Genomic DNA, 248,105 nt, shown 5'->3' with positions numbered 1-248,105 from the left:
CTGGTGCACTTCACAAAATTGATGGCATCATGAGGGAGGAAAATGATTTGGATATATTGAAGCAACATCTCAAGACATCAGTCAGCAAGTTAAAGCTTGGTCGCAAATGTGTCTTCCAAATGGACAATGACCCCAAGCACACTTCCAAAGCTGTGGCAAAATGGCTTAAGGACAACAAAGTCAAGGTATTGGAGTGGCCATCACAAAGCCCTGACCTCAATCCTATAGAAAATGTGTGGGCAGAACTGAAAAAGTGTGTGCGAGCAAGGAGGCCTACAAACCTGACTCAGTTACACCAGCTCTGTCAGGAGGAATGGGTCAAAATTCAACCAACTTATTGTGAGAAGCTTGTGGAAGGCTACCCGAAACCTTTGACCCAAGTTAAAAAATTTAAAGGTAATGCTACTAAATACTAATTGAGTGTATGTAAACTTCTGACCCACTGGGAACGTGATGAAAGAAATAAAATCAGAAATAAATCATTCTCTAATATTATTGTGACATTTCACATTCTTAAAATAAAGTGGTGATCCTAACTGACCTAAGACAGGGAATTTTTACTAGGATTAAATGTCAGGAGTTGTGAAAGTGAGTTTAAATGTATTTGGTTAAGTTCAATGTAAATGCACTGTATATTTACTGTAATAATTCTCTCTAGCTGAAATGCCCCGAGGGTAGTGGTGCCGACATGAAGACCAACTACATTGTCTTTCTTTGATATTTCAATCAGTCTGACACAGCTCTGCTTCCTGCTGCACATAGTATAAAGCAGAGTCATTATAACATATCAAAATAAAAGTCCCACATTACAATGTGAAGACAAAAATAAACAAGCATTTAACACACTGATAGAACATCTAACCCCAAAATGTTTATTTTACCTTTATTTAACTAGGCAAGTCAGTTAAGAACAAATTATTATTTACAATGACGGCCTACTTGTAAAGCAGCCCCCCCCCCCCCCCCCCCCCCCCCCCCGGCCAAACCCTCCCCTAACCTAATGCCATACCAGGGGATAGCATAACAGCAATGTTTACAGTACCAGCAGAGAAATCAACCCATCCACCCAATTGCTGGCATTTTATTTGTAACACGCTTTCTCAAAAACCTTTCTCATGGTCATAACAGGGATAGACCAAGTTCTCAAGGGCCGCAGTCCTGCTGGCTTTTGGAATCTCCCTTCGTGGCACTTATTGGGTCAATTCATGTCATTGATTGCTGTTTGTCCAGGTAAAAAAATAGACAACTGGATCAATTTTAAAGGCAAGGACAGAAACCAGCAGACAATATCGCCCTCCAGGATTGGAGCTTTGCACGGATGTCATAATAACACTTCCACTGACACACACACACACACACACACTTTAAAGAACATGTTTTTCCTGTCCAGGAACAGGAAGTGAAGAGCTCAGTCCAATGTCATTGACCTCACAACCTGATCCTTAGAGGCCCAAGAGGGAGAGAGGAAAAGAGACCGAATCAGACAAGCGGAGGTGAGAGATCTTCATCCGTGTCTGAAATAGCACCCTATTCCCGACTGTATAGTGCACTACTTTTGACCAGAGCCTAGTAGCAGCGACTAACGCGACCAGCTGAGCTCAGTCAATACTGAGCCAATAGGTGACCAACACAAAGAAGGAGAAAAAGAGACAGAAGGAGAAGAGAAAGACAGAAGGAGAAAGAGATAGGAGATTGAAGGAGAAAGGAGACAGAAGGAGAAGAGAGAGAGACAGAAGGAGAAGAGAAAGAAGACAGAAAGAGAGACAGGAGACAGAAGAAAGAGATAGGAGATTGAAGGAGAAAGGAGAAGAGAAAGGAGACAGAAGGAGAAGAGAAAGAAGACAGAAAGAGAAAGAGATAGGAGATTGAAGGAGAAAGGAGACAGAAGGAGAAAGAGATAGGAGATTGAAGGAGACAGAAGGAGAAGAGAAAGAAGACAGAGAGACAGGAGACAGAGAAAGGAGATAATTGACCTAAGTTGTGGTAGAAAGGGCTCTATATACAGTAGGAAGAAGGGCTCTATATACAGTAGGAAGAAGGGCTCTATATACAGTAGGAAGAAGGGCTCTATATACAGTAGGAAGAAGGGCTCTATATACAGTAGGAAGAAGGGCTCTATATACAGTAGGAAGAAGGGCTCTATATACAGCAGGGAACAGGGTACCATTTGGACTTGGACATTCGTTGTACTGCGACATGTGTCTTTGAGTCCATCCACGGGGACAGGGTAAGGGGTCTCAGACAGACGTCTCAGCGTGTGTTTGGTGGGCCTGGAGAAGGGCTGTGATGTCAACGTGGGACCCCTGCTGCGCTACAGACAGGGCCGTGCGACCACGCTGGAGGAGGTGGAGACGAAAAGAGGGGGATGAGAAAGAAAGAAGAGAAGATCAATACTTGAGAGGTATGCACTATAAATCCTTCTGGGTATGCTAAGGCAGTATTTCCTAAACCTCTCCTTGAGTAACCCTAGCTATTCCACATTGGTATATTCCTGAACTAGCACACCTGATTCGACTACTGAAGGGCTTGATGAATCAGGTGTGCTAGTACTGAAATACGTGGAATGGGTGGGAGTACTGCAGGAGAGGTTTGGCACACACTATACTCAAGTATGCAACCATGCTAAATGACAGTAATATAAAAATAAACGTGAGAGAAAACGGTATAGTGCACATTCGCCAAGTGAATAAGAATTGATTCAATGAACACTTTGAGGATAGTTTGGAGTCAATTCAAAGCAGGAGGCCCTAAACTGAGAGCTTCGCTCTCATTCTCTACCAGTCTCCGGGGAGAATTGGACAGCGTACAGGATTTCCCTCTGATTTTTCCCCTCTTTCCCGACAGATTTAGCGGATTAGTGATTAACGTGTCAAAGCCCGGTGAGGTTTGCCTCAACAATAGGCTTCATTAATCCACAGAGAGCTGAGTGCTAGCTCTATTATAGAACAGCCACGCTGTCACTCTCAGCTCAATGAGTCAAGGGTTGCATCCTAAACTGCACCCTATTCCTCGTTTAGTCCACTTCTTTTCACTAGGGCCCATAGAGAATAGGGTGCTATTTGTGACTCAAATTAGGTATTTGGGCTTTCAAATGCTTCCAATGGCCTAAGCTGCTCTTTCAGCAAAGGTGCTAATTCTAGTGAGAAAAGAGGACTGGACATCCTGTTAACATTGAGTCTTATAATGGCAATATAATTGACTTGAGATGGTTGATAATTCCACCCAAGGGTGTAGTTTGTAGTCTTATTCACTAGGTGGCGTAGGAGCAGGTTGTTAGATGTATTGTCGTCTCCTGAAGTTACCATTGGCCTCATGGTGAAACCCCTGAGGCTTTCAGGGGGTGGGGGATTGTGTTTGTGTTCTGTAGCGTATCCATCCAGCACTCACCCTGTCTGTGACGCTGGTGTCACACTTGGCCCTCTGCAACAGCAGCCGGGCAATGTGTGTGTGGCCCCTCTCGCAGGCGCACACGAGGGCCGTGGTCCCCTGGCAGTCCTGGATGTTGGTGTCGGCCCCGCAGCGCAGCAGCAGACGCACCATCAGGCCCCGGCCATGTCTCACTGCTAGCATCAGAGCTGTTTGACCCCCCTGGAGGGAGAGAGACAGGCAGAGGGATGAGGAGGGCCAAGAGAGGAGAATTATCTCGGCATGCAGAGCTGAAACTGACTGGCCAGGAGGCAGTTTGGGCAAATCCATCTTTAGTACAGAGGCTGGTCTTATAGGACAATATTTTGTAGTGTGTTTAAAATAGAGAGGAAAATAACGCTGCCAAGGCCCATTGGCCAGTTAAGACATGTTATTATGATTTCTAGGCAGAAAGACTCCCTAGTATTCCCCTGTGGCTCAGTTGGTAGAGCATGGCGCTTAAAAACACCAGGGTTGTGGGTTCGATTCCCACGAGGGACCAGTATGAATTGTATGCTCTGCTAAAATACTAAAAGGTAAATGTGTGAACCAGAAATTCCCAGTGCTGATTTTTGGTCCTAGTCCGGCCATCAAAATAATTGGTGTGAGAAGAGAGACGTGTGGTGATGGAGAGAGGGCTGGATGGGGAAAGAGGCATGAGTTAGTGCCTGAGATGGATGGATGGATGGAAGAACAGGGTGAGACGTTGTGAGGAAATGGAGGAGACTGAGGCACTGTGTGTGAGAGGACAAAGTCCAGGCAGCAAGGGAAAGGAGAGGACAGAGAAACATAAGGTATTCATGCTCCAGTACCGTAGCCTGGTTAAACCACACTATGACAGAAACATAAGGTATTCATGCTCCAGTACCGTAGCCTGGTTAAACCACACTATGACAGAAACATCAGGTATTCGTGCTCCAGTACCGTAGCCTGGTTAAACCACACTATGACAGAAACATAAGGTATTCGTGCTCCAGTACCGTAGCCTGGTTAAACCACACTATGACAGAAACATAAGGTATTCATGCTCCAGTACCGGAGCCTGGTTAAACCACACTATGACAGAAACATAAGGTATTCATGCTCCAGTACCGTAGCCTGGTTAAACCACACTATGACAGAAACATCAGGTATTCGTGCTCCAGTACCGTAGCCTGGTTAAACCACACTATGACAGAAACATAAGGTATTCGTGCTCCAGTACCGTAGCCTGGTTAAACCACACTATGACAGAAACATAAGGTATTCATGCTCCAGTACCGTAGCCTGGTTAAACCACACTATGACAGAAACATAAGGTATTCATGCTCCAGTACCGTAGCCTGGTTAAACCACACTATGACAGAAACATAAAGTATTCATGCTGCAGTACCGTAGCCTGGTTAAACCACACTATGACAGAAACATAAGGTATTCATGCTGCAGTACCGTAGCCTGGTTAAACCACACTATGACAGAAACATAAGGTATTCATGCTCCAGTACCGTAGCCTGGTTAAACCACACTATGACAGAAACATAAGGTATTCGTGCTCCAGTACCGTAGCCTGGTTAAACCACACTATGACAGAAACATCAGGTATTCGTGCTCCAGTACCGTAGCCTGGTTAAACCACACTATGACAGAAACATAAGGTATTCGTGCTCCAGTACCGTAGCCTGGTTAAACCACACTATGACAGAAACATAAGGTATTCATGCTCCAGTACCGTAGCCTGGTTAAACCACACTATGACAGAAACATAAGGTATTCATGCTCCAGTACCGTAGCCTGGTTAAACCACACTATGACAGAAACATAAGGTATTCATGCTCCAGTACCGTAGCCTGGTTAAACCACACTATGACAGAAACATCAGGTATTCGTGCTCCAGTACCGTAGCCTGGTTAAACCACACTATGACAGAAACATAAGGTATTCGTGCTCCAGTACCGTAGCCTGGTTAAACCACACTATGACAGAAACATAAGGTATTCATGCTCCAGTACCGTAGCCTGGTTAAACCACACTATGACAGAAACATAAGGTATTCATGCTCCAGTACCGTAGCCTGGTTAAACCACACTATGACAGAAACATAAAGTATTCATGCTGCAGTACCGTAGCCTGGTTAAACCACACTATGACAGAAACATAAGGTATTCATGCTGCAGTACCGTAGCCTGGTTAAACCACACTATGACAGAAACATAAGGTATTCATGCTCCAGTACCGTAGCCTGGTTAAACCACACTATGACAGAAACATAAGGTATTCATGCTCCAGTACCGTAGCCTGGTTAAACCACACTATGACAGAAACATCAGGTATTCGTGCTCCAGTACCGTAGCCTGGTTAAACCACACTATGACAGAAACATAAGGTATTCGTGCTCCAGTACCGTAGCCTGGTTAAACCACACTATGACAGAAACATAAGGTATTCGTGCTCCAGTACCGTAGCCTGGTTAAACCACACTATGACAGAAACATAAGGTATTCATGCTCCAGTACCGTAGCCTGGTTAAACCACACTATGACAGAAACATAAGGTATTCATGCTCCAGTACCAGTTTTTTCCCGCTTTCAAAAAAAAAAAAAAAAAAAAACATTCTGTGACGTGCTCAGTTTTTTGACGGCATGAAGCTTTCATTAGACCAATGAAATTGCCGAACGGGTTAAGGTCAAACAACTTTTTTGTTTACTGTTTAGATTAAATCGAGCGCTCTCAAACTTCCCATCATTCTGATTACGGTAGTCATTTTGTCACCCTCATCATGGCAAAGACACGGAGAAATGCATATGATGCAGCTTTCAAGTTGAAGGCGATAGATCTGGCTGTTGGAAAAGGAAATAGAGCTGCTGCACGGGAGCTTGGTCTTAATGAGTCGATGATAAGACGTTGGAAACAGCAGCATGAGGAATTGACTCAGTGCAAAAAGACAACTAAAGCTTACTGCAAATGTTTTATTTTTTTTACAAGCCGTGTTTCGTTAAAGCCTATTTATTTTTGTTACAAGCCGTGTTTCGTTAAAGCCTGTGTAAAGTTCATTTGTTTCAATGTACCGGTAGGCACCTGCGGCTTATAGACATGTGCGGCTTATTTATGTTCAAAATTAAAAATGAAAAAAAAAATTCAGTGGGTGCGGCTTATATTCAGGTGCGCTTAATAGTCCGGAAATTACGGTAGATGTTGGAACATTGCTGCAGGGATTTGCTTCCATTCAGCCACAAGAGCATTAGTGAGGTCGGGCACTGATGTTGGGCGATTAGGCCTGGCTCGTAGTCTGCGTCCCAATTCATCCCAAAGGTGTTCGATGGGGTGGAGGTCAGGGCTCTGTGCAGGCCGGTGAAGTTCTTCCACACTGATCTCGACAAACCATTTCTATATGGACCGCACTTTGTGCATGGGGGCATTGTCATGCTGACACAGGAAATGGCCTTCCCCAAACTATTGCCACAAAGTTGGAAGCACAGAATCGTCTAGATTGTCATTGTATGCTGTAGCGTTAAGATTTCCCTTCACTGGAACTAAGGGGCCTAACCCGAACCATGAAAAAAGCCCCGGACATTTATCCCTCCTCCACCAAACTTTACAGTTGGCACTATGCAGTCGGGAAGATGGTGTTCTCCTGGCATCCGCCAAACCCAGATTTGTCCGTCGGACTGCCAGTTGGTGAAGCGTGATTCATCACTCCAGAGAACGCGTTTCCACTGCTCAAGATTCCAATGGTGGCGAGCTTTACACCACTCCAGCCGACGCTTGGCATTGCACATGTTGATTTTAGGCTTGTGTACGGCGGCTCGGCCATGAGTTGAGGAGAGACTGACTGCATCACTTCTTTTTTTATAAGAAACATTAATGTGTTGAAAATCCCAAATTGTTTGCATAGTCAACTTACACACAGCTCTGACACTTGATTTGATTTGACACACACTTACCCCACCAGACATGTCACAAGGGGTCTTTTCACAGTTCCCAAATCCAGAACAAATTCAAGAAAGCGTACAGTATTATATAGAGCCATTATTGCATGGAACTCCGTTCCATCTCATATTGCTCAAATGAACAGCAAACCTGGTTTCAAAAACAGATAAAAACAACACCTCACGGCACAACGCCTCTCTCCCCTATTTGACCTAGATATTTTGATATGTAGGCTACGTGGGCCTTTATAACAATTAAAGTGATGTAGTTCTTTCCTTGAGCTGTTCTTGTCTATAAATGTTCTTTATTATGTCATGTTTCATGTTTTGTGTGGAACCCCAGGAAAAGTAGCTGCTGCTTTTGCAACAGCTAATGGGCATCCTAATAAAATACCAAAAATACCAAATAACATGGAAACCCATTTCATGAAACTCCTGACAAACAGTTGTTGTGCTGATGTTGCTTCCAGAGACAGTTTGGAACTCAGTAGTGAGTGTTGCAACCGAAGACAGACGATTTTTACACGCTACGCCCTTCAGCGGTCCCATTCTTTGAGCTTGTGTGGCCTACCACTTCGCGGCTGAGCCATTGTTGCTCCTAGACGTTTCCACTTCACAATAACAGCACTTACAGTTGACTGGGGCTGCTCTAGCAGGGCAGAAGTTTTATGAACTCACTTGTTGGAAAGGTGGAATCCTATGATGGTGCCACGTTGAAAGCTTTTCAGTAAGGCCATTCCACTGCCAATGATTGTCTATGGAGATTGCATGGCTGTGTGCTTGATTTTATACCCCTGTCAGCAACAGGTGTGGCTGAAATAGCCACATCCACTAATTTGAAGGGGTGTCCACATACATACACTATATATACAAAAGTAACTCTGAAATATCCACTATGGATTTTGTATCCATTCTTGTCTATTGCTTTGGAATACTGAGATGCTTGGTCCTACAGTACAATATGTACCATATAATAGTGTTAGGATGAAGTACGAGGTGTGTATTTGGTGTCTACAGAGGCAATGACAGTGACCTGGCTGGCTTGAGCATTGACGTCCCCCAGCTCCATGAGCCTGCCGACCACCTCCATGTCCCCAGAGCTGTCCGGGGCCGTCAGGGAGGCCAGCATCACCGCTGTGTACCCCGCCTTGTTCTGAAGGTCCACCTCACAAACACCTGCAGAGGGAACACACACCCATTTAGAAATGTGTATTGGACCTTCATGTCAACTTGTGTTTTTGTAGTATTGTTTCAAGAAAGACTATAGATGCACTTGTGGAACCATGTAGATGCACTTGTGGAACCATGTAGATGCACTTGTGGAACCATGCAGATGCACTTGTGGAACCATGCAGATGCACTTGTGGAACCATGCAGATGCACTTGTGGAACCATGTAGATGCACTTGTGGAACCATGTAGATGCACTTGTGGAACCATGTAGATGCACTTGTGGAACCATGTAGATGCACTTGTGGAACCATGTAGATGCACTTGTGGAACCATGTACACTACCGTTCAAAAGTTTGGGGTCACTTAGAAATGTCCTTGTTTTTGAAAGAAAAGCACATATTTTGTCCGTTTAAAATAACATCACATTGATCAGAAATACAGTGTAGATATTGGTAATGTTGTTAATGACTATTGTAGCTGGAAACAGCAGATTTTTTTATGGAATATCTACATAGGCGTACAGAGGCCCATTATCAGCAACCATCACTCCTGTGTTCCAATGGCACGTTGTGTTAGCTAAGCCAAGTTTATTATTTTAAAAGGCTAATTGATCATTAGAAAACCCTTTTGCAATTATGTTAGCACAGCTGAAAACTGTGGTGCTGTTTAAAGAAGCAATAAAACTGGCCTTCTTTAGACTAGTTGAGTATCTGGAGCATCAGCAAACAGAGTTCCTCTGTCCAGTGTCTGTTCTTTTGCCCATCTTAATCCTTTCTTTTTATTGGCCAGTCTGAGATATGGCTTTTTCTTTGCAACTCTGACTAGAAGGCCAGCATCCCGGAGTCGCCTCTTCACTGTTGACGTTGAGACTGGTGTTTTGCGGGTACTATTTATTGAAGCTGCCAGTTGAGGACTTGTGAGGGATCTGTTTCTCAAACTAGACACTCTAATGTACTTGTCCACTTGCTCAGTTGTGCACCGGGGCCTCCCACTCCTCTTTCTATTCTGGTTAGAGCCAGTTTGCGCTGTTCTGTGAAGGGAGTAGTGCGTAGCGTTGTACGAGATCTTCAGTTTCTTTGCAATTTCTCACATGGAATAGCCTTCATTTCTCAGAACAAGAATAGACTGACGAGTTTCAGAAGAAAGGGCTTTGTTTCTGGCCATTTTGAGCCTGTAATCAAACCCACAAATGCTGATGCTCCAGATACTCAACTAGTCTAAAGAAGGTCAGTTTTCATCTGTGATGGCATAATTGAAAAAAGGTTTTCTAATGATCAATTTGCCTTTTAAAATTATAAACTTGGATTAGCTAACACAATGTGTCATTGGAACACAGGAGTGATGGTTGCTGATAATGGGCCTCTGTATGCCTATGTAGATATTCCATAAAAAATCTGCTGTTTCCAGCTACAATAGTCATTTACAACATTAACAATGTCTACACTGTATTTCTGATCAATTTGATGTTATTTTAAATGGACAAAAAAAATTAGCTTTTCTTTCAAAAACAAGGACATTTCTAAGTGAACCCAAACTTTTGAACGGTAGTGTAGATACACTGTGGAACCATGTAGATTCACTGTGTACACTTACTGTCCTACCTTCACCATTCTTATAATAGTGTAATGACACACACAAACATACACAGTGGTACCTACCTGTGTCCAGTAGCAGGCTGACGATGGGGTAGTTGGTGTGAGACACGCTGTAGTGCAGCACCGTGTTGCCGTTGTCGTCTGCTATGTTAACTAAGAAGGGGAGGAGCGACGGCGTCGCCGCCCTCACCTGTCTGAGGTACACAGCCACCGTATTGGCCAGAGAGTCCTCCTCAGCCGCGACCCGGAACCAATGCTGGAACAGCACCACCAGGCCCCGCCTCTGGGGAACAGTCGGAAGATAACCGGGGAGTGTTAGTTAGTTCGGGGCTGGGACAAAAGCCTGCACACACTGTGACCCACCTGGACTGGAGTTGGCCAGTCCTGCCATAGACTCTGATCTAAGATCATTTTCCCCCAAATGGAGGATAAACTGGTCCTATCTGAAGACTTCTATCCATAACCCTTGGATATTTTAGGGAGAAAATGCGTACAGCACATAGACATGCTAACAGCAGATAGACATGTTAACGACGCTAACAACAGATAGACATGTTAACGACGCTAACAACAGATAGACAGGTAACTGCCAAAATAATGGAAACACTTGAGTAAATGAGGGATACAAAGTATATTGAAAGCAGGTGCTTCCACAAAGGTGTGGTTCCTGTGTTAATTAGGCAATTAACATCCCATCATGCTTAGGGTCATGTATAAAAATGCTGGGCAGGTCATTATTTTGGCTACCATGGTTATGCCCCCATACGATGACGACACCCCCATCCACAGGGCACGAGTGGTCACTGAATGGTTTGAAGAGCACCAGATCTCAACCCAGTTGAACACAATCAACAAAACCACCAACAAAACACCAAATGATGTATTTCCTCGTGGAATACTGGTGTCGTATCCCTCCAGCAGAGTTCCAGACACCTGTAGAATCTATGTCAGGGTTCATTGAAGCTGTTCTGGCTCGTGGTGGTCCTAGAAAGACACTTTGTGTTGGTGTTTCCTTTATTTTGGCAATTACCTGTCCATTTTAATGATGCTAATGAAAGTAATGAGGTGTATAACTATGCTCCTCTTCATTAAATGAAAAATGACACAAATGATTTCCTCTTTAACACATTGTGTTTTCGTAGTGCCTGCCTTATCTGTGTTGATAGCCATTCATGTTGAATAAGGCTTGTGTACTGTAATTAGGCTGTGCCTATAGGCCTATGTCTAAGTGTATTTCTGTACCATGCATACCATTTCATCATTGGGGTTATCCATGTTATCCATGTGATCGTTGACAAAATGACATGCTGCTATAAACTCCCCTTCTACAGCCTCCCTATGAGGAAATAGAATCATCAGTCCCATTCATATACTCACTTACGTCAAGACATTACAATAAAGATTGTCATGACACTTTTCAAAATTAAAAAATGAATATGCCAAAACAACTGGCAAATCATCAAATTGTATAATTCATGAACAAAATACAATATACTCAGTTCCCCTCACCTGTCTTGTTTGGGATCTGTGTTCGGATCTGGTTCTGCTTCCATGGGTTCCTCCGGTGTTGTGTCTGTCTTGTTCTGTTCCTCTGGTTCTGCAGCTTCCACATCCCCACCACTATCTGTCTGTTTGTCTGGTTCTGCAGTTTGAGTAGTCTGGTCCATCGGATCGGTTCCTTCCATCATCTCTTGACCTGGGCTTGGGTCTCCCTCTTTCTGGTCTCCATGGTTGGAACCCCCATGGTCTGCAAGTTTCTCTGCCATCTCCCCAGGGTGGAGTTGTCCTTCTGGTTGTTGCTGTAGGGCTGACATGTCCTCCTTTGCATGGCTCTTACGGTCCAAATCCTCATTTGGTGTTGTTTCAAAGCTAAATACATATCAGAAGGAACCAATGTGTTTTGCCATTATACTATTAGAAAAAAAGGGTTCTTCAGCTGTACCCAAATGATAACCATTTATAACTCTCTGTGGAACCAAGAAGGCTTCTTCAAAGGGTTCTCCTATGGGGACAGCCAAAGAACCCTTTTAAGTTCTAGATAGCGCCTTTTTTTCTAAGCATGTACAGCCATCCTGACAATCTAGCCATGTACAGTGCCTTCAGAATGTACTCATAACCCTTGACTTATTTCACATTTTTTTGTTACAGCCTGAATTCAAAATGGTTTAAAAAAAATAATAATCTTACCCATAATGACAAAGTGAAAACATTTAGTCATTTTTTTTGTGCATATATTTTGCAAATGAAATACAGAAATATCTAAATTACAAAAGTATTCAGACCCCTGAGTCAACACCTGTTAGAATAACCTTTGGCATGGATTACAGCTGTGAGTCTTTCTGGGTAATTCTCTAAGAGCTTTCCAAACCTGGATTGTACAATATTTGCACATTATTCTTTTTAAAATTATTTTAGCTCTGTCAAGTTGGTTGTTGATCATTGCTAGAAAGCCATTTAAGTCTTGCCATAGATTTTCAAGCCAATTTAAGTCAAAACTGTAACTACGCAACTCAGGAACATTCATTGTCATCTTGGTAAGCAACTCCAGTGTACACTGAGTGGACAAAACATTACGAACACCTGCTCTTTCCATGACATAGACTGACCAGATGAATCCAGGTGAAAGCTATGATCCCTTATTGATGTCACTTGTTAAATCCACTTCAATCAGTATAGATAAAGGGGAGGAGACAGGTTAGAGAAGGATGTTTAAGCCTTGAAACAATTGAAACATGGATTGTGTATGTGTCCTTCAGAGGGTGAATGGGCAAGACAAAATATTTAAGTGCCTTTGAACGGGATAGTAAGTGATAGTAGGTATCAGGCACGTCGGTTTGAGTGTGTCAAGAACTGCAACACTGCCTGTTTTTTCACGCCCAACAGTTTCCTGTGTTTATCAAGAATGGTCCACCACCCATAGGACATCCAGCCAGCTTGACACAACTATGTGAAGCATTGGAGTGAATGTGGGCCAGCATTGCTGTGGAATGCTTTCGACATCTTGTAGAGTCCATTCCCGACGATTTGAGGCTGTTCTCAGGGCAACTCAATATTAGGAAGGTTTTCCTAATGTTTTGTACACTCAGTGTATATTTGGCCTTCTGTTTTAGGTAATTGTCCTGCGGAAAGGTGAATTTGTCTCCCAGTGTCTGTTGGAAAGCAGACTGGACCAGGTTTTCCTCTAGGATTTTGCCTGTGCTTAGCTCTATTCCGTTTCTTTTTATCCTTAAACTCCCTGGTCCTTGCCGATGACAAGCATGCCCATAACATGATGCAGCCACCATCATGCTAGAAAATATGAAGAGTGGTACTCAGTGATGTGTTGTGTTGGATTTGCCCCAAACATAACACTGTGTATTCAGGACATAAAGTTAATTTCTTTGTCACATTTTTTGCAGTTTTATTTTAGTGCTTTATTGCAAACAGGATGCATGTTTTGGTATATGTTTATTCTGTACAGGCTTCCTTCTTTTCACTCTGTCAATTAGGCTAGTATTGTGGAGTAACTACAATGTTCTTGATCCATCCTCAGTTTTCTCCTATCACAGCCATTAAACTCTGTAACTGTTTTAAACTCACCATTAGCCTCATGGTGAAATCCCTGAGCGGTTTCCTTCCTCTCCGGCAACTGAGTTAGGAAGGACGCCTGTATCTTTGTAGTGACTGGGTGTATTGATACACCATCCAAAGTGTAATTAATAACTTCACCATGCTCAAAGGGATATTCAATGTCTGCTTTTTTTTTTACCCATCTACCAATAAGTGCCCTTCTTTGTGAGGCATTGGAAAACCCCCCTGGTTTTTGTGGTTGAATCTGTGTTTGAAATTCACTCCTCGACTGTGGATACAGAGATGAGGTAATCATTCAAAAATCATGTTAAACACTATTATTGTACACCGAGTGAGTCCATGCAACTTATGATGTGTCTTGTTAAGCACATTTTTACTCTTAAACTTTAGGCTTGCCATAACAAAGGGGTTGAATACTTATTGACTTAAAACATTTCATCTTGTCACGGCTGTCGAAAGGATCGGACCAAAGTGCAGCGTGGTTGTAGTTCCACATTTATTAAATCCGTGAAACTTTGCAATACATAAATAACTAAATTGACAAAACAACAAACCGTGACGCAGAGAGAAACAAACACTACTCAAAATATAAATCACCCACAAAACCCAGGAAGAAAAACCCCTACTTAAATATGATCTCCAATCAGAGGTAACGAGGACCAGCTGCCTCAAATTGGAGATCATCCCCAAAAAAACAACATAGAAATAGAAAAAACAGAACCTAAACATAGAAATAGAAAACATAGAAAAACACAAAACACCCCCTGTCACGCCCTGACCTACTCTACCATAGAAAATCACATCTTACTATGGTCAGGACATGACAGTACCCACCCCCAAAGGTGCAGACTCCGAATGCACTTAAAACAAAAGAAACCACAAACAAAAGGGAGGGTAGGGAGGGTGACAATTGTCTATGGCGGCTCAAATGCAGTCCACATAACCTTAACCTCCAGCAGAGGAGGCGGCTCCGGTTCGGGGCGTACTCCCCGCTTCACACACTGATCCTTCTGCTTTATTACCACTTGACCGTGGATCGTCGTCGAAAGAACAGGACTGTAGATCATTGCTGGAGGCTCTGGGCTGCAGGCCACCGCCGGAGGCTCCGGGCTGCAGGCCGCCGCCGGAGGCTCCGGACTGGGGAGCGTCGCCGGAGGCTCCGGACTGGAGAGCGTCGTTGTAGGTTCCGGACTAGGGACCGTTGCTGCAATCTCCATGCCATGGATCATCAATACAGGTTCTGCGCCATGGATTATCACTGGAGGCTTCATGCCATGGATCATCTCTACAGGCTCCGGGCCATGGATCATGGACGTACTGGGCTATGGAGGCGCACTGGAGGGAGAGTGCGAGGAGCAGGCACAAGACGTACTGGGCTATGGAGGCGCACTGGAGGGAGAGTGTGAGGAGCAGACACAGGACGTACTGGGCTATGGAGGCGCACTGGACGGAGAGTGAGAGGAGCAGGCACAGGACGTACTGGGCTATGGAGGCGCACTGGAGGGAGAGTGCGAGGAGCAGGCACAGGACGTGCTGGGCTATGGAGGCGCACTGGAGGGAGAGTGCGAGGAGCAGGCACAGGACGTACTGGGCTATGGAGGCGCACTGGACGGAGAGTGCGAGGAGCAGACACAGGACGTACTGGGCTATGGAGGCACACTGGACGGAGAGTGCGAGGAGCAGACACAGGACGTACTGGGCTATGGAGGCACACTGGAGGGAGAGTGCGAGGAGCAGGCACAGGACGTATTGGGCTATGGAGGCGCACTGAAGGGAGAGTGCGAGGAGCAGACACAGGACGTACTGGGCTATGGAGGCGCACTGGAGGGAGAGTGCGAGGAGCAGGCACAGGACGTACTGGGCTATGGAGGCGCACTGGAGGGAGAGTGCGAGAGGTAGGCACATGCTCACCACGATAAGCACGGGGAGTTGGCTCAGGTCTCACCCCTGACCCCGCCAAACTACCCGTGTGCCCCCCAAAAAAATGTTTTGGGGGCTGCCTCTCGTGCTTCCCTTGTTGTTGCGCTCTTTCTGCCTCCACCTGTTCCCCTGGGAGGCGCTCTTCTCCTGCCCCTAAATCCTCCAAAGCCCTCGATATACTCCTCCTTATCTCCTCAAATGTCCATAGGTCCATATCACGCTGCTTGGTGGTGGGTTATTCTGTCACGATTGTCAAAAGGATCGGACCAAAGTGCAGCGTGGTTGTAGTTCCACATTTTATTAAATCCGTGAAACTTTGCAATACATAAATAACTAAATTGACAAAACAACAAACTGTGACGCAGAGAGAAAAACACTACTCAAAATATAAATCACCCACAAAACCCAGGAAGAAAAACACCTACTTAAATATGATCTCCAATCAGAGGTAACGAGGACCAGCTACCTCCAATTGGAGATCAACCCCAAAAAACAACAACATAGAAATAAAAAACCCAGAACCTAAACATAGAAATAGAAAACATAGAAAAACACAAACACCCCCTGTCACGCCCTGACCTACTCTACCATAGAAAATCACATAAAAAGTCAAGGGGTGTGAGTACTTTCTGAAGGCACTGTACAAGGGGTTTTCATAGCTAAACGCAGATAGTACCACACTTGAGTTGCTGCACAGTGAGATCTTCAGGGTTAGCCATAAATTGGTCATAAATTCAGAGGGTGATGCTCAAGTTAGTTATTTGTTAACAACATAAACGTCAGGAGACTAGTGTCTTACCCTCCGTTCACACCAGCAAAGTGGAGGTTCTTTGACATCTGAGCACTCCCATTTCTCTTCATGATGGATTTTGGGACTGGGAGAGAAAACGCCAAGATTAGGATTGCAAAGCTGCTGGTAAAAGCTATGGTAACCTATAGGAACTCTGGTAATTTATACTTGAATAACTTTAAACAAATGTATTAATATCTATTATTCATATTGCCAATGAGTTTCTAGTGCAGAGGTTCCCAACCAGGGGTGATAGGACCTCTGGGGTTACTTGGTCTATCCACACGGGGTACTTGGTCTATCCACAGGGGGTACTTGGTCTATCCACAGGGGTTACTTGGTCTATCCACAGGGGTTACTTGGTCTATCCACAGGGGTTACTTGGTCTATCCACAGGGGTTACTTGGTCTATCCACAGGGGTTACTTGGTCTATCCACAGGGGTTACTTGGTCTATCCACAGGGGTTACTTGGTCTATCCACAGGGGTTACTTGGTCTATCCACAGGGGTTACTTGGCCTATCTACACGGGGTACTTGGTCTATCCACAGTGGTTACTTGGTCTATCCACAGTGGTTACTTGGTCTATCCACAGGGGTTACTTGGTCTATCCACAGGGGGTACTTGGTCTATCCACAGGGGGCACTTGGTCTATCCACAGGGGGTACTTGAGAAGACTCATGAGACCATAGGCCTACTGGTAAAATGAGGGGGTACTTCAGGGGTACTCCGGCAGAGCAAAATTCAGTTGGTGGTACAGCAGCCAAAAAAGGTTGTGAACCACTCCTCTGGTGAATAGGCCATAGAATTCAAGAGAAAATAGCCTACTTAATAAACGAACAAAAAGCATCTAATGAACAATGGCATTATTTTCCATTAACTATGAAACTCTTCCAACTAATGACTTCTTTCACATCTACCACCAGTTTGGCGCCAAAACATTTACAACAAAGACATATTGACATAGTAATACAAAAACAGTATAAAGGATATTTCATGCTGAAAGTCTCATATTAACCCTATGGTATTCACTAAGTTGATGGTTTATATTTAACATGCGATAAGGCCACACAGAGGGACAGAGATAATTACAGACACCTGTGATAATCTAAAGTACCCAAAAAAGGCCACTAGATAAAACTCCTAAAATACCTTGAAAGTTACCACAATTCTGGTTGTTTAGTGGTAAACTTCAGAAGTTTCCAGTAATATACCCTCCCTTTGCAACCCTAGATGAGACGGAAGCATTTTTTAAGGCGTAGGAGCTGTTAAATCACACGGTCCCACTTTGAATACAACAACGGATAAACAAGCAATAACAACTAAAGGGTTAGTGAAGCTCAAACCCTTTATAAAAAATACAGAATTGCAAATGCTTTGCAAATTATTGTCGTTTCAGGTGGGACCAACCACACAGTATGACGTGGAAATAGACAGTCCTTAAACATACTCCATTATACATGGTTGGTAGCCTAATAGCAATGGGACTCTATGCGGGAAGTTTGATAACTACATATAAACTGTATTTATGTTCATTTCTTTGCTTTAATAAGACACATGAGTCTGGTGAGTTGTGTCCTCAGCAGCATTGAATTGTCTTTAGCACAAGAACAAAATAATTTCCCTGTAATTATGACCAAAGTGCTCGTATAAAGGTAGAGAAGGGAAGTACTTGTAGGGACTGTAGAGTCATTCCAATATGGCAAAATCTAAATTCTTCATAAAATACATACAGTATGACAGAGTTACAGTCATCAATACACATCTATCATGAATAAAGCCAGGACAACTATAACCATTCATTTACACTGCATGGTAAATTGTGGGTCTCAATGTGAGAGAGGCAAGGAAAGTTGTCTGTAAGTAGTCTCTGACAGGGTAATGGGATTTGTGTGCAGTAAATTCCTGTCATTGACTCATAAATCTGACCTAATCTTTCATGCTAGATGGAGAAATAGCTCAAAGCTATGAGTTAAATGTGCTGACGTGATGCGAATGGCGTTTCAAAAACATTGGGGATCGATTGCGTTACATTATGACTGTGCTTTGAAATTCAAATGAGTTCGAGAATGTCTGATTTATGAAAGACAAAAGAGCTCTGTGCTATGAAATGAACATTGGAATTTAATTAGTTTTATAAGGAACCTGAGAAAATGATTCCTTGTTCCAAATAACTCTTCTTTTTATATTTAATTGAAAATATGTATTGTCAATGTAGACTGTCAATTGTTTTCCAGGTTCCCAGTCCTAGATCAAGTCTTCTCCTGGACTAGAAAGCACTTTCAATGGAGATTCTTCATTGAGCATACTTTTTAGTCCAGCAATAGGCTTAATCTGTGTTCTGGAAATCAACCCGAAAGATCTGTGAAAATAGGCTATACCTCCTTGAGAATCCTCTCCGTCACTGGATCCACGGTTGTAGTAGGAGGAAAGAGTATGAACCAGACTCATCATCTCCTCCTGTAGTGAATTGACCTTGGGATTTGGGTGCTCCAGGGCCTTGCCCCCCTCTGGTGTTGTCCCCCCACACAGACACTCCCACTGCTGTTCCAGGAGACACTGGATCCTCCTTACGTGGAGGACTGCCACAGCTTGATCCATGCCCCCTGTGGGGGCTTCCTCCTGGGGCATGTGCTCCATGGGTACTGCTAGGCCTGGTTCTCTGACGGAGCAATGGACCACCGTTTTTGAACTGTGTTGACCAGCTCCAAGACTGTTCGCTTGGGCCTCCATCATGGAAGAGCTAGCTGAAACCCAAACTTGATCATCTTCTAGGTCCTCAGTCTGAGTGCCAGGGTTTTGTCTATTTGTTCTAATGGTCACTGTATTTGTCGACAAAGCTTCTCCTACATTCAAACTTTCTCTAACGGATGTACCATGCACACCTGCTAAGACCCACCTAGAAGAATTCTCAGTCTGTTTTTCATCTTGCTCCACAGGGACTCTTTCTGCTCTCCCCCAGTCCCCAGTTTTCCTGATCAGCTGGCACATCCTCTCATCGTTCCTCCGGCCCTCCTCCTGCTGTTCTCTCAGTAGTACGGTAGCCTTCTGGAGGTCCAAGCTGCTCTCATGAAGCCTCTGCTCCAGCATGGCTACTTTGGCCTGCAGAGACGTCACTGTGAGAAGCTCATCCAGGTCTGTGCTTGTCCTCCATTCGTGTGTCTGGTTAGAGTCATCATCGGTGATGTCATTGTTGGCGAGGAAGAGATTACTCTCTTTCCTGGGTCTTTTGAGGTCAGAGGTCACGTAAGAGTGGTCTTTGGCCATGTTGGAGAAGGTTCGGGATGCGGGTTTGGGGTTCAGTCCAAGACGGAGCATCTCCCTCTCCTCCTGCAGGATGTAGATCTGTGCCTTGAGCTCTGGGATGACCCGAACCTCCTCCTCCAGCTCGCCCATATGCTGCAGGGCTTTATTGAGGCGGCGGAGGGTTCCAGAAAAATCCTGGTTGGACGGACAGTTGGACGAGCGGTCCAGGGAGTAGAAGATGTCTTCCGTGGAAGTGTCCCTTCCTCTGAGACGGTCTCTGGAGCTTTGGAGACTGGCCTGGTCCTCAGTTGACTCTGAACCTTTCCTTAGCAGGACGGTGAGAGGCAGGCTGGAGGCCCGCAGGAGATTGGGCCTGATGTGCTCCCCCAAGGGCTGCTCATCAAAGGCCCTGATACTGGCTTCCATCTCTGCCACAGACTTGTATCCTCCAGGGGAGGCTGGCGATCTGCCATCATAAGCCCAAGAGCCATAGCCTTGGTGGGGGTCGGGGAGGCGAGACCTGGAGGCCAGAGCTCCAGTGGAGCCCCAGGGGCTAGGCTGGTAGCCATGCCCAGAGAGATTGAGGTTCCTGGGGAGAGTGCTGGGCCTCTGCCCCCTGCTCCGGCGCTTGATGGGGACCCTCTTTATGGTGTGGCCCTTCTCGATGTCGTCCACGTACTTGAGGAAGTCCAGGTCCAGGCGGAAGCCATAGGGCGTTTCCACAGAGTACGGAGGAGGCTTCCCCTTCACCCTATTCTCTGGGGCTTTGGGCCCATTTCCTAAAAAAGGATTGCAGTGTTTCTATACTTGTTATCATAGCATTGATACATAATAAGCACTAAAGTGTGTGGAGCATAAATGTGTTTAGGAATTATCTAACAAACATTTTGTTTCATATAACTATCAAAAAGGTAGCCAATTTTCATTGATACATTTGATATATTTTTAAAGCCGTTACCATTTTGTTTGTCCGTCATTGTCAGGCTTCAGCTGTGAGCGTTGTTTTTTAGCACATTATATGTCTGTTGGTAGTCTGAGTGCCAGTCACTTTCTGCTCTCTTGCCAACTTCTACGGGCGTTGTGACTCTTTTCTCGTGATGGAAAGCAACTTGACTGCCTGGCAAGAGAGAGCAAACAGGGGACAGAGGAGGAGGGTAAGAACATTTGTAGATTATTGTTGTGTATTCTAATGTCTCTGTTCTGTGTGTTCTAATGTCTGTTCTGTGTGTTCTAATGTCTCTGTTCTGTGTGTTCTAATGTCTCTGTTCTGTGTGTTCTAATGTCTCTGTTCTGTGTGTTCTAATGTCTCTGTTCTGTGTGTTCTAATCTCTGTTCTGTGTGTTCTAATGTCTCTGTTCTGTGTATTCTAATGTCTCTGTTCTGTGTGTTCTAATGTGTCTGTTCTGTGTGTTCTAATCTCTGTGTTCTAATCTCTGTTCTGTGTGTTCTAATCTCTGTGTTCTAATCTCTGTTCTGTGTGTTCCAATGTCTGTGTTCTAATGTCTATTCTGTGTGTTCTAATGTGTCTGTTCTGTGTGTTCTAATCTCTGTTCTGTGTGTTCTAATCTCTGTTCTGTGTGTTCTAATGTCTCTGTTCTGTTTGTTCTCATCTCTGTTCTGTGTGTTCTAATGTCTGTTCTGTGTGTTCTAATGTCTCTGTTCTGTGTGTTCTAATGTCTGTTCTGTGTGTTCTAATCTCTGTTCTCTGTGTTCTAATGTCTCTGTTCTGTATTTATAAAACGGGTCTGCACCCGGAGCATGTAAAACATTGTTATTTTCACCATGATATTCTTTTTACCATTTTGAAAAAATAAGGAAATTAGACACGGTAATTAATATTTACAAAAGTGGTTATTAAGTAACCTTCTGTTTACACAACCTTCTGTATCCCTTTCATTCCTACTGAATGCACTAGGGCCTACATTTTTGGAACTGGTGGACTTGTGGTATTTCCAAATGAGGACTCGCCCTGGATTTTCAAGTGGACAGCTCATCATGAACTTGTGGCAGAAACATTGATTTCTCACTCACTCACTCACTCACTCACTCACTCACTCACTCACTCACTCACTCACTCACTCACTCACTCGCTTCATCCATACATCAGAATTAACCCTACTGACTTGCATAGAACAGTGGAAGGCCTGATGCTCCCTTGATTATATCAGCCTTGGCATTTCTAACACACCGGCCCATTATTTTCCCTGAGGCCCCCATTATTAGCCAGATAATAGACCAGCCCATCTGGTATTTTCCCGAAATGCCAAATGGCCAGTCCGCCCCTGATTATAGACCTTCAGTCCAAATACAGATCTCAAAATAACTCTTAGACGGTTGAGACCAATAGCCAGGGAACCCAATACACTCCTACATATAAAAATGTCTCTCCTACTCTCAAGGCCTCCCTCTTTTCTCCCAGTGCTTTCTCTCTCTCTGTTTCTCTTCCTCAATATATGTCTCTCCTGTCATTTCTCAGCTCTCTTCTCTCCTCCAACTCTCTTTACTTGTTCTACATTGTCCCCTCTTGTCCTCCAGCCATCGTGTCTCCTTTTAGTCTCTCCTGACCACCCATATCTACCCATCTCACACTCCTTTTAGTCTCTCCTGACCACCCATATCTACCCATCTCACACTCCTTTTAGTCTCTCCTGACCACCCATATCTACCCATCTCACACTCCTTTTAGTCTCTCCTGACCACCCATATCTACCCATCTCACACTCCTTTTAGTCTCTCCTGACCACCCATATCTACCCATCTCACACTCCTTTTAATCTCTCCTGACCACCCATATCTACCCATCTCACACTCCTTTTAGTCTCTCCTGACCACCCATATCTACCCATCTCACACTCCTTTTAGTCTCTCCTGACCACCCATATCTACCCATCTCACACTCCTTTTAGTCTCTCCTGACCACCCATATCTACCCATCTCACACTCCTTTTAGTCTCTCCTGACCACCCATATCTACCCATCTCACACTCCTTTTAGTCTCTCCTGACCACCCATATCTACCCATCTCACACTCCTTTTAGTCTCTCCTGACCACCCATATCTACCCATCTCACACTCCTTTTAGTCTCTCCTGACCACCCATATCTACCCATCTCACACTCCTTTTAGTCTCTCCTGACCACCCATATCTACCCATCTCACACTCCTTTTAGTCTCTCCTGACCACCCATATCTACCCATCTCACACTCCTTTTAGTCTCTCCTGACCACCCATATCTACCCATCTCACACTCCTTTTAGTCTCTCCTGACCACCCATATCTACCCATCTCACACTCCTTTTAATCTCTCCTGACCACCCATATCTACCCATCTCACACTCCTTTTAGTCTCTTCCCAAGCTTCCTCCCTCCTTCCCCTCTATAACCCTAAACCCCCTCTCTCTCCAGACCCCTCAGTGGGTAGGTGCTAGACTCTAAACCCCCCTCTCTCTCCAGACCCCTCAGTGGGTAGGTGCTAGACTCTAAACCCCCCTCTCTCTCCAGACCCCTCAGTGGGTAGGTGCTAGACTCTAAACCCCCCTCTCTCTCCAGACCCCTCAGTGGGTAGGTGCTAGACTCTAAACCCCCTCTCTCTCCAGACCCCTCAGTGGGTAGGTGTTAGACTCTAAACCCCCTCTCTCTCCAGACCCCTCAGTGGGTAGGTGCTAGACTCTAAACCCCCCTCTCTCTCCAGACCCCTCAGTGGGTAGGTGTTAGACTCTAAACCCCCCTCTCTCTCCAGACCCCTCAGTGGGTAGGTGCTAGACTCTAAACCCCCTCTCTCTCCAGACCCCTCAGTGGGTAGGTGTTAGACTCTAAACCCCCCTCTCTCTCCAGACCCCTCAGTGGGTAGGTGTTAGACTCTAAACCCCCCTCTCTCTCCAGACCCCTCAGTGGGTAGGTGCTAGACTCTAAACCCCCTCTCTCTCCAGACCCCTCAGTGGGTAGGTGCTAGACTCTAAACCCCCCTCTCTCTCCAGACCCCTCAGTGGGTAGGTGTTAGACTCTAAACCCCCCTCTCTCTCCAGACCCCTCAGTGGGTAGGTGCTAGACTCTAAACCCCCCTCTCTCTCCAGACCCCTCAGTGGGTAGGTGCTAGACTCTAAACCCCCCTCTCTCTCCAGACCCCTCAGTGGGTAGGTGCTAGACTCTAAACCCCCCTCTCTCTCCAGACCCCTCAGTGGGTAGGTGCTAGACTCTAAACCCCCCTCTCTCTCCAGACCCCTCAGTGGGTAGGTGCTAGACTCTAAACCCCCCTCTCTCTCCAGACCCCTCAGTGGGTAGGTGCTAGACTCTCTGGCCTCTTGGGGGACCACAGTGACAGCCACACGCAGCCACAGACCCAAACAATGTCAGCTATGCAGTAAACAGAGTAACACCACTGACTGAAAAGTCCCGCTGTGAATGACGCCCTAAACACATGCGATAAGCACAATAACAGACGTGCACACACACACACACACACACACTCCATACATACAGAACATACTGTGCATACATTCATAAAGATCACTCACATACATGTGCATACTACTGTAAATAAAACAAGATATACTGGACAGTTTTATCTCTTCATTCAAAGACGCAATCATGGACAGTCTTACTGACAGTTGTGGCTGCTTTGCGTGATGTATTGTTGTCTCTACCTTCTTAATGTTTGTACCATGTTTTGTGCTGCTACCATGTTGTGCTGCTACCATGTTGTATCGCTACCATGCTGTGTTGTCATGTGTTGCTTAATCCCAGCCCCCGTCCCGAAAGGAGGCCTTTTGCCTTTTGGTAGGCTGTCATTGTAAATAAGAATTTGTTCTTAACTGACTTGCCTAGTTAAATAAAGGTTAAATAAATTTAATAAAAAATATACTGTGTCAATGGTATGTATTGACACACAGTTCTTGTTACACACACAACACAGAACGTGTGACCCACAACAATCCACACAGAACGTGTGGACCCACAACAATCCACACACAACGTGTGGACCCACAACAATCCACACACAACGTGTGGACCCACAACAATACACACACAACGTGTGGACCCACAACAATCCACACACAACGTGTGGACCCACAACAATCCACACACAACGTGTGGACCCACAACAATCCACACACAACGTGTGGCCCCACAACAATCCACACACAACGTGTGGCCCCACAACAATTCACACACAACGTGTGGCCCCACAACAATCCACACACAACGTGTGGCCCCACAGCAATCCACACACAACGTGTGGCCCCACAACAATCCACACACAACGTGTGGACCCACAACAATCCACACACAACGTGTGGACCCACAACAATACACACACAACGTGTGGACCCACAACAATCCACACACCACCCGTGACTTATTCCTTATTCCCCTAGCGACGCACATCATCGCTGACACCAATTGCCCCCAGTATAAACAAACAATACAAATCACAGTACAAAGGTAGATGGAGACATTGTGGTGCCAGGCCTTTTCACTGAGATGAAAGTAGTCTTTGAACACATGATAAGACCTGGGGCTGTGACAGCAGAGGGTATAGACCAGGGCACGTCATCTTAATGTTCACAGGTGACTGTTGACAGAATTCTGTAGTATCTTCAATGGGGTGAAACAAACAGAGACATCTTAGGAAGGAAAGAGAAGGGGAAATGTCAATCAAAACAACCTGTCTTAGGAGTTTAGTGAAGAGAGAAAGAGCAGGGTGTTGATTGAGACGCTCTGTTACCTCTAAGATACTAAACTGTATGCACACGTCTATATTTTCTGTGGTGTGATGAAGTGATAACGCCCGAGAAGCAGGTGATTGGAGGATGTAATGGTCCAGATGTTGTTAGGCCCGAGACGGAATGCCGTTTTAACCAATCAGCATCCAGGATAAGGCCGCTGTATGAAGCTACGTACTGTACATAACTGTTCCCATTGTAACGACATTCAACTAACACATAGGGACCTCCTCAAGCGGTTCAGATGTCTTGGCATAACGGTTAAGGTGTTGGCTTGACATTTGCTGAGTCTTGGTCGGACTACTCCACAAACATTTGCCACACTATGGTGCATAGCTACATAAGAACTTTAACTATGGTGCATAGATACATAAGAACTTTAACTATGGTGCATAGCTACATAAGAACTTTAACTATGGTGCATAGCTACATAAGAACTTTAACCATGGTGCATAGCTACATAAGAACTTTAACTATGGTGCATAGCTACATAAGAACTTTAACCATGGTGCATTCATGGGTTTCACGTTTTTTCCCAATATTGTTTTGGACTGATGCCCGACTGAGCATTCTACTCAATGCATTGTCAATGAGTGCTGATGAAGATTTCATCAGAAGTGCATTATTGTGGCTTGGCAATACAATGACATTTCAAAAGGAGGCAAATAATTAGTAGGACATCATCATAATGTGGCCAGATTGACTTTAGATGATATACCATTTGCTAGAAGGACTGGGCTTATCACCACTTTAGGGCACTGCTATGGCGCCGATGGCAGAGGGTGGATTGAGAATGTTCATAACAATGGCATGACGCGACTAGTGACAAAGGTGCAACCTATGAATAGCTACAGACATGACTTTAACTATGGTGTTATCGCTACAGACATGACTTTAACTATGGTGTTATAGCTACAGACATGACTTTAACTATGGCGTTATAGCTACAGACATGACTTTAACTATGGTGTTATAGCTACAGACATGACTTTAACTATGGTGTTATAGCTACAGACATGACTTTAACTATGGTGTTATAGCTACAGACATGACTTTAACTATGGTGTTATAGCTACAGACATGACTTTAACTATGGTGTTATAGCTACAGACATGACTTTATGGTGTTATAGCTACAGACATGACTTTAACTATGGCGTTATAGCTACAGACATGACTTTAACTATGGCGTTATAGCTACAGACATGACTTTATGGTGTTATAGCTACAGACATGACTTTATGGTGTTATAGCTACAGACATGACTTTATCTATGGTGTTATAGCTACAGACATGACTTTAACTATGGTGTTATAGCTACAGACATGACTTTAACTATGGTGTTATAGCTACAGACATGACTTTATGGTGTTATAGCTACAGACATGACTTTATGGTGTTATAGCTACAGACATGACTTTAACTATGGTGTTATAGCTACAGACATGACTTTAACTATGGTGTTATAGCTACAGACATGACTTTAACTATGGTGTTATAGCTACAGACATGACTTTAACTATGGTGTTATAGCTACAGACATGACTTTAACTATGGTGTTATAGCTACAGACATGACTTTATGGTGTTATAGCTACAGACATGACTTTATCTATGGTGTTATAGCTACAGACATGACTTTAACTATGGTGTTATAGCTACAGACATGACTTTAACTATGGTGTTATAGCTACAGACATGACTTTGTACTTAAAAAAGAAAATGAAACACTTAATAACATTACCTCACATCCCAGCGATAAGGCCTTGCATTATGCCTGGGAAGAAAATACTTCAACTTGCTCACCTTTCCATTGACTCAACTTACCCCATGGCCATTAGCTCAACTTACCCCATGGCCATTGGCTCAACTTACCCCATGGCCATTAGCTCAACTTACCCCATGGCCATTGGCTCAACTTACCCCATGGCCATTGGCTCAACTTACCCCAAGGCAAAAATTTTGCCTATATTAGCCCACATAGCTATAAGTACAGTATGCACATTCATGCTAAGTTTAGGACCTAATATTAAAACGTATAGAGACCCCAACTGATGTATTGTTTTTGATACAAGCATCATCTAACAAAATACATTCATTTGACTGGATGAAAATACGTTTTTTTTGGCCCTAGAGACAAGGGTGGCTCAACTTCTCTCTTTGGCTCAACTTACCCCACTTTCTCCTACTGCAGAATAATAAACAATAAACTGTCCGCTGGTGTGGATGCTCGCCAATGTTTATAGTTACAGTATGTATAATTTATCGCTATAGTTATCATCCTTGGTGTGGATGCCCTTTAATTAAAGCCTTTTCCCCATTTTAAAGGTATTCGAAGAAAGAAGGCTCAATATTTTTCAATGGCCATTTTGGGGCCAATTTGAGGGCTTTGTTTCTCTTCCTGTTCCCACCACTGCTCTGTCCTGTGTATAAATGCATTGGTTTCTTCTCACATTGTTACAAACCTCGGAAATCAAAAATCTCCAGCCACAGCATTCTTGACTAAAAACCGCAAATTAAATTTGAACTCATGACACTGTTAAACCGGTCGCCTCCCTAAGATGATATGTTCTAGAACACTAAGGCCACCATTTTAGTTTCTGGTTTATGATATTTTCTAGAACACTAAGGCCACCATTTTAGTTTCTGGTTTATGATAGTGTTCTAGAACACTAAGGCCACCATTTTAGTTTCTGGTTTATGATATGTTCTAGAACACTAAGGCCACCATTTTAGTTTCTGGTTTATGATATGTTCTAGAACACTAAGGCCACCATTTTAGTTGCTGGTTTATGATAGTGTTCTAGAACACTAAGGCCACCATTTTAGTTTCTGGTTTATGATAGTGTTCTAGAACACTAAGGCCACCATTTTAGTTTCTGGTTTATGATAGTGTTCTAGAACACTAAGGCCACCATTTTAGTTTCTGGTTTATGATAGTGTTCTAGAACACTAAGGCCACCATTTTAGTTTCTGGTTTATGATAGTGTTCTAGAACACTAAGGCCACCATTTTAGTTTCTGGTTTATGATAGTGTTCTAGAACACTAAGGCCACCATTTTAGTTGCTGGTTTTAGATCCATAATGGGGACACAGACACATTGTTTAGATTCTTGTTCCTAGAACACTTTGAAGTTAGCCTGGTCCCAGATTTATTTGTACTAACACCTATAATGTATGGTGACACTGACCATTGTTGGCAAGCACAAACAGATCTGGGACCAGGCTACATAAGTTGCTACAGTAAGACAAAGGGTTGGGAATTGGTCTCTCATACAAGCTTTGTGGAGAATGTTGTAGAATAGAAGACATAAAGCTGTCATCAACATGAGTCCAGAAGATTCCTCGTTTCTCAGCTGTTACTGGACTGATTCCTCTGATAAGATCAGATGTTTCTCTCTCCCTTTCCTTAAAGCGCCAATCAGCAGTTGAAACGATGACAAAGCAAAAGAAGAATTGCCACTGGTTCACTAAAAAGCTGAGGGATAGGACTGGAGAAATGGAACCACTCAAATTCATAGACCACTATGGATGCAAGGACTGACCATCCATGATATGAAAATGATAGTTTTAGCCATGTTTAGAGGATTTTTAGTGTTTGTTTACATTTATTTGTATACAGAAATTGGAGTAAAACAAGCTTATAATATTGGATTCTGATGGGGTACGACTGTTGAACTAAGCTCATGAGCCATTTATAAGTTATATTATTCAAGAATCAATGGGTACATAGTCCAGAAATGGATGTAGCTACTACAGATTGACCCTTTAGCTGTGGCGGTGGTGGTGTGTGTGCATTTCATTTGTGATTCACTCAGAAGTGCTACAGTGGGGGGAAAAAGTATTTGATCGCCTGCTGATTTTGTACGTTTGCCCACTGACAAAGAAAGGATCAGTCTATAATTTTAATGGTAGGTTTATTTGAACAGTGAGAGACAGAATAACAACAAAAATATCCAGAAAAACGCATGTCAAAAATGTTATAAATTGATTTGCATTTTAATGAGGGAAAAAGCATTTGACCCCCTCTCAATCAGAAAGATTTCTGACTCCCAGGTGTCTTTTATACAGGTAACGAGCTGAGATTAGGAGCACACTCTTAAAGGGAGTGCTCCTAACCGCAGCTTGTTACCTGTAAAAAAGACACCTCTCCACAGAAGCAATCAATCAATCAGATTCCAAACTCTCCACCATGGCCAAGACCAAAGAGCTCTCCAAGGATGTCTGGGTCAAGGTTGTAGACCTTCACAAGGCTGGAATGGGCTACAAGACCATCGCCAAGCAGCTTGGTGAAAAGGTGACAACATTTGGTGCGATTATTCTCAAATGGAAGAAACACAAAAGAACTGTCAATCTCCCTCGGCCTGGGGCTCCATGCAAGATCTCACCTCGTGGAGTTGCAATGATCATGAGAACGGTGAGGAATCAGCCCAGAACTACACAGGAGGATCTTGTCAATGATCTCATGGCAGCTGGGACCATAGTCACCAAGAAAACAATTGGCAACACTACGCCGTGAAGGACTGAAATCCTCCAGCGCCCGCAAGGTCCCCCTGCTGAAGAATACATATACATGCCCGTCTGAAGTTTGCCAATGAACATCTGAATGACTCAGAGGACAACTGGTGAAAGTGTTGTGGTCAGATGAGACCAAAATGAAGCTCTTTGACATCAACTCAACTCACCTTGTTTGGAGGAGGAGGAAGGCTGCCTATGACCCTAAGAACACCATCTCCACCGTCAAACATGGAGGTGGAAACATTATGCTTTGGGGGTGTTTTTCTGCTAAGGGGACAGGACAACTTCACCGCATCAAAGGGACGATGGACGGGGCCATGTACCGTCTAATCTTGGGTGAGAACCTCCTTCCCTCAGCCAGGGCATTGAAAATGGGTTGTGGATGGGTATTCCAGCATGACAATGACCCAAAACACACGGCCAAGGCAACAAAGGAGTGGCTCAAGAAGAAGCACATTAAGGTCCTGCAGTGGCCTAGCCAGTCTCCAGACCTTAATCCCATAGAAAATCTGTGGAGGGAGCTGAAGGTTCGAGTTGCCAAACGTTAGCCTCGAAACGTTAATGACTTGGAGAAGATCTGCAAAGAGGAGTGGGACAATATCCCTCCTGAGATGTGTACAAACCTGGTAGCCAACTACAAGAAACATCTGACCTCTGTGATTGCCAACAAGGGTTTTGCCACCAAGTACTAAGTCATGTTTTGCAGAGGGGTCAAATACTTATTTCCCTCATTAAAATGCAAATCATTTTATAACATTTTTGACATGCATTTTTCTGGATTTTTTTGTTGTTATTCTGTCTCTCACTGTTCAAATAAACCTACCATTAAAATTATAGACTGATCATTTCTTTTTCAGTGGGCAAATGTACAAAATCAGCAGGGGATCAAATACTTTTTCCCCCCACTGTACTTACAAAGTGCTGTGGATTGGAATGAATGAATGATGAATGAATGAATGAATGGTTCCATTAACAAAGCAATCCATCACACTTCTACACCCAGGTGATTGTTTTCTCTTCACTCATGGCACCCTAGTGGGTAGAACAGAAGGTCATGTGTTGGTTTTGCTCTGTAGTCAATGTACTAGTTACAGGCATGACTACAGATGCATCCTAAATGACCCCCCCTTCCCCATTTGGTGCACTACTTCAACCCATAGGGCTCTGGTCAAAAGTTGTGCACTAGATAGGGAATAGGGTGCCTTTTGGGACGTACTCTACAACTGGAGGGCGCAGTGACTTTCTCATCTCTGTTCTGTTGTCAGGAAAAGGGATATTTTCTTCCTCCAGTTTGGCCATGCTGACTATGTGGTATTTCCAGTACATAACTCTATTCCTTGTCTTCTATTTGGAGTTGGTTTAGAAAGTCAAGCCAACTTGTTGGACTCCAACCGCCCTTACCCAAACACTGTCTTTCTCTTCTCCCAACTTCCTGTATCTGTCACTCTCTCACACACGCACTCTTTCTCTCCCTCCATCCAGTTTGATTCCCTGTGGTTCTGTAGTGTTCTCCGTGTTCTAATGTCTCTGTTCTCTGTGTTCTAATGTCTCTGTTCTCCGTGTTCTAATGTCTCTGTTCTCTATGTTATAATGTCTATTTTCTGTGTGTTCTTATGTCTGTTCTTTGTCGTAATGCCTCTGTTCTGTGTTCTAATGTCTCTGTTCTGTGTTCTAACGCCTCTGTTCTGTGTTCTAATGTCTCTGTTCTGTGTTCTACTGCCTCTGGTCTGTGTTCTACTGCCTCTGGTCTGTGTGTTCTAAAGAATTTTCACCATTTGGATCATTCTGCTACCTCTTCAACATTTTGAGGCTTTTGACATGGACTCTGCCTGTTCATGGACTCTGCCTGTTCATGGACTCTTGCCTGTTCATGGACTCTTGCCTGTTCATGGACTCTTGCCTGTTCATGGACTCTTGCCTGTTCATGGACTCTTGCCTGTTCATGGACTCTTGCCTGTTCATGGACTCTTGCCTGTTCATGGACTCTTGCCTGTTCATGGACTCTTGCCTGTTCATGGACTCTTGCCTGTTCATGGACTCTTGCCTGTTCATGGACTCTGCCTGTTCATGGACTCTGCCTGTTCATGGACTCTGCCTGTAGATGGACTCTGCCTGTAGATGGACTCTGCCTGTAGATGGACTCTGCCTGTAGATGGACTCTGCCTGTAGATGGACTCTGCCTGTAGATGGACTCTGCCTGTTCATGGACTCTGCCTGTTCATGGACTCTGCCTGTTCATGGACTCTGCCTGTTCATGGACTCTGCCTGTTCATGGACTCTGCCTGTTCATGGACTCTGTCTGTTCATGGACTCTGTCTGTTCATGGACTCTGTCTGTTCATGGACTCTGTCTGTTCATGGACTCTGCCTGTTCATGTATGTGGATGATGCTACCCTCTTGGTTTCACATTAGAATGAGAAGACTGTTGAAAAGACCCTAAGCAGCCAACTGACTAAAGTCAGTAAGTGGTTATCCAACAACAAACTGTCTCTGCATTTGGGCAAGACAGAATGTATCCTGTTTGGTTCCAAACACAAAGTGAGAAACTCTTCCAACTTCTCAGTCAAGTGAAATGAAGTAGTTGTGAAGCTGAAATGCTCTGTTACATACTTGGGATGTGAACTGAGCCAACAAGACTGGTGAACTCATGGCTCTGAAGGTCATTGGGAAGGTTCACTCCAGTTCCTGGATACAGAGACTATGAGGACCCTGGCAACATCTTTGACACAGTGCCACTATGATTATGCTTGGCTCAGTGGCATAACCAAAAACCTGAAGGACAAACTTCAAAACGGCCCAAAACAAACTAATGAGAATTACACTCAAGATCAGCCCAAGGATGCTCATTTGTCCTAGCCATTTCAGGGAACTGAACAGGCTTCCAGTTGATCTCCGGGTGGTGCAGATCAAACTGTTGATGGTTTATACATGACCTTGCCCCCCAGTTACATGTCTGGTTATTTCCATTTCATTAGAGACTCTCGTAGCCATCACACCAGAGCCAGAGTTGGCAATATCAGACCGCTGTGCTACAGGAGCCTGGATGTAAAAATCTCTCTCCTTAACACTGGTGCAGAGAAATGGAATGGTGTACCAAACCATATACTGTAAAATCTATCCCATCCATATCAAACCATATACAATCTATCCCATCCATACTAAACCATATAAAATCCATACTAAACCATATAAAATCCATACCAAACCATATAAAATCTATCCCATCCATACAAACCATATAGAATCTATCCCATCCATACAAACCATATAGAATCTATCCCATCCATACCAAACCATATAAAATCCATATCAAACCATATAAAATCTATCCCATCCATACAAACCATATAGAATCTATCCCATCCATACAAACCATATAGAATCTATCCCATCCATACCAAACCATATACAATCTATCCCATCCATACTAAACCATATAAAATCCATACCAAACCATATAAAATCTATCCCATCCATACAAACCATATAGAATCTATCCCATCCATACCAAACCATATGAAATCTATCCCATCCATACCAAACCATATAAAATCTATCCCATCCATACCAAACCATATAAAATCTATCCCATCCATACTAAACCATATAAAATCCATACCAAACCATATAAAATCTATCCCATCCATACCAAACCATATAAAATCCATACAAAACCATATGTAATCTATCCCATCCATACCAAACCATTTAAAATCCATACCAAACCATATGAAATCTATCCCATCCATACCAAACCATTTAAAATCCATACCAAACCATATAAAATCTATCCCATCCATACCAAACCATATAAAATCCATACCAAACCATAAAAAATCCATACCAAACCATATGAAATCGATCCCATCCATACCAAACCATATAAAATCCATACCAAACCATATGAAATCTATCCCATCCATACCAAACCATATAAAATCCATACCAAACCATATGAAATCGATCCCATCCATACCAAACCATATAAAATCCATACCAAACCATATGACATCTATCCCATCCATACCAAACCATATAAAATCTATCCCATCCAGTGGCGGTTCTAGACCATTTCAACTGGGGGGGCCAAGCTGGGGCCAGTTGTACTGTTAGAGGGGCCAGTTACATTAGACGTTATTGTTGTCATATCGTTTTCTTCGCTGCATTGCCGGCATTAGCAGGCAAAAGACCATGTTCATAATCATCATCGTTGCCACTGTCTAATAACGGATGTAAAAAAAGAACGATAGCAAAAATTTGTTATGTAAAAATTATTTCATACTCCACATTTAGGGGAGCCACAAGGGGGTCCAAAATTGTTGTCACATCCCATCCAAACCAAACCATATAAAATCCATATCGAGCCATATAAAATCTATCCCATCCATACCAAACCATATAAAATCCATACCAAACCATATAAAATCTAACCCATCCATACCAAACCATATCAAATCCATTCCAAACCATATGAAATCTATCCCATCCATACCAAACCATATCAAATCCATACCAAACCATATAAATCCATACCAAACCATATAAAATCCATACCAAACCATATGAAATCTATCCCATTGTCACGTCCTGACCAGCAGAGGGCGTTTTGCTTAGTCTTGGTCAGGATGTGGCAGGGGGTTTGTGTTTGTTAAATGTTGGGTTGATGATTGGGACTTCCAATTGAAGGCAGGTGTGTATAGTTGCCTTTGATTGGAAGTCCTATATAGGTGTGTGTGTTTGTCTTTGGGGTTGTGGGGAATTGTTTTTGCACTGCGTTTTAGATAGCCTGCAAAACTGTTGTAAATCGTGAGTACCGTTCATTGTTTTGTTTTCCCTGTGGATGCTTTTTTTTCATTTACCAATTAAAAGAATGAGTGTCCACACTTCCGCTGCGCCTTGGTCCTTCTCTCTCCTGTATGACATTTTCAACGACGAGTACGACTTATTTTGTGACAGAATTCCCCACCAAACCAGGACCAAGCAGCGGAAGAAGTCTGGCGAAGACTGGGGAACACGACGGGTAAGGGAGACCGAGAGGCACCCCCAAGATTTTTTTAGGGGGGGGGCACAAGGGCTGTTTGACGGGGCAAGACTGGAGTGCCAGTCAACAGTCACCAGAGCTGCCTGCCAGCCAACAGTCACCAGAGCTGCCCGCCAGCCAACAGTCACCAGAGCTGCCCGCCAGTCAGTCACCAGAGCTGCCCGCCAGTCAGTCACCAGAGCTGCCCGCCAGTCAACAGTCACCAGAGCTGCCCGCCAGTCAACAGTCGCCAGAGCTGCCCGCCAGTCAACAGTCGCCAGAGCTGCCCGCCAGTCAACAGTCGCCAGAGCTGCCCGCCAGTCAACAGTCGCCAGAGCTGCCCGCCAGTCAACAGTCGCCAGAGCCGCCCGCCAGTCGTACGTCGCCAGAGCCGCCCGCCAGTCAGGAGTCGCCAGAGCCGCCCGCCAGTCAGGAGCCGCCAGAGCCGCCCGCCAGTCAGGAGCCGCCAGAGCCGCCCGCCAGTCAGGAGCCGCCAGAGCCGCCCGCCAGTCAGGAGCCGCCAGAGCCGCCCGCCAGTCAGGAGCCGCCAGAGCCGCCCGCTAGTCAGGAGCCGCCAGAGTGGCCCGACTGCCAGGATTTGCCAGAGTGGACGGACTGCCCGGAACTGCCAGAGTGGCCGGACTGCCCGGAACTGCCCGGAACTGCCAGAGTGGCCGGACTGCCCGGAACTGCCAGAGTGGCCCGACTGCCCGGAACTGCCAGAGTGGCCCGACTGCCCGGAACTGCCAGAGTGGCCCGACTGCCCGGAACTGCCAGAGTGGCCCGACTGCCCGGAACTGCCAGAGTGGCCCGACTGCCCCGGGCTGCCAGAGTGGCCCGACTGCCCCGGGCTGCCAGAGTGGCCCGACTGCCCCGGGCTGCCAGAGTGGCCCGACTGCCCCGGGCTGCCCGAGTGGCCCGACTGCCCAGGGCTGCCAGAGTGGCCCGACTGCCCCGGGCTGCCAGAGTGGCATGCCTGTCAGGAGCTGCCAGAGTGGCCCGTCAGTCAGGAGCTGCCAGAGTGGCCCGTCAGTCAGGATCAGCCCGAGGGGCCCTCCTGTCCTCCGGCCCAGCCCGAGGGGCCCTCCTGTCCTCCGGCCCAGCCCGAGGGGCCCTCCTGTCCTCCGGCCCAGCCCGAGGGGCCCTCCTGTCCTCCGGCCCAGCCCGAGGGGCCCGCCTGTCCTCCGGCCCAGCCCGAGTGGCCCTCCTGTCCTCCGGCCCAGCCCGAGTGGCCCTCCTGTCCTCCGGCCCAGCCCGAGTGGCCCTCCTGTCCTCCGGCCCAGCCCGAGTGGCCCTCCTGTCCTCCGGCCCAGCCCGAGTGGTCCGTCTGCCAGGGTCAGCCCGAGTGGCACGTCTGCCCGGCGCAGCTAGCGGCGCCACCAAAGTGGGCGACGCCAAAGGGGGAACGAGGTCCACGTCCTGCACCTGAGCCACCTCCTAAACCATAAGGGAGGGAGGGTGTAGCACAGTGCCGTCGGTGACGGCAGCCACCCTCCCTTCCCTCCCTTATGGTTTAGGGGTTATTGTTTGTTGGTTTTGTTGGGGTGTTGGGGATTTTCTTGTGTTTTTCTTTTTAAAGGTGCATCCCGGAGTCTGCACCTTGAGGGGGGGGGGTACTGTCACGTCCTGACCAGCAGAGGGCGTTTTGCTTAGTCTTGGTCAGGATGTGGCAGGGGGTTTGTGTTTGTTAAATGTTGGGTTGATGATTGGGACTTCCAATTGAAGGCAGGTGTGTATAGTTGCCTTTGATTGGAAGTCCTATATAGGTGTGTGTGTTTGTCTTTGGGGTTGTGGGGAATTGTTTTTGCACTGCGTTTTAGATAGCCTGCAAAACTGTTGTAAATCGTGAGTACCGTTCATCGTTTTGTTTTCCCTGTGGATGCTTTTTTTTCATTTACCAATTAAAAGAATAAGTGTCCACACTTCCGCTGCGCCTTGGTCCTTCTCTCTCCTGTATGACATTTTCAACGACGAGTACGACTTATTTTGTGACACCCATCCATACCTAACCATATAAAATCCCTACCAAACCATATAAAATCCATACCAAACCATATGAAATACATCCCATCCATACCAAACCATATAAAATCCCTACCAAACCATGTAAAATCCATACCAAGCCATATGAAATACATCCCATCCATACCAAACCATATCAAATCCGTACCAAGCCATATCAAATCCGTACCAAGCCATATCAAATCCATACCAAACCATATAAAATCCATATCAAACCATATAAAATCCATACCAAACCATACCACCAAAAACACTGAAATTTCCATCCCTAACTATAATATTTTCCGACAAGATGGAACTGCCAAAGGGGGCGGTGTTGCAATCTACTGCAGAGATAGCCTACAGAGTACTGTCTTACTATCCTGGTCTGTACCCAAACAATTCGAGCTTCTACTTTTAAAAATCCACCTTTCCAGAAACAAGTCTCAAACCGTTGCCGCTTGCTATAGACCACCCTCTGTCCCCAGTTGTGCCCTGGACACCATATGTGAATTGATTGCCCCCATCTATCTTCAGAGCTCGTGCTGCTAGGTGACCTAAACTGGGACATGCTTAACACCCCGGCCATCCTACAATCTAAGCTTGATGCCCTCAATCTCACACAAATTAACCCACTAGGTACAACCCCAAATCCGTAAACACGGGCACCCTCATAGATATCATCCTGACCAACTTGCCCTCCAAATACACCTCTGCTGTTTCCAACCAAGATCTCAGCGATCACTGCCTCATTGCCTGCATCCGTAATGGGTCTGCGGTCAAACGACCACCCCTCATCACTGTCAAACGCTCCCTAAAACACTTCAGCGAGCAGGCCTTTCTAATCGACCTGGCCCGGGTATCCTGGAAGGATAATGACCTCATCCCGTCAGTAGAGGATGCCTGGTTATTCTTTAAAAGTGCCTTCCTCACCATCTTAAATAAGCATGCCCCATTCAAAAAATGTAGAACCAGGAACAGATATAGCCCTTGGTTCTCTCCAGACCTGACTGCCCTTGACCAGCATAACAACATCCTGTGGCGTTCTGCATTAGCATCGAATAGCCCCCGTGATATGCAACTTTTCAGGGAAGTTAGGAACCAATATACACAGGCAGTTAGGAAAGCTAAGGCTAGCTTTTTCAAGCAGAAATTTGCATCATGTAGCACAAACTCAAAAAAGTTCTGGGACACTGTAAAGTCCATGGAGAAAAAGAGCACCTCCTCCCAGCTGCCCACTGCACTGAGGCTAGGAAACACTGTCACCACCGATAAATCCACAATAATAGAGATTTCAATAAGCATTTTTCTACAGCTGGCCATGCTTTCCACCTGGCTACCCCTACCCCGATCAACAGCCCTGTACCCCCCACAGCAACTCGCCCAAGCCTCTCCCATTTCTCCTTCAACCAAATCCAGATAGCTGATGCTCTGAAAGAACTGTAAAATCTGGACCCCTAAAAATCAGCCGGGCTAGACAATCTTGACCCTCTCTTTCTAAAATGATCTGCCGAAATTGTTGCAACCCGTATTACTAGCCTGTTGAACCTCTCTTTCATATCGTCTGAGATTCTTAAAGATTGGAAAGCTGCCGCGGTCATACACCTCTTCAAAGGGGGAGACACTATAGACCCAAACTGTTACAGACCTATATCTATCCTACCCTGCCTTTCTAAGGTCTTCGAAAGCCAAGTTAACAAACAGAATACTGACCATTTCAAATCCCACTGTACCTTCTCCGCTATGCAATCTGGTTTCCGAGCTGGTCATGGGTGCACCTCAGCCACGCTCAAGGTCCTAAACGATATAATAACCACCATCGATAAGAGACATTACTGTGCAGACATATTCATCGACCCGGCCAAGGCTTTCGACTCTGTCAATCACCACATTCTTATTGGCAGACTCAACAGCTTTGGTTTTTCAAATGATTGTCTCGCCTGGTTCACCAACTACTTCTCTGATAGAGTTCAGTGTGTCAAATCGGAGGGCCTGTTGTCCGGACCTCTGGCAGTTTCTATGGGGGTGCCACAGGGTTCAATTCTCGGGCCGACTCTCTTCTCTGAATACATCAATGATGTTGCTCTTGCTGCTGGTGATTCTCTGATCCACCTCTATGTAGACGACACCATTCTGTATACTTCTGGCCCTTCTTTGGACACTGTGTTAACTAACCTCCAGATGAGCTTCAATGCCATACAACTCTCCTTCCGTGGCCTCCAACTGCTCTTAAATGCAAGTAAAACTAAATGCATGCTCTTCAACCGATCGCTGCCCACACTTGCCCGCCCGTCCAGCATCACTACTCTAGACGGTTCTGACTCAGAATATGTGGACAACTACAAATACCTAGGTGTCTGGTTAGACTGTAAACTCTCCTTCCAGACTCACATTAAACATCTCCAATCCAAAATTAAATCTAGAATTGGCTTCCTAATTCGCAACAAAGCATCCTTCACTCATGCTGCCAAACATACCCTCGTAAAACTGACCATCCTACCGATCCTCGACTTCGGCGATGTCATTTACAAAATAGCCTCCAACACTCTACTCAACAATTTGGATGCAGTCTATCACAGTGCTCTCCGTTTTGTCACCAAAGCCCCATATACTACCCACCACTGCGGCCTGTATGCTCTCGTTGGCTGGCCCTCGCTTCATACTCGTCGCCAAACCCACTGGCTCCAGGTCATCTATAAGTCTCTGCTAGGTAGAGCCCCGCCTTATCTCAGCTCACTGGTCACCATAGCAGCACCCACCCGTAGCACGCGCTCCAGCAGGTATATCTCACTGGTCACCCCCAAAGCCAATTCTTCCTTTGGCCGCCTTTCATTCCAGTTCTCTGCTGCCAATGACTGGAACGAACTGCAAAAATCACTGAAGCTGGAGACTCATATCTCCCTCACTTACTTTAAGCACCAGATGTCAGAGCAGCTCACAGATCACTGCACCTGTACATAGCCCATCTGTAAATAGCCCATCCAACTACCTCGTCCCCATACTGTATTTATTTATTTATCTTGCTCCTTTGCACCCCAGTATCTCTACTTGCACATTCATCTTCTGCACATCTACCATTCCAGTGTTTAATTGCTATATTGTAATTACTTCGCCACCATGGTCTATTTATTGCCTTACCTCCCTTATCCTACCTCATTTGCACACACTGTATATAGACTTTTTCTACTGTACTATTGACTGTATGTTTATTTATTCCATGTGTAACTCTGTGTTGTTGTGTGTGTCAAACTGCTTTGCTTTATCTTGGCCAGGTCGCAGTTGTAAATGAGAACTTGTTCTCAACTAGCGTTCCTGATTAAATAAAGGTGAAATCATTTTTTTTTTAAATACCAAACCATATAAAATCCATACCAAACCATATCACATCTATCCCATCCATACCAAACCATATAAATCCATACCAAACCATATAAAATCCATACCAATCCATATCAAATCCATACCAAACCTTATAAAATCTATCCCATCCATACCAAACCATATCAAATCCATACCAAACCTTATAAAATCTATCCCATCCATACCAAACCATATACATCTATTCCATCCATACCAAACCACATCAAATCCATACCTTATGAAATGGTTTATGGGCAAAATGCTTTAAAACTGCACAGGCTAAAATAAAGTATAATTGCTTCTGGTAATCTGGCTTACTTGGTAATCTATTTTATTCCTTTAACTGTTTCCTCCCTATTGATGAAATGTATTTGAGATGTATTTTGTTTGAGATGTGTATATTTCCCCAATGGAAATACGTTTTAAAACTTTTTTTGTGTCATCCTCAATGAATTGAATGCCATTGTACTGTATCCACATGTGTGGTTGTATTGTGTTTAAAATGGTCAAATAAATCATCTAAAATAACAACAACAGGGTTTCAATCTCCCCTCCGTGTGCAGCAGGACGTAGTGCTAAAGCCAATAGTCAATCTCCCCTCCGTGTGCAGCAGGACGTAGTGCTAAAGCCAATAGTCAATCTCCCCTCCGTGTGCAGCAGGACGTAGTGCTAAAGCCAATAGTCAATCTCCCCTCCGTGTGCAGCAGGACGTAGTGCTAAAGCCAATAGTCAATCTCCCCTCCGTGTGCAGCAGGACGTAGTGCTAAAGCCAATAGTCAATCTCCCCTCCGTGTGCAGCAGGACGTAGTGCTAAAGCCAATAGTCAATCTCCCCTCCGTGTGCAGCAGGACGTAGTGCTAAAGCCAATAGTCAATCTCCCCTCCGTGTGCAGCAGGACGTAGTGCTAAAGCCAATAGTCAATCTCCCCTCCGTGTGCAGCAGGACGTAGTGCTAAAGCCAATAGTCAATCTCCCCTCCGTGTGCAGCAGGACGTAGTGCTAAAGCCAATAGTCAATCTCCCCTCCGTGTGCAGCAGGACGTAGTGCTAAAGCCAATAGGATGAAACAGCTGCCAGTGGGGCTTTCACGCAAGGAAGAAAAACAACATGCTATTTTAAATGGTTAGGCTAAAATAGAAAGTGTGTGTGAGTGAGTGTGTGTGTGTGTGTGTGAGGGGTGTGGTAGACATCTGACCTCTAAAAGTCGACTGTCTATCAGATAGTCAGAGGAATAACTGTAAGGGCTCCAAGTCCAACCTGTACACCTGATTCGCTCGGACAACTGAATATCCCTTTGCTATCTACTTGTTATTTAAATTCTACATTTAAAATGACCCATGTTTAATTCAAGACAATTAAGAACAACATACATATATTCAGAAACATACAGCACCTACAAGTATTATCCACCTTGTGAATTATTATAGTACCAGCAAGCAGCAGAGAACAGGAAGAAACAGCCATGTCCAACTTTCCCTTACCTTTACCAACTCTGCCCCGGCTTGTTCAGAGTGTTCTACTGTAGCCTGATGTCAGAGCGTCCACTCCAGTCTGAGTTCCAGTACTTCTCCAGTCGCTTCTCTCAGCCCAGCTTGTCTGTCAGTCTGTCTCCTAGAGGGAGGTAGCAACACGGAGAATGGGATGCCGGAGCTGCTTGGCAAATTTAGAATCCTCTCATAGCACAGGCTGTGCTGTTGTTGTGGGGATGGGTTTCAGAGCATGCCTTTCTCCCTCCGTCCAAATAGACTGTGGGTGGGGGCCCACACTGAACAGCCACACCCACGTTATTAGATATCGACCAATAGGAGCTTGCAGGTGGGGTCCCTCACTCAAAGCAGTGGACAGCAGCTCACTCGAGACCCGTGCTGCTGGTTGTGAGTTTTCAGAATAAACTCCCCTAGGTAGTCAGTAATGTGTCTCCTACAAACAAGCACACTTCTATTTTAACTCTCCTAATGGCACTTCATCTACCCAGGCCAAGAGAAATATAGTCCTCCCAGCAATAGAGGAAAACTGAAAAAACAAATTACCATCTCAAAACAGAAATACTGTATTTAAACGAGTTTGTGCAAACTAACAAAACACCTTATTGACATAGTCAAAATAATATTCTGCTGAATTTCATTACACAGAAAGAGATGCCCATGGAGCAGTAACCACGGCATTTCACCTTCACCGTGTTCCTAACGCGGATAGAAAAGGAATTAGCAAAGAAAGGCTCCTTTTCCAATACACACGCAGACATCTGACTCCGAAAGGGATTGTGGTTTAAAAAAAAACACTGGACCAAAGCACTGCTGAATGACTACATACTGCAGCGTACACAACAGAAAACTCTGAGCTGCCATAGCTGGTCTGCAGAGATGGACTGGCCATAGGGCAGTTTGTGCAAATTCCAGATGGGTTGGTCCGTTTTAGCCAGTGGACCAGTCTAGATTACAGTTTTGTGCAAAATGATCATTATGTGGCTAATAATGGTGAGCCTCAGGGAAAAAAATGGGACTGTGTGTTAAAAATGCCAGAAGGATTTTTGGTCCCAGTCCGCCCCTGCAGGTCTGGGCAGCTACAGTATAAAGGGAATAGTTACCTTTACTTTACTGTGGTAAGGAAAGGCATACATAAAACATGTGAATGTAGGCTAGTCGAAGATCATTCTCTCTTGATTAGTACCAAGACTGCAAATCATGTAGATGTTTGTTTTTACCTGTATAAATCCTTGTTCTACATCTTTGGGACATGCACTGTATTTTGGCCTGCAGGTAGGTAGCCTAGCGTTTAGACCGTTGGGCTAGTAACCAAAAAGCCGTCCCGTTGAAATACCCAAAACAGACAAGGTAAAACAATGTAATCTGTCAATATACCCTTGAGCAAGGCACTTAACCCTAATTTGATCTAGGGGTGCCGTACCCTGTAAAACAATACATTTAGCTGTGACAATAAAAAACATCATCTAAAATCTTTTCCATGTCAACTTTCCCCAGTGCATATATGGATAATTTGTCAAGAATGCCCTCTAGTGGTGAAAGGTGATCATCACATAAAGGTTATGTTTAGGAGAGCTTCAATTGGTGCTTTTCTTAGGTGCACATTTGATATTGGTGACGGTACCTAAAGCTTGTAGGTATAATACTATAATTTTTTATAATATAATAACTATAACATAATGAGTTTTAAGCATGTATGACCCTTTTATAATTGGAGGCTTTAAGTTAAAGTCTTACTTTGAGATTTTGTTGTAACTTTCCAAACCCAGGAGATTTTGTTGCATGTAGTGTTGCGTAATTTGCATAACGGAAAATATCTAAGTAGAAAAACATGTTTATCGAAGTAAGAAATATGTTAGTCTAAGTATGACTGAATTAACTCCATAAACATTTCTCTATTGGAAGTGATACACAATCCATAGGGCTGTGCCATTGGGGTTGACAGTCATGGCAGACTGCTCATTCGATGTGCATTATGTAACTCTATGCTACTGTAGGTCAGTGGTTATTGGTTCCTATTAGCAGTATTAGTATAGTCCTCTATGCTACTGTAGGTCAGTGTGGTTATTGGTTCCTATTAGCAGTATTAGTATAGTCCTCTATGCTACTGTAGGTCAGTGTGGTTATTGGTTCCTATTAGCAGTATTTGTATAGTCCTCTATGCTACTGTAGCTCAGTGTGGTTATTGGTTCCTATTGGCAGTATTAGTATAGTCCTCTATGCTACTGTAGCTCAGTGTGGTTATTGGTTCCTATTAGCAGTATTAGTATAGTCCTCTATGCTACTGTAGGTCAGTGTGGTTATTGGTTCCTATTGGCAGTATTTGTATAGTCCTCTATGCTACTGTAGGTCAGTGTGGTTATTGGTTCCTATTGGCAGTATTAGTATAGTCCTCTATGAATCAGAGGTCTCTTGATCGAGAGTTCATAGACCTCAAATTGAGCTGGCCTCTTTCAGCAAGAAGGACCAATCACAACTTATCTTACTAGAATCCACACCCACAAAAGGATTACCTGTCGGTGTAGTATGTATTGCACTATCCAAACAGTTACTATAGCGACGATTCTACTTTACTGCAAAGGTCTATGCAGTTTAGTGTGAAGTCCTGTCCCTTTGTATTTATATCAAGGATCAAATACGTTCCATATTTACTTGTCTCTGTGTATCCTTTCCCTTTCCTTACACATTTTTACATACACAATTATAAAAATATAATAATATGAATTATGTTATGTAAAATATTTTGGACCTCTCATATTGGATAAACCCAACGACCAAAATGTACCTTTCCGTATTTGGAGCAAAAAGGTCCTCTTGCTAGCTGGTATTACCAAGATTTCAAGTCAGTGTCTGTGTGACTGTGAGCTTTAGGTAGTGTCATAGCTTACTGCTAGATAAATCACCCGGTGTTGAACGTCAAGTGATGCTGAAACCATAATTCACTGTGAATGAGGTAGGGATTGTCTCAGGGACAATGACAATGTAGTATTTGGCCCTGAAAGTTTGACTATGACATGTGAGTTATGATTCGTTATGCATGAGAGGTGATGCAATATGATTTTTAGTTTTAAAGCCATAGTCCCATGACTCACAGAATATGGTGGGTGTTGGGATCTTACAGTGACAACCAGTTAATATGCTCCACAACTAACACATCAGACCTGAGTTCAATACAGTATTTGTTTCTTTCAAATACTTAAGCGGCACTTTATTCCATTTTAATAGTCCCAAATTGGTGAGGCAGGTAACCTAGTGGTTAGAGCATTGGGCCAGTAACCGAAAGGTTGCTAGATCGAATCCCCGAGCTGACAAGGTAAAAATCTGTTGTTCTGCCCATGAACAAGGCAGTTAACCCACTGTTCATAGGACGTCATTGTAAAGTAAGAATTAGTTCTTAACTGACTTGCCTAGTTAAATCAATATGGGAACCTATCTGGCACTACAGACTTAATCAAACAAGTATTAGAAACAAATCTAAATCAAATGTTAACCCAGGTCTGCTAAGAACAAATTCTTATTTACAATGACGCACTGCCAAAAGGCCTCCTGCGGAGACGGAGACCTGGGATTAAAATTACAAATACATAAAAATATAGGACAAAAACACACATCACAACAAGAGGAACAACACAACACTACATAAAGAGAGACCTAAGACAACAACATAGCATGGCAGCAACACATGACAACACAGCATGGTAGCAGCACAACATGGTAGCAGCACAAAACATGGTACAAACATTATTGGGCACAAACAACAGCACAAAGGGCAAGAAGGTAGAGACAATAATACATCACGCAAAGCAGTAACAACTGTCTGTAAGAGTGTCCATGATTGAGAGTCTTCGAATGAAGAGATTGAGATATAACTGCCCAGTTTGACTGTTTGTTTGTTGCAGCTCGTTCCAGTCGCCAGCTGCAGCGAACTGAAAAGACAAGCGACCCAGGGATGTGTGTGCTTTGGGGACCTTTAACAGAAGGTGACTGGCAGAACGGGTGCTGTATGTGGAGGATGAGGGCTGCAGTAGATATCTCAGATAGGGGGGAGTGAGGCCTAAGAGGGTTTTATAAATAAGCATCAACCAGTGGGTCTTGCGATGGGTATACAGAGATGACCAGTTTACAGAGGAGTATAGAGTGCAGTGATGTGTCCTATAAGGAGCATTGGTGGCAAATCTGATGGCCGAATGGTAAAGATCATCTAGCCGCTGCTACACAGATGACATGGACAGGAACATGATGATGCAAAACGGGGTTATAAGGGGTGATTGACAGCGAGGACAAAAACCTGACATTCATCACTGGTTGGGCTTGAAATGTGACTTACCGATTGCTCAAACACACATTGGCTTTGGTTTGATTAGCAAGCTGTGTCTACTGTAGATGTGCTGTCTGGCGAAACTGTTTGACTAGTCGATTATAAAAAGCCACTGTAGACTCATATAGCATGCCTGGCCGCAGAAAGGTCAAGGGAAACCAGTTATCGACTGTCAAGCGTGTGCCAGATGAAACTTTATCTTACTGAATCTTTAACTGAATCTTCAAATACAAATTAGTTTTAAATTCAATTGGTCAAATCAGATTTTCCTCCACGAGACAATTCTAAAGCCTCATTTATTGTCTACATAGATAAAGCTCACAACTCAAAATGAGTACATTGCGTAGTTGCGTCACATTACACTGCGTTCCAGCCAGACTGAGCTACCGACAGAAAGCATTTATGGGGCAAGAGTAGCTTCTCTTGCATCACATGAGACACATGGTTCCACAACCAAAAGTCAAAAGGCTGTAGGCAACCATGACTGGAGTTTATTTTAGCACAGCAGTCAACCAGGCATTTTGCGTAGCTAGTTGCATTTTTCTCACATAGACTATAAACTGGCCTTTATGGTCACTGTCAGGTTAACAGGTACTTCATTTGAAATGATCAAGCAAAATGTAGGGCAACAGGGCAATGTGTTAGTCCTGTTGACCAGTTCCAACTTACTTCTCCGCCCTGCCCCATGTAACTATCCCAAACTCCAGCACATACGCCCACGCAAACATATGCGTACACACACACACACACACACACACAGCATAGAGGGTTAGAGCCCACTCCCATCCAGAGAGTGACCAGAGACAGGGGCCTCTGGTTCAACACAGGGGTGAGGGCAGTGTTTGCTGTGTCCACACACTGGGGTTTGATGTCGGACCAATCAGTTAACATTTAACAGAGGGACCTCTGGAGCACTGGCAGATCTTATGTTGCATCAGAGTTGTATATTAGGTTGTATGTAGGTTGTATATAGGTTGTATGGATCAAAATCACATCAGCACTACTGTACAGGTAGCAGTATTTGCTGTATCAATATCCTATTTTCTATTATAAATTGGGTAGTGGGAGTCCTGAATGCTGATTGGCTGACAGCCGTGGTATATGGAATCGTATACCATTTTTACTGCTGTAATTACGTTGGTAACCAGTTTATAATAGCAATAAGGCACCTCAGGAGGTTTGTGGTATATTGCCAATATACCACGGCTAAGGGCTGTGTCCAGGCACTCAGCGTTGCGTCGTGCTTATGAACAGTCCTTAGCCGTGGTATATTGGCCATACACCACACCTCCTCGGGCCTTATTGCTTAAGAGTAGAACCAGCCCAGGATGTAATCCTAGCTGTGTAAACTTTTATTTCTCTGCAGATGATTGCATGTATTAACTTAATTTACACGATAGAGATGTATGACCTCACCGATGTTTTAATCAGCTGTTGGAGCTAGAGTTTTTCAAGGGAGTCTGATTTAATTCCTAAATTTACAAGAATTTCAGCGGAATTGATCGCGCCTCTGGCATATACAGTGCATTCAGAACGTATTCAGACCCCTTCCCCTTTTCCACATTATGTTAAGTTATAAAATAAATAAAACATCTCAATCTACACACAATATCCCATAATGACAAAGCTAAATTAGGTTTTTAGAAATTTTTGCAAATGTATTAACAATAAAAAACTTTAATACCTTATTTAAACAAGTACTCAAACTGTTTGCTATGACTCAAAATTGAGCTCAGGTGCATCCTATTTCCATTGATTATCCCTGAAATGTTTTACAACTTGATTGGAGTCCATCTGTGGTAAATTCAATTGATTTGACATGATTTGGAAAGGCACACACCTGTCTATAGAGAAAAAACCAAGCCATGAGGTCAAAGGAATTGTCCGTAGAGCTCCGAGACAGGATTGTATCAAGGCACAGATCTGGGGAAGGCTACCAAAACATTTCTGCAGCATTGAAGATCCCTAAGAACACACTTGCCTCCATCATTCTTAAATGGAAGAAGTTTGGAACCAGCAAGACTCTTCCTAGAGCTGGCAGCCCAGCTCAATTGAGCAATTGGGGGAGAAGGGCCTTGGTCAGGGAGGTGGCTAAGAACTTGATTGTCACTCTGACAGAGCTCCAGAGTTCCTCTGTGGAGATGGGAGAACCTTTCAGAAGGACAACTATCTCTGCAGCCCTCTACCATTCAGGCCTTTATGATAGAGGGGCCAGACAGAAACCAGCCCTCAGGAAAGGCACATGACAGCCCGCTTGGAGGACTCTCGGATTATGAGAAACAAGATTCTCTGTTCTGATGAAACCAAGTTTGAATTCTTTGGCCTTAATGCCAAGCGTCACGTCTGGAGGAAACCTGGCACCATCTCTTACAGTGAAGGATGGTGGTGGCAGCATCATGCTGTGGGGATGTTTTCAGCAGCAGGGACTGGGAGACTAGTCAGGATCGAGGGAAAGATGAACGGAGCATAAAGAGATCCTTGATAACAACCTGCTCCAGAGAGCTCAGTACCTCAGACTGGGGAGAAGGTTCACCTTCCAACAGCACAACGACCCTAAGCACACAGCCAAGACAATGCAGGAGCGGCTTCAGGACAAGGCTCTGAATGTCCTTGAGTGGCCCAGCCAGAGCCCGGACTTGAACCTGATCGAACCTCTCTGGAGAGACCTGACAATAGCTGTACAGCAACGCTCCCCATCCAACCTGACAGAGCTTCAGAGGATCTGCAGAGAAGAATGGGAGAAACTCCCCAAATACAGGTGTGCCAAGCTTGTAGCGTCATACCCAAGAAGACTCGAGGCTGTAATCGCTGCCAAAGGTGATTCAACAAAGTACTGAGTAAAGGGTCTGAATACTTATGTCAATGTGATATTTCAGTTTTTTCTTTGTCATTATGGGGTTTTATGTGTAAATTGATAAGAAGAATAAGGCTGTAACGTAACAAAATGTGGAAAAAGTCACTTTCCAAATGCACCATTATTGCTTGCAAGTACACTAAATATACACAAGTATGTGGACATCCCTTCAAATTATTTCAGCAACACCCGTTGCTGACAGGTGTATAAAATCGAGCACACAGCCATGCAATCTCCATAGACAAACATTTGTAAGAGAATGGCCTTACTGAAGAGCTCAGTGACTTTCAACCTGGCACTATCATAGGATGCCACTTTTCCAACAAGTCAGTTCGTCAAATTTCTGCCCTGCTAGAGCTGCCCCGGTCAAAGGTAAGTGCTGTTATTCTGAAGTGGTGTTGTCTAGGAGCAACAACGGCTCAGTCGCAAAGTGGTAGGCCACACAAGATCACAGAATGGGACCAGCAATTCCTGAAGCGTGTAGCGCATAAAAATTGTCTCCTCGGTTGCAACTCTCACTACCGAGTTCCAAACTACCTCTGGAAACAAAGTCAGCACAATAACTGTTTGTCTGGAGCTTTACGAAATGGGTTTCCATGGCTGAGAAGCCGCACACAAGCCTAAGATCACCATGTGCAATGCCAAGCGTCGGCTGGAGTGGTGTAAAGCTCGCCGCCATTGGACGATGATCCAACTTTCAAAACGAGTCCTTTCTGGTTAGCCACAGAAGTCAACTAGCTAGCTAAGTAGCTGTTTTGCTTTCTAGCACATTCGCTAATTTGTTTGTAAACAATTAACAAGTTAGTTAGCTACCACATGTGCTTGTCAAAACTGTCAACAGAGTAGCTAGCAAGCAACAAGATATGCCAAATAACAGTCTAAAATCCACTTGAGGGAAAATAAATCAGATTTGACCATTCAGACACAAGTCGTATGGCCAGGAATCAGAGGTGGTTTGAAATGGGACTTGACATATCTTATTCCATGTGCTTTTTGGCTGTTCAGACTGCAGGAAAAAGAACAGATTCGAATACGATATTTAACCCCCCCCCCCCAAAAAAAAATGGTTTACTTCAAACTGCCAATTTGAACAAGGCTTTAGAATCACTGTACTGCACTTCAGTAGCTGAATTTCCTGCAACTCTCCCAATGTAAATGTTAAGAATGTCTATTTCAAAATAAAAAAAGAAACTCCAATCAGATATAATAATTATACACAGTGGTTGTTGATAATAGCGTGCCCTGTTCAAGTCTAAATATATTTGGACTTGGAACTTTATTCCAACAATTTTTTGCTTAATATGCTTTCTGAGAACCAACAAGAACATCTTATTTGGTCTTCCATGACGATTCCCTGACTGGCACATGGATGTGGCAATTTTGGAATTGGCATCGATGGTGGATTCTTGTACCAGACTGGCACACCAGCGTGTTTTGAACTGAACATTCCGATTGAATGCATCACACACAGCTGCCCACTCAGTTCTATTCTTTGAATTTCAGAATAGAACACTGAAATAATAGTCAGACTCCAGTAATTTCAAACAAAGTCTACTCGTGAAAGAGTTAAGCTCTTTGTAAATTGGACTCATGAACGCTGCATCCATATTTGTAGAGGTAAAATCAGTTGAGACCCAGTAAGTTAATAATCAACCTCATCCCAGGCAGCCTATATAGTTTACTAGCTTTGTGTCCTGTGGTGTCTTTTCAAGGGAAGAGGGGACTCAAGCGGCTGGCCAGCTCACTACCAACACCTTGAAGGTCTCAAGATAGAAACAATCAACATAATGAAGCGAACGCTAACCTTTCTGTTCGTTCTTGTGGCTTCTTGGCCCCTGGTCCTCTGCGCCAAGGAGGAGTCCCTGTCCAAAGACTCTCCTCTCCCTCAGGTTCCCGCCGTCGAAACTCGCTCCCGCTTCGCCGCTCTGGATGATGTGCGCCTCCTGGCCAACGGTCTCCTCCAGCTTGGCCACAGCCTCAGGGACTTCGTCCATAAGACCAAGAGCCAGATAAACGACATCTTCCAGAAACTCAACATCTTCGACAGCTCCTTCAACCAGCTATCCGTGCTGGCCAGCGAGATCAAGGGGGAAGAGGAGGAGCTGAAGAAAACCACAGTGGTGCTCAAGGCCAACAATGAGCAGATACGGAACCTGTCGCTGGAGATCAATTCAAAGGTGGAGAGCATCCTGCAGGAGCGTAGCCAGCTTCGGAGCAAGGTGGGAGGGCTGGAGGTGAAACTGAGCGGCCTGTCTCAAGGCCTGGTCCCCGCTGAGCAGCTGGCTGAGATCAACTCACTGAAGGTGAGCCACCCCAACCTGACCTTAACCCATGGGGGGGAAATGAGTTGAACACAGTGTTAAAGCTGATTAAGATTCTCCCAATACTCACTGCAATATCCATGTAGAATACTGGTGTGGTAAGATACCAAGGACAAGGTAAGGTTTGTGGGGAAATTTTACAAGGTTTTCAGTCACTTCAACCAACCTCAAGAAGATACATTGACCAAAGTAACCTTTGGTTCTAGGGATTAGCCTACTCCCTAACACCACTATAGTACCAGATAGAAGTGTTGAACCCTATAAGGATAAATAGTCCTGTCTGGAGAAATAATCCATCACTGTCCTCTCATGTGTCTCACAGGATTTGATCCACACCCAGGAGAGGAGCATCAGTGAGCTGCTGAAGGCTGTGAGAGAGCAGAGCAACCAGCTCGACCACCAGAGGAGCAAGATGAAAACTCTGGAGGTGAAGGTGGTTATTGTACAACATGTAGCTTGAGCCTTACAGTCTTACAACCACGAGAACAGGCGTATTACTGTATTTTTATGTTCAATCCATTATAGTAACGATAATTATTTGGATTTATATAATCACCAGATGCTCAAAGTGCTTTACATTATATGGGTGAAACTCACCTTATCTACTATGATTATTCAGTAGGTTGACGTTTTTTGTCATGAATCTTGTCCTGGAGGCAGAACCGAGCGATTTCTGCTACATGGGCCGGCTGCAAAGTTAAAATTGTCTATAGTGTAAAAAAAAGAAAATTGAGGGTAGGGTTAGGTTTAAAATCAGATTTTATGACTTTGTGGCTGTGCCATCTAGTGACCACTCTGCAGAGCTGCCTCCAGAACAAGATTCATGACTAAAAAGGCTAACCTGTGATTATTCCCCTCATCTACCATGATTATACGTTAGAGCTTCATGTGTACGCTTCAACCCTATAAAAACGACTATTGTGCAGAGTGACAGAAATGACTGCTTGTGCCGTAACAACACTATTCCTTCTCATTTTCAGCTCACCTACAACCCTTTCATGCAAGAGACCATTGAGAAACCATCTGACAACTTCCAGTCGGTCACGCACAACCTCGCTGGGTATTTGACCAACACCTCCACCAATGGCAGTTTGGACATGACGGGTAGGGTGGCTTAAAAGGGTCATGATCATTTGTTTATTTTGTATTCCCATTAGCCGCTACTCTTTCAGGGTCCCTATAAAAACACAAGGTCCACACTAAAACACAATGTTTGAGGAACAACAGGTTTCAGCAAGGTGCTTCTGATAGACTGTAAAATATGGTTGTGTCACAGATCTCTCATCAGACTGCAGTGAGCTATTCAACAAGGGTGAGAGAGCCAGTGGAGTGTACGCCATCAAGCCTAACCAATCTGAGCCCTTCATGGTCTACTGTGACATGGGTGAAGGTAAGACAGACGAGTAGCACCAATGCTCCCAATGAAGGCTGCTGAGGGGAGGATGGCTCATAATAATGGCTGGAATGGAGTCAGTGGAATGGAGGGAATGGACTGGTATCAAACACGTGAAACCCATGTTTTTGATAGCATTCCAGCCATTAGAATGAGCTGAAACATTGTGTACTAATGTATATTTATTGATTTGAAGTTAAGCATTTCTTCTTTCCTTTCTGCAGATGGAGGGGCTACTATCATCCAGAGAAGGAAGGATGGGTCGATGAATTTCGATCAGAATTGGGAGAAGTATGAAAACGGATTTGGAGACTTTCAAGGTGAGTGATCAAGTTGTGAGGTGCAATGTGTACTTCCCATGACCAGTGCATCAGACCAGTCATCTCACGTGCCTGGGTATGTGTGTACAACTTCCACACTGAGCCTTATTGATTTGTCTGTGTCACAGGAGAGTTCTGGCTGGGCCTGAGGAAGATCCACTCCCTCGCTAGTCAAGGTGACACTTTCCTGAACATCCAACTGGAGGACTGGAAAAAGGGCAAACGCTTCATCGAGTACAACTTCTCTCTCGATGGACCCGAGGCCCACTATAGAATCCACCTCTCACAGGCATCCGGAAATCTGCCTGACGCAATGAGCAACCACACCGGTATGATGTTCTCCACCAAGGACCGGGACAATGACAAACTTGAAGACTCACACTGCGCCTTTACCTACACAGGTAAAGTGGTAGGGAGTGGGGAGGATGTTATGGGATTTTATGGATGCATGGTTTATCGTAGGGTTTGTTTGAATTAAATTATTTAATTTCATCTAATTTATGAAGCATACGATTTAATGGAACATTAGATTGAATGGAGATATTTTTCACACCAGCATCCAGTTTAACTAATCTGATGGGTTTTTGCAGGCGGCTGGTGGTTCAACGCTTGCGGAGACACCAATCTGAACGGGAAATATATCCACGTGAGACCCAAGGGACGGTCAGAGCGTAGGAGGGGAATCCACTGGAAGCCAACCCGAGGGGCCTCCTACTCCCTCCGATCCACCCAGATCTCCATTCGCTCCACCCGAGCCGCTACCGTTGCTTCATCCTCCTCAGAGACAGGCAACTTCAGCTCAGCATGAACACCAGACATTTACCTATGGACAGAAACAAGACATTGACCAACCTTTGGCGAAAATATGTGATAAGTCTCTGACAACAAGGCCTTAAAGAGATTTAGGAGGTCAGTTTAGTGAGTCTCTTCTGTCGACTGCACAGTCGGACCGAGTTGATTGAATAGGACTCTGAATCTGTGTCTCTAAACCACAGTTTGCCTTATAGCTAGTCTAAAAAGAGTTTGCCTTATAGCTAGTCTAAAAAGAGTTTGCCTTATAGCTAGTCTAAAAAGGATTCACTTCTCCTCTTCAGCATTAAAGGCTTTGGGACACAAGGAACCAAAATAATTGTCTAACATTTTTATACTCAGTTTAGCGTTCTAATTTTAGGGTGAAATTGTTCGACAACATCCTCGTATCGTTACATGCATTTGAGGAATCCTCTATGTAACTGTATTTCAGACTGTATAAATGGTGGATGGTATTCATACCTGAGATCTGCGCACAAACCTCATAAATATGCAAAACGTACATCATTCTTTTATGTGAAAAATTTGAGTTGAGCATGCAGATCTTACTGTAAGTCTGAATACAACCAGGTATGAAGTGGTGAGGAGTTGTGAGTTGAGCATGCAGATCTTACTGTAAGTCTGAATACAACCAGGTATGAAGTGGTGAGGAGTTGTGAGTTGAGCATGCAGATCTTACTGTAAGTCTGAATACAACCAGGTATGAAGTGGTGAGGAGTTGTGAGTTGAGCATGCAGATCTTACTGTAAGTCTGAATACAACCAGGTATGAAGTGGTGCACACAGGCATCCACCTGAATAAGAGCAGTTATCACCACTTACTGAGTCACATTGACTCTCAGCACATATGTACTGTAAATACTGTATTTTTAATAAATAAAGCATATTTATGACTACTGGTGTGGTTCTGAATAATTATCCTCGAAAGACTACAACAGTCGGTAACATGACAGTCTAAATGATTTAATTTCTAGCCAGCTCTAGATTTCAAATCAAATGATTTGATTTCTAGCCAGCCAGATTTGAAATAATTTGATTTCTAGCCAGCTCTACAGCCATGTTCCCAAAATGTTCTTGAATGGACTTATCAGAGGCTATAGGACGGGAGTATCATGATCGGCAGAATAAGTTAAGCACCAGTCTGACTTCGTGTCATGTTTCACAATGACACGAGTACAAGGAGTGGGATGTTAGCTAGACTGGTGCCCAGGCTGGTACCCAGGCTAGAACAAGTTGGTTCCTTTACGTAAACTGAGAGATGGCCTTCAGTGAGGGTACGAGAACATGGTGAGTGTCTGACAGGTACCTTTTGGTTTTCCTCTGTTCAGCCTTGACCTGAAAAACATCACACATCTCACTGACCTCTGATGCAATCAGATCTAGAATTCATTGTTTTCTTAATCAGGCTAATGAGTGGACATAACGAGTGTACATGATGTAACCGCAGTTCACTACAGCACTAGTAGTCCCCCCCCCCCCCCCCCCCCCAAAAGTGCACTTGGAAATCAAAGCAGCTTTCAACTGAGTTGTGGTTAGAAATATTGTTTTGTCTGACTGGAAGGTCACAAGAAACGTTGAAAGGCTCAAGGTAAGTCACAACGTTCATAACGTTTGGGAATTACGCACAAGCCTCTCAAAATAGACCACATTAGCCCCAGGAGGCAGCATTGTATTCTACTCTCTGAGGAGAAGTTGACCCCGGTCTGGGGTCAACACTGCTCTGCGATAGTATTACCAGTTTCTAAACCCAGAGGAGCAACACTGCGAGACTTACGGGAATGCTTGGGAAGCAGCCTCGGCAGACCAGACCGGGGTTTGGGGTTTTGAGAAGTCAATGAGAAGTGAAAAATTCTTCCTTCGTTGTTAATTTTCTCAAACTCTAAAGGCACAACCTAGATTTGCGTCAATGTCATAAGTAGCTGAACATATTACTCCAACCTTATGAAAGTGACAAACAGACACGTTTTCATTTTCGTAAAAAAACGTTATATCGAACGAGTGCCTTTCGATATACTTGCACATGTGCACGTCGGCCTGGGACGACCGTTAGACCTGACTACGTGTTTCTGTGCATGAGCTTAGCCAATGTCATCATGACATCACATACAAGCGTGATCGGGGATTTCTATTGGAGAAGCAGTTTCTGCCGAACTTCACACTGTACTGTCTTTAGTATTACCGTCACAAATCAAAACTGACCCTGAATCAGTGCTTAGGGTCTCTCTTACTGGAGACAACAGCCCTGACAGTGATCCCCCTGCACATGTGTGAACTAAGGAGCGTCTTCAGTTACCATCTGCCTCTGCACACATACTAGTCTCCCTGGTTATTTTTGGACCCATAGCTTCCCCCTACCAGCCCGTGTTAATACTTCCCGTGACTAAGACTTTTCCCTCCCGTTAACCCTGTAGTATATTTCATGTGACTGTAGTATATTTCATGTGTTTCTACCACAGTGACTGTAGTATATTTCATGTGACTGTAGTATATTTCATGTCACTGTAGTATATTTCATGTGTTTCTACCACAGTGACTGTAGTATATTTCATGTGACTGTAGTATATTTCATGTGTTTCTACCACAATGACTGTAGTATACTTCGGTTGGCTAAGTATAACCACCAGCAACCATAGCCCATGGAGGTGAATATTGAATAAAATGCAATCTATACCATCCACATTCATAAAATGTGTACAACTAAAATCAAATCAGAGTTTGTCACGTGCGCCGAATACACCTTACAGTGAAATGCTTACTTACAGGCTCTAACCAATAGTGCAAAAAAGGTATTAGGTGAACAATAGGTAGGTAAAGAAATAAAACAACAGTAAAAAGACAGGCTATATACAGTAGCGAGGCTATAAAAGTAGCGAGGCTACATACAGGCACCGGTTAGTCAGGCTGATTGAGGTAGTATGTACATGTAGATATGGTTAAAGTGACTATGCATATATGATGAACAGAGAGTAGCAGTAGCGTAAAAGACTCCAAGCCATAGTGGCTTTTTTTCAATAGCTAAAATGTGCGACCACAACAGAGATACTAACCTGAAAGACCTGTGTCATCTCGGCAGGTTGGTCAGCTCGTGATTGGTCATCATGGGATCATGTCCACGCCGGCGGTTTCCTGTGTGATCAGGAAGTACAAGGCCATCGGCGGTATCGTCCTCACTGCCAGTCACAACCCCCGGGGGGACCCAATGAAGACTTTGGCATCAAGTTCAGCACTGCTAATGGAGGTAGTACCAGAGACTAGGGAACAGTAGAAAAGGTTGTTAGCCAAGAGCATTACAAGATAAGATAAAGACATTTCCCACAAGTATCATGCTCAGTGATGCAGATATTTGTCACTTTTGATACAATGTCATTCTATATCAATAATTGGTGACTTCAGAAGCACAATTTAATAGACTAGAGCAGCGCAATTAAGATCAACACAAATGAGTGCCCTTGTGTAACACAAGACATGAAGTCTTGCTTTTGTTTGAACCAACCTAGGCCCAGCCCACTAACAAAATATCCCTGATCAGTAGATCCATAGAGGAGTACGCCATCTGCCCAGAACTCCGTGTAGACTTGGCTACCCCGGGCAAACAGATGTTTGACCTGTTTAAACCCTTCACAGGTGAGCACAAACACATCACTCATAACCTGACAAGAGGTCTGGAGAAATAAACAGGTACCTGATGTTTGAATAGAAGGAAATAAACTGAATTCCTTGTTGGCAGTTTTAGAGTAGGCAATAGAAAAAAACTCACATACTTAGGCTAGAATTTCAAGTTTGCAGTGCAAGATCAATGTGACTTTTTAAACAGCATAGGCTCTGGTTTGATTCAATCTGGCCACAGAACATTGCCTCTGTGTTTATTCTTTGAACTGTTTCCCTTCTTGGATTTCTGAGGATCTTTGTTTTCTCACAGTGGAGATCGTGGACTTGGCGGAGTCTTATGCCAACATGCTGAGGAACATCTGACTTCGCTGCACTGAAGAAGCTGTTGTCTGGGGAGAACCACATCAAGATCCGTCTAGAACGCCATGCATGGAGGTTAGGAATCTAGCGTGCCAGACCTTCCAGCTACAACGTGTAGTTGGAGTATATGCAATATTTAGAGAGCCACTGGTCTGGCTCTGCAACATTAGGAGGAAAGAAGAAGGCTGCTCTATTCCGATGTACAGTACAGAACATATAGTTACTATACTGTTTCTATAAGTGCAGATGTTGATATCCATCTTAGGTTGAATCTAATGTCACACAGTGCCACCGTAAAGATGAGCGGAGCAGGATTTGTGTGAGCAGCAGCCTAGTTGAGAGTTCAGCTGTTGTTTCCAACTGTCTGTTACATGATCCAGTCTCTCAGGAGAGAGGGGAGGAGGGAGTAACACAAACTGTCTGCTATGGAAAAATCAAGCTACAAAAAAATTCTAAACTCAAGCTGTTCCTAGAACCATATCACAGGACCTCCCCTGCGATAACATTTACACCATTTAGCAGACGCACTTATCCAAAGTTTTCTCAAGGGCACATTGACAGATTTTCACCTGGTCGGCTCAGGGATGTGAGCTAGCGACCTTTTGGTTACTAGCCCAACATTCGTAATCACTAGGCTATCTGCTGCCCTACTGAACACCAGGGATAACACTGAAACCAAAGGCTGGACCCCCATTCGCACAGAAAAGCCGATGTCTTTAGACTGCCACATTGCAGAAGATCTTGACATTAATGGAATTTAAACAAGGTTCCACGTTCATGCCTGCTCCTTCTCTCTCCAAGATGAAGTTCATGCTTATGTGGCTTTGAGCAATCAGTCGGTCAACACAAGGATGTGGCCTTGTTAATCTGACTTTAAAGATTATGAAAATGAGCGATCAAAGTTATGATTATGATGAGTAACTCTGGTATCTAAAATGCAGGCTAACGGGGGTGTAACCGATGTGAAATGGCTAGCTAGTTAGCGGTGGTGCGCACTAATAGCGTTTCAATCGGTGACGTCACTCGCTCTGAGACTTGAAGTAGTTGTTCCCTTTACTCTGCAACGGCCATGGCTTTTGTGGCGCGATGGGTAACGATGCTTCGTGGGTGTCAGTTGTTGATGTGTGCAGAGGGTCCCTGGTTTGAGCCCAGGTAGGGGTGAGGAGAGGGACGGAAGCTAAACTGTTACAGGGGCACTTGGCAAATTTTTTCACAGGACCAGAGTAAGGGTCAAAATCGTCAAATAATCCATTAAGAAAAAGGATAGCCTTTCAGTTGTCTATTCACATTTCTCAATAATATCTCTCATTATGGTTTACCAAATGTCTCCATCGCAGAGTCAATCTATCACTATGAAACCCTCAAAACCCCGGTTTCGCCCTAACTCTGACTCCATATCCAATAACCCTCAGAACACAACTCAGTTTCTCTGAACTCAAACACTGAGCGATTTCTCTAATTCTAGTCTTTCAACAGCCCCAGTGGGGCACTGGAGAGTTCTCTAATTCTAGTCTCTTTCAACAGCCCCAGTGGGGCACTGGAAGGTTCTCTAATTCTAGTCTCTCAACAGCCCCAGTGGGGCACTGGAGAGTTCTCTAATTCTAGTCTCTTTCAACAGCCCCAGTGGGGCACTGGAGAGTTCTCTAATTCAAATGATTGAATTATTCTTTAATCCTGTCCCTTAATACCTCTGCCCATGGACTCTATGGCACTTGTCCCATCAAGCTGTTCATCATTAAACTTGACTTCCTTCCTTCCTTCCTTCCTTCCTTCCTTCCTTCCTTCCTTCCTTCCTTCCTTCCTTCCTTCCTTCCTTCCTTCTTTCCTTCCTTGTGTACCTCTGGTACCTACCTCTGATGATTAAACAATGTGAAGAGGATACTGTGTGAGGAGCTGGGCTCCCCTGCTAAATCTGCCATTAAGTATGTCCCCCTGCAACTCTTTGGGGGTCAGCACCCTGATCCCAACCTCACCTATACAGCTGACCTGGCTGAGGCCATGAGGGGTGGCCAGCACCATTTTGGAGCTGTCTTTGATGGTGACGGGGTGCATGTTCAATCAGCCAATAATTTAACGGTCCTTTTAATAATGATCACCATCGCAAGTAATCATCATTCATTTGTGAATTTGTCATTATATAGAAAAAATTAAATATCAAAGTGCTTAAACAGGCAATGAGATTTACACCAGGCTAAACATGCAATGAGATTTACACCAGGCTAAACAGGCAATGAGATTTACACCAGGCTAAACAGGCAATGAGATTTACACCAGGCTAAACAGGCAATGAGATTTACACCAGGCTAAACAGGCAATGAGATTTACACCAGGCTAAACAGGCAATGAGATTTACACCAGGCTAAACAGGAAATGAGATTTACACCAGGCTAGGCTGACAACTGCAGATCTACTGATAATCTCTATTTATTTATCTTAGTTATACTTCATCCAAGACTATTACTAAAATAGTAATAATTTACGTATCTCAGACTGTCTGAAGACTTCAATCACAACTTTAAGGTTTGGGGTTGGATGCTTTGAATTGTATTCAGATGCTGCTAACCCCTCTCCCTCTTGTTGCCTGACCTCTAACCCCTGTCTGGTTTTCCAGGACCGTAACATGATCCTGGGTTAGCATGGCTTTTTCGTCAACCCATCAGACTCGGTGGCTGTCATCGCTGCCAATGTTTTCAGCATCCCGTACGTCCAGCACACAGGGGTGAGAGGCCACGCACGCAGCATGCCCACCAGCCCTGCCCACCAGCCCTGCCCTGGACAACTAACACCTCGGCCTGGCATTATCCAATGAGAAAATGAGCCATTGACCATTACCGCATCTCATCCTGTCTCAATAAATAACAAACTAGTGGACACTAAGGTTTAAATGTACAGAATCATCATAAAGCGTAATCATGTAAGATCACCAAAAAAATAACTAAATGACTATATCCTCATCTCGTAGTTTAGCCAGAGCGATAAAGACTGAACTCTACGAGACCCCGACGGGGTGGAAGTTCTTTGGCAACCTGATGGATACAGGCAAATGGAGAAGAGTTTCAGCACAGGTAGCTCATCAGGTAGCTCATCAGGTAGCTCATCAGGTAGCTCATCAGGTAGCTCATCAGTAAGCCCAAATGTCAGGAACTAGTAACAAGAAGAGGTGGCTAACACAGCAAGAACCTCAAGCAAACCTACACTGTTTCTATCATGTCAGATGTGAGAAGGATGGACTTTGGGCCGTGTTGGCATGGCTGTCCATCCTGGCAGCAAGGAAGCAGAGTGTGGATGACATCATGAAGGACCACTGGCAGAAGTTTGGCAGGAAAGTCTTTACCAGGTGAGTGTGAATCTCTGGTGACCTCTGGTGGTCAAAGCATATAATTGCAAAACTTATTTCTGAATCGCCAGGCAAGTGCTGAAGTCTGAGTGAAACCTTGAGTTGTATAGCAAGCTGAAAATGAAGTCAAAGAGACACTATGCCTGGAAAGCAAAGTGCCTTGCAGTCAATAGCCTGTTGAACAAATTACAAAAGGAGTTGGGCTGCAGAAACAAAGAGCAATGCAGCCAAAGCTCCTGGTTTTATCTTCTGTTGTGCTGTCTTGAGCAGGTATGACTGTGAGGAAGTCAACCTGGAAGCAGCCGTTCAGATGATGGAGGAGCTGATGATGCTGGAGAAGGACTTCGTAGGCCAGAGGTTCGCAGTGGGCATAAAGCTCTATCAGGTGGAGAGGGCCGACAACTTTGAACCCACTGACCCCGTAGACGGGCGCGTCTCCAGAAACCAGCCGGGGAACGGGGGTGGCTGTTTTGGCGTGCTCACAGAACTGGACATGCTATAAGTCACTTTGGACTTATAGGATAAAAGAATGACATCATCTTCTGTAGTTACTGTAGGAGTCTCCAATACTTTTATAAATGTACTTTATTAACTGGCTAATCTTGTATCTCTATTGGGTTAAATGCGGAAGACACATTGCAGTTGAATATATTCAGTTGGACAACTGACTAGGTATCCCCCTTTCCCTTTCCCTATCTGCAGGGCTTGAGGATAATATTCACAGATGGCTCAGGGGTCATCTACAGGCTCAGTGGAACAGGGAGTATGGGGGAAACAGTTCGGGTCTACATTGACAGCTACGAGACAGACCCCAACAAGATCTTCCAGGATCCACATCAGACAAAGGACGATTCAGAGATTAGATCTCACTGACCAAACTGTGGTGTTTCTGAGACTGTCATCATAGAACATGAGCATGTAGCTACATTCTAGTGTATAACCTATGTCCGTGTGTATGTGTGCCAGGTGATGCTGGTTACCCTGGTTACCATAGCTCTGAAGGTCTCACAGCTTCATGAGAGGACAGGCCTGTCCTTCATGAGAGGACATGATTGTCTCTTACAACTCCCCTGCCCCCTCCTACTAAAATACTCAAACTACACTGTCCATCCCCCATCCTACCTTCACTTAGATGGACCTTTTACCCTCTATCAAAAGCATCTTTGTGCGATTTTGTACTTTCCGATTACCCCAACTCAAAACACTCACCACAGGTTCACATTGAGCAAGAGTGAACTGTACCAAAAATAAAAACGTGATCACCTTCTTATTTAGTTGTTGTCATTAGTCAAATCCCACAAGGAATAAAGAATGGAAAGTCTTTCAGAAATGGGTAGGCTAATGAGTAACCGAAATAATTATATAATCAAAATGAAACAAGTGAAAAATGCATCCCAAACAGGAAAACGTATAAATTCTGTGTTCATAAATGTGATTTAAAAGGCAACCTGCAGTTCAAACAACAACGAAGCGCCAACCCGACAACTTTTTTAGGTAAATGGCTTAGGGATGGAGATGGAGAACCACTCTCAAATTCATAGACAGAGCTACAGATGCAAGGTCTGACCATCCATAAGGTCAAAGGTCTGACCATCCATAAGGTCAAAGGTCTGACCATCCATAAGGTCAAAGGTCTGACCATCCATAAGATCAAAGGTCTGACCATCCATAAGGTCAAAGGTCTGACCATCCATAAGATCAAAGGTCTGACCATCCATAAGGTCAAAGGTCTGACCATCCATAAGGTCAAAGGTCTGACCATCCATAAGGTCAAAGGTCTGACCATCCATAAGGTCAAAGGTCTGACCATCCATAAGGTCAAAGGTCTGACCATCCATAAGATCAAAGGTCTGACCATCCATAAGGTCAAAGGTCTGACCATCCATAAGATCAAAGGTCTGACCATCCATAAGATCAAAGGTCTGACCATCCATAAGGTCAAAGGTCTGACCATCCATAAGGTCAAAGGTCTGACCATCCATAAGGTCAAAGGTCTGACCATCCATAAGGTCAAAGGTCTGACCATCCATAAGGTCAAAGGTCTGACCATCCATAAGGTCAAAGGTCTGACCATCCATAAGATCAAAGGTCTGACCATCCATAAGATCAAAGGTCTGACCATCCATAAGATCAAAGGTCTGACCATCCATAAGGTCAAAGGTCTGACCATCCATAAGATCAAAGGTCTGACCATCCATAAGATCAAAATAATAGTTGAAGTTATATGTGAAGCTAAACAGTTTGTTTACAATTACGATGTCTATAAACAATGAAGTAAAACAAGGTTATGTTTTGGATTCTGATGGGGTTAGACAGTTGAACTAATGGCATGAGGCATTAATAAGTTATATTCTTCAAGAATCAATGGCTGTATATCATTAATTTAAAAGTCAAAACATGGATGTAGCAATCGCAGATTGCCCCCTTTAAGACAGAGTTTGTTATAGCGACACGAGAAGCAAGTGAAATTGGCTCCATACAAAGCTGTTCTTCCCACCAAATTGACCGACATGTTGCTTGACAACAGCTTCAAAACATTACATCACCTTGCTCCATTGTTCTCTTGAAAAACAACATGTCTATGCGTTGCGCCAGTGTAATATTTTATGATTTCAGACTATGAAAGCATGCGTTTGTTCTATGAAAGATTCGCACATTCAGTTGTCAAATTGTGAAGGACCGAGTGAAATCCAATGATGCACACCCAGGCTCACTTCTTGCTGCGAAAACAATACCTCCAACTGCAGACATCGAATCTAAAAGTGAGTTTTTAGAACTTTATTTACAAGTATGTTTTATGTATCCATCATATATATTTTAAGATTTTAGGTATGCTCATCATCCCAAAAAAATCTCTCACAGGAAACAAGCGCGTAATCATGTCACCTTCAAATAACCAGTGAAGCACTAAAAGTTCTTTTATTTCTTATTTTTTTATGACAAGGGAGTGGAGGCCAAGCCAGTAAGTCACAGCCTGCTTGAATGGGAGGCTAAAGTGGACGGACTGAAAGACACGTTGTGGGAAGGTGTGATATGGGCATGAAGTGTTCAGCCTCCACAAAATAATATTGATGATGATGATCAGCTACTGATGATGATTACATGCGGTCTACATTTAGGGCTTGGTGTCTGAACTACTAAAAGTACATTCTGGAAGAAAAAAAAAGCAATATTAGTTTTCAAATCTTTCCGTTCTATAAGGTGCTGTTTTGCTGCTGACATTGAATTTCACTGAGGCTTACAACTCTGTCCCTCCAACTGTCGAATTCAACGCCATCCCTTTCCACCCCAATGGTGAGTTGCTGGCAATATATATAGCCATGAAAGTGTCATAAAAAGGAAAAGTGTTTAATTTCACCCTGTACATGTCTGTTGTGACTGAAGTGGACAAGGACACAGGTAGCCCATGTATCCCCTGCCTGGACAGCGAGTGGAACCCCAGCATTTCAATCAGCAGTATTCTTCTGAGCATCCAGGTTTGTACCCATTTTACTGCACATTTTGAAATACAGCAGCCTGGTCTAGATGTAACATAGTAAATGTAAAGCCAGGACACTCAAATTAGTATGATATATTACGTTTGGTATGGTTACATTTTTTAAACCATAACCTTTATATAACTAGGCAAGTCAGTTAATACACCGGCCACCGGCCTACACCGGCCAAACCCTAACGACGCTGGGCCAATTGTGCGCCGCCCTATGTGACTCCCAATCACGGCCGGTTGTGATAGAGTCTGGAATCGAACCAGGGCCTGTAGTGACGCCTCTAGCATTGAGATGCAGTGCCTTAGACTGCTGCGCTACTAGGGAGCCCCCCAATAAGACAGAAGGTTACTTAAGGCAAAAATGAAAGTAGGGTGGTTAGTCGGAACAGACGGCTGGGCGTATAACACGAACATCTAGCAACGCAACGGTTGCGCATTTAAATCTCATCACAGACAACTTCAACATCTTAGCGAATTAGCTACTTTGTAACTACTTAGCGTGTTAGCTAACCCTTCCCCTAACCTTAACACTTTAACCTAACTCTTAACTTTAAACCTAACCTTAACCCCTAACCCTAGCTAACGTTAGCCACCTAACCACCTAGCTAACATTAGCCACAACAAATTTGTTAACATATTGTAGGAATTGCAATTGCTAACATATCATACAAATTGTAATTCGTAACATATCATATGAAATGGATGATGGACATCCACAAATTAATACCATAACAAACATATCATACTAATTGGAGTGTCGCAGATGTAAGTTTACTATGTTACGTCTACCTCTGAGTCCAGGTTGGATACAGCAATTTGTAGTTTGTTGTGATAAAGATAGAACTATTACATCCTCGTTTTAAAAAAGCACTGCCACTTGCAGTGTTCATAGACCCATACAGTAGTAGTAGTGTAGTAATATCACATCTGTATGGTCTCCTCTCCTATGTCCCCTCTAGACCATGCTGTCCAACCCAGTCCTGGAGGGAGCGGTGAACCCCGAAGCTGCTGACATGCTCTGGTCCAACCCATCCACCTACCAGCGTGTGGTGCTGGACTGTGTCAGGGCCAGCCAGGAACTGGACAGTGAGTGAGCACCACCTAGTACAAGGATTAGCTATTGGTTACATTGGCCTACATTACAAAGCTACACTGTAAAAAAAATAAAAAATAAATAATTATTGTACAATTGCAATAGGATTGTGAGTTTGCTCAACAAAAATGTTGTTGATCGAACTCGCAACAAAACATTTGTGTGTGAAAATGTTGAGCAGAAATACATGCAGTAATTACCATAAATGTTTATAGTACTGTTAAGACACAAACAGCAGCATTCTTTTTCTATTTCTATGCTTCCTATTGGTTCGAGAGGAACATTGGAGGCTTTCTGCTCCTATCAGAAAGCAGAGTTCATTACAGCAACGGTGCTTCCCTATGTGACCAGGAAGCCACTGAAGGTGTTGTAGTTATTAGTACTGTCACAGAGGCCTTTCCCTGAGGGGAGACATATGTAGACCACATCCCAATGGTCCAGCTCTAGAGACAATGCCTGTGAAACATACTTACCACGATGGTCAGTGCGTACATAATTATACACAACTTTTTGGTCATCGTGGAACAGGCTTACTCTCATGGTATTCCCAGGCAGTGAATCTGAAGTAGTAGAGTCATCTCACTGCTGCTGGGAACATAGCAGTTATTGGGTTATAGGCCAATCCAATGTTGGTGACTCTCTTGTAGATCAGTTGGGTTTCAGTATTGAATGGTCCTACAGTTCCTGAATCAGTCAAACCAGCAGAGAATATATTGTCTGTGTTCTCCCTCTTCAGCTGCTCCTCCACCTCCTTCTCATTGACTGACACTCTGGCCTCCATGGCTGTGTTCTCCCTCTTCAGCTCCTCCTCCACCTCCTTCTCATTGGCTGACACTCTGGCCTCCATGGCTGTGTTCTCCCTCTTCAGCTCCTCCTCCACCTCCTTCTCATTGGCTGACACTCTGGCCTCCATGGCTGTGTTCTCCCGCTTCAGCTCCTCCTCCACCTCCTTCTCATTGGCTGACACTCTGGCCTCCATGGCTGTGTTCTCCCGCTTCAGCTCCTCCTCCACCTCCTTCTCATTGGCTGACACTGGCCTCCATGGCTGTGTTCTCCCTCTTCAGCTCCTCCTCTACCTCCTTCTCATTGGCTGACACTGGCCTCCATGGCTGTGTTCTCCCTCTTCAGCTCCTCCTCCACCTCCTTCTCATTGGCTGACACTGGCCTCCATGGCTGTGTTCTCCCTCTTCAGCTCCTCCTCCACCTCCTTCTCATTGGCTGACACTGGCCTCCATGGCTGTGTTCTCCCTCTTCAGCTCCTCCTCCACCTCCTTCTCATTGGCTGACACTGGCCTCCATGGCTGTGTTCTCCCTCTTCAGCTCCTCCATCTTGTTCTTCTGGAGCTGCAGATCAGTCTTGGTGATGCTCATCTCCTCTCTAAGTGCCGTCAGCTACTTTTTCCTGCTCCTCCACCTCCTTCTCGCTGGCTGTCACTCTGGCAGTCCCCATTGGTGGACAGTTCAGCTGCTTGGGCTGTGTTCTCTGTCTTCAGCTCCACACTGGCCATGTTCCTCAGCTCAGTCTTGGTGACACTCAGCTCCACTTTCTGCTCCACCACCAATGGGTGACCTTACCTCATACCCGGTCATTTGCATCCGTCACTGTAAAAGGCTGTGGGTTAAATCCATGTGTTATTCAGTTGAAGGTCCCCCCCCCCCCACCCTTCTTGTTTTTACTGGTGGTGGATTTGCGTTCTGCAATTTCTTTGCTGATTTTCTTCATTTTGCACCATGAATTTTGGCTACTTTACATTCCACTGTGTTTTGTATTTTTGTTATTGAGTAGAAGAGTCTGTGGTTTCACTTTCAGTCTTCAAAGATTAAATGATTTCAAATGATTTCCCACTGGTAAGGGTGGGATGCCGCTAGTCTATTCTAAGATAAGGCTATCATATCCCATCTCACACATCCCATCTCACACCGAGTGGTGATAATGACCTGTCCATTATCACCACCTTCCCTGTAGGGAACAGGAAAGCTGTGCAGTCGGACTCACAAAACAGGTGAGAGAAATCAAATCAATGTTATTGGTCACATACACGTGTTTAGCAGATGTTATTGGTCACATACACGTGTTTAGCAGATGTTATTGGTCACATACACGTGTTTAGCAGATGTTATTGGTCACATACACGTGTTTAGCAGATGTTATTGGTCACATACACGTGTTTAGCAGATGTTATTGGTCACATACCAGTGTTTAGCAGATGTTATTGGTCACATACACGTGTTTAGCAGATGTTATTGGTCACATACACGTGTTTAGCAGATGTTATTGGTCACATACACGTGTTTAGCAGATGTTATTGGTCACATACACGTGTTTAGCAGATGTTATTGGTCACATACACGTGTTTAGCAGATGTTATTGGTCACATACACGTGTTTAGCAGATGTTATTGGTCACATACACGTGTTTAGCAGATGTTATTGGTCACATACACGTGTTTAGCAGATGTTATTGGTCACATACACGTGTTTAGCAGATGTTATTGCGGGTGAAGCGAAATGCTTTGTGTTTCTAGTTCCGACAGTGCAGTAACATCTAACAATTTCACAACATATACCCAAATATACACACATTTGTAAGGAAGGGATGGAATTAAGAATATGTAAATATATGGACAAGCAAAGTGAATATTTCCACTTTCCATGTGCTCATCTCTTTCATTTCCAGAATATTTTTCTCTTGGATTCCCTTGATTGATTAGTTAATTCACAATACCACTGACATTACACTATTATATTCTGTTTTTGTCATGACATTCAAAGTGAAATCATTATGAATTTCTTACATAGTATAATGATAGTACTATACTCTTGACTACTGTAGTTACAGTAGTTTACTGTAATATTCTCTGTTCCATGGCTAAATGTAATGCCTCCAGGCTTGTGAGGAGAATCCCCTTTGAGGATTATCTGAAGACATGGACAAAGATGGCCACCACTAAAGCTGGCTCGTGGATGAGGAAGGAATGTATGTCTTTCTATCTAAATACAGGCACTCCTCATGACCTTGGAATGTACATTAGGAGTTAGCACTGATAGGCTTGTAACAGGCTATCTGATGTTGTATTCCAGCCCTGGAGGATCTCATCAAGTGCCCTGAGACCTTTGCCATGTATTATGGGTCGCCAGGCAAGGAATCGCCCATGGGTACACAGTGTGAAACGTAAGTCTGTTTACTCTGAAAGATAAAGAGGAGCAGTAAAAATAAAATAAATAAGAGATTACCTCTTGGCTTGTAAGATTGCTGGTTAAAACACATGTCTGATTTCCCATAGCAGCTGCCTTTACTAAATATGATTGGGGTTTGCATCAACTTTCCATAATTCAATGTTTGTATAGCATGGTTTATAAACTAAGGCAACATCTCACTCATTCAGAAATTGAAACGTATTGCTCCATTTTTGTTTTACTCTCAAATAACCAGATGTGCTCTGTGACAGGTTCAGAGCCATAATAACCAGATGTGCTCTGTGACAGGTTCAGAGCCTTAATAACCAGATGTGCTCTGTGACAGGTTCAGAGCCATAATAACCAGATGTGCTCTGTGACAGGTTCAGAGCCATAATAACCAGATGTGCTCTGTGACAGGTTCAGAGCCATAATAACCAGATGTGCTCTGTGACAGGTTCAGAGCCTTAATAACCAGATGTGCTCTGTGACAGGTTCAGAGCCATAATAACCAGATGTACTCTGTGACAGGTTCAGAGCCTTAATAACCAGATGTGCTCTGTGACAGGTTCAGAGCCATAATAACCAGATGTACTCTGTGACAGGTTCAGAGCCTTAATAACCAGATGTACTCTGTGACAGGTTCAGAGCCTTAATAACCAGATGTACTCTGTGACAGGTTCAGAGCCTTAATAACCAGATGTGCTCTGTGACAGGTTCAGAGCCATAATGTATGGTACCGTGCACCAGCCTAAGAAGACCGAACCAGTGAGTGAGTGGAGACAGGCGAGGATGGACCAAATGAGAAAGATTTACCTCCTCTACAGAGCACCAGGTAAGTCCATGATGAATTCAGTGTGTGTGTGTGTGTGTGTTACTTTAAGCAATGACAGAGCCCATCTTTTTTGTGTGTCCTTGTAGACATGTTGACCCCTCAGGTGAATGTGCAGAGAGACTCCATGGCCACCAGGGGTCTCTGTAGAGCACATGACAGACAGCAACAGGACCTCTGGGAGAACGAGGTGGACAAACTGGTGGCCTGGACACACTCACTGTCATTCGAGGAGTTGGAGGAGGAGTGATTCCTCCACGTGCACAAACTCATGCACGTACATACACGCCTTGCAATTGGATACACTTGACCAATAAAATTTGAAAACTTCTTGTACTTTATTATTATTATCAATAATCTATATTATTATTATTATTATTTATATTATATAATTATCTATATTATTATTATTATTATTATTATTATCTATATTATTATTATTATCATCTATATTATATAATTATCTATATTATTTATCAATATTATTATAATACTATCATTACCAATATTAGTATTATCAATATAATTATAATTACTTATTATTACTATTATTATCATTTACTATAATTATCAATATTACTATTATCATTTACTATTATCAATATCATTATTAACATTTACTATTCTTTTTTTTGTCCCATGGAATAAATGTTGTGGATCTTAATGTTTTTCCTCATAATCCTGGATTATCGGACCACCATTTTATTGCGTTTACAATTGCGACAAATAATCTGCTCAGACCCCAACCAAGGAAGATTAAAAGTCGTGCTATAAATTCTCAGACAACCCAAAGATTCCTTGATGCCCTTCCAGACTCCCTCTGCCTACCCAAGGACGTCAGAGGACAAGAATCAGTTAACCACCTAACCGAGGAACTCAATTCAACCTTGCGCAATACCCTAGATGCAGTTGCACCCCTAAAAATTAAAAACATCTGTCATAAGAAACTAGCTCCCTGGTATATAGAAAATACACGAGCTCTGAAGCAAGCTTCCAGAAAATTGGAACGGAAATGGCGCCACACTAAACTGGAAGTCTTCCGACTAGCTTGGAAAGACAGTACCGTGCAGTATCGAAGAGCCCTCACTGCTGCACGATCATCCTATTTTTCCAACTTAATTGAGGAAAATAAGAACAATCCGAAATTTCTTTTTGACACTGTCGCAAAGCTAACTAAAAAGCAGCATTCGCAAATGGAGGATGGCTTTCACTTCAGCAGTAATAAATGTATGAACTTTTTTGAGGAAAAGATCATGATCATTAGAAAGCAAATTACGGACTCCTCTTTAATCTGGGTATTCCTCCAGGGCTTCATTGTCCAGAGTCTGCACAACTCTGCCAGGACCTTGGCTCAAGGGAGATACTAAAGTGTTTTAGTACTATATCTCTTGACACAATGATGAAAATAATCATGGCCTCCAAACCCTCAAGCTGCATACTGGACCCTATTCCAACTAAACTACTGAAAGAGCTGCTTCCTGTGCTTGGCCCTCCTATGTTGAACATAATAAACGGCTCTCTATCCACCGGATGTGTACCAAGCTCACTAAAAGTGGCAGTAATAAAGCCTCTCTTGAAAAAGCCGAATCTTGACCCAGAAATTATAAAAAACTATCGGCCTATATCGAATCTTCCATTCCTCTCAAAAATTTTAGAAAAAGTTGTTGCGCAGCAACTCACTGCCTTCCTGAAGACAAACAATGTATACGAAACGCTTCAGTCTGGTTTTAGACCCCATCATAGCACTGAGACTGCACTTGTGAAGGTGGTAAATGACCTTTTAATGACGTCAGACCGAGGCTCTGCATCTGTCCTCATGCTCCTAGATCTTAGTGCCGCTTTTGATACCATCGATCACCACATTCTTTTGGAGAGATTGGAAACCCAAATTGGTCTACATGGACAAGTTCTGGCCTGGTTTAGATCTTATCTGTCGGAAAGATATCAGTTTGTCTCTGTGAATGGTTCGTCCTCTGACAAATCAATTGTAAATTTCGGTGTTCCTCAAGGTTCCGTTCTAGGACCACTATTGTTTTCACTATATATTTTACCTCTTGGGGATGTCATTCGAAAACATAATGTTAAATTTCACTGCTATGCGGACGACACACAGCTGTACATTTCAATGAAACATGGTGAAGCCCCAAAATTGCTCTCGCTAGAAGCCTGTGTTTCAGACATAAGGAAGTGGATGGCTGCAAATTTTCTACTTTTAAACTCGGACAAAACAGAGATGCTTGTCCTAGGTCCCAAGAAACAAAGAGATCTTCTGTTGAATCTGACAATTAATCTGGATGGTTGTACAGTCGTCTCAAATAAAACTGTGAAGGACCTCGGCGTTACTCTGGACCCTGATCTCTCTTTTGAAGAACATATCAAGACTGCTTCAAGGACAGCTTTTTTCCATCTACGTAACATTGCAAAAATCAGAAACTTTCTGTCCAAAAATGACGCAGAAAAATTAATCCATGCTTTTGTTACTTCTAGGCTCGACTACTGCAATGCTCTACTTTCCGGCTACCCGGATAAAGCACTAAACAAACTTCAGTTAGTGCTAAATACGGCTGCTAGAATCCTGACTAGAACCAAAAAATTTGATCATATTACTCCAGTGCTAGCTTCCCTACACTGGCTTCCTGTTAAGGCAAGGGCTGATTTCAAGGTTTTACTGCTAACCTACAAAGCATTACATGGGCTTGCTCCTACCTATCTTTCCGATTTGGTCCTGCCGTACATACCTACACGTACGCTACGGTCACAAGACGCAGGCCTCCTAATTGTCCCTAGAATTTCTAAGCAAACGGCTGGAGGTAGGGCTTTCTCCTATAGAGCTCCATTTTTATGGAATGGTCTGCCTACCCATGTGAGAGACGCAGACTCAGTCTCAACCTTTAAGTCTTTACTGAAGACTTATCTCTTCAGTAGGTCCTATGATTAAGTATAGTCTGGCCCAGGAGTGTGAAGGTGAACGGAAAGGCTGGAGCAACGAACCGCCCTTGCTGTCTCTGCCTTGTCGGTTCCCCTCTTCCCACTGGGATTCTCTGCCTCTAACCCTTTTACAGGGGCTGAGTCACTGACTTACTGGTGTTCTTCCATGCCGTCCATGGGAGGGGTGCGTCACTTGAGTAGGTTGAGCCACTGACGTGGTCTTCCTGTCTGGGTTGGCGCCCCCCCCTTGGGTTGTGCCGTGGCGGAGATCTTTGTGGGCTATACTCGGCCTTGTCTTTGGACGGTAAGTTGGTGGTTGTAGATATCCCTCTAGTGGTGTGGGGGCTGTGCTTTGGCAAAGTGGGTGGGGTTATATCCTGCCTGTTTGGCCCTGTCCGGGGGTATCATCGGATGGGGCCACAGTGTCTTCTGATCCCTCCTGTCTCAGCCTCCAGTATTTATGCTGCAGTAGTTTATGTGTCGGGGGGCTAGGGTCAGTCTGTTACATCTGGAGTATTCTCGTCTTATCCGGTGTCCTGTGTGAATGTAAATATGCTCTCTCTAATTCTCTCTTTCTTTCTTTCTTTCTTTCTCTCGGAGGACCTGAGCCCTAGGACTACCTGGCATGATGACTCCTTGCTGTCCCCAGTCCACCTGGCCATGCTGCTGCTCCAGTTTCAACTGTTCTGCCTGCGGCTACGGAACCCTGACCTGTTCACCGGACGTGCTTGTTGCACCCTCGACAATTACTATGATTATTATTATTTGACCATGCTGGTCATTTACGAACATTTTAACATCTTGACCATGTTCTGTTATAATATCCACCCGGCACAGCCAGAAGAGGACTGGCCACCCCTCATAGCCTGGTTCCTCTCTAGGTTTCTTCCTAGGTTTTTGGCCTTTCTCAGGAGTTTTTCCTAGGGAGTTTTTCCCAGCCACCGTGCTTCTTTCACATGCATTGCTTGCTGTTTGGGGTTTTAGGCTGGGTTTCTGTACAGCACTTTGAGATTTCAGCTGATGTACGAAGGGCTATATAAATAAATTTGATTTGATTTGATTTGATTATCATTATCAATATTATTAGTATAGTCAATATTATTATAAGTATTATTTTCATTATCAATATTAGTATTATTTTTTTAATCAATATTATAGAACATTAATATCAAAGGTAATAGGAATTATAAAATAACATTAAAGTTGCATGTCTTAGACTGAGGTTAGGACTCAATCAGATCAGCGTTAACCTGCGTTAGCAGTCAAATGCATTGCCTTTTCACTGCTTTTGTTTAGACGGTGTCGGTGGTATAACTGCAGGGTCCTGTTATTTAGAGTGTAGGCTGTAGAAAGACTGGAAGAAGGACAGGAGTTTAGAGAGGTAGAGTGTAGGCTGTAGAAGGAGAGGAGTTTAGAGAGGTAGAGTGTAGGCTGTAGAAGGAGAGGAGTTTAGAGAGGTAGAGTGTAGAAGGACTGGGAGAAGGACAGGAGTTTAGAGGGGTATACTGTAGAAGGAGGGGAGTTTAGAAAGGTAGAGTGTAGGCTGTAGAAGGAGAGGAGTTTAGAGAGGTAGAGTGTAGGCTGTAGAAGGAGAGGAGTTTAGAGAGGTAGAGTGTAGGCTGTAGAAGGAGAGGAGTTTAGAGAGGTAGAGTGTAGGCTGTAGAAGGAGGGGAGTTTAGAGAGGTAGAGTGTAGAAGGACTGGGAGAAGGACAGGAGTTTAGAGGGGTATACTGTAGAAGGAGGGGAGTTTAGAAAAGTAGAGTGTAGGCTGTAGAAGGAGAGGAGTTTAGAGAGGTAGAGTGTAGGCTGTAGAAGGAGAGGAGTTTAGAGAGGTAGAGTGTAGGCTGTAGAAGGAGGGGAGTTTAGAGAGGTAGAGTGTAGGCTGTAGAAAGACTGGGAGAAAAACAGGAGTTTAGAGGGGTATACTGTAGAAGGAGGGGAGTTTAGAAAGGTAGAGTGTAGGCTGTAGAAGGAGAGGAGTTTAGAGAGGTAGATTGTGGGCTGTAGAAAGACTGGGAGAAAAACAGGAGTTTAGAGGGGTATACTGTAGAAGGAGAGGAGTTTAGAGAGGTAGAGTGTAGGCTGTAGAAGGAGAGGAGTTTAGAGAGGTAGAGTGTAGGCTGTAGAAGGAGGGGAGTTTAGAGAGGTAGAGTGTAGAAGGACTGGGAGAAGGACAGGAGTTTAGAGGGGTATACTGTAGAAGGAGGGGAGTTTAGAAAGGTAGAGTGTAGGCTGTAGAAGGAGAGGAGTTTAGAGAGGTAGAGTGTAGGCTGTAGAAGGAGAGGAGTTTAGAGAGGTAGAGTGTAGGCTGTAGAAGGAGAGGAGTTTAGAGAGGTAAAACCAGGAGGGAAAAAATCCTAGACCACCTTTACTCCACACACAGAGATGCATACAAAGCTCTCCCCCACCCTCCATTTGGCAAATCTGACCACAATTCTATCCTCCTAATTCTTGCTTACAAGCAAAAACGAAAGCAGGAAGTACCAGTGACTCGCTCAATACGGAACTGGTCAGATGACGCAGATGCTATGCTACAGGACTGTTTTGCTATCACAGACTGGAACATGTTCCGGGATTCTTCCGATGGCATTGAGGAGTACACCACATCAGTCACTGGCTTTATCAATAAGTGCATCAAGGACGTCGTCCCCACAGTGACCGTACGTACATACCCCAACCAGAAGCCATGGATTACAGCCAACATTCACACTGAGCTAAAGGGTAGAGCTGCCGCTTTCAAAGAGCGGGTGACTAATCCGGCCTCTTATAAGAAATCCCGCTAAGCCCTCAGACGAACCATCAAACAAGCAATGCGTCAATACAGGATTAAGATTGACTCCTACTACACCGGCTCTGACACTCGTCGGATGTGGCACGGCTTGAAAACTATTACGGGCTACAAAGGGAAACCAGGACACGAGCTGCCCAGTGACATGAGCCTACCAGACGAGCTAAATGCATTTTATGCTCGCGTCGAGGCAAGCAACACTGAAGCATGCACGAGAGCACCAGCTGTTCTGGATGACTGTGTGATAACGCTCTCGGTAGCCGATGTGAACAAAACCTTTAAACAGGTCAACATTCACAAAGCCGCTGGGCCAGACGGATTACCAGGACGTGTACTCAAAGCATGAGCGGACCAACTGTCAAGTGTCTTCACTGACATTTTCATTTTCTTGACAGAGTCTGTAATACCTACATGTTTCAAGCAGACCACCATAGTCCCTGTGCCCAAGGAAGCGAAGGTAACCTGCCTAAATCAGCGGTCCCCAACCTTTTTTGGGCCACGGACCGGTTTAATGTCAGACAATATTTTCACGGACCGACCTTTAAGGTGTGGCAGATAAATACACAAACTAAAATGATACGACCGGCATAAAAACGGTGGTATTTTTTAAATATAATAATAAACGTGAATCCACTGTGTACTCTTATGCAACTTTATTAGCAGCGTCCTCGTAACATCGCACCAACAACATAACATGAGTAACATCCTCTCTGGTCGCTATGGTAACGTTTAAACGTGCCTTAAAAATAAGATACAACACAAAAACAAATATAAAGTGCATGAAAAATACAACTCACCATAACGCTAAATCAGTGGGAGCCCTGAGCTTGTTTCTCTGCAACGAGACGGTCCCATCTAGGGGTAATGGGAGACAATGACACCCGAAGTGTGTTGATGTCCAGTCTACTCCGTCATTTAGTTTTGGTTGCTGTCACTGCAGAAAATCCCGCTTCACACAAATAGGATGTCGGAAATGGCAACAGGGTTTTCAGTGCTGTTGTGGCGATCTCAGGGTTATTTTGCCGTGACTTTAATCCAGAACGCCGGCAGAGTTGTTGTCTCGAACATACTTTTAAGGCCGCCGTCATTTGCGATCTCCAGCAGTTGATCTTCTTCTTGCATAGACATGCTGGATTCACCTGGTTTGTTGACAAATGGGTCGCGGATCCATTCCTTGGCAGCGTGTGGGTCTTTTGTGGTTGGGAAGTAGAGCTCAAACTCTTTTAAAAGCAAAGACAGGTGATCGTGCACCAGCTGGGACAATGAAGGCTCGGGCTCAGTCTTTTCCAAAATCCACGCGAATGTTTGAAACATGTAAAATATACCTCTGTTCACACGCCGTCCCCACAAATCCAGTTTGGCTTTAAATGCAGCTACTTTATCTGCCAACTTGAAGACAGTTGTCATTTCCCCCTGAAGTGACCGATTGAGTTCATTGAGCAGGTTGAATATGTCGCACAAGTAAGCGAGTTTTGCGACCCATTCCTCGTCACTGAATTGTGCTGCCAGCGGTGACTTTTTTTCTGAGAGAAATCTCTGCAGCGGCTCTCGTAATTCAAACACTCTGGCCAGCGATCTCCCTCGGGATAACCATCTTATTTCTGTGTATAAGAAAAGGTGGCTTTGCTCCGCGTTCATCTCCTCACAAAGCTGCTCGAACAGGCGTGTGTTTCGATGTGGTTAATAACTTTAACGACATCATTCAATACGCTGTTAGTTCCGGTGGTATTTTTCGGCTAGCCAGCATTTCCCTGTGAATGACACAAGTGAGTCATAGACGGATGTAACAGAGGGAATCCGGTCATTTTTCAAAATAAAACATTGTTCAGACTCAGATAATAAATAAAAAATATATTAAAAAAATAAAACGGAAATAATGTAAGTTATTTATTCTTACTCTGCGGCCCGGTACCAAATGACCCACTGACCGGTACCAACAATACGTCTGCCACGCTGATCCTTAACACTGGGGCCCCTCAGGGGTGTGTACTTAGTCCCCTCCTGTATTCCCTGTTCACCCAGGACTGCGTGGCCAAACACGACTCCAACACCATCATTAAGTTTGCTGACGACACAACAGTGGTAGGCCTGATCACCAACAACGATGAGACGGCCTATAGGGAGGAGGTCAGAGACCTGGCAGTGTGGTGCCCAGACAACAACCTCTCCCTCAATGTGAGCAAGACAAAGGAGCTGATCGTGGACTACAGGAAAAGGCAGGCCAAACAGGCCCTCATTACATCAATGGGGCTGTAGCGGAGCGGGTCGAGAGTTTCAAGTTCCTTGGTGTCCACATCACCAATGAACTATCATGGTCCAAACATACCAAGACAGTCGTGAAGAGGGCACGACAAAACCTTTTCCCCCTCAGGAGACTTAAAAGATTTGGCATGGGCCCCCAGATCTTCAAAAGGTTCTACAGCTGCACCATTGAGGGCATACTGACCGGTTGCATCACCGCCTGGTATGGCAACTGCTCGGCATCTGACCGTAAGGCACTACAGAGGGTAGAGCGAACAGCCCAGTACATCACTGGGGCCAAGCTTCCTGCCGTCCAGGACCTATATAATAGGTGATGTCAGAGGAAAGCCCATAAAATTGTCAGAGACTCCAGTCACCCAAGTTATAGACTGTTCTCTCTGCTACCGCACGGCAAACGGTACTGGAGCGCCAAGTCTAGGACCAAAAGGCTCCTCAACAGCTTCTACCCCCAAGCCATTAGACTGCTGAACAATTCATAAAAACCGCCACCGGACAATTTACATTGTTACCAATGTACAGTCACTTCGCCCCCACCTGCATGTACAGATTACCTCAACTAGCCTGTACCCCTGCACACTGACTCGGTACCGGTGCCCCCTGTATATAGCCTCGTTATTCTTATTGTGTTACTTTTTATTATTTTTTTTTATTTTAGCCTACTTCTTAAATATTTTCGTCTTGAACTGCACTGTTGGTTAAGGGCTTGTAAGTAAGCATTTCACAGTAAAGTCTACACTTGTTGTATTCGGTGCATGTGGCAAATAAAGTTTGATTTGATTTGAGAGAGTAGGCTATAGAAGGACCGGGAGAAGGACAGGGGTGGGGCTTAGGCAGTAAGGGTTTGTAAGTAAGTTCATTTGCAATCTGCTTGTGAAGGATGGTAGGCCAAACTGGTCATAGAGAGAACAGTGTTGGGTGTGGTAGGGGGTTACAGTGGGAGAGAACAGTGTTGGGTGTGGTAAGGGGTTACAGTGGGAGAGAACAGTGTTGGGTTAGGTAGGGGGCTACAGTGGGAGAGAACAGTGTTGGGTGTGGTAGGGGGTTACAGTGGGAGAGAACAGTGTTGGGTGAGGTAGGGAGCTACAGTGGGAGGGGAGAGAACAGTGTTGGGTGAGGTAGGGGGCTACAGGGAGAGAGAACAGTGTTGGGTGAGGTAGGGGGCTACAGGGAGAGAGAACAGTGTTGGGTGTGGTAGGGGGCTACAGTGGGAGAGAACAGTGTTGGGTGAGGTAGGGGGCTACAGTGGGAGGGGAGAGAACAGTGTTGGGTGTGGTAGGGAGCTACAGTGGGAGGGGAGAGAACAGTGTTGGGTGAGGTAGGGGGCTACAGTGGGAGAGAACAGTGTTGGGTTAGGTAGGGGGCTACAGTGGGAGAGAACAGTGTTGGGTGTGGTAGGGGGCTACAGTGGGAGAGAACAGTGTTGGGTGAGGTAGGGGGATACAGTGGGAGAGAACAGTGTTGGGTGTGGTAGGGGGCTACAGTGGGAGAGAACAGTGTTGGGTGTGGTAGGGGGCTACAGTGGGAGAGAACAGTGTTGGGTGTGGTAGGGGGCTACAGTGGGAGAGAACAGTGTTGGGTGTGGTAGGGGGTTACAGTTGGAGAGAACAGTGTTGGGTGTGGTAGGGGGCTACAGTGGGAGAGAACAGTGTTGGGTGTGGTAGGGGGCTACAGTGGGAGAGAACAGTGTTGGGTGTGGTAGGCAGTTACAGTGGGAGAGAACAGTGTTGGGTTAGGTAGGGGGCTACAGTGGGAGAGAACAGTGTTGGGTGTGGTAGGGGGTTACAGTGGGAGAGAACAGTGTTGGGTGTGGTAGGGGGTTACAGTGGGAGAGAACAGTGTTGGGTTAGGTAGGGGGCTACAGTGGGAGAGAACAGTGTTGGGTGTGGTAGGGGGCTACAGTGGGAGAGAACAGTGTTGGGTGAGGTAGGGGGCTACAGTGGGAGAGAACAGTGTTGGGTGTGGTAGGGGGCTACAGTGGGAGAGAACAGTGTTGGGTGAGGTAGGGGGTTACAGTGGGAGAGAACAGTGTTGGGTGTGGTAGGGGGCTACAGTGGGAGAGAACAGTGTTGGGTGAGGTAGGGAGCTACAGTGGGAGGGGAGAGAACAGTGTTGGGTGAGGTAGGGGGCTACAGGGAGAGAGAACAGTGTTGGGTGTGGTAGGGGGCTACAGTGGGAGAGAACAGTGTTGGGTGAGGTAGGGAGCTACAGTGGGAGAGAACAGTGTTGGGTGTGGTAGGGGGCTACAGTGGGAGAGAACAGTGTTGGGTGAGGTAGGGGGCTACAGTGGGAGGGGAGAGAACAGTGTTGGGTGAGGTAGGGGGCTACAGTGGGAGAGAACAGTGTTGGGTGAGGTAGGGGGCTACAGTGGGAGAGAACAGTGTTGGGTGAGGTAGGGGGGCTACAGTGGGAGGGGAGAGAACAGTGTTGGGTGAGGTAGGGGGCTACAGTGGGAGAGAACAGTGTTGGGTGTGGTAGGGGGCTACAGTGGGAGAGAACAGTGTTGGGTGAGGTAGGGGGCTACAGTGGGAGAGAACAGTGTTGGGTGTGGTAGGGGGTTACAGTTGGAGAGAACAGTGTTGGGTGTGGTAGGGGGTTACAGTGGGAGAGAACAGTGTTGGGTGTGGAAGGGGGCTACAGTGGGAGAGAACAGTGTTGGGTGAGGTGGGGGCTACAGAGGCTAACCTAATGGCTGAGTGGTACAGTGTCCAGTTTTCAATCTAGCCTACATTTGTTTTCCCATTGTAAAAAATATATTGCTTGTTATCGTTTCACAAGTGAGCTTTTGTCTGTGCTTTCTGTCCGTCTTTGTCGACTGTGTTTTCATCCATCCATTTGGATAAAAGTGTCTGCTAAATGGCATAAATATTATGATATGAATTATAATATTTAGGGATGCACGATATATCAGTGAACATATCGAAATCGGACGATATTAGCTAAAAATTCCAACATCGGCCCAATGTCTAGTTTAGCGCCGATGTACAAAACTGATGTCAAAGCTGACGTGCATACCTATAACGTACTGTAGGTACGTGACGTAATGACGCCATGTAAAATTTTGCACTACACGTCCAACGCAGCGTTCCTAACCTAGCCCACAATGTCTGCTGTGTGGATCGAGCAGTCATTTGAAAGAGTAAGAACATTTCAGGGAGACAACTCAAAGGTGAAATCCATTAAAGCCAAGATAATAGAATTCATTGTCCTTGACAATCAACCGTTCTCTGTCGTGGGTGATGTTGGCTTTCGCCGACTAGTCGAGCACCGGTACACACTACCACGTGCGCTATTTTTCAGATGTTGCCCTACCGGAGTTACACAGTAATAGCGTCACTGCTAAAAAAAAGAAATTGCATCACTGCTATTAGCTTCACGACTGACATTTGGACCAGCGATGTCAGCCCCATGAGCATGCTGAGTTTGACAGCACAGTGGATCGTCGAGGATTTTATACTGCTCATGAATGTGCTGGTTGTCATACCGCTGCTGCCATTTCAATGGCATTTGAGAACATATTTGAAACTTGGAAACATGAACACACTCCTAGCTCCATTCAAACAACTGACTGGAGAAATAAGCTCATCACCTGTGTCTGCAGCAGACGTGATACCCTGTGTCATGGCATTGAAATGCCTGCTCAACAAAACTGCCCACATAGGCTGTGAACAAGCGATTCTGTGTCATTCTCTCTTTACGGTGTCGCCACCATGCTCGATGCTAGGTACAAGGACCGCTACTTCGATGCAGACAAGAAACAGGGTTTACGTGAAATGTTACATACACAGCTGGACAAGATGGAAACATACACAGTGACAGTGCGCAACGAGGAAGAGAGGCCACGGACAGACAGAACTGCTTGACCTTGATGATGAAATCCTGGTTGAGAATGAAACAACTGAACAATGAAACAGCACAGTAAGTAAGTGAAAGAAATAGGTTTTGATTATGTTTTACTGGTAATGGGGACATACGTAAATGCCAACAAAATAACTTTTGGGTCAGTGTGGTGTGTGTGTGTGTGTGTGTGTGTGTGTGTGTGTGTGTGTGTGTGTGTGTGTGTGTGTGTGTGTGTGTGAGACCTTTATTTAACTAGGTAAGTTAGTTAATAACTAATTCTTATTTACAATGACGGCCTACCCGTTTTTTTGGAAAGAAAAATATGGGATATCGGTATCGGCCAAAAATGTCATATGGGTGAATCACTAGTATTATTATCTATCCATCTATGTGTCAGCTTTGTCAGGTCAGACAGCCAGTCCATCTCCTCCGTGCTTCTCGTCCAGCAGCAGCTTCAACTTTGTCAGGTCAGACAGCCAGTCCATCTCCTCCGTGCCTCTCGTCCAGCAGCAGCTTCAGCTTTGTCAGGTCAGACAGCCAGTCCATCTCCTCCGTGCTTCTCGTCCAGCAGCAGCTTCAACTTTGTCAGGTCAGACAGCCAGTCCATCTCCTCCGTGCTTCTCGTCCAGCAGCAGCTTCAACTTTGTCAGGTCAGACAGCCAGTCCATCTCCTCCGTGCCTCTCGTCCAGCAGCAGCTTCAACTTTGTCAGGTCAGACAGCCAGTCCATCTCCTCCGTGCTTCTCGTCCAGCAGCAGCTTCAACTTTGTCAGGTCAGACAGCCAGTCCATCTCCTCCGTGCTTCTCGTCCAGCAGCAGCTTCAACTTTGTCAGGTCAGACAGCCAGTCCATCTCCTCCGTGCTTCTCGTCCAGCAGCAGCTTCAGCTTTGTCAGGTCAGACAGCCAGTCCATCTCCTCCGTGCTTCTCGTCCAGCAGCAGCTTCAACTTTGTCAGGTCAGACAGCCAGTCCATCTCCTCCGTGCTTCTCGTCCAGCAGCAGCTTCAGCTTTGTCAGGTCAGACAGCTAGTCCATCTCCTCCGTGCTTCTCGTCCAGCAGCAGCTTCAACTTTGTCAGGTCAGACAGCCAGTCCATCTCCTCCGTGCTTCTCGTCCAGCAGCAGCTTCAGCTTTGTCAGGTCAGACAGCCAGTCCATCTCCTCCGTGCTTCTCGTCCAGCAGCAGCTCCAGCTCTGTAATCAAGTCTTTGAACTGAATCCTGTTCTCCGGGGAACTCTCCCAACACCTTCTCATCAGAGAGTATACCTGCACACACACACACACACAAACACACAGAGAAGTGCTAAGACCAGAGACCAGATATAAAAATCTTCAAACTTTTTGGGGGTCGAGAAGCATAAAAAAATGTATATCCTGAAAGCTAGGGGTCAAAACGTTGCTATGATAAACACACCTGGGAAGACATGTTTATCCTTGTGGATCGGCTTTGATAATGAGCAACCTGCTCAAAGCCATTAGATATGCAGGTTGTTCTATTCCTACTCATTCCTATTGAGGATCTTTATTTTTATACATGTGTCAGATCTTAATTTGATCATCCTGTTGCAAGAAATTTCCTGCAGGAAATGCAAACTTGCAGTGTATTCAAGGTTTAAAAAGGCTTCTAAAGTTTTTAAGTTCCACTTTTAAAATGTCAGACTTGATTTGTCCTAACAAATTTTTTTATCAACCCATACAAAAATGTCAGTTAATTATAATCCACAATCCCCATTTCCTGTTGCTGTAGGATTATTTTCCTGCTGTGAGAAACTGGTCAAATTAAGATCCTACATCTGTAGAGTAACACTACTGACTTTTTTATTTATAAAGGGTGCTATTAGATTTGGTGTATGGGGAAGTTGCTCCTAGACACTGATCGTGGGTCAGTTTAGCATTTTTTTCTCACTAATGATTAAAGGTTAGGATCGGGGAAGCTGATCCTAGATCTGTACCTAGAGGAAACTTCACCCCAGAGTATTAGCTTTCAGATGAAAGAGAAGGAACGACTACAGCCTTTGTGAGCAAGTTACACCATTTCCCAGAGTTCTCTTACCGCATCTGGGCAGTGAGGTGGACAGGGCAGCCTCCTGCCGGCCATCAGCACTTCCACCAATCGGGTGATAATCATCTGACCCTGGGTTAGACGAAGCATCTCCAAGAATACCTGTGAACAACCATAACAAATGATCAAAACCAAAACAGATGAAACACTGGTCCTACGCTCCAGTTCTATCCCTACCAACACCACAGTCTTTTCTCCCAAAGTATACACTTATGCACTCTTCCCATGCATTTAAAAGCATTGGATTGGTACAAGCATGGGAAAGGAGTTTCTAGTAATTTCCTTTAAAATCCATGAAGGGAAGTGGAAAAGTGCACACTTTGTGGTAAAAAGCTCAGAGTATTGAACTTCAGAATGATTTGACCCCAAAACAGACAGACGCTCGTTTAATTAACTAAGACTAGGATTTATCTCATCAGATACATGTTAACAGGTCTGACCTCTGGTATCTCATCAGATACATGTTAACAGGTCTGACTCCTGGTATCTCATCAGATACATGTTAACAGGTCTGACCCCTGGTATCTTATTCAGATACATGTTAACAGGTCTGACCCCTGGTATCTCATCAGATACATGTTAACAGGTCTGACCCCTGGTATCTCATCAGATACATGTTAACAGGTCTGACCCCTGGTATCTTATTCAGATACATGTTAACAGGTCTGACCCCTGGTATCTCATCAGATACATGTTAACAGGTCTGACCCCTGGTATCTCATCAGATACATGTTAACAGGTCTGACCCCTGGTATCTCATCAGATACATGTTAACAGGTCTGACCCCTGGTATCTCATCAGATACATGTTAACAGGTCTGACCCCTGGTATCTCATCAGATACATGTTAACAGGTCTGACCCCTGGTATCTCATCAGATACATGTTAACAGGTCTGACCCCTGGTATCTCATCAGATACATGTTAACAGGTCTGACCCCTGGTATCTTATTCAGATACATGTTAACAGGTCTGACCCCTGGTATCTCATCAGATACATGTTAACAGGTCTGACCCCTGGTATCTCATCAGATACATGTTAACAGGTCTGACCCCTGGTATCTCATCAGATACATGTTAACAGGTCTGACCCCTGGTATCTCATCAGATACATGTTATCAGGTCTGACCTCTGGTATCTCATCAGATACATGTTAACAGGTCTGACCCCGGGTATCTCATCAGATACATGTTAACAGGTCTGACCTCTGGTATCTCATCAGATACATGTTAACAGGTCTGACCCCTGGTATCTCATCAGATACATGTTAACAGGTCTGACCTCTGGTATTTGTCAAATCAGTAAAGTTTAAGGAATTTGTATAAACATATTTTCAAAGTGAGGTTAACAAAGAGACAAAGTTCTTTACCGTGGTAGGACTGCTGCTTGTCTCACAGTAGGTCAACAGCTCATAGAGGGTCACTCCGAAGGACCACACGTCAGACGCAGGGTAAAACTTACAGTCCACCAGGCACTCAGGAGCATACCTACAAGGCAACACATGGGTTAGGGCACAACGTAGAAAAATGTTTTGCAACCGAAAATGAGCGTTTCTTATTGGACAAGTTCAGGTAGTTCTTTCCTGTTTGTAATCTTCCGTTGGGTGCCAACTGCCTAATGAACACAACCAAGGTTAATATGTACATTTTACAGTACATCGTAGTCACTTAGCAGACGCTCTTATGTAGAGCAAGGGCAACGACAGAGTTTTCACCTAGTCAGCTCAGGGATTCGAACCAGCAACCTCTTGGTTACTGGCCCAACACTCTACCGTTAGGCTACCTGCCGCCCATGTGAGTTAATGTAAATACAATGAGCCCACCCTGTTAACATCATAGGACCGAACATCAGAATTGAATCTGATCCCCTTGACGTTTTCAAAAAAATTGCATGACAGCTTTATTCAAAAATGTATTCAATCAATCTACACACAATACCCCATAATGACAAAGCGAAAATATTTTTTTACATAAGTATTCAGACCGTTTGCTATGAGACTAAATTATTTTTTAAATATTTGTTATTTATTTAACTAGGCAAGTCAGTTGAAAACAAATTCTTATTTACAATGACGGCCTACCCAGCCAAACCCGGACGACGCTGGGCCAATTGTACGCCACCCTATGGGACTCCCAATCACGGTCGGATGTGATACAGCCTGGGATCCATTGATCATACTTAAAATGTTTCTACAACTTGGAGTCCACCTGTTGTAAATTCAATTGATTGGACATGATTTGGAAAGGCACACATCTGTCTATATAATGTTCCACAGTTGACAGTGCATGTCAGAGCAAAAATCAAGCCATGAGGTTGAAGGAATTGTCTGTGGAGCTCAGAGATAGGTTTATGTCGAGGCACAGATCTGGAGAAGGGTACCAAAACATTTCTGCAGCATTGAAGGTCCCCAAGAACACAGTGGCCTCTATCATTCTTAAACGGAAGAAATCTTTAACCACCAAGACTCTTACTTGAACTGGCCTTCTGGTCAAACTGAGCAATCGGGGGAGAAGGGCCTTGGTCAAGGAGATGACCAAGAACCCGATGGTCACTCTGACAGAGCTCTAGAGTTCCTCTGTGGAGATGGGAGAACCTTCCAGAAGGACAACCATCTCTGCAGCACTCCACCAATCAGACCTTTATGGTAGAGTGGCCAGATGGAAGCCACTCCTCAGTAAAAGTCACATGACAGCCCGCTTGGAGTTTGCCAAAAGGCACGTAAAAGACTCTCCGACCATGAGAAAACAAGATTTTCTGGTCTGATGAAACCAAGATTGAACTCTTTGGCCTGAATGCCAAGCGTCACATCTGGAGGAAACCTGGCACCATCCCTACGGAAACCTGGCACCATCCCTACCTGGCACCATCCCTATCGTGCCAACTGTACATTTTGGTGGAGGAGGAATAATGGTCTGGGGCTTTCAAGTGAGGGTAAATCTTAAGGCAACAGCATACAATTACATTTTAAACGATTCTGTGCTTCCAACTTTGTGGCAGCAGTTTGGGGAAGAACCTTTCCTGTTTTAGCATGACAATGCCCCCATGCACAAAGCGAGGTCCATACGGAAATGGTTTGTCGAGATCAGTGTGGAAGAACTTGACTGGCCTGCACAGAGCCCTGACCTCAACCCCACCGAACACCTTTGGGATGAATTGGAATGCCGACTGACTGCGGGCCAGGACTAATCGCACAACATCAGTGCCTGACCTCACTAATGCTATTTTGGCTGAATGTTAGCAAGTCCCTGCAGCAATGTTCCAACATCTAGTGGGAAGCCTTCCCAGAAGAGTGGAGGCTGTTATAGCAGCAAAGTGGGGACCAGCGCCATATTAATGCCCATGATTTTGGAATGAGATGTTCGACGAGCAGGTGTCCACTTACTTTTGGTCATGCAGTGTAGCACCAATAGCAATGAAATAGATTGGGATCCAGACTTTAAAATGCACCTGACCTCATGTCCTTCACATTGATTTGGGAGACAACTATCATGTTAAGTTTTAGGACCTGATCTTGTCATTCAGTGGAGGCTGTTGAGGGGAAGACGGCTCATAATAATGTCTGGAACGGAGCCGCCAAACCATGTGTTTGATGTTGTTGATACCTTTCCACTTATACCGCTCCAGCCATTACCACGTGCCCGTCCTCCCCAATTAAGGTGTCACCAACCTCCTGTGTTGTCATTCTATTTATACATTGCTCACCAGAACACAGGGCTGTCGGTCTCCTCTTCGACGGTGTAGTAACTCTTGTCCTCCTTCATGCTCTTGGTCAGGCCAAAGTCTCCGATCTTCACCGTGCTCTCGTTCTCCACCAGAACGTTCCGGGCCGCCAGATCCCGGTGGATGAACCGCTGGGATCCCAAGTAATCCATTCCCTGAGAGAGACACACACGCACACATTTTCACTTGTTTTTATAGTTTGTATATTTGTTTTGCTATTTACCTGGCAGTCTTGTGCTTTCTATGAGTCTGAAACATTTACCACAACATTCCATTTGGTACTAGGCAACAGTTACCAAGTAACAGAAAGTGCATTTAAAGGAGTGCAATGGTTTAGATTCTGTCCAACTCTTTCCATAATCACAAACTGCAGTACATACATAAATACCTAATAGGGTCGAATTAAAAGGATGAAATTAAAATGTAATTCATTTTGGGGGTATTAATAAAGCACCAAACCTGGCAGATCTGGAGGGCGTAGTGGAGAAGTCTCTTCAGGTCAGTCTGGTGTTTCCTCCAGGGCAGATAGTCCTTCAGGCTCCCCGCTGGCAGGTACTCCATGATCAGCTTAGTGGTTCTCCCACCTTGACAGAGAAACACAGTGTTAACACAAACCCCGTCACTGGGATGAGGTGTGTGTACTGTGTGTGCACTGTGTGAGCTCTCCTCACCCTCCTCGCTACACACTCCTCTGTATTTGACGATGTTGTGGTGGTAGAGTTCTCTCATGGTGTCTATCTCTTTCCACAGCTGACCTCTGCTCTCTGGCTTCAGAGACTTGACCGCTACCAGCTGCCCTCGGCCGTCCCCACGGGGGTCATACTGACACAACTCCACCTTGCCAAAGTGACCCTGCAAATAGTACACACACACACACACACACACACACACACACACACACACACACACACACACACTTTAAAGAATAAAGCCACAGACACTGAACCATATTGATGAAAGCCATACAGATACAGTTTATATCCACACCCCACACCCTGTTACATACCACAATCATCACATTACAGGGGAACAAACTGATCCATAAAACAAACCCAATTATATTTTAATTAAAAATGTATATTTAATGTATGTTTATATTCTGGGTTCTGATTGGGTAAGACAATTGAACTAAGCTCATGAGACATTTAGAAGTGATATTCCTCAACAATCATTGGCTAGAATTCAAAAGTCCAACAACGGATGTACTGTACCAATCACAGATTGCCCCTTTAATGTGGACAAGCACCCCAAAAGTCTACATTACCTCACCCAGGTCTTTGATTTTCCTGAGGAACCTGGTTTCAAACACGGTGGGGTCCACTTCCTGGATGGGCACCCTACCAGGAGGCAGAGCTGGGTCTGGGGGAGGGCCCACACAGAGGCAGGGCTATAATACTTATACTCAGACATTGCCTATAATATAAACACAGGCACGTGCATGCACACACACACACAAACTTGTCCACACATACACATGCAGAGAGAGAGAAACAGAGGGAAGGTGACACAGAGAGAGAGAAACAGAGGGAAGGTGACACAGAGAGAGAAACAGGGAGGTTGAGTCCTTTTTTTCCTCTTACTCTGCTCAGCCACCCCTGTGAGGTCCCTGACGATGGCCCTGAAGAAGGGCCTCCTCTTGGGGTCGTAGGTCATGCATTTGGTGATGAGCTCACCCAGCTGAGGGCAGTCTGGGGTCACCAGGGAACACTGGGCCGAGTAGAACATCTCCTTCTGCTCACAGAGAGGAAGATAGGAGAAAGATCAGGGACCAAGACTTGGGCTATACAACAACAGGTGTATTCAATGAAATAACTGACGAAAGACCTCCCCTCTGAAAGAGATATATCACCTGGGTAAATAAGGGATACATTCATGTTTTGTATGGGCAGTCTAGGGGTGGTTGTGAGGGAGAGATTGCGTTGTTCGCTGTATGTCAGTAATTCTATTGTGTTGTGAGGGGAAGTGTGTGTGTACCTCTATGAGTTTCTTGTCTTTGAGAGGAGCCTCTCCATCATAACAGATCTCCCACAGCGTGGTGCCGAAGCCCCACTTATCCACCGCGACACTCAGGACCTGGTTGTCCCTCACACACTCTGGGGCGATCCACGGGATCCTCTCCACACACTCTGTAATACAACACAGCCTCATCAACTAGAGAAACAAACAGACAGAGACACACACACACACACACACACACACACACACACACACACACACACACACACACACACACACACACACACACACACACACACACCTTGTCTGTTGAGTGCAGAGATGGGGACCCCAGGGCTACTGAGTTTGATGAAGGGCCCAGTCTCTCCCTCCAGGCCATCCCGCTCCACTAGGATGTTCTTAGCAGACACATAACCATGGACCAGCTTCTTATCCTCCTGAGAGGGAAATACAGGGAAGGGTCAGGTCCACAGCCATATACCACAGGAGGTTGGTGGCACCTTAATTGGGGAGGACGGGCTCATGGTAATGGCTGGAGTGGAATAGTATCAAATACATCAAACACGTGGTTTCCATTTTCTCCATTCCAGCTATTATTATTATGAGCTGTCCTCCCCACAACAGCCTCCACTGACATATACAGACAAATATATAGCCACCCTTGCATGATTTCTTAAATAAGTTGAAATTCCTTTTTATTTTACACATGTATTTGTTTGATTGACAGCTTATAGGACCAAGAAGGGACCAAGAAGGGAAAAAAAATTACTGAAATTAAGATCTTTCACATCAAAGTAAAAAATGGCCTGGACTAAATTATTCAAAATTTGGTTGGAAGCAATGATTTTTGTTCAATGTATTTTACCTGTGGTAAGTTGCAGGTGCCTACATTGTAAAAAGAGCCATTCAACCAGTTTTGAAAAAAAAAAAAACTGGAACATTCTGCTCCATTGTAAAGAGCAAAGGTGCCAATATATTTGACTGCATCTGTACAAGTTTTAACAAACCACTGTCTACTCCAGGTTGGCACCAAGTTCCAAGATGCTTACATTCGGGTAAGAATACAGAATGTAATGTTATTATCATGGCAAATTTTTATGCCTGTTTTATACTATAGGACCAACCTGAACCGTACTGGACTGGCTCTGATGTTTTCCTTGCACATTGTCCTTTCCAGCACAGTTCCATTAACTATGGTGGCTGCGTGAGCAGGCCATCCCAGTACAGCTAGGCTTGGCCCTATAGTGTGAATCAGGGTTGATTGAGGGTTTCTCACCAGGTAGCTGAGGACGCTGGCCAGTTGTTTGGCCACCTGGAACTTCCAGGAAGTGCTGAGTTGAAGACGACACCCCTTCATGAACACATCCAGAGGACCCAGCTTCACATGCTCCTCCACAATGATATCTGAACAGGGACCACACACAGTTAGAGGACCCAAAACAAGTCTAGCCTATTTTCAGATGAAAAAGTACGAGCAAATTGCTACTTTTTTTTTTTAACTGTCAGAGATATGAAGTATTTTCCGCAACATACGGCATATTGCAAATGTAGACACTATGTCATTACATCTAGGACTTCAGCAAAGCATGAAGTAAACAGCAGTATCGGGCCAACTTCCTCAACATCTAAGAACACGAGGCTAAACTTCTCCCTAGTTCTTATGTTGCAGTCATCACGTTGTAGCAGATACTCTGTTGCGAGTACATAGTCTTGCATCACAATCATCTACAATAACTTATGTTCATCCTGCAGCTTGTGGCATATCGCTGAGTGTCAGTTAAAGAACGAAGATAAGAGGAGTGATGGAAGGAAGGGTGACTTACTGTCCTGGTTGCGAACACAGACGCCATGCAGCAGAGCGATGTGTTGGTGGGACAGCTGATGTATCATACTGACCGTCTCAAAGAAAGCCTGACGGAAAGAGGCCCGTAGTAAAAGTCAAAAGGTCAAAGAAAGTGGTCACAAAGTCAGACAGGTAATGGAGGAAGGAAATGTGTGTGTGAGCAGTGGTGGAAAAAGTAGTCAATTGTCATACTTGACTAAAAGTAAAAGATACCTTAATAGAAAATGACTCAAGTAAAAGTGAAAGTCACCCAGTAAAATTAGCAATGCGCATGGCCCGCCCTCTATCTTTTTCCTGTGGTTGAGGGACACTTGTCACTGAAATCTCGCTGGATTGATTTATTTCATTTTACTCCTGCGACTCTTTCATACTCTTGCTTGTGCCTGAAGTTTTTTCCAGTTAACACTACAACCGCGGAAATGTTTGTAAAGAACAGTCTGCAGTGGAGGAAGGGGAGGACCATCCTCCTCAGTGAATTTCATAAAACTAAATGTTTTTAAACATTTAAAAAAGGTATTATTTTTTTTTGATAAAATCATACTAAAAATAATCACGTCACCAAATAATTGATTAAAACACACTATTTTGCAATGAAGGTCTACAGTAGCCTCAACAGTACTCTGTAGGGTAGCACCATGGTGTAGCCGGAGGACAGCTAGCTTCTGTCCTCCTCTGGCTACATTGATGTCAATACCGATAATAATGACAACGTCTGGAGGATGTCTGCCAACCTATCAGAGATTTTGCAGCATGAATTGACATGTTGTCCATCCAATCAAAGGATCAAAAGAATGAATCTAGTACTTAATGCATAAAATACAGCTAGCTAGCACTGCAGTGCATAACGTGGTGAGCAGTTGACTCAGAGAGAGAAAGACAATATTTGAACAGTTTTTAACTAATTAATTTATTCCAAAATGAAGGAGAAGCGAGAGAGAGAGTAATTTTGTTCAGTTTTACTTTGCTAACAAATACAGCTAGCTAGTTTAGCCTACTCAAACGCCCTGCTATGTTAGCTAGCTGGCTATGACTAACACAACACAACACTGGAATTCTTCCATGTCAAGGTAAGCTTTTGGTTTTAAAAATGTACTGCCACTGTGCCCCCCCGGTGTAAGTTCTAAACTGCTTACTGACTGTACACTGTAACATTACCGCATGATTGTAGCGGGTTTACTAACGCGTTAGTTCTATTAGCTATGTTGACTATGACTTTAGCTAATATGGTGACAACGATGTAGGCTGTGTGTAGTGGTTATGACATGGTTTGGCTTGAAAAGGTTTTTTCACCTGGCCACATACAGCTGATGTGTTGTGCATTGAAGTCCATAAGCGAAGGCAAAAGTTGAGATGAGGAGACCGCATAGATGCGAGAAGGAATACAACGTGGCTGCTATGAAAGTAAACTGTGTTTTCGCATGATCAGGGGTGTATTCATTAAAGCCGATTCTGTTTAAAAAAAAATCTTAAATGGAAGCAAACGGGGATAAATATACCAGATTTTTTCCAATAGAAACGTTTGTTTGCAACTGTTGGACTAATGATTACACCCTATATATCAGCAAGATGCAGGCAAGAGTGTGCAAGGATGTATTGAATGTGTCACTGTCTGTCCCCTCAAATGTTTCTCTCGCCCTGTGTGCACCTACGTTGTAATCTTTCATTCATAGGCTAGGTTGTAGCAAAATAAAATTTGAGTATCATGTAGTAGCCTAAACCTATTGCTGTTACATTGAACTGGGTGAATGGAATATGAAAGACAGTCATCCAATATTTGGTCATAGAAATAAGGTCATGATCATGATTTTAAAAAATAAATAAAAATTAAATCGCCCTCCATCATCTTAAACGGCCCTGACCACAAATGCCTGTCAAACACACCCCGGTAATGGCTGAAATGGGCTCAATGGAATATACTGTCTTTGCATTGCATTTATAAGAACGCTAAAGCTTAGTCTGGAATATAACGCATCCTCTCGACACTTACATCAGGTCTTCCCTGTGGCTCTGTTGGTAGAGCATGGTGTTTGCAAAGCCAGCATGGTGTGTGCAATGCCAGGGTTGTGGGTTTGATTCCCATGGGGGGCCAGTACAAAAAATAAAAAAAATGCATGAAATTAAATGTATGCACTCACTACTGTAAATCGCTCTGGATAAGAGCGTCTGGTAAAATGTAAGAAAGAGCACTTTATTTTGATAAGTGTTCATTTTACAGGGAATATCTTTCTTTTTTTTTTTTTACACAGTTGAAATGTTAACAAATTCGATGTGCTGAAATGAAAGGAATTTCCGAAAGTGAATACTCGGATTATAGTGAAATATAAATAGGTGTAATCTACAGCCAAACCTGTTGATTTTTAATCCGAGTACGTTTTGGTGGTTGTTCCACCCCTTTATGTTAATGTATTCATAAATGCAATTTTCTTTATCTTAACACAAAATATTTACAAAATACTTGACACCGCTAGAAAGAGTATATATGAGTGCATTCTAAGAAAACAAAAGTGAAATTTGGCAATAAATTGAATACCTGAATTCCCACCAAAAATCCCCGAACTCCATTATTTGCCCATGCCAGTAAAATGTTTTATGTCCTATAATTCAATCAAAATCTGTTGGATTTTTAAAATTCTAAAAGTTTAGAGCATGTTCATCCATTGGCCAACTGTTTCATTCCTTCAAATTAACAATTTGGATGACCGTTGCTAGTAAAATACTACTTGAGTAAAAGTCTAAAAGTATCTGGTTTTAAATGTACTCAAGTACAGTGATGGAAAAAGTACTCAATTGTCATACTTGAGTAAAAGTAAATGCTATACATCAAATTCCTTATATTAAGTAAACCAGATGGCACCATTTTCTTTTTGGTTTTTATTTATGGACAGACACACTCCCACACTCAGACATCATTTGCGAACTCAGCATTTGTGTTTAGTGAGTCCGCCAGATCAGAGGCAGTAGGGATGACAACACGTTATATTGATAAGTGCGTGAATTGGACCATACTGCTGTGCTGCCTAAGCGTTCGAAATGGAACAAGTACTTTTGTGTGTCAGAGAAAATGTACAGGAGTAAAAAGTAGAGATTGTCTTTAAGAATGTAGTAAAAGTCAAATTTGACAAAAATATAAAATAGTAAAGAACAAATACCCCAAAATACGACTTAAGTAGTACTTTAAAATATGTATACTTAAGTACTTTACACCACTGTGTTAATGTCAATCAAATATATTTATAAAGCCTCTTATATTTACACAGAACGTGTGAGGGTGTACATGTGTTCTCACCATAGAGATGTCCCTGTGTTGGGACCACAGCACTTTCAGGACCACTTTGACCTGGTGGTGGGTTTGGGAACCCCATACATCCTTCTCTTCCTCACACTTTATCTTCAGTTTGCCAGCATAGATGTTAGTTCTGGTGCCACAGCCCAAGTGCTCCTCCTAGATAGACATATGGGAGACACAGACCTGGTAAATGACAGAAAAGCATAACTGTAGATGTCAAACAAATGAATGAAACGGTAGCATTGCCAGTGTAGTTAAATAAAAAAAATATTTAACCTTTTATTTAACTAGGTAAGTCAGTTAAGAACAAATTCTTATTTACAATGACGGCCTATCCCGTCCAAACCCTAACCCAGATGACACTGGGCCAATTGTGTGCCGCCCTATGGGACTCCCAATCACGGCCGGTTGTGATACAGCCTGGAATCGAACCAAGATCTGTAGTGACGCCTCTAGCACTGAGATGCAGTGAACTAGACCGCTGCGCCACTCAGGACCCCCATACATACATACACACATACACGCACACACACCTGCAATATGTCCTCTTTGAGGATCCTGTGGAAGATGAGTTGACTTTGTATGGGGTGTGTCGGCTCTGCCTCTCTCTTTGTCACGAACAGAAGGTTAGAGATTTCTAAAGAAAATGAAAAACCACGCTGAAATAGGAAACTGAAATAGGAAACAAAAGACACACGCCAAACATGTCCCTCTAAAGTGAGATGAGGTGACAGAAAACCACAGTTACTGAGCAACATTTCCTGTTTGATATTGGTATGAACAGAAGAACTCATCCAGCTCAGGGGCCTCATTTATAACCGTTGTGTAAATGTAACACTAAATATCCGCGTGCACCATTTCTGAAAAGACCGCGCACGCACAAAGATATTGAGATCTATAAACTTGGCACTCGTCATACAGTGCCTTCAGAAAGTATTCATACCCCTTGACTTATTCCATGTTTTGTTACAGCATGAATTCAAAATGACAATAAATACACTACCGTTCAGAGTTTTGGGTCACTTAGAAATGTCCTTGTTTTTTAAAGAAAAGCACATTTTTTGCCTATTAAAATAACATCAAATTGATCAGAAATAGAGTGTAGACATTGTTAATGACTATTGAAACGGCTGATTATTAATGGAATATCTACATAGACGTACAGAGGCCCATTATCAGCAACCATCACTCCTGTGTTCCAATTGCACCTTGTGTTAGCTAATACAAGTTTATCATTTTAAAAGGCTAATTGATCATTAGAAAACCTTTTTGCAATTATGTTAGCACAGCTGAAAACTGTTGTTCTGATTAAAGAAGCAATAAAACTGGCCTTCTTTAGACTAGTTGAGTATCTGGAGCATCAGCATTTGTGGATTCGATTACAGGTTCAAAATGGCCAGAAACAATTAACTTTCTTCTGAAACTTGTCAGTCAATTCTTGTTCTGAGAAATGAAGGCTATTCCATGCGAGAAATTGCCAAGAAACTGAAGATCTCGTACAACACTGACTGAAGTGGATTTAACAGGTGACATCAATAAGGGATCATAGCTTTCACCTGGATTCACCTGGTCAGCCTATGTCATGGAAAGAGCGGGTGTTCTTAATGTTTTGTCCGCTCAGAGTAGCTTATTATGTATTATGTTTCTAAATTAAATATTAACATTACCGTATTCAAACGTAGCCTACAAACGTCAATAGGAAAAGGTGAACCATCTGTTGTACCGTAGAAACTGCGCTGCGGATTGGATCTTCACTAGTTGTAGGCCTATCGGCTATTTCACCAGTATGAAACCATCCCAATCAGAAATGGTGAAGAATTTATTCTGCAATGATTATGGAAATTAAATTAATCATAGGAAATATATGCCTGTTTTCTAATTATTTAAGAATGTAGAGATAACATAGGCCTAAATAGATTTTCGCTCTTCTCACTAACAGCAAATGATTGCATGATTTCATGAGTGTCATTATATTCTCCATTTTCACAAGGCTACTAGCCTACAAGGCTACTAGGCTACAAGGCTACTAGCCTACAAGGCTACTAGCCTACAAGGCTACCAGCCTACAAGGCTACTAGCCTACAAGGCTACTAGGCTACAAGGCTACCAGCCTACAAGGCTACTAGCCTACAAGGCTACCAGCCTACAAGGCTACCAGCCTACAAGGCTACTAGCCTACAAGGCTACAAGGCTACTAGGCTACTAGGTTACAAGGCTACTAGCCTACAAGGCTACTAGGCTACAAGGCTACTAGGCTACATGGCTACTAGGCTACTAGCCTACAAGGCTACTAGGCTACAAGGCTACTAGCCTACAAGGCTACTAGGCTACAAGGCTACATGGCTACTAGGCTACAAGGCTACATGGCTACTAGGCTACAAGGCTACTAGGCTACTAGGCTACATGGCTACTAGGCTACTAGGCTACAAGGCTACTAGGCTACTTTTGCCTTCTTACAATATTTCAACTACATGGTCTAAAGTTAGCGGGAGGAAAGGCACATTCTCACGTCAAGTTCAGTTTTTTTTATAAAAATCCAACTTTTGCGTGGAAACTGGCGCATGTTTCGGGGGCATATTTTGTGTGTACGTGATGTTTATAAATGAGGCCCCCTGGTGTATTGTATGGTATAATGTACCAATGCCTGTATGGTAAGGAATTTATTGCCATCGTGATAGTTTTGGGGCAGGGTATCATCCCAAACCTCTGGGCAGGACTATTGTAAGGAATTTATTGCGGTGGTGATAGTTTTGGGACAGGGTATCATACCATACCTCTGGGCTGGGGGGGGCAGGCCTTGCGGAGCTGGAAGGTGACTCTGTCTGTACTGAGAGTCTGGCCCCTCAGCTGTTCCATCAGCTCCCTGAGGGAGGGCTGCCTCAGGTCCGTACCATTCAGGCTGTAACCCTCCGGCCCCACCTCGATCTTAAAGCTACGGTACGGACGACTATTGGTCAGGTCCACCTACAGCAGCCAAGACGAGAAAGAGGTTAGAGAGCAATACATCAGTCCATTTATTAACACAGGAATTCATACAGCAGCGAATTATCACAATTCAGTTCAGGCAAATTATGGTGACTAACAACATAGGGCGGACCTGTTTTCAAAATAAATAAATGTACGATTGTCTTAAAATGAGAGTGGCTGTATACATGTCTGTGGGTGAGGCAGGTGGTGTTTGTGGTACTGTACCTCGTTGCCTGTGACAGTCAGGAGGATGTGGTCATAGTTGATGCAGCTCCAGCGCAGGACGTACATGCCCTCCTCCTCGCCCTCCTGACGCAGCTTGTGGGAGGTGTAGTCCATGCTGGAAGGGGAGGGGCCAAAAGGGTTGGATCAACTCAGTTCTACACTAGTATAGAAGTATTATTATATCAATATCTGTATAATCGAACATATTGACTATAGTAGTACTAAATTTTTGCATTGTACTAATATGTACATGTTCTCTATCCAATGACAACTGAATGGGGATATTTAAACTCACCCGATTGGCCCATGACAGCCTTCCTGCAGGTTCCGCACCACAGAGGGAGGGGCCACGTCTGTACACAGGAAGTGATGTGCGTCCACCGTCAGACGGAAGTATCCATCAATAAGGGCGGCAAAAGACAACGCCTCTGCGTGGAAACCCAGGCTCAGTTCCTATGGTAGAAATAAAGTAACAACAAACGATGAAGGTGGATGTCCAATGTAAAAATTGGTACAAAGAATACACAGATGTAATGTAAAGGCAATGGAACTTAGCTTCATTCAAGATTGCTCATTCAGATATTATTAAACATTTTGCTAAATAAGTTTCCCCTGAAACTTCAAACAATGAAACTCTACCATCTTGTTGTTGTCCTGCTTGTGGACAGTGACTGTGGAGCCCTTGATGTTGATGTGTGTGATCTCATGGAAATCGGAGAAGGTTTTCCAGTCGTTCGAAACGCCTTGAGGTGGTTTGTTCGTCCAGTTGATGTTGGTTTTGTGCTTTGGGGATTTTTTCTTCTCTTTGGCAGTCCATGCATTCTGAGAAATAGACGAACATGACAGTTTTTATATCTTGATAAACAAAATATCAGACGATGATTGTGGCCTACAGGAAAGAGGACCGAGCACGCAGCCATTCCCATCGACGGGGCTGCAGTGGAGCAGGTTGAGAGCTTCAAATTCCCTGGTCATCACCAACAAACTAACATGGTCCAAACACGCCAAGACAGTCGTGAAGAGGGCACGATAAAACCTATTCCCCCTCAGGAGACTGAAAAGATTTAGCATGGGTCCTCAGATCCTCAAAAGTTTCTACAGTTGCACCATCGAGAGCATCCTGACTGGTTGCATCACTGCCTGGTATGGCAACTGCTCGGCCTCCGACCTCAAGGCACTACAGAGGGTAGTGCGAACGGCCCAGTACATCACTGGGGCCAAGCTTCCTGCCATCCAGGACCTCTATACCAGGCGGTGTCAGAGGAAGGCCTTAAAAATTGTCAAAGACTCCAGCCACCCTAGTCATAGACTGTTCTCTCTGCTACCGCACGGCAAGCGGTACTGGAGCGCCAAGTCTAGGTCCAAGAGGCTTCTAAACAGCTTCTACCCCCAAGCCATAAGACTCCTGAACATTTGCTGTTCTTTAATTACTTGTTACTTTTATCTCTTATTCTTATCTGTATTTTTTTTAACTGCATTGTTGGTTAGGGACTCGTAAGTAAGCATTTCACTGTAAGGTCTACACCTGTTGTATTCAGCATTTCACCGTAAGGTCTACCTACACCTGTTGTATTCAGCATTTCACTGTAAGGTGTTGTATTCAGCATGTGACTAATAAGATTAGATTTGGTTAAATTCAGATAATAATGATAGATACAAGGTGTACCATCATTTACACATTATAAGTGCCAAAATAATATACTCACGCTCACATTCTGTTGCTTCCTCCTCCACTTGATCCCTGTATTTCCAGACACAAGGACTTGGTACTGGGTGGGCTGACCCTGGTTACAGGAAGTGGGTGTTCCTTGGATCTCCCCTTCGCTGTCTGTCACACGGAGCACTTTGGGCTCGTACTCCTTGTATTGATGAGACAGGACACCATTTTGTTAGCTTCAGGAACTTCTCTACACAGACCTTAGACAGACTATCGGAGTACCACCTGGTTCTGTCTTTGGCCCGGTGCAATCTTTTTTCTGAGAGTGTGTCTGCAAACACGGTTACAGAGAGCATTATGGGTACTGTAGTACATCTTGCTACACACCTCACAGCCGAACCCACAGGTCAGAGTTTCCAATGTAGCTAGGTATTTGACCTTGATGTCGTGGGTGCTGACGTTGTCGCTCTGCACTGTCTTGTTGTTGAAATCGTTGAGGAAGTCCTGGAACACCCGGGAGATACGGAGTCGTGTCAGGAAGTTGCGCTGCTTGATGATTTGGTTCACTCTATCTGGGATATATTTCTTATAGCTGGGTGGGACGGAAGGAGTCGTGTGTGAGTCGGGGGTGTGTGTGTGTGTGTGTGCATGAGCATAAATGGTTGTGTATTAAGAAAGATGGTAAACCGACAGTAATAAACGGTTTAATTTTGAGCCTCTGGGATTGTGACTGGTTACCTGATTTGCCCTGCTACACCAGGGATGACGATGTTGTTGTCCAGGGCATGGTGTGAGATAGACAACACTGCCATCCCCAGGCACTCATTCTCAATATAGTGGACCTCCTCTTCATTCTGAGGGTTACGCAGTATGGCCCACCCCTTCACGAAGTCATGCTGACCCTTGGAAAATCAAACGCACAAACACATGATTCAAGATATATGATTGTGTATGCTAGAGCTCTCCATTTGAGTATATAACTGTTTTAAACTGGGTGAAAATATGTTCTGAGTGTGAAAGGATACCTGGGCAAACAGATACTTCAGTGAGGCAGTGTCGAGGAGGGGATTTCCTTCTGGTTCGGTCTTCGGACCATTGCCGTTCTTTCTCTTGAGGGCGTGTCTGCAAACACGTGGCACACTCTCATTCACACCATGCCAGTTGGTGAAGTAGAACCTGAATAAAGAGATCAGGATTATCTTTAAAAGGTATTTCACTGTCAGTATCAACGTTTTCTAAGAAAGAAATGGTTTAACTCAACAAGTTTGTTGAATTTGCAGACCAAATAGCTGCTGCATCCTAAAATGGTTCTCTCTGTTTTGTTTCTTCAATATTTGTGACAAACTGAGGAGTAGCTTATCGTAATGCTTACCTCATGCGATAGTGGAGCTTTAAGTGGCTGCTTTCCTTGAAGGTGTGATTGGGAGGGAACCAGATTTTCCTGACCTCATCATACAGGGCAAACAAATTGCAGCAAAGAGGGGAAATGCCTAAAAAAAAGAGAGACATGATTTCCCTCAACAAGAACCAGCCAGGTGCTATATGACAATGTCATATTCATGATCCATGACAAACATTCAAATAAGTCAGGAGGGAGAAGGAAGACTTTTGGAATTTCTCGAGAACACGGTCTGAGTGAAAATATCCTGCTGAATGTTCTACACTGAAAAGAAGGATACAAACAGAGGAGAACAAACTGAGATGGGGCACCAACTAATAGTGTGTGTGCATGTGTGCGCGAGAGAGAGAACTGAGTCGGGGACATACACTGAGTTTACCAAACATTAGGAACACTTTCCTAATATTGAGTTGCCCCCCCCCCCCCCCCCCCCCCCCCCCCCCCCCCCCCCCTTGCCCTCAGAACATCCTCAATTCGTTGGGGGCATGGACTCTGCAAGGCGTCGAAAGCGTTCCACAGGGATGCTGGCCCATGTTGACTACTTCCTACAGTTGTGTCAAGTTGGAAAGAGCAGGTGTTCCTAATGTTCTGTCCACTCAGTGTATGTGCCAACACTAACGTGACTCAGACTCACCGCACTTCTTGGCTGCATTTGTGCACAGCTCCTCAGCAGTGTAACAACCATGGAGAAACTCCAGCTGGGGAGAGTCTTCCAGGTAGAGATGGACCTCGAGGCCCTGCACTATGACAGGAACTGAGGTGAACTCGCCCTTCCTCTTCATCCTCATCTTTACCAATAGTTGCCTGCCCACTTCCATTGCCCTGCTTCACTAAAGGAGATAAGGTGAATGTTGAGAGGGTGAAGAAGTAGGTTACTATGTGGCTTTAATACATTACATGACCAAAAGTATGTGGACACCTGCTCGTTGAACATCTCATTACAAAATCATGGCCATTAATATGGAGTTGGTCCTCCCTTTGTTAATATGGAGTTGGTCCCCCTCTCCCCCACACTCTTCTGGGAAGGCTTTCCACTTGATGTTGGAACATTATTGTGGGGCTTCCATTCAGCCACAAAATCATTGGTGAAGTCGGGCACCGATATTGGACGATTAGGTCTGGCTCGCAGTCGGCGTTCCAATTCATCCCAAAGGTGTTCGAGGAAGTTGAGTTCAGGGCTCTGTGCAGTCCAGTCAAGTTCTTCCACACCGATCTCAACAAACCATTTCTGTATGGACCTCGCTTTGTGCACGGGGCATTGTCAAGCCAAATCCAAACCGGCCTCCCTTGAGAGGCATTTTGCTTCACCAGGACAACCCACAGTTGAGCTGATTGGCTAATTCTTTTATTTTTTTAAAACGATCAAGGGAGGAGGCCAAATACTTGCTGGCATCAGTCAATCAAATGCTAAGGCGGCAACATGTCATAGTCTTTTGTTCCAGACAGCATCAGATACATGGGCTACACATACAGAGACAGAGGGGCGCTGTTTCCCTCACTCAGATGATTTCTCCAATGAGATTCAGCCACTTGCGAATTGACAGAAAATTATGAAAACACAGAGAGAGACGAAAGATAAATAAAATAATAATAATGATAATTTTTTTATTGGTCAAATATTTGAGGATTCCCTTGGAAACCATGAATACACGCCACTGCAGTGGAAACGCTTTTATGCGCAAATATTGATATAATAACCATTTTATAGACGTAAACTTGTAGTCACGCGAAAATATGTTGTGTGGTCCTCCCACCACCACTCGGGAAAGCATACAATTTATTCGGCTAAAGATTAAATAAATTATGATGAACTTCACAGGGTGGTGAAAGTGCAAGGTGATGAGCTTGATGCTCCTTTCCAATAAATATCGAGTCTTATTCTGGTGACGTGATGATTGACGCTTGGCTGCCATTTGACAAATTAAAAATAATCTCGCTCTTTTGTCCATAGTAATCTCAATGTGTAGGCTATACCCGCGAGTTTGCCAATACCAGAGGGGGCACATTCCCTATATAATGCTAAACATTTTGTGACAAAACCATCAGTAGAGTTGAAAATGCGAAGGAACCCCATGTAACAATGTTTTATTCGGTACATGGGAATTTAACCGCAAAAGTTATCTGCAACATGTCAATTTGATGGAAACACATCTCTAGTGGGAAAATGCGCATATTTTATTTATGTAGATTGTAGATTATTTTCATGCAAATCTGTCACCAATTGGATGGAAACCTAGATACTCAACACTGCTGCGCATTACTTGTGTTTGGGTAGGCTATTAAATACAACAAAATATGCCTTAAAATAAATAAATAAAATAAGTGATAATTGCTAGGTTTCCATCCAATTGGCGACAGATTTATGTGAATATTCTAAAATCCGCATAAAAACAATATGCGCATTTCCCCACCTGAGATGTTTCCATCAAATTGACTTGTTGCAAAGAAAAGGCTGCACTTGATGACGTAGTAAACACCTTTTGTGGTTAAATGATGTACCGAATAACAAAATACAAGTTGAATAGGTTTCCATTGAATCACCTCTACTGATGGTTCTCACAACAACAACAACAGGAAGTTGTTATATAGGGGTCCAGTCTGTTATTAGCACGTGCGCTCTAGCCAGCATCGCTACCTGTGTGTTGTTGGCCAGATCGCATGTATAGCTTACATTTTAAGATTATTATCATGGACAAAAGAGCGAGATTATTTTTATTTGTCAAACGGCAGCCAAGCATCGATTATCATGTCACAAGAATTAAGACCCTCGATATTTATTGGAAAAGAGCATCAAGCTCATCACCTTGAACCTTCACCACCTTGTAAAGTTCATCTACCTACCTAATAAACTGCATGCTTTCCTGACCAGTCAAAGTGGGAGGACCACACAACGCATGACTCCAAGTTTACTTCGATATGTTGGCTATTATATCATTATTTGCGCATAAAATTAACGTTTCCAACTACATGTCTGGCATAATTCATTTTACCGACACAAAAAGATCCCCATCTTGTCTAGAGTGTTTTGTTTTGAACGACATTCGGAAAGTTTACCGGAAAATGTTCTGTTTCCATAAGGCTTGTCATTAAAAAAATTAAATAATATCCGACATGTACTTTACTCACATAAAAAGGTTGGATGGAAACCTGGTTAAAGAAACCGAAATACACTGGGTAGAGCGTGCCCAGAACTCGTGGCTGGGCGCTACTGCTCCGCCAAATAATGAATGCACGGCTTCTCGTTCCACTCTGCTCATATGCTTTTGTGTAGTATAAAAAAATAGCTGCTTGCCTCCAGTCATGTAAAATGACTTAGAATTGCATGAAATTCATTTATAAAAGGCAATTTTTTTTCCGGGACCCACAAATAAAATGATAGATGAATTCAATGCTTTTGTTATAAAAGATATCTTGTCAGTGGTGGTCTTCGAACCACCACCTGCAGCACTGTCAAAATTACTACATTGCCATGTAATGCTTATAAGAACAGTTACTAAAACTGCACATCTAAGGCTCGTGTCTGCCCTAAGAGCGAGGGTAAACGGTAGGCATGTTCTCTGCTATCCACTTTAGTTTGTCATTATTATTTTGGGTATAGGGGAGGGTCACTTACTTTTGTTTTTTTAAAGCGTTCAGGGAGGGCCATCCATTTTCATTTCAGAGTTGTTCGATTTGTTACAGGTATCCGTCATTATACATAACATACAGTCCTTTACAGTATACAGTTGACCTGTACCAATAATACATGATGAAACAACTCATAATGAAACTCACCTATGTATCGCCGTCCACGAATCTCTGGAAAAACAACCTTGTCTTTCATGAGTGCCTCAATATCAATGTACTATTATTATGTATTATAATGACTTTCTCAGCATTTACCATTGATAAAGGTGTCCAGTCCTGCGTAATGCATTTGACAAATCTCGGTCATGGGTCTTCCAGACAAGCGTTGTGTCAATTCCCGAAAACGCTTTCGAAAATCCACGCCCAACTACGTCTATTGGTTAACCAATCTAGCGGAAACAGAATGAACCCGTGTACTGGACTACAGACCCTGGAGGACTACAGACCCTGGAGGACTACAGACCCTGGAGGACTACAGACCCTGGAGGACTACAGACCCAGGAGGACCTGGAGGACTACAGACCCAGGAGGACTAACAGACCCTGGAGGACTACAGACCCAGGAGGACCTGGAGGACTACAGACCCTGGAGGACTACAGACCCTGGAGGACTACAGACCCAGGAGGACCTGGAGGACTACAGACCCTGGAGGACTACAGACCCAGGAGGACTACAGACCCTGGAGGACTACAGACCCTGGAGGACTACAGACCCAGGAGGACTACAGACCCTGGAGGACTACAGACCCAGGAGGACTACAGACCCTGGAGGACTCCAGACCCAGGACTACAGACCCTGGAGGACTACAGACCCTGGAGGACTACAGACCCTGGAGGACTACAGACTCTGGAGGACTACCAGGCTATTTCAATTAGTAACGATGAAATACTTCAATTCCAGAGCAATTTTACAGCAAGGAATATTTTGCACAGTAGGTGTCAAGAACATTCCGTAGCTGAACTCAATAATAAAATTGTGAAATATAAATACAGTGGAAATAGAAACGTAGACTAAACGTAGCGAGAACAAATGGCTCCTTTAAGAAAGTCAGCTGACGCAAATAAAAAGTTCGAAGGAGGAAATAGGAAGTCGTTTACGAACAAACCAAGCACAAAGAAGAGAAATTGACAATTTAAGACGTAAGACAATGGCAGGTATTAAAGGTAAATTGATTGATACTTGCTCTACACAACTCTCTTGTTTCCATAAAGGTTTTCTCCCCGCCACTGGCAAGCCAAGTGCAACATTGTATCGATTCCACGTTTGCTACGAACACTTATTATGGGTCTTGGCTAGAAGGGATCTAGCTTTTGTCAAATTAACGTCAAAAGTAGATTTTTATTTTAGCGAACCTTTATCCTTTTCCTAACCTTAGTCCTTTTCCCCTAACCTGCTGCGTAAATGATCCTAACCTGCTACAAAAAGTAAAATCTGACGTTAATTAAAAACAATATGTAACCGTCCTAGCCATGATCCTTGTTATGGTGTCACGTATAACTTTTACTTTGTTGTGATGCGTTGCCGTGGCGTATACTGTCACATTGACATGTTAGTTTGTTATCCAGTATTGAAATATAAAATAATTATACAATGTGCTTGTGTATTTCCCTACGGTTAAGACTCAAGTACGATTTATTTGTCTACTTGAGAGAGTTCGCTTCAAACACACCGACACCATAATTACATCAATTTCCAATGAAACGCTGCGTTTTCCATTCAGCATTGCTTTCAGATTGTGCTGCATACGTTGATTTATCGAATGTATGCGTCAAACTGTATGTATGCGTATACGGCTTGACAGAAATGGTAGCAGAAGGCGAATGTTGAACTATTATTGCATATATATCAGGATGATGCGTCCTATTTTGCGCAACGACGCTATCGGTGTGTTCGAAAAACGCCTCGATCACACCGACAGTGTTTACATTTCGGTACATCAGAACTACATTTAATTTCCAATGGAACGTTGCGTTTGGCTTGTAACAGTGCGTTCTGTGTTTTGCATATGTTGGATTTATGCGTCATGCTTCGACTACACCTACAGTGTTTTACGCAAAGTAGCAAGCGGTATCATCAGGATATATATCCAGCAAAAGTTCAACATTCACCTTCTACCGTTTCTTTCAAGCCATCTACGCATAGTTTGATTTTATTTAACTAGGCAAGGCAGTTAGGAACAAATTCTTATTTACAATGACGGCCTAACCCGGACAACATTGGGCCAATTGTGCGCTGCCCTATGGTACTGCCAATCACGGCCGGTTGTGATACAGCCTGGAATCGAACCAGGGTCTGTAGTGACGCCTCCAGCACTGAGATGCAGTGCCTTAGACCGCCGTGCCACTCGAGGAAATAGTAGGCCGCATCATCTGGATGTGTGCAATAAAAGTTCAACATTCACCATCTGTTACCATTTCTGTCAAACCGTCTACACATACAGTTTGATGCATACGTTCAATACATCCATCCTATGCACTACACAGAACGCACAGCAACTGCCTCTGCAACGCTATGCTAAATGTCAAACGCAGTGTTCCATTGAAAATGATTGTAGTTCCGGTTTACCAAAATGCAATGACGCTGTCGGTGTGTTGGAGGCGTAAGAGCAGGGGAGACGGCAATGGCAGACTGGAGCCTGACCTGTATGGCTTCTTCACGTGGCCACCTAGTCACATCCTTGCCTGGCGTGATATTCACTTTTTGTGTGGGTGGGAAGGGGTGTATGATGGGGTGTTATTCTCAATTGATTCTATGTATTTGTCTATTCATGTGGACAATAAAGTATATCATACACTACCGTTCAAAAGTTGAGTCACTTAGAAATGTCCTTGTTTTTGAAAGAAAAGCACTTTTTTTTTGTTCATTTAAAATAACATCAAATTGATCAGAAATACAGGGTAGACATTGGTAATGTTGTAAATTACTATTGTAGCTGGAAACGGAAGATTGAGGACTTGTGAGGTGTCTGTTTCTCAAACTAGACACTAATGTACTTGTCCTCTTGCTCAGTTGTGCACCGGGGCCTCCCACTCCTCTTTCTATTCTGATTAAAGCCAGTTTGCGCTGTTCTGTGAAGGGAGTAGTACACAGCGTTGTACCAGATCTTCAGTTTCTTGGCAAATTCTCGCATGGAATAGCCTTCATTTCTCAGAACAAGAATAGACTGACGAGTTTCAGAAGAAAGTTCTTTGTTTCTGGACATTTTGAGCCTGTAATCGAACCCACAAATGCTGATGCTCCAGATACTCAACTCGTTTAAAGAAGGCCAGTTGTATTGCTTCTTTAATCAGGACAACAGTTTTCAGCTGTGCTAACATAAATGCAAAAGGATTTTCTAATGATCAATTAGCCTTTTAAAATGATAAACTTGGATTAGCTAACACAACATGCCATTGGAACACAGGAGTGATGGTTGCTGATAATGGGCCTCTGTACGCCTATGTAGATATTCCATTAATAATCAGCCGTTTCCAGCTACAATGGTCATATACAACGTTAACAATGTCAACACTGTATTTCTAATCAATTTGATGTTATTTTAATGGACAAAATTAGCTTTTCTTTCAAAAACAAGGACATTTCTAAGTGACCCCAAACGTTTGAACGGTAGTGTGTATCACGGGCAGTGAAGGCAATCCACACTGCAAACGGTCGACCAGCTCTCTCTCGAGAGAGAGAAAAGAAAATGTAACTTAATTGTGTAAATTCCATTTATCCTTTTATTTACGTTCACGATGGCAGAACCTTATTATTAGTTGCATAAATAAACTGTTATAAGTTGCATGCTACCTTTTTTTTGAATTTGAGTATTTATTTGGATGGGACATTTGGCTGCTTAGAGTGAGTAGACTACTGAGTAGGATCCATCTTTGCTGGATAGCCAGTAAGAACCCTGTCTGTAAAAGTGACAACTGCCTCACCATCTCTGTTTCTGTCGTCCTATAGCGCTGGTTGGCTTGTCCTTCAGTGGAGCTATTGGCTTGACTTTCCTGCTGTTGGGCTGTGCACTGGAGCAGTATGGGTATGTATTTGCCCCTTACCTCTGAAATCTGTGAAGACACTTGTTAAATGGGACCACATATGGAAGTTAGCGGTGTAGCTAACTCTGATGCAATGCGTCACGATTTTCTCCAAGGTGGTTAACCCTATTGGAGCAGTGGTTAGTGTTTTTCCAAATGGGCTGGGTGACCCAGGTTCAAAACCGGCAAGGGGTGTTATGTTCTGCATCTCTGATAATAAAATGAATATGAACACAACTGATTTGAACCGGTTTTGTTTTCATTGTTTTCTCAGGGTGTACTGGCCTCTCTTCGTCCTCATCTTCTACATAATGTCTCCTATCCCCACCTTCATATCCAGAAGGCTCAGTGATGACAGTGACGCTGCCAGCAACGCATGCAGAGAGCTGGCATGCTTCTTCACTACGGGCATTGTGGTGTCTGCATTCGGGCTTCCTATCATACTGGCCCGGGTTGCATTAGTGAGTCCTGCCTGATATTGTCAATGGCCAATGACTCATGTGTCATTTTAGATGCTTTATGCCATTGTAAGCTGATTTAGGGTCAGTTTAAGTGTTGATGCTCATAATGGTCATAATGACTTGGGTAGGTAAAGCTGATCCTAGAATTAATGTAGTTGTGAATGGTAGATGCTGGTACGAGTTCTGATGATACCCAATAATAGCTAAGGTAACTGAAGGTGGCTCCTGAGTGGCGCAGCGGTCTAAGGCACTGCTAGAGGCGTCACTACAGACCCTGGTTCCATTCCAGGATGTATTACAATTGGCTGTGATTGGGAGTACCATAGGGCCGTGCACAATTGGCCCAGCGTCGTCCGGGTTTGGCCGGTGTAGGCCGTCATTGTAAATAAGAATTTGTTCTTAACTGACTTGCCTAGTTAAATAAATGTCAAATAAATAAAATACTACACCTATATTACTTGTTAGCAGAGCTGTAGTTAACATCTAATAAATCAAATTGATAGAGCACAACCAGTGAATGTGTCTCATCTAGGTTTTGTTCATAACGTCACGCAACAGCAAAACGTTTTCAAAAATGTTGTGTGGGGGGGGGGGGGCAATTTTGTCATTGAACAAGTCCAGGTAGTCCCTCCCTATTTTATTCCGTCTGGTGCCTAATGAACATGGCCCTGTTCTCTTACAGATCCAGTGGGGGGCCTGTGGCCTGGTGATGGCCGGCAACGCTGTCATCTTCCTGACCATCCTGGGCTTCTTCCTGGTGTTCGGCGGGGGAGACGACTTCAGCTGGGAGCAGTGGTAGACCGTCTGGATCTCTGGCACAATCCCAAATGGACCCCTAGACCCTACGCCCTATGGACTTGTGGAGATCTGAGATTTGACAGGTGCAAACAATATTGTAGTAGCTTCACCTTGCCCTCTGATAGGCTAGGTGGAAGTTTCACCATATTGTTTAAACCAATCAAATCTACTCTGATCTCTAAAAGTGCATAGGGTGTATGGTCTAAGGATCGATTGGGAGACAGAGGGAGTCAGTCATTCCTGTTAACAGCAAGGTTACAGTGGTGGACGACAGATATGATAAACCAAAAAGCTACTACGGCCTAACGTCGCTACTAACTGACGTTTTAAGAAGCTGATGCTGACTATTTAATGTCCTATGAGAAAGGGATTGGTTAGTGAGGAGAGGGTGGCACTGAACAGTGTGTCTGGGATGTTAATGGACAATGACACTACGATGTCTGTCCTCTTTTTTTTTTCACTGACACCTGATCAGTTTTATTTTTTTTTGTTTCTAGTATTCGCTCTATTATTCCCTTCAACCTTTTCTGTCCCCTATGCTGAGGGAGAGTCATTGAAAACCAGTGTCCAACCCCCCTCCTCAGTGAGAAGACTGGATAGGTGTTAAGCATATGGTGAAATATCATCAAGGGGAAGCGTTCTTATAACATCAACACAAGTGTTTAGGGCTAGAATGGTTGTTTCAGGACAAGGCCCACCTCTCTACATTCATATCTATAGCGCCAGAGGCTAGTTTAAGGATCGTAATACCTTGTACATGAGTTATGAGGGATACTATTGAATGATTTGTTGTAATCACCACACTACACCGTCTGTTTCTACTTCATTTAGGGAGTATTCTGTTTGTGAAAATATCTTTAAGCGTAAGCATTTCAAATCATCTACTCATTCTTGCAGTTGATTACTTGTGTATCTTTTTTGTTTGTATCTATTTCATATGATCACTTTGGGTATGACTACATAACCAGGTCAAGGTTTCTGTAGTTTGTCATTTTCAACATGTTGCTCCAAGACAACAAAAAACACCTTTTATTTTAGGCCCTTCCACCAATACCAAAGGCCATTTAAGAAATTAAGGTAGACATGATTCATTCCCCCCACTAAGGTTTCTGATGTGTCTAGGATTATTAAACACTCAGTTCATATTAATTATGAAAACATTGTTATGCCATAAGCTGGTTGTCTTCACTGAGGACAGAAGCTAACATAAGGGTTTGTGAATCATTGTCTACATTTGTAAAGGAATGTTGATTTCACACATGGAATGTAAACACTATATATATATTTTGTGTTTTTTAGACCAGATCTGTTTGTGTTCAAATGAAGTGCCCACGTTTCTATTCACCAACAAACTCATTGACAAGTGCCTGTTAAATATCTATTTTTACTTATTCAAAAACGTTTTTATATAACTTATAAAAGTCACTTTTTACATTCTGTACTGGTAAAGCCTGAGAACCTATAGTACATTATAGAATGATGTATTGCAATTAGTGACCAAATGTAACCAGACTACTTTATACTTAGTGATTGCATGTTGCTATAGCTAAGTATGCAGTAGGCCTACTTACAGTCAATGTCTTATTTTCACTGAAGGGTCTATTGAAAGGTGTTTCAGGGAGAGTGGCCATATGCAACAACTAATATACACGTTTCCAAATCACTGATACACTTGTGCGTGTGTAATAGGACAAATATAAGCACCCACCAAAGAAAAACATATTGAACATTGCTACATGATCTTATCTCATGAATATAAACATTGTTTTATGAGCTATCGTTCATTATGATGCCTTTGTGTTGCACATGTACTATAGGCATCAACTCGAACCTTAATCACTTTCAAAACACTAGAGGGCACCAGAGACCTGTATTTAAACTCCTATACATAGTCTGTTTTCTAACAATTAAAACACTATTGAAATAAAATATTTCCTGTTTTCTTATTAATATGTCAATATTTCAATGGCCATCTTTTGAGTCCAAAATGTTTGCAGTTTTACATCACGAAGGGGTTGCAATGGAGAGAGAGAGCTTTGGGACAGAAAGCCAGAATACAAGTGCAGTTTGCTGGCACAGTCACACAGGAGACTTGGTAAGTAAAGAGTTATCCATTTTAGGAAACCTTATTACTGAATCAGATATATTTAGACTTATTAATAATGTTAGTTTCTTCTGAGATTGTTGTACTGTATGCAACATTTAACACATTGAGTGATATGCTGATTTAACTATAGCACTTGACACTTTTTTTGTAGTCAACCACAAAAATGATTTCTATACAGAATCGTTGTATCTTTATACCATGGCCATTCCCTAAGTACTATTCATGGTTGGAGCATTTTAGTAGACACCTGGATTTACACAGCAGCCATAATGACTGGAGAAATCTCTGTGAAGAGCTCCCTTGGGAGACATACAAAAAGAGACAGACAGAGTGAGGATGTTAATTGGAGACTAACCAATTGGAGGCTGACCCTAAATTCAGATGATAGGCCTAAACATTGTTTTTCTTTAGTATGAGACATCACAAATAGACTTAACAACCTTTCAATGAAATCAATTTTTTTTTGGTCATATACACAGTTTACAGCAGGTATAAAAGGAGCAGTGTAATGCTTGTGTGCAGGTTCCCTCAACATTGCAGTACAATAATCAACATTAATAGGTCAAATAGAAGATTACACATAATAGAAGAGGTAGTATGCTTAGTAACAGCCTGATATGTACACAATAGGATTTACAGAACAGATCATGGATGGATATACAGAACATGAACAATAGGATATACAGAACAGATCATGGATGGATATACAGAACAGATCATGGATGGATATACAGATCATGAACAATAGGATATACAGAATAGATTGTGAATGGATATACTGAACATGAACAATAGGATTTACAGAACAGATCATGAACAATAGGATATACAGAACAGATCATGAACAATAGGATATACAGAACAGATCATGAACAATAGGATATACAGAACAGATCATGAACAATAGGATATACAGAACAGATCATGAACAATAGGATATACAGAACAGATCATGAACAATAGGATATACAGAACAGATCATGGATGGATATACAGAACAGATCATGAACAATAGGATATACAGAATAGATTGTGAATGGATATACTGAACAGATAATGAATGTGCTATGTCAAATATGACTATTTATTTACAAATATAAAGTGGGTATTGGCTTGGTCGTGCAGTATATAATAGAATGGCACCGTGGACTCTGTGTGTGTGGAGTGAGAGAGTGAGCATGTTTGTTTATGGATGGCTGTGTGTGTGCCTGTATGTAGGGGTTAGATGTGTGGAGAATCGGTGCAGCTAGGCTCTAAGGTGCAGCTAGGCTCTAAGGTGCAGCTAGGCTCTAAGGTGCAGCTAGGCTCTAAGGGGCAGCTAGGCTCTAAGGGGCAGCTAGGCTCTAAGGTGCAGCTAGGCTCTGAGGGGCAGCTAGGCTCTGAGGGGCAGCTAGGCTCTGAGGGGCAGCTAGGCTCTGAGGGGCAGCTAGGCTCTGAGGGGCAGCTAGGCTCTAAGGGGCAGCTAGGCTCTAAGGGGCAGCTAGGCTCTGAGGGGCAGCTAGGCTCTATGAGGGGCAGCTAGGCTCTATGAGGGGCAGCTAGGCTCTGAGGTGCAGCTAGGCTCTAAGGGGCAGCTAGGCTCTAAGGTGCATGTCGGCGCAGCGAGACAGCTAGGGTTAGCTGTTCAGCAGTCTGATGGCCTGGCGGTAGGAGTTGTCTCGGAGCCTGTTGGTCCGAGACCCGATGCTCCAATACCGCTTGGCAGATGGTCACAGTGAAAAGTCCGAGGCTCGAGTGACTGGAGTCCTTTATGATCTTCCTCAAACCCCACAGATGTCCTGGAGACACAATTCAACTTATTTACATAACGAACTCAATGCCAATTCAATTCACCAACAAAGTAAAAGCAACATGATTACGTGTCTAATGTTTATTTAATTAGATAGAAATCAACGGCTGTTTTTTTTCAGGCTGTCTGTGTGTTGCCATTTTGTGTTTAGCAAAGTGCAACTCTTTAAGAAGACAAAAGGAGATTTAATGATACATCTGTCACTGTGCTTTGGGTTTATCATAATTGGCATGTCATTGATTCTAGGATGCATTGTGCTGTGAATGGGAGCGGGATGACGCAGGATCGAGGGATTCTATTATCAGACAGATTGGGAAACATTGATGTGGTGTGGAACCTGACTGGTGGCTGTGTTCACGATAGCCATTTTGTTTTGTCAGAGAGAGCGAGAATGTGTGTGTGTGAGAGGTAGTAGAGAAACTGGTGCAGGCTCTAAGGGGCAGCTAGGCTCTAAGGTGCAGCTAGGCTCTAAGGTGCAGCTAGGCTCTAAGGTGCAGCTAGGCTCTAAGGGGCAGCTAGGCTCTAAGGGGCAGCTAGGCTCTAAGGGGCAGCTAGGCTCTAAGGGGCAGCTAGGCTCTATGGTGCAGCTAGGCTCTATGGTGCAGCTAGGCTCTATGGTGCAGCTAGGCTCTGAGGGGCAGCTAGGCTCTGAGGGGCAGCTAGGCTCTGAGGGGCAGCTAGGCTCTGAGGGGCAGCTAGGCTCTGAGGGGCAGCTAGGCTCTGAGGGGCAGCTAGGCTCTGAGGGGCAGCTAGGCTCTGAGGTGCAACTAGGCTCTAAGGTGCAGCTAGGCTCTGAGGTGCAACTAGGCTCTAAGGTGCAACTAGGCTCTAAGGTGCATGTCGGCGCAGGGAGACAGACTGGATTCAAATCTGACGTTGATTTGACAAAAGCTGGACCCCTTCTAGCCATGACCCGGGAGAAGGGCTGAACGTGTTGATAGGACTCGGATAATGGTAAAGGCATGAGACAGAGTGGAGAGTGTTTGTGTGAAACTGTGTGTGAGAAAGAGATGAAGGTGCAGTTGGATGAATGATTTAATGCATCATGATGGAGTTCACCAGGGTCAAATAAAACAATATACTGTTGAGACTCAGAGGTACTAACCCCATCTGGCCTTGAAGCTGTGAATACCTCCATCAGGCTTCTGGTCTAAAGCAGTGCACTACTGTATGTGGGGAATACCATGCCGTTTGGGATGCAGTCATGGAGTAATTCAAAGCTGCGAGGCCGGATGGGGTTTGTAAGCATGAACTTCAGTATATTGTTTTAGTTGACGTCATAAGGCTTTTCAGACTTGAGGAGCCTCTGAGGTAGATATCGATGACACAATGATATACTGTGTGTGTGTGTGTGTGTTTGTGTGAGCGTACGTTTGCTTGTGTGTTTGTATGTGTGTGTCGTGCGTGCCTGTACATGTGTGATCGACGGGTACTATATAGGTCAGGGAGTAGGATGATGGTAGGATGAAAAAAGAAGGGGCCCTGGAATGACCAGCCATCATTGGCATCTGAGACAACTTGCCTGGCAACAGCCTAGAAATCAAAACGGTTTGGACCGGCCCCTCTAGCCTTGAACATAATTACTCCTCATAAAGGTATAAACAGATGGTTATAGCCAGTGCTCACAGTTGCCCGGCCAACAGTTACCATGCGGGTGCCCGTTTTTTGGAGTAGGGTGAAGTTGCCCCTAGACACTGATCTTGGATCAGTTTTGTATTTCCCCCAACTAATGGTTAAAGGTTAGGATCTGGGGCAGGGGAAGCTGATCCTAGATCAGTACCTAGGGGGAAATTCACCAGAGCGCTCACAGCTGGCTGCCCAACAGTTACAATGGAGTTACATGTCTTTAGAGTTGGCAGGATATCCTGGCCAGTGGCCCCTGCTGGATCCAAAAACTCAGCAATCTAGATGAGGTGAGATATGCAGGAAAAGTTAGGACACTGGGAGGCCCTGCTATGTGGGATGGTTAATGCAGTATTATGCAGTATAATGACTGCAGGATATTTTTAATAGCCTGGCTGGATGGCAGCTGGATTGACTGAGACAGCCTATCAGATTCATGAATGCTGATGATGTCAGTTTAGTGTAATTTCTTCTGTAGGCTGGCCAGAATCAAAACTAAAAAAGAGGGAAGGAGAGAGCGAGTGTGGAAGCACGGGGAACGGCCAGAGAGAGCGAGTGGGGAAGCACGGATAACGGCCAGAGAGAGCGAGTGGGGAAGCACGGATAACGGCCAGAGAGAGCGAGTGGGGAAGCACGGATAACGGCCAGAGAGAGCGAGTGGGGAAGCACGGGGAACGGCCAGAGAGAGCGAGTGGGGAAGCACGGATAACGGCCAGAGAGAGCGAGTGGGGAAGCACGGATAACGGCCAGAGAGAGCGAGTGGGGAAGCACGGATAACGGCCAGAGAGAGCGAGTGGGGAAGCACGGGGAACGGCCAGAGAGAGCGAGTGGGGAAGCACGGATAACGGCCAGAGAGAGCGAGTGGGGAAGCACGGATAACGGCCAGAGAGAGCGAGTGGGGAAGCACGGGAACGGCCAGAGAGAGCGAGTGGGGAAGCACGGATAACGGCCAGAGAGAGCGAGTGGGGAAGCACGGGAACGGCCAGAGAGAGCGAGTGGGAGAGGGAGTGGGAGAGAGATTCAGGGGTGTGTTTCGTCTGTAGTCTGCATCACAGGTAAAATAGGAGAGAGAAGCACGCGACGGAGCACATAGGATAGTGCTCTGAAGTCAAGAAGGTTAACAGAGACCGGACCGTATGTTCATACTTCATAAATACACTTAGTCATCTTATAAAGTGGACTACTCTCCGGGTAAGGTGTCTTCTACTTTGTTTTGGTTTTTTTTGGTGGGGGGGTCTCTCAGTTAGTAGTAGGCTACCGCCTTTTGTTCATCGAGGGGCTGAGGATGATTTTAACATATCATAGACGTAGCTGTACGGAGGCCTGGCTACCTTATTATATATATATTCTAAACCTTAACTCACCCATGTTTCCCTTTCAAGTCCACAAACATATAGCTGTCGTCCATGCACCTCACCTTGTTTTTCTACGTAGATGTTTCCCGGTGGTAACGAATGTGTCATCTTGCCTTCGACTATTAGAAGTTGCTACAGTGTAGCCTGGGTATGCTAACATCTCAAATAGCTGATTTTAAAGGACTGCTTTCTCTTCATCATCCCATAATCTTGTGGAGGTTACTAGGTTTTGTCTGTTTTGCATAACTCTTTCACCTTAAACAGCGTAAATCTGTGCAAATCACTGACTATGCTACCATTAGGTTCAACTAATGAGAGAAGCCAAGTTTATTGAAGGGTAAAAGTCACTACCAAAATAAAGGGAAAACAAACCGAGTCTTTATAGGGCGTTGGGCCACCGCGAGCAGAACCGCTTCAATGCACCTTGGCATAGGTTCCCCTGGAGGGATGCGACACCATATTTCCACAAGTCCATCATGTGGTGTTTTGTAGATGGTGGTGGAAAGTGATCAATTGGGTTGAGCTCTGGTGACTAAGACGACCATATGTTTTTCATGCGCATCAAACCAGTCAATGCCCTGAGGCGGGCAGTCATACTATGCGGGCATAGCCATGATAGCCAAAATAATGGTCTACCCAGCCAGCTTTTCTATACATAACCATGGTGCGATGTTAATCGCTTCATTATCTCAGAAAACATACCTGTGTGGACCACCTGCTTTCAATATACTTTGCATCCCTCATTTAGGCAGTTACCCTGAAGTGAGTGAAAGTGATGGAGAAGGGTGTATCTAACACACACAAGGTCAAATCCAATTTTATACTTCGTGAACAACAGGTGTGGACTAACAGGGAAATGCTTACCTAAGGCCCTACCCAACAATGCAGAGAGAAAGAAAATAGAAAAGTAAAACACGTAGTAATAATAATAATAATAATAATAATAATAATAATAATAATAAATACACAATGAGTATTGATTACTTGACTATACACAAGAGGTACTAGTACCCAGTTGATGTGCAGGGCTACGAGGTAATGGAGGTAGATATGTACATATAACTAGGATTAAAGTGACAGAAAATAAACTGCAGCAGCGTATTTCATGAGTCTCAAAATTGAGTGCAAAAATGGTCAATGCAGATAGCTAAATAGTTAACCAAATAGCTACCCGGACTCTCTTTAGCAGTATTATGGCTTGGGGGTAGAAGCTGTTCAGGGTCCTGTTGATACCAGACTTGGTGCGTCAGTACAGCTTGCCGTGTGGTAGCAGAGAGTACAGTCTTATGACTTGGGTGTCTAAAGACAGCGCCTGGTATAGATGTCCTGGATGGCAGGGAGCTCGGCCCAAGGGATGTACTGGTCCGCACGCACTACCCTCTCGCCGCAGGGGTGGGCAATTTCAGTCCTCGAGGGCCTGATTGGTGTCAGTTTTGCCCCAGCTAACACACCTGACTCCAATAATCACCTAATCATGATCTTCAGTTTAGAATGTAATCAGATTAAATCAGCTGTGTTTTCTAGGGATGGAGAAAAAGTGTGACACCAATCAGGCCCCGAGGATTGGAGTTGCCCATCCCTACGTCTAGAGCCCTGCGTCGGCTGCTAAGCAGGTTCCATACCAAGTGGTGATGCAGCCAGTCAAGATGCTCTCAATGGTGCAGCTGTAGAACTTTTGAAGGATCTGAGGGCTCTTTTCAGCCTCCTGAGGGGGAAAAGGTGTTGTCGTGTCCTCTTCATGACTGTGTTGGTATGTTTGGAACATGACAGATCCTTAGTGATGTGGACACTGAGGAACTTGAAGCTCTCGACCTGCTCCTCATCAGCCCCGTCAATGTGAATAGGAAGAAGAAGACTCGAGGCTGTAATCGCTGCCATAGGTGCTTCAACAAAGTACTGAGTAAATGGTCTGAATACTTATGTAAATGTGATAGAAGTAATTTAATTTTAATAAATTTGCAAACATTTTGAAAAACCTGTTTTTGCCCTGTCATTAAGGGATGTTGTGTGTAGATTGAGTATTTGTATTTAAAAAAAAATCTATTTTAGAATAAGGCTGTAATGTAACAAAATGTGGATCAAGTCAAGGGGTCTGAATACTTTCCGAATGCATTGTACCCATGAGTTTACTATTCTAATTGCTAGGGTTAGAGGTTAACTTCCAAGCCCATTCTATCCATTCGTGTGCTACTGAAGACTCGTTTTTTTCAGAAAGGAGCAACAAAGTTTCATCGCTTTGTTAAAGAGTCCATGTTTCGGCTAAGAGCCCCAAAAAGGCTAGAGCCCTGGTCTTCATCCATAACCGTCGGTTATAAGGTCATTGTCCCAGCCCTATGTCAGGGAAGTGAAAATTCAATCCCAGATCCCCACTCCGTCTCTGGCTGGTCTCTGATATGAAATATCAAGTCTGTGGCTGCTGAAGCTGAAGCACCATAGTGTGCAGTGCCTTTTGACGTATCAAAATATACACACAGAGGGAATATGCTTTTGGACTTTGCCTAAAGGCCATCTATGGTACAGTTGAAGTCGGAAGTTTACATACACTTAGGTTGGAGTCACTAAAACTCGTTTTTCAACCACTCCACAAATTTCTTGTTAACAAACTATAGTTTTGGCAAGTCGGTTAGGACATGTACTTTGTGCATGACACAAGTAATTTTTCCAACAATTGTTTTTACAGACAGATTATTTCACTGTATCACAATTCCAGTGGGTCAGAAGTTTACATACACTAAGTTGACTGTGCCTTTAAACAGCTTGGAAAATTCCAGAAAATAATGTCATGGCTTTAAAATGGCTTTTTTCTGATAGGCTAATTGAGTCAATTGGAGGTGTACCTGTGGATGTATTTCAAGGCCTACCTTCAAACTCAGTGCCTCTTTGCTTGACATCATGGGAAAATCAAAAGAAATCAGCCAAGACCACAGAAAAAAAATTGTAGATTTTCACAAGTCTTGTTCATCCTTGGGAGCAATTTCCAAACACCTGAAGGTACCACGTTCATCTGTAAAAACAATAGTACGCAAGTATAAACACCATAGGACCACGTAGCCGTCATACCGCTCAGGAAGGAGACGTGTTCTGTCTCCTAGAGATGAACATACTTCTGTGCGAAAAGTGCAAATCAATCCAAGAACAACAGCAAAGGACCTTGTGAAGATGCTGGAGGAAACGGGTACAAAAGTATCTATATCCACAGTAAAACGAGTCCTATATCGACATAACCTGAAAGGCCGCTCAGCAAGGAAGAAGCCACTTTTCCAAAACCGCCATAAAAAAAGCCAGACTACGGTTTGTAACTGCACATGGGGACAAAGATCGTACTTTTTGGAGAATTGTCCTCTGGTCTGATGAAACAAAAATAGAACTGTTTGGCCTTAATGACCATCGTTATGTTTGGAGGAAAAAGGGAGAGGCTTGCAAGCCGAAGAACACCATCCCAACCGTGAAGCACAGGGTGGCAGCATCATGTTGTGGGGGTGCTTTGCTGCAGGAGTGACTGGTGCACTTCACAAAATAGATGGCATCATGAGGGAGGAAAATTATGTGGCTATATTGAAGCAACATCTCAAGACATTAGTCAGGAAATTAAAGCTTGGTCGCAAAAGGGTCTTCCAAATGGACAATGACCCCATGCATACTTCCAAAGTTGCGGCAAAATGGATTATGGACAACAAAGTCAAGGTATTGGAGTGGCCATCACAAAGCCCTGACCCCAATCCTATGGAAAATTTGTGTGTAGAACTGAGAAGCATGTGCGAGCAAGGAGGCCTACAAACCTGACTCGGTTACACCAGCTCTGTCAGGAGGAATGGGCCAAAATTCACCCAACTTATTGTGGGAAGCTTGTGGAAGGCTACCCGAAACGTTTGACCCAAGTTAAACAATTTAAAGGCAATGCTACCAAATACTAATTGAATGTATGTAAACTTCTGACCCACTGGGAATGTGATGAAAGAAATAAAAGCTGAAATAAATCAATCACTCTCTACTATTATTCTGACATTTCACATTCTTACAATAAAGTGGTGATCCTAACTGACCGAAAACAGGGAATTTTTACTAGGATTAAAATATCAGGAATTGTGAAAGAGTTTTTAAATGTATTTGGCTAAGGTGTATGTAAACATCCGACTTCAACTGTAAATTTGATTCACATATAGATGCGCATAGTTGAAGCTTTGGCAGGTCGGCCAAAGCTGCACTTTGAATTATGTTCCCATCTGCAGACATTTTGTCATCTAGTGAAATTCACATGGGACTTGCCCCATCCCTGGTCTCCCGGTTGACAGTTCCTCCGTTATCCTTGTCTTTCTGTCACTGTGACTCAGGAGGGATTTTAATCCGTCAGGCAACACAGTCCACAGCCATTGAATGGAGGTCATTGACTAAGTTCTTACACCGTCAGTATATTAAATCAGTGATACGTCAATGGAGTTTCAGTGGGTTGCCCTCAATATGATAGATCAAAATGTGTGTTAGGCAGTGACAGACTTAGTTACCATGCTGATTTTATTGTGCTCATTCAGCTCTCCTATCAGACGATAACTCACCCAGATCAAAAATGTGTCCTCGCAATTAGATTTTCCTGCGACGGGTGGCTGGGTCACTTAACTACAGCGCTCTGCGTTAGCGCACTTAAAGCCTGTGATGAATTAGTATTATGAGGAAAAAACATTTAGATCCACAATATCTATTCCATGGGACAGAACTAGATCCAGGGTATGATTGTGAGCATTTCTCTGGAAGATATATACCATGCGTACCCTACCGTAACTACTGTTCTCCAGTTATTGGAGAAGTTTAATGGCCAATTGTCTTAGAAACAAGTGCTCTACAAAAGGGGGCAGTTGGTGGCCTAGTGGGTAGACAGGCGAGCCAGCCAGCACCCGGAGGGTTTCCTGTTCAAAATACCGGTCCGGTGGGAAAAATCTGTCTGGAACTGAGCTGGCAACCAGAGGATCGCTGGTATCAAATGCTCGATGCCGTTGTGCCCATGAGCAAGGCACTTAACCCATCACAACACAATTGCCCATATGGTAGCACCTCTCTCTCTCTCTTTGTGTGTGTTGGAGGGGTTGGATCAAAAGCCGAAGTCAGATCTCAGTTGGACCTTGTGTGTAATTGATCAATAAAGTGATCTTGATCGTATACATGTTTGTGCACATAAAAGCTTTGCCCAGCCTTATGTCAAAGAGGACAGGTAGTAAGCACATGCTTTGTGTAGTTTCTGGGTGTGGGTACTCAATGGGTCTACTGCAAAAAAATGTATCCAAAAAGATCCCAAAACTGGCATACTATATGTCCTAAAAAAATATATATATATATTGTCATTGGGAATGTGGAATCATGCCAATCCTATTGGCTTGCTTTGGGACTCATTTGGAGGAGACAAGTGTCAGTCATCCCAGAGCTCTGTAGATGTACAATGGCAACTCAGTTTGAGTGTTTGAGCATTTTGGCACCCATAGTTCAAAGACCATTACATTCTACTAAGGATGTAAATTACAATGTTATTGTCATGGAACATTTGGTTCCAACATGGCCAAAACTAGTTAACAACCCAGTATCTCTGGCAGTGCCCTGAGGTAGTCTGTCTTGTCCAGGCTGTGTCATATACAGTAGCCCAGCATTATCTCATCTCACAGCTGCTACACACTGCTGTCTCTGTCTCTTTCCCTCTCTGTCTGTCTCTGTCTCTCTTTCCCTCTCTGTGTCTCTTTCCCTCTCTGTCTGTCTCTCGCTCTCTCTCTTTTTCTGTATCTGTCTGTCTCTGTCTCTCTTACCCGAACCTGTCTGTCGCTCTCCCTCTCTCTTTCTGTATCTGTCTGTCTCTGTCTCTCTCTCGCTGTCTGTTGCATCTGTCTGTATTTGTCTTGGTGTGCCATCTGTCAGTGGCCTACATCTCCCTGCTCGCTCTTTCCATCAAGCACTGCTAATTCTGTCTCTGTTTGAAGAAACAAACTGCTGTCCCTGTTTTTGTCTGTGTGTTGTCTTTGTCTTGTTGGCATGTAGATAAGCATTTGAGACACTTGGAAACACTTATTGATGTCTATAACAGGCCAAACGTTGAAGACCAGTCAACCATCTTGGGATTTGTGGTCAATGTTTTAAGTGGCCTACAAAGGTCATGTGCTATGACTTAAATTGGGATAACATGTTCAATTCATGTTGACATTGGGGTTGATAGGTTGAGATGATTAGATTTAAAGGATGTATTCATAAATTATCTTATAATATTAAAACAGGTTTCCCATGATACAATTTTATATATATATATATATATATATACACACACACACACACACACACACACACACACACTTCAGAAAGTATTCAGACCCCTTGACTTTTTCCAAATGTTATTTTACAGCCTTATTCTAAAATGGATTAAATAAATAAATAAAACATGCTTAGCAATCTACACACAATACCCCATAATAACAAAGCAAAAACAAGTTTTTGGAAATGTTTGCAATTTTATTTTAAATAAAAAACCGATACCTTATTTACATAAGTATTCAGACCCTTTGCTATGAGACTCGAAATTGACCCTTTGATATGCATTGCAGTCAATGCCGATCTTCTGAAATGGATTAGCCTAGATAGGATCATTCAATGTACAGATTTGGAAAAGCACACAACTGTCTAGAAAAGGTCCCACCAATTGACAGTGCATGTCACAGCAAAAACCAAGCCATGAGGTTGAAGGAATTGTCAGTAGCGCTCCGAGACAGGATTGTGTCGGCACAGATCTGGGGAAGGGTACCAAAACATTTCTGTACCATTGAAGGTCCACAAGAGCACAGTGGCCTCCATCATTCTTATGTTAGGGACAGACGTTCCGCTAGCGGAACGCCTCACCAATATCCAATGGTATAGCGTGGCGCGAATTACAAATACCTCAAAAATGCTAAAACTTCAATTTCTCAAACATATTACTATTTTACACCATTTTAAAGACAAGACTCTCCTTTATCTAACCACATTGTCCGATTTCAAAAAGCCTTTACAACGAAAGCAAAACATTAGATTATGTCAGGAGAGTACCCTCCCAAAAATAATCACACATCCATTTTCAAAGCAAGCATATATGTCACAAAAACCAAAACCACAGCTAAATGCAGCACTAACCTTTGATGATCTTCATCAGATGACACTCCTAGGACATTATGTTATACAATACATGCATGTTTTGTTCAATCAAGTTCATATTTATATCAAAAAACAGCTTTTTACATTAGCATGTGATGTTCAGAACTAGCATACCCACCGCAAACTTCCGGTGAATTTACTAAATTACTCATGATAAACGTTCACAAAAAAACATAACAATTATTTTAAGAATTATAGATACAGAACTCCTTGATGCAATCGCGGTGTCAAATTTTAAAATAGCTTTTCGGTGAAAGCACATTTTGCAATATTCTGAGCAGATAGCCTGGCCATCATGGCTAGCTAATTTGACACCCACCAAGTTTGGCCCTCACCACCAAACTCAGATTTACTATAAGAAACATTGGATTACCTTTGCTGTTCTTCGTCAGAATGCACTCCCAGGACTTCTACTTCAACAACAAATGTTGTTTTGGTTCGAAATAATCCATAGTTATATCCAAATAGCTCCGTTTTGTTCGTGCGTTCAAGTCACTATACGAAGGGTGACGCGCCAGGCGCATTTCATGACAAAAAAATTATAAATATTCCATTACCGTACGTCGAAGCATGTCAAACGCTGTTTAAAATACATTTTTATGCTATGTTTCTCACAAAATAGCGATAATATTCCAACCGGGCGACGTTGTATTCGTTCAAACACTGAAAGAAAAAAATGGAGTCGTCTCGTGCACACGCGCTCCAGTGTCATTGTTCTCAGAAGGACCACTCACAAAAACCCCTGCTGGAGAGCTCTCATTCCACTTTCTGGCGCCTTCCTAGAGCCAATGGAAGCCTTAGAAAATGTCACGTTACAGCAAAGATGCTGTATTTTTGATAGAGATGCCCTAGAAGGACAACAAATTGTCAGACAGGGCACTTCCTGTATAAAATCTTCTCAGGTTTTGGCCTGCCATATGAGTTCTGTTATACACAGACACCATTCAAACAGTTTTAGAAACTTTAGAGTGTTTTCTATCAAAATCTACAAATTATATGCATATTATAGTTTCTGGGCAGGAGTAGTAACCAGATTAAATCGAGTACGTTTTTTATCCGGCCGTGAAAATACTGCCTCCTATCCCAAACAGGTTTTAAGTGGAAGAAGTTTGGAACCACCAAGACTCTTCCTAGAGCTGGCCGCCCGGCCAAACTGAGCAATCGGGGGAGAAGGGCCTTGGTCAGGGAGGTGACCAAGAACCCGATGGTCACTCTGACAGAGCACCAGAGTTCCTCTGTGGAGATGGGAGAACCTTCCAGAAGGACAACCATCTCTGCAGCACTCTATCAATCAGGCCTTGATGGTAGAGTGGCCAGACGGAAACCACTCCTCAGTAAAAGGCACATGACAGCCCGCTCCTAACGACTCTCATACCATGAGAAACAAGAATTTCTGGTCTGATGAAACCAAGATTGAACTTGTTGGCCTGAATGCCAAGCGTTACATCTGGAGGAAACCTGACACCATCCCTACGGTGAAGCATAGTGGTGGCAGTATCATGTTGTGGGGATGTTTTTCAGCGGCAGGGACTGGGAGACTAGTATAGATTGAGGCAAAATCAACGGAGCAAAGTACAGAGAGATCCTCAGACTGGGGTGAAGGTTCACCTTCCAACAGAGCAATGACCCTAAGCACACATCCAAGACAACGCAGGAGTGGCTTCAGGTCAAGGCTCTGAATGTCTGAGTGGTCCAGCCAGAGCCCGGACTTGAACCCGATCTAACATCTTTGGAGAGAACTGAAAATAGCTGTGCAGCAACGCTCCCTATCCAACCTGACAGAGCTTGAGAGGGAGAAACTCCCCAAATACAGGTGTGCCAAGCTTTATACCCAAGAAGACTCTAGGCTCTAGTTGCTGCCATAGGTGCTTTAACAAAGTGCTGAGTAAAGCTAAACAAATTTTTTTGATATTTTTTACAACATTTAAAAAAAATAATTACAACAGTGAAGTGGGCAGGGCAGTGCCGATTTCTTCTCTTACATCTACAAGCAGAGTCTGAACATCAGACAGGATGGCATTGTCTCCCTCGATCCGTGCAATGGCTACTGCTATAGGTTTCAGGCAGCGTACCACTCTCTCCCAAAATACATCATCCAGGAGGATCCTCTTGATTTGGGCTGTCCATATCGGCAGACTGTGATATGGCCATTTCCTGGAGAGACTCCTTCCCCTTCAGGAGACTGTCAAATATGATGACAACACCACCCCAACAGGTGTTGCTGGGCAGCTTCAATGTGGTGCTCTTATTCTTCTCACTTTGCTTGGTGAGGTAGATTGCTGCTATAACTTGATGACCCTTCACCCACCTAACCATTTCCTTGGCTCTCTTGTAGAGTGTATCCATTGTTTCAGTGCCATGATGTCCTTGAGGAGCAGATTCAATGCATGAGCAGCACAGCCAATGGGTGTGATGTGAGGGTAGGACTCCTCCACTTTAGACCAAGCAGCCTTCATGTTCGCTCCATGCAAGATCTCATCTCGTGGAGTTGCAATGATCATGAGAACGGTGAGGAATCAGCCCAAAACTACACGGGAGGATCTTGTCAATGATCTCAAGGCAGCTGGGACCATAGTCACCAAGAAAACAATTGGTAACACACTACGCCGTGAAGGACTGAAATCCTGCAGCGCCCGCAAGGTCCCCCTGCTCAAGAATACATATACATGCCCGTCTGAAGTTTCCCAATGAACATCTGAATGATTCAGCGGACAACTGGTGAAAGTGTTGTGGTCAGATGAGACCAAAATGAAGCTCTTTGACATCAACTCAACTCGCCGTGTTTGGAGGAGGAGGAAGGCTGCCTATGACCCCAAGAACACCATCTCCACCGTCAAACATGGAGGTGGAAACATTATGCTTTGGGGGTGTTTTTCTGCTAAGGCGACAGGACAACTTCACCGCATCAAAGGGACGATGGACGGGGCCATGTACCGTCAAATCTTGGGTGAGAACCTCCTTCCCTCAGCCAGGGCATTGAAAATGGGTCGTGGATGGGTATTCCAGCTTGACAATGACCCAAAACACACAGCCAAGGCAACAAAGGAGTGGCTCAAGAAGAAGCACATTAAGGTCCTGGAGTGGCCTAGCCAGTCTCCAGACCTTAATCCCATAGAAAATCTGTGGAGGGAGCTGAAGGTTCGAGTTGCCAAACGTCAGCCTCAAAACCTTAATGACTTGGAGAAGATCTGCAAAGAGGAGTGGGACAAAATCCCTCCTGAGATGTGTGCAAACCTGGTGGCCAACTACAAGAAACGTCTGACCTCTGTGATTGCCAACAAGGGTTTTGCCACCAAGTACTAAGTCATGTTTTGCAGAGGGGTCAAATACTTATTTCCCTCATTAAAATGCAAATCAATTTATAACATTTTTGACATGCGTTTTTCTGGATTTTTTTGTTGTTATTCTGTCTCTCACTGTTCAAATAAACCTACTATTAAAATTATAGACTGATCATTTCTTTGTAAGTGGGCAAATGTACAAAATCAGCCGGGGATCAAATACTTTTTTCCCCCACTGTACACAGCTTTTCCTTGTTCAGTATCTCCAGTGAAATGTCTCCACACATCAGATAGTGCCTGTGGAATTTTCCTGTAAAGATTCAATTTTTTGTTGTTGTAAAAAACCCAAATACAATTCCATGTACAGATAAATAGTTAAGCAGTTAGATTAAGAAACTCCTTTGTAAGATAAATGCTTTAAAATGAAAGCTAAAACACACATGGTAGCAAAAACTAACTAGCAGAAATTGTTAACAAGTTAGAAATTATTTAAAACACTTTTCTGTAGGCTCCTATTTACTAGTTAACAAAACATCATGTATGTCATAAAATATATTCACCCCACCCAGTATTGTAATCTAAACCTACCAGAAAGCATGTAGTCCTTCGCTCAGACAGTGTTGTAGTGTGGGCTCAATAGCACCTCATTAGTGTGCAAGATCTTGAGAATCAGCTGTACATGTGATGGAAGAATGCACTGTGCATGCAGAGGGTTGCAATTCCATTGAATTGGGGATAGTTTAACCAAAATATGCCACAAGACCTAGAATTGCCTTATGTGTATCCCACAAAAAAGGTTCACTGTTATAAGCTAACTTGTTTGATGAATTTAAGCAAAATTCCCGGGTCTAACTTCCCATGAAAATATTCCGGAAATTTACCGGAAAGTTTCCGACCCTTTGCAACCCTATTGCTTTGTCATTATGGTGTATTGTGTGTAGATTGATGAGGGGGTGAAAAACTATATAATACATTTTTAATAAGGCTGTAACATAAAATGTGGAAGAAGTCCAGCAGTCTGAATCCTTTCCAAAGGCACTAGGTGTGTATATATAGAGGACAGGGAGAGTTTGACATTTTAATGTGCATCAGTTGGCAACAAGATCATATTTTACAGCAAATTCATCAGATAACATGAATACAAAGCTGGCGAGAGGTGGTTAGAATAGGATGGGAGGCCAAGAGTCCCTGTAACCAATATAGTCTAGAGTCCCGAGTGTGGGAACAAACACCCACGGGTGGGTAAACAAGCAAGTTCATAGTCAACAAAGCACGCAGGAGTCATGAGGCAAATAGCATAAAGCACAAGAAAAATATATATATAAAGACTTAGGGCTAGCCATTGTAAGTTCAAAGAGTCACTCGCCCCGACAAGAACTTGAGTAGCTCTCTATCAGTCCAGTAGGCTAACATAGCTAGTAAGTTTCTGTCTACCGTTTTCTTTCCACTTGCAAAAGGAGGTCTTTAGCTTGCTATATTCTTTCAGTTTTGGTGAATGGTCCTTTACGACATAGATGATTAATGGATAGCTGGAACTCTAGCCATTTAATGTCTTAATGGGCACAGATCTATCCTCAATTATAATCTGCTACTCATCCCTGAATATGGCCAAGCCAATTCTAGTTTAGTACCCCATGCAGCAATCGAAGACGGTTCTTCTTTCGTTTAATTTCCATGTAATCTGTCTGTATATCTGCAGCATCCATCAATTCTTGACTTGTTATTTTTTTATTTAATCGTGCAGACGGCGCCTTTTCCTCAAGGACAGATAAAGATCTTTCATATCCCAAAAAGAAGTGAATTAATATTAATAATTGTACCAAGATAGCCTTGAATGCATTCACTGTTCTTCACGTGGTATTTGAACGTAATGTTAACGCAATTGAACACATGACGTCTTTAAACTCCTTTGTTTTGGTTTCACAAAAGCAATCTTTGTATGGGTGACTGGATGTCCAATGACCTGGAGTGTGTGTTGGGCATTGCCTCACCCTCTACACAGTCTTCCTTTGTACACTTATGTCTTGTGAGACAGAGGATGTTCTCTCTTTACTGTAAACATTATGATTGAGGTCTCATCTGATATTCGTATTGTCTGACTGAGCTCAGACACCCTCTGCCCCTCTGGTGTACGGCAACGGATATCCCATTGTTAGTTCATGTGAATTCATAGCAGGTCTCAAATTGTTATTTATGACCCAGGGGATTTGAGTGGAGATTGGGGGTGTATGGCATCCCCCTTGTTGACTAAAAAACCCACGTTAACAGAACCGCACACCACCACACAACTAATACCACCCCCCTTGTTAACTTTTGACAATTCGTCCTCTGTGTGTAGCCCATCATTTAGTGTGTGGCTTGTGTGCTAATCAACACGGAGGGGTATTTAGTGTGTGGCTTGTGTGCTAATCAACACGGAGGGGCATTTAGTGTGTGGCTTGTGTGCTAATCAACACGGAGGGGCATTTAGTGTGTGGCTTGTGTGCTAATCAACACGGAGGTGGCATTTAGTGTGTGGCTTGTGTGCTAATCAACACGGAGGTGGCATTTAGTGTGTGGCTTGTGTGCTAATCAACACGGAGGTGGCATTTAGTGTGTGGCTTGTGTGCTAATCAACACGGAGGGGCATTTAGTGTGTGGCTTGTGTGCTAATCAACACGGAGGGGCATTTAGTGTGTGGCTTGTGTGCTAATCAACACGGAGGTGGCATTTAGTGTGTGGCTTGTGTGCTAATCAACACGGAGGTGGCATTTAGTGTGTGGCTTGTGTGCTAATCAACACGGAGGTGGCCTAGATCAGTGTTTCCCAAACTTGTTATAGTCCCCTACCCCTTCAAACATTCAACCTCCAGCTGCGTACCCCCTCTAGCACCAGGGTCAGCGCACTCTCAAATGTTGTTTTTTACCATCACTGTAAGACTGCCACTCACACACTCATTCTCATGTTTCATAAATGTGACTTTGTCACATCCCAGCTTGTGGAAAGTGACAGAGCTCTTATAGGACTAGGGTACAAATAATAATAATCAATTTCTCTTTATTTAACCATCTTACATATAAAACCTTATTTGTTCATCGTGTATAACTCACCACAGGTTAATTAGAAGGGTGTGCTTGAAAGGATGCACATAACTGCAATGTTGGGTTGTATTGGAGAGAGTCTCAGTCTTAAATCATTTTCCACACACAGTCGGTGCCTCTATTTAGTTTTCATGCTAGTGAGAGCCGAGAATCCACTCTCACATAGGTACGTGGTTGCAAAGGGCATCAGTGTCTTAACAGCACGATTTGCCAAGGCGGGATACTCTGAGCGCAGCTCTATCCAGAAATCTGGCAGTGGCTTCTGATTGAATTCAATTTTCACAGAACCGCTTGTTGCAATTTTGATGAGGCTCTCTTGTTCAGATATCGGTAAGTGGACTGGAGGCAGGGCATGAAAGCATAACGAATCCAGTTGTTTGTGTCATCCGTTTTGGGTAAGTACCTGCGTAATTACACACCCAACTCACTCAGGTGCTTCGCTATATCACATTTGATATTGTCTGTAAGCTTGAGTTCATTTGCACACAAAAAAATCATACAATGATGGAAATACCTGTGTGTTGTCTTTGTTAATGCAGACAGTGTTATCAGTGTTATTGTTCAAATGTACTGGAAATGTTCAAAAAGTACTGACACTGAAATCATTTCACCAAGTTTTATATTGAAAACCAGCAAACAGAATTAGCAGCACTGTGTGCTTTTTGTGTGCATAAACATTTAATGGCACCATGTGGCCATGAGGTAAACATTTCCCTAGTGCAGGTTTAAATGAACACACTCTTAAGTAAGCAAATCAAGTAAACAAACAAATAAAATTAGCAGCACTCACTTTGAAGTGAGACACGGCAACCTTTATCAGCCTCAGAAAGCCAGGCCTCTCCTTTATCAGCCTCAGAAAGCCAGGCCTCTCCTTTATCAGCCTCAGAAAGCCAGGCCTCTCCTTTATCAGCCTCAGAAAGCCAGGCCTCTCCTTTATCAGCCTCAGAAAGCCAGGCCTCTCTATCAGCCTCAGAAAGCCAGGCCTCTCCTTTATCAGCCTCAGAAAGCCAGGCCTCTCTATCAGCCTCAGAAAGCCAGGCCTCTCCTTTATCAGACTCAGAAAGCCAGGCCTCTCCTTTATCAGACTCAGAAAGCCAGGCCTCTCAACAATTTGAAATGGCATCATGTCCTTTATATTTATTTATAATTTTTTTGTCCTATTTGTTATTTTTTATTTTTTTTACTGCATTGTTGGTTAAAGGCTCGTAAGTAAGCATTTCACTGTACGGTCTACACCTGTTTTATTCAGTGACAAATAAAATGTGATTTGATTTGAACCTATTTCAGTCCAAGTCAAGCACTGATGCCGACTGAACAATAGATCCATATTTAGGGTATTGCGGAGCCATTTTATGTGCTGGGGTAAAAATATAATCCACTAACCCTTACCTGCAACTTGAACGTCCCTGGCGAGTGGCCATGCATTTTGCCCGGTGCGTTTATGTGCCCCGTTGCCATGGTAACTGGTCCCTTCCACATCAACAGGCAGTCCGTGTAGAGCTGGTCTTGATGTTATGATGATTCATCATGCTGTAGCAATAGTGGGGTGTGGTCTCTGAGTTGATGAAACCTTTGTCCTTTCCCACCTTTTCTCATCACCGTGACACAAGATCAAAGCATCCAGATGGGGCGGCAGGGTAGCCTAGTGGTTAGAGCATTGGGCCAGTAACCGAAAGGTTGCTGGATTGAATCCTTCAGCTGACAAGGTAAAAACCTGTCTTTCTGCCCCTGAACAAGGCAGTTAACCCACTGTTCCTAGGCCGTCATTGTAAATAAGAATTTGTTCTGAACTGACTTGCCTAGTTAAATAAAGGATAAAAAGATGGGAAAACTGTTGTTTTGGGTTCTTTTCATCCTATAGACCAGGGATGGGCAACTTCAGTCCTCGACGGCCTGATTGGTGTCCCACTGTTTCTCCATCCCTACAAAACACAGCTGATTAATCTGATTACATTCAAACTGAAGATCATGATTAGGTGATTATTGGAGTCAGGTGTGTTAGCTGGGGCAAAACTGTGACACCAATCAGGCCCATAGATATAAAAAAAAATTAGTGACGGCTGTTTTACAAAGGGTCTCTTATAGACATTATGAGATGGAACTTCCTTCCATTTCATATTGTTCAAATAAACAGCAAACCTGGTTTAAAAAAACAGATAAAGCAACACCTCGCGGTACAACGCCTCTCTCCGCTATTTGACCTAGATAGTTGGTGTGTCTGCATTGATATGTAGGCTACATGTGCCTTTAAAAAATGTATGTAGTTCTGTCTTTGAGCCGTTCTTGTCTAATGATGTTCTGTATTATGTCATTCTGTATTATGTTTCATGTTTTGTGGACCCAGGAAGAGTAGCTGCTGCTTTTGCAAAAGCTAATGGGGATCCTAATAAAATACAAAAAAATCACAATGTCTAGTAATGCTTTTCACATAGGTTTTGCTTTTGATGTGTCTGCCAATTCATATCTGGGTATTCCTTTACCGACTACATTTGTAAGTGGATGAAACGCTGAAGGCTGTGTTGGCATGCTCTGTGCACGGTCTTAATTGACACAGTGAGACTGAAATAAATTGAAGAAAAAGCGGTGGCAGTGTAGCAGATGAAAATATCTGAAGAACTTGGCCAACGTTTGATGGGCATGAGAGACTGCTGGTGGTGACTGCGAATGAGAAAGGCTCTCAAGCGCACCAAAGGCAATTTGCCTCAAGCACCCTGACAGTGAATTGGTTATCATTTAAGGTTATGCTCAGTGTTTGAATTATTTATTTTATTCAGTCCTAGGGCTCCAGAGTGGTGCAGCGGTCTAAGGTACTGCATCTCAGTGGTAGAGGCGTCACTACAGACACCCTGGTTTGATTCCAGGCTGTATCACAACCGGACGTGATTGGGAGTCCCATAGGGCGGCGCACAATTGTTCCAGGTTTGGCCGGTGTAGGCCGTCATTGACTTGCCTAGTTAAATAAATATTACATTAAATAAATACTATTTTGCGCAATGACTCTATCTGATCAAAGCTTTGCGCTTCGATCAGACCGACAGCGTCATTGTGCAAAATGGTCCGCAGCATCATGTGGATGTGGGCAACAACAGTTCAACATTCACCTTCTGCTACCATTTCTGTCAAACCGTCTACACATACAGTTTGATGCATACGTTCAATACATCCATCCTATGCACCACACAGAACGCACTGCAACTGCCTCTGCAACGCTATGCTGCAAGACAAACGCAGTGTTCCATTGAAAAGGAATGTAGTTCCGGGGTAGGCTGTCATTGTAAATAAGAATTTGTTCTTAACTGACTAGTTAAATAAAGGTTAAATAATATATATATATTTTTAAGATTGTCAAAAGGAAAAGGTGCACTCACCATTAGAAAATGCATTGTTTTTTATAATATATATATTTTCTCCCCAACTGGTAGTTACAGTCATGTCCCATTGCTGCAACTCCCGTACTGACTCGGGAGAGGTGAAGGTCGAGAACCGTGTGTCCTCCGAAACACAACCCAACCAAGCCGCACTGCCCACTTAACCAGCTGCACCAATGTGTCAGAGGAAACACCGTACACCTGGCAACCGTATTAGTGTGCATGTACCCAGCCTGCCACAGGAGTCCCTAGAGCACGATGGGACAAGGACGTCCCAGCCAGCCAAACCTTCCCTCTTACAACACCCCATGGGTCTCCCGGTCACAGACAGCTGCAACAGAGCCTGGACTTGAACCAGGATCTCTAGTGGCACAGCTAGCAACTGCGATTCAGTGCCTTAGCCCACTGCGCCACTCGGGATGCCAGAAAAGGCATTGTTTTAATTAAGCAAGGTTAAAAGAGTAACGTTTCGGCCTTCATCAGATGAAATTAACGTTTAGATGAAGGCCATTGAAAGCCGAAAAACTTCAGTAAAACTAAGAATGTTTTAAGGTGAGCGAGTTTTGTGCCTTTTCCTTTTCAATGACAGTCATTATTGCTCATTTTCATCCAGAGTGTCAATCATTTCTGACCCCAACTGTATGTATATCAATATGTCGTCACTGTCAGATGAAAACCTCCCATCACCAAAACCGAAACTTTTCACAAAAAGGAAAAAACTTCAATTTTTTTCCCTCATTAATGAACATACAATTATGAAACTTAAGAAGCTATTTTGAATAAATATTGAATTCCATCATGACTACTACATAGTACAGTGGAATATGTTCTGCGGAAAATGTAGGAATCTGAATGGCAAGAAAACTGATTCTGAATGAGGCTACTTGATATTTTATGGATAACAGGTATACGGAGTCAGTCATTTGCTTATAAATCTGCAATATATCATTTCCCCAGATACAGTAGCACTCCTATTGCTTTCTTGTTTAAAAAAAAAAAGTACTCGCTCCAACATTTCTACCTGATGAAATTCAGGGGCACATTCACAAACACGCGATATTGAATGTCAACAGCCATTACGCTAAGGGCACAGTGAATCATAGCGGCAGACACTGCAGTACAGTTCAATGTATTGGACTGCTAAGGTCATTTTAACTACTGGGTCAGTTGATAAGGGAGTGAGTGGGCTGACCTCTCAGTGATCCTACCTACTAATTGTTTACAATAGCCACTTTAAAGTAAATATCCGTGTTTCCAAATATCTATTAAATATGACCTACAATATGAGTAAAATAGTTTTCGTCACATTTTTTATTAAGTTATGAAGATGCTTTATCCTGAGAATGCCTACAAACCCTACAGAGCCCCTAGCAGAGCCCCTGTCCGTTGTGTTTCCAGGTCACTCACCTCGACACTAGCCTTGGGGCACCAGACAGGCCAACATATTATATGGACTTTTTGTCAGCTTTATCACTATGACGTAAATTCTCCCTGTCACTAAAAAAAATCCATAATGGTGTCAGATATTGACTTGGTCCTGTCACAAAGATGTACTGCCCCTTCCTGATTTATTATTGAGCTCTTTCCAAGCCCCCAGCTGACGTCCTGTAGTTCAAAGATTACAGACAGGGTGTACTGTACAGGCCAAGACCTTCAGGCACAGTGTGTGACGGTACAAGATTGATTGCTGTGGCTTGATTAACTGTCACACCCTTAAACCTACTTTGTTCATTATTAACCCTATGGTTCTGCTTCACTGAATTTTCGACAGAGACCCAGCATGTCGTGTAAACGGCAGGGCTACCAAAGTTATTACAGAAAGAGGCAGATCTCGTTCAGAGAGGCTGTGAAAGCATTTGTGTCTGTCACCGGCGGCCGGTGGCACTTTAATTGGGAAGGATGGGTTCATAGTAATGGTTGGAACGGAATAAATGGAATGGTATCGGACACATCAAACCATTCCATCCACTCCATTCCAGTCGTTACTATGAGCCGTTCTCCCCTCAGCAGCCTCCATGTGCTCTGGTGTTCACTCTACTCTCAAGCAGTATGATAGCTGTGTGACGTAAAATTCCTAGAAGATTAGCCTCTTGCCTTTATACGCTCTTGGTTTCTGTCAGAAGTCATCCCACCACTTATGATAACTTCACCACTTAAGGGGATACTACTGTCTGATTACCTAACTTAAGTATCTTTTTTTCCCCTCCATCCCTCCCTCCCTCTCCATGGTAGACGTGCCCAGTGAAGAAGGGATAGAAGAGGAGTTTATGAAAGAAGAGAGAGACTGACTGATTGACACCACTGAGGATGAAGAAGAGCAGAAGTGTGTTAGCGGTGTCACCAGGCGGTGTGAGTACATTAGCTACTTACACCTTGTTTTGACAGTATCGTTCCATTCAGGTTGTGGAGCAGTCTACTTTAGGTAGACATCGTTTGCAAGGCAACAATGTAGCAATGTATCCATTCATTACTTTTGATAATAATTTACCCCACTGAGTGAAATGCCATTAGCTTCCCTCTCAAATGGCTACAAAACTCAGTGTGGTAGTGTTAGCTAGCTAGTAAGTTCTTCCATACAGCCTTATCGGTAGCCTTACACTTTACATGAAGAGTACCTACAGTGCATTTGGAAAGTATTCAGACCAGCCTTATTCTAAAATTGATTAGATTGGGGTTTTTTTCTTCATCGATCTACACACGATACCCCATAATGACAAAGCAAAAACAGGTTTTTAGTCATTTTAGCAAATAATAAATAAAAACTTAAATATTACATTTACATAAGTATTCAGACCCTTTACTCAGTACTTTGTTGAAGCACCTTTGGCAGCGATTACAGCCTCAAGTCTTCATGGGTATGACGCTGCAATCTTGGCACACCTGTATTTGGGGAGTTTCTCCCATTCTTCTCTGCAGATCCTCTCAAGCTCTGTCAGGTTGGATGGGGGAGTGTCGCTGCACAGCTATTTTCAGGTCTCTCCAGAGATGTTCGATCAGGTTCAAGTCCGGGCTCTGGCTGTGCCACTCAAGTACATTCAGAGACTTGTCCCGAAGCCACTCCTATGTTTTTTGGCTGTGTGCTTAGGGTCGTTGTCCTGTTGGAAGGTGAACCTTCACCCCAGTCTGAGGTCCTGAGTGTCCTGGAGCAGGTTTTCATCAAGGATCTCTCTGTTACTCGATTCCTGACTAGTCTCCCAGTCCATGCCGCTGAAAAGCATCCCCAGCTGCCATCACCATGCTTCACCGTAGGGAAGTTTCCTCAAAAAGTGACGCTTAGCATTCAGGCCAAAGAGTTCAATCTGGTTTCATCAGACCAGAGAATCTTGTTTCTCATGGTCTGTGAGTCTTTAGGTGCCTTTTGGCAAACTCCAAGTGGGCTTTCATGTGACTGTTACTGAGAAGTTGCTTCCGTCTGGCCACTCTACCATAAAGGCCTGATTGGTAGAGTGCTGCAGAGATGGTTGTCCTTCTGGAAGGTTCATCCATCTCCACAGAGGAACTCTGGAGCTCTGTCAGCGTTACCATCGGGTTATTGGTCACCTCCCTGACCAAAGCCCTTCTCCCCCGATTGCTCAGTTTGGCCGGGCAGCCAGCTCTAGCAAGAGTCTTGGTTGTTCCAAACTTCTTCCATTTAAGAATGATGGAAGCCACTGTGTTCTTGGGGACCTTCAATGCTATAGACATGTTTTGGTACCCTTCCCCAGATCTGTGTCTCGACACAATCCTGTCTCGGAGCTCTACTGACAAAACCTTTTACCTCATGGCTTGGTTTTTGCTCTGACATGAAATGTCAACTGTGGGACCTTATATAGACAGGTGTGTACCTTTCCAAATCATGTCCAATCAATTGAATTTACCACAAGTTGACTCCAATCAAATTGTAGAAACATCTCAAGGATGATCAATGGAAGCAGGATGCACCTGAGCTAAATTTCGAGTCTCATAGCAAAGGGTCTGAAAACTAATGTAAATATGGTTTCTTATTTGTAATTCATTTGCAAAAACATTCTAAAAACCTGTTTTTGCTTTGTCATTATGGGGTATTGTGTGTAGATTGATGAGGAAAAAATGTATTTAATACATTTTAGAATAAGGCTGTAACGTAACAATGTGAAAAAGTCAAGGGGTCTGAATACTTTCAGAATGCACAGTAAATAAGGACTTCTTAACGAATTCTTAAGCAGTATATACGCATTTCATGATTACTTAAGTGCACTATGTAGCTAAATAATTTTTCATATCACATTCATAAGGAATACACTGAACAAAAATATAAACGCAACATGTAAAGTGTTGGTCCTAAATAAAAGATCCCAGAAATTATCCATACACACAAAAAGCTTATTTCTCTCTAATTATGTGTGCAAATTTGTTTACCTCCCTGTCAGTGAGCATTTCTCCTTTGCTAAGATAATCCATCCACCTGACAGGTGTGGCATATCAAGAAGCTGATTAAACAGCCTGATCGTTACACCTGTTTCTGGGGACAATAAAAGGCCACTCTAAAATGTGCAGTTTTGGTATGGACAGGCATTAGCTAGGGACACAATTGTGTTTTATCAATGGCAATTTGAATGCACATAGATATTGTGACATTATCCTGAGGCCGATATTCATGCCATTCATCCGCCGCCATCACCTCATGTTTCAGCATGACAATGCACGGCCCCGGGGGAGCGAAGAATCTATACACAATTCCTGGAAGCTGAAAATGTCCCAGTTCTTCCATGGCCTGCATACTCACTAAACATGTCACCCATTGATCCTGTTTGGGATGCTCTGGATCGACGTGTACGACACCGTGTTCTAGTTCCCGCCAATATCCAGCAACTTCGCACAGCCATTGAAGAGGAGTGGGACAACATTCCACAATCAACAGCCTGATCAACTCTATGCTAAGGAGATGTGTAGCGCTGCATGAGGCAAATGGTGGTCACACCAGACACTGACTGGTTTTCTGATCCACGCCCCTACCTTTTTTTTAAGGTAACTGTGACCAACAGATGCATATCTGAATTCCCAGGCATGTTACATCCATAGATTAGGGCCTAATTAATTAATTTAAATTGACCGATTTCCTTATATGAACTGTAACTCAGTAAAATCTTTGAAATTGTTGCGTGTTGCGTTTATATTTTGGTTCAGTATACGTAAGCATTTTCTAAGTAGTTATGTATTAACGTGTTACTCTGGTGTCAGTGTTCGCCAGCTAGCTAGTTCATCCTTCCTCTCTAACAGAAATAAAGGAAGGTTCTGTCTGGGAGGGAGGTGCTGAGTCATGAGCAGATGACCGTCCAGAAACAGACGGGTGTCCGACAGGGCAGACTGCAGAGAGGGAGGAGGAGAGGAAAAGAGCAGGGAAAGAGAGATATGGAGGGGGGATAGAAAGAGAGAGAAAGAAAGAGAGAGACTGAGGGAGAGTGAAGGAGGGAGTGAGGGAGCGTCAGCGAGAAAGAGAGCAACGGGGTGAGAGAGAGAGCAACGGGGAGAGAGGGGGGGGTGAGAGAGAGCAACGGGGAGAGAGGGGGGGTGAGAGAGAAAGGCCCATCTGTTTGTCCTCACTCCTCAGAGGGATGAAAGCTCGGTGTATCAGATGGGCAGGCCAGCTCATTGAGTGTGACAGTTTCCAGAAAGACCACTTTGAATCAGGCAACTCCCAGGTACACCCAAGGTACCGTCAGCCACCGTCTCTTATAGACCTGTACCTTCTACCATTTTCTATCTCCTTGGGTGATTGTTTGGCACCTTGGAAGTTGATTGTCTTTGCACTTCAACAAAACAAAAGTTGGCATTAGCCGCAGAAATCATTTGTCCGCTTTTGTGAATTCACATCTAGCAGATCTGCATGTCTGTATATTGTATACAGCCTTATCTCCACCCGTCACAGCCAGAAGTGGACTGACCATCCCTCAGAACCTGGTTCCTCCCTAGGTTTCATCCTAGGTTCCGGCCTTTCTGGAGTTTTTCCTAGTCATTGTGCTTCTACATCTGCATTGCATTGCAGTTTAGGCTGGGTTTCTGTATAAGCACTTTGTGACATCTGCTGATGTATAAAGGGCTTTATGAATACACTTTGATTTGATTAGTATAGTTGAAATGATCATCTGTATGCCTGTTTAATCTGTTCTCCTTTACACAGCAGCACACCGTTGTCACATAGTGCTCAGTAATTGATGCCAAACAGCCTTAAGGGTTACTATTAGAGTCCATAATTCAGTTGTTACAGCAGAAATTGTCCCAACACATCATGTTCCTGAGGCCTGGTTAAGTGATTATGCCACTGTTTGTTTTGTTTCCAAAACTTCTTCAGATTTAGGAGCTAAGACATTGGGCTTAATTGAGTCAAACACATGCGGTATTTATGCAGTAGCACATTTTTTGTTATGTTCCCTAACCTTTTAAGACAGAACGACATTGGGCTCAATGCAGTCAATCCCACATTGCTGTATCCACATTTTTTATACACATATAAACTCACTATATATATATATATATATATATATATATATATATATATATATATATATATACAGTACCAGTCAAAAGGGTTTTCTTTATTTTTATTCTACATTCTACATTTTTATTCTACATTGTAGAATAGTAGTGAAGACATCAAAACTATGAAATAACACATACAGAATCATGTAGCAACCAAAAAAGTGTTAAACATATCAAAATATATTTTGTATTTGAGATTCTTCAAAGTAGCCACCCTATGCCTTCATGACAGCTTTGCACACTCTTGGCATTCTCTCAACCAGCTCTATGAGAGAGTCACCTGGAAGGCATTTCAATTAACAGATGTGCCTTGTTAAAAGTTAATTTGCGGAATTGTGTGACAAGGTAGGGGTGGTATACAGAAGATAGAACTATTTGGTCAAAGACCAAGTCCATATTATGGCAAGAACAGCTCAAATAAGCAAAGAGAAACGACAGTCCATCATTACTTTAAGACATGAAGGTCCGTCAATCCAGAACATTTCAAGAACTTTGAAAGTTTCTTCAAGTGCAGTCACAAAAACCCATCAAGCGCTATGATGAAACTGGCTCTCATGTGGACCGCCACAGGAAAGGAAGACCCAGAGTTACCTCTGCTGCAGACGATAAGTTCATTAGTTACCAGCCTCAGAAATTGCAACCCAAATAAATGCTTCACAGAGTTCAAGTAACAGACACATCTCAACATCAACTGTTCAGAGGAGACTGCGTGAATCAGGCCTTCATGGTCGAATTGATGCAAAGAAACCACTACAAAAGGACACCAATAAGAAGAAAAGACTTGCTTGGGCCAAGAAACACGAGCAATGGACATTAAACCGGTGGAAATCAGTCCTTTGGTCGGGTGTCCAAATTTGAGTTCCAACCGCCGTGTCTTTGTGAGATGTGTGGTTCCCACTGTGAAGCATGGAAGAGGAGGAGGTGTGATGGTGCATTGCTGGTGACACTGTCGGTGATTTATTTAGAATTCAAAGCACACTTAACCAGCATGGCTACCACAGCATTCTGCAGTGATACACCATCCCATCTAGTTTGTTTTTCAACAGGACAATGACCCAAAACACACCTCCAGGCTGTGTAAGGGCTATTTGACCAACAAGGAGAGTGATGAAGTGCTGCATCAGATGACCTGGCCTCCACAATCACTGACCTCAACCCAATTGAGATGGTTTGGGAGGAGTTGGACCGCAGAGTGAAGGAAAAGCAGCCAACAAGTGCTCAGCATATGTGGGAACTCCTTCAAGATTGTTGGAAAAGCATTCCTCATGAAGCTGGTTGAGAGAATACCAAGAGTGTGCAAAGCTGTCAAGGCAAAGGGTGGCTACTTTGAAGAATCTAAAATCTAAAATATATTTAGATTTGTTTAACACTTATTTGGTTACTACATGATTCCATATGTGTTATTTCATAGTTGTGATGTCTTCACTATTATTCTACAATGTAGAAAATAGTAGAAATAAAGAAGAACCCTGGAGTCAGAGGTTGGTGATGTTGTCAATCCACAACTGTACATTGTTACAATCTCAATGGCCTCTTGACACTTTTTTTATCATTGTTAAGTGTACACCTCTTGAGACAAGAGACCATTGTACTCATTCACAAGGACACATGCCTGAGTCGAATAGAACCCAAGTGAAACAAAGAAACCAAGGTAATAGAATCACATTGAAAACGACCGTTTTTCATATCCTGAAGATTTTACCACACATGTCATTGATACTCAGTGTGCTGCAGGCTACTACTGCACGTCATATTTTCATATCAGCTCTGGTTATTATTATGAAGACTTCCCGCTCTATACGGATACCTATACCAGGATACTGATGCTTTGTCCTGTTTTTGTTGACTTCAACACTATATGTAAATGGAGTGTGTGGATACATTGTGCCACAGAAACACAAACAGTTGCTGATCAAACAGACTATAGGACTACAGAATGGTGTTACTGCCTTATTGTGTTTTCAAATGTATAAGTTTAAACCTCTAGGTGCCTTGGTAGTAACCTTTCCTTGATAGTAACCTTACCCACTACTCATCCTTTCTGATCCAGTCTGTGAATGTTTGCGTGCACGCCACGCTCTGTACTGGGGCTAGGGGTTTGTGTCTCTTGGGCTTTGTTCGACCCGTGGCCGTGTTGTCTTCCCTGCCACCGTTGAACGCTGCTTTATTTTCTACCCCATTCAAACTCCAGTGATTTGAAGCTTTAACTTAAGTCGTTGGTTTTCTTGTTCTTTGATGGCCGTTTTTATTATATACGGTGTATTCAGACCCCTTGACTTTTTCAAAATGTTGTTACGTTACAGCCTTATTCTAAAATCGATTTAAAAAAAATCCAAATCAATCTACACACAATACCCCATATTGACAAAGCGAAAACAGGTTTTTAGAAATGTGAAAATGTATACAATTAAAATAAACTGATTTACATAAGTATTCAGAACCTTTGCAATGAGACTTGAAGTTGAGCTCAGGTGCATCCTGTTTCCATTGATCATCCTTGATGTTTCTACAACTTGGAGTCCACCTGTGGTAAATTCATTTGTTGGACATGATTAGGAAAGGCACACACCTTTCTACACTACCGGTCAAAAGTTTTAGAACATCTGGAGAGGCCTACAAGCCACAGTGTCTCCACCCACTGTGAAATCTGGTGGAGGATCGGTGATGATCTGGGGGTGCTTCAGCAAGGCTGGAATCTGGCAGATTTGTCTTTGTGAAGGACGCATGAATCAAGCCACAAGGTTGTCCTGGAAGAAAACCTTCTGCTCTGAGAATGTTCCCCAACTCTGAGGATTGGTTTTTCCCAGCAGGACAATGCTCCGTGCCGCACAGCCAGGTCAATGAAGGTGTAGTTGGAGGACCACCAGATCAAGACCCTGTCATGGCCAGCCCTGGAGGGTTATTCCACCAAATGTTGTCAATGGTTTATAGAAAAACGAATGTTCATTTTACCCAAACACGCATACCTATAAATAGTCAAACCAGAGAAACAAGCTGATTTCTAACAGGTGCATTTTCTGACTTTTGATTTGAAAACCTTGATCATCCCCTTATAAAAACGTGACCATTTTGATGTAATGAAGACGAAGGGAATTAGGAAGCAGGTGTATATGTTCAGTTTAATAATAACGAACATGGAGAGTTACAAAACAAGAGCAGCGTCTGGACATGAAAACAGAACCAACACTGCCAGATGATGGAGGTTGGTGAGGGCTATAAGGAGAGTAATCAGGGTGGTGATGAAATCCAGGTGTGCTTAACGATGGGGAGCAGGTGTGCACAATGTGGGTTGCTAGTACTGGGGTTTAGTAGACCGGCGACAGCCAGCACCGGAGAGAGGGAGCAGGAATAGAGGGTGACAGTAACCCGACGCGTGGCTCCATTCGCAGGACGACACCGGCCAGGAGGACGGCCCTGAGTGCAAGGAGTGGGCCGGTCGGCGGAGATGGAAATTCCGGGTTGGTGTTGGGGTCCAGGATGTCCGCCACCGGGACCCAAGAGCGTTCTTCAGGATTGTACCCCTCCCAGTACACCAGGTACTGTAGCCGACCCCCACGACCCCCATGCGGTAGTTAGTGGGGAGTTCTAAATGATAGGTTACCTCATTGACCCTCTGGAGGACTTTGAATGGCCCCACAAACCAGGGGCTCAGCTTCCAGAGGGGCAGGCGGAGCGTTCCTGGTGGAGACCCAGATGGTATCACCAGGATGGAACACGGGAGCCTCACTGCGGTGGCGGTCCGCCTGATCCTTCTGACAATGCACTGGAGCCTCACGTGGGCGGCATTCCACACCTCTCGTCAACTGCAGAGACCTCGGTCTGGCTCGGAGTCCATTGAGCTAGGGCCGGCTGATACCCCAGGATGCACTGGAAGGTAGTCAGCCTGGTGGAGGAGTGACGAAGTTCTGGTCGTATTCCGTCTAGGGAAGGAAGCGGGCCCACTCCCAGTGCTGGTCCTGGAAGTGACTCCTTAGGAACCTCCCCAGCTTCTGGTTGGTCCTCTTCACCTGCCCGTTATCTGGAAGCCAGTACCCAAATGTGAGACTGGCCATGGCCCCTAGCTTCTCCATAAAGGCATTCCAGACCCACGAAGTGAATTGGGGACCACGGTCTGAAACTATGTCCTCCGGAAGGCCCTAGTGCCGGGAAGACCTGCTGGAATAGTGCCTCAGCCACCTGGAGTGGTAAGTAGACCAGAGAGAGGGATTACACGGCAGGATTTGGAGAATCTGTCAACCAGAATAGTGGTAAAACCATCAGAAAGTGGGAGATCTGTTACAAAGTCTATGGACAGATGTGACCAAGTCCGCTGAGACACGGGAAGTAGTTTACCTGCTGGAGCATGCCGGGGAAATTTGGATTGAGTACATACCAAACATGAGTTGACATAGTGGGCAACATCCTGCGCCAAGGTAGGCCACCAGTATTTATCGGGGAGGGATTGGATGGTGTGGGTGACCAGCGGTGAGGAATGTGTTCCCAGGTCAACATCCGATCTCTCACCCCCATGGGGACATAGATGCACTCTGCAGGGCAGATGGCAGGAGCGCGTTCCCTCTCCAGAGGGAACCACAGGGAGCGGGAAAGCAGGTCCTCGGCATCCTGATCCCCAGGCTGTGTTTCTCAGCTCCAGCTGTCTCCAGCGATGCCGCTCTGCCGCGGAGAGGTGTGGCCCCTACCTCCATGGGTTCAGGCTATGCCTCAGGACATCCAAAGGAGGGAAGTGAGTGGCGAGGTGGATGCTGACGATCCTGAAGAAGGTTATCCAGACAGATAACCATCGAGATGAGTGTGTCCAAGGATATGTTGTCATCCAACATGCCAACTCCGTCTTGACTTTTTTGTGCAGTCGGGAATCGAGTGTGGAGCGCCGGCTCATCCCATCCACTGGAGACTGCCACAGTCCGAAAGGTGAGGGCCTACTCCGCAGCAGTCTGGGCACCCTGCTGGAGTTGGAAAAGTCGCTCACTTCCCTCTCTGCCCTCTGGAGGATAGTGGAAGACCGCCCTGAACAGAGCCATGAACTTCTCATAGGTACTCAGCTCCTCTTCTCCCAGACGGCCATAGCCCTCTCCAACGCCGTCCAGTCAGCAGGGAAATGACAGTGGCAACCTTGGACCTCTCGGTGGTGGGGGTTTATGTCTGATAGACAAAATAGAGGGAGCACTGAAGTAGGAAGCCACGGCATTTCGATGGGCGGATGGCTGGCTCACTGTGACGACCCGTGGTATGAGGCCCTCCGTCAGTGGTATGGAGAACCTTGCTGGTGGTGTCGAGGTGGTGGAGAACGCGGAGGACCTCCTTCATGGTCGTACTCAGTAGAGCCAGCTGGTCGTGGTGTTGGGGGAGTAGATGACCCTGTTTCTCGACCATCTGGAATATGGTGTAATTATCTGCTGCTTCCATTATTTCTTGAGGCAGTATTCTGTAATGGAGACGCTGGGAAGCAGGTGCAGATGGTGAGTTTAATAACAACGAACATGGTGCGTCTGGACATGAAAACAGAACCAATACTGCCTGATGATGGAGGTTGTTGAGGGCTATAGGGAGAGTAATCAGGGGGGTGATGAAGTCCAGGTGTACGCAGTGATGGTTGCCAGGACCGGTGGTTAGTAGACTGGCGATGTCGAGCGCCGGAGGGAGGGAGTAGGCGTGACAGATGTATCTATTTATTCACATTTTACCACAGTGAACTAACTCATTGATGATATGACAATAATGCCAATGCTCATTGATATGTCTATCAAAGATTCAGATGAAAAGGGAAACATAAAAGCTGATTCATTTGAAAAGAAGAGGAAACTCAGTACAGAAAGATGAATTCACTTCCCATATCTAAAATGAACCTTGAAACCCAATGCAGGGAAAGAGATGTCTTTTGAAGCCCAATGCAGGGAAAGAGATGTCTTTTGAAGCCCAATGCAGGGAAAGAGATGTCTTTTGAAGCCCAATGCAGGGAAAGAGATGTCTTTTGAAGCCCAATGCAGGGAAAGAGATGTCTTTTGAAGCCCAATGCAGGGAAAGAGATGTCTTTTGAAGCCCAATGCAGGGAAAGAGATGTCTTTTGAAGCCCAATGCAGGGAAAGAGATGTCTTTTGAAGCCCAATGCAGGGAAAGAGATGTCTTTTGAAGCCCAATGCAGGGAAAGAGATGTCTTTTGAAGCCCAATGCAGGGAAAGAGATGTCTTTTGAAGCCCAATGCAGGGAAAGAGATGTCTTTTGAAACCCAATGCAGGGAAAGAGATGTCTTTTGAAGCCCAATGCAGGGAAAGAGATGTCTTTTGAAACCCAATGCAGGGAAAGAGATGTCTTTTGAAGCCCAATGCAGGGAAAGAGATGTCTTTTGAAGCCCAATGCAGGGAAAGAGATGTCTTTTGAAGCCCAATGCAGATGTCTTTTGAAGCCCAATGCAGGGAAAGAGATGTCTTTTGAAGCCCAATGCAGGGAAAGAGATGTCTTTTGAAGCCCAATGCAGGGAAAGAGATGTCTTTTGAAGCCCAATGCTAGGGAAAGAGATGTCTTTTGAAGCCCAATGCAGGGAAAGAGATGTCTTTTGAAGCCCAATGCAGGGAAAGAGATGTCTTTTGAAGCCCAATGCAGGGAAAGAGATGTCTTTTGAAGCCCAATGCAGGGAAAGAGATGTCTTTTGAAGCCCAATGCAGGGAAAGAGATGTCTTTTGAAGCCCAATGCAGGGAAAGAGATGTCTTTTGAAGCCCAATGCAGGGAAAGAGATGTCTTTTGAAACCCAATGCAGGGAAAGAGATGTCTTTTGAAACCCAATGCAGGGAAAGAGATGTCTTTTGAAGCCCAATGCAGGGAAAGAGATGTCTTTTGAAGCCCAATGCAGGGAAAGAGATGTCTTTTGAAACCCAATGCAGGGAAAGAGATGTCTTTTGAAGCCCAATGCAGGGAAAGAGATGTCTTTTGAAGCCCAATGCAGGGAAAGAGATGTCTTTTGAAGCCCAATGCAGGGAAAGAGATGTCTTTTGAAGCCCAATGCAGGGAAAGAGATGTCTTTTGAAACCCAATGCAGGGAAAGAGATGTCTTTTGAAGCCCAATGCAGGGAAAGAGATGTCTTTTGAAACCCAATGCAGGGAAAGAGATGTCTTTTGAAGCCCAATGCAGGGAAAGAGATGTCTTTTGAAGCCCAATGCAGGGAAAGAGATGTCTTTTGAAGCCCAATGCAGGGAAAGAGATGTCTTTTGAAGCCCAATGCAGGGAAAGAGATGTCTTTTGAAGCCCAATGCAGGGAAAGAGATGTCTTTTGAAGCCCAATGCAGGGAAAGAGATGTCTTTTGAAGCCCAATGCAGGGAAAGAGATGTCTTTTGAAGCCCAATGCAGGGAAAGAGATGTCTTTTGAAGCCCAATGCAGGGAAAGAGATGTCTTTTGAAGCCCAATGCAGGGAAAGAGATGTCTTTTGAAGCCCAATGCAGGGAAAGAGATGTCTTTTGAAGCCCAATGCAGGGAAAGAGATGTCTTTTGAAGCCCAATGCAGGGAAAGAGATGTCTTTTGAAGCCCAATGCAGGGAAAGAGATGTCTTTTGAAGCCCAATGCAGGGAAAGAGATGTCTTTTGAAGCCCAATGCAGGGAAAGAGATGTCTTTTGAAGCCCAATGCAGGGAAAGAGATGTCTTTTGAAGCCCAATGCAGGGAAAGAGATGTCTTTTGAAGCCCAATGCAGGGAAAGAGATGTCTTTTGAAGCCCAATGCAGGGAAAGAGATGTCTTTTGAAGCCCAATGCAGGGAAAGAGATGTCTTTTGAAGCCCAATGCAGGGAAAGAGATGTCTTTTGAAGCCCAATGCAGGGAAAGAGATGTCTTTTGAAGCCCAATGCAGGGAAAGAGATGTCTTTTGAAGCCCAATGCAGGGAAAGAGATGTCTTTTGAAGCCCAATGCAGGGAAAGAGATGTCTTTTGAAGCCCAATGCAGGGAAAGAGATGTCTTTTGAAGCCCAATGCAGGGAAAGAGATGTCTTTTGAAGCCCAATGCAGGGAAAGAGATGTCTTTTGAAGCCCAATGCAGGGAAAGAGATGTCTTTTGAAGCCCAATGCAGGGAAAGAGATGTCTTTTGAAGCCCAATGCAGGGAAAGAGATGTCTTTTGAAGCCCAATGCAGGGAAAGAGATGTCTTTTGAAACCCAATGCAGGGAAAGAGATGTCTTTTGAAGCCCAATGCAGGGAAAGAGATGTCTTTTGAAGCCCAATGCAGGGAAAGAGATGTCTTTTGAAGCCCAATGCAGGGAAAGAGATGTCTTTTGAAGCCCAATGCAGGGAAAGAGATGTCTTTTGAAGCCCAATGCAGGGAAAGAGATGTCTTTTGAAGCCCAATGCAGGGAAAGAGATGTCTTTTGAAGCCCAATGCAGGGAAAGAGATGTCTTTTGAAGCCCAATGCAGGGAAAGAGATGTCTTTTGAAGCCCAATGCAGGGAAAGAGATGTCTTTTGAAGCCCAATGCAGGGAAAGAGATGTCTTTGAAACCCAATGCAGGGAAAGAGATGTCTTTTGAAGCCCAATGCAGGGAAAGAGATGTCTTTTGAAGCCCAATGCAGGGAAAGAGATGTCTTTTGAAGCCCAATGCAGGGAAAGAGATGTCTTTTGAAGCCCAATGCAGGGAAAGAGATGTCTTTTGAAGCCCAATGCAGGGAAAGAGATGTCTTTTGAACCCAATGCAGGAAAGAGATGTCTTTTGAAGCCCAATGCAGGGAAAGAGATGTCTTTTGAAGCCCAATGCAGGGAAAGAGATGTCTTTTGAAGCCCAATGCAGGGAAAGAGATGTCTTTTGAAGCCCAATGCAGGGAAAGAGATGTCTTTTGAAGCCCAATGCAGGGAAAGAGATGTCTTTTGAAGCCCAATGCAGGGAAAGAGATGTCTTTTGAAGCCCAATGCAGGGAAAGAGATGTCTTTTGAAGCCCAATGCAGGGAAAGAGATGTTTTTTGAAGCCCAATGCAGGGAAAGAGATGTCTTTTGAAGCCCAATGCAGGGAAAGAGATGTCTTTTGAAGCCCAATGCAGGGAAAGAGATGTCTTTTGAAGCCCAATGCAGGGAAAGAGATGTCTTTTGAAGCCCAATGCAGGGAAAGAGATGTCTTTTGAAGCCCAATGCAGGGAAAGAGATGTCTTTTGAAACCCAATGCAGGGAAAGAGATGTCTTTTGAAGCCCAATGCAGGGAAAGAGATGTCTTTTGAAGCCCAATGCAGGGAAAGAGATGTCTTTTGAAGCCCAATGCAGGGAAAGAGATGTCTTTTGAAGCCCAATGCAGGGAAAGAGATGTCTTTTGAAACCCAATGCAGGGAAAGAGATGTCTTTTGAAACCCAATGCAGGGAAAGAGATGTCTTTTGAAGCCCAATGCAGGGAAAGAGATGTCTTTTGAAGCCCAATGCAGGGAAAGAGATGTCTTTTGAAAGCCCAATGCAGGGAAAGAGATGTCTTTTGAAGCCCAATGCAGGGAAAGAGATGTCTTTTGAAGCCCAATGCAGGGAAAGAGATGTCTTTTGAAGCCCAATGCAGGGAAAGAGATGTCTTTTGAAGCCCAATGCAGGGAAAGAGATGTCTTTTGAAACCCAATGCAGGGAAAGAGATGTCTTTTGAAGCCCAATGCAGGGAAAGAGATGTCTTTTGAAACCCAATGCAGGGAAAGAGATGTCTTTTGAAGCCCAATGCAGGGAAAGAGATGTCTTTTGAAGCCCAATGCAGGGAAAGAGATGTCTTTTGAAGCCCAATGCAGGGAAAGAGATGTCTTTTGAAGCCCAATGCAGGGAAAGAGATGTCTTTTGAAGCCCAATGCAGGGAAAGAGATGTCTTTTGAAGCCCAATGCAGGGAAAGAGATGTCTTTTGAAACCCAATGCAGGGAAAGAGATGTATTTTGAAGCCCAATGCAGGGAAAGAGATGTCTTTTGAAACCCAGCAGGGAAAGAGATGTCTTTTGAAGCCCAATGCAGGGAAAGAGATGTCTTTTGAAGCCCAATGCAGGGAAAGAGATGTCTTTTGAAGCCCAATGCAGGGAAAGAGATGTCTTTTGAAGCCCAATGCAGGGAAAGAGATGTCTTTTGAAGCCCAATGCAGGGAAAGAGATGTCTTTTGAAGCCCAATGCAGGGAAAGAGATGTCTTTTGAAGCCCAATGCAGGGAAAGAGATGTCTTTTGAAGCCCAATGCAGGGAAAGAGATGTCTTTTGAAGCCCAATGCAGGGAAAGAGATGTCTTTTGAAGCCCAATGCAGGGAAAGAGATGTCTTTTGAAGCCCAATGCAGGGAAAGAGATGTCTTTTGAAACCCAATGCAGGGAAAGAGATGTCTTTTGAAGCCCAATGCAGGGAAAGAGATGTCTTTTGAAGCCCAATGCAGGGAAAGAGATGTCTTTTGAAGCCCAATGCAGGGAAAGAGATGTCTTTTGAAACCCAATGCAGGGAAAGAGATGTCTTTTGAAACCCAATGCAGGGAAAGAGATGTCTTTTGAAACCCAATGCAGGGAAAGAGATGTCTTTTGAAGCCCAATGCAGGGAAAGAGATGTCTTTTGAAGCCCAATGCAGGGAAAGAGATGTCTTTTGAAACCCAATGCAGGGAAAGAGATGTCTTTTGAAGCCCAATGCAGGGAAAGAGATGTCTTTTGAAGCCCAATGCAGGGAAAGAGATGTCTTTTGAAACCCAATGCAGGGAAAGAGATGTCTTTTGAAACCCAATGCAGGGAAAGAGATGTCTTTTGAAGCCCAATGCAGGGAAAGAGATGTCTTTTGAAGCCCAATGCAGGGAAAGAGATGTCTTTTGAAACCCAATGCAGGGAAAGAGATGTCTTTTGAAGCCCAATGCAGGGAAAGAGATGTCTTTTTTTTTCTTTCCTTTTTCCAATTCAGAGTGACAACAGCTTATCGATCACGGATTAGAATAACACACGTCTGTCTCCTAGAAATGACATGAACAATACACAGCTCGGTAAAACACACCATGAATACAATTATAACATATTGACATGTTGCTACTGAAATGTCTTATGGCTCTTTTGTGACACCAGTGGAACACGATAGGATAAAGTCTATCACTCCATAAATAAATTGTAAAGTATTGACATTTTGCCATTGAAATATCCTGTTTTTAGGGCGGTGAAACGTAGTGGGAAAAGCCCATCTCAGGGTCGGGCTGTGATTTGCGGGTTGTCAGGTTGGATTGCCACTCTCCCACTGCAGACAACATGGACAAATCAGACAAATTACATTTCCTAGAAATACCAGAGGACTCAGCACTGTTGTGTTTACTGTCAGTTAATTACTGCAGGGACTGACTGCAGAGCAGGTGGGGTTACAGTTCGTCCTCTGTCCGCTCTCTCTCCCTCTCACTCCTCCCTCCTTCCAGCCTTCAGCCTCTCCTTTTAACTTCCTTCTTTCCCTGTCTTCTCTTTCTAATCTATTCCTTGTGTGTTGGTCTCTATCTTTCCCCTGTGTTTGTTGGTCTCTATCTTTCCCCTGTGTTTGTTGGTCTTCCTAAATCAGTGTATTCTCTCTGTCTTTCTCTAACACTGTCATTTAGGCCATCTTGCTCTCCCCAATGCGTCTTCACTGGGTCAGAGAGCTGTGGACTGCTATTATTCTGGTGATCTCAGCAGGAGTTGTTGGAGAGAGGAACAGAGAGGAAACTACAGTCTTATGGCACTAGCGCAAAATGCACCAACCAGTATGATAAAAACCTTAATAATTGAATGCATGATAGGCTACAATAGTGGTAAATGTACCCACTGTAGCGACAGATCTAGGATCAGTTTATCCTCCCCAAATCGGTCATCCTTAACCATAAGTAGGGGGAGACTGATGCCATTGTCTAGAGGCATCTTCACCCTACTCCCCACTGACGTATAGCGCAGTATAGCATATCCTGTACTTCTCTCCCAAGGAGCTTAGTACTTCTGACCAATGTATTCCTCTGAGGTGACCTGAGGACAGAGCAGTGGTCTGTGTTACTCTGACAGGGGGGTGACCTGAGGACAGAGCAGTGTGGTCTGTGTTACTCTGAGTTGACCTGAGGACAGAGCAGTGTGGTCTGTGTTACTCTGACAGGGGGGTGACCTGAGGACAGAGCAGTGTGGTCTGTGTTACTCTGACAGGGGGGTGACCTGAGGACAGAGCAGTGTGGTCTGTGTTACTCTGACAGGGGGGTGACCTGAGGACAGAGCAGTGTGGTCTGTGTTACTCTGACAGGGGGGTGACCTGAGGACAGAGCAGTGTGGTCTGTGTTACTCTGACAGGGGGGTGACCTGAGGACAGAGCAGTGTGGTCTGTGTTACTCTGAGGTGACCTGAGGACAGAGCAGTGTGGTCTGTGTTACTCTGACAGGGGGGTGACCTGAGGACAGAGCAGTGTGGTCTGTGTTACTCTGACAGGGGGGTGACCTGAGGACAGAGCAGTGTGGTCTGTGTTACTCTGAGGTGACCTGAGGACAGAGCAGTGTGGTCTGTGTTACTCTGAGGTGACCTGAGGACAGAGCAGTGTGGTCTGTGTTACTCTGACAGGGGGGTGACCTGAGGACAGAGCAGTGTGGTCTGTGTTACTCTGACAGGGGGGTGACCTGAGGACAGAGCAGTGTGGTCTGTGTTACTCTGAGGTGACCTGAGGACAGAGCAGTGGTCTGTGTTACTCTGACAGGGGGGTGACCTGAGGACAGAGCAGTGTGGTCTGTGTTACTCTGACAGGGGGTGACCTGAGGACAGAGCAGTGTGGTCTGTGTTACTCTGAGGTGACCTGAGGACAGAGCAGAGTGGTCTGTGCTACTCTGACAGGGGGTGGGGAACATGGGGATGCCATCCCACTGAGGACAAGGAGTAGGAGATGGTCCTGGGGCCTTATTTCAGTCAAATGCAGTTAGTCTTTTATTGTCTCCGTAGGGGAAATTGGTTTTACGTTTACGTTTACGTCATTTAGCAGACGCTCTTATCCAGAGCGACTTACAAATTGGTGCATTCACTTTATGATATCCAGTGGCCAGACGGAAACCACTCCTCAGTAAAAGGCACATGACAGCTCGCTTGGAGTTTGCCAAAAGGCACCTAAAGGACTCTCAGACCATGAGAAACAAGATTCTCTGGTCTGATGAAACCAAGATTGAACTCTTTGGCCTGAATGCCAAGTGTCACATCTGGAGGAAACCTGGCACCATCCCTACGGTGAAGCATAGTGGTTGCAGCATCATGCTGTGGGGATATTTTTCAGCTGAAGGGACTGGTAGACTAGTCAGGAACGAAAGAAAGATGAACGGAGCAAAGTACAGAGTGATCCTTGATGAAAACCTGCTCCAGAGCGCTAAGGACCTCTGACTGGGTCACCTTCCAACAGGACAACAACCATAAGCACACAGCCAAACCAATGCAGGAGTGGCTTCGGGACAAATCTCTGAATGTCCTTGAGTGGCCCAGCCAGAGCCTGGACTTGAACCCGATCTAACATCTCTGGAGAGACCTGAAAATAGCTGTACAGCGATGCTCCCCATCCAACATGACAGAGCTTGAGAGGATCTGCAGAGAAGAATGGGAGAAACTCCCCAAATACAGGGTTGCCAAGCTTGTAGCGTCATACCCAAGAAGACTCAAGGCTGTAATCGCTGCCAAAGGTGCTTCAACAAAGTACTGGGTAAAGGGTCTGAATACTTATGTAAATGTAATATTTAAGTTTTTATTTTTAATACATTTGCAAACATTTCTAAAAACATGTTTTGATTTGTCATTATGGGTTATTGTGTGTATATTGATGAGGAGAAAAAAACGATTTAATAAATTTTAGAATTAGGGTGTAACGTAACAAAATGTGGAAAAAGTCAAGGGGTCTGAATCCTTTCCTAATGCACTGTATGTTATGTATAATTGTTTTCTCAGTAATGTGTGAACACAGATAGCAGGTTAGCCAGTGGCTCTGCTGTTTCTTCTTCCATTTACAGTGGGATGTTAAGCAGTGCCGAGATTGGCTTGGCTTGGGTTAGGAAAGCATCAGATCCTGCTGACAAGAGGGAAGACGCTTTTATGGTGGTTTCTTTCTGCTACATGTTCTTTCTCTCTCATTCATTCTCTCTCTTTATTATTCGTTATCTCTCTTTCTCATTATCTCTGTCTCTCATTCATTTTCTCTCTCTCTTATCTCTATTATTCATTATCTCTATCATTTATTCTCTCTTTCTCTCTTATTTATTCATCCTCTCTCTCTACGGACATGCGCTGCATACGTAATACATCTCGCATGCAGGGCACGTGGGCGTTCAAACACACACACTCTCTCTTCATCACCCCCCCATTCTCCCCAAACACCACCACACCTATCTCTCACTCGAATTCCTCGATAGCCTCCCTTTCCTCCATCCTTCTCCTTTGTTTATTTGGCCGTATCCCTGCTTCAGTTCCACTTGGATGGAGTGAATATATAACAGAGGGTGATGTATAACCCCACTCTGTCAGGAGCCGCTAGCTGAAACACCTTTGTTTACTGCCCACCATTACAGAGAAACGCACCAGACAACCTATCTGACGTCATAACATCGAAACAGACGTGCACAGCACAGGAGGATGGTGGTACCTTAATTGGGGAGGACGAGCTCGTTGTAATGACTGGAGCTGAATGAGTGGAATGGTATCAAATACATCAAACACACTGTTTCCATTTGTTTGATTCCGTTCTATTCGCTGTGTTCCAGCCATCATTATGAGCCGTCCTCCCCTCAGCAGCCTCCACTGGTGCACGTACACACGTACTGCATCCATCAACCCCCTCATCACACACCACCGTCTTTAATAAATACTGCCTCTGAGTTCAGTCAGTGTCGCTGTTTTGAATGATCTTTGAATAGAAGAAAAATAATCCCCACCTAATTGATACTGGTATTTTGTTTATAAATATCACGTAAATGTTTGTGTTGACTTTTGTAATCAAATTGGTCATTGTGTTAGGAAACATTTTTCTAAAGGATTTATTTTTAATTTTTTTGAGAACCTGATCTTTTGGCAAACATTGAAGGAAACATATTTAAAATCCAGTACTCTCTGTACCCAAAATGACCAGTATGAATATGTTATCTGTAAAAATATCAACACTTCCTGTAAGTCTTGGGTGTTTAGAATACTGTAGTCTCACAGCAGGTCATAGAGTGCCCCCTAGTGCTATGTACATGGAATTGACTAAATATTAGGATTTGACAACCGATGGAATAGTCAATGTATTCCCTTGAATGAATGTCCTCTGCAATGTGTCGACGTAGTGGCTGGTTTGGGATTATCAAAGCACTATATGCTCATGTAACATAATATGGAAGCAATGACACTAGATGCCTTTTTTGTAGTCTCATCTATGTCCACTGTATCTTTTGTAGTTCTAGCTATGTCCACTGTATCTTTTTGTAGTCTCATCTATGTCCACTGTATCTTTTTGTAGTCTCATCTATGTCCACTGTATCTTTTGTAGTTCCATCTATGTCCACTGTATCTTTTTGTAGTCTCATCTATGTCCACTGTATCTTTTTGTAGTCTCATCTATGTCCACTGTATCTTTTTGTAGTCTCATCTATGTCCACTGTATCTTTTTGTAGTTCCATCTATGTCCACTGTATCTTTTTGTAGTTCCATCTATGTCCACTGAACCTTTTTGTAGTTCCATCTATGTCCACTGAACCTTTTTGTAGTTCCATCTATGTCCACTGAATCTTTTTGTAGTTCCATCTATGTCCACTGAACCTTTTTGTAGTTCCATCTATGTCCACTGAATCTTTTTGTAGTTCCATCTATGTCCACTGAATCTTAGCCATAATCTTCTATCAATGTTATGTATCAACATTCTGTCAGCTTTCCCATGACTTTTAGTCTTCGCTATAACCATAGTTCTGTCAACCTTCATTATAACCCTCTAAGTTCTACATCAGCTTTCTTTCAACGTCTCTACTGCCATAACCTTCTATCAACGTTCTACTAGCATTCTCTCAACCTTTGCCTTTCAGGACACCAATGAGACTCCGGGAGTGCCCCTGTTCGGCAGCACTCTGGGAGTGGACCTTTGCCGGGGCCGCAGGCGTCACTCGGGCACGCTACAGCTGCCCCCGTTGTCATGGCGACAGGCGGAGAGGGATCTAAGCCGCACACCAGAGGGGGACGCCATGGCCCGGCCCACCACCCTGCCCTTCCACCCGCTGCCACAAATCAACATCATCCACGCCGACCCCGACAGGTTAGGTCAGAAACTAGCAGACACTGCAGTCCTGGAGGACTCAAGATGTGCTTCTTGACTTGGGGTTAAACCAAAATTGTTTTCTCCTGTCTGTATTAGAGCATTCTATGTTCATGTTTTGGTGAACCAATCTTACTCTATGCTAAGGTATAATATGTGTTGGTGGAGTCCTAGAAGCATGTCTCCCGAGTGGCGCAGCGGTCTAAGGCACTGCATCTCAGGGCTAGAGGCGTCACTACAGACCCTGGTTCAATTCCAGGCTGTATCACAACCGGCCGTGATTGGGAGTCCCATAGGGCGGCGCACAATTGGCCCAGCATCGTTAGGGTTTGGCCGGGAAAAGGCCGTCATTGTAAATAAGAATTTGTTATTAACTGACTTGCCTAGTTAAATAAAATGAAATATACATCTGTTCTGGACATTGTATCAGCAAAGTGCACTTTCATCCAACAACCACTGGGTGGAGATAAAGGGCTCTAATGCCATTTGTGGTGCCTGCTGAATTCTAGGATTGGGCGATATTCTGTGTACCAGGGTATTTCAAAATACTGATGGTATGATTTTCAATACTGTGTACTACAGAGGGGGTGGACCTTAAAAAGGTCACTTTCTGGGCTTGAATGGAAAGAGAGAGAGATAGAGATGGGACTGTATGGAAGAGGGAAAGTGGGTAGAGATTGTTTAAATGAAACAGAGAAAAAGTAGGTAGGTAGAGAATACTTGAGAGAGAGGGAGTGAAGGGAAAGATGGAGGGAGAGGCATAGAGTGTCACACCCGGCGAATCCTTGAAGTCCTGACAGAATAATAGAGAAGAACTGGCCAAACAGGCCTGCCAACTAGAGCTGTCGGAAGAACCTTGTTCTGTGCTCACTGGTGCGTCGTGTCCTGTATCCTCTCTGGTGTGTCGTGTCCTGTATCCTCTCTGGTGCGTCGTGTCCTGTAGCCTCTCTGGTGCGTCGTGTCCTGTATCCTCTCTGGTGTGTATTGTCCTGTATCTTCTCTGGTGTGTCGTGTCCTGTATCCTCTCTGGTGTGTATTGTCCTGTATCTTCTCTGGTGCGTCGTGTCCTGTATCCTCTCTGGTGTGTCGTGTCCTGTATCTTCTCTGGTGCGTCGTGTCCTGTATCCTCTCTGGTGTGTCGTGTCCTGTATCCTCTCTGGTGTGTAGTGTCCTGTATCTTCTCTGGTGTGTATTGTCCTGTATCTTCTCTGGTGCGTCGTGTCCTGTATCCTCTCTGGTGTGTAGTGTCCGGTATCCTCTCTGGTGCGTCGTGTCCTGTATCCTCTCTGGTGTGTCGTGTCCTGTATCTTCTCTGGTGCGTCGTGTCCTGTATCCTCTCTGGTGTGTCGTGTCCTGTATCCACTCTGGTGTGTAGTGTCCGGTATCCTCTCTGGTGTGTCGTGTCCGGTATCCTCTCTGGTGTGTCGTGTCCGGTATCCTCTCTGGTGTGTCGTGTCCTGTATCTTCTCTGGTGTGTAGTGTCCTGTAGCCTCTCTGGTGTGTAGTGTCCTGTATCCTCTCTGGTGTGTAGTGTCCTGTATCCTCTCTGGTGTGTAGTGTCCTGTAGCCTCTCTGGTGTGTAGTGTCCTGTATCCTCTCTGGTGTGTAGTGTCCTGTATCCTCTCTGGTGTGTAGTGTCCTGTATCCTCTCTGGTGTGTAGTGTCCTGTATCCTCTCTGGTGTGTAGTGTCCTGTATCCTCTCTGGTGTGTCGTGTCCTGTATTCTCTCTGATGTGTCCTGTCCTGTATCCTCTCTGGTGTGTAGTGTCCTGTATCCTCTCTGGTGTGTCGTGTCCTGTATCCTCTCTGGTGTGTCCTGTCCTGTATCCTCTCTGGTGTGTCCTGTCCTGTATCCTCTCTGGTGTGTCGTGTCCTGTATCCTCTCTGGTGTGTCCTGTCCTGTATCCTCTCTGGTGTGTCCTGTCCTGTATCCTCTCTGGTGTGTCGTGTCCTGTATCCTCTCTGGTGTGTCGTGTCCTGTATCCTCTCTGGTGTGTCGTGTCCTGTATCCTCTCTGGTGCGTCGTGTCCTGTAGCCTCTCTGGTGCGTCGTGTCCTGTATCCTCTCTGGTGTGTATTGTCCTGTATCTTCTCTGGTGTGTCGTGTCCTGTATCCTCTCTGGTGTGTATTGTCCTCTATCTTCTCTGGTGCGTCGTGTCCTGTATCCTCTCTGGTGTGTCGTGTCCTGTATCTTCTCTGGTGCGTCGTGTCCTGTATCCTCTCTGGTGTGTCGTGTCCTGTATCCTCTCTGGTGTGTAGTGTCCTGTATCTTCTCTGGTGTGTATTGTCCTGTATCTTCTCTGGTGCGTCGTGTCCTGTATCCTCTCTGGTGTGTAGTGTCCGGTATCCTCTCTGGTGCGTCGTGTCCTGTATCCTCTCTGGTGTGTCGTGTCCTGTATCTTCTCTGGTGCGTCGTGTCCTGTATCCTCTCTGGTGTGTCGTGTCCTGTATCCACTCTGGTGTGTAGTGTCCGGTATCCTCTCTGGTGTGTCGTGTCCAGTATCCTCTCTGGTGTGTCGTGTCCGGTATCCTCTCTGGTGTGTCGTGTCCTGTATCTTCTCTGGTGTGTAGTGTCCTGTAGCCTCTCTGGTGTGTAGTGTCCTGTATCCTCTCTGGTGTGTAGTGTCCTGTATCCTCTCTGGTGTGTAGTGTCCTGTATCCTCTCTGGTGTGTAGTGTCCTGTAGCCTCTCTGGTGTGTAGTGTCCTGTATCCTCTCTGGTGTGTAGTGTCCTGTATCCTCTCTGGTGTGTAGTGTCCTGTATCCTCTCTGGTGTGTAGTGTCCTGTATCCTCTCTGGTGTGTAGTGTCCTGTATCCTCTCTGGTGTGTCGTGCCCTGTATTCTCTCTGGTGTGTCCTGTCCTGTATCCTCTCTGGTGTGTAGTGTCCTGTATCCTCTCTGGTGTGTCGTGTCCTGTATCCTCTCTGGTGTGTCCTGTCCTGTCCTGTATCCTCTCTGGTGTGTCCTGTCCTGTATCCTCTCTGGTGTGTCGTGTCCTGTATCCTCTCTGGTGTGTAGTGTCCTGTAGCCTCTCTGGTGTGTAGTGTCCTGTAGCCTCACACTTGAGCTCCACTCATTGGGACTGAGTGAACTGGACTCTGTTCTAAACCAAGACCCTGGCTATGGAGGCTCATGGGGACAAAACAGAGCTGGAACAGAATATAGACTCACGTGGGAATACCGAATCGGACAAGAAGACGAGCGTTTCACCCCACATCGCCCCGAGACCGTTTCGTAAGCAGGTGGTGAACAAGCGCCGTTACAGGCGCTTCACTGTGGACCACACCTGGTAAGGCCCTGGAGGTGTGTGTGCGTGTGTGTTCACATGCACGTGTGTATAGCATATAGCATGGAGCCTGGTCACTTCAGTGTGATTGTTTCACCCTTTCTGTAACATTTAAGCAACTTATGTCTGCTGAAAATATCACTTTTAAAGTTTATATACTGTTAAGTCATAGCCAACTAATGTTGTTGACTCATCTTGTACTCATATATGTGGCCAAATCATAAATTGGAGAAAATGCTTCAAAACACTTAAAACACTTTAAAAAAAAACACCTCAAACTTGTATCTCAAACAGACTGTTTCAAAAATGCTTGTCAATGTATGGCATCCTGTCTCATTGTCTGAGCTGGGCCGTCAGTGGTTTATTCACATGAATATTTTAATGACCGGTATACGCCCTCACCATTCTGTTGCTGGGGTACGCCCTCACCATTATGTTGTTGGGGTACGCCCACACTATTCTGTTGTTGGGGTACGCCCACACCATTCTGTTGCTGGGGTACGCCCACACCATTCGTTTGCTGGGGTATGCCCACACTATTCTGTTGTTGGGGTACGCCCTCACCATTCTGTTGCTGGGGTATGCTCAACCATTCGTTTGCTGGGGTACGCCCACACTATTCTGTTGTTGGGGTACGCCCACACCATTCTGTTGCTGGGGTACGCTCAACCATTCGTTTGCTGGGGTACGCCCACACCATTCTGTTGCTGGGGTACGCCCACACCATTCTGTTGCTGGGGTACGCCCACACCATTCTGTTGTTGGGGTACGCCCACACCATTCTGTTGTTGGGGTACGCCCACACCATTCTGTTGTTGGGGTACGCCCACACCATTCTGTTGTTGGGGTACGCCCTCACCATTCTGTTGTTGGGGTACGCCCTCACCATTCTGTTGTTGGGGTACGCCCTCACCATTCTGTTGCTGGGGTACGCTCAACCATTCGTTTGCTGGGGTACGCCCACACCATTCGTTTGCTGGGGTACGCCCACACCATTCGTTTGCTGGGGTACGCCCACACCATTCTGTTGCTGGGGTACGCCCACACCATTCTGTTGTTGGGGTACGCCCACACCATTCTGTTGTTGGGGTGCGACCACACCATTCTGTTGTTGGGGTACGACCACACCATTCTGTTGTTGGGGTACGACCACACCATTCTGTTGTTGGGGTACGCCAACACCATTCTGTTGCTGGGGTACGCCCACACCATTCTGTTGCTGGGGTACGCCCACACCATTCTGTTGCTGGGGTACACCCACACCATTCTGTTGCTGGGGTACGCCCACACCATTCTGTTGTTGGGGTACGACCACACCATTCTGTTGCTGGAGTACGCCCACACCATTCTGTTGCTGGGGTACGCCCACACCATTCTGTTGCTGGGATACGCCCACACCATTCTGTTGTTGGGGTACGCCCACACCATTCTGTTGTTGGGGTACGCCCACACCATTCTGTTGTTGGGGTACGCCCACACCATTCTGTTGTTGGGGTACGCCCACACCATTCTGTTGTTGGGATACGCCCACACCATTCTGTTGTTGGGGTACGCCCACACCCTTCCAACACAGAAAAGCTGCTTTTTTAAATACTTCATTAAAACGTTTTGGAAGGAAAGGTATTTCACTAATTTTGTAATAAATTATAGGTCATATTTAATAGAAATCTGGAAACATGGACAGTTACTTTACAACCAAATCTGTATTTTGGATGTAAATGGCATGTTGTAGAAGAGTCCAGACACCTTTTTTTGTGATTTCACATGTTTTTGAGAAACACCCCAAATAGCAAATCACTTCCTCATCGTCATTGTGTAGTATGGGGACCCCAAAATGACATGAACAAAGGCTCAAAAAAGTCATTTTTAAGCAACTTATTCCTGGATTGATATGTAATTATGTGAAATGGGACAACTGTTGAAACAATGTTTACCTCAGGAGGAGGATGTTCCAGTTCCAGGAGAAAACAATGTGAACTGAAACCATTACCTCAGAATCTGTAACCTGGCCTACAAATCATACAGGTTTGCTCATTAAAATGTCTGTCATCATTCTTGGAGGAAAAACATATCTGGTTCTTGTTATTATTCAACTTTAAAGCTTTTTACAGAAAAAATAAATAATAATTTAATGCTGCAATATATAACTTTTTGGGTGACCTGACAAAATGTACATAGAAATGTGACTTATAGATCTATCATTCTAATTGAAAGCAAGTCTAAGAAGGGGTAGATCTGTTCTATGGGTGCCATTTCTATGCTTCCTGTTTTTGTTTTTGCGTCTTTTACTTTCGGTTTTGTACACCAGCTTCAAACAGCTGAAAATACAATATTTTTGGTTATGGAAAATATATTTCACAACGGTTTAGATGATTCAATGATTCTCTACACTATAGTTGCTTGTTTTGTCACAAACTGAAATTAGTCTAACTATTTACATTTTTGCAACCAGGAAATGGCGGAGTGATTTCTGCATAGTGCATCTTTAACCTTGTACCATCGCCCTCTAGTGACTCCTTGTGGTGGGCCGGGTGCCTGCAAGCTGACTTCAGTCGGCAGTTGTATGTACAGTGTTTCCTCAGACACATTGGTGTGGCTGGCTTCCGGGTTAAGTGAGCAGTGTGTCATGAAGCAGTGTGGCTTGACAGGATCGTGTAAGCGGATGCATGGCTCTTGACCTTCACCTCTCCCAAGTCCTTAGGGGAGTTGCAGTGATGGGACAATTGGATATCACGAAATTGGGGTAAAAGGGGTTAAAAAAAAAGCTTAGCTTGGTGCGGTTGAGGAGAAGAAAGGCTGCCTGACTGTCCCCTTGTCCCTCTCCTGACTGTCCCCTTGTCTCTATCTCGTCTGCTTCCACTCAGATGACAACAACAGTTAGTTCTGGTTGCTCTCTAACGTTCACACGTTGCTTGACCCCCAGCTGAACCTGAAGTCTGCCTCCTGCATTTTCCCATAGATAACTCTATCCCGATACAAGCAATACACAGAGACTTGAGAGAGAGATGTACAGTCCACTCCTGATCAATGGCTTGGGACTGTTACTGGGACTGTCTGGGACTGTTACTGGGACTGTCTGGGACCGTTACTGGGACTGTCTGGGACTGTTACTGGGACTGTTACTGGGACTGTTACTGGGACTGTTACTGGGACTGTTACTGGGACTGTCTGGGACTGTTACTGGGACTGTCTGGGACTGTTACTGGGACTGTCTGGGACTGTTACTGGGACTGTTACTGGGACTGTTACTGGGACTGTCTGGGACCGTTACTGGGACCGTTACTGGGACCGTTACTGGGACCGTTACTGGGACTGTTACTGGGACTGTTACTGGGACTGTTACTGGGACCGTTACTGGGACTGTTACTGGGACTGTCTGGGACTTACTGGGACTGTTACTGGGACTGTTACTGGGACTGTTACTGGGACTGTTACTGGGACTGTCTGGGACTGTTACTGGGACTGTCTGGGACTGTTACTGGGACTGTCTGGGACCGTTACTGGGACTGTCTGGGACTGTTACTGGGACTGTTACTGGGACTGTTACTGGGACTGTTACTGGGACTGTTACTGGGACTGTTACTGGGACTGTCTGGGACTGTTACTGGGACTGTCTGGGACTGTCTGGGACTGTTACTGGGACTGTTACTGGGACTGTCTGGGACCGTTACTGGGACCGTTACTGGGACCGTTACTGGGACTGTTACTGGGACTGTTACTGGGACCGTTACTGGGACCGTTACTGGGACTGTCTGGGACTGTCTGGGACTTACTGGGACTGTTACTGGGACTGTTACTGGGACTGTCTGGGACTGTTACTGGGACTGTCTGGGACTGTTACTGGGACTGTCTGGGACTGTTACTGGGACTGTTACTGGGACTGTCTGGGACTGTCTGGGACTGTTACTGGGACTGTTACTGGGACTGTTACTGGGACTGTTACTGGGACTGTTACTGGGACTGTTACTGGGACTGTCTGGGACCGTTACTGGGACTGTTACTGGGACCGTTACTGGGACTGTTACTGGGACTGTTACTGGGACTGTTACTGGGACCGTTACTGGGACTGTTACTGGGACTGTCTGGGACTGTCTGGGACTTACTGGGACTGTTACTGGGACTGTTACTGGGACTGTCTGGGACTGTTACTGGGACTGTCTGGGACTGTTACTGGGACTGTCTGGGACTGTTACTGGGACTGTTACTGGGACTGTCTGGGACTGTTACTGGGACTGTTACTGGGACTGTTACTGGGACTGTCTGGGACCGTTACTGGGACTGTTACTGGGACTGTCTGGGACCGTTACTGGGACTGTTACTGGGACCGTTACTGGGACTGTTACTGGGACTGTTACTGGGACCGTTACTGGGACTGTCTGGGACCGTTACTGGGACCGTTACTGGGACCGTTACTGGGACTGTTACTGGGACCGTTACTGGGACCGTTACTGGGACTGTCTGGGACTGTTACTGGGACTGTTACTGGGACTGTCTGGGACTGTTACTGGGACTGTCTGGGACTGTCTGGGACTGTTACTGGGACTGTCTGGGACTAAATATAAAAACATGAAGACAAATAAATCAAGAAAGACGATTTATTTGAATTGGGACTGGTGAATTGCAATGCATTTATCCATGTGCATTTATCAGGAGTCGACTGCATTGAATTAACCTGGTCAACCTGGTGAAAAATAGTCCCTTTGGCTGTTTGGCCCAAGGCCCATGACCCTTTACTGAGTGTCTCCTAACCTGTCCCTCTCCCTACTCCCCTCTACTTCACCTCTCTGGTTGGACACTGCAGAGTACCTCAATCCCTCCTTCCTTCTGAAGAGCATCTGGGTTTTCCACTGCTGTAACACATTTTGTTTAAAGCAGGGATCTCATGATCTGGGGGCCAACGTCAGCCTTTCAGTTATCATGGGGCCCACAAAAAGCAGTGTGTCAGCCTGATAGTTTGAGACCCCGGTGGAGAAACACGATCGGCCCTGTAAACACTGTTGATGCCTAATCACTTCTAGGATTGCTATGTCACGTGTTGTCACCTTTGATACTTGACACCAAGCATCAACTATGGAGGGGGTGGGGACACAAGCTAGCGTCGTCAGGCTTTTTCTCCGTACTATTGGCTCTCTCTCTCTCTCTCTCTCTCTCTCTCTCTCTCTCTCTCTCTCTCTCTCTCTCTCTCTCTCTTTGAATCACTCTCTCTCTCTCTCTCTCTCTCTCTCTCTCTCTCTCTCTCTGAATCACTCTCTGTCTTGCTTGTGATTCCAGTAACCGTGTAATGTTCCATTATATACCGTCATGCAATTTAGACACAGTGGAACCAAGAGTCAGATGACTACACTGACTATAGGGACAGACGAGGAGACAGTCTATCCTCTGTAGTCCAGCCCAGATCTACCTCTCAACAAGCCAATCCTGTGCCATCACACTGTTGGCCTCTGGTCAGGGATAGGGCACTCAGTGGCAGGGTGTGTGAGTGAATGTGGTCAGAGTGGAGTGTGTGTGTGGTCAGAGGGGTGTGTGTGGTCAGAGGGGTGTGTGAGTGTGTGTGGTCAGAGGGGTGTGTGAGTGTGTGTGGTCAGAGAGGTGTGTGAGTGTGTTTCTGGTCAGAGGAGGGGTGTGGAGGGAGGAGGAGGAGCAGTGAGATAATGATGGAGAGAGGAGGAGGTGCAGGGGAGATGAGGAGGGGGTGCAGGGGAGATGATGATGGAGAGAGGAGGAAGTGCAGGGGAAATGATGATGATGATGATGGAGAGAGGAGGAAGTGCAGGGGAAATGATGATGATGATGAGGGAGGAGGAGGTACAGGGGAGATGAGGAGGAGGAGGAGGAGGAGCAGTGAGATGATGATGGAGAGAGGAGGAGGTGCAGGGGAGGTGAGGAGGGGGTGCAGGGGAGATGATGATGGAGAGAGGAGGAAGTGCAGGGGAAATGATGATGATGATGATGATGAGGGAGGAGGAGGTGCAGGGGAGATGAGGAGGAGGAGGAGGAGGAGCAGTGAGATGATGATGGAGAGAGGAGGAGGTGCAGGGGAGGTGAGGAGGGGGTGCAGGGGAGATGATGATGGAGAGAGGAGGAAGTGCAGGGGAAATGATGATGATGATGAGGGAGGAGGAGGTGCAGGGGAGATGATGTACACCAGGTCTCCTATCTGTCACAGTGGCAGAGTGCACATTGACTTCAGTGAGGAGGTGGTCCTGAATTAAGCCCCCTCCTCCACTACCAGGTGACTTTCTTATTTTCTCTCTCTCATATTTTTTTCTAGGTGTGTGATAGTTTATAGAAGGGTTGTGTTTTAGGGTAACCGGGTAACCGGGTAACCGGGATCCTGGGACTGTCCCGGGAACACGTCACATTTCACATCTAATGCAGCAATTCCACAAAAACATGCACAGCAGCAGATTAACAAAAAATTAAATGGCACAAAATCCAGACAGGTTGTAGCATGGAAGCTTTTAGCCGAGCGTATTTACTTCACACAGTCACCATAAATTCAAAGCACACACATAATTGACACTGCTGGACTGCACACGAGACCCGAATGCAGTTAGTAAACCCCACATGAAACCCCCACGTATAGCCTCTAAAATACCGTGTGCTTCCTTTTAGCTGTCATTGTGACTTCACACAGTCACAAGTTTGATAGGCTATGCAATACCCTACATAGTCACAATTCAGAGGCATGAGGGAAAATGCTATATTCTCCTGTCCTAAAGCCTAGGCTGTTTTATATCCAGTCCCCAATCCCACTGAAACCCCAATTCCTGACTCCGGTCTCGCATGAAAATTCCTGACTTTATTCTGTAATCCGTAGGCAGCATGATCAAAGCACATCTGTTGCCTACTCCTGTCGAACCGCTGTAACGTTTCCCTGTAACGTTTCCCTGTAACGTTTCCCTGTAACGTTTCGCTGTAACGTTTCGCTGTAACGTTTCCCTGTAACGTTTCCCTGTAACGTTTCCCTGTAACGTTTCCCTGTAACGTTTCCCTGTAACGTTTCGCTGTAACGTTTCCCTGTAACGTTTCCCTGTAATGTTTCCCTGTAACGTTTCCCCCTCTTCTCTGCGCTGTCTCGTATTGCTGCCGATATGAGAGCTTCGGTGATCAACAAGCTGTATGAGATAATACATCTGGATATTTTTGAACAGTGTTTGCCCCGTTAAGGTGCCTTGATATTTAAACTAGGTTCACACTTCATCTCCCCGTTATTCATGAGCTGATCTGTATAATCATCAACTCCATTTAGCCAAATATAGGAGATATTCTGTCATTCGCTGGAGGTTTTCTAGCAAGCTTAGCAACTTGGGTCATTTGACTTTTGTTTGAGTGTTTTTACAAAGTTTGTTTGATTCGACAACGCTGTGAGCGTCCTGTGGGCGCTCTGTTTTTCCAAACAGCCTACATCTGAAACGCGCTGAATTAACTGAGGAACATCAACGGCCTATTTCGCACTTCACAACAATGTCATTGGCGTTCAAAGACAGTTACTCGATCATTACTAAATATCCGTTTGATTTGCTCTGAAACCTTTTCATAGTGGCGCAGCGCCCCTCTTATTTGAGGACAACCCTGGCATAGTGACTATATCTTTGTTTTAAACACTTTAAATGGGCGCTTCTGATTTTTGCGGTATTTCCCGGGACAACTTCTTCGGGATACATATGAATTATTCCTAATATTCAAACTTGGTAGATTTTCAGGAAAATATGAATCCTTATTGTGTTATTTCAGATAGGATCCCCTTTGCACAATAATGAAAAATCAACTACGTTGGTGGACATTTGAACTAATGTATTCCTCTGTGTGTTTTCAATGTGAATCTGAATACTTTACACATTTACAGCAGATGTACTGTACCAACATCATGCTGTGGTTTAGTGTAAAATGAAGAGCTGTGGATGTGTCCGTGCGTGTGTCTGTGGGTTTTGAGTGTGCATCGGGTTGTAGGTTTGTGTGTGGGGGCTTCTATGTGTGTGTTCTTACCCTTGTATTTCACATCCATTATGTGGATCTGATCTCATGGTTTCTGAGAGGTGGGGGGGGGGGAGTAGGAAATGCCTCCGTGGGATATGGATAATCCTACACATAGGGATTCCCGTGGGGGTGAATACTGCTGGGCAAATATTGAGATGGGTGCTGAGTCCATCCAGTCACAATGGACAATCAGACCATTGAATAAAATAGAGTAAAAAAATAGTGTTATACTGTATATGTCTCTACCTCACAGACCTTCGGGTCCTTGAAAAGAGCTATATAAATATCATATATTGTTATGAAGTATAGGCCCAACAACGATGCTGTAGTAGTGAAAAGATCCATGACCCATAGAACAACACAGCCAATGTATCTGATCAGACTACTGGCAATCTCATTTTTCATGGCCTGATTGGCTAAGTCGTTATTTTGTCATGATCTGATTGGTTAAGTTATTATTTTGTCCTGGCTTGATTGGATAAGTAATCCAATACAAATTACCACTCCGGGTGGACAATTTTACTCTACTTTACTCTGTGAGTCTCTGCTGTGTGTAAGCCTAAAATAGGTATATTTCTCTTTCTCCCATGTCCTAGCTTCGATGTGGAGAATGGCCCGTCTGCGTGCTGCAGCCCCTCAGGTCTCCAGGCGTCCCCTGGCTCCGGCCTGGTCCTACACCCCAACCTGGGGGCCCACGGGCAGCGCCGAGAGTCCTTCCTCTACCGCTCCGACTCGGACTACGACCTGTCGCCCAAGTCTCGCGAGTTGTCCCGGAACTCCTCTATCGTCGGAGAACTGTGAGTCAGCTTGACACATCCTGACAAATATACTGTATTGGAGTAGATTTGCAACTTGCAATTTGCAACTTGTTCCAATGCATATCACTCAACCTTGTTGAACCCAGGGAAAAGTGGTTGGTTCTATATCACATCTTATTACTATCCAACCAATGGCTTTTATTGGCAAAGACATTTATTTTGAGGGATTTTTCAGGGTTTATATTTGAATCACTGTTTATCCCATTTTGATTGCTTTTCTTCAGGCATGGAGAAGACCTGATCGTGACCCCTTTTGCTCAGGTAAATATGTTCTCTATTTGTGACTCTACATGGAAATACATTTTGAGAAACGTATGGATTGTATTCTATAAAAAGGACCATGGAATGATCACATGTAAGTGAACGTTAGATGTGCTCTGGCTTTAGGTTCTCGCCAGTCTCCGCACAGTACGGAACAACTTCACCACCTTGACCAATGTACAATGTACCTCCAAGTAAGTGTCCCTACAGTTGTTGTTTTGTCATAGGGGTGTGATTGTGCACCTGTACTAAAATGTATATACATCACCAACACGCGTCACTTGGTGTCACCGGTGTGCCACAGAATGAACCATTTGGGTGTTAAGGCTTCAGCCAACCACTTGGTGTCACCGGTGTGCCACAGAATGACCCATTTGGGTGTTAAGGCTTCAGCCAACCACTTGGAGGCACTTGGGTCCAGTTGATTTCATGCTGAGACGCCACACCACCATACTTTATGGTGGAACTCAAGCCATGTCTTATTTTACAAGGAATGATTCAACACAACATATTACTTTAAGCTATTTCTTCATTTATTTCATGAGGATTGATTGTACAAAACGTGTCTTAGTTTGTATCGCTGCCAAGCATGTGTACTGTTGTACTTGTAATGTTGATATCCAAGTAGTTATGACGTATGTAGGTATGAATTGTTAAAGCATATCTACAGATATGATATTACTGTATAGACACTGAGTGGACAAAACATTAGGAACACCTGCTCTTTCCATGACATACACTGACCAGGTGAATCCAGGTGAAAGCTATGATCCCTTATTGATGTCACTTGTTAAATCCACTTCAGTCAGTGTAGATGAAGGGGAGGAGACAGGTTAAAGAAGGATTTCTAAGCCTTGAGACAATTGAGACATGGATTGTGTGTGTGCCATTCAGAGGGTGAATGAGCAAGACAAAAGATTAAAATGCCTTTGAACGGTGTGTGGTAGAGGGCAAAAGGGGGTGTAACTCAATATTAGGAAGGTGTTCCAAATGTTTTGTACACTCAGTGTCTATTGTAGTGTGTATGAGAAGTGTATGATATACTGAACAAATTTATAAACGCAACAATTTCAACGATTTTACTGAGTTACAGCTCATATAAGGAAATCCGTCAATTTAAATCAATTAATTAGGCCCTAATCTATGGATTTCACATGACCGGGCAGGGGCACAGCCATGGATGGGCCTGGGAGGCCAAAGGCCCAGCCAATCAGAATACGTTTTTTCCCCATATAAGGGCAGAAATAAATACTCCTCCGTTTCATCAGCTGTGTCCTGGTCTCAGTCGATCCTGCAGGTGAAGAAGCTGGATGTGGGGGTCCTAGGCTGGCGTGGTTACACGTGGTCTGCAGTTGTGAGGCCGGTTGGATGTACTGCCAAATTCTCTAAAATGACGTTATGGTAGAGAAATTAACATTCAATTATCTGGCAACAGCTCTGGTGGCATGCCAATTGCATACTCCCTCAAAACTTGGCATTGTGTTGTGTGACAAAACATCACATTTTAGAGTGGTCTTTTATGATCCCTAGCACAAGGTGCACATGTGTAATGATCATGCTGTTTAATCAGCTTCTTGATATGCCACACCTGTCAGGTGGATGGATTATCTTGGCAAAGGAGAAATGCTCACTGACAGGGAGGTGAACAAATTTGTACACAAAATGAGAGAAATAAGCTTTTTTGTGCGTGTGGAACATTTCTGCGATCTTTTATTTCAGCTCATGAAACATGCTACCAACACTTTACATGTTGCGTTTATATTTTTGTTCAGTATAGATACACAGTAATATCAGGTAGATATATTTAAAAACTTCACATACAATAAGATAGGCGTCTTAAACAACCACTGTCTGTATGCAAGGCAAAGTGATTGTATCAATGAATACTAAATCCTAAAATACTCAATACTTAAGCTATTACCTGTTGAAAACAATGACCTGCGATTCAAACTCTGCCTTTAAAACCTATTGTAGTATAGGTTTTAAAATCAGTTTTAAAGGCAGAGTTTGACTCACAGGTCATTGACTGTTGTATGTCCTTCAGACCTTGAGTCAATATTGACCACAGACATGTGGATATGAGGGTTACCTCAGAGCTCATAGTAATGAATGATAAGGAACTCCATTCAGATGCCATCAAGGTAAATATTTAAGAAGAAGTGTACACGACAGAGGGCGAGAGACAGAGTGTGTGTGTGTGTGTGTGTGTGTTTGTGTGCGCAGTCCTTTTAATCCAGATCCCATGTTTCTCTCCTCCTCTCCCCCCTTTTTAGGAGATCACCTGCTGGCCCCCAGCCTCCCGTCACCAGAGTCTGTCAGTCAGGTGAGCTCTCTGATGATGCCCACTCCAACATTCCAAACACTGTATACCTAACCCATCCCCGTAGTCACATTACGCTAATGAGGAATCACTGAAATTACGTTTTTACAGACTGACAGGCAAATAAGACAGAGCCAAAGGGGAGGGATGGAACACAAAAAACAAGCTGCCCTCCAGACCCGGGTTCAAATTGTAGTCGTTTTCCTTCCAAACACTGTGGGATTTCATTGAGCTTCCCTGGCTCAATGGAACCAATGGAATCATTCCAAAAGTGCAAACACTGCCCGTCTAACACTCCAGACTGGCTCAAGTATATGTTAATTTAAAAGAAAATAAACTTTTTGAACCCAGGTTTGCTACCCTCACAGCTGAAGGGTGCAATGTCATAATCACAGGAAATGAACCGTGATGACTAAACAACAACACAAAGCTCCGATGTCACAATCAAGAGAGAGATGAGATAAAAAAAACAATTCTGAAAAGAGAAAAAGTGAAAGACATGAGAAGTGGTTTCTCTGCCCAGCTGGAGGATGGAAAGGTGAAGGAAGAAGAGATGAAGGGAAAGGGGGATGTTTTGGTTTCCTGTTTGGTGGGTCTGTCCAGATCCATTGACGTCAGGCTGGCCCACATACGGCCCCTCGGCACTTCCTATCACCACAGATGTGTAGACGTTCAGGAAGAAAATACAAGATAAGACAGTTCTGAGGAGTGTTGAATTGTCCTTCCCTCGTGTGCGCACGCAGATGCAGGCACACATACCGCCACACCAACTCTGTGGAAAAAGGGTATGCTGAAACGAACCAATGGAGGGTGCAGTACCCACAAGTAAACACAATGATGAAGATACAGACACTGTACAGATACAAAATGGAAAGCTTGGTGTATATCTGACGTACGTACGCACACATTATTCCACCCACACTGTTTAAGACTAGCAAGGATACCGTCAAACCTATCTGGTTGTATTCAGCATACTGATGCTTCTCTCAAAATTGAAGTAGGTGGTACATTTTACACTTTTATTCATATTTTTGATACGTTTTGGGGGGAAATTTAGCACCACTACTCAAGTCTGCATCCGTCCTCGACCCCCAAAACCTCGACCCTAAATGCCTTTGTATGTACTGAACAAATGATGACAACTTAACTAACAAATCATTTGTTAGTACTGATTTGAACCATAACAATGAACTAACGTGTCAGTAGGAATGGAACTATGCTATCCAGGTCTGTCTTCTGTTTGGCAAAGCCGATAGAATTTCATCGACAGGAAAAAGGAGAACAGAGTTTTCCTGTTTTGCGTCCGTGTTTTGTTAGATTAGGCAGTAGTCTCTTTCATTAATAAACAGCATCATGTTTCGAGAGAGAGAGAGAGAGAGAGAGAGAGAGAGAGAGAGAGATCTCTCTCTTATGGGGACATTAGTGGAATACTATCACTACATGTAAGCTAGTTGAGGGATACAGTGAGGGAAAAAAGTATTTGATCCCCTGCTGATTTTGTACGTTTGCCCACTGACAAAGAAATGATCAGTCTATAATTTTAATGGTAGGTTTATTTCAACAGTGAGAGACAGAATAACAACCAAAAAATCCAGAAAAACGCATGTCAAAAATGTTATAAATTGATTTGCATTTTAATGAGGGAAATACTTTTTTCCCCTCACTGTACGTGGTTGAGTCTGAAAACATGAGCTGGGATTGTGGCAAGCTGGCTTGTTAATCTTCTTAAGAGGAGATGGTAAAGTTTTAACTGACTCCCTTTGATCAGCCTCTTAGAAAATAAATGTTTACTGTACCAGTGACTGTATGAATGGGACCCCTAGGGATGTTTATACAGTGTCTCTGTCTTTCCAATGCCATACAAAGATACTACTTAGAATGCATGCCCAATATGTTACTTAATTGTACTAGTGTGGACATTGGAACAGAGTATGTGTCTTGAAGACTTTGTATTTGTGTAGGGTTTTATGGGGGAAAACATAACCGGAGATATGTGCATGAAACTCAAGCTCAAAGTTTCTCAGGTGTTGGGTAGAATGTGTGTGAACGTGAACATATGAATGTTTCTGTGTCAGACAGACCTCAGTGTGAGACCTTTTGTATGTGCATTGTATATTTGGAGGTGGCTGTGTGTTTACATCTGTGCAAACAGACTAAACCAGAGTTCCCGAACCTGGCCCCCGAAGTTTTCTGAGGCCAAAAAATCTTATTGTTTGGGGGACATAAATGACTGTAAAAACACCAGCAAATCAGCTTTTTAATTTCAGAAATCTGTTCCCAAGTATTCCCACACATAATAGGGAGACATGCAATCATATACAAATGTAAGTAAGGTTTGAAATTATTATGTTTTAGTTAAACATTATATCTGTTTGGGCTTCTTGCGGTCAGTTTTCAGTCTACAAATGACTTGTAATTATGTTCCGGCCCCCTGACCATCCTCTCAAGAAAAGAATGGCCCACGACTGAATCTAGTTGATGGCCCTTACCTCAACTGTATGCTTGATGTTTATCTCAGTATGCCTTTTCCCAAAGTTGGTCAGACACAACACATGACTCTGTAAAATGAGTTAACTCAACAAGACTACACATTACTAACATACACATTCCTAGCCCAGAAACCAAACACACGTGACTGTTTGCATAGTTTCCCATGGGTGTGGGCCCCACTCAAAACATTGGTCATCCACCTTCTGTTTGATATTGTAAACTACGTCATGAGAGGATAATTATTGCATAGCGGAATGTAAAGTGGCTTACTGAAACAGGGTGGTTTATTCCTTCAAATTCTGCTTTGATGTCACTAAAGCAATTACAGACAAGTATATGCAATTATAGGCAATTCAAATGTGTATATATATACAGTATGCCTAAGTTGGACATATTTGTTTGTGCATGTCCTCATTTTGTGTGTGTGTGTGTGTGTGTGTGTGTGTTGAGTCAATTGACAGCACATAAGACTTCACTCTTCAGTCAGTTATACAGCAGTCCTGTCCAGTGTTAGTTAATCCACTCCTTCGTGTGAAATCCGTGTTGTGTTTTCCCTGTATCGGGCCCAGAGGACAGGGATCCTGAGGTGTGTTTTCCCTGTATCGGGCCCAGAGGACAGGGATCCTGAGGTGTGTTTTCCCTGTATCGGGCCCAGAGGACAGGGATCCTGAGGTGTGTTTTCCCTGTATCGGGCCCAGAGGACAGGGATCCTGAGGTGTGTTTTCCCTGTATCGGGCCCAGAGGACAGGGATCCTGAGGTGCGAGTGTATTCGTAGTGGGGAGGACGTCAAACTCAGCAGACTCGACTGTTATTTTGATAGTTTCAAGAAATTGTGCCGCATCTGTAAATTCAAATTCCCCCGTTAAGCCAGTTGATGAACTGATGATGAGTGTGAGAAAAATATTTGTTTTACTGTGCATTCAGTGGAGGGGATTTGTGTAAATCTCCCCAGTCTACTCATCAGCTGTCCACATCCTGACATAAATGTTGTAGATCAAGGTGCTTATTGCTTTAGTGTGTCCATTTTTCCTTCTGGATGATTCCTAGGTGATCAGTACAGGTCTTCCCCTCACGTCTCTATTAGAAGAAATCAGACAAACAGGCTGAAGGTGGAGGCCTCTCTCTCTCTCTCTCTCTCTCTCTCTCTCTCTCTCTCTGTCTCTGTCTCTGTCTCTGTCTCTCTGTCTCTGTCTCTCTCTCTCTCTCTCTCTCTCTCTGTGTCTCTCTCTCTGTGTCTCTGTCTCTCTGTCTCTCTCTCTCTCTCTCTCTCTCTCTCTCTGTCTCTCTCTGTCTCTCTCTGTCTCTCTGTCTCTCTCTCTCTCTCTCTCTCTGTCTATCTCTCTCTCTCTGTCTCTGTCTCTCACTCTCTGTCTCTCTCTGTCTCTCTCTCTCTGTCTCTCTCTGTCTCTCTCTCTCTCTCTCTCTCTGTGCATGCTGGGAGTTTTTGGGAGTTTGAGTGTTTGGTGAGGAGGACTCTGTCCTAACTAACTTTCTAGACTCTTGTCTTGATCTTTTCCTTACATTTTATTTTCTATGGTGTACCGTTAATGCAATATTTGTTTTAGCGGGATCCACAGTTTTTTTTCAGAGTTAGGGTGGAAGAGGACAGAGTAAGTTTTCTGGGGTTTGCAAGGCGTGGTATGCGCGATGGCTTCTCAGCCTAGCGCGGAGGAGATGCTGTCGATACGGCATGGATTCAGGTGTGTTCCTGAGAATGGAGTTAAGGTGGAGGAGGTTCTGCTCGCGGTCGGCGAACAGGTAGGAGCTGAATTTATACATTCTGCTTCTAGAATGAACAAAGCTGTGGTTGTGTTCATGAAAAGAGAAAATTTGGTTGGTAGGCTAATTGCTAGCGGAATATTTGTAAGGGATGTGTTGGTGCCAGTTTTACCTCTTTCTACCCCTTCGACAAGAGTAGTTGTTGCAAATTTACCTCCGTTTATTACGGACGATCAGATCAGGAAAGAGCTGAGTCGTTTTGGTAAGTTTGCTAGCGGGTTTCGTGTACTGTCGGCAGGTTTTCAGGCAGCTGCTGTTAAGCACGTTGTTTCGTTCCGGAGGCAAGTGTTTATGTTTCTGAACAACAATGAGCAACGGCTAAATGTGCATTTTAAAGTGAGGCATGGGGAGGGGCTCTATGCAGGGTTTGCCAGCACAGACAGTCTACGGTGTTTTGAGTGTGGGGATTTGGGGCATAAGAGCTTTGCATGCCCACATAAAGGCCGTAGACAAAGTGAGGGTACAAGCGCTGGTGGGGGAAATCGAGATCAAAGTGCAGGGGGTAATGAGATGCAGACAGCAGAGGCTGGGCCTAGTCATACCAGGGATGGTGGGGTAGCTGAGGCTGGGTCTAGTAAGGCAAGAGATGGTAGGGTAGAGGAGGCTGGGTCTAGTCAGACTAGAGATGGTGGTGTAGCGGAGACTGGGTCTAGTCAGGCTAGAGATGGTGGTGTAGCGGAGGCTGGGTCTAGTCAGGCTAGAGATGGTGGGGTAGTAGAGGCTGGGTCTAGTCAGGCTAGAGATGGTGGGGTAGTGGAGGCTGAGCCTTGTCAGGCTAGAGATGGTGGGGTAGTGGAGGCTGAGCCTTGTCAGGCTAGAGATGGTGGGGTAGCTGAGGCTGGGCTTAGCTATGATATGGAGGGTGGTGTAGAGGATGCTAAGTCTAGTCAGGTTATGACAGTGGATGAGGAGAGTATAGTGGGGAAGTGTAAGAGACTAGGGGGGGAGGAGGAGGGTGCCAAGCGGAAAAGGAAAAAGGGTGTGGTTAAAGGCACAATGGAAACTTTGCCTGTTGCTGTGGGGGATGCCCTGACCAGAGAGGAAGAGCAGGTGGTCAGGGTGGGAGATAGAGATGAGGAGGAAAGTGAGTCTGAGGAAGAGGATGAGGAGTTATTTTTTTCAGACTCCTCTTCAATGGGCCCAGAGCTGACAGCCAGTCAAGCAGAGGGGTCTAAGTACACGTTGAGATAACTGACAAGGTTCCTGAATGAGACCAAGGGGAAAAAAGTTAATCTTGAGGCTTTTTTCCCTGATTCAAGAAAGTTTGTACGATCAGTACAACATGCTGTGAGAAATGAGGGGCATGGTGTCCTCTCACCCAGGAAACGGTTTAGGTTGAGGAAGTGGGTCACAACAGTGCGTAAGGGTCTACCTTCGGACACTGTTTAGATGTATACTTTCTTTCTGACACTGGGGTTTTTGAGCTTTGCTATTGGTCTCTTTCTCTGCTGCCTTTTCTCCCACTTCTTATTTAGACTCTTCGGGTAGGCTCGCTCAGAGATGCGGGAAAGAGGAGTGTGTTGGGTGAATATGTAAAACAAAACAAAGTACTGGTGTTGTTTCTGCAGGAGACACATAGTGATGTGTTGAATGAAGTCGATTGGGGGCTCTGGTGGAAAGGGGCAAGTGTGTTGAGCCATGGGACAAATCTTAGTGCAGGAGTGGCAGTCCTTTTTGTACCGGGTCTGTCTGTAAAAATTTGCTCCTCAAAGGAGGTGTGTAGGGGTAGGCTCCTTGTTGTTAAAGCAGAAATTAACAACATGGGGTTTGTCTTTATAAATGTGTATGCGCTTAACACAGGGAGAGAAAGAGGGGTTCTATTTGGGAGTCTTAGACAGGAACTCTCACAGGTAGCGCCTGAGGAGACACTGGTGGTTGGAGGGGACTGGAACTGCACAATGGATTTTACAAAAGACAGAAATGGGGAAGAGCCTCATTCAGTGTCAGTGGGAGTGTTAAGGGATATTATTAATCAGTTTGACCTAGTGGATGTTTGGAGAACTAAACATCCGAACACAAGACAGTATACATGGGTGAAGGTTTTTGGGGCTAGGGTGAGTGCAGCCCGACTTGATCGGTTTTATATGTCTAGGAATCGGAGCAATAGGCTGTTGGGCGCTACCATTCTCCCGGTGGGGTTTTCCGATCATCATATAACCATGGCTCAGCTGTCTATTTCACCAGGGCCCCGGCAGGCATCCTATTGGAAATTCAATGTAAAGCTCTTACAAGATGCCACTTTTTGCGCAGGTTTCCAGACCTTCTGGGAAAGGTGGAGGCAGCGAATAGAGGATTATGAGTCTTTGTGCCAATGGTGGGATGTGGGGAAAGTCCAAATTCGGCTTTTCTGTCAACAGTACACAGCTCTCTCATCCTCAGAGGCTAGGAGAGTTTTGGGGGAACTAGAGCGGTGTATTAGTGAGATGGAGGTACAGATGGTGGGGCAAGGCAATGTAGGCCTCCAGGCTAATTTAGCTGAATTACGCAGGGACCTGGGCAGTTTTTTCCAGGTTAAAGCAAAGGGAGCACTTGTAAGAGCTAGATTCTCCATGCTCAAGGAGATGGATGCTCCCAGCTCCTTATTCTTTGGTTTGGAAAGACAGAGCAGTGAAGCCAAGGTTATGCATTGTCTACGGCTGTCTGATGGGCGGGTGACCTCTGTGGTGGGTGAGATGCGGGAGCGGACTGTGGAGTTTTATACTGAATTGTATAGGGCAGAAGAGTGTGATCCTTTGTGTGCTCAGGTCTTGTTCACAGGACTCCCTAAACTCTCTCTGGCACAGAGGGATGATTTGGACGTTCCTCTGTTGTCCCATGAACTGGCAGAGGCCGTAACCCAGATGTCCACCGGTCGTGCACCGGGGGTTGATGGACTCCCAGTGGAGTTTTATAAAAAAATTCTGGGGAACAATTGGACAGGACTTCTTTTGCGTGTTGCGTGAATGCGTCGGGGTAGGAGAGTTGCCGATGAGCTGCCGTCGGGCGGCTCTGACTCTCCTGCCCAAAAAAGGGTACTTGTGTGAACTTAAGAACTGGAGGCCTGTGGCATTGCTCTGTGCGGACTACAAGATATTTGCCAAGGTCCTCTCTAACAGACTGAAGTCCCACTTGGACTCGATAGTACATAAGGACCAAACATATTGTGTACCGGGACGCTCAATCACGGACAACTTGTTCTTAATTAGGGACATGTTGGACTTGTCGAGAGGGTCTAATGTGAACTTTGGACTGGTCTCTTTAGATCAAGAGAAGGCTTTTGATAGAGTGGACCATGAGTATCTGTTTAATGTGATGTCTGTGTTTGGGTTTGGGAGGAGTTTTTTGACCTGTGTGAAGCTGTTGTATGCTGGGGCGTCATGCATGGTCAAGGTGGGAGGGGGGCTCAGTAGGCCAGTCTGGGTGAGACGGGGCATTAGACAAGGATGCCCTCTATCAGGGCAGTTATACACACTAGCCATTGAGCCTTTTTTAGGACTGCTACGCAGGAGACTGCAGGGAGTGTGCTGGACAGGCATGGATGTGGTGACAGGAATAGCAGTGTCAGCATATGCAGATGATGTCTCTGTGATGGTCAGGGATGGCCAAGATATGCAGGCACTAGAGACCAGTCTGAAGGTGTACGAGGGAGCTTCTTCAGCTAAGGTAAACTGGGGCAAGAGCAAAGCTCTGTTATGCGGGGCATGGGGGGATAGGGCTCCTCCTCTGCTTCCAGGGGGTTTGCAGTGGGGTTGTGAAGGGCTTAAAGTGTTGGGGGTGTACCTGGGCTCGGAGAGGTGGGTCAGGAAGAACTGGGAGGGGCTGTCACAGGCAGTGGTGTCAAGACTGGCCAGGTGGAGGTGGCTCCTGTCCCAAGTGTCATATAGAGGGAGGGTGCTGATAATTAACAACCTGGTGGCATCTTCTCTGTGGCATAAACTAGTCTTCCCTGTAGCTCAGTTGGTAGAGCATGGTGTTTGCAACACCAGGGTTGTGGGTTTGATTCCCACGGGGGGCCAGTACAGAAAAAAAAAATTGTATGAAATGTATGCATTCACTACTGTAAGTCGCTCTGGATAAGAGCGTCTGCTAAATGACTAAAATGTAAAATGTAAATGTAATAAACTGGCTGTCCTCAACCCCCCGCCGGTCTGCTCGCAGACCTGCAACGCAAGCTGGTGGACTTCTTCTGGTCGGGCCATCACTGGCTGAGGGCGGCAGTGTTGTATATGACCGTCCATGAAGGAGGACAGGGCCTGGTGGAACTGGAGAGCAGGATGGCTGCTTTCCGGCTAAAGGCGGTGCAGAGACTGCTGTACCTTACTGATGTTGGCTGGAGGGAACCAGCATGCGCGCTGCTGAGGAGAGCTGGCGGATTAGGGTTGGACCGGCAGCTGTTCCTCATGAAGCTGGAGAGGCTGAGTACAGCAGGTCTCTCAGACTTTTACTCTGGGGTGCTGAGGGCCTGGCAGCTGCTAAGGCACACACGAGAAGGGGGTGTGGAGCCTGGGCTGTGGGTGTGGGAGGAGCCTATCTTCCACAACCCAGCCATCCCTTTGAGATCGGTCCCGTCGGCCACCCTGCAGAGACAACTGATGGCAGGGGGTGTAAAAAGGCTGGGTGACTTGAGACTGCTGGGAAAGGAGGGGTGGAAAAGCCCGGAAGTCTTGGCACAGCAAACAGGGATAATGTCTCTTAGGCTGCTGGAGAGATTCCTGGAGGAGGTCCAGGAGGCACTGTCTGAGCCGGTAAGAGGGATGTTTGAGCAGCCAAAGGGAGAGGGACCACCAAGTTTTCCGCCACTGCAGGTGACGGCAGAGACTGGAGACTGGCAAGGGGGTCTGGAGGACTTGTTAGATCTTAACACTCCGAGCCTGGGGGAGTTTGAAGGGGTGGGAGGTAAAGCCCTCTACAACCTCTGTGTTAAGGTGAGGAACATTAGGAGCCTAACAGGAGTGAAGGCACATCAGTGGCAGGGGGTATGTGGGGTGGAGAGTATGGTGGGTTTTAGATGGAGGGGGCTCTACAAACCCCCAGCACCAAAGAGGTCAGGGGACCTCCAGTGGAGGGTTCTACATGGAGCCCTGGCCACTAACAGCTGGCTGGCACGGGTTGAACCGGGAGTTGGGCAGGAGTGTCCTTTCTGTAAAATGAAAGAAACAGTGCACCATGTGTTTTCTGTGTGCACCAGGTTAATTCCATTAATGTCTCTGTTGGAATGTCTGTGTGAGAGGTTGGGGGTGGTCTTTACTGTTGGGGTGTTCATAATGGGATACAGGTATTCAAATAATGAGAAGGCCAAATGTGTTTTGTTGAATTTTCTGTTTGCTCAGGCGAAGTTGTCTATTTGGATAACAAGGAGGAACGGGGTCAAAGGTGGGGGGATAACAGACCCTTTACTATTGTTTAATGGGATGGTCTCTGCGCACCTTAGGGTTGAGTTTGAGTTCTATAAAATGAAAAAAAGTGTGGAGATGTTTCAGGAGATATGGTGTGTTGGGGGGGCTGTCTGTATAGCTGGGGAAGATGTTTTGGATATACGGTTGTAGGAGTGGGTATTGTTTTGAGTATTGTGATGTTGGTTTGTATCATGTGGTTGCTGGAAAGGCGAGTATGGTACATGTATGCATCACAGGATGTATTTTTGGGTTTATTTTTAAGGGGGGGGGGTTGGGTGGTGAGTTTTAAATTAAATGAGAATGTTTCAATAAAGAAAGTCAAAAAGTCTCTCTCTCTCTCTCCCCCTCTCTCTCTCTCTCTCTCTCTCTCGCCCACACGCTCTCCCTCACGCTTGTCTCTCTCTCTCTCGCCCACACGCTCTCCCTCTCTCTCTCTCTCTCTCTCTCTCTCTCTCTCTCTCGCCCACACACTCTGTCTCTCTCTTTCTCGCCCACACTCTCTCTCTCGCTCTCTGTCTCTCTCTCTCTCGCCCACACTCTCTCCCTCTCTCTCTCTCTCGCCCACACGCTCTGTCTCGCTCTCTCTCTCGCCCACACTCTCTCCCTCTCTCTCACCCACAGGCTGTGTCTCTCTCTCTCTTGCTCTGTCTCTCTCTCGCCCACACGCTCTCCCCCTCTCTCTCTCTCTCGCCCACACGCTCTCTCCCTCTCTCTCTCGCCCACACACTCTCTCTCTTTCTCTCTTTCTCTCTCTCTCTCGCTCTCTCTCCCTCGTCCACACGCTCTGTCTCTCCGGGCAGGAGGCTGACCCACAGCCCAGTATTGAAACTGGGGTGATTTGCTGTTGTCTGTCTCTTTCTGTCTCTCTCTCTCTCTGGCCATCAGGCCCAAGTGTGGAGGACAGACTAACACAAACAACCAAAGGGAAGTGTGTTTGTGTGACTGCTTGTGACTCCCTCTGTTGTGTGAGAGGGGGGAGACGTGAGCTTGCAGATACTTCAGAACCATTTACTTTCTTCCAGCCAGACTAAGTCAAACGTACTTTCATAGTCTGGGTTGTGTTCATTTGGAAACAACGTTTCAGAGAGTACCTCCCTGTTTCACTCACTTTCCTCCGCTTTGTGCCTACTGAGCATGACTCCCGTAGACCCGATTTGTTTTCCTCCTAAGTGTCACGGTTAAGGTGAAAAACCAAACGCAAGGAGGAAATAATCAAAGCTTATAACAAATAATATAACATAAAACAATATACACTCAGTGGCCAGTTTATTAGGTACACCCATATCTAGTACCGGGTCGAACCCCCCTTTGCCTCCGTTATTTGCGCCGTTATTTGCCCGTTTGTGGCCCGCCTGTTAGCTTGCACGATTCTTACCGTTCTCCTTCCACCTCTCATCAACGAGCTGTTTTCACCCACAGGACTGCCACTGCCTGGATGTTTTTTGTTTGTTTCCCCATTCTCTGTAAACCCTAGACACTGTTGTCCTTGAAAAGCCCAGGAGGTCGGCCGTTTCAGCCAATTCTAACGTTCAATCCAACAGTAACTGAATGCCTCGATGCCTGCTTTATACAGCAAGCCACAGCCACGTGACTCACTGTCTGTAGGAGTGAACCATTTGGATCGCTCTTACAGACAGTAAGTAATTGGCCGTGGCTTGCTGTATAAAGCAGGCATCAAGGCATTCAGTTACTGTTAGGTGCGAGGCGCGCCGGTTCCAGTATCTCAGAAACCGCCTCCCTGGGCTTTTCAAGCACGACAGTGTCTACGGTGAGAATGGTGCAACAAACAAAAAACATGGCAAGAATCATGCAAGCTAACAGACAAGTAATGGCGCAGTACAACAGTGGTGTGCAGAACGACATCTCAGAATGCACAACTCATCGGTCCTTGTCACAGATTAGCTATTGCAGCAGACGACCACACCGGGTTCCACTCCGATTAGCTAAAAACAAGAAGAAGCTGCTCCAGCGGGCACACGATCACCAACAGTGGACAACTGAGTAGTGGGAAAAATATTGCATGTGTCCTGGTCAGTCCCCAGACCTCTACCCAATAGACCATCTCTGGGATGAGATGGAACGGGCTGTTAGCAGCATGAATGTACCGCCGTCCAATCTGCAGCAACTGCATGATGCCATCGCGTCAGCATGGACCAACATCCCTGTAGATCGTTTCCGACACCTTGTAGAATTCTCTGAAGAATTCAGGCTGTTCTGGAGACAAAGGGGGGTCCAACCCGGTACTAGATCGGCGTACCTAATAAACTGTCTGGTGAGTGTATACATATATAACATTAATAATTGATTGCTTAGTTTTTTTTAACATTGGTATCCAGCCGCCCTATACATTGTCAATAGATTTCAACTCCAAGGCACTCCAGATAATATTTATTAGCTTTTACTATAAGCTCTTCTTTCTCAGAAGTCAAACGCTTGTTTATGTGATATAGTCACTCAGGGCTCAGAGTTCTTTCCTGACCACATGACCTGAACAGGAAAAACTCCCGGCCCCATGTTAGAGTACATTTACTGAGTTTTTGTGCATGGCTACTGCACTATCCTGTAACTGAACTGGTACATAGCATGGCCCATTATAATTTAACTAGGCTAGTCAGTTAAGAACACATTCTTATTTTCAATGACGGCCTACACCGGCCAAACCCGAACGATGCTGGGCCAATTGTGCGCCTCCCTATGGGACTCCCAATCACAGCTGGTTGTGATACAGCCTGGATTCCAGGGTGTCTGTAGTGACCCTCTAGCACTGAGATGCAGTTCCTTATACCACTGCGCCACTCGGGAGCGCGTTAATTACATAAAACTGATTTAGAAGATCACAATGGCCAGCCCTCCAGTTAGCTTCCTTCACTCCGTTTGGTGTAATGTATAGGTTTGACCAGTTTTGTCACGTCTTCATTGAGGCGTGGTGGTAGTGGTGGAGAGGGGGGTTTAAGGCGAGAGAAAGCGGCAGTGTGAGGTGGCTGGTGGACGGAGGTGGGCTATGGGGACGGATGCCCAGGCCTGCCCTAGTTTATTTTTATTTTAATGCGTCTCTCAGGTTCACTGTTATTTTATATTCTTTTTACTGTTTTAATTTGTTAGTGTTAGGAAACGTATTGTGTGTTATGTCTCACCTTTTATTATTTGATTTGTTAAGGACTTTGAAATGAATCCAGTGTGAGAAATGTGCTCTATAAATAAAGTTAGATTTGATTTAGTGGGTGCTACTGATGGGTCTCTGACAGAGGCTGGTTTGTGGGCCGGAGAGAGGGAACGAGATAGAGAGGACAGCGGGCTGAGTCCACACTGAGGCCTGTTGTCCTCCCAGGCTCCCAGCATATGGCCGAAGCATTAAGACCGACTGTGTCTGGCTGCGAATAAAAGAAAACCTCAGTCTGCCTGAAAAAAAAGGCCTGTCATCTGGAAAAGTATGTTGCGATCTGTCTCTCTGAGTTCATTTTCAGAAGCCAGAAATGCGTCATCCACGCCACCGTTGACTGTTGACATGGTGAAATATCTCCTGACCCATATAGCTGTGCATTTAAAATCAGGTAGTATTAGGGTCCTTTCTGTTCTCGGTTCAGTTCAAACACTACAACTCCTTACTACAAGAAGTGAAACAATTTTGTGTCAAAACCTCATCGCATATCTTGTCACGATGACTTATAACACTATATTGTGCAGCACATTTTGCAAACACAAAACAAGTCTTTGGCCAACTGCTCAGTTCTGCTTTCATCCCAATTTACCTTTCCTGTAAATGATGCTTTTCCTGACCACATGACCTGACTCTGAAATACTCTGGGCCCTAAGTAATTCACCTACCAGAGTCTGTCGTGGTCAGGTGACTGTCATGAACACCTCCCTAATAACTTGTGTATGTGAACAGAATGAACCAACTGACCACCACTTATTTATCCTATGAAGGGAATCACATAACAGGCAGTTTAGATGATTCAGTCAGTGGTCTTTGATGTTGGTGGACCAACTGCACAATGAAACCCTCTAATATCTCTTTATACATCCTCCATAGAGGGCAAAAGGCAGGATGTGGTTGCATCTTGGCACGTCTCGCCGACCCCGACCACTCGGGCCAGACAGCTGCTTTGTGGTACTTGTCGCGTTTCAGCAACACACCCCCTTATGAAGGCTCCCCTTTGATGAAGCTGTTGCACGTTTCTTGCTCAGCTTGGGGATCTAACAAAAGTCTTCAGATCTTAGTCAAGGTTGCAAATCACCTTTTGATGAAGCTGTGGCACATTTCATTCTGGTCCGCCGCTGCAACACCTGCATAAGTCCGACCGGGATTCAAGCCCGGGTCTCCTTCATGCCAAAACACTCTTAGGAGCTAACACAAGTCTTCAAGTCTTAGACAAGGATAGTCATCAAGCATACAGTAGTTGGCCTAACCACCCCTGTTATACATGGGTGTAGTCCAGTCTACATGAAAGCGGTAGAGCGAACATAGCTGCCTCTGCAGTAACTCACCTTGTTTTTTTGAGGGGGAATTCTGATTTCATGGCTGCGCTTTTTGACATTACACCAGTTTATAGGTGACATGATGGTGCCGTCACTGTGATGTCAAAGCGCTTTCATGTGCTTTTATCAGAGTAAATGTTGCAAGTCGTTGTAACACACACTGGTTTGTCCCGTTGGGTCCAATCGGTTCCATATGTGAAGCCTTCAAAGTGGAGATCAGGGATTCCCACAGAAATAATATTCAAAAGCAGAGTAGTCCTTTCGCTGCGTACTGAAAGCTAGGGAATGGGGACTCTGTTCTGCAACATTCTCAGCAACAAATGAGTCCCCATTCCCTAGCTTTCAGTACACACCGAAAGACTACTCTGCCTTTGAATGTTATTTCTGTGGGAATCCCTCATCTCCACTTTGAAGGCTTCAACGTATGGAACCGATTGGACCCAACGGGACAAACCAGTGTGTGTTACAACGACTTGTGTCAATAACTCTGATAAAAGCACATCAAATTGCTATGACGTCACAGTGACAGCACCATCTTATCACCTATAAACTGGTGTAATGTCAAAAAGAGCGGCCATCAAATCAAAATGTATTTGTCACATGCGCTGAATACAACAGGTTTAGATCTTACCGTGAAATGCTTACTTACGAGCCCTTAAACAGCAATGCAGAGTAAGAAAATATATAAGCTAAATAAACTAAAGTAAAAAAAGTAACACAATAACAATAGCGAGGCTATATACAGGGGGACCGGTACAGAGTCATTGTGCAGGGGTGCAGGTTAGTCGAGGTATTTAAGGTCATATCTACATGTAGGTAGGGGTAAAGTCACTATGCATAGATAATCAGTCAGTGCAAATAGTCTGGGTTTAACTGTTCAGCAGTCTTATGGCTTGGGGGTAGCAGTTGTTAAGGATCCTTATGGATCTAGACTTGGCGCTCCGGTACCGCTTGCCGTGCAGTAGCAGAGTAAACAGTGGCTGGAGTCTTTGAAAATGTTTAGGGCCTTCCTCTGACACCACCTGGTATAGAAGTCCTGGAAGGCAGGAAGCTTGGCCCCAGTGATGTACTGGGCCGTACACACTACCCTCTATAGCGCCTTGAGGTTGGATGCCGAGCAGTTGCCATACCAGGTGGTGATGCGACCAGTCAGGATGCTCTTGATGGTGCAGCTGTAGAACTTTTTGAGGATCTGAGGACCCATGCCAAATCTTTTCAGTCTCCCGAGGGGGAGTTGTTGTTGTCGTGCCCTCTTCACGACTGTCTTAGTGTGTTTGGACCATGATTTTCATGTATTAGGATCCCCATTAGCCGATGCCAATGGCGACAGCTAATCTTACTGGGGTCCTACATATAATGAAAAAGGACTGAAGACGTAACAATTTACATTCACTACCATTCAAAAGTTTGGGGTCACTTAGAAATGTCCTTGTTTTTGAAAGAAAAGCAAATTATTTGTCCAGTAAAATAACATCAAGTTGATCAGAAATACAGTGTAGATGTTGTTAATGTTGTAAATGACTATTGTAGCTGGAAACGGCAGATTTTATTTATGTAATATCTACATAGGCATACAGAGACCCATTATCAGCAACCATCACTCCTGTGTTCCAATGGCACCTTGTGTTAGCTAATCCAAGTTTATCATTTTAAAAGGCTAATTGATCATTATAAAACCCTTTTGCAATCATGTTAGCACAGATGAAAAGTATTGTGTTGATTAAAGATGCAATAAAACTGGCCTTCTTTAGACTTGTTGAGTATCTGGAGCACCAGCATTTGTCGGTTCGATTACAGGCTCAAAATGTCCAGAAACAAATAATTTTCTTCTGAAACTCGTCAGTCTATTCTTGTTCTGAGAAATGAAGGCTATTCCATGCGAGAAGTTGCCAAGAAACTGAAGATCTCGTACAACACTGTGTACTACTCCCTTCACAGAACAGAGCAAACTGGCCCTAACCAGAATAGAACGAGGAGTGGGAGGCCCCGGTGCACAACTGAGCAAGAGGACAAGTACATTAGAGTGTCTAGTTTGAGAAACAGATGTCTCACAAGTCCCCAAATGGCAGCTTCATGAAATAGTACCTGCAAAACACCAGTCTCAATGTCAACAGTGAAGAGGCGACTCTGGGATGCTGGCCTTCTAGGCAGACTTGCAAAGAAAAAGACATATCTCAGACTGGCCAATAAAAAGAAAAGATTAAGATGGGCAAAAGACACTGGACAGAGGAAGATTGGAAAAAATTGTTGTGGACAGACAAATCTATGTTTGAGGTGTTCGGATCACGAAGAAGAACATTTGTGAGACGCAGAAAAGACTCTGGAGGAGTGCTTGACGCCATCTGTCAAGCATGGTGGAGGCAACGTGATGGTCTGGGGGTGCTTTGGTGGTGGTAAAGTAGGAGATTTGTACAAGGTAAAAGGGACCTTGAAGAAGGAAGGCTATCACTCCATTTTGCAACACCATGCCATACCCTGTGGACAGCATTTAATTGGAGCCAATTTCCTCCTACAACAGTACAATGACCCAAAGCACAGCTCCAAACTATGCAATAACTATTTAGGGAAGAAGCAGTCAGCAGGCATTCTGTCTATATTGGAGTGGCCAGCACAGTCACCGGATCTCAACCCTATTGAGCTGTTGTGGGAGCAGCTTGACCGTATGGTACGTAAGAAGTGCCCATCAAGCCAATCAAACTTGTGGGAGGTGCTTCAGGAAGCATGGGGTGAAATCTCTTCAGATTACCTCAACAAATTGACAACTAGAATGCCAAAGATCTGCAAGGATGTAAATGCTGCAAATGGAAAGCAAAGTTTTTAAAGGACACAATTGTTATTTCAATTAAAAATCATTATTTATAACCTTGTCAACATCTTGACTACATTTTCAAATCATTTTGCAACTCATTTCATGTATGTTTTCATGAAAAACAAGGACATTTCTAAGTGACCCCAAACTTTTGAAGCGTAGTGTACATTTAAAAACATTAATATGTAGTGTATCTATCAGTTATAGTTTTGATGTCTTCACTATTATTCTGCAATGTAGAAAATAGTAAAAATAAAGAAAAACCCTTGAATGAGTAGGTGTGTCCAAACTTTTGACATGTTAGTACATACACACAACAAGTAGGTCAGGATAGTTTGTACAGTTGAAGTCGTAAGTTTACATACACCTTAGCCAAATACATTTAAACTCAGTTTTTCACAATTCCTGACATTTTAATCCTAGTAAAAATTCCCTGTTTTAGGTCAGTTAAGATGACCACTTTATTTTAAGAATGTGAAATGTCAGAATAATAGTAGAGATAATGATTTATTTCGGCTTTTATTTCTTTCAGCACATTCCCAGTGGATCAGAACTTTACATACACTCAACTAGTATTTGGTAGCATTGCCTTTAAATTGTTTAACTTGGGTCAAATGTTTCAGGTAGCCTTCCACAAGCTTCCCACAATAAGTTGGGTGAATTTTGGCCCATTCCTCTTGACAGAGCTGGAGTAACTGAGTCAGTTTGTAGGCCTCCTTGCTCGCACACACTTTTTCAGTTCTGCCACACATATTTTCTATAGGATTGAGGTCAGGGCTTTGTGATGGCCACTCCAATACCTTGACTTTGTTGTCCTTAAGCCATTTTGCCACAACTTTGGAAGTATGCCTGGGGTCATTATCCATTTGGAAGACCCATTTGAGACCAAGCCTTAACTTCCTGACTGATGTCTTGAGATGTTGCTTCAATATATCCACATAATTTCCCTTCTCATGATGCCATCTATTTTGTGAAGTGCACCAGTCCCTCCTGCAGCAAAGCACCCCCACAACATGATGCTGCCACCCCCTGTGCTTCACGGTTGAGATGGTGTTCTTCGGCTTGCAAGCCTCCCCCTTTTTCCTCCAAACATAATGATGGTCATTATGGCCAAACAGTTCTATTTTTGTTTCATCAGACCAGAGGACATTTCTCCAAAAAGTAAAATCTTTGTCCCCATGTGCAGTTGCAAACCGTAGTCTGGCTTTTTTATGGTGGTTTTGGAGCAGTGGCTTCTTCCTTGCTGAGCGGCCTTTCAGGTTATGTCGATATAGGACTTGTTTTACTGTGGATATAGATACATTTGTACCTGTTTCCTCCAGCATCTTCACAAGGTCCTTTGCTGTTGTTCTGGGATTGATTTGTACTTTTCGCACCAAAGTACGTTCATCTCTAGGAGACAGAACGCGTCTCCTTCCTGAGCGGTATGACGGCTGCGTGGTCCCATGGTATTTATGCTTGCGTACTATTGTTTGTACAGATGAACGTGGTACCTTCAGGCATTTGGAAATTGCTCCCAATGATGAACCAGACTTGTGTAGGTTTACAATTCTTTTTCTGAGGTCTTGGCTGATTTCGTTTTATTTTCCCATGATGTCAAGCAAAGAGGCACTGAGTTTGAAGGTAGGCCTTGAAATACATCCACAGGTACACCTCCAATTGACTCAAATTATGTCAATTGGCCTGTCAGAAGCTTCTAAAGCCATGACATCATTTTCTGGAATTGTCCAAGTTGTTTAAAGGCACAGTCAGCTTAGTGTATGTAAACTTCTGACCCACTGGAATTGTGATACAATGAATTATAAGTGAAATAATCTGTCTGTTAACAATTGTTGGAAAAATGACTTGTGTCGTGCACAAAGTAGATGTCCTAATCAACTTGCCCAAACTATAGTTTGTTAACAAGAAATTTGTGGAGTGGTTGAAAAACGAGTTTTAATGACTCCAATCTAAGTGTATGTAAACTTCCGACTTCAACTGTAGGTGATGTGGACACCAAGGAAGTTGAAGCTCTCGACCCGCTCCACTACAGCCCCGTTAATGAGAATGGGGGCGTGCTCGGTCCTCCTTTTGCTGTAGTCCACAATCATCTCTTTTGTCTTTCTCACATTGAGAGAGTTGTTGTTCTGGCACCACACTGCCAGGTCTCTGGCCTCCTCCCTATAGGCTGTCTCATCGTTGTCGGTGAATAGGCCTACCACCATTGTGTCGTCGGCAAAATTAATGATGGTGTTGGAGTCTGGCTTGGCCACGAAGCCGTGGGTGAACAGCGAGTACAGGAGGGGACTAAGCACGCATACCTGAGGGGCCCCCGTGTTGAGGATCAGCGTGGTAGATGTGTTGTTACCTACTCTTACCACCTGGGGACAGCCCGTCAGGAAGTGCAGGATCCTGTAAAGGGAGGAACCCTGGCACTCAACACCTCCCTCTGCAACTGGATCCTGAAGAAGAACTTTGAGCGCACAATGGTGTTGAACGCTGAGCTGTAGTCAATGAACAACATTATGGACAAAATGTTAAAATCCTGTTGCTGCAGGATTATATTGCTGCGACAATTCTGGTCAAATTAAGATGCTTCAGTACATCCGTATGTCTCCCTATTTCACCCGTCTCTTTCTATGACTCTCCGGGAGCAACAGTGTAGTTTTCCCAGTTGAAGCCTCCTAGACATACAGCATGTACAGCAGTTAACACGTGTGTGAGTATTAAGGACCTGGGCCATCCTCAAACCAACCCCACTAGCCCTTAAGGCTATACACTATATGCTACAGTGTAGCCCTGGTGTTCTGAGTTTTTATTAGTCGTTTGTACGGGACACACATGGTATACATCGTCCAATGAAATGCTTACATGCAGGTTCCTGCTCGACAATATAACAACAATAAGAACTAATGTAAATGGCTCAGTAGAATAATACATTTTAGCATAAAATATAATACAGGAAGGAACAATTTATAGTCCAATATTTACACATGTATTGGGTAACGGGGGCAGTATATAAACTGGGCAGTATAATAAGAGTCTGGTAGCAGTTGTTGTGTGTGTGTGTGTGTGTGTGTGTGTGTGTGTGTGTGTGTGTGTGTGGCAGTAGTTGTGGTGTGTGTGTGGTGCAGTGAAGCATCTCATGCGAGGAGGGTGAGTATGTTGGCAGGGCTCCACCCCCCTCCCCCAAACGCCCCTCAGGCAGGAGGGGGGTTACTGACACATCAATAACACGAGGGAGGGAGGGGACACATTGCCCCAGAGAGACAGAAACACTATTGCGACTCTTAGCTGCTCTCGTTGCCTGAGAGTTAACCAGACCACCACGTACTATGAAAGAGCACTGCTCACCTCTTCACGCCTCCCCACCCGGACATCCTGGGACCCCCATACGGCATGGCCACCCTGCCCTGGGACCCCCACCATGCTCCGTGTCGGACATGGAGCCGATGGGTCCTGAGTTTGTTTCTGCTGTGTGTATGTTGGCAGACGAGTCGTACCAGAAGCTGGCCATGGAGACGATGGAGGAGCTGGACTGGTGTCTGGACCAGCTGGAGACCATCCAGACCTACCGCTCCGTCAGCGACATGGCCTCCAACAAGGTAAGACTGAGCTGGAACGTTGTTATTATGACCATAACACAACACAAAATAACTCTTAACAAAACCACAACACAACATGAAGGTAATGAAACCACAACACAACGTGACCGTAATACAACCACAACATGATCGTAACGCATCCAGAACACAACGTGACCGTAATACAACCACAACATGATCGTAACACATCCAGAACACAACATGACCGTAATACAACCACAACATGATCGTAACACATCCAGAACACAACGTGACCGTAATGCAACCACAACACAACCATTATGCAACCACTACACAACATGACCATAAGTCAACCACAGCATGAACGTGTCGAAACCACAACACAACCATACACCCCCCCAACATAACACGTTGAGTTGCAGTTGTGTTAACCGCAACATAATTGCAACTCAACATGACCATAATGCAACCACAACATACTCCTTACAACAACACAAACTTGCCACAACACAATTTGAAACGAACCATCGAAGTGTGTTTAGACTATGGCTGAGATGATACTGTGTGATATGGTCAGTAGCTCGTCAGTACACAGAAACGAGACTTGGCTGAGATAATATTGGACTAATGTTACTTCTGCTTGGTGACAGCACAAAAGGTCTTTGTTAGTCTTCACTGTGCAATGTGTGCAATATGAAGACTGCTTTGATTAGCATTGACGTAGTTGCAAAGTGACTAGCATCCTGTGGTTGTGTGTGTCAACGGCTACTGGCGTTTTATGGCTCTGCTGTAAAATGCGTAAACAGTGGCTAGTTTGCATAGAGGACCATAGACTACTGTTCTCGTTGAGTAACACGCCTATCTGAATACCAATATGTCCATTTGTTGTATTTTCTGCGTAAGACTGTCATTCACGCATTATACATACAATGCTGCATAAAACAATAAAGAATAGAGTCCCTATTGTGCGTGACATTCTGTGTGTCTATTTCTATAATGTTGACGTCACTAGGCCATAGGTGTTTTTGTCTGAAGACGTCTTTGCGCCTGGGATAGCTCATATTAGCCAGACATTAGTCAACGGCTAAAATTCATGACCAAAACCTGACCTTTCTTGGTATAACTCTGGTATTTCTAACTGGTTATAGATTGAACTATCATGAAGTCAGCATAGGAGAGTTCAGTCTGGTTTGACAGTAGCGTGCTAGGCTCGCTGTTACAGTTGATTGCCGTGTTGGTAAGCCATATAGCAATGGAATAATGAATAATGAATTTAAAAGTTCTCCACACTTTACATTGTAAGAGGGGAAACTCGCCTCCAATAATGATTACAATTAGCCTACTCTCGCATAGTGAAGAACAGCACTGCAAACTCCGACCAAAGGATTCAGGTTGGGAGGCCCACTTCTGAGTTCCCCTGGCCTACAAACAGTGGCATTACAGTGGAGCTGCAGTCAGCTGGTGTGGGGCCTACCCTAACCGTGATGAGAGGTGACTGACCATGTCTCTCTTTATCCTGACCACTACACAGCCTCCCCTCCCCCCTCTACTCCCTCTGCTTATCCTTCTCCCCCCTCTACTCCCTCTGCTTATCCTTCTCCCCCCTCTACTCCCTCTGCTTATCCTTCTCCCCCCTCTTCTCCCCCCTGTACTCCCTCTGCTTATCCTTCTCCCCCCTCTACTCCCTCTGCTTATCCTTCTCCCCCTCTTCTCCCCCTTCTACTCCCTCCTCTTATCCTTCTCCCCCCTCCCCTCCCCCCTCTACTCCCTCTGCTTATCCTTCTCCCCCCTCTACTCCCTCCTCTTATCCTTCTCCCACTTTTCTCACCCCTTCTCCCTCCACTTCTCCCTCCCCTCCCTCCCCTCCTCCTCCCATCCTCTCCCTCCCCTCCTTCTCCCATCTTCTCCCCCTCCCTCTCCTTTCTCTTCTCCCAGCCAGGCCACCAGACTACAATGGCCAGGAGTCCCTACAGACTCCCTCTACCGTTATTAACGTTACTGGGACCCCCTCTACCGTTATTAACGTTACTGGGCCTCCCTCTACCGTTATTAACGTTACTGGGACCCCCTCTACCGTTATTAACGTTACTGGGACCCCCTCTACCGTTATTAACGTTACTGGGCCTCCCTCTACCGTTATTAACGTTACTGGGACCCCCTCTACCGTTATTAACGTCACTGGGACCCCCTCTACCGTTATTAACGTCACTGGGACCCCCTCTACCGTTATTAACGTCACTGGGACTCCCTCTACCGTTATTAACGTCACTGGGACCCCCTCTACCGTTATTAACGTTACTGGGACCCCTTCTACCGTTATTAACATCACTGGGACCCCCTCTACCGTTATTAACGTCACTGGGACCCCCTCTACCGTTATTAACGTCACAGGGCCTCCCTCTACCGTTATTAACGTCACTGGGCCTCCCTCTAATGTTATTAACGTCACTGGGACCCCCTCTACTGTTATTAACGTCACTGGGACCCCCTCTACCGTTATTAACGTCACTGGGACTCCCTCTACCGTTATTAACGTCACTGGGACTCCCTCTACCGTTATTAAAGTCACTGGGCCTCCCTCTACCGTTATTAACGTCACTGGGACCCCCTCTACCGTTATTAACGTTACTGGGACCCCTTCTACCGTTATTAACATCACTGGGACCCCCTCTACCGTTATTAACGTCACTGGGACCCCCTCTACCGTTATTAACGTCACAGGGCCTCCCTCTACCGTTATTAACTTCACTGGGACCCCCTTTACCGTTATTAACGTCACTGGGACTCCCTTTACCGTTAACTGGGCCTCCCTCTACCGTTATTAACGTCACTGGGACCCTCTCTACCATTATTAACGTCACTGGGACCCCCTCTACCGTTATTAACGTCACTGGGACCCCCTCTACCGTTATTAAAGTCACTGGGACTCCCTCTACCGTTATTAAAGTCACTGGGACTCCCTCTACCGTTATTAACGTCACTGGGACCCCCTCTACCGTTATTAACGTCACTGGGACTCCCTCTACCGTTATTAAAGTCACTGGGCCTCCCTCTACCGTTATTAACGTCACTGGGACCCCTTCTACCGTTATTAACGTCACTGGGCCTCCCTCTACCGTTATTAACGTCACTGGGCCTCCCTCTACCGTTATTAACGTCACTGGGCCCCCCTCTACCGATATTAACGTCACTGGGTCCCCCTCTACAGTTATTAACGTCACTGGGAACCCCTCTACCATTATTAATGTCACTGGGACCCCCTCTACCGTTATTAACGTCACTGGGCCCCCCTCTACCGTTATTAACGTCACTGGGCCTCCCTCTACCGTTATTAACGTCACTGGGACCCCCTCTACCATTATTAACGTCACTGTGACCCCCTCTACCGTTATTAACGTCACTGGGACCCCTTCTACCGTTATTAACGTCACTGGCCCCCCCTCTACTGTTATTAACGTCACTGGGACCCCTTCTACCGTTATTAACGTCACTGTCCCCCCCTCTACTGTTATTAACGTCACTGGGACCCCTCTACCGTTATTAACGTCACTGGGACCCCCTCTACTGTTATTAACGTCACTGGGCCTCCCTCTACCGTTATTAACGTCACTGGGACCCCCTCTACTGTTATTAACCTCACTGGGCCTCCCTCTACCGTTATTAACGTCACTGGGCCTCCCTCTACCGTTATTAACGTCACTGGGACCCCCTCTACCGTTATTAACGTCACTGGGACTCCCTCTACCGTTATTAACGTCACTGGGACCCCCTCTACTGTTATTAACGTCACTGGGCCTCCCTCTACCGTTATTAACGTCACTGGGACCCCCTCTACTGTTATTAACGTCACTGGGCCTCCCTCTACCGTTATTAACGTCACTGGGACCCCCTCTACCGTTATTAACGTCACTGGGACCCCATCTACCATTACGTCACTGGGACCCCTTCTACCGTTATTAACGTCACTGGGCCTCCCTCTACCGTTATTAACGTCACTGGGACCTCCTCTACCGTTAACGTCACTGGGACCCCCTCTACCGTTATTACGTTCACTGGGACTCCCTCTACCGTTATTAACGTCACTGGGACCCCCTCTACCGTTATTAACGTCACTGGGACCCCCTCTACCGTTATTAACGTCACTGGGACCCCCTCTACCGTTATTAACGTCACTGGGACCCCCTCTACCGTTATTAACGTCACTGGGACCCCCTCTACCGTTATTAACGTCACTGGGACCCCCTCTACCGTTATTAACGTCACTGGGACCCCCTCTACCGTTATTAACGTCACTGGGCCTCCCTCTACCGTTATTAACGTCACTGGTACCCCCTCTACTGTTATTAACGTCACTGGGACCCCCTCTACTATTATTAACTTCACTGGGACCCCCTCTACCGTTATTAACGTCACTGGGACCCCCTCTACCGTTATTAACGTCACTGGGCCTCCCTCTACCGTTATTAACGTCACTGGGACCCCCTCTACCGTTATTAACGTCACTGGGACCCCCTCTACCGTTATTAACGTCACTGGGACCCCCTCTACCGTTATTAACGTCACTGGGACCCCCTCTACCGTTATTAACGTCACTGGGCCTCCCTCTACCGTTATTAACGTCACTGGTACCCCCTCTACTGTTATTAACGTCACTGGGACCCCCTCTACTATTATTAACTTCACTGGGACCCCCTCTACCGTTATTAACGTCACTGGGACCCCCTCTACCGTTATTAACGTCACAGGGACCCCCTCTACCGTTATTAACGTCACTGGGACCCCCTCTACCGTTATTAATGTCACTGGGACCCCCTCTACCGTTATTAACGTTACTGGGACTCCCTCTACCGTTATTAACGTCACTGGGACCCCCTCTACCGTTATTAACGTCACTGGGACCCCCTCTACCGTTATTAACGTCACTGGGCCTCCCTCTACCGTTATTAACGTCACTGGGACCCCCTCTACCGTTATTAACGTCACTGGGACCCCCTCTACCGTTATTAACGTCACTGGGACCCCCCTCTACCGTTATTAACGTCACTGGGACCCCCTCTACCGTTATTAACGTCACTGGGCCTCCCTCTACCGTTATTAACGTCACTGGGACCCCCTCTACCGTTATTAACGTCACTGGGACCCCCTCTACCGTTATTAACGTCACTGGGCCTCCCTCTACCGTTATTAACGTCACTGGGACCCCCTCTACCGTTATTAACGTCACTGGGACCCCCTCTACCGTTATTAACGTTACTGGGACTCCCTCTACTGTTATTAACGTCACTGGGACCCCCTCTACTGTTATTAACATCACTGGGCCTCCCTCTACCGTTATTAACGTTACTGGGACCCCCTCTACCGTTATTAACGTTACTGGGCCTCCCTCTACCGTTATTAACGTTACTGGGACCCCCTCTACCGTTATTAACGTTACTGGGACCCCCTCTACTGTTATTAACGTTACTGGGCCTCCCTCTACCGTTATTAACGTTACTGGGACCCCCTCTACCGTTATTAACGTCACTGGGACCCCCTCTACCGTTATTAACGTCACTGGGACCCCCTCTACCGTTATTAACGTCACTGGGACTCCCTCTACCGTTATTAACGTCACTGGGACCCCCTCTACCGTTATTAACGTTACTGGGACCCCTTCTACCGTTATTAACATCACTGGGACCCCCTCTACCGTTATTAACGTCACTGGGACCCCCTCTACCGTTATTAACGTCACAGGGCCTCCCTCTACCGTTATTAACGTCACTGGGCCTCCCTCTACTGTTATTAATGTCACTGGGACCCCCTCTACTGTTATTAACGTCACTGGGACCCCCTCTACCGTTATTAACGTCACTGGGACTCCCTCTACCGTTATTAACGTCACTGGGACTCCCTCTACCGTTATTAAAGTCACTGGGCCTCCCTCTACCGTTATTAACGTCACTGGGACCCCCTCTACCGTTATTAACGTTACTGGGACCCCTTCTACCGTTATTAACATCACTGGGACCCCCTCTACCGTTATTAACGTCACTGGGACCCCCTCTACCGTTATTAACGTCACAGGGCCTCCCTCTACCGTTATTAACATCACTGGGACCCCCTTTAACGTTATTAACGTCACTGGGACTCCCTCTACCGTTAACTGGGCCTCCCTCTACCGTTATTAACGTCACTGGGACCCCCTCTACCATTATTAACGTCACTGGGACCCCCTCTACCGTTATTAACGTCACTGGGACCCCCTCTACCGTTATTAAAGTCACTGGGACTCCCTCTACCGTTATTAAAGTCACTGGGACTCCCTCTACCGTTATTAACGTCACTGGGACCCCCTCTACCGTTATTAACGTCACTGGGACTCCCTCTACCGTTATTAAAGTCACTGGGCCTCCCTCTACCGTTATTAACGTCACTGGGACCCCCTCTACCATTATTAACGTCACTGTGACCCCCTCTACCGTTATTAACGTCACTGGGACCCCCTCTACCGTTATTAACGTCACTGGGACCCCTTCTACCGTTATTAACGTCACTGGCCCCCCCTCTACTGTTATTAACGTCACTGGGACCCCTTCTACCGGTATTAACGTCACTGTCCCCCCCTCTACTGTTATTAACGTCACTGGGACCCCTCTACCGTTATTAACGTCACTGGGACCCCCTCTACTGTTATTAACGTCACTGGGCCTCCCTCTACCGTTATTAACGTCACTGGGACCCCCTCTACTGTTATTAACCTCACTGGGCCTCCCTCTACCGTTATTAACGTCACTGGGCCTCCCTCTACCGTTATTAACGTCACTGGGACCCCCTCTACCGTTATTAACGTCACTGGGACTCCCTCTACCGTTATTAACGTCACTGGGACCCCCTCTACTGTTATTAACGTCACTGGGCCTCCCTCTACCGTTATTAACGTCACTGGGACCCCCTCTACTGTTATTAACGTCACTGGGCCTCCCTCTACCGTTATTAACGTCACTGGGACCCCCTCTACCGTTATTAACGTCACTGGGACCCCATCTACCATTACGTCACTGGGACCCCTTCTACCGTTATTAACGTCACTGGGCCTCCCTTTACCGTTATTAACGTCACTGGGACCTCCTCTACCGTTAACGTCACTGGGACCCCCTCTACCGTTATTAACGTCACTGGGACTCCCTCTACCGTTATTAACGTCACTGGGACCCCCTCTACCGTTATTAACGTCACTGGGACCCCCTCTACCGTTATTAAAGTCACTGGGACCCCCTCTACCGTTATTAACGTCACTGGGACCCCCTCTACCGTTATTAACGTCACTGGGCCTCCCTCTACCGTTATTAACGTCACTGGGACCCCCTCTACTGTTATTAACGTCACTGGGACCCCCTCTACCGTTATTAACGTCACTGGGACCCCCTCTACCGTTATTAACGTCACTGGGCCTCCCTCTACCGTTATTAACGTCACTGGTACCCCCTCTACTGTTATTAACGTCACTGGGACCCCCTCTACTATTATTAACTTCACTGGGACCCCCTCTACCGTTATTAACGTCACTGGGACCCCCTCTACCGTTATTAACGTCACTGGGACCCCCTCTACCGTTATTAACGTCACTGGGACCCCCTCTACCGTTATTAATGTCACTGGGACCCCCTCTACCATTATTAACGTTACTGGGACTCCCTCTACTGTTATTAACGTCACTGGGACCCCCTCTACCGTTATTAACGTCACTGGGACCCCCTCTACCGTTATTAACGTCACTGGGCCTCCCTCTACCGTTATTAACGTCACTGGGACCCCCTCTACTGTTATTAACGTCACTGGGACCCCCTCTACCGTTATTAACGTCACTGGGACCCCCTCTACCGTTATTAACGTCACTGGGACCCCCTCTACCGTTATTAACGTCACTGGGACCCCCTCTACCGTTATTAACGTCACTGGGACCCCCTCTACTGTTATTAACGTCACTGGGACCCCCTCTACCGTTATTAACGTCACTGGGACCCCCTCTACCGTTATTAACGTCACTGGGCCTCCCTCTACCGTTATTAACGTCACTGGGACCCCCTCTACCGTTATTAACGTCACTGGGACCCCCTCTACCGTTATTAACGTTACTGGGACTCCCTCTACTGTTATTAACGTCACTGGGACCCCCTCTACTGTTATTAACGTCACTGGGCCTCCCTCTACCGTTATTAACGTCACTGGGACCCCCTCTACTGTTATTAACGTCACTGGGACCCCCTCTACCGTTATTAACGTCACTGGGACTCCCTCTACCCTTATTAACGTCACTGGGTCCCCCTCTACAGTTATTAACGTCACTGGGTCCCCCTCTACAGTTATTAACGTCACTGGGACCCCGTCTACAGTTATTAATGTCACTGGGCCCCCCTCTACCGTTATTAACGTCACTGGGACCCCCTCTACCGTTATTAACGTCACAGGGCCTCCCTCTACCGTTATTAACGTCACTGGGCCTCCCTCTACTGTTATTAACGTCACTGGGTCCCCCTCTACCGTTATTAACGTCACTGGGCCTCCCTCTACTGTTATTAACGTCACTGGGTCCCCCTCTACCGTTATTAACGTCACTGGGCCTCCCTCTACCGTTATTAACGTCACTGGGACCCCCTCTACCGTTATTAACGTCACTGGGTCCCCCTCTACAGTTATTAACGTCACTGGGTCCCCCTCTACAGTTATTAATGTCACTGGGCCCACTGAGCCCAATGAGCCCAGAGACCCTGAACATGCACCAGTACTACATTCAGTACACCGTGACTCAAAGGCCTTTAAGGTGGATGGTTGCCGGTTCCCCAAGTCCAGTGCTTTGGGAATTGGACCGGGAAGCGGAGGCTAGAAGGTCGCTGGTTCAAATCCCCAGTCAGATGAGTCCTCTTGTGCAATGGTGTGTGAGCCACGTAGTCTTTATTGATATATGGAAGTTGAGAATGGTGCAACGTCCCCCAGTGCTACACATGGCATGTGTTTGTACGCTACTCATTATGATATCTCATAGTATGAACCAGAGTTGCAGATCAAACAGCATTTGTTCTCTTTTCAAATGCATTTTCAACATGTCCCTGATTGAGTCTGTAATACCAACATGTTTCAAGCAGACCACCATAGTCTCTGTGCCCAAGAACACTAAGGTAACCTGCCTAAATGACTACTGACCCGTAGCACTCACGTCTGTAGCCATGAAATGCTTTGAAAGGCTGGTCATGGCTCACATCAAATCAAATGTATTTATATAGCCCTTCTTACATCAGCTGATATCTCAAAGTGCTGTACAGAAACCCAGCCTAAAACCCCAAACAGCAAGCAATGCAGGTGTAGAAGCACATCAACACAATTATCCCGGGGGCAAACTACCTGCCCTCCAGGACACCTACAGCACCCGATGTCAAGGACAACAACCGCCCGAGCCACAGACTGTTCACCCCGCTATCATCCAGAAGGCGAGGTCAGTACAGGTGCATCAAAGCTGCGATTGAGAGACTGAAAAACAGCTTCAATCTCTAAACCATCAGATTGTTAAACAGCATCACTAACACAGAGAGGCTGCTGACTATATACATAGACTTGAATCACTGGCCACTTTAATAAACGGAACACTAGTCACTTTAATAGTTTTTACATATTTTGCATTACTCATCTCATATGTATATACTGTATTCTATTCTATTCTACTGTATCTTAGTCTATGCTGCCCTGACATTGCTCATCCAAATATTTATATATTCTTAATTCCATTCCTTTACTTAGATTTGCGTGTATTGGGAATATGTCGTGAATTTGTTCAATATTTTTATTTATTTAACCTTTTTTTAACTAGGCAAGTCAGTTAAGAACAAATTCTTATTTACAATGACGGCCTAACCTGGACGACGCTGGGCCAATTGTGCGCCACCCTGTGGTTGTTAGATATTACTGCACTGTCGGCGCTAGAAACATAAGCATTTCGCTACACCCGCAATAACATCTGTTAAACATGTGACCAATACAATTTGATTTGATTTGAAACCCTTGACACACTCCAATTTGCATAGCGCCCCAACAGATCCACAGATTATGCAATCTCTATTGCATTCCACACTGCCCTTTCCCACCTGGACAAAAGGAACAGCTACAGGACCAGTCAAAAGGTTGGACACACCTACTCATTCAAGGGTTTTTCTTTATTTTTACTATTTTCTACATTGTAGAATAATATTGAAGACATCAAAACTATGAAATAACACATATGGAATCATGTAGTAACCAAAAAAGTGTTAAACAAATATTTCATTTTTGAGATTGTTCAAAGTAGCCACCCTTTGCCTTGATGACAGCTTTGCAGACTATTTTATTTATTTATTTTTTACTTCAGTTTATTTTAGTAAATACTTTCTTAACACTTATTTTTCTTAACTGCATTGTTGGTTAAGGGCTTACGATTTCATTCGATATGATCTATCATTCGATTGAGCCTGGAGTGCCAGATGTGTAGGGTGTTCTCATTGGGGACTATTCCATTGGTTGATCCTAACCCTGGTCCACTGGGTGTGGAGACTTTTGTTCCACACAGTCCTATAGCTGCAGGTCTACTGTCATTAAGTTCCCCACACGTCCATACAGACGTTAGCTCTGGTCAACTCTGGGCCTTAGACAAACACAGCCATCTGAATCACGTTAGCTCTGGTCAACTCTGGGCCTTAGACAAACACAGCCATCTGAATCACGTTAGCGAGAGTGGCTTTGCAGGCTAGTGTAGCATCCAAGTGCCGGTAGGAAACTCGAACTCACGTGCCGCGGTCTTTAGACCTGAATGACGGAATTATTGACACAGATGTGCAAGTTTTTGAGTCAGTGTCTTGAGGGAGGGTAAAGGTTGTTAAATGACAGTTTGATAATGATAGTGAACGACTAGTATCCATACTAATGAGACTCCTTTATCTATAGTTCTAAACCCTTTAACGTTTTTCTGCCTGTACAGAAATTGTCTTTGTGTCTACAAACTGCTTCTCGAACCATCAAGATATATCCAAAACAACATACTTTCTTTCTTTTTTTTAAATGGTAGAATTGATTTTTTAAATTCGATTTTCTTACTAGCCAATTTCCCACATGCCCTGTGCAGGAAACAGGCTTTGTTAGAGGCTTTGTTAGAGGCTTTATTAGAGGCTGTGTCAGCTTGGATCAGTATTTTTATTAACCTTTATTTAACTTGGCAAGTCAGTTAAGAACAAATTCTTATTTACAATGACGGCCTTCCACGGCCTCCCTTAACCCGGATAATGCTGCGCCAATTGTGCGCCACCCTATGGGACTCACGATCACGGCCGGTTGTGATACAGCCTGGGATCGAACAAGGGTCTGTAGTGACGCCTCTAGCACTGAGATGCAGTACCTTAGACCGCTGCGCCACTCGGGAGTAGTGCTAACATTGCAATCTGTTGTATCTCTTTGCTTTAAATCAACCAAACCTCAAATCCAGTTTCACTGTGAGATGAGAATGAGGCCAGGACATCTTCTATTGCAAATAGAAAGAGGGAAAGATACAATACATGACTAGAAGTATGTGGACACCTGCTCGTCGAACATCTCATTCCAAATAAATGTTCACTTACCTCCCTAATAGTCTACAATACAGTGCATCAGTATGACTGTCAGGTATTCTGTAAAGAGAGACTTCACATACATTACAGATCTAGGTCTATGTGTTGAGTCTAGGTAGGTGTGGTGAGTTTAGTCTAGGTAGGTGTGGTGAGTTTAGTCTAGGTAGGTGTGGTGTGTTTAGTCTAGGTAGGTGTGTTTAGTCTAGGTAGATGTGATGTGTTTAGTCTAGGTAGGTGTGGTGTGTTTAGTCTAGGTAGGTGTGGTGTGTTTAGTCTAGGTAGGTGTGGTGTGTTTAGTCTAGGGAGGTGTGTTTATTCTAGGTAGGTGTGGTGTGTTTAGGTAGGTGTGTTTAATCTAGGTAGGTGGGGTGAGTTTAGTTTAGGTAGGTGTGGTGTGTTTATGTAGGTGTGTTTAGTCTAGGTAGGTGTGTTTAGTCTAGGTAGGTATGGTGTGTTTAGTTTAGGTAGGTGTGTTTAGTCTAGGTAGGTGTCTAGGTAGATGTGTTTAGTCTAGGTATGTGTGGTGTGTTTAGTCTAGGTAGGTGTGGTGTGTTTAGTTTAGGTAGGTGTGGTGTGTTTATGTAGGTGTGTTTAGTCTAGGTAGGTGTGTTTAGTCTAGGTAGGTATGGTGTGTTTAGTTTAGGTAGGTGTGTTTAGTCTAGGTAGGTGTTTAGGTAGGTGTGTTGAGTCTAGGTAGATGTGGTGTGTTTAGTCTAGGTAGGTGTGGTGTGTTTAGTTTAGGTAGGTGTGTTTAGTTTAGGTAGGTGTGTTTAGTCTAGGTAGGTGTCTAGGTAGATGTGTTGAGTCTAGGTAGGTAGGTGTGTTTAGTCTAGGTAGGTGTGGTGTGTTTAGTCTAGGTCGATGTGGTGTGTTTAGTCTAGGTAGATGTGGTGTGTTTAGTCTAGGTAGGTGTGGTGTGTTTAGTCTAGGTAGGTGTGTTTAGTCTAGGTAGGTGTGTTTAGTCTAGGTAGGTGTGGTGTGTTTAGTCTAGGTAGGTGTGGTGTGTTTAGTCTAGGTAAGTGTGGCGTGTTTAGTCTAGGTAGGTGTGGTGTGTTTAGTCTAGGTAGGTGTGGTGTGTTTAGTCTAGGTAGGTGTGGTGTGTTTAGGTAGGTGAGTTTAGTTTAGGTAGGTATGGTGAGTTTAGTTTAGGTAGGTGTGTTTAGTCTAGGTAGGTGTGGTGTGTTTAGTCTAGGTAGGTGTGGTGTGTTTAGTCTAGGGAGGTGTGTTTATTCTAGGTAGGTGTGGTGTGTTTAGGTAGGTGTGTTTAGTCAAGGTAGATGTGGTGTGTTTAGTCTAGGTAGGTGTGGTGTGTTTAGTCTAGGTAGGTGTGGTGTGTTTAGTTTAGGTAGGTGTGGTGTGTTTAGTCTAGGTAGGTGTGGTGTGTTGAGTCAAGGTAGGTGTGTTTAGTCTAGGTAGGTGTGGTGTGTTTAGTCTAGGTAGGTGTGTGTTTAGTCTAGGTAGGTGTGTTTAGTGTGTGTTTAGTCTAGGTAGGTGTGTTTAGTCTAGGTAGGTGTGTTTAGTCTAGGTAGGTGTGGTGTGTTTAGTCTAGGTAGGTGTGGTGTGTTTAGTCTAGGTAGGTGTGGTGTGTTTAGTCTAGGTAGGTGTGGTGTGTTTAGTTTAGGTAGGTGTGGTGTGTTTATTCTAGGTAGGTGTGGTGTGTTTAGTCTAGGTAGGTGTGTTTAGTCTAGGTAGGTGTGGTGTGTTTAGTCTAGGTAGGTGTGGTGTGTTTAGGTAGGTGAGTTTAGTTTAGGTAGGTATGGTGAGTTTAGTTTAGGTAGGTGTGTTTAGTCAAGGTAGATGTGGTGTGTTTAGTCTAGGTAGGTGTGGTGTGTTTAGTCTAGGTAGGTGTGGTGTGTTTAGTTTAGGTAGGTGTGGTGTGTTTAGTCTAGGTAGGTGTGGTGTGTTGAGTCAAGGTAGGTGTGTTTAGTCTAGGTAGGTGTGGTGTGTTTAGTCTAGGTAGGTGTGTGTTTAGTCTAGGTAGGTGTGTTTAGTGTGTGTTTATTCTAGGTAGGTGTGTTTAGTCTAGGTAGGTGTGGTGTGTTTAGTCTAGGTAGGTGTGCTGATTCTGTGGACCAGTGCCAGAGGCATTGTCAGGAGGCTGAGATCTTACCAGTGAATTATCACCAAAGGAGGAAGTGGGAGGGAGGGAGGGGGGAGGGAGGAGTTGGCAACAGGCATGGGGCTACATTATGATTGAGTGAGGAGTTGTTTAGCTTAGTCTCTGTGTGGGCCAGCCAGCCAGTCAGGTTTAACACTTTATGTTTCCCGACTGTCGCCAGAAGAGAATAGACTTGAATACAGAGAGGAAGCAGACACAGAAAGATAAACAGAGACACGCTCACATATTTCAGAGAAGTTTTGGGAAGTTTCAAGTTTTGTGAAGTTTATATTGTACGTGTGGCATTGCCTTTGCGAGAATGGGGCTTTGCTGCTCTGAGACCAAGGAGAAAACGCTTGGGATGCTTACGCACTGGAAACAGGTGAGTTTGTGCACAACTAGTTTTGCTAGAGAGTCTCTACTCTCATTCCAGTTAAATTATGAAATGGCTTTACTTAAAACAACTTGTCCAAAAGTAGGGACTTGTATTGTATGAATGGATGTGGGTCATACACTTGTGCTGCCATTATAATTAATTTACAAAAAAAACGTTCACTTCACTTTAAATGTTGGTCTTTTGAAGTCCATTCAAGTACAATAGTTTGTCTGTTGGCTTGGATTTTTATATTCATGGATCATATTGTAATCAATTGCATAACAACAGATTATATCTTCTATTAAATACCAAAGAAGTTCTCAGTGGGTTGGGATTAGGCTACGTCCAGGGATTTAGATTCTGCGTTTCCGATTTTGTGTCTTTCTTCTAGATAGAGGGTCAGTCAGTCACACCACGGTTATGGTTTGAAGACCAGGGCCAGTCGGAAAAATTATCTCATATTGTGTTTCAAACTTGGAAAAACTTGTTCACCAGTTCATAATAAGAGTAGTAATTGATCTATCAATGTGCATTCATGCACACAACATAATGTACTGTGTGGGATGGATAGGGGTTATCTGAAAATAATACATTGACATTATTGCAACAATGAGCCTGTTGAAAGCTCTGAGGTTTTTCCATAGCCTGCAGTGGCACACACCTTATCACTGCCTACTTTGAATAATGCACTTGTGTACTATTCAGTGTGTTATGACATACAGTATGTTCACTCAACACTGTGTTACTATTCAGAACTCATTCACCTTACAAATGTACACTCAATTTCAGGAAGCTCCAAACAACAACGTATTGTTTCAAGTGTGTGTCACAAGTGTGTCACAAGAGTGTGTTCCCCCAGTCCAACAAAACAGGATGTGTGAGTGATGGCGCACGTTGAGTAGTGTGTCCTACCGAACACACTCATGTTCCTGTCATCCTGTCTCAACATATAGTACATACGGATGTCAGTATGACCACCGTACGTCTATATGACCACCGTACGTCTATATGACCACCGTACGTCTATATGGCCACCGTACGTCTATATGACCACCGTACGTCTATATGACCACCGTACGTCTATATGGCCACCGTACGTCTATATGACCACCGTACGTCTATATGACCGTACGTCTATATGACCACCGTCGTACGTCTATATGACCACCGTACGTCTATATGACCACCGTCGTACGTCTATATGACCACCGTACGTCTATATGACCACCGTACGTCTATATGGCCACTGTACGTCTATATGACCACCGTACGTCTATATGACCACCGTACGTCTATATGACCACCGTACGTCTATATGACCACCGTACGTCTATATGGCTACAGGGGAAAACGCAGAAGACATAGTCCACGTAGTTCAGAGGTCACAGTGGTCAAGATGCAGTACCTTGATGTCTTCCGTAAAGAATGAATTACAAATCTGCTTGAACGGAATATCTGTGTAGGATTTTGAAATATCCAGTTGGGGAAGTTTCATGGGGTTTCTTTGGATTGGTACACTGTCTCTGGCAGTTGGGTTTGTAGTTGAGTGAGGCCAAAGTGTTGATTTATGAAAGATGGACGGGCTTCTTTTTTTGTTGCATGGAAGGTTGTGTTCAGGTTCCAGTCAAAGGGAAATAACAGACAGCGGTATGATAGCCGTTCAATGCTAAAAGGGAAGCGCTTTTTTCCTAGAAACAACTACAACCTCTTAGATTCTGTAAATTAGCTGCAGGGTATTTGATTGGCTATTTTTCAGATTACCATATTACTTCTCATATTTGGATTGAAGTTAAGTAGTGCCAGTGAAATAACAATATAAATAGAAGATACACAGAGAAGACACATGTATACAGACACAAATATCGAGATTGAGATGAAGCAAAGGACCTGCAGTGGCTAGAGGACCTGCAGTGGTTAGAGGACCTGCAGTGGTTAGAGGACCTGCAGTGGCTAGAGTACCTGCAGTGGTTAGAGGACCTGCAGTGGTTAGAGGACCTGCAGTGGCTAGAGGACCTGCAGTGGTTAGAGGACCTGCAGTGGCTAGAGGACCTGCAGTGGCTAGAGGACCTGCAGTGGCTAGAGGACCTGCAGACTAGAGGACCTGCAGTGGTTAGAGGACCTGCAATGGTTAGAGGACCTGCAGTGGCTAGAGGACCTGCAGTGGCTAGAGGACCTGCAGTGGTTAGAGGACCTGCAGTGGTTAGAGGACCTGCAGTGGCTAGAGGACCTGCAGTGGTTAGAGGACCTTAGAGGACCTGCAGTGGCTAGAGGACCTGCAGTGGCTAGAGGACCTGCAGTGGCTAGAGGACCTGCAGTGGTTAGAGGACCTGCAGTGGCTAGAGGACCTGCAGTGGTTAGAGAACCTGCAGTGGTTAGAGGACCTGCAGTGGCTAGAGGACCTGCAGTGGTTAGAGGACCTGCAGTGGCTAGAGGACCTGCAGTGGCTAGAGGACCTGCAGTGGCTAGAGGACCTGCAGTGGTTAGAGGACCTGCAGTGGCTAGAGGACCTTAGAGGACCTGCAGTGGTTAGAGGACCTGCAGTGGCTAGAGGACCTGCAGTGGCTAGAGGACCTGCAGTGGCTAGAGGACCTGCAGTGGTTAGAGGACCTGCAGTGGCTTCACTCAGCTGAGTAATGTGTGTGTGCGTGTGTGAGTGTGTGCGTGATGTGTTTTGGAGGGAAGACCTCAGTGAAAGCGCCTGTGCAGTGCACGTGATTCTGTTGCCATGGCGTTCAGGTTGTCGTGTAATTGGTTGTTGCAGATTTGTTAGTCCTGTGTTTTCTCTCTCTACCCAGCCCTATCTATCCCTCCCACTGTTTTTCTCTCCTTGTGTTGCAGTGTTTGTAGTGAAGAACAAGTAGTCTGGTTATTAACAACACCCCATACTTCTCTTGATGGCGCTAGACATATTAAGACGAATGAAGACTGTGGTGGATAGAGGAAGGCTGCTGCAAACTCTGCACTCTGGGGGGTGGGGGAGGGGGAGGGGGCAATCTCCATGTTGATGTCTGCAGTGGTGTGTGTGTCTGTTGGGGACTAAAGTGAGGAGTGAGGGAAAGGAGGGGGTAAGAGAGAAGGGAGAGAGAGGACGGGTGGGAGAGAGAGGGATAAGAGAGCGGGGGCTTACATTTTTGTCATTTAGCAGACGCTCTTATCCAGAGCGACTTACAGTAGTGAATGCATACATTTCATTTCATGCATTTTTGTACTGGCCCCCCGTGGGAATCGAACCCACAACCCTGGCATTGCACACACCATGCTCTACCAACTGAGCCACAGGGATGGAACAGAGAGAGGGAGGGGTGAGAGAAGAGGGTGAAAGAAGGGACGGAACAGAGAGAGCGAGGGGGGAGGGTTGAGAGAAGAGGGTGAAAGAAGGCGCAAGAGAGTGGGAGGCAGCTCCATCCCTCCTTCAAGCCACCGCTGGAACCCCCGTCCTCCTCCTCCATCCCTCCTTCAAGCCACCGCTGGAACCCCCGTCCACCTCCTCCATCCCTCCTTCAAGCCACCGCTGGAACCCCCGCCCTCCTCCTCCATCCCTCCTTCAAGCCACCGCTGGAACCCCCGTCCACCTCCTCCATCCCTCCTTCAAGCCACCGCTGGAACCCCCGTCCACCTCCTCCATCCCTCCTTCAAGCCACCGCTGGAACCCCCGTCCTCCTCCTCCATCCCTCCTTCAAGCCACCGCTGGAACCCCCGTCCTCCTCCTCCATCCCTCCTTCAAGCCACCGCTGGAACCCCCGTCCACCTCCTCCATCCCTCCTTCAAGCCACCGCTGGAACCCCCGCCCTCCTCCTCCATCCCTCCTTCAAGCCACCGCTGGAACCCCCGCCCTCCTCCTCCATCCCTCCTTCAAGCCATTAAGCATCTTTGCCTCATCTCAGTCTCACAGAGGATGGATGGATGGATATATCACTGGAATCTCCTCTGCCACCCACTACCATTGGCCCTCTGGGATGGATAGAGATGTCATAGAAATACAGGACTGGGATCTCCTCTTTGACTGCCATTTGTCTTCCATTTGCTACCACTTCATCTGCCTGTATAGAGATATCTTGGTTAAGAGATCCACTTATTGCACCTCTACCTACATTGCTGCAAGCTTCTTACCTATTGAAGTACCTCCATACTGCTGTTCAGGAGAAGACCGTCTATCACTAATGGAAATACAGTCACTATCAAACTAGCCGTTGTGACTGAGGAGATTCCAGAAATGATGAAGAGCGATCGGGAGGGGGTCTTAGGTGCTCGCTCTCGAAGGGGATTATCATTGATCTGTCATCTGTGACTTGATACGAAGAGAGAGAGAGAAGAAATGAAGGCAGGGCTGTTGGTGGTTGAGTGAAGACAACCTTGGTTTTGTCTTCAGAAAGGAGCACCATACACAAGGGTTCTGCTGAAGACAGCTGGGGCCAAGTACAGAACCATGCCTGAAGCCAACACCATGCTCTGTCTCTCCTGGGGGCCTGAAGCCAACACCATGCTCTGTCTCTCCTGGGGGCCTGAAGCCAACACCATGCTCTGTCTCTCCTGGGGCCTGAAGCCAACACCATGCTCTGTCTCTCCTGGGGGCCTGAAGCCAACACCATGCTCTGTCTCTCCTGGGGGCCTGAAGCCAACACCATGCTCTGTCTGCTCCTGAGGGGCCTGAAGCCACACCATGCTCTGTCTCTCCTGGGGGCCTGAAGCCAACCACCATGCTCTGTCTCTCCTGGGGGCCTGAAAGCCAACACCAGCTCTGTCTCTCCTGGGGGCCTGAAGCCAACACATGCTCTGTCTCTCCTGGGGGCCTGAAGCCAACACCGATGCTCTGTCTCTCCTGGGGACCTGAAGCCAACACCATGCTCTTTCTCTCCTGGGGGCCTGAAGCCAAAACCATGCTCTGTCTCTCCTGGGGGCCTGAAGGCCAACACCATGCTCTGTCTCTCCTGGGGGCCTGAAGCCAACACCATGCTCTGTCTCTCCTGGGGGCCTGAAGCCAACACCATGCTCTGTCTCTCCTGGGGCCTGAAGCCAACACCATGCTCTGTGCTCTCCTGGGGGCCTGAAGCCAACACCATGCTCTGTCTCTCCTGGGTGCCTGAAGCCAACCACCATGCTCTGTCTCTCCTGGGGGCCTGAAGCCAACACCATGCTCTGTCTCTCCTGGGGGCCTGAAGCCAACACCATGCTCTGGTCTCTCCTGGGGGCCTGAAGCCAACACCATGCTCTGTCTCTCCTGGGGCCTGAAGCCAACACCATGCTCTGTCTCTCCTGGGGGCCTGAAGCCAACACCATGCTCTGTCTCTCCTGGGGGGCCTGAAGCCAACACCATGCTCTGTCTCTCCTGGGGCCTGAAGCCAACACCATGCTCTGTCTCTCCTGGGGGCCTGAAGCCAACACCATGCTCTGTCTCTCCTGGGGGCCTTGAAGCCAACACCATGCTCTGTCTCTCCTGGGGGCCTGAAGCCAACACCATGCTCTGTCTCTCCTGGGGCCTGAAGCCAACACCATGCTCTGTCTCTCCTGGGGGTACACCATGCTCTGTCTCTCCTGGGGGTACACCATGCTCTGTCTCTCCTGGGGGCCTGAAGCCAACACCATGCTCTGTCTCTCCTGGGGGCCTGAAGCCAACACCATGCTCTGTCTCTCCTGGGGGCCTGAAGCCAACACCATGCTCTGTCTCTCCTGGGGGCCTGAAGCCAACACCATGCTCTGTCTCTCCTGGGGGCCTGAAGCCAACACCATGCTCTGTCTCTCCTGGGGGCCTGAAGCCAACACCATGCTCTGTCTCTCCTGGGGGCCTGAAGCCAACACCATGCTCTGTCTCTCCTGGGGGCCTGAAGCCAACACCATGCTCTGTCTCTCCTGGGGCCTGAAGCCAACACCATGCTCTGTCTCTCCTGGGGGCCTGAAGCCAACACCATGCTCTGTCTCTCCTGGGGGCCTGAAGCCAACACCATGCTCTGTCTCTCCTGGGGGCCTGAAGCCAACACCATGCTCTGTCTCTCCTGGGGGCCTGAAGCCAACACCATGCTCTGTCTCTCCTGGGGGCCTGAAGCCAACACCATGCTCTGTCTCTCCTGGGGGCCTGAAGCCAACACCATGCTCTGTCTCTCCTGGGGGCCTGAAGCCAACACCATGCTCTGTCTCTCCTGGGGGCCTGAAGCCAACACCATGCTCTGTCTCTCCTGGGGGCCTGAAGCCAACACCATGCTCTGTCTCTCCTGGGGGCCTGAAGCCAACACCATGCTCTGTCTCTCCTGGGGGCCTGAAGCCAACACCATGCTCTGTCTCTCCTGGGGGCCTGAAGCCAACACCATGCTCTGTCTCTCCTGGGGGCCTGAAGCCAACACCATGCTCTGTCTCTCCTGGGGGCCTGAAGCCAACACCATGCTCTGTCTCTCCTGGGGCCTGAAGCCAACACCATGCTCTGTCTCTCCTGGGGGCCTGAAGCCAACACCATGCTCTGTCTCTCCTGGGGGCCTGAAGCCAACACCATGCTCTGTCTCTCCTGGGGGCCTGAAGCCAACACCATGCTCTGTCTCTCCTGGGGGCCTGAAGCCAACACCATGCTCTGTCTCTCCTGGGGGCCTGAAGCCAACACCATGCTCTGTCTCTCCTGGGGGCCTGAAGCCAACACCATGCTCTGTCTCTCCTGGGGGCCTGAAGCCAACACCATGCTCTGTCCCCTCCTGGGGGCCTGAAGCCAACACCATGCTCTGTCTCTCCTGGGGGCCTGAAGCCAACACCATGCTCTGTCTCTCTCCTGGGGGCCTGAAGCCAACACCATGCTCTGTCTCTCCTGGGGGCCTGAAGCCAACACCATGCTCTGTCTCTCCTGGGGGCCTGAAGCCAACACCATGCTCTGTCTCTCCTGGGGGGCCTGAAGCCACACCATGCTCTGTCTCTCCTGGGGGCCTGAAGCCAACACCAATGCTCTGTCTCCTCCTGGGGGTACACCATGCTCCTGTCTCTCCTGGGGGGCCTGAAGCCAACACCATGCTCTTGTCTCTCCTGGGGCCTGAAGCCAACACCATGCTCTGTCTCTCCTGGGGCCTGACGCCAACACCATGCTCTGTCCTCTCCTGGGGGCCTGAAGCCAACACCATGCTCTGTCTCTCCTGGGGGCCTGGAAGCCAACACCATGCGCTTGTCTCTCCTGGGTGCCTGAAGCCAACACATGCTCTGTCTCTCCTGGGGGCCTGAAGCCAACACCGTGCTCTGGTCCTCTCCTGGGGGCCTGAAGCCAACACCATGCTCTGTCTCTCCTGGGGGCCTGAAGCCAACACCATGCTCTGTCTCTCCTGGGGGCCTGAAGCCAACACCATGCTCTGTCTCTCCTGGGGGCCTGAAGCAACACCATGCTCTGTCTCTCCTGGGGGCCTGAAGCCAACACCATGCTCTGTCCTCTCCTGGGGGCCTGAAGCCAACACCATGCTCTGTCTCTCCTGGGGCCTGAAGCCAACACCATGCTCTGTCTCTCCTGGGGGCCTGAAGCCAACACCATGCTCTGTCTCTCCTGGGGGCCTGAAGCCAACACCATGCTCTGTCTCTCCTGTGGGCCTGAAAGCCAACACCATGCTCTGTCTCTCCTGGGGGCCTGAAGCCAACACCATGCTCTGTCTCTCCTGGGCCTGAAGCAACCCTTGTCCTCTCCTGGGGGCCTGAAGCCAACACCATGCTCTGTCTCTCCTGGGGGCCTGAAGCCAACACCATGCTCTGTTCTCTCCTGGGGGCCTGAAGCCAACACCATGCTCTGTCTCTCCTGGGGGGCCTGAAGCCAACACCATGCTCTGTCTCTCCTGGGGGCCTGAAGCCAACACCATGCTCTGTCTCTCCTGGGGGCCTGAAGCCAACACCATGCTCTGTCTCTCCTGGGGGCCTGAAGCCAACACCATGCTCGTCTCTCCTGGGGGCCTGAAGCCAACACCATGCTCTGTCTCTCCTGGGGGCCTGAAGCCAACACCATGCTCTGTCTCTCCTGGGGGCCTGAAGCCAACACCATGCTCTGTCTCTCCTGGGGGCCTGAAGCCAACACCATGCTCTGTCTCTCCTGGGGCCTGAAGCCAACACCATGCTCTGTCTCTCCTGGGGGCCTGAAGCCAACACCATGCTCCTGTCTCTCCTGGGGGCCTGAAGCCAACACCATGCTCTGTCTCTCCTGGGGGCCTGAAGCCAACACCATGCTCTGTCCTCTCCTGGGGGCCTGAAGCCAACACCATGCTCTGTCTCTCCTGGGGGCCTGAAGCCAACACCATGCTCTGTCTCTCCTGGGGGCCTGAAGCCAACACCATGCTCTGTCTCTCCTGGGGGCCTGAAGCCAAACACCATGCTCTGTCTCTCCTGGGGGCCTGAAGCCAACACCATGCTCTGTCTCTCCTGGGGGCCTGAAGCCAACACCATGCTCTGTCTCTCCTGGGGGCCTGAAGCCAACACCATGCTCTGTCTCTCCTGGGGGCCTGAAGCCAACACCATGCTCTGTCTCTCCTGGGGGCCTGAAGCCAACACCATGCTCTGTCTCTCCTGGGGGCCTGAAGCCAACACCATGCTCTGTCTCTCCTGGGGGCCTGAAGCCAACACCATGCTCTGTCTCTCCTGGGGGCCTGAAGCCAACACCATGCTCTGTCTCTCCTGGGGGCCTGAAGCCAACACCATGCTCTGTCTCTCCTGGGGGCCTGAAGCCAACACCATGCTCTGTCTCTCCTGGGGGCCTGACGCCAACACCATGCTCTGTCTCTCCTGGGGGCCTGAAGCCAACACCATGCTCTGTCTCTCCTGGGGGCCTGAAGCCAACACCATGCTCTGTCTCTCCTGGGGGCCTGAAGCCAACACCATGCTCTGTCTCTCCTGGGGGTACACCATGCTCTGTCTCTCCTGGGGGCCTGAAGCCAACACCATGCTCTGTCTCTCCTGCGGGCCTGAAGCCAACACCATGCTCTGTCTCTCCGGGGGCCTGAAGCCAACACCATGCTCTGTCTCTCCTGGGGGCTGAAGCCAACACCATGCTCTGTCTCTCCTGGGGTACATCAAGGTGTGTTGTAGACTGGGGTACACCATGCTCTGTCTCTCCTGGGGGTACATCAAGGTGTGTTGTAGACTGAACCATGCCTGAAGCCAACACCATGCTCTGTCTCTCCTGGGGGTACATCAAGGTGTGTTGGGGACTGGGGTACATCATGCTCTGTCTCTCCTGGGGGCCTGAAGCCAACACCATGCTCTGTCTCTCCTGGGGGCCTGAAGCCAACACCATGCTCTGTCTCTCCTGGGGGCCTGAAGCCAACACCATGCTCTGTCTCTCCTGGGGGCCTGAAGCCAACACCATGCTCTGTCTCTCCTGGGGGCCTGAAGCCAACACCATGCTCTGTCTCTCCTGGGGGCCTGAAGCCAACACCATGCTCTGTCTCTCCTGGGGGTACACCATGCTCTGTCTCTCATGGGGGCCTGAAGCCAACACCATGCTCTGTCTCTCCTGGGGGCCTGAAGCCAACACCATGCTCTGTCTCTCCTGGGGGCCTGAAGCCAACACCATGCTCTGTCTCTCCTGGGGGCCTGAAGCCAACACCATGCTCTGTCTCTCCTGGGGTACATCAAGGTGTGTTGTAGACTGGGGTACACCATGCTCTGTCTCTCCTGGGGGTACATCAAGGTGTGTTGTAGACTGGGGTACACCATGCTCTGTCTCTCCTGGGGGTACATCAAGGTGTGTTGTAGACTGGGGTACACCATGCTCTGTCTCTCCTGGGGTACATCAAGGTGTGTTGGGGACTGGGGTACATCATGCTCTGTCTCTCCTGGGGGTACACCATGCTCTGTCTCTCCTGGGGGTACACCATGCTCTGTCTCTCCTGGGGGTACACCATGCTCTGTCTCTCCTGGGGGTACATCAAGGTGTGTTGGGGACTGGGGTACATCATGCTCTGTCTCTCCTGGGGGTACACCATGCTCTGTCTCTCCTGGGGTACACCATGCTCTGTCTCTCCTGGGGTACATCAAGGTGTGTTGGGGACTGGGGTACATCATGCTCTGTCTCTCCTGGGGGTACACCATGCTCTGTCTCTCCTGGGGGTACACCATGCTCTGTCTCTCCTGGGGGTACACCATGCTCTGTCTCTCCTGGGGGTACACCATGCTCTGTCTCTCCTGGGGGTACATCAAGGTGTGTTGGGGACTGGGCTACATCATGCTCTGTCTCTCCTGGGGTACATCAAGGTGTGTTGGGGACTGGGGTACATCAAGGTGTGTTGGGGACTGGGGTACATCAAGGTGTGTTGGGGACTGGGGTACATCAAGGTGTGTTGGGGACTGGGGTACATCAAGGTGTGTTGGGGACTGGGGTTACATCAAGGTGTGTTGGGGACTGGGGTACATCAAGGTGTGTTGGGGACTGGGTAACATCGAGGTGTGTTGGGGACTGGGGTACATCAAGGTGTGTTGGGGACTGGGGTACACCATGCTCTGTTCTCCTGGGGTACATCAAGGTGTGTTGGGGACTGGGGTACATCAAGGTGTGTTGTAGACTGGGGTACATCAAGGTGTGTTGGGGACTGGGGTACATCAAGGTGTGTTGGGGACTGGGGTACATCAAGGTGTGTTGGGGACTGGGATACATCAAGGTGTGTTGGGGACTGGGGTACATCAAGGGTGTGTTGGGGACTGGGGTTACATCAAGGTGTGTTTGGGGACTGGGGTACATCAGGTGTGTTGGGGACTGGGGTACATCAAGGTGTGTTGGGGACTGGGGTACATCAAGGTGTGTTGGGGACTGGGGTACATCAAGGTGTGTTGGGGACTGGGGTACATCAAGGTGTGTTGGGGACTGGGGTACATCAAGGTGTGTTGGGGACTGGGGTACATCAAGGTGTGTTGGGGACTGGGGTACATCAAGGTGTGTTGGGGACTGGGGTACATCAAGGTGTGTTGGGGACTGGGGTACATCAAGGTGTGTTGGGGACTGGGGTACATCAAGGTGTGTTGGGGACTGGGCTACATCAAGGTGTGTTGGGGACTGGGGTACATCAAGGTGTGTTGGGGACTGGGGTACATCAAGGTGTGTTGGGGACTGGGGTACATCAAGGTGTGTTGTAAACTGGGATACATCAAGGTGTGTTGGGGACTGGGGTACATCAAGGTGTGTTGGGGACTGGGGTACATCAAGGTGTGTTGTAGACTGGGATACATCAAGGTGTGTTGGGGACTGGGCTACATCAAGGTGTGTTGGGGACTGGGGTACATCAAGGTGTGTTGGGGACTGGGCTACATCAAGGTGTGTTGGGGACTGGGGTACATCAAGGTGTGTTGGGGACTGGGATACATCAAGGTGTGTTGTAGACTGGGATACATCAAGGTGTGTTGGGGACTGGGGTACATCAAGGTGTGTTGGGGACTGGGGTACATCAAGGTGTGTTGTAAACTGGGATACATCAAGGTGTGTTGGGGACTGGGGTACATCAAGGTGTGTTGGGGACTGGGGTACATCAAGGTGTGTTGTAGACTGGGATACATCAAGGTGTGTTGGGGACTGGGGTACTTTTCAATTTGGTTGAATAGTTACTGCAGTAGTTTGGTTGAAAAGCTACTGCAGTAGTTTGGTTGAAGAGCTACTGCAGTAATTTGGTTGAAGAGCTACTGCAGTAGTTTGGTTGAAAAGCTACTGCAGTAGTTTGGTTGAAAAGCTACTGCAGTAGTTTGGTTGAAAAGCTACTGCAGTAGTTTGGTTGAAAAGCTACTGCAGTAGTTTGGTTGAAAAGCTACTGCAGTAGTTTGGTTGAATAGCTACTGCCGTAGTTTGGTTGAAAAGCTACTGCAATAATTTGATTGAATCTGACACAATGCAGTACATATTTATCTAGAAATGGTTGATTTGTTTACCAAATATCTCAAAACAGTTCTGTCATAAAGCCTATACCCTACATCAAATCCTTATATGGTATCAAACAAACAAGCCTATTCCCTTGGGGTCCAATACTCCCATGTCAACGGAAAGTTCCAGGAAACTATTTATGCTACCCCCTGGACAGCCATTTCCTGTAGGTCTCCATTGAGTAATACGGTGTTGTGTAATTTTCTGTTTCCCCTGTTAGATATCTTGTTGGTCTATATACATTATATCTACAGTTAAATGGGGTCTTGTCATGTTACTCACTTCATTGTCTTGTTGGTCTACACCAGCGTTTCCCAAACTTGGTCCTGGGGACCCAGAGGGGTGCCCGTTTTGGATTTTGCCCCTAACACAGCAATTATCAAAGCTTGATGATTAGTTCATGATTTAAATCAGCTGTGCACCCCTTGGGATCCTGAGGACTGAGTTTGGGAAACGCTGGTGTACGTGTCGTGTATCTAACCTAGTGTTGTCCTCCTTTTCTGTTACTCCAATTCAAGAGGACACAGTTGATGCCATTACCCGGGGCAGCCATTTCCTAATGGTTTTCATACAGCCTATATAATTATATAACAACAATATATGCCATTTAAGCAAACGCTTTTATCCAAAGTGACTTAGTCATGCATGCATTCATTTTATATACAAGCAGGCCCGGGAATCAAACCCACTATCCTGGAATTGCAAGCTCCATGCTCTACCAACTGAGATACAGAGTCTATCTAATGGCTATCTAACATGGTGTTGTGTCATTTTGTGTCTCCCCAGTTCAAGAGGATGTTGAACCGGGAGTTGACGCACCTGTCAGAGATGAGTCGCTCTGGCAACCAGGTGTCAGAGTTCATCTCCAACACCTTCCTTGGTAAGTCAACACACACACACACTATTACATACAGTACAAGTACACTTGAAACTAAATAACCCATGTTATGTATTCCACTGCTGTGCTGATGGACACTACATGTTCCTCCTCGGTCTGAATGGGGATGTTTTGGCTATTATTGGCTTTTACACTGAGAGAATGAGAAAGAAGGAATACCTGATTAAGCAGCAGGAGGAAAAAGGCTGGAGGGACAGAGAGAGAAAGAGATGTTGCGGAGTGGGGTACCGGTGTGGAGTTGATCTGCTAGTTTCAAACCAGTCTGATCTGGTCTGCTGGAGTGTTCCCTCTCTCACTGCAGAGAGAGAGGGAGAGGGAGACCTTCTACCCTTCCCAGGGACTCTGGAGTGTTCCCTCTCTCACTGCAGAGAGAGAGGGAGAGGGAGACCTTCTACCCTTCCGAGGGACTCTGGAGTGTTCCCTCTCTCACTGCAGAGAGAGGGAGAGGGAGACCTTCTACCCTTCCCAGGGACTCTGGAGTGTTCCCTCTCTCACTGCAGAGAGAGGGAGAGGGAGACCTTCTACCCTTCCGAGGGACTCTGGAGTGTTCCCTCTCACTGCAGAGAGAGGGAGAGGGAGACCTTCTACCCTTCCCAGGGACTCTGGAGTGTTCCCTCTCTCACTGCAGAGAGAGAGGGAGAGGGAGACCTTCTACCCTTCCCAGGGACTCTGGAGTGTTCCCTCTCTCACTGCAGAGAGAGGGAGAGGGAGACCTTCTACCCTTCCGAGGGACTCTGGAGTGTTCCCTCTCTCACTGCAGAGAGAGGGAGAGGGAGACCTTCTACCCTTCCCAGGGACTCTGGAGTGTTCCCTCTCTCACTGCAGAGAGAGGGAGAGCGAGACCTTCTACCCTTCCCAGGGACTCTGTCGTTCTATAGAGAGAACGCGAAAGAGAACGAGAGAGAAAGTGTGTTTGTTCTGCGTCTGGTGTTGCCTCATCTCTAAAAACCCAGTGACACATTCCAGAACTCCCAGCCGATAAGCAAGCGTTAGCTGACACCACCACTTCTCCACAGCACAGAGAAAACTGCGCAGTGCTCCCACTTGTAAACAAGCCTCCATCTTTCTGGCAGATGGAGAGAAAGAGAGGGAGATGGTAGAAGGGAGGAAAGACATTGATAAGATATGAAGAGACATTAACAATAGATCGAATATTTGTATTTTATTTAACTAGGCAAGACATTTAAGAACAAATTCTTATTTACAGTGATGGCCTACCAAAAGGCAAAAGGCCTCCTGCAGGAACGGGGTCTGGGTTTAAAAATAAAAAATAAAATAAAAACATAGGACAAAACACACATCACATCTGTATCTATGTAAAATGTTGTTGCACTTTAGCGACCACAATGGAAATAAGTCGCTGACTATCCCTGTCACTTTTTTAAAATGTATGTACTGTGTGTGTGTATGGATTTTTTAAACTGGCAAATATAATCAATCAAATGAGGGAGAACCTGAGAGAGAAAATAATGTATAGTGATTTGAGGCAAAATTGTTTTGTGTTCTGCATTGCTGCTTGCACCTGTCAGGTTGAGGCAAACCATCTCTACGCCTCATAGACAATAGAGTAATGTGTGAAACAACACACACACACCACGTGTTACTCACATGGAGTGCCTGAAGAGAGGTCACTTCACCGCCACCACAACAAGCCACCCGCATATAGCCCAGCCCCTCCTCCAAACTATTCTGCTTAATATGACACATTTCTACGGATTGTTATGGTTTGGAAAAAAAGGCTTTTATTTATCCACAACAGTATTCAATCACTTTTCTTGTATTTATCCATAACAGTATTCATTCACTTTTATTTATCCACAACAGTATTCATTCACTACTCTACTTGGAATTGATGCCTCATTAAATATTATGGGAAGTTCCTGGAATTTCTCAATAGCTGATTTGCAACAGGTTATTTCTTCGTCATAAGTCATTAATAAAGTATTTGCTACTTGTTGGCTATTTGCTTCTGGATGTTTCCTGGAGAAGAACAGATAAGGGAAAAGGAGAGTGACAGAGATGTGTGAGAGCTAGAAAAAGGGATTGATTGTAACTGAATTATTACCATGCTAACTGAATGACTATCAGTAGATGGGAAGGAAGGTCTGGTCAGGAGTGTGACAAATGCCTCTCTGCAAGGACACTAAAACACACTACTTATACATAGTCATATACAGATGTTGGGTCTTAATTTGATCATCCTGCTGTTGAAGGAAATTTCCTACACAGCAGAAAATGCAAACTTGTAGTGTATTCAAGGTTTAAAAGGCTTCTAAAGTGTATAATATCCACTTAAAAATGTATCAGCTCGTACAAAAATGTCAATTAATTATAATCCACACAATAATTCATAATGTCCTGTTGTTGAAGGATTATTTTCCTGCTGTGAGAAACCAGTCAAATTAAGATCCTACATCTGTAGCATCCCTCTCACGTCTGTTGTTGGTATTTAAATAATACATGAATGTGCCATATCGAGGTAGATGTCCATACGCACATACATTGTGCTTTATAAATGTACATATCAATATAAATGTTATGCTTTGCGATCATGACTTCACCATTGTCACACCATTGTTGTTTGCAAGTCTGTATTTTCATTTTACGGTGCAGTAGTTTAACCTTCCTTCCTTCCTCCCTCCATCCCTCCCTGCAGACAAGCAGAATGAGTTGGAGTTACCGTGCCCCATGGCCAAGACCAGAGAGCGGAAAAAGAGACCCCACCAGCAGACCCAGATAGAGGGTCAGGGGACCTTGACCCAGATCAGCGGGGTCCGGAAGCTCAGCCATTCCGCTGGGCTCCAAGGCAGCAGCATCAGCCGCTTTGGGGTCAAGACAGATCAGGAGGACCTGCTGTCTAAGGTACTGGGGAAGTCTGTATTAACAAACACATGGGCCTGTACAGGAGGGTACACTGTTACACATTACATAGAAATGTATTGTCTAGCACTGGTATGACTGTATTTCATATAGAATAGGGAATCATGTCATCTCTATTCATTCCATTTCTTTCTGCAGCATTCAGAATGTTTCACCTCATTTAATACACCCCAGAGGAGGTTTATTCTATTTAAATTCAATTTAGGAAATTAAGGGAACTTCAGAGTCAAGACTCATTCAAAATGAATACCACTTTTTGATTGGTGAATTGAAAATGTTAATCTCTCTCTCTCAGGACCTTGAGAACATCAACAAGTGGGGTTTGAACATCTTCAGGGTGGCTGAGCACTCCCATAACCGCCCGCTGACTTGCACCATGTACACCATCTTCCAGGTCAGTCCTCTTCCTCCGCTTCCGTTACTGTCGGAATGCAGTGTTTCCCCTGCAGGCGCGCACACACACACAAACACACACACCAAGGGTGGTATATCAGCTGTCTGTGTTTACTTAATGTGTCCTCATCTTCTGGGTGAGTAGCTGAATGATCACTACTGTAGTATGAACATCTAGTCATGAAGATGAATGGACCGTCACAATCAATTGCTCAGCCAGCCAAGTCAAGCAATTCATACTCCTTTACAGTCTTGGCATTGACAATGTAATTGCTTTTTTATTATTTTGCCTACATCTTGCTATAACGATGCCATTGCAATTTAAACAGACAGGTTGTGGGTTACATGTCACATGTGTGTCCCGTGCAGGAGCGAGACCTGATGAATACGTTTAAAATCCCTACGGACGCCTTCGTGACCTTCATGATGACCCTGGAGGCCCACTACCACTCAGACGTAGAATACCACAACAGCCTCCATGCTGCAGACGTGGCCCAGTCCACACACATCCTGCTCTCTACACCCGCTCTGGATGTAAGTCACCTGACCTAGCTCTACTTACTATACTGCTGTTTTCTCTTCTCCCTCCTCTCCCTCTCTTCTCCCTCCTCTCCCTCTCTTCTCCCTCTCTTCCTCCACTTATTGTCAGAGACCTAGCTCACATCAGCCCAATGATAAAGCCCACAGCCACAGCTTGACTGCATGTTTGCCTTTTAGACCTCTGTAGCTGAAATGTTCAGTGTTGTTGTTTTTTTCATCTGTTGTTTATCCAGTCAGATCTTGAATTACGATTCTGTTATCTAGCAACTTGTCTTCTTGATTTGTTTTGTATCTGCCGACTAAAGGGAGTGACTAACACCATCTCACATAACAGACCTTAAAGTCATAGTAAATCATGTATACGAGTAACACCACTCAACCGAAATATGTCATCGCTGCTCAACCTACATAGGTCACACAATAATGACTTACTACCAGATGAATGTGTTACTCTATCTTGCCAAGCTGATTTTTTACTGCAATGTGAAGCCTTTTACTATCAATGTGGAAAACTCATCAAGTCTCTCCGGTTTCCTTTCCTTTTGCTCTGCCCCCGTCTCTCGTCCTGTCCAATCATAGGCTGTCTTCACGGATCTGGAGATCTTGGCGGCCATCTTTGCGGCAGCCATCCATGACGTGGACCACCCTGGGGTCTCCAACCAGTTCCTCATCAACACCAGTGAGTACTTTCTTCTTCAAAAGCTAGCAACAGTGAGTACTCTCTCCCTCAAAAGCTAGCAACAGTGAGTACTTTCTCTCTCAAAGGCTAACAGTGAGTACTTTATCCCTCAAAAGCTACCAACATTGAGTACTCTCTCCCTCAAAAGCTAGCAACAGTGAGTACTTTATCCCTCAAAAGCTAAAAACAGTGAGTACTTTATCCCTCAAAAGCTAACAACAGTGAGTACTTTCTTCCACAAAAGCTAGCAACAGTGAGTACTTTATACCTCAAAAGCGAACAACAGTGAGTACTTTATCACTCAAAAGCGAACAACAGTGAGTACAGTCATGGCCAAAGGTTTTGAGAATGACACAAATATTAATTTTCACCAAGTCTGCTGCCTCAGTTTGTATGATGGCAATTTGCAAATACTCCAGAATGTTATGAAGAGTGATCAGATGAATTGCAATTAATTGCAAAGTCCCTCTTTGCCATGCAAATGAACTGAATCACCCCAAAAAACATTTCCACTGCATTTCGTCAGAAGGCTTCAGGGCGCCCAAGAAAGTCCAGCAAGTGCCAGGACTCTCTCCTAAAGTTGATTCAGCTGCGGGATCGGGGCACCACCAGTACAGAACTTGCTCAGGAATGGCAGCAGGCAGGTGTGAGTGCATCTGCTTGCACAGTGAGGCAAAGACTTTTGGAGGATGGCCTGGTGTCAAGAAGGGCAGCAAAGAAGCCACTTCTCTCCAGGAAAAACATCAGGGACAGACTGATATTCTGCAAAAGGTACAGGGATTGGACTGCTGAGGACTGGGGTAAAGTCATTTTCTCTGATGAATCCCCTTTCCGATTGTTTAGGGTATCTGGAAAAAAGCTTGTCTGGAGAAGACAAGGTGAGCGCTACCATCAGTCCTGTGTCATGCCAACAGTAAAGCATCCTGAGACCATTCATGTGTGGGGTTGCTTCTCAGCCAAGGGAGTGGGCTCACTCACAATTTAGCCTAAGAACACAGCCATAAATAAAGAATGGTACCAACACATTCTCCGAGAGCAACTTCTCCCAACCATCCAGGAACAGTTTGATGACAAACAATGCCTTTTCCAGCATGATGGAGCACCTTGCCATAAGACAAAAGTGATAACTAAGTGGCTCGGGGAACAAAACATCGATATTTTGGGTCCATGGCCAGGAAACTCCCCAGACCTTAATCCCATTGAGAACTTGTGGTCAATCCTCAAGAGGCGGGTAGACAAACAAAAACCCACAAATTCTGACAAACTCCAAGCATTGATTATGCAAGAATGGCTGCCATCAGTCAGGATGTGGCACAGAAGTTAATTGACAGCATGCCAGGGCAGATTGCAGAGGTCTTGAAAAAGAAGGGTCAACACTGCAAATATTGACTCTTTGCATCAACTTCATGTAATTGTCAATAAAAGTCTTTGACACTTATGAAATGCTTGTAATTATACTTCAGTATTCCATAGTAACATCTGACAAAAATATCTAAAGACACTGAAGCAGCAAACTTTGTCATTCTCAAAACTTTTGGCCATGACTGTACTTTATCCCTCAAAAGCTAACAACAGTGAGTACTTTATACCTCAAAAGCTAACAACAGTGAGTACTTTATACCTCAAAAGCTAACAACAGTGAGTACTTTATCCCTCAAAAGCGAACAACAGTGAGTACTTTATCCCTCAAAAGCGAACAACAGTGAGTACTTTATCCCTCAAAAGCGAACAAGTGAGTACTTTATCCCTCAAAAGCGAACAACAGTGAGTACTTTATCCCTCAAAAGCGAACAACAGTGAGTACTTTATCCCTCAAAAGCGAACAACAGTGAGTACTTTATCCCTCAAAAGCGAACAAGTGAGTACTTTATCCCTCAAAAGCGAACAAGTGAGTACTTTATCCCTCAAAAGCGAACAACAGTGCTGAATGAATACGTTCTGCTACTTTAGTACTACTTTATGTTATCCTTTACTATATCATTGACTATATTTTATCCCCTCAATTCTTCCCTATTGCTTCTAATAGTCCATCTCTCTCTCTGTGTCCAGACTCCGAGCTGGCCCTGATGTACAACGATGAGTCTGTCCTGGAGAACCACCACCTGGCTGTGGGCTTCAAGCTGCTGCAGGAAGACAACTGTGACATCTTCCAGAACCTGACCAAGAAAGAACGCCAATCCCTCCGCAGGATGGTCATAGACATGGTGAGAGAACGTCCAAGTTCTGACCAAACATATTTCATTCTGATGTCCCATTCATATGGGTCTTCGACTTTGGCTCGGCCAGTCCGTTGGTCGGTCCAGTGTTCTATCCCTGTCTCAAATAAATTAGATTAATTAGGTTTCTTGGCATCAAAGATCACAAATCATATATTACTGTAGCATAAACATGTATAGATCACTAACAACAATCTCTCTCTCGCTCTCCAGGTACTGGCCACTGACATGTCTAAACACATGAGCTTACTGGCTGACCTGAAGACCATGGTGGAGACCAAGAAGGTGACCAGCTCTGGAGTGCTGCTGCTGGACAACTACACAGACAAAATACAGGTAGGAGATCACACTCCTGCATAGGAACGCGTGTGTGCCACACACACACACACACACGCACACACACACCCAAACACACACACACACACACACCCAAACACACACACACACACACACACACACACACACACACACACACACACACACACACACACACACCCAAACTCACACAATCCTCCCTCCTCCCCTCTCTTGCAGGTGATGCGTAACATGGTTCATTGTGCTGACCTCAGTAACCCCACTAAGTCTCTGGACCTGTACCGTCAGTGGACCGACCGCATCATGAACGAGTTCTCCCACCAGGGAGACCGCGAGAGGGAGAAAGGCATGGAGATCAGCCCCATGTGTGACAAGCATACGGCTTCAGTGGAGAAAAGCCAGGTAGGTTACTAATACATACTGTATAGAGGTAACACACACACACTCATACGTACAGTACTCACACTGCTCACATATACACATCCTACACAAACATACATACTGCTTGCATACACACACACACACACACACACACACACACACACACACACACACACACACACACAAGCCCCTCTAGTGTGGTTATTACAGTATGTACACTATTGTATGTTTAAATCTCCTCTCTCTTCTCCCTCTCTGCAGGTGGGTTTCATAGACTACATCGTCCACCCGCTGTGGGAGACATGGGCCGACCTGGTTCACCCGGACGCCCAGGACATCCTGGACACTCTGGAGGACAATAGGAACTGGTACCAGAGCATGATCCCTCAGAGGCCCTCTCCCCCCTTCTGCACCGGTGACAGAGAGGGGGACGGAGAGGGAGGACACAGGTTCCAGTTTGAGCTGACGCTAGATGACGAACAGGATGGAGAGATGGGAGTGGAGGAGTGCGAGAGAGGGACGGAAGAGGGGTGGTCGCCAGTTGACCAGGGCGGAGTGTAGATGAACACACGTGGGGCTTCCCCCACATAATGAGCCGTGACCTGTTCTCTTCATAAATGGAAGCACCAGTTTTAGGTTGTGTTTCACGTCTTGTTTAACTACAGTGGAGGAATCCTGCAATCTGGCTCTTTGGCGTTGCTCTCCTTATGCACTAGGGCCTGACTGGCTTTGGGCCCATGCAGAAGAGGGTGGGGAACCATAACACTTGACTTGGGAGCCCTCAGGAAGAAGAGTTGAGGAGTGATGCCTTGAAGGAGTCCTGTTGAAAATGCTAGTGTGTGACAGAAGTACCGTATCTTGGTTTTTGGTAGCCAGATAATACAATCTTTGTTCTGACAAATACTGACGATGAAACTAAGCTAGGCGAAGAGACTGTTGCGTTCAATTGGGACAAGATGAAACACTTCAGAGCAATCTTTGTTCTTCGTGACTATTTTCGAGTACATGTTTTGTTTTGTAGAGATGGGATGTTGCCGGGTAGCATCCAATGTTCAAACTAGTGATCCACAGGTGTTTATAACAAAGAACATCTACCCTTTTTGTGACAAGTGTTTTAAAGACTTTTGTGTGCCTTTTTTTTTACAACACGGTATTTTGGACGTGATTTTATAATTTATTGAACAGGTTTGAACATGCAGTCTTCCTGATGTCTTTTCGGCAATAGTCGCACAAGTTTCACTTTTTCTAAGGGTAGGTAGGGAGGTAGGAAAGTGTTTAAACTAAAGGGTCAATAAATCTACTAATGACAGGTTCTTCGTTAACACCTAATTCATGACTCTGTACATGTATATGGTACCTCACACATTTCAAATCAATATCAACAAATGCCACAGAACCTACAAGTTCCGTATTCACAGCAAAAGCAGTTTGCAAACCTGTTACTTTTGATGTTACATATTTGCTTAAATGTAAAGCAATGATCTCGATCTTTTCCCATGTAATCTGTCAAAACCAATACTCTCCAAAGATGTCCTGATTAATGCACGTTAACAGCAGAATGGAACTCTGCCCTAAGAGAGGTGTATTGCCAAACCTGATTAAAACTTCATTCAAATTTTTTCATATATATATTTTTTTTTAAATATTTGTAATGTTCTATATCACCCTTCCAAGAATGGAAGAGGTGTAAATTTGATATCTTAATATAATGAATGCATATAATTAAATAATTGAGGCCAATCAAAGTAATCCTTTGAATGGTTTCTTTCCAGACAGAGAGAGAGAGACATCCCATGACATGTGATATTTTGAAGCCCCAGACCAAAGTAAAAAAACAAACCTCCATTCAACAATGTCTGATGTCAGCTGATGTTATTATTTTGGTTGCCAGATCCTCCTTGAGCTGACACCTCACAAGTTTAGGCAGAAACGGCAGAACAAAAAACTAAACCAAAAACAAGTGGCATCTTTTTAAATGTCTATTCAATGATAATTGAATGTAATGTAAAATGTCCCCTGTAGTTTTCTCCATCGTTTCTGTCAAGCACTTTGACCAGTTGGATAGCTCAGCGCCTAGTTGCTAGTCTGTCAACAATACATCTAAATGGTACTGCCATGTAAACTGCAGCTCTCAGCTGTGGGGAGATCCGCAGAACATCACTATGTGACAACATTTCCCACATTGACTCTGCGCGTGTGTGTGCGTGTGTGTGCGCGTGTGTGTGCGCGTGTGTGTGCGCGTGTGTGTGCGTGTGTGTGTGTGTGTTTGTGTGTGTGTGTGTGTGTGTGTGTGTGTGTGTGTGTGTGTGTGTGTGTGTGAATGAGGAAAACTTAGCCACTCAATCTCCTCTTCTTTGCACCTAGTCCTGTGTCAAACCTTGAACTGTCTGAAACAGTTTATTTATGATCTTTCATCTGTAAATACAATCATATTTATAAAATGTACATTTGGTATAATTTATATGCACTACCATTACTTGTCAAAATATGTCAAACATTTGTTCAACTGTATAATCCTCAAGATTTCCACTGAACATTCTTAAACAGCCTTTCAGATTCACAATTCACAATGCTGACATTGTGAATTGTTAAACTGATTGCCAAGAAATGTCAATTGCCAACTTGAATTTCTCAATAAATAGTTTTTGGGAAATACTCTCAAACTAAACAATTCCAGGATTTGAAATTCAAATGGTTGGTTAGGATCTGGAAATCCCCAAATCTACAGTAGTCTACAGTAGTCTACAGTAGTCTACAGTAGTGTACAGTAGTCTACAGTAGTCTACAGTAGTGTACAGTAGTGTACAGTAGTGTACAGTAGTCTACAGTAGTCTACAGTAGTGTACAGTAGTGTACAGTAGTCTACAGTAGTCTACAGTAGTCTACAGTAGTGTACAGTAGTCTACAGTAGTGTACAGTAGTGTACAGTAGTCTACAGTAGTGTTCAGTAGTCTACAGTAGTCTACAGTAGTCTACAGTAGTGTACAGTAGTGTACAGTAGTCTACAGTAGTGTTCAGTAGTCTACAGTAGTCTACAGTAGTGTACAGTAGTCTACAGTAGTCTACAGTAGTCTACAGTAGTGTTCAGTAGTGTTCAGTAGTGTTCAGTAGTGTACAGTAGTCTACAGTAGTGTTCAGTAGTCTACAGTAGTCTACAGTAGTGTACAGTAGTCTACAGTAGTGTACAGTAGTGTTCAGTAGTGTTCAGTAGTGTACAGTAGTGTACAGTAGTGTTCAGTAGTGTACAGTAGTGTTCAGTAGTGTACAGTAGTGTACAGTAGTGTACAGTAGTTAAACACACAACATCTCTTGGGAGCTGCTTGGCAGAAATGTAATTCCTTGGTTTCTATTGTTTTCCGTTTGTTATCTGGAGACATATGAAGGCTGCATTGTTCCTATATTATGTACGGTGACGGGTCATTGTACAGCTTTATGTTTATTGAAATATTACATTGTTTAAGATGTACTTATATTTCCCATGTATTTCTCAAAAGTCTCACACAATGTATGGTAAGGTATTGTATTTTGTGATCAACAAATATTTTGTATGAAATTATTAAAATGAGCATGAATTTGTCTTGTTTTGTGTCTTACTTTTCTGTAATTGTAGTGTCGTATAGGATGTCAGTCAACTTTCGTTTTGAAGGAACAACATACAGTACATTTAAATGAAGTAGACTGTGGTAATAGCATCTAGCCCAGCCTTTTTCAACCTCTCCTCGTCAACTAATCTCCCAGACGTTTCAGCATGTTGTGGTTCTGAACTAGCAAGCCTGATTCACCTATTCAAGGGCTTGATGATTACGTGACGAGCTGAATCTGGTGTGCTAGGCGATAAATACATAGAACGTCTGGGGGTTCCCAAGGAGAGCTTTGAAAAAGGCTGCATTAGTCTACTCAAAAGCCACTGGCTGCCCTCCAATACCGTCACAATGTATCCTTCCTTCCTCCCATTGTTGATGTAATCACAGATCTTACCTGACTTGATGGGTAAAAACAACATAGACCAAAAGAAACCTTCCTTTCACCTACTATGCGATCATTTGGTGGCAGAGGTGGGGTGTCCCCTGTCTTGCAGGGGACACCAAGGCTCATCCTGTTTCGACCGGAAGTGACGAGTGCATCACAATGGCTGCAGGAGGGCATGGACGAGCTCCACCAGTTGTTGCATGACCTTGGGCAGTATCTGAAATGACAAAGGCAGGAGCAGGGTATTGGTGGTTGCATTACACCTCGCCAGTAGCATGATTACCTCAAGGAAGCTAGCAAGAAGGGAGGATGTATTTGAAAAGTGTTGGGACAAGGCTTCTCTCCACTGGGATGCTGTTGACTTTGATGTAACAGACTGCTGCTGGATGCAGGAAAGAATGTAAACAGGAACAGTGATGCTATGCGTTAGGCCCTGTGGGCGCTAACCTCTCACATTGCCACCAGACACAGTATCACAGCCCAGTGAGGTATAGATGGGATCAGGTGGTTGTTAATGTAAGGGCTGAGTTGTTCCCAACAGGGTAGGGTGTCTTTCCAGAGAAACCATCATTATTCATTGTCATGGTGATGCTGTCACTATGATAGATACTGTAGTAGGACAACTTCCTCTCCTGTAACTTATTGCCTTTTTATTTATTTATCCAGGGTCACATTAACATTTATTTCTCTTTTTATGGTGAGTCTCTTCTGCTTTTTCTTCTACTTTCATAATAATACTAAGAAATAGTTATTCAGTCATCATTTGATTTGATTAATTTGATGCCTGTCACTCTCTCTTCTACAATAACTATTCCTATGTCCTGTAGTCATGGTACCAACTCATCTATTCATATGTACTGTAGTCATGGTACCAACTCATCTATTCATATGTCCTGTAGTCATGGTACCAACTCATCTATTCATATGTACTGTAGTCATGGTACCAACTCATCTATTCATATGTACTGTAGTCATGGTACCAACTCATCTATTCATATGTACTGTAGTCATGGTACCAACTCATCTATTAATATGTACTGTAGTCATGGTACCAACTCATCTATTCATATGTACTGTAGTCATGGTACTAACTCATCTATTCATATGTACTGTAGTCATGGTACCAACTCATCTATTCATATGTACTGTAGTCATGGTACCAACTCATCTATTCATATGTACTGTAGTCATGGTACCAACTCATCTATTCATATGTACTGTAGTCATGGTACCAACTCATCTATTCATATGTACTGTAGTCATGGTACCAACTCATCTATTCATATGTACTGTAGTCATGGTACCAACTCATCTATTAATATGTACTGTAGTCATGGTACCAACTCATCTATTCATATGTACTGTAGTCATGGTACCAACTCATCTATTAATATGTACTGTAGTCATGGTACCAACTCATCTATTCATATGTACTGTAGTCATGGTACCAACTCATCTATTCATATGTACTGTAGTCATGATACCAACTCATCTATTCATATGTACTGTAGTTATGGTACCAACTCATCTATTCATATGTACTGTAGTCATGGTACCAACTCATCTATTAATATGTACTGTAGTCATGGTACCAACTCATCTATTCATATGTACTGTAGTCATGGTACCAACTCATCTATTCATATGTACTGTAGTCATGGTACTAACTCATCTATTCATATGTAGTGTAGTCATGGTACCAACTCATCTATTCATATGTACTGTAGTCATGGTACCAACTCATCTATTCATATGTACTGTAGTCATGGTACCAACTCATCTATTCATATGTACTGTAGTCATGGTACTAACTCATCTATTAATATGTACTGTAGTCATGGTACCAACTCATCTATTCATATGTACTGTAGTCATGATAGCAACTCATCTATTCATATGTACTGTAGTCATGGTACCAACTCATCTATTCCTGCTACAATTGTGATATCTTGTTATCTTTCTACCTTCTTGCCCTTTGTGCTGTTGTCTGTGCCCAACAATGATTGTACCCTGTTTTGTGCTGCTACCACGTTGTGCTGCTGCCATGTTGTGTTGCTACCATGTTGTTGCCATGTTGTGTTTCTACCATGTTGTCATGTTGTGTTGCTACCATGTTGTTGTGTTGCTACCATGTTGTTGTGTTGCTACCATGTTATCGCCATGTTGTGTTGCTACCATGTTATGTTGTGTTGCTACCATGTTGTTGTGTTGCTACCATGTTGTTGTGTTGCTACCATGTTGTTGTGTTGCTACCATGTTGTCGCCATGTTGTGTTTCTACCATGTTATGTTGTGTTGCTACCATGTTGTCGCCATGTTGTGTTTCTACCATGTTGTCGCCATGTTGTGGTGCTACCATGTTGTTGTGTTGCTGCCATGCTGTGGTCATGTGTTGCTACCATGCTGTGTGTGTTTTGTCCTATATTTCTATTAAATGAAATAAAACATGTAATCCCGTCCCACGGGGCCTTTTGGTAGGCCGTCATTGGAAATAACAATTTGTTGTTAACTGACTTGCCTAGTTAAATAAAGGTTACATAAAACATGTAATAAATACCAATACACACTATTAAAATGACCATTGTAGGCCTTTAAATCTGACATGTCTGTTCAGTCTAGTCTGTGTTGTCCCCATCTCAGCAGGATGTATTAGCTGCATCTTGAGATGCTGGAGGAAATTCAAACCCTTTTCCTTTTTCCTGCCGATTCAGAGAAACTCCACTGTTTACCGTACACACGGTCACACAGGCCAGCTTTTTCCATGTTGCCTTGGCAGCGAACTTTGTTTTGAAACTCCCGACAGAGGTCTTGTGGTGTGTGGGTGACTGACGTCAATGAGCTGGGGATGGGCTACTCAACTTCCCAAACCCAGCAGCCAGCCCATCACCAGGGGTTGAAGCATGTGGTGGTGGAGGGGCCTGTGGAGCTCCCAGCTGCCAGTCCTCGCTACCCAGGCTCGGGGCCTCAGGGGTCGGGCCAAGGGGGTGGGGATTGGGGGAAGAGAACCACTTCCAGCAAAACAAACTGTGCATTCTCTGGTTCCACATATGAAAATAAATGTCTTCATAGAGCTCGCCTTGCTAATTGAGATGTTAGCTTAGAGTTAGCTTGACAGGAGAGGCTCAAGTCCGCTGTAGTCAGGCAGTGGGACTTCATTGGAATGACTGGCTCAGGAAATGAGTCAGAATTCAAGTGAAGGTTTTGACTCAGAGGAACATCCCTTTCATATCAGGCAGGTGTGGGTACTTTACCCCTCTTTACACTCAGATCCAGGTACAAAGAATAAGATTTCTCCCTCCTCACATCATCAGAGCTATCATACTGCAATTCCACCTAAGACTTACACCACACCAGTGTTGTTTCCAGTGGTTTATGTTAATGTCAGCTCCAGTGTTGTTTCCAGTGGTTTATGTTAATGTCAGCTCTAGTGTTGTTTCCAGTAGTTTATGTTAATGTCAGCTCCAGTGTTGTTTCCAGTGGTTTATGTTAATGTCAGTGTTGTTTCCAGTGGTTTATGTTAATGTCAGCTCCAGTGCTGTTTCCAGTGGTTTATGTTAATGTCAGCTCCAGTGCTGTTTCCAGTGGTTTATGTTAATGTCAGCTCCAGTGTTGTTTCCAGTGTTTTATGTTAATGTCAGTGTTGTTTCCAGTGTTTTATGTTAATGTCAGCTCCAGTGTTGTTTCCAGTGTTTTATGTTAATGTCAGCTCCAGTGTTGTTTCCAGTGGTTTATGTTAATGTCAGCTCCAGTGTTGTTTCCAGTGGTTTATGTTAATGTCAGTGTTGTTTCCAGTGGTTTATGTTAATGTCAGCTCCGGTGTTGTTTCCAGTGGTTTATGTTAATGTCAGCTCCAGTGTTGTTTCCAGTGTTTTATGTTAATGTCAGCTCCAGTGTTGTGTTTCCAGTGGTTTATGTTAATGTCAGCTCCAGTGTTGTTTCCAGTGTTTTATGATAATGTCAGCTCCAGTGTTGTTTCCAGTGTTTTATGTTAATGTCAGCTCCAGTGTTGTTTCCAGTGTTTTATGTTAATGTCAGCTCTAGTGTTGTTTCCAGTGGTTTATGTTAATGTCAGCTCCAGTGTTGTTTCCAGTGTTTTATGTTAATGTCAGCTCCAGTGTTGTTTCCAGTGTTTTATGTTAATGTCAGCTCCAGTGTTGTTTCCAGTGGTTTATGTTAATGTCAGCTCCGGTGTTGTTTCCAGTGGTTTATGTTAATGTTAGCTCTAGTGTTGTTTCCAGTGGTTTATGTTAATGTCAGCTCCAGTGTTGTTTCCAGTGGTTTATGTTAATGTCAGCTCCAGTGTTGTTTCCAGTGTTTTATGTTAATGTCAGCTCCAGTGTTGTTTCCAGTGTTTTATGTTAATGTCAGCTCCAGTGTTGTTTCCAGTGGTTTATGTTAATGTCAGCTCCAGTGTTGTTTCCAGTAGTTTATGTTAATGTCAGCTCCAGTGTTGTTTCCAGTGGTTTATGTTAATGTCAGCTCCAGTGTTGTTTCCAGTGGTTTATGTTAATGTCAGCTCCAGTGTTGTGTTTCCAGTGGTTTATGTTAATGTCAACAAACAAAGTCGTACCTGTTGGGCTGGTCTGTCTCAGTGTCTATGCTATTGGATAGAGAGCAATCACTGCAGCTGTTCACCCCATGTTAGTTGTCAAATGGACATCCTCAAATCAAAATCCAACCTTCATTTACCCGTTGTGATGCACAGATGTTTCAAACTCAGTTTTGGACGAGACTGACTTTATGACCAAAATTATCCTATTTAGACTTTGTAGTCAATTTTGACATTAGAATAAGTGTTTCTGACTCATATCGATGCCACACAAGCTGTTTCCAAAGGGATTAGTTGCTTTTTAAAGGCAGTCTTCTTTAACCCCTAGAGTTTATTGACGCACCTGTGTGTTACAAGGTGACATCATTTTGAATATTTAATAGCACCATATGTGTTTATGGTAGAGGCTTGCCGTTTCCATGGGCTACAGCAGTAAATATCAAATTCAATGTTTTATCAAATATATATATTTTTTTATACCTACAGGTGTCCTAAAATTCCAAATCAAATGGCAAAATTATACATTTTATGACCATCTTAAAACAATTCCATATGTTAGCTTAGTAGATATTGCAGTCTAAGGGCTTAAACCTACTTAAAGTTCACATTTAGCTATTGTTATGGAAATGCCATCTGAAAAGTATCAGTGGCCTGGCTTTGGCCCCAAGTGTGAGCATGTCCGTCGGAGCCATGGCCAGGGAGACACTGGTGCCGGCCCGCGTAGATGGAAAACAAAAGGTCTGAGCTTTTTGGGTAAAACTCTGGGGAATCATAGAAAGCTTGTCTGTCTGTAATAAATGTCTCTGTACACATGGAATAAAGAGAAGATATCCATGAAAATGACATACAGGAAATAAAACTACAAACAATCTAAACGTACACAAGGCCTGTTCTGTTGCACCAAGCAAAAATACTTGATTGAATGGCTTTCGAAGAATAGTCTGTTTGATTCCCATACTAAAAAACATATAGCTGCAATATAAACAGTCTATCCATCCATCAATGGCTCAAAGCTAGGCTAGATGTAGCTAGTAGTCGCCTGCACTGGAAGTGTGCAGTGTAATAGTGGATTGTGTCATTTCAGTACACTCATTCTTTTAGGTTATTGCACCAGTTTGACAGTTGGAGTTTCTTAGGGGCTTCCTGTCCTCAATCGACGGAGAGTCTGGATGTAGAAGAGAACATCCCTATGAAGATAGAGCAATAGGTACACACACACACACACACGCACGCACGCACGCACGCGCGCACGCACACACACTGTCATGCTCGATCAACGAGGACGTGACAATGAACATCACCTCTGGGTTTAAGCATATTATGTACACACACACACACACACACACATACACACACAAACACAAACACACACACACACAAACACACGTACAGTAAACACACAAACACACACACACATACACCTAAAAGGTCATCAAGGACAACAACCACCCGAGCCACTGCCTGTTCACCCCGCTATCATCCAGAAGGCGAGGTCAGTACAGGTGCATCAAAGCTGGGACAGAGAGACTGAAAAACAGCTTCTATCTCAAGGCCATCAGACTGTTAAACACAGAGAGGCTGCTGCCAATATACAGACTTGAAATCATTGGCCACTCTAACAAATGGATCACTAGTCACGTTATTAATACCACTTTAATAATAATGTTTACATATCTTGCATTACTCATCCCGTATGTATATACTGCATTTTATACCATCTATTGCATCTTGCCTATGCCACTGTCATTGTTCATCCATATGTTTATATGTACATATTCTCATTCCATCCCTTTACATGTGTGTATTAGGTAGTTGTTGTGGAACTGTTAGATTATTTGTTAGATATTGCTGCACTGTCGGAAACTAGAAGCACAAGCATTTCGCTACACTCGCAACAACATCTGCTAACCATGTGTATGTGACCAATAATATTTGATTTGATTTGACACGCAAACACACACATGGAAAATGGAGATGATTTGTGACACACGAGGCTGAAGATGCCTGTTCTTTGTCCTTATAAACTATGGGCAGATTCAGAGAACACAGAGTTTGCTGACAAACACATACTGGCCAGGTTTTAAGCACAAAGTATAATCCCTATCATGCATTCATGGTAAAATTTTACTTGGAATTGCGATTTCTACTTACTCAATTTATTTGAAATATGTTATGAAATATTGCCTTGGCTTTGCAGCTAGCCAGACCTGTAAATCCTACCATTTTTTATGACACTATGACGCTTTTGGCAATCAGTAGCAGATGGATGCTTGTTTCACATTAGAAAGAGAGAGAGAGGTACTCTGTGTGTGCAGGACATATATATACACATTGCGTGTGTACGCGTGTGCCTTCGAAAAGTATTCAGACCCCTTAACTTATTCCACATTTTGTTACGTTACAGCCTTATTCTAAAATATATTCATTCGTTTTTTTTCTCTCATCAATCTACACACAATAACCCATAATGACAAAGCAAAACAGGTTTTTAGACATTTTTGCTAATTTATTAAAAGTAAAAAACTGGAATTTTACATTGACATAAGTATTCAGACCCTTTATTCAGTACTTTGTTGAAGCACCTTTGGGAGAGATTATAGCATCGAATCTTCTTGGGTATGAAGCTACAAGCTTGGCACACCTGTATTTGGGGAGTGTCTCCCATTCTTCTCTGCAGATCCTCTCAAGCTCTGTCAGGTTGGATGGGGAGTGTTGCTACACAGCTATTTTCAGGTCTCTCCAGAGATATTCGATCGGGTTCAAGTCCAGGCTCTGGCTGGGCCACTCAAGGACATTCAGAGACTTGTCCTGAAGCCACTCCGGCATTGTCTTGGCTGTGTGCTTATGGTCATTGTTGTTTTGGAAGGTCAACCTTCGCCCCAGTCTGAGGTCCTGAGCACTCTGGAGCATGTTTTCATCAAGGATCTCTCTGTACTTTGTTCCGTTAATCTTTCCCTTGATCCTGACTAGTCTCCCAGTCCCTGCCACTGAAAAACATCCCCACAGCATGATGCTGCCACCACCATGCTTCACCGTAGGGATGGTGCCAGGTTTCCTCCAGACGTGACGCTTGGCATTCAGGCCAAAGTATTTTCAATCTTGGTTTCATCAGACCAGAGAATCTTGTTTCTCATGGTCTGACAAACTCCAAGCGGGCTGTCATGTGTCTTTTATTGAGGAGTGGCTTCCGTCTGGCCACTCTACCATAAAGGCTTGACTGGTGGAGTGCTACAGAGATGGTTGTCCTTCTGGAAGGTTCTCCCATCTCCACAGAGGAACTCTAGAGCTCTGTTAAAGTTAATATCGGGTTCTTGGTCACCTCCCTGACCAAAACCCTTCTCCCCCGATTGCTCAGTTTGGCCTGGCGGCCAGCTCTAGGAAGAGTCTTGGTGGTTCCAAACTTCTTCCATTTAAGAATGATGGAAGCCACTGTGTTCTTGGGGACCTTCAATGCTGCAGACATTTTTTGGTACCCTTCCCCAGATCTGAGCCTCGACACAATCCTGTCTCGGAGCTCTACTGACAATTCCTTCTACCTCATGGCTTGGTTTTTGCTCTGTTCATGCACTGTCAACTGTGGGACCTTATATAAACAGGTGTGTGCCTTTCTAAATCATGTCCAATCAATTGAATTTACCACAGGTGGACTCCAATCAAGTTGTAGAAACATCTCAAGGATGATCAATGGAAACAGGATGCACCTGAGCTCAATTTCGAGTCTCATAGCAAAGGGTCTGAATACTTATGTAAATCAGGTTTTTCTGTTTCTAATTCTTAATACATTTTCTAAAATTTCTAAAAACTTGTTTTTGTTTTGTCATTATGGGGTATTGTGATATCATTATGGGGTATTGTGATGTCATTATGGGGTATTGTGTGTAGATTGCTGAGGATTTAACATTTTTTAAATCCATTTTAGAATAAGGCTGTAACTTAACAAAATGTGGAAAAAGTCAAGGGGTCTGAATACTTTCCCAAGGCACTGTATATGAGGGCTTGTCGCCTATGGAGGCAACTTCACAAGGTAACAGTAAACTTTCTCACTGTTCAACCAGAGTTTCAGCTTTAGTGTAAACTTCTGATGCCATCAACATAACATGCTCCAAAACAAATATGGTATGTAAAATATTATGATGAGATATTGTCTTCTACATGTTCACTGGTGTATTTTCACAGTAAATTATTGAATATGGAGTTACTTCATTTGGTCATACAAAGTATTCACAACATGTTATAAGCCTTTATAATGCCTTGTAATAGAGTACCACAGTATGAGTCATAATACCTATAAAACCTAGTGGTCAAACAGGGAAATGGTTAATTTTTCCATAGGGGATTTTAGAAACACTTAAAATAAGGGCTGTGTTTTGTGTAGGCTTACCCTGGCGTGACATTTTGATAACCGTGTAAATCTCTCTAGGACAAGGTGACTTTTTTCCCCATGTCACGCCAGGGTAAGCCTACACGAAACACAGCCCTTATTTTAAGTGTTTCTAAAATCCCCCATGGAAAAAATGAATGGTGAAAAAACGATTGGAACCATTTCCCTGTTTGACCACTAGGTTTTATGGGTATTATGACACCTCCACTGTGGGGCTGTATAAGGCTTATGTTATGTCTCTACAGTGAGGGAAAAAAGTATTTGATCCCCTGCTTATTTTGTACGTTTGCCCACTGACAAAGAAATGATCAGTCTATAATTTTAATGGTAGGTTTATTTGAACAGTGAGAGACAGAATAACAACAAAAAAATCCAGAAAAACGCATGTCAAAAGTTTTATACAATTATTTGCATTTTAATGAGGGATATTTGACCCCTCTGCAAAACATGACTTAGTACTTGGTGACAAAACCCTTGTTGCCAATCACAGAGGTCAGACATTTCTTGTAGTTGGCCACCAGGTTTGCACACATCTCAGGATTTTATCCCACTCCTCTTTGTAGATCTTCTCCAAGACATTAAGGTTTCGAGGCTGACGTTTGGCAACTCGAACCTTCAGCTCCCTCCACAGATTTTCTATGGGATTAAGGTCTGGAGACTGGCTAGGCCACTCCAGGACCTTAATGTGCTTCTTCTTGAGCCACTCCTTTGTTGCCTTGGCCGTGTGTTTTGGGGTCATTTTCTTGCTGGAAAACCCATCCACGACCCATTTTCAATGCCCTGGCTGAGGGAAGGAGGTTCTCACCCAAGATTTGACGGTACATGGCCCCGTCCATCTTCCCTTTGATGCGGTGAAGTTGTCCTGTCCCCTTAGTAGAAAAACACCCCCGAAGCATTATGTTTCCACCTCCATGTTTGACGGTGGAGATGGTGTTCTTGGGGTCATAGGCTGCATTCCTCCTTCTCCAAACACGGTGAGTTGAGTTGATGCCAAAGAGCTCCATTTTGGTCTCATCTGACCACAACACTTTCACCCAGTTATCCTCTGAATCATTCAGATGTTCATTGGCAAACTTCAGACGGGCATGTATATGTGCTTTCTTGAGCAGGGGGACCTTGCGGGCGCTGCAGGATTTCAGTCCTTCACGGCGTAGTGTGTTACCAATTGTTTTCTTGGTGACTATGGTCCCAGCTGCCTTGAGATCATTGACAAGATCCTCCCGTGTAGTTCTGGGTTGATTCCTCACCGTTCTCATGATCATTGCAACTCCACGAGGTGAGATCTTGCATGGAGCCCCAGGCCGAGGGAAATTGACAGTTCTTTTGTGTTTCTTCCATTTGCGAATAATCGCACCAACTGTTGTCACCTTCTCACCAAGCTGCTTGGCGATGGTCTTGTAGCCCATTCCAGCCTTGTGTAGGTCTACAATCTTGTCCCTGACATCCTTGGAGAGCTCTTTGGTCTTGGCCATGGTGGAGAGTTTGGAATCTGATTGATTGATTGCTTCTGTGGACAGGTGTCTTTTATACAGGTAACAAACTGAGATTAGGAGCACTCCCTTTAAGAGTGTGCTCCTAATCTCAGCTCGTTACCTGTATAAAAGACACCGGGGAGCCAGAAATCTTTCTGATTGAGAGGGAGTCAAATACTTATTTCCCTCATTAAAATGCAAATCAATTTCTAACATTTTTGACATGCGTTTTTCTGGATTTTTGTTGTTGTTATTCTGTCTCTCACTGTTCAAATAAACCTACCATTAAAATTATAGACTGATAATTTCTTTGTCAGTGGGCAAACGTACAAAATCAGCAGGGGATCAAATAGTTTTTTCCCTCACTGTATGTATTAGAATTTCATCTGACTCAAAATGGCTGTTATTCATTTAATTATGAGATGTATAAGATTAGTTGAAGTTTTATCATTCTGGTTCTTCCCCCTCCACCAAGTCTGCTGATGTCCGTATCCAGCACAGGCTCTAAACGTGGCCCTGGCTGCCCGTTGCTCCCTGGAGTCGATGAGGGATGCAGATTAGATGGCTTGCTGTGACTGGTTTACTCTAAACCCAAACAGATGGGGTCAGATAACTGTGTGACTATTCATTCTGTCGTGTGTATGTGTATGTGTATGTGTGCGTTGTGTGTTTAAGTGTGTGTGTGTGTGTGTGTGCTTGTATCCGTATGTGTGCGTTGTGTGTTTAAGTGTGTGTGTGTGTGTGTGTGTGCTTGTATCCGTATGTGTGCATTGTGTGTTTAAGTGTGTGTGTGTGTGTGCTTGTATCCGTATGTGTGCGTTGTGTGTTTAAGTGTGTGTGTGTGTGTGTGTGTGTGTGTGTGTGTGTGTGTGTGTGTGTGTGTGTGTGTGTGTGTGTGTGTGTGTGTGTGTGTGTGCGCATGCGTGCACAAATGTATATGCGTGTGTGTTTGTGCACATATTAATGTGTGTCAGTTGCTGGGTGTCAGTGGGTAGACTGGCATACCTGGCAAGCCTGCGTGAAGTTCTGAATGCCACTGGAGATGCCATGCCCTGTCTCTCCACTCTGACACAGCAGTCTCGTTAGATGACTGGCAGCTCTCTCTCGCTCTCTATCTTTCAGTATTTTTAGGGGGTTTTCACAGTAATCACAAGCTTATTTTTCCTGCTCTGATGCAGTGGGTCCAAGCCCATGTCTGTCAGCTTCTTTGGAGTCTGGATCACTGGCCCCTGTTCCCTACCCTAATGTATATATCACAAAAATTGTAATTATTATTTTTGGGACGTTCCAAATATTACTTCAATATGGCCTCAAGTCACCCAAAACAGATATTTGCATTGAATGAATGTAATTCTAGTCCAATGAAGTTGACATGGGGAAATATTTTGAGCTTTTTTGTTTCTAGGAGGCCAAAGTGGAACACATTTTATAATGTCTAATGTATAATGTTACTGCCCACTAAGTTGTTTTATAATTACAGTCAGCCTTTAATACTGCTGTAACACTTTTGATAAAGGTCTCACCGTAGATGACGCAAACTACTTTGATCTTGAGGAAATTCTCAGATATTTGGTGCCACCTTGTGGCCAATGAAAAAAATGTCATGAAATGGACCCAACGAAGAAAAATGTCCTTCATGCCGCTAAACTTTGCCATTTCTCATTACCGAGGCGAATGTGTTTTCAAATAAGTAATGTAAAATAAACTGTGTTGAAAGTCACAGCCGAGACAGAAAAGGAATCGCCTCAAAAGTGACGAGAGCAACGTGATAGGACGAGAGCAACGTGATAGGACGAGAGCAACGTGATAGGACGAGAGCAACGTGATAGGACGAGAGCAACGTGATAGGACGAGAGCAACTGGCCATGTTAGCCAAAGTGGGCACGTTGTCTGCTACCTACAACAACCTAATCAAACTGCACCCACCATCTCTGGCTTACTACAACAGAGTAGACCTATAGGCCTACCTCAATTTGCCAATAAATTACATTCCTCATATATTTACTCAGGGGCGCAACTTTGGTTTTAGAAGTGGGGGGGGGGCATAATATTATAAATATATATTTTTAACATTCTTTCCCCAATACATGTTCCTTTATTATTTTAACCTAACCCTACAATCCCTCCCCTAATTGGAGTAAACTAATGACAACAACACTTAGGCTTCTACTTCCACCTTATACATACTATAAACATTTTACGGACGAAGTATATTTTACAATAGTTATCTTTTGTTTGTTTTAGTCCCATCCTTCAGATCCACTCAACCCCTCCCATCTTTTTCTGAACACCATCCAGTTTTGATTTCTGTTTGCCATATATTTTTCGTAGATAAAAAAAAAACAGATAAAAAAAACAGTGCTGTGATGTTTCAGAAAAGTTCTGAACCTTTCTATTCTCATAGATTCTACATTTTGTATAAAAAAAGACAAAAATTTGCTAAGAGTATTATTATATTATTGATTGATTGACTATGACTTTTTAAATCACCCAGCAGTGCTATTTGCAGAGGGGGACATAACTTGGCAGGGGGTCTGAGGGTCCTCCCATTTTTGGGGGCATCTAAAGCACATTTCCTGCATTTCTACACAATCTAATATGACCTATGACCCTTCTAGCCATCTATTTAGAACAACAAAAAGTAAGCAAAAATGCCGACAGTCATAAAGCTAGGTAAGAGATTATTAAATATGTTTAAGTGATTGATAAGACTGAACTAGATCCATGATAATTCAATAATCAATATTGTGTTGCACCTTTAACCAATAGCCTAACAAATGAACAACTCTTACAAATAAAGTATAGACTTAACTTTTGATTGTCTTTAAGTCATCCTCTATATCAAATTTCAGCCAGACTGCCCATCCAACCCGAGCCGCCTACACGCCGACCCCCACCAGTCTAGTCAATAATTAAACTCCCCAATACAACTTCCTTCCCATCTTTTTTGATGTATTTTTTTTTTAAACAAAAGTTAAATGAACACACATACACCTACACATTAACACACAGACACAGTAAACTCTACATATAATGAATCTCATAGACCTAATGGTACTGTAGAGCTCTTTTTACTTGCACACAATATAGCTGGGTTGCCCCATCCTGTCCATCCTGTCTCTAGGGGTCCATCACCCTGCAGCGCAACAACCCAACACACCCCACTCAGCTTTAGGATCTTAGAGAAACATTCATTATTGGTTTCAGGTGTGTTAGGCCAAGGCCAGAGTAACAACAGTACAGCAGACCCCCAGGGCCAGGACTGAGCAGCCCAGCAGCTAGGGATTTCCTAAATAGGTATCTCCCCTGACGTGGGCTTGTTTTCAGTACAGACTCCTTTTATCGTACAGTATTCCATATAAGGCGTCCAAACCTTATGAAAGTTGCACAGTATACCCTTAATCTTAAAACAAATCTAGTGATACTGTACATATACTACCGTTCAAAAGTTTGGGGTCACTTAGAAATGTCCTTGTTTTTGAAAGAAAAGCTATTTTTTTGTCAGTTAAAATAACATCAAATTGATCAGAAATACAGTGTAGATATTGTTAATGTTGTAAATGACTATTGTAGCTGGAAACGGCAGATTTTTAATGGATTATCTACATAGGCGTACAGAGGCCTATTATTAGCAACCATCACTCCTGTGTTCCAACGGCACGTTGTCTTAGCTAATCCAAGTTTATTATTTTAAAAGGCTAATTGATCATTATAAAACCCTTTTGCAATCAGGTTAGCACAGCTGAAAACTATTGTTCTGACTAAAGAAGCAAAAGAACTGGCCTTCTTTAGACCAGTTAAGTATCTGGAGTCACAACAAGACCACAACATATGCAAATATGTCCCCTTTACACCTCCAGTAGAATAATACAATTTCTGAGTGCCTGATATTCAGTTTCACTGGCATATAGTACTTTCTATGGATGGTCTTAAACTGTAGTAATTTATGTCTATGATTATATGAACATGACTGGGGCATTTTAACATATCTGTATCCATTCATCATCATTAATTGCGTCTCCCAGGTCTTCCTCACATTTTTGTTTTATGGAATATCTACATAGCCGTACAGAGGCCCATTACCAGCAACCATCACTCGTGTGTTTCAATGGCACGTTGTGTTAGCTAATGACACATGTTTTGTGCCATCAGGAAAAGCCTCTTTCAACCCTTGATACAGTTTGCAAATCAACTTGAGGTTTGTCAGACTACCTTAAAATAGCATCTGGCTTGTCCAGTGTTTGCTGCACAGAGAAAATAAAGTGTTGTATCTACAAAAATTCACCTCACCTCTGTCACAGATTGGTCTTCCCTGGCTGCCTGACTCTGTTGAGACCCCTGTCACCATCTGATCCTCCTAAAATGAGGCATGACAAATAATTACCTCGGTGTATATTTATACATTATATTATCCAAGAATAGAATAAATGGTTCAATAATTGAAATGACCATTATTCCCAGATCCCAGACTGTAGCTTTAAGCTTAAACTGCTGTCATGTAGCTACTGTAGGTCTAGCCATCAACTCAAGATCATTGTGTCATTCACTGAATCTACTGCAAAATTCACCTGAGCTCCGTAGACTGGTCTTCCCTGGCTGTCTGGCCCTGCTGGAAATCTTCCCACTCCTATTAAGGTAGGCTATAAAAATCGCTCAAGAGAAAGTGCAAGTCTCTCCATTTCAGAACTCAGAATATGACCCAGATGCAGACAGTTAGAGTTACAGATGTTTATTGACCCAAACAGGGGGCAGGCAAAAGATAGGTCAAAGACAGGCAGAGGTCTGTAATCTAGGGCAGTCAAATACACTGGGGATAACGAGGACGATGGGCGACACCTGGAGGGAGGTGGAGACAAACGGCGAATACAACAAGTGTAGACTTTACCCTGAAATGCTTACTTAATAGCCCTTTCCCAACAATGCATTTAAAAAGTAAGAACATTCACAAATGGATAAAAATAAAATAGTAACACAATAAATTAACACAATAAATATTTTAAAAGGACTTTTAGCCAAGTCAGTCTCGGAGCCCACAATAAACTTGACAACATCCCTTTCACTGTGTTGCTGTTGCTCTAGGACCCCTATAGCCTGCTAATCCTAGCAGATACGACCTGTGACCCCAATTTGGACTCATGGATAGACATAACATAGTAAACTTAAATCCGGGACACTCCATTTAGTATGATATGTTATGTTTTGTATGGTATGTATTCATTTGTGGATGTCCATCATCCATTTTGTATGATATGTTACGAATTGCAATTCATACAAGATGTTGTGAATTTGCTAAACGTATGATACGTTACAAATTCCAATTTGTTGTGGCTAATGTCAGCTAGGTGGCTAACGCTAACATTAACTAGGTGGCTAACATTAGCTAGGGGTTAAGGTTAAGGTTAGGGGATGGGTTAGCTAACATGCTAAGTAGTTCAAAAGTATTAAGTAGTTGTTAATTAACTGAAACACTAAAGTTGTCCTTTAGGAGATTCGAACGCACAACCTTTGGGTTACTAGACGTTAAAACCCGTTATACACCTACCCATCCACCCTGACCAACGACCCAACTTTCGTTTTTGCCTTAAGTAACCTTCAGTCTTATGTAACCATACCAAACCTAACATATCATACTGATTTGAGTCTATGAGCCCAGGCTGGTGACCCAAGGATAGCCTGAGATTATAGCCTGGTCTTCCTTATGTAACCAGGTGGTTATTAACAGAGCAGAACCAGTGGCCCGTTGCCAGTCTGTGATGTCTTACGGTAAATTGAATAATCCCTTTAACATGTTACTGAGAGGCTCAGCTACAACATTGTTTATGACCTGACCTGCCGGTAGTGGAGAGGTGAGTGCTGGGTTGTATTATTTATTAAGGCACACTGTTTTAAAATGTTTCTCAAAGGAAAGCGAAAACAATCTGTTTGTATTGGACAGGTCCAGGTAGTCTCTTCCTGCTTCAGTCCGTTTTCTTCCATTTGGTGCCTAATGAATACCATCTTGGTGATAGAGTGAGAGAGAGAGAAATGTCTGTTTGTATTGGACAGGTCCAGGTAGTCTCTTCCTGCTTCAGTCCGTTTTCTTCCATTTGGTGCCTAATGAATACCATCTTGGTGATAGAGTGAGAGAGAGAGAAATGAGAAATATCCAGTCCCATCCCAGCAGTTTCTCCCCTTGGGTTCTTCATGGGGTCTTCCTGCTGAGGGGTGGGATAGAGTCTCCTGCGCGGGAGGTGGGGTGAGGAGGAAGGTCCGCGGACGGGGTCCACCTATGGCATACATCTATACAAGTGGAGGCTCCTCAGAGGAGGAAAGGGAGTGCATTTCCTCAGTGAAGTGAATTTCATAAAAGTTAAAATAGTGAAACATTAAAAAACTACATTTATTCACTTCACCAAATAATTGATTAAAATACAAATAAAATTGCAATGGATGTCTACAGTAGTCACAACAGCACACCTGGGGTAGTACCATGGTGTAGCCGGAGGACAGCTAGTTTCTGTCCTCCTCTGAGTACATTGACTTCAATACAAAACCTAGGAGGCTCATGGTTCTCACCCCCTTCCATAGACTTACACAGTAATTATGTGAATGCAGCTAGCTAGTTTAGCCTACTCAAACACCCAGCTCAAACAGAGAGGGATGCTATGTTAGCTAGCTGGCTAAGGCTATCCAACACTGGAACTCTTCCAAGAAAAGGTATTCATTTATCGCCACCGGGGTCCATCGGTGTAACTGCTAAACTCCTTGCTGTACACTGTACTGCATGATTGTAGTGGGGTTTGCTAACTAGTAGCTATGTTGATTATGACATTAGCTAATATGGTGAAAACGATGTAGACTGTGTGTAGTAGTTAGTGATTATTATAATTTTTATTTTTATTTGACCTTTATTTAACTAGGCAAGTCAGTTAAGAACAAATTCTTATTTACCATGATGGCCTAGGAACAGTGGGTTAACTGCCTTGTTCAGGGGCTGAACAACAGATGGTGGGGTTTGGCTTGGTTATGGCTTGGTTATGGTTTGGTTATGGTGGGGTTTGGCTTGGAAAGATTTATTCGCCTGGTCACAGACAGCTGTTGTGTTGTGCACTGAAGTTCACAAGTGAAGGGAAAATGTGAGAGGAGGAGAGCGCGTAGACGCGAGAAGGAATCATGCAATGAGGCAAAGGGAGAAAGAAAGAGGGTCAGAGAGGGAGTGACTGGCAGAGGGAGAAAGAAAGAGGGTCAGAGAGGGAGTGACTGGCAGAGGGAGAAAGAAAGAGGGTCAGAGAGGGAGTGACTGGCAGAGGGAGAAAGAAAGAGGGTCAGAGAGGGAGTGACTGGCAGAGGGAGAAAGAAAGAGGGTCAGAGAGGGAGTGACTGGCAGAGGGAGAAAGAAAGAGGGTCAGAGAGGGAGTGACTGGCAGAGGGAGAAAGAAAGATTAAAATGCAAGGTGGACCAGTTAGAAGGAAAACTGTTCTGTTTGTCAGTCATTGAATACCCCTTGACCTATGACCTCTCTACTCCAGATACCCAACACCCCAGATGACCTCCCCCATCTGTCTCCTCAATACCGCAGAACAATAAGGGTCTGTCTGCTAGGACACAGTCAACTGAAGATTAGTAATGTGGGTCTTGGTTAATAGGGCAGTTCTTGGTTAATAGGGAGGGTCTTGGTTAATAGGGAGGGTCTTGGTTAATAGGGCAGGTCTTGGTTAGTAGGGAGGGTCTTGGATAGTAGGGTGGGTCTTGGTTAGTAGGAAGGGTCTTGGTTAATAGGGAGGGTCTTGGTTAGTAGGGAGGGTCTTGGTTAGTAGGGAGGGTCTTGGTCTTGGTTAGTAGGGAGGGTCTTGGTTAATAGGGAGGGTCTTGGTTAATAGGGAGGGTCTTGGTTAGTAGGGAGGGTCTTGGTCTTGGTTAGTAGGGAGGGTCTTGGTTAGTAGGGAGGGTCTTGGTTAATAGGGCAGGTCTTGGTTAGTAGGGAGGGTCTTGGTTAGTAGGGAGGGTCTTGGTTAATAGGGAGGGTCTTGGTTAATAGGGAGGGTCTTGGTTAATAGGGCAGGTCTTGGTTAATATGGAGGGTCTTGGTTAGTAGGGAGGGTCTTGGTTAATAGGGAGGGTCTTGGTTAGTAGGGAGGGTCTTGGTTAATAGGGAGGGTCTTGGTTAGTAGGGAGGGTCTTGGTTAGTAGGGAGGGTCTTGGTTAGTAGGAAGGCTCTTGGTTAATAGGGAGGGTCTTGGTTAATAGGGAGGGTCTTGGTTAGTAGGGAGGGTCTTGGTTAGTAGGGAGGGTCTTGGTTAGTAGGTCGGGGCTCTTGGTTAGTAGGGCAGGGCTCTTGGTTAGTAGGGCAGGGCTCTTGGTTAGTAGGGCAGGGCTCTTGGTTAGTAGGGTGGCTCTTGGTTAATAGGGAGGGTCTTGGTTAGTAGGGCGGGTCTTGGTTAGTAGGGCGTGGCTCTTGGTTAGTAGGGAGGGTCTTGGTTAGTAGGGCGGGGCTCTTGG

General features: G+C 44.8%; 6 protein-coding genes, 1 long non-coding RNA gene and 1 pseudogene across 18 annotated transcripts; 5 read left to right on the top strand and 3 right to left on the bottom strand.

Annotated features, from left to right (window-relative positions):
* Positions 1 to 1,846: 1,846 nt before the first annotated feature.
* LOC115170101 (KN motif and ankyrin repeat domain-containing protein 2) lies at positions 1,847 to 42,110 on the bottom strand. Of its 2 annotated transcripts, none has more exons than XM_029726388.1 (10): positions 41,703 to 42,110; positions 20,561 to 20,719; positions 18,738 to 20,381; positions 16,367 to 16,442; positions 11,587 to 11,946; positions 11,329 to 11,413; positions 10,141 to 10,360; positions 8,344 to 8,486; positions 3,388 to 3,588; positions 1,847 to 2,336 (listed from the first exon to the last, which is right to left on the bottom strand). In XM_029726388.1, the coding sequence occupies exons 2-10, from the start codon at positions 20,577 to 20,579 to the stop codon at positions 2,238 to 2,240; spliced, it is 2,847 nt and encodes a 948-aa protein (XP_029582248.1). In that variant the 5' UTR covers positions 20,580 to 20,719; positions 41,703 to 42,110; the 3' UTR covers positions 1,847 to 2,237. The 2 variants fall into 2 exon arrangements, with proteins under 2 accessions (XP_029582248.1, XP_029582249.1); XM_029726389.1 differs by lacking the exon at positions 41,703 to 42,110 and adding an exon at positions 25,116 to 25,436 and having other exon boundaries at positions 2,058 to 2,336.
* Positions 42,111 to 50,562: 8,452 nt separating this feature from the next.
* On the top strand, positions 50,563 to 54,614 carry LOC115170099 (angiopoietin-related protein 3). Of its 3 annotated transcripts, XR_003870969.1 has the most exons (8): positions 50,563 to 51,180; positions 51,521 to 51,631; positions 52,179 to 52,302; positions 52,475 to 52,588; positions 52,816 to 52,911; positions 53,040 to 53,312; positions 53,502 to 54,421; positions 54,487 to 54,614. XR_003870969.1 is itself a non-coding variant. In XM_029726387.1 (7 exons), the coding sequence occupies exons 1-7, from the start codon at positions 50,665 to 50,667 to the stop codon at positions 53,717 to 53,719; spliced, it is 1,446 nt and encodes a 481-aa protein (XP_029582247.1). In that variant the 5' UTR covers positions 50,563 to 50,664; the 3' UTR covers positions 53,720 to 54,613. The 3 variants fall into 3 exon arrangements, 2 of the variants coding, with proteins under 2 accessions (XP_029582247.1, XP_029582246.1); XM_029726387.1 differs by having other exon boundaries at positions 51,521 to 51,625; positions 53,502 to 54,613; XM_029726386.1 differs by having other exon boundaries at positions 53,502 to 54,613.
* Positions 54,615 to 55,498: 884 nt separating this feature from the next.
* On the top strand, positions 55,499 to 62,251 carry LOC115169209 (phosphoglucomutase-1-like; annotated as a pseudogene).
* A 1,380-nt stretch (positions 62,252 to 63,631) lies between these two features.
* On the top strand, positions 63,632 to 73,183 carry LOC115170098 (ubiquitin-conjugating enzyme E2 U). 2 transcript variants are annotated; one of them, XM_029726385.1, is made up of 10 exons: positions 63,632 to 63,788; positions 63,971 to 64,052; positions 64,228 to 64,320; positions 64,411 to 64,502; positions 65,473 to 65,599; positions 67,573 to 67,609; positions 68,495 to 68,583; positions 68,688 to 68,778; positions 69,500 to 69,618; positions 73,144 to 73,183. In XM_029726385.1, the coding sequence occupies exons 1-10, from the start codon at positions 63,720 to 63,722 to the stop codon at positions 73,155 to 73,157; spliced, it is 813 nt and encodes a 270-aa protein (XP_029582245.1). In that variant the 5' UTR covers positions 63,632 to 63,719; the 3' UTR covers positions 73,158 to 73,183. The 2 variants fall into 2 exon arrangements, with proteins under 2 accessions (XP_029582245.1, XP_029582244.1); XM_029726384.1 differs by lacking the exon at positions 73,144 to 73,183 and adding an exon at positions 69,705 to 69,928.
* An 8,932-nt stretch (positions 73,184 to 82,115) lies between these two features.
* Positions 82,116 to 104,532, bottom strand: LOC115170097 (tyrosine-protein kinase JAK1). Of its 5 annotated transcripts, XM_029726381.1 has the most exons (26): positions 104,426 to 104,531; positions 104,318 to 104,341; positions 101,178 to 101,373; positions 100,517 to 100,634; positions 100,170 to 100,320; positions 99,883 to 100,046; positions 99,532 to 99,736; positions 99,194 to 99,346; positions 98,127 to 98,309; positions 97,783 to 97,940; positions 97,488 to 97,602; positions 97,070 to 97,259; positions 94,829 to 94,932; positions 94,296 to 94,451; positions 90,990 to 91,077; positions 90,443 to 90,570; positions 89,468 to 89,603; positions 89,185 to 89,336; positions 88,791 to 88,941; positions 88,475 to 88,569; positions 87,882 to 88,062; positions 87,670 to 87,794; positions 87,193 to 87,365; positions 84,860 to 84,977; positions 83,484 to 83,594; positions 82,116 to 82,696 (listed from the first exon to the last, which is right to left on the bottom strand). In XM_029726381.1, exons 3-26 carry the CDS (start codon positions 101,359 to 101,361, stop codon positions 82,571 to 82,573), a joined length of 3,465 nt encoding a protein of 1,154 aa, XP_029582241.1. In that variant the 5' UTR covers positions 101,362 to 101,373; positions 104,318 to 104,341; positions 104,426 to 104,531; the 3' UTR covers positions 82,116 to 82,570. The 5 variants fall into 5 exon arrangements, with proteins under 5 accessions (XP_029582241.1, XP_029582240.1, XP_029582239.1 ...); XM_029726380.1 differs by having other exon boundaries at positions 103,670 to 104,532; XM_029726379.1 differs by having other exon boundaries at positions 104,318 to 104,532.
* A 698-nt stretch (positions 104,533 to 105,230) lies between these two features.
* On the top strand, positions 105,231 to 111,377 carry LOC115170095 (leptin receptor gene-related protein). Its single transcript, XM_029726377.1, has 4 exons — positions 105,231 to 105,333; positions 108,116 to 108,191; positions 108,464 to 108,650; positions 109,333 to 111,377. Exons 1-4 carry the CDS (start codon positions 105,318 to 105,320, stop codon positions 109,447 to 109,449), a joined length of 396 nt encoding a protein of 131 aa, XP_029582237.1. The 5' UTR covers positions 105,231 to 105,317; the 3' UTR covers positions 109,450 to 111,377.
* Positions 111,378 to 111,996: 619 nt separating this feature from the next.
* LOC115170096 (uncharacterized) lies at positions 111,997 to 131,346 on the bottom strand. The gene is made up of 2 exons (XR_003870968.1): positions 131,228 to 131,346; positions 111,997 to 113,333 (listed from the first exon to the last, which is right to left on the bottom strand). It is a non-coding gene; the product is annotated as an uncharacterized LOC115170096 (long non-coding RNA).
* LOC115170094 (cAMP-specific 3',5'-cyclic phosphodiesterase 4B) lies at positions 115,867 to 227,742 on the top strand. Of its 4 annotated transcripts, XM_029726373.1 has the most exons (17): positions 115,867 to 116,158; positions 135,439 to 135,555; positions 155,663 to 155,889; positions 167,752 to 167,952; positions 168,198 to 168,234; positions 168,361 to 168,428; positions 170,508 to 170,557; positions 190,959 to 191,071; positions 217,741 to 217,834; positions 220,509 to 220,714; positions 221,028 to 221,126; positions 221,495 to 221,659; positions 222,245 to 222,344; positions 224,394 to 224,548; positions 224,774 to 224,896; positions 225,095 to 225,277; positions 225,518 to 227,742. In XM_029726373.1, exons 2-17 carry the CDS (start codon positions 135,514 to 135,516, stop codon positions 225,815 to 225,817), a joined length of 2,163 nt encoding a protein of 720 aa, XP_029582233.1. In that variant the 5' UTR covers positions 115,867 to 116,158; positions 135,439 to 135,513; the 3' UTR covers positions 225,818 to 227,742. The 4 variants fall into 4 exon arrangements, with proteins under 4 accessions (XP_029582233.1, XP_029582234.1, XP_029582235.1 ...); XM_029726374.1 differs by lacking the exon at positions 115,867 to 116,158 and having other exon boundaries at positions 135,206 to 135,555; XM_029726375.1 differs by lacking the exons at positions 115,867 to 116,158; positions 135,439 to 135,555; positions 155,663 to 155,889 and adding an exon at positions 158,951 to 159,178.
* Positions 227,743 to 248,105: the final 20,363 nt, after the last annotated feature.

The sequence above is a fragment of the Salmo trutta genome, chromosome 31 (assembly GCF_901001165.1).
Source record: "Salmo trutta chromosome 31, fSalTru1.1, whole genome shotgun sequence".
NCBI lineage: Eukaryota > Metazoa > Chordata > Actinopteri > Salmoniformes > Salmonidae > Salmo > Salmo trutta.
Note: the sequence above shows the minus strand (reverse complement) of the source record. Positions and strands in the feature narration are given on the sequence as shown.

Bases quoted from the DNA above. Each gene is read 5' to 3' on its own strand.
- LOC115170095 (XM_029726377.1), top strand. The intron at 108,192-108,463 runs GTATGTATTTGC...TTGTTTTCTCAG, and splicing joins TGTGCACTGGAGCAGTATGG to GGTGTACTGGCCTCTCTTCG. The intron at 108,651-109,332 runs GTGAGTCCTGCC...GTTCTCTTACAG, and splicing joins TACTGGCCCGGGTTGCATTA to ATCCAGTGGGGGGCCTGTGG.
- LOC115170098 (XM_029726384.1), top strand. From the start codon at position 63,720: ATGATGCACACCCAGGCTCACTTCTTGCTGCGAAAACAATACCTCCAA. The intron at 64,503-65,472 runs GTTTGTACCCAT...TGTCCCCTCTAG, and splicing joins GTATTCTTCTGAGCATCCAG to ACCATGCTGTCCAACCCAGT. The intron at 68,584-68,687 runs GTATGTCTTTCT...GTTGTATTCCAG, and splicing joins CTCGTGGATGAGGAAGGAAT to CCCTGGAGGATCTCATCAAG.
- LOC115170101 (XM_029726388.1), bottom strand. The intron at 11,414-11,586 runs GTGAGGGGAACT...ATTTCCTCATAG, and splicing joins ACAGATCCCAAACAAGACAG to GGAGGCTGTAGAAGGGGAGT. The intron at 3,589-8,343 runs GTCACTGTCATT...CTCTCCCTCCAG, and splicing joins TCAATGCTCAAGCCAGCCAG to GGGGGTCAAACAGCTCTGAT.
- LOC115170099 (XM_029726386.1), top strand. From the start codon at position 50,665: ATGAAGCGAACGCTAACCTTTCTGTTCGTTCTTGTGGCTTCTTGGCCC. The intron at 52,303-52,474 runs GTAGGGTGGCTT...GTTGTGTCACAG, and splicing joins TGGCAGTTTGGACATGACGG to ATCTCTCATCAGACTGCAGT. The intron at 52,589-52,815 runs GTAAGACAGACG...TCCTTTCTGCAG, and splicing joins CTACTGTGACATGGGTGAAG to ATGGAGGGGCTACTATCATC.
- LOC115170097 (XM_029726380.1), bottom strand. From the start codon at position 101,361: ATGGAAGTGGGCAGGCAACTATTGGTAAAGATGAGGATGAAGAGGAAG. The intron at 94,452-94,828 runs GTGTGTGTGCGT...ATGTCTATCTAG, and splicing joins TCAAAGAGGACATATTGCAG to GAGGAGCACTTGGGCTGTGG. The intron at 89,604-90,442 runs GTGAGAAACCCT...TTTCCCTCTCAG, and splicing joins CCAGCGTCCTCAGCTACCTG to GAGGATAAGAAGCTGGTCCA.
- LOC115170094 (XM_029726373.1), top strand. From the start codon at position 135,514: ATGAAGAAGAGCAGAAGTGTGTTAGCGGTGTCACCAGGCGGT. The intron at 168,235-168,360 runs GTAAATATGTTC...CTCTGGCTTTAG, and splicing joins TCGTGACCCCTTTTGCTCAG to GTTCTCGCCAGTCTCCGCAC. The intron at 220,715-221,027 runs GTACTGGGGAAG...TCTCTCTCTCAG, and splicing joins AGGAGGACCTGCTGTCTAAG to GACCTTGAGAACATCAACAA.